Genomic DNA, 225,293 nt, shown 5'->3' with positions numbered 1-225,293 from the left:
GCCTCACCCAATTGTTTTATTCAACTCTATAAACACTTTCTTTAATTTTTCGCCTAAATTTGACCAACTTTATTATCCAACAACCAAACTAGTTCTCTAATATAACTCTTATTTATTTACATTTTTCAAAATTTTAATTATTTTTTAATATTTTATTATTTTTATAGTTGATGTGTTGATTAAGAAACGTCACACACTCACTAATTTAAATTAATCATGCATAAATTAGAAGCAATCATAAATTTACATAGTTAAGTTTGGAGACATGAAAGTTGGATAAATTAACGGCCCCACTTGTTTAAAATTTAAATATTGATTAAGGTGCGATTGGGCCTAAAGATAAGTTAGCCCAACCAAACTAAAATAGATTTGAATGCAAGTTATATTAAAAAAATTAAACAACATTAAACTAAAAATTTGGGGTCAAAGTCAACAAAGCCCAAGTTCATAAGGTTCCTTGAAAACTATATAAATATAGAAATTACTAAAAAAAAAAAAAAAAAAAAAAAAGGAACATTTCAACAAATTAATCAATTTTTTACGATATGTCTTATGCGTGTCATGTCCCAAGCTCAACTCTTTGTTGCGTTTTATTTTGCTAATATTTTTCATTTTCAAGGTTTATTTACACTCAGTAATGTTGGATTTATAAGGTTTGAAACTAAATTTCTAACTTTCTCTCAAGTACAACCACCCTAGTTAGGATGGAGTATCAAACGTAACTATCTCTCTCTCAACATGTAGAAAGGATTATTATGTGGAAAGCTGAGTTTAATTTGTGTATAACATTCCTCATAATAATAATTTGACTAACTACTCTTCTCAGTGGCTGATATATACAATCCTCATGGCTAAAATGGATCTCTCCACCAATTTAAGTTAATGATATCTGTTCCAACTCTAGGAGGCCGCAGCTAATTATGTTAATTTACGTACTCCACTTGTACTGTTTATCATCCTAGATGTCTTGCATGCCCTTGTTTCAATTATGTAGCTTAGGGTTTTCGATGGCCAAATTATATTCGTCTGATGATCACCATCACCACCACCCTCCAGTTTTTCACAATTAATTATATTGAATATAATATAAGTAGAAAATTAAACCATTATATTTGTTGGATTGACTTCCATATGCATGTTCACCGGTTTATATATCTACCTCGTTATTGTGTGTTAGGTTAGGTTATAGGTTAGGTTAGGCTGTGATGAACATATACTATATATATATATATATATATATATATATATATATATATATATATATAGACACACACACACGTAGTACTGTTTGTTAATTATATGTATGTATCAATTGATTGATCATCAAAAAACAAAGAAGCTCTATCTCTCATATGTGAAAACTGTATGTAATGTCCTGTGTATAGTAAGTAGTATAATATCAACATATATATAGGAACTTTGAATTTGAATTTCTCTCTCTCTCTCTCTCTCTCTCTCTCTTAAAAAAGAATGATTCTGGTAATTTCTAATAAGAAATTAAAAACGAATTACATTTAATTTGTTTGAACATTCTATATCACTACTTGTGTCATTAATATAAATAATTTTGCATTCCTCCCATTCCAACCTCCCTAGCCATTGGAAAATAATTATTATCATTCGCTTCTTAGGCTAGAGATGATCATCATCTGCATTATCATCGATGAGAGCCCCAGTTTCAACATCCTCCTCTTCTTTAGCAGTCTCTTCTCCCACCGCCGCAGCCAACTCCACGGCCCTAACACTTTGTTGTATCCAATCTGTTCGAAGTAATGTACGCACCAACATACACAAACACGATATCTGTGCAGTCATTAGTCCAAACCACAGTCCCAAAAAGCCGGTTTTCAGGGTGAAAGTAGCCAGCACCGCAACGGGGAGGCCAATGAAGTAGAATGCATACAGATTTATTCTTGCCCCTAGCTTTGGCCTTGCTGTCCCTGTTAAGACCCCACAAGCCACAGTTTGTGGAGAGTTGCTAATTTCACACAAACCCAATATTGGTAATGCAGAGGAGATCATGCGAAGAATCTCTGGCTCGTCTGTGTACAATTTACCCCATACTGATCTGACGGATGTCATGAAAAGAAAGGCAGTTAGCCCAAACGCAAATCCGGTAGAAAGTCCAATGATGGCAGTCCATTGAGCACGAATGGGTTCCCCTGCACCTAGGGCGTGGCCAATGCGGGTTGTAATTCCAGCGCTTAATGAGAATGGAACTATGTACAACATTCCAGTTGTTTGGATGAGGATACCCATGGCTGCAACAGTGTTTTGTGGGTTATTCAATAGTCCACAAAGGAACAACATAATCTCATACCACCACCACTCCAAGCAAACCGAAACTGCGCTTGGGATTGCTAAACTTAACAAAGGTTGCCATCCTTGGAAAGTGGAGGGTATTGTAACGCCATGCCAAGGTTTCAAGGGCTTACTAGAGAGTGCAAGGTAAATCATGAGTCCAACATTAAGGTTTAAGGTGTTCCATGCAAGTGAGAGGGCGACACCTTCAACACCCAATTTCAAATAAGTGACAAGAAAGTAATTAATAAGTGGATGTAAAAGGGCGGAGGCAACGGAAGCCACAGTAATAGGAGTGGTAATGCCTTGGGTTCTTAAGAAAATCCTTAGTGGGAGATGGTGGGCTTGAGCTAACAATTCAGGGATGGAGAAAACCATGTAGACCTTAGCTACCTGTGTGATTGCAGGGTCCTGACCCAACCAAAGAAGGATGGGTTCCATATTTAGCCATAAGATGGAGATTGGTATGGAAACAAGTAGGAGTAGGCATAGTGTTTTGAGGAAGGTTTGACTCAGAACTGACCATCTCTTTGCACCAAAAGCTTGACAGCAAATTGGATCCATTCCAGTGGATAGTCCCCTAAGAATTGATATCCCTGTAATGTTTCCGAACCCAAGTGCCAATGAACCACCAGCTAGTTCTGCTTTTCCCAGATGACCTAAGAACAGCATTGAAACAACCGACCTTGAGTATATTAGAAAAGACGTCATTATTATGGGACCTGCAAATCTCGCCAGGGATTTTAACTCCTCTTTCATCTGCATCCATATATAATTAATCATTGTTGTATTTGTCACACACACACACACACACAAAATAAAAATAAATAAAAAAGTAAATAACATATTTCATCTTTACTAATTAATTAATTTCCTTCCTCCTATCACCCTATAAATATATATATATATATATATCAATCTTGATAATTACCATTTCCTGCCCTCTTAGTCTGGTCAATTATATATATTTGAATTTTAAACAGCAAAAAATTATATATGTTATGAACAAATATATTATCATTAAAAAAAAAAAAAAAAAAAAAAAAACTTAATTTGAAGTTGTTATTAATAAGGAAGGATGCATCTGATTGAGTTTTCCAACTAATTCAAATTGAAAACTAAAATTTTCCAACTTTTGGTAATGGTTCCTATTGAAGAATTGAAATAATTAATAATAATATGAAAGAGAGAGAGAGAGAGAGAGAGAGAGAGTACCTGTTGTGGAGGGAGACCATGAGGAAGGGCATGGAGAGGTAAAAGGCGGCGAAAGAATCCTGGGATTGTACCACTAAGGTTACTATTATTGCTGCTACTATTACTATGACTGTTACTACTCATGATTTTAAGTTCATGTTTAGTGGTAGTAGTAGTAGTCGTCAACGTCTTTCCCATCTTCTGATAATATAAATGTTGCCCATTTATATATATAAACCCCCTCTCCTCCACTTCCTCATTACTACTACTACTACTCTCTTCTACACCTCTTATATCTCCAACCCCCCCATTATTATTCCCCATCAACTCACACACACACATATAACTAATCATAAAAGTACACACACACACATACTTCCCTCTCCCCTTAATTTATCTTAAATTAAAACTACATTTTAATACACACAGAGGGAGAGAGAGAGAAAGAGAGAGAGAGAGAGTGAGAGAGAATGTCTGTCAACTAACCCAGAAACCAAAAAAGTACAATTCATCATCATTTCCCTCTGTGTTCTCTCCTCAAACTGTTTGTGTGTTTCCATCTCCTCGTAATTAATTATATTTTATTTCATTTTGAATCTAATTATATATATTAAGCCAATTTCTTTTGAAGAAATTTAATATCTAGTTATTGTAAATGGGGGAATGGACCACCAACTTCAGAAGTAGCTTTTATATATTCCGTCTCTGTGTAGTGTAGTGTAGTGTAGTGTGTTATGTAGTTTAATTAATTGATAACTTTATCATTATACTATAACTACAACTACTCTCTCTCTCTCTTTTTCTTTTTAATTTCCATGAGCCACTTGTGTATTATTCTATATGTTTGTAAACCCTAAACCCAACTTTTTAATATTTTCTTGATTTTCTAAATGGCCTTCGCCGTGCGTGCGATTGGTTTTTGATACTATATATCACTATTTAATAATTTAATCTACTCTTTTTCCACGTTCCTCCGACATCATGTTGTTGTTGTTGTTTTAAGAGATATTGTTTTCAAAATACATTCATCGATCCCGGCCGGTCCCATTTCATTTTTCTATATAATCATAACTTAATATATATCTATATATGTTTTCTTTTTTCTAGTTTGTTAATTAATTTATATAAATATAAATTATGTAGTCCTATGAATTTCTTGGTTTTCTATTGGTTGCTACTACTTCAATTATTTGTGGTTGCCTAAAACCAAAATGATGGATGGTTATGTGGATGTCCCCCATTCTCCTCGCATCCCCCTCATATGCCGATTACCGATACCCCCACTTTTCCAATTATATGCAATTTCCCCTACATATATATAATCCCCTAATATCAAAACATATATATATATATATATCATTTATAATAATTAATAAAGTTCGAATAATAGAGATACACACACACACATATAAATATAAATACATTATGTTAAACATCCCACCAACTGCTTCATTATTGGCAACATTCCTCCCATATACTTATCACTTCCTTACCTATCGGCTATCTCTATTGAATCTCCTGTTGTGTTAACCACGTCTCTCTGAAACCCCTCTCCTCAATTATTGCTCCTATTCTTATAACATTATTCATTCATTCATTTCTTTTATTTTATTTTCCTTTTACGTAACTTAGGGTCTACACACTATTTCCTCCTAATTTTTAATATTTACTTTCATATGTTTTCAAATTGCATCCTCTCCCTCCCCATTATTATTTGACTACGACCTCTTCCCTATTGTTTTTCTTTTTTTTCCCTTATAAATGCATTTACTTTGGGTTAGGGTTAATGATTATTGAGAGTGCTACTAATATATCAACCTAGTTGAGAAAATTTTGTGTGCCTCTTTGATCCCACTATCTTAAATAAGTTAATATTATATATACATACATAATTGTGACTGTAAGATAGAAACCACCATGTTAGTTTTGACTGGTCTATATTCCGGCAAGCCGCAGCTAAAAGACAATAAAGTAATTAGAAATTTTGGAGTGAGTGTTAAGTTACATTATAGAATTAATCGTATAGATAATAATATCTAAAAGGGGATGCTTTTCTTACAGCATTTGAATTTCTTAAGTTTGGATTTACGGGTTGATAATTTAGCGTAATTATGCTAAGTTTTCTTCGTAGTTTACGTTTATTTTATAGCAAGTTTTATAACCATAGTTAAACAGTTCAAGTTTAGGTTGATTATTGAAATTTCCTTTACATATATATGTACTTCGTATAAAAGAAAAAGTAGTATTCTTAAATTTACCCTCCAGTCAAGGTGTATAGCTTATTGCAAGAAGAAATGAGAATATATAAATGGAGACTCTGAATGGGATGATTTAATGAATGGAAAATTGTCAAAAAAATGACAAATTAAAATTGACAAAATATTTATATAATTTATTTGAAGTTCACATGGTGGGATAGGAAAGCAAAGGAACAAGTAAATCAATGTATAGTAGACATACATGGTTGTTGGAAAGATTATTATTATTATTTTAATTTGTAATATGTTGTAGAGTGTTATATTTGTTTAATTTGTTAATGATTTTGAAAATTAGATTAGTATATATATAAGATGAAAAGTAAAAGTTTGTTGGATGAATATATATAGATTGTAGTAGTAGTTTTTGTGATATATAAAAAATGTAGGGTAAACAAGGGTTTGGATTTCTTAATTAATTAGTTTCCAAAAACTACATATACAAAATGAAATTGTGAGTTAATTAAATATTGGAATTAATTAAGTAAGTGAAATAAAAGAAAAATGTGTACGGGAAAAGGAAAGGGGTAGATGGATACATAGCAACCTTTCATATATATATATAGTCATATATATATATATCCATCCTCTGTTGTTGTGTTTTAATTCAAAACAAACAAAAGCTACTCTCTCTCTCTCTCTCTCTCTCTCTCTCTCTGATGCCAACACATAATTTCATAATTACTATTTCTTTATATATCTTTTTGGCCTGCAATTATGATAATCCCCTGCCCTTCTATCAACTTCCCCTCTTTTACCTTTTTTTTTTTTTTTTTTTTTAATATATTTATTTACTTCTTTTTTTGGCTACTTTTTTCAGGGGGGGTGTTGGGTCACTGTGTTATTCCTCACTACAAAATTAAAGAATCCAAATGAAAAGGTGAATTTTTTTCAATTTAAATTAGTATATACACTCCACAGTACATTACTGTAATTAAATATATATATATATATATATATACATATGTGTGTGTGAATTAGTTTGTTAAAGATTTAAGGGCATTATTTTGGCAGAATCAAGAATGTGAATGGTTGTGGGAAGGAATTAAGTCAACCAGTCTCCCAATAAGTTATTGTTGGAAGTTGGAACCCTACCTTTGGGACTGTGCGAAATTACACAATTAATACTCAACAATTAATAACAAATAATTAATAATTCTTTCTACACTATGTATATATATTATAATTCCCAAGGGGTTTAGTATAAGTTAAAAAATTTATACACCTAATTAATACTTTTACACATCCTAATTCCTTTAAATAATATACGAGAAAATTAGAAACACTAAAACTAAAACTACTTCAATTTTAGTTTACTACGTACGGATATATAGTCAAATAATAATGATGATATGAGTTCATAAATGATATTCTAAGGTAGCTAAGGAGTTTCATCGTACAAATTTAAATTAATGTGTGTGTCATTAACTTTATGTACTCTTCCAAATGTCTCAGTTTTATTTGATATATATGTGTGTGTGTGTGTGTGTGGAAAAGTAAAGAAAAGGGAAAGGGAAAGGGAAAGGGAAAGGGAAAGGGAAAGGGAAAGAGAAAGAGAAAGAGAAGGAAAGAAGGGTATCTGAGAGAGGCAGCCGTACATGGGGCACTGCATGCGCGGGTGTGGTATTACCTATGAACCAAACTAAATATTATATAGAAATTAAAAGAAATGGGTAACTAAATTAAAATGGTAATATATGTACGCTGCTGCCTGGCTGTGGCTATCGGTGCCTTATGTGTATTGTATTGTATTGTATTATATTCTATTGTATTGTATTGTATTGTATTGTATTGTATTGGAAAACTCATAAGAGGCTGCCTGCTGCCCCCTGGAAACAACTAAACCCCCCCATTTCTCTTGTACGGATACAAAGATGCTTTCCTGACCAATCTCAGCTCCCCCATATGCAACGATCAAAGCAAACTCATTCTTCTTCTTTTTTTCTTTTTTTTTTCTTCTTATTTTCTTTTTCTTTTTTCTATTTTAATCTTAGGATTGCATTATTTATTCTATAAAATACCTTTTCCAACTTTAATACCTTTTCTGTTTAAACTAACTATCCTCCCCTACTTCATACTTCATCTTCCTCCCTCATTATTATCTTTCCCACCAAAATTTAATTTTCAACTAAAACTCCATCTTTTCATTAATTAATAATGTGACACCTTAATATTTGCTTTAACAATTAACTAGTTACATTATATTCTACTTCTAACAATTGGCCTCTTGGAAACGATTATTGTGCCCACGACTTGGGAAATATAGTTATATATATATATATATATATATATATATATATATATATATATATATATAGCTGCCGGGCACTACTCCCACCCCTTTATTAACATTATCTTTTATCACGTTAGTTAGACACTTCAATCCCAGAAATTTTCTGCATTTTAATCAAATTAATATATGTTTTGGTTTCAGAATCTTAAAGACACCCAAAGTGACTTTTTATTTGGTTTGATTAGGTATTCCTTGAGTTTTACGAGAAGATGTGTTTAGTTTTTAGACCTCATGGAACATTTTTCTAATGGGAAGTAATACTGACCATTCGGACCATCAAAGTCTACACATTTAATATTCTATTCACCTTTCTACCACCTTTTTTCCTTATTATCATTTATTATTATTATTATTATTATTATTTTATTACTTTCCTTCTCATCTTTCTATTAAATTCACCATATTTCATTTCAGAAGAAACTTTAAAACCATTTTTAGTTATAAAAAGCTTTGTTCTTCTTGTTGGTAGTAGTTAATCACAATTTTGAAATTTAAGCTTTTAAACAACAGATCTCCCCTACCCTCCACATGCTATTTATTGTTTTTTTAAAAAAAAAAGATTTATTACAAAAACGTTAAATGGCCATGCATACATATTTTTTAGTTAATCGATCCACTTGTTAACACGAATAAATGTAACAGACAAATATCATGAGATATATAAATGGAGAGTTCAAATTAAATGATTAATAAAAAGAGTATAAATAAAGAGTACGGTAACTTCTTTTATGCGAGGATAGAGAATAAAACAGAATATTAGAAAGTTGAAGTAGAATAAAATAAAGTATAAAATTCAGAGATTAAAATAAAATCTGAACCTTTCAAAAAGAGATGCGAGTCAGTAAGGAAGAAATACAATAGGAACAGAAAGTACAAAGGTGTAAAGAAATTACCCAAAGTAGAATTACCAAACTAGTCTTAGTCGCATTTACAGAAAAGAAAATTAAAAAATTAGAAAGAAAAAAGAAAAAAGATTCTTCCCCGACCTAGAAAATGAAAATATATGGGGGTCCGTAATATTAGACTTTTTTGAGGTAGACGTAGGCCGATGTCCTCCAACCTACATACACCTTACAGATTAAAGAGTTAATTTTTCTTGTCTAAAAGAAATGTGCAACTTGCATACCGCTTTTTTAACCCTCTGAAAGGACATAATAGCATATCAGCTTCAAATTGGAATGGGTAACGCCCAACGTCCAGCTTAATATTATGCAAGTGTTTCCCTCAACTCCCTCCACTACTCTCTATTCCACTTTTGCCACTCCCACGCCAGGAATGCTGCTTTCAACTACTGTTTCTCTTACAAACCTGTACACCAACAAACACTTCTTCCTTTAAGCTAACCTATAAAATTATAATCAACCATACTCTTCTATTACTTCCAATATAACCATATATATATATATTCATACCTTGCTAACTTGTCCTTCGATGATTGCAAGATGTAAATCGACAGAATAAAAGATAGCGTAAGACCTGTTGCATTTGCACCACACAAAGTCAGACCACCCTTCATCGGGAACGCTATTTTCTTTTTTCCCTCTGTTCTAACATCTCTCCGTCCAACATACCCCATCTAATTTTTCACTTTTCCTCTCCCTTGTAACATTCTCTAACTCTTTGCTTCTCTCCCTAAATTTCCTATCTTTCCACTTTCTCTCCTCTCTTTAAGTCAGTTTAACTTCTCTAAAACAAATCTCTTCTAAATTTTCTTTTTCCATGAATCTCTTTCCCACTTTTCTCAATCCCATATACCCCTTTACGAGAATTTCATTTTGGAATTAAAAAGTAGAACTACCGATCGTTCCATTACAATAATATAATAGATTAAAAAATAATTATTTGATAAGATCCTTCCGCAAAATTTCAAAACTTCAATCAAAATGAGAGGAAAAGCGAAATTCTCCCCCATTTGATATGTCAATCCTGTTGACACGTTAAAATTTCAAGCGACATCTTGCTCGAAGTACACCATGATCCTATCTAAAGGTCCACTTGATAATAGTGGAAGAAAAACAATATTTCTTTTTTCTATCAGCTTTAGAAAGATAAAATGAAAGCTCGTTGAAAACCAAAACCTTGTTTCTAACCTGGATTTTTGGCTTCTAATGTTTGGAACTCTAAGAAAAGTGTTGAAAAAGTAAAATAATTGAAGTACTATTTGCTTACAAATATGCTTTTGGAATTTAAAATTAAGTTCTACTTACTAAGATTTTGTAAACTAAATATCTAGTGAAAAATTCACTAATATTAAGAAATAACCTAAAAACTAAAGTACGGTAGCAGTTCTAATTACACCTCAAACTTTAAGTTATAAAAATCAAGTATTCAAACATGTACAGGGGTTTGTCGGTCGTCAAACGAAAAATACAAGTGTTAAATTAAACCCTCAAACTTATATAATTATAAAGATTGTAACAATTATAGGGATTAAAGGTCCAATTTCTATAAATATTGTAAATTTGAAAGTTTAATTTTAAACCTTGTAGAAGTGTGAAGGTCCAATTTTTACAAGGGAAAAATTGATGGTGTAATTGCCAAAATGCTTTGGAGGTGATTTTTGCAATTTAACCAAAAAGAAAACAAAAATTAGTAATGAAATGTCAATGGCTTTGTTTTAGAGAAATAAAAACAAAAAGAGATGGCGTTTTCAAACAAAATCTTTAAGGCTTTTGTTTCTCAAAATCCCACTTCCGCTCCGTTTAGTTGACATTCGACCGCCCTCAGACAACTCTTCTCATTTTCATTTATCTATCTAGACTAGATTATCATTCTTTCTCTAGCGTCTATAATTCTTTATTTATTTATTCTCCACAACACAAACACACACGTACCTAAGATGTACATCTCCCTGGATTTTCTTTCATTTTCTCTAACCTCCCACTGAATCCTCCCCTCTTTTTATTTTTTAATCTTCTGTTCTTTTTCTGTCATTCGATCTAGTACTTTATAAATACCAATATTTTTTAAAACCTTATAAATAACAATATTAGCAATGCTTATAAAATCTATTCTTAAAAAAACGCATTCAATGTTTATATGAAAAAAAAAATTAAAACTATATGTTGAGAGCCACTGGAAAAACTTGTTATCAAAGTTATGGTTTCTATTTTTTCAAGAATTGTTATAAAAAAATTGTGAGGTTTATTTATTTTTTTTTTTTTAAAAAAAAAAAGCCTGAAGTTTTCAAACGGCAAACATAAGAAGTTTGTTATGCTGTATGGTTGATGGATGTGAATTATTAGAGGCAGAAAAGTAAAAATAATAAATGTCGGTTAAAATATCATTTCGGTTCTTGTACTTGTGTGTTCAATTAAGTTTTACATTTAAACATTCAATTTTAATCTCTCAACATCTAATAAATCTTAAATTTAGTCCCCTAAAATTATATTTTGTTGAAATTTGTTAAATGATAAGAATTTTCATGCATATTGGAAAACACATCTCCGAACTTTATGGTAAAAATAATAGTAAAAGAGTTTTGAAAAAATTAACAAAAATAAACTAGGGACTAAATTTAAGATTTACAGAAAAGACATATAGATTAAAAATGAATTGAAGTACAAAAGCCAAAATGATCCTTTAACCCACTAAATGGAGTACAAAAGCCAAAATGGTCCTTCAACCTAAATGTTTTTACCTGATCCGAACAAAACATATAATCCAGAAGTCACATCAATCTCCGATTGCTCCTCCCTAGAACATGCCAAGAACATAGGTTTATCAGAAAGTTGCGGAGTGGCTTAATCTCAATCACGTGCATTTTATACCATGAAGTTATGGAGTTGTAAATGATAGACTCCAGGAACAATATGATTTTCCATATTGGAACCTGTAACTCAATCAATTATTACTAATTATTCACTACATGTTTCTTTCTCCTTTATGTTCCACCTGTTCACAAGCAATGTAACAGACACAGTTGAACCCACTCATAATCAAATCCTATGGAAGAAACTACGCCGTCTTATTTATCATTCAAATCATAAACTAAAATGTCATTATTATTTATACTATTCTTTAAATCGCGATCTACAAAGGAACTAGTTTACTACATTCGGACTTTGGAATATGCAAAGTGCGTCCATATCATATGGATAAGGATTGTCATATAAGCCTCCGATCAGTAAGAAAAAGAATCACGGCCTTACCATGTATAACGGACAAGAATGTGCTTCGGCCAATGTTGTTGATCCCAGAATTGTTTGGTAATATGTGGATGTGTATCAGTGTCTATTGAGAAGAAAGTAGTCAGAAGGCCAGGAGAGAACTTCACTTTAAGGAGCAAGACGGATCAGTTAGGAATTTAATAAGTTAAGAAATATGCTATTGACTCTTAACAGGTTCTAAATAATGCACGGAAAGTACTCATATTATCTGTCTTCATATCAGGTATTAAACTAACAATCAGATACTGACAGTGCTATCTGAACTTTAAATTGTACTGCAAGAATCATCAAGAGCGTCAATCAACAAATACAAGCAAGGACAACATCGGTTTGACATGGTTCTTCAAAAAGAAAATAACAACAATGGTTTGAAATGTAATGGAAACACTTTCTAGCATAAAGCTAGAGGATATATCCTCCCATGATATAAGAATAGTCTAAAGCATGAAAAATGACAGAAAACAGTTGTTAGAAATGTACTGGAAACGATTTCCTGAGTAACAAATTGGAGATCCACATTTATACACAGGAGAACTATGACAGGCCCAGGATATTCATTTATATCAGAGAAAGAGAGTGATGGGAAGTGCCACACAAATGGTTGTAGGCACAGTTAAATTGCATGATCTGTCGTTTGTGACCTAGTGGTGTAACTAATTAAATTAAAGCAGTTTTATCCCTGCTGAAATGGAAATTCTTATTTTAATATCCAAGTTTATAGTTATTTCATAGTATAAGATTCCATCTCAAAATCAATTGGTCATGAGAAGAGTAGCTCATCTATCTTATAAAGAATGTGAGTCTTTGATTTTTCCAAGGTGGGATTCTAACATCTCTAACAGTAGTCCAAATTGTTGAAAACAATTCTTCAAGGCTGCTGGTCAGTAAAGTGAGAGAAGCTTTTGCGGAGGATAAGTGAGAGAAGCTTTTGCGGAGGATAAGTGAGAGAAGCTTTTGCGGAGGATAAGTGAGAGAAGTGTTTGCGGAGGTTATATGTATTTAAACATTAAAAATAATAAAATAAAATCTACAAAATTTGGGGTGATTCCACTCCTAATTGATGCTCTCCATATTTAGGCATCAAATAAAAAATGGATTGGGTTGCATAGAAAAGTTTTATGTTCCAGATACTGGAATAGAAACAATTGCTTTCAGAAAAATTGGCATGGACTGGAGATGAAAGGGGTAACTAGAGGAAGAGGAACCATTCGATGGGAATGGGAGAAAAGAAACTAGAAAGAACAGGTGGACGATACAGAATTAATCTCTTTGCTAATTGCTCAAGGTCCTTTGCTAATTGAAAATTCCTTTCTGGTCCAAGCTTGTTCTCAGCCTTGAAATTTCTGTTGAGGAACCAAACCTAATCATCAGTTAAAGTTAAACACCTCTTATTTTCAGGGTGATGGAAATAACCTCCAAGTTTTCATCCCCATTATCTTCCCTATTAAACGGGCAGAAGAACAATCTATTTGATCCATTTCCTCCACAAATATCTTCAAAACTCATTAGGGATCTTGAACCAAGCAGAGAGAGGGAAGTAAAAGATGGACCAAGAAAAAACATAGTATTAAGAGGTTTAAAAGCAAAAGACCCTCCACTGTGATTGGAAGAACCACCCTTATGCTACCGAAAAGAGAATCTTCTTTCTTTCCCTTTCCTATTCCTTCTCGGGAATGAGAAACTTGGATGCATTGCTAAGAAGAGAGAACAAAGCAACCTAACCGAAAAGAGAATCTTCTTTCTTTCCCCTTCCCATTCCCACTTACACTCTACCCATCATCATTCCTCTCTACATTCTCTCTTCTCATCCTTGCTCATTCCCCTCCCTAGAGTTTATGGCTTATTATTATTTTTCATCTATAGGTTTTCCTTCAATAGTTTCTTTGAGGTCTATTTATTTCACTATGTAAAAGGTCATTATTTACTCTCAATTATTCTGACAATTCAATAATATTATATAAAATTATCATCTACCACAATTCTCACGTCTCCCCCCACCCCCCACCCAATGCGCACGCACACACTTCCTATCTCATCTCCCGATTTCATGCTCGACAAAACTACTTTTGGTTATCCCAAAGTAAATAAGTCTCTCTAAAAAGTAGTCTCTCTCACGTAGGTAGCACATCAACAAATGTTCTAAAAGCAACCGTGTCAGCAATTAACTCAAATTCTGTTATATGTTCATATGATTTCAGCAAAAAGAACCATATATTGATGTATAAATGTGGACTTTTGTAAGGATATGGAAATATTTCACTTTGCGTCAGTCTACAGTGCCAATCACATCCAGAAAATCAAGGTATCCAACTCACATGGACGGTGTAGTCAATGATATTTTACACTTGGCTAAAAGTTCCACGTTAGGAGTAAAGTGGATGGTGTTTATCTTAAAAGCTAGCTAAAAAGGACTCTGCAGGTGCATCAATTTCTATTGGTCCCTATTCCCTTCATCCAGTAGAAAGAACTATAATTCTATCATCTATGTGTCAATTAAGGAAGGAGCGTGGAAAGCATTAAAAGAGACGTGACATACAGATATGAGGCATGTCCACTACTTTGGCAGTCACACCATGAAGATCACTTCCAGAATACCTCTGCAACACAAATTAAAATGACGATGGTTGTTAGATGTATGTAGTTAGCAACTCAGCTCGACAGTTGAAGATTGATCGTCCATCTATGAATTGTGGAAATAAACAAATATTTGATCTATCTATAATAGAGACCATACCAAGTGGACATCAATCATTGGAACTTCGGCACTTTTTCGATTTATCACAAGAAGCCATGGGACTAGAAACTTCTCTTTTCCAACTTGAAAGGATCTGTAGTCAAATAAGATGTATGCCACCAAATAACTCAATACGTATAATAATCCACAAAACAAGATAAATGTTGTGGCAAAGACAAAAGCAACCACGGAATATTAATAATAAGAGAGACTAGATAAACTAAAAGTTCAAATGTGCTTCAAGTAATCCCATCTGATAGCCTGTGTATCCAATATTGTTCATTTTTGCCAAAATATGTGACGACCAGTATTGATATCCAGTATTTCGTCAACATATGTGACGACCAGTTGTGATTAATATCTTAGCAGGTCATTGCATAAAATTGGACATATAGTCTCGATAAATATTGAAAAAGTAAATTAACTTTTTAACGACTGAGCTTACTTATTGCAAACATGTGACTAAAAGCAACCACTTAATGGCATAACAATGCATCGGTAGAGCTGACCAGAAATTAGAAATAAAAATGAAGGTAAAATAAGGAAATTGTGTGCATTTAGCATAATCCCTACACGTCACCCACACTCTCATCGCGAGAGTCAAGCTCCTCGATTTCAGCATAGTAAGTGCAATGCAACAGATATTTAAAATAGGAAAACAATATAAACTCAAGATAGATAGCAGGCATTGGGAAATATTGCATGATACAAATAGTTTTATGCCGCATGAATTGTTATTCTAGAAAAGCGTGTGTGTGTGTGTGAGTGTTAAGAGGTAAAAGAGAAGCAACAAATTTCTTCATACACCATAAACGATAAGACTAAAAGAAATGAAAGTCAATAATTGAAACGACACTACAGTATGAATATCCTCGACAGCTAGTAAATCGATTGGACCGTCCATGTTATTATTCTCGGTCTAGAGGAACCGATCTCCGCTGTCCATTTTCATGATCATAGTAAAAAGTTCAGCACAAGACAAAAGATAGCGTTGATCAGCAAATGCAGGTTATAAGATTATGATATATAAACACTTATAACTGAGTTAATATACATTTAAAATAGTTCAGCACGATATTCAGTACAAGATTCTCACATTTTATAGGGATCAGCTCCTGTGTAGCCGACCGGTTTCGGTATAGGAACTAAAACCTAAAAATTGAAATGGATCAGATGATCAAATCAGAAGAAGAGTGGAAAGATGGACAACACATACAATAGAACTCAATTGATGAATAAATACCTCGCGATTGACACCAAAAATTGGACAATGGCGACCTATCATATCGTGCCAAACCGTTCTCGACTGAAATAAACAAAAAAATATATGTAAATAAATCGGAGAGGAGAAGATAGAAACAAACATCCATTGGAGCCAAAGGAGAATAGGAAAGCAAACCGAGTGATACTGTCCCATCTTGCTCATGGGAACGATGTCTCCAGGCCTGTAAGCCAAGGAAATGGGAACAAGCGACAATAAGGAAAGGAGGAGAGATAGAATTGGAGGATTTGGCATCGTCGAGGGTAATTTTCTGAATGGTTGGAAGAACAGGTTTGAGGAATAGAATCGGTTTCCGTCCTGTCCCTTTTGGAGTGGCGGGGATCCTTGCTAGTTGCTACCCAGAGCCCGCTTCTTTCTAATCCAAACGGGTTTTATTTGGGTCCACGTCCATCTATGCCCAGGTCCATTTCAGACTCGACCCATTTTACATATTTCTTACTTCTTTGTCTTTTTTCCTTTTTTTTTTTTTTTTTTTGAAAAAAATGGATTTATTACTTATAGACTTTTTTAGGGTAATTATAATATGTAGCAATTGTTAGAATAATTATTAAGTATGTAGCAATATTTTTAAAAAATTGCAAATATAGCAAAATCTATCGGTGATACACTTCTATCGTTGATAGACTCTTATGGTTTATCAGTGATAGACCAACATTTGCTACTTGGTCTATCGGTGATAACTCCTATCATTGATAGATTTTGACAGATTTTGCTATATTTGCAATTTTTTTAAAATGTTGCTATATACTTAATTATTTTGAATATAATTGCTACATTTGCAACTATCCCACTTTTTTATGGATAAACTTCGATAAATTTTTTATATTCATATATTTTAAAAAATATCAATATATTAATTTTTTTAAGTTAATTTTTATATTTGTAACCATCAAATAATAAATATATTAAGTCTTTTAAAAAATATAATTTATTTTATAAGTCTTACGAACTCTATTGTTTCATTTTTAGAGTTTTTTTCAGATTGTTTTCTCAATTGTATCAAAACAAGTATATCACTACAAATATAATAAAATATACTAAAATATTTAATTTTTAATTAGTGAAAACTTATTTTGAAGTGATTTAGAAAAGGATTAACTAATGATATATAATTAAATATGCTTTCCATCTTTAAGTTTAAATTACATCTACCTGCTGTGTCTTTACATTATCAATCACATTGTAACTAACACATCACCCATTTAAATTGGTTTTTCTATTCTTCCAAAATTTGTTAATCATTCTCGAATATTTGAAGTGGTTTTCATCAATACATAGTTAATTCCAATTTTCAAGTATGTCCCAAGTCGTGAACTATATTTTTAATCACTGCATTAAAAAAAACCACATATTAGAAAATGAAAATAGAAATTATATATGTTGACGAAGGAGATAAAAAAAATAAAAGAAAGGTAACAAGATAAATTTAATTTTTGTTTTCATATTAGCGTATCTGTCCCATATGTATAAAATTGAAAAACGAGAGGTAAAAAAAACCCCTCATTTTAAATGTGAATTTTTTCAAATTAAATTGGATATATTATTTTTACATGTATACATAGTTTTAGTTTTTTTAGTATATGTAGAGGCTGAGAAATTAGAGTCTAAAACGTAGTTATATGTTTAAATCAATTTTTTTTTAATCTTTTTATGGATAAAAAGTTTTCGTACATGATAATAATCAAGAATTGAAATAAATAGAGTTCATATTTTAAGTGTAGAAATATTTCATCAGTTGAATTTGGTTTTGATTGGTTTTCTCGATAAAAGAATACATGGAGATTGACGAGAGATTAATAGAGGAATTCTTTTTCAACATGTATGATCTAAATAAAAAAATAAAAAAAAATTGTTAGAAAGTTTTGTTCTATAAGATTGAAAAAAATAATTGATTTAGTTTAATTACAAGTAGTGGGCAATAATTGTGTTGGTTAATTGTGAAAAATAGGACCGACACAGATGTATATAATGACAAGAAAGGGTTGGATTTAGGAGAATAAAAGTCAAATTGGTATGCATAATTGAAGTAATTGACATTATATCATTAATTACCAGAGAACCCCTTCGTCTTCGCGAGGTTGATTTTCTGAGGCTGCTTACCCATCTATCCACACCTCCAACTCTCCGTCAACTCATCCTTAATTATGGACACTCGCTTTAATTAGTCTACTTTCTTATTTTCCTTTTGTTATCAAAATAAACACTTTGTCCTATTTGAATTTACTCTTTGAGCGTTCGTAAACAATTTCTTTTTTTCGTATAGAAATCCAATTCAAACAAGCTGTGAGTTAAATTTGTTTAAACTATTTAACTTAAATGGTAAATATTATATCGAAGTTTATTGAGCAACTTTGTTATTCTTGTCTATATATCACATATATCTATTATGAAACAAACTTTAGCTATGACATGTTAACTCTATTTAGAGGTCAAATGCTCTTAGGATTTGATGAATTAGCATGTTGTAAAATGGTGGTAAATTATAAATTTTATAAATATTTTGTGAAATCGAGATTTACTTAATAACAGTTAACTTGACTTGGAGGTAAGAATTTTTAGGATGTATATGTATATGTAGTGTATGAATTGATTGATAGAAGTTGGAGTACTGATTACGGAGGTCTCTATCTGAAGTGGATTACATCACATAAAGTTATTGCAATAGGCCACCGCAAAAGAGTAGACAGTGTTAGGTGAGTAGTTATATATGAGAAATGAATAATATTTGAAAGTTGAATTAAAATGAAAAGGTTAGGATTTAGTGAAAAGGACGACGTGGTTTGGTAAATGAAAAGGGAAATGGTTTACGTAAAAGAAAGTAAAATGACAAAATCTTTATAACAGAGACGTACGTGCGCGCATGAGAATCTGATTTATTGTTTATTAAAACCAAAGATCGATCCCCCACAACTTCAGATTTCCTTCAAGATTTTTGTCTCCCCCACTCCTTTCTAATCACTAAAACCCATTCATTTCTCTTCTCCTACACTTATATTCAACTTTCTTTTCTTTTCTTTTTTTATAAAAAAGACCCTGATATATTCTTACACGCGCATGTTAAAGTATATTATTTTTTAATACAATGTCCTAACTTTTCTAAATACAATATCAGATGGAGAAAATGCCTCGTCCTTTTCTCCATGCATCTTTCAATACAAGTTTTTCATTATGTATTTAACTTCACCTTACATATATTTCTTTAGTTGCAATCGGCGGATGATCATGACAGAAATATTCTTATTTAAATTTCAATAAAACTTAACGATGAAAGAAAGAATGAAAAGATAAGAAATATGTATTTCGTTTGTGACGACTGTTTATGAATAAGGAGAGGTGAGGTGACGGTATTGGTTGGCATGCCCCAACAAATATAATAATGAAAAGAGCAGAGATACATTTCTATTTTCAATGTGTTTTCTTTTTTTAAAAATAGAATTTTTGCACTGACAGAGACCTGCAGATATAACATAAAGGGCCAAGAAAGAAATTGCTTTCTAATAAACAACTGCACCCAAGTTTTTCCAATTAAAACTTCACACATCGGCCGGGTTTCTCAAACCTTTTCCAGGGCTACTTCCTTCCTCTCCCATACACTTTTTTATATGCAGATTAAAATTCCAAGTGTCTCACAGTTTTTCATAATTATTTGTATGAGATATAGTTTAATTTTCACTAATAACTCAAACCACTCGTATCTAATTAATCTCATCTATCAAAAAAGCTTATACATTTCTTTAGTTTACTTATTAATAATATACAAACTCGATATCGTTGAATACATTTTACATCCATTAACACCAAACTGAATGCACGATATTTATATGCTAGTTTTAAATTTGTTATGCTTTTCTTTTGGTATTAATGTGTATGTTTAATAAGAAGAAGAAAAACTTGAGCGGTAGTCGTCTTTATTATCATAAATCTATTTACAATCCCAACACACATCAAACAACAACAATCAATTGTGTTTCTTATGTGTGTGGCTGAGAGTGGTGTGGATCGAATAAATTAAAAGATGCAGCTGAAGATCGAAGGCATGTATATATTTCACAATTCAATATAATAGAGTAAAGTAATATCCCATGCATATATGATATAATAATATAGTACCTGGAGAAACCTTCCAACTTGGAAAAGCAAATTAGGAAATCTTCTTTTGGATACAGAAATAAATGAGCAAGGGCAGGGGCCGATGATTTTTCTTCTTTTTGGCTTTAAAACGGTGGGCCAACGCCATTTGACATGGGGGGATCCTCCTCTTCCTTTCCTTCCATTACTCTCTCTCCCTCTCTCTCCCTCTCTCTGTCGTCTAGATATGCTTTTTTTTTTCCTCCATTATTAAAAACCCCCCAATTTCATGTTACTGAAAATCATATTTCCGTATCATCAAAAACTATTTGTATGCTGTACTTTACTACTATCAAAGTTTCAAGATATATATAGTTTTATCACTCAAAGCTTCGATCCATACAGTACATACACACAATATAATATAATTTAGAGTAATATGAAAAATATGGGAAAAAAACTTTAATTAATAATCCAGTAGTCTAGCTAGCTAATCTCCATTTATTTACTTAGAAATTGAAGAAGAAATTATAGAAGATCATGGAAATATTATTTGGCAAATAATTAAAAAAGAAAAAGAAATGAAGAAATAACTAATAATGAACTCCAATAATATCGGTCATGTCGAACCAGATTTGCTTGAAAACTTTGACGATTATGTCGTGATATTCGTCTGTGTTGAGAGAGAGATAGCATGCAAGAAGGTCTTCCAATTCACTGGACCCACTGATTTTGTTCTCCACAATCATCTCCATCATTGATTCTCTGAAATCCCTCTGTGGATCCTCCGTTGACTTCACGATCGCGAGGCTGTCGTTCAAACTTCTCTTCCCACTTTTCCGTCGACCAACATGACCGAATCTCTTGCTGCTCGAAACTCTCGGAGAGTTCACAATACGAAGCTTGGGTCCCGGAGAATTGAGTAGGAACCGACGCGAGGGGCTGCTCCTGATCGGTTCCGATTTATCATTCTTTGCGATGGAGATGGAGGGACACGTGGAGGCATCTGCGGCATTGGAGGAGGAGGAGGAGGACCTCGTAATGATTGGAGGAAGCTGATCAATAATCTGCGGAAGGGATTTCAAGTACTCTTCATCTGAGCCGTTGATTTTTTTAGGTGAAACTTTGTGTGCCTTTCCAGAAATGACGGCGTTGGCATCCTCTTCTTCCTTCTCCGCATGTAAATATGAATGGTGAGTTAAAATAGGCGGGGGAGTAGTACTTGTGGTTGCGACGGACTGTAGTGCCGTCCGGCCGCAGCTGCAACCGGAGGAGGAAGTAAGAAGCAAGGTGGAGGTGGGTGCGGCGGCAGACGAAGAAGTAGGTCTTCGCCTGGGCTTTTTTCCTTTGGAGGATCTTCTGGGTGGTTCAGGCGGAGAATTGGCAGCAAGTTGGGAGGCGGTGAAATGAATGGATTTTCTAGGGTGAGAATAAGCAAGATCAGTAGTAGTATGGGTATTCTTCGAAGGCTGATCTTTATTTTTATTTCTTCGCCTAATAATGGTCGTCATGTCTTTCAGCTTGTAAAACCAGGAATTTGGCATCATATCCGATACCCTAAACCTATAATTTCCCATCCTCCAAAAATGATTATTTCTCTCTCGACTCCACTCCACTCGATCACCCACCATTGTATTTCTGTTTTTTTTTTTTTTTTTTTGCCTCTGCTTCATCTTTGAGGGGCCTAAAATAAAGGCAATTTCAAATGGGGTCCATATGGTTAGTTGGCTGGCTTCCATTATTACACCTTCATTACCTGCTTCAATGGAAAAATAAACCTTCCCTTGCCCCTAATCATTATTATTAAGTATCAAGGTCCTTTTCGTAAAACTTTTTGTTACCCTAACTTCTTTTTTACTTTGGTCTTATTTTTCTCTTTCTTAAAATTTAAAACCCAACAATGAGATTGAGGTTCTAGCCTTGTAAAAACTAAATTCAAAAGTTAGTGGTGTTCGAATTTATCATGTAAAAACCAAATCAATTCAATTCAATCATCCAATTTGTGCTATGCGATTAGATTTGAATTCAAATAAATAAAAACTGTAGTATTTAATTGATGAATGAGTTTTCTTAAAAATAGTTTTTTAAATCAAACATTTTACAGGTTACCCATTTTACTTTTTTTTTTTTTTTTAGAGCAAAAATTTAAATGAATGACCTTAGGCTATATATGTATGTATATATTTCAATCTATTTGTGGGACAACCAAGATCCAAAGGCAGAAAATTGTGCGACGTCAGTTGTTTAGTGTGCCACATCACCATTCACATGTATGTTTCTAAAACGCTGTTTTCCTTTTGGCGCCTTATGCACAGATTTCTATAGAACTATTTCCATACAACCCGACAACGGAAACAATCCTTGCTCTTTTCTTCTAAATAGAAATTCTCAATTTACTTACTTAGTCTATCCTTTATATATATCCTCACTTTTAAGATGGTCTTAGTTTTGGAATTTGATAGTGTTGGTTGTCTTCTTTATTAACCATTTAATTCTATATATACATACACATGTATATGTTAATATAATTAATTAGTTTTTTGTTGCAGTACCCAGGCCAAACCAAAGCGTTAAAAGAGAAAAAAGGGTTCATTTTGGTGCCTACGTAATTAAGTTGGTTGCGATGATCAGGTAAGTGGGCACTGTTGTTGAATGAAGTATATATATATGTGTGTGTATATACTTAATAAAGAAAGAGTACTTATTTTTTCAAGCAAGGTATGCAATATAAACTGAGAGTATGAAACCATGAATTGATAAATGATAATGCCACCGATCAATATAAATTACAAATGTATAGGTTTATACAATGCTATATATAGATATGGACTTATAATAATTATATATGTATGTAATATTAATAATTAATGGAACATGTATAGTTGTGGTTTTAAATATATATATAGAGAGAGAAGCAGCCAGAAGGATAGAGGGTAAAAGTTTAACCTTTTGATGGCATAAGGATTATTGAATTTGCATTGAAGAGGGTAGTGGATTAGGATTGTATAATTAATTCAGATTGAAATTGGGTTGAAATTAAAAGAGAGAAAAGGCAAAATGAAATCCAAAGAGAAAACACGACAAACTTAGGGGGTGATGGTGAAAGAGGATGAAAAGATGAATAGACAAATACAAAAGGTCAGAAATTGAATACGGATCCCTTTTGGGATAAGAGAAAAAATAGATGAAGAAAAGGAGCACAGAACCTTTGCTTCTTCTTCAGTGGGAAAAAATGATGTCTCCAAATATTGGACTCTACTCCAAATAAAGGACAATATCAATTACTTTAACACCTCTTTTTTCATTTATAATGGGACCCCAACCCCTTTCTCAATCTCTCTACTTTTCATTTTACTTTAACTCTTGTCTTATATATATGTACATTTCTCATCTTACCTTACCTTACCTTACACCTAATATATAAATTAAACAACAGAGGATCACAACACACTCCAACTCAAAATAATTTATGTAGATATATATATATATATATATATATATATATATATATATATATGGGCAAAGTACAAACGACTTAATTAAATAACAGAAGAACCCAATGAGAAAAGAAAGCCATTTACATACATCCACCACTAACCTGAATCTAATTCACAAAACTGTTCAACAACATCAACAGATATCTGGGAAGTTTGGAATGTAATCCTTGTTTAACTGAGGGCGTAACAAAAAAAAAAAAAAAAAAAAAATCTTTAAACATTACAACAATATAATATTAAAAACTAGGGTTTAATATTACAGTTAAAGTTCAAAACTCTTGTACTTTGGATTACATTGCATTCTAATTCCATTATATATAAATGTCCAAATGCTCCCTAACAAGGTTCTTAATGGACTCGGTTTATATTATATGTTATATCGTAGGGGTGTGGATTGAGTCGCACCAATTATCAATAAGGCTAAACTCATGATTTTGACATTTTTATTGATAATTAAAATATTAATAACTCGCAAATAATGGCATCTATTATTGTTTTTTGATCTTTTTAATTTCTCCAATAACAAAACTGTTAGCACAATTACATTTGAAGCATCGCATATCTACTTGTTCCTTTTTCTAAAAATAATAATAATAGCATCTACTTTAATATGTTCAAAAAGGGCAATATCTAAATTCAAATAAGCAAAACAAGTAATCTTTGATTTGATGTGGGTTTTTGTTCTAAATCATTCACAAACTCCTCGTAACTGTACCTGAAAAAAAAGTAATGTCATACACATTTGTCATTTATTGTTGGGTTCTTTTTAAAACTATTTACTCTCTTCTCACAAGTCACAACCTCATCTCGAAAAAGAAAAAGAAGAAAAAAAGTTACACATTTTATTATCTAATTTTTTTTTCCGTCTTTACGGTGTTTGGCATCCATTTAGTATGTAAAAAAAAAAAATAAAAAAAAAATACATACTTTTCTGAACGATGGATGTTTGTAGCCTTTTGACTTAGGTTGGGTTGTTAAGCTTGGCCTAGTTTCAGAAGTTTGTGCCAAGTGACTCAATTCTATCAATTTTAACATTAGTCATTGTAGAAGTTTTTATCGAGAAATTATATCTTTACTCCTCCCCCGCTCTAGTGTTTTACATTGTCTTCACTTGTTGACGACCAACTTCAGCAACGTTCTTTGATGACCACCATGGTCGTTCGGTGTCTAATAATAACTCTAACAATCAACTTATGCAATGATCACCTTCAATGATATGCTTTGCATCACCTCTTGTGGCCAAACTTAATTTGGCAACCATCTCCATGTTACTACCTTCAGGGAAGACCATCTTCGATAACCATCTATAGCAATCACATTTGACATCGAAGTATACTCCACGCAACTATTATCTTCAATAACGAACTTTGACAATCACCTCGAGAAACCAATTTCGACCATCGAACTCTATCAATCATCTCTAACAACCAACTTAAATCGATCCTACTTAGTAACAATAGTTTACAAAAAAAATGGAGTAACGAAGGTATTTTTAAATAAAAAACTGAAATTATTTGTTCATGGCGTTTGTGAGTTTACTCTTCATTTCACCCGAAAGGCCCTCATGCTAATTAATGTGGAACTTGATCCTTTTCTCAACCCCCAAACTAAAATTATAAAGGGGATGAAACAAGACTAGCTAGTTTGAAAGAAAAAGAAGAAGAAAGAAGAGTGGCGTATTATTTGATGAAGGTGTGCTTCATAGTTTAGCACAAAATAAACCAAGTTTAGAAAATACAGTTCCCATTTGGAAACCTAAAGTTTGAATGAAAAACCCCCTATACTAGGCCATTTTGATCAGATTATTAAATAACAACCCAACATTTATAATTTCAAAATGGATATGTCATAATTGACAATCTTGATAATCAATTTTTGTTATCGGTTAAAACTATAGCATCAATATAGTAATAAAATAAGCAACAAACTATGTCATCGATATACCCTAATTAAATAAGTAACACACAATAAATATACATACATACATATATATCGTACAAATGAGACATGTAAAACAATCAAATCATATTTAGTCTGCATATAGGTTTAGATAAGAAGAGACAAAAGGTTTCTGATATGAGGAGTTCATGCATACATGGGAGCCATTCAATAACAGACTTCAAAACACTGTATTGAATCCTACTAAAAGCCAACAACAGGGGATGGTAATGAAAAAAATTAAAATTTCCTAGGGCTTGGAAAACACTCGATTTACGCTCGTCGGTTCTCAAAGCCCAGTTTATGCAACATTGGACAAAGTACAATACGGCTATAGGGAGGCCTCACGCCCTCTTCGCATACATAAACGGCCCAATAAGAATATGAAGCCCATTCGTACAGACGTATACATAGCCCACGGTGTTCTTTTATTTTCAAACAACATAGCTATCGAGATTACTATCAAATCTTTGGAACATTCTATTTTATCTTATATTTAGTGTAATGTAATTTATTATTAAATCTCATAACTGTGTGATGCTAAATTTATTAATAAATGCATCTTCTTCTTTTCATTAAATATCGTATCTGTCTTCCATGTTGGGTTAAATCCATTTGTTTTAGAATAATTAATTTTTCACTAAAGGCTAATTAAAACGAGATTAATTTCCTTAATCATCTCATTTCCTATTGATAAATCAGTTGATTTTCAAATAAATGCTGCTTTGCTTGGTTGCGTGGTAAGTGTAAGTGGTTTCTTTTGATTATTATTATTTTAATATTGAAAAAAGAACGGGTTGAAGTAAATTTACGAGAGAGGCGATTCGGAAAAAACAGGAGCGGTTGAATTGGAATGAACCGGGTCCAAACACAAGGGGAAGGTAAGGGAAGGGAAAGAAATAAGGAGGGCGAGGGATTATTTTTATTAATATTTTTATTTATTCTCTATCTCTCTCCCGTACTCTCTTTTTATCATCTATCTCTTTGTTATCAGAGTTTTTTCGCTGGGACGGTCGACCTTGACGACGGCACCGACGCTCTTTGGACTCATCGGATCATCTCATCTCTTCTTCTTCAACCCAAGATTTCTGGTTTTCATTCTCTATTTATTTGGCTTCTCATTTCTCTATTATCTTTTCTTTTTTCCTGCCATGCCTTCCGCATCTGCTACTCTTCCCAACCCCCCAGCTTCCTCCCACTCCATCCCCTTCCTCATCTGATTACTTTTAACTTAAATCAATTTCACTCCTTCTTCTCATGTCCTATTTCCCAGCCATTTATGCTGGATTACTATTCTCTATCCACGCTTTCACCCATTTCTTTTTTAGCTCCTAGGGTTCTTCAACTTTCTTGAAATTTCTTTATTGCCTTTTCAATTCCCAGCCGAGATTAGGGTTAGGGTTTTCTCAAAGATCGACGATTCTCCCTCCTTTTGGGCTTGCTTCCCTTGTTGGATTCCTAACGTGGAGCGTGGGCGGCGTGGGTTTTGGGGATAATGTGTATACTGTGCGTGATTCAGAAGTGGTCTCGCCGGGTTGCTACAATGCTTCCTTGGTTAGTTATTCCGCTGATTGGACTGTGGGCGCTCTCTCAGCTTTTGCCGCCTGCATTTAGATTTGAGATTACATCACCCAGGCTTGCTTGTGTTTTTGTGCTTTTGGTTACCCTCTTTTGGTATGAGATTTTAATGCCTCAGCTGTCAGCTTGGCGGTTGCGCAGGAATGCACGCCTTAGGGAGAGAAAGAGATTTGAAGCTATTGAGTTGCAGAAGCTCAGGAAAACGGCAACTAAACGATGTCGGAACTGCTTGACTCCGTATAAGGATCAAAATCCTGCGGGTGGTCGCTTCATGTGCTCCTGCTGTGGTCATATTTCTAAAAGACCAGTTTTAGACTTGCCTATACCACCGGGGTTTTCAAATTCTGGGATCATTAAGGAACTTGTTGGAAAAAGTGGGAAATTATTGAATCAGAAGGTATGGCCAGATAATGGTTGGATATCTGGCCAAGATTGGTTGGAGGGCGGCACTTGGGTTGGGAAGTCTGTTGCAGGAAAATCTAGTTATTGGAGGCGGAATGGTTGTGGAGGAGATGAACATTGTTTGACAGAAAAGTCTTATTCAGGTATTGTAATTTTCTGCTGTAAGCTTTTTACATCTATTTTCTTGAGCATTAGATGGCTTTGGAGAAAAATGTTTAGGGTAAGTTCATCAAGAGAAGACAATCTATCTGATTCTGAGCATAGGGGGCTACTGGCCAAGATGGGCGAGAATGGGGGTAACTTCCCCGAGAGTAGGGTTGAAAAAGCACGTAGAAAAGCTGAAGAAAAAAGACAGGCTAGATTAGAGAGAGAATTATTGGAGGAGGAAGAGAGGAAGCAAAGGGAGGAGGTTGCCAGATTGGTGGAGGAACGGAGGAAATTGAGGGATGAGAAAAAGGGCGTTGAGAAGGATCGCGATAGAACATCACAACTTTTCAGAGAGAAGGATGGGAAGAAGGAGGCTGAAAGGAAACGGCAGGAGAGGAGAAAGGAGAAGGACAAGAATTCAAGTAAGAGTAATTCAGACGCTGAGGAGTTGGAGAAGAAAACTGGTAAAGAAACTGAACGAAAGCGAGATTTGGACAAGAAAAGCGAGGCTGATCGTCGTGAGAATCACAAACTTGGGCCAGAGGGTGTTAAAGGCCCGAGCAATGTGTGTCATAGTGTGAAGAATATCCCTGGAAATAATTTTGGCCGAGGATATACTGGTTCTAGGTATCTTGATCGTATGCGGGGTACTTTTCTGTCTTCTTCTAAAGCATTTAGTGGTGGTAGTTTGTTTGGAAAGGTCTATAATGCTCCAGCATCTGTTGTTAAAGACAAGTCTAACGGCTCTGTGGATCATGTAAATATGTCTGTTTCTACTAGAGATATGTCGTCTGAGCGTGTGGTTGGGAAATCTGCTTTGAATGGAGATGATAAAAACATCAACCATCCAGTAAGTTCTAATGCTGTGTCCTTTCCCCCACACAACACACACATACACAGATAAGTATAACAAACACTGTTTACTCTGTCACATAATGGAATGTTTTAGACCTTTGTCCTCTCTTTTGCCCTCTTTCTCTTATAAACATAGCTGTACTCGTGTTTCTTTAATTCTTATTAATTAGAGAACAATTTCTGATGTTCTTAGCTTTGCTTGCTAGATAGGAAAGCCTTGTTTGCCTCCTAGGCTGTGGTCCTTTTGTATTCCTTTTTTCCTTTTATATTTCTGATGCGTACAGTTCTTTAAGAATGTTCAATACAAACTTCACTTATATTTTAGGTTTGAATTCTGCATTTTCTGAATCGTCATGTATGGACTTTATGCTTCAATATTAAACAGATGGCTTTTTGTTTTTTTCTGCTAGGGTTTATGTAAACGACCAAGGTGGGATTATTATCAGACATGTAGTTTCAACATCTAGATGCCACAGTTTTTTTCTTATTTAATATTACTACATCACCTTTGGAGAGAAAAAGCTAAGGACTTCTGAATATAAGTTTGTCTTTAAATTTTTTTTGTATTAGCATGCAACATGATGCCTCTTGGTGGTGCGCAATCCACATAAAGTTCTTTTGTAATCATAGATTATTTTCCTATAGTATTGTTCTTTTGGCTTTGTGTGAATATATAAGGTTCCTCCGCTTCATATTAATGTATATTGAAATGAAAAGTGATGACCTGAAGTTCTCATGTTCACTGCAGGTCTTCACTGAATCACAAGCTGTTGTGGCACCTAAAAAATCTTGGCAACAGTTATTTACCCGTTCGCCATCTGTTCCTTCATCCACTAGTGCCAATGTTATAAGTAGGCCAGTAGTGAAGCCCTCATCAGATATCAGCAATACACAGCTTTCTGGGCAAGTTGTAGGCTCACAGTTATCTGGGCAAGTTTCTGGAGCCCAGTTACCTGGACAGTTATCATCGACACAGTCATATGATAATCCTATTAATTTTGGTCTGCCATCTCCATTTACCATATCCACGTATCCTAAGGGTCCTGCCAGTAGTAGTATAGGTTTTTCACCTGTAATTGAACCTCAATTTTCTCATGTTGCTGAAGGGTCTCATGAATTTGTGCCTGAAGAACCAGAGCTTTTTGAAGATCCTTGTTACATACCTGATGTTGTATCCTTGTTGGGTCCTGTCTCAGAGTCGCTTGATGATTTTCGGTTGGATTTAGGAACTGGCTTTGTATCAGAAATGGAAAGACCACGGACTCTAAAAACTGCTTCTTCGGAAATTAACAAACCATCTCCAATCGAGTCACCTTTATCACGGGAAAAGCATAATTGTTCTAATAATTTCCCCAGCACCCCCAAAGCATTGGATCTGAGAAGTCCTCCCAAGGATGAAATGAATGCAAATGAGAAGGGAACATGGCAGATGTGGAATAGTTCTCCCTTTGGCCAGGATGGTTTAGGTTTAGTAGGTGGGCCAGCCGGCTGGATTCGTCCTGCTGAATCTAATAGACCAAATATGGACGATTTTTTCCACCCCCCTCAGAAAACTATTCCACCAACATTCATTAAAGAGGATCCAGTTTTGTCTGGCACACTTCCTTCGCAGAATGTTTTCCTTGGTAATGGCCAAAGTGTAGGGGCATTTAACCAAGTTATGAGTTGTGATCATGATCCATGGTTAAAGAAGCCTTTCTATCCGCCATTGTCTAGAAGTGAGAACAATTTCACTGTTATGCCTCAGGATGAAACTGTTCAGAATGAAATGATGTATGGTAGCCCCAACAGATCTTCCACTGGTCATCCATTTGAGCTGCCTGCAACTAGCTGTTGGTCAAAGTAAGTCCTTTGATTTCTGTCTTTTGAAAACAAATATGCTACTCTTCTGTGATAGTTAAATAATTAAGCGGCTGATTAAATTATGAATGATTGTCTTCATTTTTGTAAACACAAAACTGTCTGTGTATTTGTTTATTTTTGCTAAGCATACATATGTACATGCACACCCACTTTTTCCTGCCATCAGAACAGTATGCAGCGTGTCTAAATTCACCACAATTTCGGCTGTTTATCGACTTTACTAATGTAGGCAGCTTAAGAACTTAAAATGACATGCAACTGTGAAAGTTCGATATGTTGTGTCTTGAGTCTCTTGACTAGGCAAACTCTTCTCATCAAGGATTTCTGAATGCGATTCCAATTGTCATTATATATAAATATACATACATATATATACATACATACATATACATACATACATACATACATATACATACATACATACATACACATACATACATACATACATATACATACATATAGATACATACATACACATACATATACATACATATACATACATATACATACATATACATACATATACATACATATACATACATATACATACATATACATACATATACATACATATACATATATATACATATCATCCTAGATTTTTGACCTACAACGTTTTTGGCTATTGTTAGTTAATGTGGCATCTACGTTTGTGCTTTCATTTCAAATTATTCTTCCTCTAGGATTGTTCTTGTTAGAGGTATGTGTTGTTTGAATCATGCCCATTAGTTAAGGAAAAGTCCTACTGGTTTCTTTCTATGTATATTGTATCATTCTTTAATTCATTCTAGGAAACAATACTGAAAAAGAAATGCAATCAAACGTTTCTCACGTCTGTTTTCTAATTTTGTAAATGAATTAATGTGGTGCTGTGGAGGTAGCAGTGAAAAAATCGAGCCGATGATTGATGCAAAAGAAAAGACCTTGTGAACACATTCAATCGGTGTGTGAAAATGCATAGTTGAATGTTTTTGTTGATTGTTGCAAAGGGTTAATTATGGCTAGCTATTTTGATGGCATTATTCTATGTGTGATTTGGTTAATGTATTGACTTAGCTTGACGATGATTCTAGACAGTAGTGAAAATGAAATAACAATTTTATGTTTCTAACTGGTTGTAACTTTACTTTGGCAGAGAATGGGAAGCACAAGGGTCAGGGATGGGTGCCGGAAAGCCATCGGTTGTGAAGCCTCCTGTTGGGGGTCTATTTCCCTCACCAGATGTACAGTCACTGTGGTCTTTTGATATGAAAACCGGAAACTAACACTATAAAAAGGGACTTATTAAAAGGAAAAAAGAAGAAAAAAAAACACGACTCCTGTCCTGGAGAGGCAAATAGTCTATTTGGGATACGGAGAGTTTAGAAGAATACTGGAATCCAATGTCTCGTCCTCTTCTCCTCTTGTAAGGGAGATTGATGTTTACTTAGATTAGCACGGATAGGAATACACGTGGCATGCATTTATTTGTGCATCAGGTAACTGATGGGGTCTTCATCCATATGATTCATCATATTTTGAAGTTTCTATAACACTTGCTAGAGTGGAGGAGCCCCCCCTTTTCGAGGAAAAAAAAGGAATTTGTTCATTGGAGCTATATTCCCTTCTTGCTCTTGTTTGCATGCCTCACTACTAATCACTTAATGTCCTCTCAAAGATTGGTCGATTATACTATTAGGTGATCAAATCACCAGTCTTAAGAAAGGAAAATAGAAATACACTCGCTTCTCATTTGTCAGCATGGAAATTGATATACAGTACCTGCTAATCCCCCTCTTCAATACAAAAACTTCTCGTCTATGTAGTTTCAGTTGCATTGGGTACGTGTCTGTGCTGTTTACTTGAGTTGATTACCTTTCTCGTATCCAATTAACCTTTTATCCAAATTCAATTCTAAGTTTTGATTTATGAAATTCTCACCTTGCCGCCATGCCGTGACAGTACAGGATTTTACATATCATCTCTATGGAATTGAGAATCAAAGATTTGTGTGTACTATTATTACAGAGTAATTGACTGCTGATTTGTATGTACTGAAAGTAATTTTATCCCAAAGTTTGTTTATTAATTTAATAATTTGTTAATCACCTGCATGACCAGGAGGAGTGTCTAAAGAAAATAGATCATCAAATTGTTAAAACAAACTTCACGCTAGGTCATTAATAAATCAAAAGCATTTGGAGGAAGAATCCCCAATCAATCGTGGATACATTACATAATCCTAACAGTAACTACAGGTAACTACAGGTAGTCCACAAGCTGAAGTCAGTACTGAACTCACAATTAGATAGATGTATACAAACACACACAACAGTTCAACTTAAGTTTACACAACGCAACATTAGTCATTTGAGGTTGGGGGTTGGCTTCTTTCTCTTCTGGTTATCATCATTCTGCTTTGCTAAAAATGAAGGGAACCGTGCCACAAATCCTGATTTCTTTCGCTTTTTGTTGGAGTGTTTTTGGTCACTATTCCATCGTTCAATCTTAACACAACTTGGCATGTCCCTATTTTGTTTTCCTAGCATCTGCGCCAGTGATACCTTTCGTTGCTTTAAGAATCGTTTCTCTGCTGAAATCCCCGACATCAGTTCTTCCTGAAGGAACAACTTCCTGCTCAGTATCTGCCCTATTGAAAGAGACGGCTTAAGGACAGGGGTGGTCGATTCATGTTCAACCACAAGCTTTGGTCCACTCACAGCAATTGGACAATACTCCATCTTACCCTGCTCCCATCCCCACTTCTCCACTGCTTCTTTCACTGCAATTTCTTCCCTCTTCGCAGCCTCCATACTGTTTAGAACTTCTTCCAATGCAAATTTGGTGTTCTTGATTTCTTCTGTTGCTTCTTTCACCTGCTTCAACATTTTCATTTTTGATTCATTCCCCTTCTCAACCTCTTGGTTTGTTAACACCTTCGCATCTCCCAACGTAACAGCTGATTCCTTCATTTCTGCAGCTGCCGCCAATCTGATTTCAGCTGTTCTTATTTTACTCTTTCTTCTTTCAATCTTTGATATTGTCCTCAAAATTTCAGCCTTTGCAGCTTCCCCTATTTGTTTAAACTTCTCAGCCTCGGAATTTAAAATCTGCAGCTCCTTAAGAATTTCAGCACCATGTTCTTCCATGTTAGAATCCTTCGCAACTTGTAGCTTTTCCCTCGTTTGATTCAGCCTTTCTTCAACTGATGACATTCTCAAAGAATTCTGCCTCAATCTCTCCCGAGTTTTCTCCAACGAGAGTCTCTCTCTCTCTAATTTCTTGTTAAATACTTCCATTGAAGCTCGAATTTCAGAAATCCCATTTGTGGTTCTGCTTAGGTTACGCTGAGCCTGCTCGAAACCTTGCACAAATTTCAGTCTTTGAGCTTTGTGACGGCCAATGTTTTCCTTATCATCATCTTCTTCTTCCTCAGCTGCACCATTTGTGTTTACATGACTTACTTCAGATACCTCCTTCCGCAGCTCCATTTTCAAATCCTCAACAAAACCTCTCGTTGATTCGAGTTCTTGTAAAATATCAAGAGTCTCCCTCTGCTTCAAAATCAGTTCATTTTCCAGCTGAGATGCGTGATCCTCCAGCTTTTCAATGCTAATTTCTTCCACTTCATGTTGCCGATCCTGAGGATTAAAAGGAAAATGTGAATTGTAACCCACAGGTCATGACAGAATTTACGCCTAAAGAGAGAGAATAGAGAGAACACTAACCTCTTGCTGGAAGGGTTTGTTAGAGGGTTTCCAGTAGCCGACTCCACCGAAACGACACACTGCTTCCTTCACAGACTCGAAGGGGGCCGAGGTGTCGATTTCAGCTCTTAGATCATCAGATTTTGTATCTATTTTCGCCATTTCGGATCCTTGGAAGCTCTCTGAACGAGGCCCACCAACATAATCTGGAATTACTTGGGTTTCGTCCATGGAGCTCATGCAAACAAACAACGAAACAAATAATTGAGGAAAAGACAAGGTGAAGCAGACAAGAGAATATGAAGAAGAAGGGAATGGAGAAGGATGAAAAATGAGGGGGGGGGGGGTGAGGGAAAGAAGAAGTTGAAAACTGGAGAGTGTTAGTGGGGGTTCTTAAGGAGGAGGAGAAGAGAGAAAGAAGTAAAAAGTAGAAAGGAAGAAATGAGCGATGGGTTGGGTCGTTGATATTATTGATATTTGAAGAGTGGTGGGGTCAGAGTGTCCCAACGGCAACATTTTATGTTATTTTTATATTTACCAACGGCTTTCAACATTTTGCGCTTTTTTTGTAGACCGTTGAAATAAAAGCATCATTTCTTTTACAAATTACATTACCATTCTGCTACAAACAAACAACAATCTTTAGCTTTAGCTTTAGCTTATATATAAAAAGGCTCTCTTCGGTTTGGAATTTGTCTTCCACTCTCTTCTACAGCCTTTCTTTATTCATTGCACACAATTTCTAATCATCTTTCTTTTGTATTCCACTCTCCTTTTCTTTTCTTTTTCTTTTCCTGAAAACAACAATCATCTTCTCCATCCTACTAACCCTTTATTTCGACTACAACTCTAATCCCGTTTGTAATTGTACTATTCCTTACGTGTATTTAAATGTTTTTACTTTTTTTTTTTTTTTAATTATTGTCTCATACAAGGTTTATAGTCCACAACACACTCATTTCCAATTGAAAAACTAAGTTGTAAAACTAAAAGACCGTCGCATCTTAGAAAAGAAGAAAAATCAAACTCTTTATTTCGAATTTACTTGACAAACTATGATCATTGTCTTATCTAAATCAATAGTTATACGTAATCTCAAACATGTGCTAAAAGAAATTTCAAGAGAGTAACTTAGAACTTCCTTGTATTTAACTAGCCTATATAATTTAGGCATCGAAATATACTCATAATTTAACACAAATTCAACTCTATCAATGAGATCATATTAGAATAGTGAGTTAGAGAAATATCAAAAGACTCGTTAAAATTATCCCTCCTCAACAACTATTCTATCAACTAAGTCTAAATCGAGATTGTATCAATTTGATTCTTAAACTTTTAAAATGTGTCTATAGTTTTTTCGACTTTTAGTTTTGTATCCAAGAAAAATTTTAAATTTCAATTTAATATCTACTAAGTCACTGACCTATACGATAGTTTTTAAAATTTATGAATCCGTAGACACATAATTTAAATATTATAGTTCGACTATACATAAAATTTAAATTTATATGATATATGTCAATTAGTTTTAAAAAGTTTGGAGCTTATGTTAAGGTTAATTAATTAAAAAGATAATAAAAAATAATGTTAAACAAAAGAAAGGGTGATATATTAAGATTGTCACAATTTCACAAGTAAAATGGGTATGGTAGCATATGTACCTATTTTCCTTATTGGAACGCCCACCGGCCGCCGCCGCCGCCACCACCCCACTAATCACTATACTTCATGTCTCCTCAAATCAGAGAAAACCCCTTCTTCGTTTTTTACTTCAACAGCTCCAGCCTTCTGTTCATCTGAAATCCAAAACAGAACTGCGTTCTTTGCCACACAAAACCAGATTCAACACACAACATTCTGCTTATTTGACATTAATATATCTTTGCCGTTAATAAAATTAAATACAAATAATAAAAGAATGAGAATCACTTTTAGATTTATCCAACAAAATTCTGAGCCAAAATTCCCAGTTTTGATACATTCATCAACTATATTCTCCAATTTATTTCCTCAAAGGGGAAAAGAACATAAAATCATCCCACGCACGATCAAAACCCAAAACTCTCCGATTCACAAGAAGATAAAGAAAGAAAGAAAGAAAGAAAGAAAAAAGAAAAGTGGTTAGTCAAGAATGGACGTCTGTATCCGTCAAATTCTTCTTCCTCCTCCTCTTAACGAAGTAATAGGCAAGGCCTCCAGAAACAGCAAGAATAACCACACCATCAACCACACCCACCACTGCAAGCACCCATCTCTTGAGTCCCGATTTGTGCGACCCCAATGCAGTCCCTTTCGGAACCTTAACCATATAACTCAATCCCATTCCCTTCTCAATCTGTTTTACCCCGATCACCACTCTGTACAAATAACACTCCTCCATGACTGAATAATGTAACGCCGCCACACATTTACAATCATCCAAACACCACTCCCCACATTCCTCTTTACTCACATTCACTCTTTTCGGCCCGTCTCTCAAAATGCTACTTACTCCAACCAATTCCATCATCTCCCCTTTAGCTTCACAAAATTCACCACCCATTTCCTCCCTGCACTTTGAACCAATGCAGGAGCAGGAATTGGAAAATGTGCAAATTCCGTACGGCTTACAAGCCAGAGGAAGGTCACAAGTGGTTGTGAGTGCTCGAAATGAAGCTTCGAAAATTCCGTTTTGAGGGGAGTATGAATAAAGGCCCAAATTCCCAGTTTTGTTCCCCAATGCCAGAAATCTCAGAGGGTGAGGCGTTCCTGATGGGATTGTTGCGATTTTATTGGCTCGGTCGTCGAAAAAATCCAAACCCTCGGGGTTAAGGGTGATGTATGAGAGGTTGATGTTGTTGGGAGGCTTGAATTCCCAATAAGAATATTTGCATTTTGGAGAGTTGAGATAGAGAGCGATTCTTTGGGTTTGGATTTCGAAAGAGTAGAAGAAGATTGAATGTGGGGGAAAGGAAGTTAAATGGGTTTTCACATTTAAACTCTGCCCTAAAACCATCACGTCGGTTGGGAAATTGAAACTCTGCCACTTAATTCCCTCAATAGCATCCACCAGAGCCAAATTTCCATTCCTCAATATTCTAAGCCTCTGCATCCACAAAGCACACACTCAGAAAAGGGAAAAAAAAACCCGAATGCGAGTGATTTCACATCAAACGGAACCATGCCCTTTAAAAGTACCTCCACACCTTGTCGGGAAGTGCCCGTTCGCCACCCCACGTGGCCGGTGGGACCCTTGAGCCTCAAGTCCCCGTCGGCAGTGAGTTCAAGGACGCATTTCTCCGCCGTGAAAAACCGGGAAAAGTGGCCTGAGCTCCACACCTTAACTTCTCCTAGGAAAACCTGCAAGGAACACGAATATTGGCCTTGCGTGGCTTCAATTGCTAAGGCTGCTCGGAAATTGGGCGGCATTAAATTCTCGGATTCCATCAGAAAGGCCCTTCCGATGAACCCCTCGACGTACTCCGCCGGCACTGCCAGATGAACTTCATAACCAGTAACAAGATCAGTTCTGGAAATGGAAGGGCTGAGATTGAAGCAAAAAATAAAGAGAAGACAAAACCCAGGAGCTACCTTCATGAGAGGAAATATGAAAAATCCAGAAAAAGCAAATAAATGAAGCGGGTATTAATTTTTGGTGAAAGAAAGGAAAAAGAAATGAGAAAGAAGCATGTGAATGATGAATGAAGGCGATGGAAGGGAACAGCAGAGCAGTCCACTCCCACTCCCACTCCCACTCCAACTCCCACTCCCAACCAAAAAGGGACTCATCACCTTTCATTTTGCCTGCCTATGGTAATGTTCAAATGGTAGTGGATTCATCATTAATTGCATCCAGGTATTCTTTACTTATTATTGCCTGTTTTTTAATCCGTAATTGCTAAACCAAGTAAATTCATTCCAGCAGTAATTAATTAAACCTATCTTTCCTCTACAGCCTCTCCATCTTACACTTGCTTTGCCTTTGTTTTAATTTTGCATCGTATTCTTTCTATATTACCTACCTTGTTTTTAACTCCTACTATTATAAGTACTTCATTCAATTCGCTCCTTTTTCTTTGAGAAAATAAGATTTGAAGTTTGAATTTGGGTGCATGTTTGCAAGTATTATGTATGTATAGTACCCAAAAAAAAAAGAAAAAGCGATTATATTATATTTATAGTGTGTGAAGTCGAGAGGCAAAAAAAGTTAAGGAAAGGGGTGGAGATGGGACCAAACCAAAAGACTCGAGTTTGGGTGAATGAATGAATGGATTCCAAAATTTCTTTATAGTCTCTCGACTACAACTTCATGTCATCTTTTTTCACTTTACTTCCATAATTTCATGCTCTATCTGTCTGCCACGTTTCGGGTCCACGTGTACCCCCTCCCCTCCCCTCCCTTCATGACTTCCTTCTGACGTTTCTCTGACGTCTCACTCTCATCTCTTCTCATCTTCCATCTCCCTTCCACTTCTGTTCTTATGGGCCTCTCTTCAACTCAATCCTCCAACTCCCATACCCAATGGGCCTCCACCCTTCACCCTTCAATACTCTATATATATTATTTGGGCCCAAAATGATCACCCCTCCATACTTTTATGCATATATGTGCAAAATCGAAACGTGTGCAGAGGCAGAGGTGGTATTGCAGTAGGTTAGAGTAATAAGGCCGTATGGCAACAATCAGATTTAGTTGTGTTTTGGTTGGGAGATTTGACGGAGTTGGTGGGGTGAGTGGTAACTTGTTAAATGTAATTTTGTAATTTTCATTTAGTCTTTTTGAGTTCTTCCACACCACTTTTTTAAATGTGTAAAGCTAAGCTAATTGAATTGTGTAGATTAATATATGTTACAGAAATGCGTAAAGGTTACGAGATTATCTAAACAGTTTATTTCCCAGATCATTAATTAGTCATTATGTAGAGATTTCTATCGACACTTATGAATAGAGAGATGTATTTTATAGCCTTATAAGTAAAGTAAGGGAAGTAAGAAAACTCTAAAAAAAAAACACTGAATATAAGAATTTGATATTTTCCATGGTTCTCTTAATTCCATTCTAAAATTTATCCTAATATTCGTTGATTGCCTACAACTAACATATATAAAAGCCTTATGATTATGTTATGTAAAGCGAAGGTCTTAGTGTACAGTGGTTGTGAGGAATGAAGAGAGAAGGGAATTAATATTGAAGTCTGTGTGTGCGATAATGAAAGAGAAATTAAAAGAAGTGAAAGTCGCAGGCGGAAAAGCATAGAGGAGGTAGAGGCCAGAGGGAGTAATATATTTGTATGATTGTGATACGGTGTCGTTTATTGTAAAGAAAGTAGGGAGGGGGTGTCATCTCATTGGTTGAATACAAAAATAAAAATGATTGTTTAATTAAGCTTGAAAAGAGGGGAAAGGAAAAGCAGAAAACAAAAGAAAGAGAGAAACTCGAAAACGGTAAATGATATCATACACAAACACACACATATATGCCTTTGCCGTCCAATCCTATTCTCTAACCTTTCATCTGCCCCTTATTTCAGCCAAATTCATTCTCTCTCTCTCTCTCTCTCTCTCTCTCTCAACAAATATTTGGAAAAAGCTTTAATAAATTCACAAAGTTGTTTGATCAATCATCATCATCATCATCATCATCATGCATATGCTACATAACACACATACAACAACAACAACAAAAAAAAAAAAAAAAAAAAATTACACGACTTGATGTGATAGAATTAACAATAATATAATTCCATCAACTTGTAGTAAAGTTGTTGTGAATATATCCAATAACTGATTATCCCTAAGTGCTAATTCTTTGTTGGAAGGAAAATGTAAAAGAAATTAAATAGAAAATTTGAGTAGTTAAAATGTGAAAAAGTAATACTGTAAATCATATTTGAAAGGATTGAAGAATGGTAAGGAATGCTATATATTATACTTTAGGCGTAGGCGTAGGGATATGAATGAAGTGTGTGTATTTTTAGAAATTCAGCAAGCTGTAATAGAGGTATAATTAAATGAGTAGGTAGAGGTAGAGATTTAGGAAGATGTTGATGAGAATATAGATGAAATATAAAAAGAAAGAGCATTATTGAAATTAGAAGGGAAGGGGATGATGATGATGATGATGATGTTTAGATTATTAGATTAGGTTGGGACTTGGGAAGATGTATTATTTTATGTTTCTTTGGTTCTATCCCACCTTCTAAAACAAAAACAATAAGAATTCATTTGCCTTCCCAACTAGCACTAATTATATATGGAGATCGCATATGATGCCTTAGCTTATAACAACTTAATACCACTCCCTACTTTTATTATATCTTAATTGTATATAGATACAAGTTAAAATATATACCCATGCTATCTATATTTACAACCATATATTCTTTTTAACTCGAAAGTATGTAGGATAGACAAACAAGATAACCACAAGATTATAGAACATTTCAACAACTTAGGTAGTCAAGTTTGCACAAATTGTAAATATACTTAAACCATCCTCTTAGTGAAGATAAAACAAATAATTTTGATAGAACAACAACTTATAACCTTCGTTTATTGACATAATTTTTGGATACTTGTTTGAAAGAAAGAGATAAAAGAGAATATATTTATACATTTAGTAACTTATTAAGTTTTTAAGATATAAAATAAAGAATATACCTCATCTATGAATTTTGGAGGTTTTATAGTTTTTAAACTAATAATTATATCAATTTAACGTTATGAATGTATATATATATATATATATATATAAAAGTAATTAAGAAGGAGTTTTAGATGTATTAATTGAAAGTAGTGGTGGCAAATAGTCCAACAATATGTTTAGTTAAGTCACAAATAGGATTTAGCCATTGATTCAAAATTAAGAATGAAGAAAATGGGATTGTCCACATTCACAAAGCTGAATATGGGAAATGCAAATCTGGACATTGAGACTCTCATCATAGCATTGCATTCCCATCAATCCCAACTCTTTCCTTCCATCCTTTCCCTTCCCCTACCTTCTTTATAAAACCTTCCTTCTCCCCTCAATTCATAACCCTCAACTTTCCTTTCCCACATAACAATGCTGAGATCGATTACCGCCCTCAACCGGCTACTGCACCACCCCTTACCCTCTAATAACCGCTGGCTTTCCTCTGCCCACCTCACCGCCACTCACGATGAGCCAGTTGCTCTTCCTAAATTGCCACCTTTTGATTACAATCCTCCGCCGTACGAGGGGCCCTCCGGCGAGGAGATTTTAAGGAAACGCAAGGAATTTCTTAGCCCTTCTATGTTCTTTTTTTATAACAAACCTGTGAGTTCCGGAATGGATATATGGATTAATTTTGTTAAATGATCAATTATGTGTTATGAAATTGATTCGTTTGGGTGAGTGACAGCTAAACATTGTACATGGAAGGAGGCAGTACTTATTCGATGAGAATGGGCGGAGGTATTTAGACGCTTTTGGGGGGATCGCGACTGTGAGCTGCGGTCACTGCCATCCGGAAGTGGTGGAAGCCATTGTGAATCAAACAAAAAGCCTCCAACATTCTACCGTTCTTTATCTCAATAATGCCATCACTGATTTTGCAGAGGCTTTAGCTTCCAAATTGCCCAACGACCTCAAAGTTAGCTATAAATAAATAACCATGCAATTTAAAATTGAATATACATAATAGTAATAATGATAATAATTTATAACGTGTATATAGGTGGTCTTTTTTACGAACTCGGGAACGGAAGCAAACGAGCTGGCCCTGATGATGGCGAGGCTATACACAGGCAACCATGATGTAATTTCTGTAAGAAACTCATATCATGGTAATGCCGCTGCAACCATGGCCGCTACGGCTCAGAGCGTTTGGAAATTCAACGTCATTCAGGTTCCCCCCCCCGGTTCCTCCTCGCTTAATTGATTCCTTGCCAAATTAATTATTTATAACTAGTTAATTAAGACAAATAATAATAATAATAATAATAATGAATTGAATTGTATAGAGCGGAGTTCATCATGCTTTGAATCCAGACCCATACAGAGGCATGTTCGGATCAGATGGAGAGAAATATGCAAGAGACGTTCAAGAAATCATTGATTATGGAACTTCAGGGAATGTTGCTGCCTTTATATCCGAAGCTATACAAGTAAATTAATGAAAAAAAGCTTTGATCATTATTGTGTTCCCTCCCTCGCATCCTTTAAATTTAAAAATGAATGATAATTGAACAGGGAGTGGGAGGAATCGTTGAAATGGCGTCTGGTTACTTGGGTGAGGCATACAAAGTGGTTAGAAATGCAGGGGGTTTGTGTATTGCGGATGAAGTCCAAGCTGGGTTCGGCCGTACAGGAACCCACTTCTGGGGTTTCCAAGCCCAAGGCGTTGTCCCAGACATTGTAACCATGGCCAAAGTTAGTATTAATTAATTCTGTTCTCTTATTAATTAATGAATGTTATTAACCAATATAATTAAAAATAATAATTTGTAGGGAATTGGGAATGGAATCCCAATGGGGGCAGTGGTAACAACCATAGAAATAGCCCAAGTTTTGATGAGACGGAGTTATTTCAATACATTCGGAGGGAACCCAGTATGCTGTGCAGCAGGGAGAGCAGTTTTGAAAGTGATTGATGAAGAGAAACTTCAAGAAAACGCATTCGCCGTCGGCACATACCTCAAACAAAGGCTCGCAGCACTTCAACATAAATACCAACGTATAAAACTCTTCTCCTCCTCTTGTAAATTTTAATTAATTCTGCTCTTATTTAAGATTTCAAAATTAAAAATGGCAGTGATTGGAGATGTGCGAGGAAGAGGACTGATGCTTGGGGTTGAGCTCGTCACGGATCGTCAATTCAAGACCCCCGCAAAGGCCGAGACTCTGTATATAATGGACCAAATGAAAGGTAAAATTTAGTTAGTTGAGTTTAGGGTAATAATGTTTTTTCTTTTGTTTTGTTGTTATAATAGAATGTTATTATAATTCATAAGAGCTGATTAAACTAAATTTTGGAATGGAGATTTGGGAGTGCTAATTGGGAAAGGTGGGTGCCACGGGAATGTGTTCAGAATCACTCCTCCGCTTTGCTTCACAAAAAAAGACGCAGGTAAATTAATTAATTCTGTTTTTTACCCACAAATTTGGGGAACTTACTCTCCGTTTCTCTCATTTTTGGTGCAGATTTTCTTGTGGACGCAATGGACTACACCATGTCCAAGATCTGAATTTAAACAAAAATACCAATTATAATTGGGTGTAAATCAATTACAGAAGAGAATTCTAGCAATTAACTGTCAAATTTAAATCTCTCTACTTATCATAATTCTTAGAGAAATGTTGCATTGATTGAGTGAACGCATCAATGATAATGATAATAATAAATAAATATTAAAAAAAAATTGGGAATTACAAAGTAAAAACGCAAAGACGAATGACAGAAAATGATTGAATTAAAAGGAATGAGAAGGGACCAAGAAGATTAGTTCAGTAGAAGAGTTGAAAAACAGATGGAATCATAGAGAAAAGATGAAAGAAGGGTGCAAATTCCCGTTCCGGGTATGGCCTCGTGAGGACATTATGAAGCTGTACATCATCAAGTATTCACAATATCCCATATTTCTTCAAAATCATCACTACTTTCACACATCTGCCTCGTTCAATTTGGAGTAGGATGGTTCCAAATTCTCACAAATCTAATATGTTAATCATTTGACATATAGTATTTGTTAACTAAGTCTATATTTTAGTCTCTTGATATTTTCGGATTTCCTTCTCTTTCAATTTGAAATAACTCAATCTAATCCCTAACGTTTAACATATTGCAATCCGGTCCCTCAACATTGATGAATATAAAAATCAGTTGGCGATAAAGTTCCATACAGCTTGACAGTAATAGAACGGATGCAATAATTATTGAAAAAAAAAAGATAACAAAGAAAAACTAAAAAAATTACGAAAAAGTAGTAAAAATGTAATTATTATACAACCATGAAATATAATCAATTCGACATTAACTTTTCTGATCTTGAGACTGACTATATATCATACAGAGCAAAGTAGAAGAAAGTGAAAACCTAGAGAGCTTACCTCCATGGTCGAATGTCAGGATCACCAAAAAGATTGTTGTCCTGTTGGGTTTTTACATCTTCCATGCACTGCCCGAAAAGCACGACCAAAGTAGACCGTTTACGAATAGAACAAAAATTTACAACTCACATTTTTTCTTCAATTCCATAATCAATGATCACATGAAAACTATGTTCTGCCAATCTGTTTTAAATACGTCACAAAGATGAAAAAGATACTTTTATATTGACACGGGAAATTTCTTCAGCTACATAATGAGGAGGCTATTTTCACTTTCTCCCACCCACCATACTTTGACCAGAACTTCCGGCTAAGCTAGAGGTTGCGTTACTGCTAGTCACCTTCAATCTTGGATCTGTACTGCCAAAAACATTTAGATCCTCAAACAGTCTGTACGATGGAATGAATGGCTTTTGTGTTGTTGAAGGCGTTGAGTTCCTAGGGGCACCTGCTGCCCACGAGTCTCCTCCTCCACGTGTAGCTAACTCATCATTTCCTCTCAAGGGAAATGAATTAAGATGCTGCAAAGGTCTAGCAGGCAATGACGAGGTAGACAGTACAGGTTCCTTCCCACGAAGATAACCCATATTCGAAACAGAGGCATTGCTTTGGTGGTTGGCATTAAGAGAAGAACCTGCCCAAGGTGGGGGAGGGTAATAGCCTGAAGAATATTGAGCATACTGTGGATGATATTGCTGCTGCAGATGTGACTGGGGCTGAGATTGAAATCGTTGCTGTGGTTGATATTGTTGTTGTGGCTGAGGTTCGAATTGTTGTTGTGGCTGAGGCTGAGGCCGATATTGTTGTTGGGGATGTGGCTGAGGCTGATATTGCTGTTGGGGATGTGGCTGAGGCTGACTTTGAAATTGTTGCTGCGATGGTGCTTGTGGTTTGGTTTGTGATGGCAACTGAACTTGGGGTCCAGGTTGAGCCCATGGTACAACGTAACTGTTATATGCTACCTGACCTTGGCTGGCAGAATGGTGATGATGATATCCCTGTGTATTTGACGATGACACAGGAACCTGATGTGTATTTTGGCTTGATGCAGGTGGAGTGAGAGGAGTATGGGGAGAGGTTGATGATGTTGATAAAGTGATACTCAAGAGGTCAATCATATCTTGCTCTTTTGAAGTCTTGACTGGTGCAGGAGGATCTGGCAGAGCTAATGCTGTGCAAGTATTAGAGGACGGTGGCATAGATGAAGTAACTGTATTGCCTGTGCTCACCAATGCCAAGTTATCAACAGTTTCAGTAGAAGAGCTTTGACTAGGCATAGCCTGTGATTTAGAGTGCCTGCCATTTGACGGGTCTTAACATTGTCAGCCAAAAAGGAAAAAAAGATCAGAATGCAAACCATCCAATATTTTATCTATTTGCCTGCGTTATCTTATCAGAATAACTAACAAGAAGACCTCAAGATCATCCAAGAAAAGATAGCTGAAGTCTGTTATCCTCATAAATTATAGAAGAATATGAAAACCTGTTCAACATTCTTGACTAACCTTCGAGCTAGTTGTGCAAACTCATCCTCCTCTTCGTCATCCTCCACTATCTGGCTCCTTGCTACGGAAGCAGTCGAAGATGTATTATTCACATTTGATGAAGGACTAGAATCTCTTAAGCTTGAACCTCCAACTTCGCTGGCTTTCTGTGTGGCAGCAGATGACTCGGGCATCTGACAACTCAGATTTGTTGATTGAGTTGGCAACACAGAACCAGAAGCAATTGCATCATGGTTAGCGAGTAAAGTTTGCAAGCCGTCATTTAGCTCCAGACCTCGACCAAGAATTTCCTCATCCCTACATAACACAGAAAAAAATTCATAATACAAAGACTCGATAACAGAATTCCAGGACCTGTTGTAGAACACAACCAATTGCTACAGAACAATTGGAACACCCCAAAATGTAGCAATTTCAAATTCATCCAGAACAAATATCTAAAGCACATGGTTCTGAAGTTTTGAATCGCAGATTTCCTGCTTCAATATGCCACACAAGTCCTGACCTACTGGGTTTATGAGAGAGAGAGAGAGAATGAAAGCACACAAGAAAATAGATGGTTACAAACATAAGCCAACAGCAATTTCAAGAAGCTAACCCCGTAGTAGTTAACATCTGCATCAACTTCTTTTGATTAGCACGACAACGGCTGACAAGATCTACGATCACTTCATCTCTAACAGCCTACAAGTAGAGATGAGATGGGTGAGAATTTTCTTCTTGAGAAAAGCGTGATACATCTGAAAACATCATTGTACATACAAGGGAGTCTCCAGGAGTCATAGCTTGCAGCATGTCATTCAAGAGCTCCATAACATTACGCATGGAATCCAAGCTTGACAAACTTAGGCCTTCAATCTCTGTTGCCATTGTCTCATCAAGCCTCCTCGACGAATTGCTAGGCATTCCATAACCAGCTTGTGTAATTCTTAGGGTTGGATTTGAAACAGGTGGTGTAAAAATTGGAGCAGCATTTAATGACCGCTTGGGAAATTCGATTCCAGAACGCTGTATACACGAAAGATCCAATTAATAAACTCTAAAAAAGTTTGAAATATATGAAAATATGAATGCAAGTTTTTAATTATACAAAATATAGCCATTAAATTTTTCAATAAATTGTGGATGTCAATGAAAATAGCCAAACAATGTCTGTTGTTAACAAGATTTTCAAATTGCTGACGGTCAGAAAATCACATAAAGAGTAAATAGACAGTTCTCAACTGTAACACATACCCTTAATTCATCATACGCCCAGTAATATTGAGGATGCTTCCCTCCAGGTCCACCAAATGCCTCCTGCCAAGAATCTAATAGCACTAAAACTTTGTCCCTCACATTCATGTCTGCCTGCATCATGGAAGCACACTGAGGTTAAATCTGGACATAAATGATAAATCTGAATAAAGCACAGACACCAGTATTCAAATAACCCAAAGGTTAGACAGATCAATACCAAAGTACCCTACTTACAGGCATACAGCTCGGAAAATACTTGATGACTTGTTAGAGTTAATAACATTTGTATGAGCTTTGGACAATTTGTAAACAAACAAAACAAAGAAGTCTGAGTATATCATACTAAGCTAGACCCTCCTTTCTTCAAGCTCGATCAATTAATCAATTAACAGTAACAGCATGCCAACGACAACAATTTCTCTGGAAAAATGTTGAGCAGCTTTCTTTTATTTATATCCGTGAGTGTCCGGGCCAGTTTCTGCGCATCTCGAATAATCTCACGGGACAACCCACCTGACCTTACAACATTTAGGTGTCAAGGTAACTCGTAGGAAATAAATTCCTAGGTAGGTAGCCACCACGGATTGAACCCATGACCTCTTAGTTAGTTATTGAGACTATGTCTCCTTTTTTACCACTAGGTCAACCCACGATGGTTAAATGTTGGGCAGCTCGTTGCTATCCAAGGGGCATTACAATCTTGCTTATGGAAACTCTATTAGGTTGGTGGTTTTTCAGAGGAAGAGTACTTGGGAAGAATGCTAGACAAGCTCTGCTGTAGTTGTATGGATTGAAAAGAGTACCAAGTTTTTCCAACTCATCTGAATCATACAAATGCCCATAAATTCAAACATTCATGCAAAGTATTCATAAGAGTACTCCACGCAATACAGAGTCAAAATTCACGTGAGATAGAGCTCGGTGGGGGGAAGAAATCAGGGTGACTAAAACCAAGGACAACATATTCACTTAAAAAGAATAATGAAGGTTGGTTTAATAGACCTATTAACGATAAAAAGTTCCTGGCAAGAAATAAAATTGAATGCATAATTACTAAAAAAGTGCATAAACCAAATAAAAGAGCTTAATTAAACATTTACCTTCTTCTTCACAATTTTGATCATCTCTCCTAGAATATTTCTCTCGGCTATCTGAAAATGGACATAATCACCACAATTCTTCACCATTGTCTCGATAAGCTACATTTCACAAGAGCAGCAAAGCATTTGTTCAGACACCTTGAATCTAAAACGTACTACATGGGATATATTTGATGATCAATTGCATGTAAAGAGGGTAGGTTTTTTCACAATTTATTTTGGTTTTTTGGGTTGGACCTAGGGGGTGGGGATGAGAAGGAATTGGAAAGGGAAATTTTACCGTTAGAGACAGCAGCTGAACTTTAGGATTTCTATGTTGCAACCTTCTTTTCACAGCTTTCATGACATCTTTCGCCTGCCTGACCACACACAAAGTTGGCTAAACAGTGAGTTCTAAATTTCAGCAAAAGGATGAGGAAGTTAAAAACATGGAAATAACGGTAAAAGAGGAGTGTATAGTTTCAGACGCTTCTAGATAAAGCCTAGTACGCCATCTTCCCCTCTTACCCACCAACCAATAAAATAATTTAATTAAGAATCGAATTCATAAACCATCAGCCTAATGTTAACTTGATGTCAAACAAAACTTCCTTCGCCAAGAAGTTTCTCTGAACGTCACTTTCAGAAAGGGGAAGTGAAAAAAATTACATCCACCCTCAAATATAACCCCCGTACGCCTACTAATATCACCCCCAGAGAAATCAAGCGAACTCTGTTGCGATTAGAGGCATGTTAAAAACAAAAATAAATGATAATACTAATAACAACAAGAATCCTGAAAAACAATATTCACATGTAAAAGAATATTTCCAACAAAAATACCTGACCAGAAAAAAGAAAGAAAGAAAGAAAAGCAGAAAAGAGGATAACAATTGATTATTATTATATGGCATCACAATACGGAAAAACAGGATATATGTCCCCTCGTCCAACATGGTTACAGCGGAAATGAAGAAATAAGCAATCAAAAGAAGTTTCAGGCATAAAAAAATTGATCGAGCGTAAAATCAATAAACAAGAAGTCAAAGGAAGGATGAATTGGTTGATGTACCAATGATTGGAATTGATGGAATCGCATATGTCGATGTTCATAGTCCAATCAGGACTTATTAGAAGGTCGCTGGTGGCCTTGTCCACTGCCACAGTCGCTGAAGAAGAAGAGGATAAAGACATCCTTAGCACCGTTCTCCGTCTGTCTGATGAAACAGAAACCTATTACGTTTATCGGCAGAAAACCAAAAATTAAGATAAGAAGGGGAATTATGGAAGACTCAGAAGCATAATTTTGCAGGATAATCCACCGCCATCGTCCCTACGACGAAAGGAATTGGAAAGTTCAGAGTAACTTTTTAGGGATTTTCTTGTTTTCTTCTCATACCACATACAATCGTCAAACGCTCTCTCTCTCTCTCTCCCTTCCTCTCACTCTCCGCTTTCTTTTCTTCCCTCGAAAAACAACAATAATAATAATAATGATAATAGTAATAATAATAACAATAAAAACAAAACAAAATAAAATAAACCAAAAAAAAAAAACAACAATACAAAACAAATGGTTTTTATTTTATTTTACTTTATGTTGCCTTCTTTTTTTTCTAGATGTAGCTCTGACCAAACTCGATCCAACTCAAATCGACTTCTAACGATAAAATAAAATTGATTTGATTACTTTTTTTTTTTTTTTTTATCTACAAGCCTTTAATTCTTTGAGATTTTTTTTTCTAAGATTAATTGCATCAAACAATCTTATAATGTCTAATGAGCTTAAGGACATTGTATTCTCCACTAAAGAAGGCAAGGAGTTATCACAAAAGGCATTTAGAAATGTTTATTTCAATCATACCATTTCGTGCTACAAACATGTTGACTCATTATCCTTTTCACATAGGGATGGAGGAAGATGATCAAATATGTTAATTAGAGTGTATTCACGTTTGAGAATATATTTTCTAATAATTGATTATTTGAGTATGAAAGGAAAACAAAAAAATGATTGGTATATATAAAAGTGTTTGGGTATTTATGAATATAAAGAGAAAAATAAATTTTTTTAAAAAAAGAAAAAAAAAAGTCAAAAGTATAGGAAGAATAATGATGAATAATTTTGCATAAAGTTTAGGTGAAAGAAAAAGGTATTCCATTTAGTGTGAATCGTGGAGGGGGATGGATTGGTATGGATAGTGAATAATGAGGTCATAAATAAGATTAGATAGAGAAGTGTTTGGATGTATTTGTAATTGTAATTGGGGGTATTGAGTGGGACCCTTAATTGGAGGAGACTCATTCCGCCTCTTCCTTTATTCTTCCCCCCTTTTCCTTGTTCTGCACCCACCCACAAAATAATGTTAGGGTTACATATAATTATATATCCTATATTTGTGTGTATGAACTAATGTTAATAAAATATTTACACTTAGAATAATTATTTTGTTTATTAAAATGATGGTTGACTTATTTTAGTTGCTATATGTTCGGTACCATTCCTAATGTGTATTCAACTCTTCAATTTTATGTGGCCACGTTAATCGTAATATATAATAATAATAATAATGGATAAAGGAATGAAAATATATCTGGAAGGCCCTATGGGTGGAATTGGAAGATCAGTACACACCTTTTTTTTTTTTAGAGCTGTATACTATAATCCACTCACTCTCACTTGTTTATTAAATTGATTAACATCTAACCATGATTTACAACAAAAATGTTTAAAGTTAAATTCGTTATACTTATTATTATATACCTTATACTTTTTATTATATAAATATTTGTAATACATTAATTTATTCATTTATTTTCTCCTTAAAATCACAACAACAATTTAATGACATTTTGATCGTTTTGTTATCATATCAAAATTTACCTTTATAAGTTGTTATGTCTATATGTGAATTTCTTAATTTCAATATATTTTGTCCCACAATTCGTTTTTAAACTATTATTTTTGCCCTTATATTTTTAATTCCTTGATTTTTAAATTATATATAGCACCACACACAATTAATGTATTGCTTAAATTAAATTATTTAAATATTTTTTTTTCTAAGAGTTTTAATTTCGGAAAAAAAAACTCGTAAATTAATAGGCAACAAAACGACCATTTGGATTAAAGGAATGAAAAAATAACCATATTCTGAAATAACCATTTTATCTGTTAAATTTAGCGTAAGGTAAATTAATCTATTAATTATGTTTCGTAAAACTACACGTACTAAAACACAACACCGTGTTTAGAACAACTAAGAAAAATCACTATAATATTTATTTAGTAATCATTTTATTCTCTATTTTTCATTTTTTTTTTAATTAAAATTATTTTCCAGTGACTTCCATCTTTGCTTAGTACAATCATTTAAACTTTTTGTCAACTTTTAGCATATATTTTAAATCATCTATACTATATATAAAAAACCTAGAAGTAGGGAAACTTTTTTCTCTCACTTATACCCTTGCTTTTAGTTTTGTTTTCAATTTTCCATTATTATTTGTTATTGTAAACGCTCATGTAGATCATATGATTTTTTTATCGAAAAGAGATTTCATCTCAAAATTAATTTACAATTAAAAGAGTAACCCATCTATATTATATAGAGTGTGAGTACGATTGGTTTTTTCAACGTTGGTTTTTTCAACGTGGGACTCTCAGCATCTCCAACAATTATAAAATAGCGACCTCCAAGCTAACGAGAAAGGAATGGTCATATTGGTAGAATGGACTGGGTCAATGAAAACTACCCAAGGAACATTAATGCACGACTTTTTTTGTTTTATATGTTTGACTGAGAGATCACAAATAGTTTCAACGATAATGAGCAAAACATCTATTTATGTGAAAGCTACTCATTGTATTGGTCAAGTGGAGAGAGGTAAATAGAATCTCACAAAATCCATAAAATTCACTTGATTAGCAAAATTCAGAATGATGGTGTTGGGTTAATAGAATCGGAAGAATAGGAGGGGATGAATATATGGTTAAGATGAGTGGTGTGGAATTCAAATATTCCCAACTTGTTAAGGGAAAAAAATTAAAAAAGTTCATATAATTTTTGTCGAAGGTATGTACAGAAGAAATATATATTTTTTGATAACGAAACACAGAATTAGGAGAGAAAAATACATGTAGCTTTTAACAACCCAACCCATGAAGCACCAAAAGCAGATCAAACAAATAACCAAGGCTCCATGTCTAATTGTGCACAAATGTAGAAGTAGATGGGAAATTAGAACAATAATAATAATATATATATATAAAAGGGCCGGGGTGGTTGTTTTCATCTAATCATCGCCGCTCCTGTCCTCGTTGATCTCGAAGAGAATGACCACAAGTGCAACGATGAACGCAAAATCCACGTTCGGATAAACCAGCACTCCAAACGTGTCCTTATCCAACACAATGCTCTGTAAAGTGTGTTCCTTGTGCATCTGAGCGATGACGAAGGAGCCATCCCCAAGATAAATAGTGCAAGCTCTCTCCAGCAGGCTTCCTTTTATCTTAAAATCGCACCCGCTACCCGAGCTGTTTGTGGCTAATATCACATCTAATTGTGTCTTGAATTGTAAAATCGACGATTTCTTCACCGTGAATAACAGATCTTCTGAATCCGTGCTCTCCCCTCTATACGCGTACCATGTTCTATGCGCTGAAATCAGCTGTGTGTTGTGTGTGCGTATACACACAAACATTTTCAACATTATTTTAATTAATTAACTCACATACATATATTACATATATAGATCTATAATTTAATTAACTAATTGATTTACCTTCTGCATAAAAGTGATTATGGGGTTCCCAGCGGCGTCAAGAAGAACGCGGCGATCGCGGAGGCTGAACACCGACCCTTTCACCTTGAACATCAGGGTGCCGTTAATGTCCGTAACCGCGAAGGAACCTTCCGCCAGGGTCATCAGCTTCTTCGTGATTCTCAGATCCACGGGATAAGGAGCGATAAACTGAGGGCCTAACACCGCCACGGGATTGGGCAAGGGGGCGGACACGGTCTGTGCGGGTAGCTGAAACGCCGGCGGATAGGCCATTAATTGGATAAATTTGATTGGAGATGGGAAGAAAATTAAGTTGAGATGAGGAAACGAGGGGATGTTGGGATTTTGGGTTGGTAATATCGAAGACGAGTAATTGGATAGCTGTGCAGTATATGCTATATATAATCTGTGTGCCAATACCACCAATTTTCTTAATCCTCTTATTATAAAAATGTAATAAAATAACTATTTGTTGACCTCCCACGTTCACTTTATCTGTCGCCCAATAAAAAGTATAAAACAAACGTATCAAATGGTGCTGTTTAAGATAACATATTTGTCGGAGTCGGCCTCCCCCATAAACCTCTTCGAGCGAGATTTTGGGATAAATTTAATTTGTCGAATTGAACTTTGTATATTAATTGATATATGGTGTTGTAGATACAATCTCTAATATTTAGTCCTCTAATTCTTTTTCTCGAATACAAAAAGTGAAATTTAGAACTTCGTGGTCTTCGATCTTCAAGAGTTTGTAGTTGCAAGTCACTTCAATATTTGGAATTCAAGGAAAGAGTTTGATCTTCCAAGTCTTCCATCTTTAATAATGATTTCGAGGTTGACGATAACTGTACATCTTGAGAGTTTCAGAAGTTTTTGTCTTCAATTCTTCTTTCCAACCAAAGGTCTAAATGAATGGTAGATATCTCTATAGAGAAATTTGATGGTTTTGGTGGGCTTAGGCCCATTTGCTTGTTGGACTTGGACTTGGATCCATCTTACTTTTGCTTGTTGGGCTTGGGCTTAAGCCCATTTCATGGCGGCTTGGGCTTGGGCTTGTGCCCATTTCCTTGTTAGATTCGGACTCGGGCACACTTGTTTGGCAGGCTCGGGTCCGTTATTTCTTGGCCTAATTTTTTTTTTTTATTTAAGGCTTAATTAGATTGAATATGAGAAAACTTGATTATCCAAACTCAATTGATTTATAATTATCACAGTGTTTACTGTGATGACATGGCGGGATTTAGGTGGCCGAAATTTCTTGCTCTAACAATACCCTTTTAAACCATTCAATAATGTTAATCAAGATGAAAGAAATATATATATATATATATATTATATATATATATATATGAGAAACTCGGTTGTCTCCCCTTGGTTGGTTCTATTTTATATAGAAAGTTGATCGTACTTTTATACATGCACGTACAAACTTCACAATCTTTACAAAATACATGAGTTACTACTCTTTTCATAGCTAATTGATCTTGATATAAAATATCATATTTATCGACTATGAAATTTAAATATGTATTTTATAAAAAAAAAAAAAAAAAAAAGTGATATAAGTTGTCTTCTTGGACAGTGTAATATATAAACACAACTGAGATCCAACAACGGAAACTGGAATATGGACAATCACACCACTTTGCACAACGACTCTTCGGCCACTTCACCTTTTGGATGCTTTAAACTTTGGTGTTTTCTTTAGCTCTTTCGTCTTTGAGTTGTATGCATTATATTTTTGTCAGAATTGGTATATAATATGTCAATTTACAAAAGCACTATTGACCCGCACCTTGTTGGATTTGATGTTTTATTGACCTCTCTTTCTTTCTTTCTTTCTTTCTTTCTTTCTTTTTGCCAAATTGTTGACCTTTATATTAAACAACATATTGTGTGAAACATTTATAGATCTGGAGATTGTAGGAAGATGAGGTGACAAGAGAATAAGATTAATATCAACTTGGATTGGTCATGTTGTTTGTGTATCAACTTGGTGAAGTTGGGAAACGAACAAAATATTCAGATATTAAGGAATGATTTGATTTGAAAACAAATAGGAAAATGATTGGTTAATGCAAAGTATAAGCTTCAGTTTTTGTGGGCTTTATGTATAAGCAAAGTTGAATCGAGGGTAATGCGCGGCGCCCATTAACACAACCCAACGCTATTTGATGCCAAATTACAGAAATAGATAACAAAAGGTTGGTTAGGTTGGATTCAGGTCAACAGTTAAGTAGTTAATGACACACAAGCAAATAATATAAGATTGAAAGTGCGGTGTTTTGTGTTTGATGCCAAAATGGGAAGCTTTAGCGTTGTGAAGAACAGCAACAACTTCCTCAGAAAACACAGGAAGTGGCCATTTTCATCTCACAAAACCACATGGCATCAAACGTTCGATCAGGACGAAGCTTTGCGAATCCTAAAACAATCTGCCAATTCCCACCAACCCCACCTTCTTCTTTCCACTCTTATAACCTCCTTCACATCCTACTCCTGCCACCCAACCCCCAACGCCTACTACTTCGTTCTCAAAACCCTAGCTCGAACCTCCCAATTCCACCACATTCCCCCTGTTCTTCATCGCCTCCAATTCGTTGAGAAATTCCAAACCCCAGAGTACATATTTGTCGACCTCATCAAACTTTACGGACGAATGAACAGAATTCAAGACGCCGTCACTCTTTTTCGTCGGATTCCCATGTTTAGGTGCTTTCCTTCTACGCTTTCACTCAATTCTTTACTTTCCCTGCTCTCTCGAAATGCCCAAGGCCTTCCTATGATTCCTGACATCCTTTTGAATAGCCACTCTATGGGTATTAGGCTTGAACACTCCACTTTTCGGATACTAATTACTGCCTTATGTAAAGTTAATAAAGTTGGGCACGCAATGGAGATTTTCAATTATATGATAACAGAGGGTTATGGTCTCAATCCACAAATCTGCTCTTTGATATTGGGATCGCTGTGCCAACAAAAGAATTCCTCTGGTGATGTGGTTCTTAGCTTTCTGGAAGAAACGAGGCAAAAAGGATTCTGTCCCGCTGTGGTAGATTATTCTAATGTAATTAAGTTTTTCGTTACGAGAGGGATGAGTTCAGATGCTATTGACCTATTGAATAAAATGAAGGCCGATGGTTTCAAGCCTGACATTGTTTGTTATACTATGGTCTTGAATGGGGTGATTGCGGATGGGGATTATCAAATGGCAGATGAACTGTTCGATGAATTGCTTCTCTTTGGTTTAGTTCCTGATATTTATACGTACAACGTGTACATACATGGATTATGCAAACAAGGTAATTCGGCAGCGGGGCTTCAAATGATTTCGCATATGGAGGCACTGGGGTGCAAACCCAATGTGATTACTTACAATATTCTATTGAAAAGTTTGTGTATAACCGGTGAACTTGATGAGGCAAGGAAGCTTCGAAGTAAGATGCAACTAAAGGGTCTGGCAGAAAACTTGCGGACTTTTAGGATTATGATCGATGGTTTATTTCATAACGGTGAGGTAATTGAAGCCTGTGCCCTATTGGAGGAAATGCTAAGAAGTCGTTTCCCTCCTCAGATTTCAACTTTTAGTGAGATACTTTCTCGGTTGTGCAAAAGACACATGGTAGGCAAAGCACTTGAGTTGCTCACGTTAATGGTAGGAAAGAACTTTTCCCCAGGTCCTAAGGCTTGGGAAATACTGCTCCTGAGTTCTGAAAGTGAACTAACTTCTGTTAAGAGCCTTGAAACTACTTTAAAAGATTTAGTAGGCATCTGAAGACACTCAACCTCCACGGATTTTGGAATTCTCAACTATAGAAGTCCTCTCGACCATGCTCAAACTGGTCTCTATTTTATTCTGTAATGGACCAGCCTTCGTTTTACCCTACTCTCAATAAGGTGAGGAGAAATAGCACGGTCAAATTCTATTATTGCACTGCATAATCTTTAAGAGATTCTTTTGTGGGAAATGTCTGTTTTACTAACAAGCTGGAGTGTGTGTTATTTTGTGGGTTCTTTGGGGTGAGGGAAGTATTAGAAGACATCTTTCTTCTAGTGATGTTCAATCCTGGTTAGATTCTATATTTTTCTTTCTATGATTTACTCTCTAGGTCAACTTGTATTGTTTCATTGTTTTTTCAATGAAAGGTTGGTCATTTTAGAATGTAATAATAAGAATAATAAATTACAAAGAATGATACTGTTGTTCTTTAAAACCAATAAATCGTGCTTCAAGTTTCTTTAGATTGATTAAACTGTAAAAATGCTTCTCTGCTGGCAGGTGTTGCAATGCGACGTTGTGTGAGCTATATATCTGCTGGTGTTTTGGTAAAAGGAGAGAACCCACCCTTCAACTTCATGAGCTGGGCAGAGTTTACTGCAAATCAACATCTAATAGTGTAACTGTAAGTGGAAACTTAAATCAGTGCTTACTTTTTATCGTGTTAGATTATAAATCTTCATTTTCATAGAACGCAGTGCACTTTTTATGGTTCCCCATAAATATCAAAGATGATTCAGTCAATTTTTTTATTATTATTGGAACAGAAACAAGCCTTTTCATTTAAATAAAGAAATGAGACTGATGCTCAATAGACATATAATGATGACGAAACATAAATAACCAACCAAGAGATAAAATCAAGTACTAATGTGAACGTTTAGCTGTGGAATACAGGCTAATTTAAAAAGAAGGACAAACAAAGCACTACATCTTAAACAATGACTTAAATTGAATAGTTTAGAAAGATCGGAAAGAGAGCACCGAAGGAAGGAAATGACTCAAGTAAGCTCAAAAAGGCTTAACCAATGAAGTGGCGCATCTTAAAAATGTGTCACTTCAAGGGGCACCTTATATGGTTGAACTTTTCGCTAGCTTGGCAAGAAAATGAACAGGTTATTTGATCCTAATTGATTAGTCTGCTTTAAAGTATTAATAAGTGATATGTATCTCGAGCCAAGCTAATTTGAACCTACTATTATGTCATAATCGACTGGTACTGATGGGATGGATGTCATTTTGGCATCTTCTAATTAGTGGTTATTTTCAATTGGATATATCATATATTTAGTATGAAAGAACGGTGGGGGATGATGAGGATATGCTTTACCATTTTAGTTTAGATAAACTATAATCAAAGCTATCTAATCCTGCATGCCTACAAAGTTAACCTCTAGTTTTTTGTATTTGATATGGCCACGGGACTTTGTTTTCCTTGTATTCTTCTACTAGAAAGTGTTAATTGTTCTTGAACAAATGGCCTGTTGCTAGTGAACTGTAACTTTTGGAAGTGTCTTCTAGATCTTAAATCAGATCAGCAAAAGTTTCTCTGGTCTACCTGCGCGAAAGGAAATTGGACTTGGAACTTTATACTCTTAGTCGAGTAAATTGGATCTCCTACCTCATTAGGCAGTCCGTGGGCTGAAATGGAGGATTTTAAAGGTTAAACCTATGTATGTTAATTTTTTTTTTTGTAGAAGCAGATGGCTACTCTTCAGAAATAGTGTCATAAACCTGTTTTCTGCCTTTCGTAATAACTTATTTTAAAAATACCTTGAAAATGTATTTCAAAGTTTTTTTTTTTTTTTTTTTTTTTTTTTTTTTGTGAAGTGTTTTTAGAATAGTCCTTAATTCTTTAATAATTTTTTTTGGTTCACAGAAATGACGAGAGACAAATCATGGACAGCAAGAATAGTTGCACAGTAACTTTTGAACAATACAGAATCCTTTTTTTAAACACAACTGTATCAAAAGAACTTTCAGAAAATTGTTCCACATGGAAAGCACTGAAACCGTATCTTAAGCTGATTCAACTTAGCTTTTAGTTGTTTGGTGAGAAAAGAAAAAAGAACTGAAAAAGCTTCTTAGTTGACACCAATATGATGAGAAGAAGCTTTTCTCTCTCTCTCTTGAAGGCAGCTCCAAGTTGAATCTCACTCACCATCAACTTTTAGGATCTTCCCAGTTCCACTAATGGAAGTTGGAACCTGTTGTGAAATTAAAAAGTATATTTGAACGAACTTTGCATAAACATAAGGTATTGATGATTTCTCTATTTAATATTCCAAGGCCTACGCAGTTGGCTACACAAGGATGGTGGGACGTCTTTATTTCTAGTGGCTGAATACAAGTCATTACATGAAACAATAGTCAGCAAAAGAGAACTGAAAAATCATCAAAACTACATTATCTTCGAAGAGAGAGATCTTCAGAAGGATTTAGTAATATAATACCCATACACAGTTGCCTTGCTATCTTCACACTTTTGAAATTGCTCAAAATTCATTTGACTTATTGTGCTCAAAATTTGTTGAAGTTAGCTTCTGATGTCGATACAATTTAATGTTAATATTAGGTTGTTCATTGATCAAAAATATAAGAGTTACTCTTATTTATGTTCTTACCTTATCAACTGCAACTGATCCCTCTTCTGCTTGCTTTCATCCTTTTTACTTTGGTACAGTGCTCTTTGGCTTTTTTGTTGGGACAAGTGTTTCAGTGCAAGTCCCTGTGTGGATATCAAGTGGATTAATTCCACATCTATTGTGATTGATTGATGGAAGATTTAACTGGAATTTAGTGGATTTATTTCACTTATCGCAACTGATTCACATATTCTCACTCACACGCATATATCATATACATACATACATACATATGTATGTGTATATATATTTAGTGTAAGTGATTGTTTGAACTTAAAGATCGGTTGTAATTAACTTAATATTGTATTCATTTGAACATGCTTTTTAAGAAAATATGGCAGGATTCCCAGATATTAATGTAAGGTCTACTAAGGTGTATGAAGGCAATTTAGTATAGAAAAGTTCCGATTGCAAAATTCATGATATGAAATTATTTTTTCCTTTGATTGAATTCATGAATTGTACAGCTCTGGATTGTTTCATTAGTGCAGTGTCTTTTTTCTCTGCTTAGTTTCTCCCTTGAAGGAGGAGTCAATTGTGAGACAATGTACAGTGAAAGGTCACATGTTAAGACGAGAGGCGCCCCATGTGGAATAAGTTCAAAGAAGAGACGCTGAAAGTAATTGAAGCTTTCCTATTTTTTTTTTTAAGTCATAATTTGGAATTTAATTTATTTTGGTTGGAACATAGTATGACGTCAAGAACTTGTACCTTCTCTTTTTAGTTTTTCCCACGCGTGTTTGTAATTTTCAACTGTTGCATCGAATTTGAAATTGGATACTGTGGATTTTTTGTATCTTGTTCTGTTCCTTTACGCTATAAATTCCCATCTGTAATAAGTTTTAACTTTCAACAAATCAAAGAGTGATGAGAGATTGATTATTTAATTTTGAATTAACTTGAATATCATAAAATAGATATTTCAAAAGGAAAGAATTCCCCCCGAAAGAGTTAATTTATTTTGTCGTGGGGCGAATCTAGAAGTTTGTGGATCTGTCATAACACAAGCAATCGTGGCAAAGCAAAGCTGAAAGTAAGCAAGCCAAAAACTTGTTATCCCAATTATCTATTACTCCCACTTTGTCTCCCCCTCATCGGGATATTCGTAACTTTCCAGGATCCTTAATTTTCAAAATGCCCAGTAGCTCTAGCTACCACTATTACTTCTTCATTCCTATTCCCCTTTTTATAACGATGCCACAATATTTCACTCATTTTACTTTCTATTCTCTCCTATTTCTTAATCTCCTCTCTCTATAAATTTTCATTATTAGTCCCTCTAAAACATTCTGGGTTTGTTTTTAAACATTAGCCCTGATAAACTTATCTTATCGGTTTTTTCTTCTCTCTTTCCAAAAATAATACAAACATGCAAAGCTTAATATCATTCGGTTCATTGCACTTTTCAAGAGATATCGGATGTTTTTGGGTTACCATAATAAATACGAAATCAATTACAAGTGTAAGTTAATTACATACATTTACTTTCCATATGCTCTATTAGCTAAATAGTTTCATCTAATATCAAAACGAACGTAATTCAATTATAGATTCTATAATGTTATTATCAACCTAGATTTGATTTCCACACCTTACCTAGGTTGTTGTTGTAAAAATAATTGAAAAAAAAAGAAAAACTAGCTTTATCCAACTACCCTCCCACCTGGATAATTATTTCTCAATCATTCCTGCGGAAGCAACAGCTTCTAATACAGCTATCAAAGGTATATTTATTCAGAAATATATAATATATATATAATAACAAACCAAAATATTTAAATTTGATAGTAAGAAAATAAGAGGAAATGATTTTTTTTTTTTTTTTTTGAGAGGGAGAGATAAGAAAAAGAAAAAAAATGGGAGTTTTGTTGGTATACATGATTCATTACGAAATAAGATTACGACAAGACGTGGATAAATTGAAGATTAGTCAAGAATTGGACTCATCACTTTGACTCTGAATTTAATTGATGAATCACAATACGGCTTCTCCCAATCCAAGAAATTTCAATTTCATTTTTTGTTTTTGCTTTTCTTTAAAATTAATCCTCCTCATTTTCAACAACAAAAATAATAATTGCTACACCATCGGATGTATCACAAACAACAACTTATATATTGTATAATATCATTATAATATAGAGTCTTATATTGGATTATTAACTAGAATATATCAGGAAAAGAAAAGAAAAAAAAGAGTAAAATTACCTGGAAAAAAAAGGATGATATGAAAATAGGGAAGGTTGCAGTGGTCAGGATGGAGAAGAGGGGCACATGAACAACCCACTCGGAGGCAGCCACGTGGGTGTGGAGTTACATGAGTGAGTAATGCACGTGCCCTGCTTCTCCATCCTGATCGGCACGCACCTTTCTTATGCCGCCTCTCTCCGATCATTCATCTTCAAGAAATTCTCGATGGAAATCGGCGAAGGAGTAGCTGGGGGGGTTTATTTAGGTGCCTTTTTCTCATTTATTATTATTATTTTATTTTAATGGGAGGCATATTTATAGCCATAACGTTGGGTCTTTGGGAGGTGGGTCCGCCACGGATTTCAATTCAAAAGTGGCTTTCTCCCCCTTCCTCACTTTCAAGTATCTACGTCTCAAATTTCACCTTATCTAATTACTTTTACCGCCCTCCTAAACTTTGCAATGAATATCCCCACAGCTAAGCGTGAGGGAGGGCCAATCCAATCCCACTCTCTCCCCCACAACAGGCCTTCATCCATCTGCTTTCCTCCCTGTCCTTTTCTCTCCCTCACCCACCCCCCATTCTATTTTGCATGCATTCTTTTTTTTTTTTCTAACTTTACATTTATTTTATTTCAAACCAAAGCTACCTTTATTTGCTTAGAAACCAAGTTCACATTTTCTTAATCTATGTATATATATATATATTATATGTGATCAATTTTGAACTTAACTTCTCGACATTTCAACCATATATATTATTTGTTTAATCAACTCCATTGTGATCTAAGCTAATTAATACTCCACTCCATTTCCATTAAGGGGTCCCTTAAAGAGAGCCTGCAGGGATCCCCGTGTTAATTATTATAATTTTATATCTTTAATTTAATTTAATTTTAGGGCCCCTAAACCATTAATTTAATTTCTTCATTTAAATCTTTTTTATTAGTTCATTAGAAAGTAAAAAGGGATTGATTTTTTATTTTTTTGGATCATGTCACTTGAATTACGGACCAACATCTAGATTCTTAAGTATTAATTTGATAAATATTATTGTCCAATCCGTACATTTAATGAGATATTATTTATAATGCCTTTCAATCGCAAGATAAATATATATATAAATCTCACGGGAAATACATAAATTAGCTTAATTTGCTTGCTTCAACCCTACTCTATAAAAAGTTAACAAATATGTCGTTACAAAAATGAGAGATTTATGAGATTTTAGTACTTTTTATAGAATTCTAGCTATTGACTATAAGTCTGTAACCTTTTAGAATAGCAACTGCTCATGCATGTGTATATATTATGTGTACTTGATCCATGACAATAATTCTCTAACTAATTTTAACCAATGTAAAACTGATTTCTCTCACTGTTTATAATGCTTGCTTTCACTAATTTTGTACCTTAAAACAATGTAAAACTAGTTGATTATTTTAATAATATATTGTTTTTACACATATATTAAAGTTTGATTATTGTACAAACAAGCAACTTTTTCCCAACAACAAAATTTAATTAAAATCTAACTCTACTTTAGCTTTTCCTTGAAATTGCATCCATCTTGTATCTATTATTCATGAAATGTACGAATGAATATTCCTCCAACAATAAAAATTAAAACTTTTTTCTTTTGAGTTTAATGTTAACATTGTAACATGTAATATAATTGATGAAATTGAAATTAATAGAGTAGAAGCGATTACCACTTACCAAATTTGGATAGATTTAATGTTCATAATTTATAAATAATGATGGAATTTTAGTCCTAGAAAAGAAAATACGTTTCATTTTATGAAAATTTCATATATTCATGTTGTCGCGTAAATATTTTAAGTTATTATGTTTTGTTATCCAATAACATTTGTTATTGATTTATTTAAAAAAGAATTAATCGTGCTTCTTTGGAAATTAGAAATGTAGAAATTAAAGTAAACATAGTTAAGAAAGAAGGTAAAATTAATAAAATGTATCCACATGTTTAAAAATGGAGAGAAATGTTGATTATATAAATTATGAAAAGGAAGGAAACGATGGATGGAGACAATTATTAAATAATTAAATATTCCTCATATATATATATATATATATATATATATATATATATATATATATATATATTAGATTCATAGGTACCCATTGCCGTCGCCATTGAGTTTTGTCGATGGGGAATAATATTATTATTATTCATGGTCTCATGCAATAACAACGATGCCTACTTATATATGATTATTGTGCTACTTTTTGTCACCTATATTTTCAATCTTCTTTTTCCCTTTCACTTCAATATATTTACATTCATATAATCTCTCTTTCTTTCTTTTTCTTTCATTTTTTTTTTTTAAAACTATATATTATTATTAATTACTAATTATATTGTCGTTTTTTTCTTTTTCTCTTTAGACCTCTCCCCTAACACTCTTTAATTGACTACTCAACTTTTGATATCATTCATCCAACCCTAGCTCTTCTTCTTGTCCATATTTAATTTTAGATATACTTTATATACTTTTCATATTTTATTTTTCTCACTTTCGATATTCAAAACATTGAATTTGTGAACATACTACTACTGTTACTCTTTTGACTTTCTATCGAATCAAAAGGTTTGTTACATATTACATCAATCATCGAATTATCTTAAATTCCAGTCTATATATACTTAATTTTAAAATTAAACTATTATTTAAATATAGTCAAAAACATAAAAGTTTTAAAAAGATTATGAAATGTTGAGTGGTAGGGCTGCTAGCTACCAAATTTAATTCTCTACCATCATAATATTAATTAATTTATAACTTTGAACTTTTTAATTATTCTTTTGAATTTATCATTGTTTGAGCTCCCCAATTTCATCACTTCATTTGAGCATAAATAAATGTTTCTTTTGTTTTAAGTCTAAAAATATTGTATTTTTCATCCATAATTAAAATTAAAACCAACCCAATCATCTTAGAGTAAGATGGGTTTAAGACGATTGAGTTGAGATGTTATTTAATACAATAATAAATCCAACCATAATTATCTTTATGTATATTGTGTTTTTGTGGACAACTTTTATTCATAGAGATATTTAATAGTGTTTGAGGTGGAATAGTGAATGTCCCCATTTAGCCCAAGAAGAAGAAGAAGAAGAAGAAGAAGAAGAAGAAGAAGAAGAAGAAGAAGAAGTTTGGTGTTTGGATGCAAATAGTGTATTTCACAGTGGAATTCCACGAGACAGATCGAGTTGAACAAAACCCTAAACCAAACAAATTAATCAATAATTAAGTGGAGGGCATTTAGTAGTGTTGTAATTAATAATAATTAATTTGGTGTTCGAGTTTGAAAACCATATCTACTTGACGTCGTCGTACAATTGAATTAACATACATATCTCTCCTAAAGAAATGATTGTTAAGTAAGTAATCTATGAGATTGTAGCTAATTAATTAACATCATAATATAATTAAGTGCTTATATATGTATTCTCAGGTACTAATTACAATTAATTATATTGGTTTAGCGTATAAGTGCGCCAATTTTTGCTTTTACACTCTTTCCCTTTAATGGCCACACCATTATATTATTCCATTCCATATGTCAAGTGGATCCATTTCCTAATTAATTATAATTAACTTCCTTTTCCCTTTATTAAATTCAACCATATACTTTAACTTCAATTAAGTTTAATTATATGTATTACCGACTAAATTTTTTTTAAAAAAAAAAAAAAATCTTGCATAAATAAATATTGTATTTAGTAGTATACTTCATTAATTACTTCTTCACAATATATGTGCATAGTTTCACATAATATTTTATCACATTTGCTTGCTTAATTAATTCCATTTTACAATGATTTCTTTTTTATTTAATATGTTTACGATTATTACCTCTTTATTTATCTATTAGATGGTTTCACTCATTTAACCTAAACACTTAAACAAATTTATAGTCCAACTTCTAAAGTCATAAACAAAAATTTGAAAACTACTACTTTTTTTTTTTTTTTTTGGCTTTTAAAATTTTGTTTGGTTACGTATTTTAGTAGAAAATAAAATAAAAAATAGATAATATATATATATACGTTGTCTTTTTAACATTTAAAACCCATAAAGTTTTAGGAGGCATGAATTATATTAATTATTTCAAAATTACTATACTTAACTCACAATTTGTTGGTAGTTCTCTTTTTAACAACTTGGATTTATTCTAATTTAATTTTAACATGACAAACAATAAAATAATTATAACAACTCTTTTCATTTATATTATATGTAACATTTCCGAACGTGACGTTATTGATTAAGCGTGGCCACTAGAAATGCATAATAAACACTTTTTCTTTTTTTCAAATTGTAAAATACGTTTTGGTTAGGTACACTTTTGCTTTTCAACTTACCACCAACACCAACCATCAATGTATATAACTTCTTTTTAAGCACATTGAAGATAATAACTAAGTTTGCATGAAAACTTTTTTTTAATCTATTTCTGTCTTTTTTGAATGAAAATTTTGAGGTGATTTCGTGTGGGATTTCAGATGAGAGAATATAATTGAGTATTATTGATGTATGGTAATGGTGGTTACCCAGGGCGATGAGCCGTGGACCGTTCCGATCACTTCCACCAAATAAATAAAGAAAGTGATATCATTTTCTTTTGTTCTCTGTTTCCCCATCTCTTTTTTTTCTTAGTGAAAAGTGAAATGATTTTCATGTGAGTGGCAAACATGATTTGCAATTCTGGTCTAATCACCCGGAAGACCCGTAATTATTTTACTATTATTTTTATTAAAAAAACAAAAAAAAAAATCACTAATTAATATTCTATATCTCTAGTCTCTATGATAGGCTTTTACAGATGGAAGAAAAAAAATTGTATGGTCTTATCCTTATTCTGCATCATAATTACGTCATGGGGGGGGGATAAATTCTCTCTTTAACTTCTGAAATGTGTTTCCCTCATATTCCAAACAGAGAAAAAATGTTTACCATTTTTATTTTTTCAAGAAAAAGTCAAAGAAGTACGCAAAATTTGGCTTTCAAAATCATAGAAAAGATATGTGTATATATATGGTCACACAATTCTATTTCTGTGGTTGTTAGCTCCGGATTGGCCGACACACTTGTTGTTGCTTTGTTAGGTGGCAGAAGTTGAACCATCCTTCATTTCCAAGCCCACATAAAACCCCACCATGGGCTTTACCCCTCTAAAGCCTCTTGACCTATAACTGCCCATACCGTAAGTAAGAGATGTTAAAGTTGGATTGGAGGACTGCTGAGGCCCAAATTAGTAACATCTTTCATATAATACAAACCAAAACGTTTTAATATAAACATAACAATCAAACCAAATATATTACACTACGAAATAAAAAAATAAAGATTAGTTGCAAATGTAGCAGTTATATTCAAAATAATCAAGTATATAACAACATGGTCTATCATTGATAGACCATGTAGCAAATATTGGTCTATCACTAGTAAACTATAATAGTCTATCAACGATAGAAATCTATCGCCGATAGACTTTGCTATATTTGAAGTTTTTTTAAAATATTGCTACATAGTTAGTAATTATTTTAAAAATTGCTATCTATTCTAATTACCCAAAAAGTAATATACAAATAAACCTAATAATGTTTATTTGTAATGTAATTTATGATGGGTAGCAATTTTTTAGAATGCTGCTATATAGTAGGTAATGAGTTTTGGGGTTGTATAATCTTTTCCTTTTTTTTTTTTTTTTTTTTATATTTGTTAAATTTCAAATTTGTTATAATAATATTATATCCATAAATACACATTATAGCATTCATACAATAATACTAAACAAATTTTTAAGACATAATTTAAAAACATTCCAAATATTATACTATAAAAGTTAATATAAATAGATATATATATATGATGGGATTTATTTGAATTGGTTTAAGTTAGAACCAAATTTTTAAAAAACCTGAAATCCAACTTTTATAAAATGAAAATGGTAAGCTTGGAAACAGACACTGAAAATGTCGATTGGGAGTCCAGGAGGTGGTTGTTTTGTCCATTAGTATTAATTTATGGCCGTCTGCCGGCTTCCTCAGCTCGAACTTGTGTTCTACTCTACACGACGAATACAAAGAATCAAACATCGCCTCACCTGCTTCTCTTATTCTATTTCCCTCCCTCCCTTCCTTTTAGCTTCAATTATGTCATGCTTTGACGTCGAAGAAGCCTGCGGTTATCGTCTTCTTCTCCTCCCATGGCGTATATAGCAAATTGTTCTTATTCTACCTGCCACCCATTAAGCGACGTCCTTAAACTGACACCTTCAACCTTTGCTCCAACACTCTCCTCCAGCTTCCTCAGATTGTCTCTGCAATCCAATAATCATACTCCCCCCCTTCACTCTCCCAAATTCCAACTCCCTCGCTCTGCTGCTAAAGTGCTGGCTAATAAGGACGTTGTAGCTGAAATGGCGGTAACAAGGACCGAGAGGGAGAAACAGAGTGAAAAATGTGGAGCGTTGAGAGTCGGGCTCATCTGTGGAGGTCCGTCTGCGGAACGTGGAATCTCTCTCAACTCCGCTAGATCAGTTCTTGATCACATACAGGTACGTTCCCATAAATAAATGCACAAGACTTATGTGTCGTAAGTATCGTTTGACTTGAGGGAATTGGAATGAGAATAGGAGTGGGAATGAGTATGCCATAAACATGTCTTTGTTTGATACAAGATTTTGTACCTTAAACTATTCCCATACAACATGAACTATGTCTAGCTAGGATGAAAGTTCATTTTCAAATTTCACTAAACAACTTACGTGAAGCGTATAATTCTATTAGGAAAATTGAAACATCGCTAGCGGATTTAGCACCTTTCTGCTTTTACTGTTCCCGATGTACTCTTCAAACTTGCGGTTACAATCGTTTTTATCGAGATTAGTGATCTGAGTCTACGATTTGCAGCTGCCATTAATTAGCTTTAACTTTCTGCATCGACTTTTTCTACTCTAGGGACATGATTTGCAAGTGAGCTGCTACTACATCGATTCAGAGTTGAATGCGTATGCAATATCTTCCGCTCAGGTACTAGGAACCTGCAGCCTTCCTTGGCATTTGATCTCTGCTTTTGCTTTGTTTGCTTTCGTACTTCTCATGCTTCTGAGTTTCTAACTCTGCTCAAACTCAAGAATGGGAACACAACATTTGCGTCCTGTATTCTAATTTTCTTTTTCTCATTCATAGGTCTATTCAAACACTCCGGCGGACTTTGATTTTAAACTTAAAAGGTAAGTTTAAATTATCTTTAATTGATTTTGTCAGTTTTTCTTTTGCAGGGAATTTAAGATGTTAAACTAATAAACTGTTCGTTTGTGAAGCCTTGCCCGCGGTTTCCGGTCTTTGACTGACTTTGCTGAGCACCTTTCTACTTCTGTGGACATAGTATTCCCTGTCATTCATGGTCGGTTTGGTGAAGATGGTGGAATCCAGGTCTAACTTGTAGTTCCCTCACAATGTGGATTTAGATTTACTTTGTTCCTCCTGTACGTTTAGAAATAAACAAATTATAAATGTTTGGCGATGTGTTTCAGGAACTTTTGGAAACGCATAACATTCCATTTGTTGGAACAGGTTCAACGGAGTCTTCACGTGCCTTTGACAAGGTAGGATGATCTACTCTTGGGGACTAGAGTACTCAGATATTAACTGGATTTAGTTAGTTGTTGACTTCTAGTATGTCAGAGTTTTATGCACGCACTGTAAAAGCTGTCTCCTGAAACTATTGCTAACCTGTTGTTTCCCTTGGTAATTGGTAGTATGACGCCTCCTTGGAGCTCGATAGACTTGGATTCATAACTGTGCCTAATTTTCTTGTACAGGTAGTTTTTCAACAATCCTCATTTTTCTTCACAGTTTAGTATCAGGCTATCAGCCTACTTCAATGGTCTTCAATTAAGGTCCTTTGTGTGTGTTTGGAAAATAAGATTCTTAAGATCTAGTTTATGTTGGTTTAACTTTAAAGTTTAGACCTTACATGTCTATCCTTTATTATTCTAATATTCCAATTCATGGAATGAGGTTCAGGCTGGCAGTGTAAGTGAAACTGAGCTATCAAAATGGTTTGTGAGTAATCAGCTAGATCTTAGCTCAGGAAAAGTTGTGGTAAGTAATTCACTTACTGTGGAATCTGTCTATGGTGGGACTGTAAAATTTGTACTCTAGAATATTAGTTATCTTCTTCTAATGTCAATCAGGTAAAACCAGCAAGGGCAGGATCAAGCATAGGCGTGTCGGTTGCATATGGAGTGGTGGATTCGCTTAAAAAGGCGAATGAGATTATTTCAGAGGTACTATGACATTTACTTATCCTTTGTGCTGATGCAGAGCATGAAATTGTTCGTCCTTGACAACACATTGCTTTGAAGATCACATTTTTCTCAATCGCCTAGTAATGCTAAATATTGTATAATAGCTCAAATAGAAGTTGATAATGTGATTCTATTAACACGTGAATCAAAGTGTTCGTATCTCAACTTCATAAAACGTGCACCATTTATCTTCTATAGGAGATTGATGATAAAGTCCTTGTTGAAGTATTTCTTGAAGGAGGCAGTGAGTTCACTGCAATTGTCCTTGATGTGGGATCTGGTTCTGTTTGTCATCCGGTTGTACTACTACCAACAGAAGTATATTTTCTTTTCTGAAAATATGTTTCTTGATTTGTTTTCTCCTGATGTGATATACCGCATCTTAAAACTTCTTCTCTTCTTTTTCTTTAAATTAGGTTGAAATTCAGTCCCGTGATGTGGCTGATGCGGGAGAGAAGGATGCAATTTTCAACTACCGGAGGAAATATCTCCCCACCCAGCAGGTACACCGATGGTGTGGTGCCACTTATACTTGCATGTCTGCTATGTCTATTCTGGAATTTACTAGTTTCAGTTCTAACTCTACTAGTAATTATATTCATTTTCAAATCAATGATGAGTCTGCATTTATAAAACAGGTCGCATATCATACTCCTCCTCGTTTCCCTATTGATGTAATAGAAACCATCCGTGAAGGAGCATCTTTACTCTTCAAAGGACTTGGTCTCTGTGATTTTGCTCGGATTGATGGGTGGTATTTGCCTAGTTTCTCTCATGAATCTTCATGCTCCACGGGGAAGTTTGGAAAGACTGAATCTGGCACAGTAGTCTATACCGACATAAATTTGGTAATGGTGTTTTCTTTAAGCTGATAGTTACGATTTAGAAGTATAATTCTTCAATAATTCCAATTAATCCTATTTATATACGCAGATTAGTGGGATGGAACAAACCAGTTTTTTGTTTCAGCAAGCCTCAAAGGTAATTCAAATACGCTTGCTTTAAAATGTTATTTTGTCCAAGGAATATTGCTGGAGGATAATAGAATATTCCTTGTGTACTGGCTGTAGGGCTTTCTGCAACTATGGCAAAAATCTCACGTTGTTCTTTTGGTTAGAGTAATACACATCAATATTTAATAGTTAGTGGCAGAGCCTCTAGTTGTTATTCTCATCTTCCTTTGCTAGAGCTTCTTTCTCCCATTTCTCATATCTGTTCAATTTCAAAACCATATACGTTATATCATTAAGTCTAATATACTCATTTCCAGGTTGGTTTTTCTCACTCAAATATTCTTCGGAGCATTATTTACCATGCTTGCTTGCGGTATCCCAGTCTAGGATCATTGGACTGCATTTCTGGAAATGTGCCTAGAAGATCAATCTCCTCTCAATGTAGTCAAGCATATTCTACCCATGAAAGCATTCGGAAAGTTTTTGTTATTTTTGGAGGAGACACATCAGAACGTCAAGTCTCTCTTATGAGTGGAACAAATGTTTGGCTTAATCTGCAAGCATTTGATGAGGTAAGTTACCCCAATTTTTGCCTAGATCTTGGAATCTAAATGTTTAAATATGTAATAGTTGAAAGGGCAGGTGCTCAAACTTGAGATCTGATTTAATTACTTTTCAATATTATATCCTGTCTATTCCTCCCGTGATTTTGAAGCCAATCACCAAGTTTGAGTATACAATTATGCAATGATGAACAATTGCTGATCTTTTCCGGGTTTATATACTACTTTGATCCACACTTTTGGCTTTAGTTCATTTTGGTCCCTATACTTTCGAAATGTTCACTTTGGTTCTTTTTATCTTAAAAAATATTGAACTAAAATAGTATTTAAAACCCAAAGATTACAGGGACCAAAACAAACCCAAGTCAAAAGTACTTGGAACCAAAATGGTTTTTTTTTTCCCTCCTCCTCTCTCTCTCTAAAACACATAGATTCCTTCATTTTTTATGAAATTACAAAATAATAGCAACCCCAGCTCCAGAAGAATCACACAAACCACTCTATTGATGATCAAATGTTCTGTATCAACCCAAGGTAACTGCCAAAATTGCTCATCTCATCAAGAGTTATTGGTTGCCATTATAAAAGTTTTCAGATGTTGGTTTCTGTCCGAAGTGATGGATTGATTCAAAACCTCCAATGCAAAGTTTTACTTCATTGATGGTTTATTTCTGTGTGCATCTTTTTCCCTATTTTAGTCTGAGAATAATTTTATGGCTACAGCTTGAAGTAACTCCATGTTTACTTGCCCCATCTATTGAGCAAGCATCTAGTGTGGATTTGGACAAAAATGAAGCTGACTTGACCTCCAGAACGGTTTGGTCATTGCCGTAAGTTCTGACTCTAGTGAATTTATGAATCTTTATCATTCTTATTGGGACAATGTGAAAGGAGGATTATAACCTTAGATAAAAAATTATCTACTTTTGAAATTTACAACTATTTCTCAGGCATGTAAGTACTAAGTGACAGTAACCGTGTCTATGACGACCATTTTAAAGAACCATGGCCTTAAAATATTTAACATTTCTTCGACCTTACTTGAACAGGGTCAAGGTTGTAGAACCTTCTCCTTGATTTCTAAAAAAAGGTTTTAACATTTCTTTTGACTATTTATTTTATACTTATTTAATTAATTTTTTGAAAGCCAAATTGTCAAAACACTTACCTAAATGCAAGGTACAAAACATTTAAACGCCAGTTGGCATCCAAATATCTTATTATCCTGTAAATGAAGAGACCTCTTAGACATTTAACGTTTTTTTCCCTTCATTTTGGCATGTATCATCCCCATCATTTTAATTGAGGGGTCTACAACAGAAACAATGTCTAGAAAATATTCAGCAACGTCCACTCAGGCAGCTAGCCTTTTTAAATTATTCTTTGACATGATTTTTTTTCTACGCAGTTACTCACTTGTGCTGAGACACACCACGGAGGAAGTTCTTGCTGCATGCATTGAGGCCATTGAACCAACTCGCGCAGCATTAACATCTCATCTGCGTGAGCTAGTGGTGAATGATCTGGAAGAAGGACTGAAGAAGCATAGTTGGTTTGCAGGATTTGATATCAAAGATGAATTACCTGTGAGATTTTCCTTGGAGCAGTGGATCGAGAAAGCGAAGGAAGTTGATGCAACAGTCTTTATAGCAGGTGTTGTTTCTAACTGCCAGGTGCCATACTTAGCACCTTCGTATATGTTGTTTCTAACCACCAGGTTCCAATTCTCGGCATGGTCTCCTCTTCTCCTTCATATGAGAGAAATTCTAACGGCATCAGGAAACTCATTAATGTCTGTCCCTAGCAGGATAGAACCTTGGAATTTGAATAACAGTGCAGCCAAGTTAGAAAACAATAGCATAATTTTTCTGTGCGTTTGACTTTTATCTTGTGAACATGATAGTGCATGGAGGCATCGGTGAAGATGGCACGCTTCAATCGCTGTTAGAGGCCAAAGGAGTTCCTTATACAGGTTTGCCAAAAATCAACATTCGTTAAAGAGGACCACCAGTAGTTGTGCTTTCCCTTTTACACTTCTTATTTCATTTTCTCAACTGAAGGTCCCGGAGTGGCAGCCTCTAACATATGTATGGACAAAGTATCAACATCGTTGGCTCTAAATCATGTATGTTAACCATCTAATTGTTATTTTTAAAGAGATCAGATTTGTTATAATGGATAAAACCAGCATATATTCTGTTTTCACAAATTATCTTTATGAATAGCTTTCGGACTTCGGTGTACTTACCATTAAAAAGGATGTGAGGAAGAAAGATGATCTCTTGCGTTTCCCTATATTAAATGTATGGCGTGACTTAACCTGCAAGCTTCAGTGTCAATCGTTATGTGTTAAACCAGCTAGAGATGGTTGCTCAACCGGGGTTGCGAGACTATGGTAAAAGATGTAACATACTGTCGTCTCTTCGCTTTCTCTAAAAATTTGATTAACCATTTGAAATATAGAAAAAATTCGCTATTGTGTATATCAAATTATACTCAAAAGCCATTTTTGCATTTACTTCCATTTGATTTATTTCTTCATGCAGCTGCGCTGATGACCTTGCAGTGTATGTGAAAGCATTGGAGGACTGCCTCGTTAGAATTCCTTCTAATAGTTTGTCAAAGGTACAAATAGTTATGTTCATCTCTAGGAATTTTTCTCCATGCAAGGTTATCCGAAACCAAAAGGACAACACGTTTTCCTGTTTGAGTGCAGTAGACTATCTTACAGAAATAATAGACATCCGGCATTGAAAAGCAGTTTGTGCCTTAGGGTAGCTATACGAAATGTTAACAATTAGTCGCTGTTAAATATGCCTCTTTTCCTTATAAGTCGGTTTTCGCTTATATTGTTGTTTTCATATTTTATGTTAGTGTTAAGTTATAATGCCATTTTTGAATTATAGGCACATGGCATGATTGAAATGCCAAAACCACCTCCAGAGCTTTTGATTTTTGAACCTTTTATCGAGACCGATGAGATAATTGTTTCATCCAAAACTATCGATGCGTCTGAAAGACTTTTGTGGAAAGGTCAGAGTAGATGGGTGGAAATCACTGTAGGTGTTGTGGGAACACGTGGATCAATGCACTCATTGAGTCCTAGTGTCACCGTCAAGGAAAGTGGGGATATATTATCTCTTGAGGAGAAATTCCAAGGTGATCCATTTTTCCTTTCAGACCAAGATGGAATTCTAATATTTATTTGTAGTTCTGTTGAATTGGGTCTATACAGATTACAGGCTGTGCATTATTGCGCTATTGCCTGACCCCTGTCTGTGAGGGTGTCAAGGAAATATTTATCAGAAAAAAGTAAAAATTGCTTAGGTTAATAAACGCCAAGTAATTAAACATGGCGGGATGCACTTTCAGCATGTGATAGAGAGCTATAGATACTTGATTCCTTAACTTTAGTTTCTTGAAGTGGTCAATGACATATGCCTAATTGACAGGTGGGACCGGCATCAATTTAACTCCACCACCATTATCGATTATTAGGTTTGTGGCGATACTTCATTCTTTAACAGGGCCTCGTTTTAGTTATTGAACTAGAGTAGCTTGTTCTATCTAATGAGTAGCTACTTTATTTTTTTTTATACAACATTAGTTTCTACTATTCAGTTCTATTTCATATAATCATATTAGATGCAATCTTCAGCTGCTTCCTCAATTGAACTTTGAAAGCATAAAATTTCTCCTGTCTGTGAGAAATATTTGTTTAATATTTAAACACTACATCAAGTTGCTTTTCGGTTTTCCCTTTTACACTGTGTATTTACGAAGGTTTTTCTTTCTGCGTAAGTAATGAATCGCTGGGGAAGTGTAAACAACATATTGAACTGATTGCAAACGCACTACAGCTGGAAGGATTTTCCCGAATTGATGCATTTGTAGATGTTGATAGTGGAAAGGTAATTCATATGATGTTTTCTCCTTACATGGCTTTTTCCATTAGCCAAATTGTCCCAACAAGACAATATCGAATCGTTTAAGATTTATAATACATCAAGCCTTACGGGAGGGTACTTTGCTTTCTCGTTAACCAGAATATCCTACACATTTTCTCATAAAAACAAGTATGCCATGCTCTTATTTGTTAACAAACCCTCAAGGATGCTTGTCCAAGTATTTTAGGAACTTAATCAAAAGATTTTGAAACAAAAAGTCTCTTTTTGAGTTTAGGCATATTGGAATGCCGTGAATTCATGATGCTACAAGAAACCAAGTATGGGGTTTGGGGACGGCACGCCCTAGTTATTGAGCTCTTCAGTTTTCATGTACAACTTTTATATATAAATATATAGTTATTTACGATTATGATCTTAGAGTTTAAAAAAGTGTAATTTATAAATTACAATTTTGTATTCAGAAACATTGCAATAATATTATTTTTTCCAATTCTGTGGACTAACTAACATTTATTTGTGTATCAATCTCTCTTTACGCATATAGTCTTTTTTTGTTGATTTCGTAACAAATATTGATGATATTTTTAAGTGTCATATTTGCTAACACCAATTGCGGTTGCTGTTCTTAGGTTCTAGTTATTGAAGTTAATACAGTCCCTGGAATGACACCTTCCACAGTTCTCATCCACCAGGTAAGCATTAGATTGATGCATTATTTTTCTTTAAGGATTCATGTTCTGTCAGTCGTAGAACAATCAATATTTTTGGAACACGCGACCCCTTTATATTCCAATTTTAATTATTTGACGTGTTCTTTTATTATGATCTAGGCTATCATTATATTATAGTTTCTGGTGTAAAAAAAGAAAAACTTGGAAAAGAGTCCTTGAAATATCAGAACTTGGAAACAAGAAATTTAATTTGGAGTTGATCCCCAACATCATTTATGCCGATTTTAGCGCAACCATGATGCATGCAAACATAGAGCGTCTTCCTCCCAACTTCTGAATGCTAAATAATCATGTGTCGTTCATGCACGCACAGGCACTTGCGGAGACACCACCTGTATACCCCCACCAGTTCTTTCGCAGATTGCTTGATTTGGCATTGGAGAGGTCAACATAAAGTATGGCCATTACTCATGATATTTAAATGCTCTGATTCAATAAATTCCTTTCTAGTCCATGCTTTTTCCTTTATTCCCTCTCTTTATCTTTACTTCGGAAAAAGGGGCCTGCGAACGTATTGATGAAATAAGATTGAAAGAAGCATATGAAATACCACCCACGCCTTCCAAAAACGGACCATGCCAGAGACTTGCCATTCTCAATTTAATTCATTCTCATATGTTGTAACAAAGGATAAGGCGACTCTACGTATTCTGGGCCCCCATATCTTTGGCCTATTTGAGCTTTCTGGTGGCATGCACGTCTGTTCTTGAATGAAGGCATGATTTTCTTGCCATAGGATTCCCCAACATTTATTGTATTTATTGTCCTCCTGAAGGTTGTCAATGGACCCTTTCCCTCAACTTGCAAAAATTCTAAATGATGAAAACGTCTTCTCTTCTGGTATTCTGATTGGTCCGGATGCGTTAAGTTATATATCTAAATGATTTTATTTTTAAAGGCGTTGGGAATCTTATGATGGTTAGCTAGTCTAGCCTGCTGCTACATGGATCTATCTAAAATTAAAACATCCCAAAGTCTAAAGTTCATCTACTGCCCAAAGTGACTTCACATTTTATTTAGTTCATTAGCACAATCATTTTATTTGGGCAAAGTTCAAAACCATCGCAAACAGTAGTGCTTCGTGGCTCGTATCCCAAAATGCTCATACGCTGGTGTTTTGACCTTGACTCTCACTATCATCATCCTAGGACTAACCAAAAATGATAAACCTCAACCTTAAAGTAAGATTGATTTAAATTCAAATCAAAGAGATGCGATTGTGGATTCCAGGGATTGTCTAGTTTTTTTCCCGTTTTTTTTTTCTTCTGAAATTGTCAAGTTTTCGGAACTTGTATTTTTTTTTTTTTTTTTTGAGTACGTAGATTATCCCTCTTATTACTTCTCTTTCCAACATTTACAAACAAATTTTTAGCGAGAATGTTTAAGGATGGCTAAGGAATATCAGCGTCTATGGCCAATGATACTTGCAGACTTGGTGAAGACTTGTAACTTGTAAGTGGTCGAGTGGTATAAGCCACGTTTGGTCGCAAGGATTTTCAAATACTAAGTTAGTAGTTTTGAAAAAAGAGGTAAATCTAATAACGGTTAAGTTGATCCTTAGTCCACGTTCAACCCACCAAACTTGACCCGACCACCCACATCACATCATCCACCGTCACGACTTGATAGAATGCACAAACAGTGGTTCAAATGGGAAGCATATACATATATTTGGTAGGGAAATTCTGGGCAGAATGGTAAACCATACAGCCCCAACAATTTAACAGAAAACTAAGCAAAACCACATAGAACTTAGTTAGATGCCAAATCATTCCCAAGGCAATTGTTATCAATAAACCCCCCGTCTTCACCAATTGGAATTATCAACCATTCATCTGCAAGCGAGGTGTGGTCGCTCGCTTCTAGAAACAGTGCTTCTCCACTTTCCAAGCCATCCTGACACTGAGTCAACACCATTGAACTCATCCCTACCGCACTTCCAATCCTTGCATTTTCATACTCCGTTTCGTTGCTGCTATTAACATCCAAAGCCTTCAAAAATCCAAGCCACCAGGCGTAAGAAGCTTGCCCATCCCCCCATTCAAAAATTTCCTGCTCTTCCATTGGCGCCACTGGCGAACGCACCACAGAAGGTTCTGTGGTTGACCATGTCGGTTGAGGAACTGGCATAGACTCCATTATCGAATAGCAAAAATGCTGCGAACCTGAGACTATGGGCTTTTTCTCAAACTGAAAGACATAGCAGCCACTGGGTTCAGCCATAGAAGTCGTCGTGGGAAACGTAGATGACAACGATGATCTATGAAGTTGCAAAGCTTCAGCTATCTGTCTTCTAGCCTCCGCCATATTGATTACAGCTTCCGTTGGAACCTTTCTAGTGTGGGACCTTCTTTTCGTAGGCTTTCGGGGAAAACTTGTTCTCTGCGACATCGTGGGTTCAAAATAGCGGTTTGAATTGAAAGGAAATTCATTTCGGCATGGCCATGACCATGAGTGAACCAGAAAAGATATGGAATTTAAAGGATAAAGACCGAGAGGAAAATAACGTACAAGTATTTGCGAGCCGGAGGGAAGGGAGGGATGGGGTGTTTGTTTTAAGACTTAAGAGAGAGTCAGAAACAGTAACATGTAAAGCGACACGTGGGGTACCAAATGGGACACATCAAATCTGACTTTTAAAGTTGAGAGTCATTGTCTCTTCAAACTTTAAAGTGTGTCTGAAAAATGGGGCTAAAGAGCTAAATCGTACTCTACTGACCTTTTGCCTTTAATGGAGGATGACGATTCTGCAAGAAACGCCTGTGGCTTCGAACCCGAATCCCACAGCACTGTGTGAGTTTGGAATGCCAATTCTTCCAAGTGTAATCTTAACTTCTTAACCACCTCTTTCCACTCCACCGCCGTTTCGCATTTGGATTGGATTCACTGCAATAAGCAACAAGACGCCATCTAATTTCCAAAATTTGTCCTGATTTTTTTTTCTTTTCCAGTAACAGTACTGAAAGTGATAGTCCCCAACAATTGAAATCATTGGTTGGTTCCCGTTGAACGCAACTGGAATTATAGCGGGCTTAGTTTTATTTTGTTTAATTATAGAGAAGATTCAAAATTTTATCTCATAAGTTGAAACCTCCTAAATTTGAGACATAAACATACTTCAAGACATAGAATCGCTTGGATCCTGCATTTTAAGTATTAGTAACAGTAACATTTACCCCTAATATTCTACCTTCTTTTGTGGTGTGTATTTTATTTAACCAAATTTAAGATGTTCAAATAATTGGCCTGCAAGCTAGCGTGCTTAATTATGATTAACTAAAAAGGCCAAGAAAAAAATCACTAGAAGCTTAACTAATCAAAGGTATTGATTTTACCGTGACAATTGAGATGAACCAAGCATAGGATAGATATTTATTAGTTATTATTCAATGACAAATACTCGAGACTGTAAGATATGATATTACTTTATTTTGAAATTTCATGTTCTTTTTAGAAATCATGAATATTTATGGAAAAAAGTTAAATTATACAAAATGCTCTAGAGTGTTATAATTGTGCCCTGCATTGGATGATGGTGATTTGTAAAATAGTTATATTTCGCAATGGTTTCCATTAAATAATTTTAGAACTTATAGGTTAAAATGATACTTCTAAAATCACAAGGAATAAATTAAAAATCTTCTCTAGAAATTTTTCGTATTTGTACTTCTTTAATAAATTCTCCATAGTTTCAGACAGAAATCGATGGTTAACAACTACAAACATGAATATGAGTGAGAATGAAACATGGATTCTAGGACATAAAAGTATATTTAAAATAATTTAAAATTATTACCTATATCAATAAGTTGTAAATTTCTTTCCAATGGATCAATCATAGTAACTCCAAAGTTAAGTTAAGCATGATTAACTTGGAGCAATTGTATGTCGGGTGATCTTATGATGATTTTTCTAGGATGCATGTAAATGAAGACAAAAACACATGCTGAAAAAAAAACCCAATAGCAAGTCAATCAGTTGTCGAATTCAGATTCCAAATCTTGGACCTGAAGTGTTATAGTCTCTTAAACATGTTTCAAATTTGTTTAGAAGAGGAACCATCCACTAATGGGTCAAAATCAACGTATAAGGATAAGATCAATGAGTTTTAGAAGAAAGTGAACAAGTGAAAGGAAAGATTCCAATAAATGAAAGTTTATATGTAGTTGAAGAGATGATGTTGTATTTCCCTCTTGGTTCAATACCTTTTGTGGAATAAAATAGTAGTGAATTTGAATATGCTTGGTACAAACATGAAACATTTGATTTTTGGAAAGATCGATGGGACTTCCATTATCATAGAACAAAAATGAAATCAGTAACTTCGGTGACTATTAAACATTTTGAAGAAGTGGAATAAGCAAACTCATGGGAAGCAAAAGTGGCTTGAACGTATTCAACCCTCTTTGTACTTGATAATGCTATTGGAACTCGCTTCTTTTTGTACCAAGAAGTACTTGTTGAATAAATATTTAAAAGTAGCCTGAGATGGAGCTTCGACTATCATTGATATTTCCATCCCTATCAAAATCAACAAAACCCTTTTGTGGAGAGAGTCCTGTTTAAGTTTAACGAGTATTTACACTTGATATTTCCTATCCAACTAGACTTGGCCGGACCCTGTAAGTAACTTCATAATTTAATGTATCTTTCACATGCCTCAAAATACGTTTTGCAACAGTCTAAGAGCAACACAAGTTTGCAACCTTGACTTGGAAAATTATATCTGCTGGGCAAGTATGGTTTGGATGCGGCAACTGTATTTCAAGATTTTGTCAATTCAGCTTAATCTGGAAATCTAGATCAGTAAATACACTCCATCACAAGATATTGTATCAATATTGTTCTTAACAACTGTTTTGGTTGCAGCAAAAAGCAAGCTATCCAACGTTGAATGTGTTTCGGCTACAACTGTGTGTTGATAACACTTCAATTATGCTATTTTATATCTCTTAATCCGTGCTGATTTCGTTATACTCATAAGGTTATGATCGAGAAATTTGGAGTTATTTAGAGTAGCATGGAAGAATGTGGTTCAAAATAAAGCTAATTTGACATAAATTAAGCAACAGAATTATGAAACAGGGAGTCTTAAGGCAATAGATTGTCTGAATGTTGAGATTTTTCAATTGATGCAAGTTTCTCTAGTTCGGTACGTGCGAGCCTGGATATTATTGCTGTTCCTTTCAAATTCTAATTAATTAAATAAGGTGGTGATATGGGTGATGGTAATAAACTTTAACTTACGTACACACCGACTGATTTAGAAGAATCTTGTGATTAGTTTTAGTTAGTGTTAGTCAATGTGAATGGCAGTGCAGTCCACGTGGGTGGCTCATTGTTTGGTCTACAGGTTTTCCAAGGACTTTTGGCGTAGCGTAGTTGATTGGATCTTGAGTCAAGTTCCCTGTTTGCGTAACGCGAAAGCAAAAGAAAATGATAAGACTTGGCTATCAGTTTCTACGGTGCGGTGCCTAAAAAATCTCTCTCTCGCTATTCCTCCCATTTTTCTCCTGCCCACTAATATACAAATTCAATTCATTTTCGATTTGTTCCAAACAATAATACTATAATTATGCCACCTAATTTCACGCCGTCCTTCTCCCAACTTGCTGGGCTTGTTTAATTAATTAATAAGCTAATCTGATCTCTTTTTGTTTGATTAATCCATTTTATTTAATTAGAATTTAACTCTTATTTTGGAGGGAAAGTGTGAGGATTGAATCTTGATTTTTGGTGGTAGAATATGTATTGTGCGTTGATACCAGAACCGAAAAACCTGACCCAAAGGAAAAATTAGAAGTAGCATTTTCTTCCAAACCAAAGTTGAGATCGGACTCAAAGGAAGTGGAAAAGTTTGAGTTGATATTTGAATTTTCAGTGGGTCAAAATTCAAAAATTCTGGAGAGGGATGGGGAATTTATTACTAAAGCTGCCTCAAAAACATTGATAGTGCACTTGGAAGAATTAAGAAGCAAGAACTTGGGCTTGCATTTAGGACTTTTTACAACTTGCAAATCTTTCCAACAAAACAGGTTGTCTTTATCAAGAGCAATACTTTGGTTTGGGGCATTTCATGATGAAATTTCTTTGTACAGCCCACTTATATCCAAAAAAAAAGAAAAAAAAAAAAAGGAAAAGAAATTGTAGTTTAAATTGACGAGAATTTGGTGGACTCATCACCTGGACTTTTCCACTCAGCAAATACAAATACCAAAATCATAAATGTATTTATTTATCCATGTTCTTAATGGTAAATTGGTCAAATAAATGATCGAATAGACTAATGTCTCCCTCCAGATTGTTCTGAAAAAGGCATGTTTCTACCCTCTCTCCCACACCAAATTTGGCATTTAACATAATAATATAATGTTAATTCTTTCTTTTTTCTCTCATTTTGCTGTACTACTTCCTGTTTGTTTGTGCACTCGAAAAATGCTGCCCAAGGATGGTCTGGCCTGGGTTATAAAGGTTGAGGAATATTATTTTATTATGTATTGTCACTGGTCATTTATCATTTGTTTTTTTGACTAGTTGTTCAAAACGGAGTATGATTAATGGTAGATGTTAATGTTTGTAAGAACCATCGTCTACTTTACTTGTTATTTTAATGTTTGTGTGTATTGATAAAAAGAGTATTATACTTGGAAGTTCTGGCTGGCATCTCTGACCTTTTCCTTTTCCTCTCCTTTACATCTCTCTAACCCCACCCTGACCTTCTCTCGCTCCTACCTTTTCCTTCTTTCTATTTTGCTTTCTTTTCTTTTCAATATTAAACTCCCAATGAGGAGCTTTTGTTTGTTACCTTTTCCAAGGAAACACCAAATGTCCTTCCAATCCTCACAGGGCTCTCTCTTTCTCCATTTTGCCTCTCCTTTACTTTTCATCTTTCCCCCATTTTTATATTAGTTTTTTTGGTGAAAAATTCCTGCTAGTCTATAATCTGAAAGTAAACTTTGTTGAACATATTGTGTCAAGTATTTAGATATTATGGTTTGAATTTTCCACTTCTATTGTACAGAAAAATAAAATTGTCTAAATAAAACATGTTCCCTTCCTACTACGTGATTCACCTGAACTCCAAAAGTCAAAGGAAAAGCTAAAAGGTATGTACAGCACATAGCATTGAAGAAAAAGAAAATACTACAAAAACTAAACCCAAAATTTCCTTTGGTAGAGTCGTAGGCTACCGAATCCTTTGTATGCCAATTACGACCTTTCACTTTCACTTTTATTCTATTTATATTTTTGGCATTTGGTTTGGCCCCCACTTTTATTTCAATTGAAGGGAATGGCTTTGACAATTTGGGGAAAAATTCATACTCATGATTTGTGAACAGATTCTCAAGGGAACTCAAGAATGAGCTAAGGACAATAATTCATGTACGTGTTCTATTATTGTACTACAAAAATTGTAGTTATTTTCTTGGAAGATAAATTATTATCTTGGAAGGTTTTATCCTCCTTGTTGATTAGGGAATTGAAGTTGGTTGTTGTTTTGTCAGATTGGAAGTCGCTGGTTGATATGCTTAACCAGTCTCTGGTGTTTGTGTTATGGAAAGTATGCTCGACAGCGGAAAAGAAAAATTAGCATTAGGCTTTTATGTTTCCAAAAAGTAAACGTGAATTGAGGTTTGCGTAGGGGATGACATGTGCACCCAATATCAACCTCTCCTCTTGGTTTCCTTGGCCTCAAGACTCAAAGTCCTTTTTGTGAAAATTTTAAATTTAAATCCCATTGATGGACTTCGTGGAATCATACCTAACATAATAAGTTTTTCTCTAAATTAAATTGAATCATTGACCTCTAAAGGCACCGAAACAAATAGAAATTCTTACTAGATTAGTGAAACGTCAGCCTCAACGACAAATTAGACAATTAATGAACAAGATCCCCACCAATGTAATTCTTCCCAATCAATAAATTCAGTCCCTGAATAGAATAATTCAGAATAGAATAGAGGTAGAACAACTAACTAATATTTGCATATTCATTCATCTATTGTACTACTTCAAATAGTTATAGAACAAACAAAACAACGATTAAAAAAATTAAAAAAAAAAAAAAAAAAGAATAATAATAACAATTAATCCTACTCCAAAACTACCAATCAACAGGCATATCATCAATACCTGGAGAGAGAAAAAAATAAAGAAAAGTTTACAATCCAATACAATTCGTAGAAGTGGTAATTCCACCATCGACGACAAGATTATGACCACTGATGTACTTGGATTCATCACTGGCGAGATAAAGCGCGGCTTGGGCTATGTCCTTCGGCCTCAATGTGGGGCCCTTCAGATTGGCCAGACCCCTAACGAACTCCTCCATCTTGTCCACCTCAGCCGCCGAAGGAACCCCATAGTTCATACATTGGTCCTCCTCCTCCACGTCGGCTCTCCACGCGTTGACGAGCATCGACGTCGCAACTCCGAATGGAGAAATGCAGTTCACACGTATGCCGTGCCGGCCTAGCTCGCAGGCTGTGTTCTTGGTGAGTCCGACGATGGCGTGTTTAGATGCGGTGTACGCGTGTGGGCCAAGGCCTCCCAAGACGCCTGCCACGCTGGCGGTGGAGATTATGCATCCGGTGGCTCTGGGGATCATGACGCGCGCGGCGTGCTTGATCCCCAAGGCTACGCCCTTGACATTCACTCTCATGACGCGCTCGAACTCGTCGGGGTCAAAGTCAAGGATGCTCTTGTGGGACTTGGATTGGCTGCCAAGCACACCGGCGTTGTTGAATATGATGTCCACATGCCCGTGAAGGCAGACGGTGGTGCTGACTAGCCTCTCCACGTCATCCTCGGAGCTGACGTCACAGTGGACGAAGGATACTGGGGATGGAGAAAGAGTGTCGGCCAAAGCCTGGCCCAGGATATCCTCCACATCCGCGATTACTACTTTGGCTCCGTGTTTGGCGAATAGCCTAACTGTAGCTTCTCCGATTCCCTTAGCGCCGCCGGTCACGATGGCCACTTTCCCCTCCAGTCTAAAGTAACCAAAAGCTAAAAACATTATTGTGATGTTTTTAAAATGAAATAAAGATTTACATTATAAGTCACAAATAATGAATGAAAAATCGTACCTTTTGTGGAATGGTGGAGGGGAGTTATTGTCTCTAGCCAAGAGGTGAATATTGGACTGAAGGGATTGTTCGGGGAGCACTTGGGCAGTCATTGTATGGGTGTACAGAGAGAGTGTTAAGTGTTAATAGAAAGAAAGGATATATAGGAAGAAAGAAAGGATATATAGGAAGAAAGAAAGGATATATAGGAAGAATTAGGAGAGTAGTAGTGGTGGGGGATGGGGGATGGGGGAGAGAAATGAAAATGGGTATTTATAGGAAGAGGAATTTGTGATGTTGGTGACTGTATTTTGTGTCCTGTGAGTTGGGGCTTTGGCTTCCAATTTCAACGAAGCTTCTGATTTTTGTTTTTGTTTTTGTTTTTTTTTCTTCTTCTTCTTCTTCTTTTATTGTCCTTCCAAAAAAATTTGTTGGTAAAACATTATATAATATAATATAGTATAGTATAGGTGGTCCATCTATTTCGTTGAGATCAAACAATTTGATGTTTGAGACAATGATATCCCTCCGTATTGATTTGTTCCCATTCTTTTCATAAATTAGTTATCCTTTTCAAGTTTATGGACATTTTTTTTTGTAGATTTTACTTCTTTTTTTCTTTTTTTATTAAAAAATAATCTCCTAAAGTTGTTTAGTTTTGATTAACCAAAGTTATTCTTAAACTATCCTAAATTCTAATTAAGACTGAATTTTCATTGGAGTTGGTGAACACCTTGTCCCCAGTAACTTCACATAATAATAATAATAATAATAATAATAATAATAATAATAATAATAAATTAATCTAAACTTTGGTATATACATGAATAAATTCAAACCTTCTCGTATTTGGAAATTTCATTTTTAAATTATAAAGACTTCGTTTTCCCATAGTTATAACAAAAGAATGAATTAATTAATTCATATATATGTCCTCTACTACTTATTTGTTGAGAAAACGTCGGACCCTTTTTGGTTCTAAAAAGAGTAATATATTTAAAATTAATAATGAACAATGGGGACATTAATTCAGAAAAAAGAAAAAATAATGGTCATTATCCTTTGGAAATATGTATGGTAGAATAGAAGTTAATAAAAGGGGAAGGGTGAGGGTGAGGGTTTAGGGATTAGGATTTAGGGAAATGGAAGAATAGGTAGGGTAGTGTACTGGTACTTATAATTATAATATTTGAATACCACAGATTCCTTCCTGTCAACAGCTAAACCCCCTCCCTCCCTCCCTCCATACCCTTTTTCATCTCCAAAACTCTTTAACTCCTAACTCCTAACTCCAATCTCCAATCTCCAATCTCCAAACTCCAAACTCCAAACTCCAAACTCCAAACTCTCTCTCTCTCTCTCTCTCTCTCTCTCTCTCTCTCTCTCTCTCTCTCTACATATATATATATATATATATATATATATATATATATATATATATATATATATATATATATTAATCTCTACTTTTCCCTAAAAAAATCTCGACCTCATTTTATCTTCCATTTTTAATTAAATAATACTTTCTCTTTCTTATACATTACTTACATAGTAGTAGTAGTCTTATTAGGGGGGGACACATAACCAAATCAAGATTTCATATCTTATACTTCTTCAATTCTATTGGATTTCATTCCTATACAATACAATACAATACCCCCTTTTTTTTTATAAAAAAAAAAAAAAAAAAAAAAAAACAATTAATTAATTAAAATTAATTAATATCCAGCTGTAGCTCTACAGTATTTCGTAGAAAAATCCCTCGTCTTGTTTTTTCTGGAAAGCTTAGAGAATATTGCAACAACTCATTCCATTCAAAATCCAATCTATGCTTTATTATGATTTGGCAATACTTCTTTATAACTCCCACTGAATGGATACACACACACACACACACACACACATGATGTCTCTATTAAACTCCAAGTGTGTGTAGATTTGAAATAAAAACAAAAGGTGGGGGGTTAGAGGTAGATCTACATTTTGTTTAGCCTCTACTAATGTAGCCTAATATTGGTCAACCAGATTGGAAATTGGAGTCAGTCGAAATGGGACTTTCAATAAAAAAAAAAAGAGTCATTTACATGGGACACACCCATGATTGTGAAATGACAAACTACCCACGACGACTAAAATTATGATAATGACAACTACAAATCAACCCATCATAACATAATATTTAATTTTCTATTCTTTCCTATACTACAACCTTGATTACTTACTAATCATATTTCCACAGTAATATATTTAGGTAGAAATTAGAAATAGATTTCATTATTATTATTATTGGTGGGTTCTTAAATGTTTCATAACATATTTAGGGTTTAATAATAATCTGAAAGGGAAGTGAAGAGTTGGGAAGGTAAAAGGTGTGGTTTGAGAGTATGGAGTAAGGGAAGTGTTTATTCCTACCAAAGATTCTCCATAATCTCCCAATTTTCAGCGTACAAGATTTCATTTCCATAAACTTTAACATTAAATAAATATAAAATGCTTTGTTTAATGTTTATTGTTTTCGCAACATTAATTTATAAATATATCCTTTGCTTTTAATTTTATATCATCCCCTCATAACACACTTTTCATTTATAAAACTCTAATTAACACTCATTCAATTTCCACTATCACTACCAAAGCAAAAATAAAAAGAAAGATCACATAGTAATATGATGACGAATAAGATGTTTGGGTCAATTATAGAAAACAATACACTCCTTCGCATTTCACGTTTTGTTCATTTATAAAATACACATATGGCCTAACACCAAATTAATAACACAATTTATGGAATAAACTACTCCAAAAAAATAATACCAATAACCAAATATTTTCCAAAACTAACATATGTTTACTGTTTAATTGGTAATTTCATTTTTAAAATGTCAAGTAATTTGTTCTTCAATATAATATATTGACCTAACTATCAATGATTTAGGGACTAATAGCATATTTCTTAAATTAAAAGCTATCAATAGAATTAAACTTCTGAATTTAATCTATCAACGTTGCTAATTGTGATTGACTGAGTGTAAGCAAATAATAATGATAATAAGATGATAAGAAGGACTGTTTGGTACTTCAAAAATTGAGCCTAGTACCTAAATGCAATCTAATTAATTAACCAAGTATACCTTTTCCCCATCCTTAAATTATTGTCATTCTTTTAAAATTTTCAAATTACAAATTGAAGATTTAACAAATATGTTTCTTAAGGTTTTAGTTAGTGGATGGAGATTTAATGTTCTTCCCTTTTATTTATTCAATAATTATAAAAGTGAAGTCCCAGTGGATAGGATCATAAAAGCTAAACCAAAATGGTCCAAAGGATAATGGACCCTTTCCCTTTCCCTCTCCCTCTCCCTCTCCCTCTCCTCTATTTTTCTATTCTTATTATTATTTTAACCTTTTACAGAGTATTTAATCTTTGTTTTACCAACTGCTTTTGTATCTTAATTACTGATTTTAATAAATATCATTACTCATTAGCATATGTCCATGCTCCTAATTTTCAAATACTTCAAATTACCATTTCTTTTAATCATATTTTACAACTTTTTTGAAATAGAATAAACATTGTCATATTCAATGAAAATTAATTAATTTAATTCTTCAAAACAAAACGAAAATTTCAGGATTCAAAATAATAAAATATAATTTAATTTATGGTAAAAATTTAGTTTGAAAAGTGACTTTAAAATAGTTATAGAAAGAACGACGTTTACATAGATGGGAAAAATTGTACTTTAAAAAGGAAATAAAAAAAATGGAGGTAATCTTTATGGGGATGATCTTCAATCCGTCACTTCACTTAATTACAGCATTTGAACTAAAGGTGGAAGCATCAATCATAAATGCTTTTCATTTTTAGACAACCATCACTTACGAATCATATGGCATAGCAGTTCCATTCTGTTATTAGTTTTTTTCTTTTTCTTTTTTTTTTTATTTCTAATTGAATTGTTTTAAAGAAGTTAAAAAAAAAAACATATATACAAACCCACTTTTTAATTTTCAAATTTTAGCTTAATTAATTTTCAATAACATTCATAAAATGAATTCATGGGTGAAGGTCGTGCTTATAAGATTTAATTTATAAAGACCAAAACTAAATACTAATGTGATGCAGAGCCTTAGTTGTCGAATCGTCCCTCATCTTTGGGAGAGTTCTTATGTTAGAACTTTTATATATATATATATAACAGAGGATAAGAAAATTCAAAATGATAGACATTTTATTCTTGGTCGCACTTAGTGAAAAAGATAAGTTAAAAAGTTATTAGTTTTAAGTATAAGTATCATTTATTAAATGTATATTATGTATTAATATTTCAGAGTTTAGTTACTACCGTTCTCTTGTTATTAATTAGTACAACCTACTACCTAACCTTTGATATGTTCATGTTGTGATTTTGTCGCTTTTCTCATCTTGGTTTTTACTCATACACTCCGAATAGAAGGCCCACAGTAAGAAGAAGAAATTGGGCCTGCCTGCCAAGGATACAAGGCCCACAAAACGAATCCAATCTTCTGCTGGTAGGTAGCTTGGCTTGGTGGTGGTGCTTTTACATAATTTCCACAAAATCAAGTCGTCATTGTTAACATTCAAGTTTTGGTATGTTCTGTATTTGAGCCCAATTTTAACACCTTTTGAAATTTCCAAGTGACACATTCCACGTCCATTGACATTTTCCATTATAAACCTAGAACAATCGAAAAAGTTCGTATCAAAACTTGAGGGTTTATTTGATATTTTTAAATATTACAACTCCTTCAAACATCATATCCACGTTTTTATTACACAGATCAAGTGTTTTATATTCAATAAAAAGTCAACCTTGTTTGGAATCAAGCCTTTCGTCAAAACCTCTTCAATCCTCGTGATCCCAAACATCAGCCACACTCCTCAAGGGTCCAGCCTCCTCGTTCACAAATAGTTCTTCTCCACTTAGCACTCGTTTCTAAGCCACAAAATCATTTTGCAAGAGATACAAGGATTATAAAGGTGCCTATAAATAAAACTTGCGGGGGTTTCAATCTTTTTTTTTTTCTTTTTACCTGAGTTGGGATCCTACAAAGAGCTTCAAAGTCCTCCACAGGGATCTCCCATCCAAACACTGCAATATTCTCTTTAATCCTTTCTAAGTGGGTTGATTTTGGAATGGCACTGGTTCCCCTTTGCATAGCCCATTTCACAAGAATTTGACCCGGAGTTCTGTTCAACTTCTTTGCTATCCTTTCAACTGCCTCATCGTGTATTAAGTCTCTACCTCCGTCTGAGGACCCCAGAGGCGAATAAGCCTGCAAGATACACCAGTTCTATTTTCCTTCATACCCTAAACCATGAACTCTAATTGAATCTAATTTACTATCAAATCTACAAATTATACTGGAATGTCAGTGTCCATATGGGGATCGTCATGCAATATGCAAAGCTTACAGTGACATGGATGCCATTTTTCTTACAAGCCTCCAGCATTTTATCATTTCTCCACCCCGGGTGCATTTCCATCTCAACACAGAAGACAACAATAAACAATATTAAGGTTGGTTAAGTCAAACTGTCCAATATAATATATGGGATCTGATTCACGTTCTAACCTGGCAAACGGACGGCATTGTTTGGGCAAAACTGAGCAAGTTGTCCAACTTCTTTAAGGTAAAATTGCTAATTCCGATGTCCCTAACAAGATTTTCCTTCACAAGCTTCTCCATTTCTCTCCAAACCCCTTCCATGTCCAAGTCCAAAACTTCCCCCTCTTTGGGAGGCCTGCTGGCTCCTTCTTTAAGATGGAAAGGCCAGTGAATCTGGATGAACAAATATTCAATTTTACATATCAGAAATGAACTTTAGTCCATATCAACTAAATTGGGGTGGTCTTTAAAATACCAAGAGAAGATCGAGGTAGTCAACTTGGAGTTCTTGAAGAGCATTGTTTAATCCGATTCTAACTCTATTTGGGGATAAGTCAGAGCACCTAAAAAAATGCAAGCAGACGAGGACCAGTGATATGAACTAAGTTAAAAGTTTTTTATTATTCATTGACATTGACATTTATTATATTGGTTCAAATGGCAAACTTTGTTTACCAAAGCTTAGTGGTGACGAAAATGTCTTCCCTTCGGATTCCTGCCTTTATTGCCGCTTGTAGACCAAAACCTACCTGCAAGAATTTTACACAAGTGCAAAGTCTTGCCATCAAATTGTCATTAGAGTGAAAACTAACATACAGAATCGAGAGAGAGATTATGCCTCTTCATGAACTCCATATTCTGCAGCAGTATCGATGTGCCTGTAACCAGCCTGTCGGCAAAGTTAAGACACGTGAAATCAGCAAAAACGATAATGAACCAGAAAACGTGAAAGCTCTACTTTTGACATGAAAATACCTCAACAATAGCATTGAACACAGAATCATCGGCTCGAGAGCCAGATCTCCAAGTGCCTAATCCAACGGCTGGTATTCTATGTCCACTCACTAGCGTAAAATAACGCTCAGCATCTTGAACCTGCGGTGTCATAACAGCCTGTGCCATTTTTCCACTGTATTTCTTTTTTCCGATGCAGATTGACAAAAAATTAACGCACCGAGAAGAACTAGACATAGGCAGTGAAATGAATGGGGTGTGTGCATGTTAGCCACGTTTGTGGTAAAAAGGTTGTGCGTGGCAATTGTCGGAGATGCTTAGCGGATTGAGCCCAAAGATGGCCTTAACGAACTTTGGATATTCTACACGTGTAAAGATAATGCTTGAAGTTCTCAAGGGTAACGGAGCTTAACGATTGTTTGATTAGTTTAGTTGCATTATTCACCAAATCTTTACCCAGTTTCCATACCATTCTCAAATTAGGTAACTTGTGATCAATAATCAACACGGGACACGAAAATCTAAAGCATATTGCAAAATGAGCAAAAGAATTTCAACTTACATTGTATGGTTATATGAACTACTACAAAACTAGTGGTACAAATAGCACTGCTTAAATGAAGGGCGTATTAGCCCAAATGTGTATCCTACAGTAACCGAATCGTCCACGATGATAGAAAGTCCAATTTCCCACCGATCACCACCGTGTTGTTTTTGCTTTCAATTATGGCTCCAAACTTAGACAGTGAAGATTTATTGATGCATGCGTGAAGAAGCAAACATGGTTTTACAGGTTAATTTTGATTCCCAGCTGTCTGTATCCTGTAAACGAACACCCATGTAGAGACCGACTCACCACCATTGATGAACAAGAACTCCACTTCGCCTCAAGGAAGTAAACAAATCTAAGCATTGGCCATAAGTTTTATCATATTTTGCACTTCTCTCGCCTGGGCAACATCTCTGCCAGCGATTGTAATGACACTCGAGAAATATCTCATCTATCAAGCAAATAGCCCCAGTCTTGAACAATCTCGGAATCAAATCGAATTCAGTTCCTTCCACGTCCATCTTCATCACTACAAAATCCTTCTCGGTTACGGTATTTTTCAACCAGTCAGCAAAATCAAAGCCCTGAATCTCATCCACTTCGCCGTCGAAAGCCCCCGTTGATGATACCGCCGGTCGAATCCTACCCATTCCCCTCCCCTTATCTTGGACCTTCTGACCTGGGTCTCTGTTAATTTCGAACGTCAAAGTTTCATTCCTTATCCAAGCTGCGTATGGCAAAAGCTTGACCCCCTTTTTTGAACTATACTGTTCGTGAAAAATTTTGTCAGCTTCAATGGCGTAAACATCGAAGGTTTTGTTCTGTTTCGGATATTGCTTCTTGAACCAACTTCCTATGCTAGAGCCATAACTCCTTGCTCCAACATCAACGTAAACGTACCTCTGCTTGAAGCTTATATCAGCCATTGATGGAAGATATCTTATCTTTTGAATATTCCGCTTCAATGTAATCCATGGCTCCAGTGGCTCCTCTAAGATCAATGGCTCGGCCTTTCGGATCAACTCTTCCTTGAATCCGGGAATAGAACACTTACCATCAGACTTCGGTTGATGCGTTAGCACATCATCATGACCAAAAATGTCGTCACTCTCCTTCGTCAGAACAATCTGGCGAAGGAAGGGCATAGAAGAATCGGGGCCATTTATATCCTGCGACGTAACTATTTTGCAGCAATTAAACAAAGCAATGAATGAGTGAAAACTGTACGTATCTTTAGCTCTAATCTGGACAACAGCAAACCCTTCGGGTTTCAGCGTCCGAGCAATTTCTCTGGCAAAATCTGCCGGCCGGGAAGACTGATCAAGGCGACCAACGCCCAAAAAAATAAAATCAAAAGTATTGTCATCGAACGGGATCTCGTGTCCTTGGCCCTTTATCACGAGAGGCTTAGAGGCCTTCCTGAATATTCCAATGGAATCCGAAACCCCAATCTGTTTCAAGGAAAATACATCCTGCCCGTCGGGGGTTTCCACGCACAAAGATTTCGATTTATGAGAAAGAAACCCCACGGAGAGAAGATCTTGAAAGATTAAAGAATAAAACTGAACGGCCTTGATCCAATCTTTAGTAGTATAAAGATCACGACGCAACAGTTCTTCAGCGGAGGGAGCTGCGCCATCGATAATCGCCGATGCTCTGGGATGTAATCCAGAGGCTCGATAGTTGGAAATTTTGGGGGAGAAACAGAAATTGCCAGTGATACAAGACTGACCAGTGGTAACGACGACGTAAGAAAAATGAGCAACTAATAGAAAAACAAGAACAAGGAGTGCCCTAAAGAAATTCCTCAGAGATAGAAAGGTTCGCATGGCGGAAGCCGTCACCTTCGAATTTGCCAGAGAAATACACACGATGATTAGAACCCTAAAAAGAATCAAGAAAGCGTAAGAAAATTATCGAGAACAAAATCGAGCAGAAGTATGGTTGGCTCCGATGAAGACATTTGCAGGTCGAAAATATAGAGAGAAGTTAGGGTTAAAGTGAAAAGTCATGGGAGGAGGATGTTGAGGTTGTCGCATTGGGAGGAAGAGTTTTGTGTAAAAGCTTAGAGAAGAAGAACGCATTTGCATAAAGCCATTGACCGCGCTGTGAGATTTTGAAGGTGGAAGGAAATAGAACCGAATGAGCACCGGGAACCGGTATTCACTGTCGCCACGCGGAGGGAGAAACCCAAATCCATGCCTAATAGTAAGTAGTACCCTTTTTCCTTTTTCTTTTCTTTTCTTTTCTTTTTATTAATTTAATTTCACCTTTCACTAATGAGGGGATTGATTAAATGATGAAAGATTAAAGAATATAAAAACAGGAATAATGCTACCGACCTAAAGCAGACTCCAAATTAAAAGCCATCCCTTCATAATGCATAATGCATAATGATAAATTATAGTAAAGCCATCAAAAGATAAGAATAAATTCACTTTTTAATCTAAAATGAAATGATGATGGATATGCACATTTTTACACGAATACTTAATTAATTAAATACGTAAGTTTGTTTGTTTGTATGTATTTATATATTTTGGTTAACGAAACCAACACAAACAAACGTCTCACGAAATGACGTTCATAATACTAATTACTAACAACTAACCCAATCCACCTAAATCAAGTAAGCAATTGATTGAATTCACCTAATTTATTTTATTTTGTCAATGTCTATTTGGTTCATTTTTAATTTACATCACTTAGCACCTACAACCACCTTTTCCATAAAAGGGATAAAATGGGATTTACATACTAAACAACCAAATTTTCAAATATCTTACCATTGACCATCAAATCCAAAACTTTGTTTTAGTTTTACACATCCACTCAATACAATACATGTATGTTGGTATCGATTCTTAAGAATTGTTTTTAAATAATGTGATCCGAGCCATACAAATTATCAAAACAATATATCTTATGGAATATTCGAGTTAATAATATTTCACAAATTAACTATAAATATACTCATAAATAAATTTTGATAATTGTTTAATGTTACATAATTAGCATTAATTTTTGAATATACTATCAAATGTATTTTGGTCCATATATCTTGAAAATCATTTAATTTTAGTTATTATATCTTTAAATGTTTAATTTTAATGTGTGTACTTCTACTAAAATTTAAATTTAGTGCCTCTTATATTAATTCTTATTGAAATTGATTAGATAATCATTATGAAAAAGAGTAGTATGGGAATATATTTTTAAAGTTAATAGTAAAAATACTAATAAACTATATATAAAAAAAAAAAAAGAGTAAGTAAAGAGTTGTGTAGGTTGGCTTTGCCTCCAAATCGACCAATAACGGATGCAGCAGCAAAGCCTAGGAAGGGAAGAATACAAAGCATAGATTGAAGTGACCAAAAACAGTGGGCAGTGGGCAGTGGGCAGTGGGCGACCAAACCTAACCAACCGCCGAGTAGTAGCCGTTGGGAAAACTCCAAACTGCTCCTCTCTTATCCGTTTTTCCGTTTTGTCAGAATCAGAATTCTAGAATGACCGTTTTTTGCTTTATATATATATATATATATTCTAACATTCTTCCTGTTTTTGGGTCTTCATGTAATGGTATCGTAACCACCCTAGCTAAGTAAGTTTAGAACGAAATGTGAAATTGAGTAAACGCGTTGTTAAAAGGAAAATAAATGATTCGTTTAAGGAATTATGATTATATGGAAAGTCAAAAGTGGGGAGTTGAGTTGCACCGAAAATTATGATAGATAGGAAAGGATGGATGATGGTTGATGTTTGGTTTAGGGTTTAGGGGCCCAGTTGATTGGCTGGCATTGCCCACCCATCTTTAAAAAGGAAAAAGAGAAAGAAGTTTATGTAGGAGGAAAGGAAGGAGGGGCCACGGGGTGTGAAAATGAAGTATTGTTGTGGCCATTCAAAGGCTCTATCTAATTCACCCCTTACGTCTCCCAATCCAAATATTACAAACATTCTATTATTTATTAATTCCCTACGTTTTTACATCCAATTTTTCGAATCACCCTCTTTATAAATAACTCGTATTTTACTTTTTTTTTTTGGATTTATTATTATTTTAATATTTACAAAATTAACTCAATTTACTACATTTAGTATATGTTCAGTGGGGATTGGTTAAAACATGTTGAATTTTAGAGTGTTGTCAAACTATAAAATTATGTAAAAAAAGAAGTACGATCATAAGTTCGTAGAAATTAGAAAGTAGGAAGGTGAGGAGATGAATGTAGATAAGTAGATGGGTGAGACCTTTGCACATGCCTTCAATTATTCCGCACTACCAAATTATTCAAATTGATGAAATTGCATTTATATATATATATACATTACATTATCATTGGATAGTCTCCACAGACGTAATGGTGGTGGGGTACCTAAAAATACTGAAAATTAATACAACTCTGTTGATTGGGAATTCTTTTCGTTTCAATGTAATTCATTCAATGAGATATGATATTTTAGAGATATTTTAATGATTGAGAGTTGTAGAAAATTAATAGTGAATGTCATAGCTGGGAATTGTCCTTGACGTTATGGACTATATAGTCTATGGAGCGATTTCTACGGCCTATCTAATATCTAGATACAATTAAGATATCAGATTATAACTCAATTACAATATATATGTTGCAATTTGACAGTATGATAATCTATGCAAAATAGACACCGAGCTTAGTCTTCACAGGATATCAAATATCTATATGGGCCTTGGACTTTCTATAAGAACACTGTGGGCTCGAACTCTAAAATGGGAAGGGATGATCTTCATTGGGCCTTTTTCTCTTTGAACTAGCCCAACAATATTCATATTAATATTTCTATTTTTGTGCCAATAGCTACAATTAAAGTGTGTATATGAAAACTTTAAAACAAATTTAAAACCTCGTAACTGTCTATCATGAAATAAAAATAAATAAATAAATAAACTTCCCCAGAAATGAATGAAGAAAAGATTAGATTGATAACCATATAAATGTATCTACAATTCTATAATAATTGAGAATATTTTTGTAAAAGAAAACAAATTGAGATGTTTGGTGTAAAAACAAATTTAAGGAGGATGGAGAAAAGAAGAAGAAAAGGAGTTTTGTATGGAGAAGCCATTGGGAAGGGTCCAATATAGAAAAGTGGCACCACCCGAAAGACGACACGTCGGAAAAATCAAAACATGCTGATTGGTTCATAGACCACTTTGGGTGGTTATGTCTCAACTCCTACGCCGCTTCCTTACAGAGAAGCTGAGTTGTCGCTTCACAATGCCACCCAAATACATTTAAAACACTAAATAAATAAAAACCCTAACAAATAACAAATTTTGTTTTCCCTAAGAAAAAAACCAGAATTTCTTTATACCCATCGATCTTCCGGTTGGTTTGTTCCATCCAAAAGAAAAAAAAAAAAAAAAAAAAAAGTGGAAAAATCCTAATCACTCATCCGATTCTGATGTCAAATCCCGAAGACTCTGCACCCACGCAACAGGATGTGTCGCTACCGCCTGCCCCTCCGGCGGCCGACTTGAAAAGCCAAAGTTCAGCACCAAGCAGCTTCGGGGTGTCGGAGATCGTGAGCCGGTGGCGGAGGGAGGATATATTAAAACGCCGCGCTTTGGCTCTGAGAGGATTTGCGTTTATCTTTTCGTTGCTTGCTTTCATTATTATGGCTAGCAATAAACATGGGGATTGGAAAGATTTCGACAAGTACGAAGAATTCAGGTGAGGTATAACTGATATCGACTTTTTTTTTTTTTTCTTGGAGATTTATTTATTTAGAATTATATTATAATCTGATATTGAAAAAGGTACGTGTTGGCAATTGAAATTCTGTCCACTTTGTACACGGGCGCCCAAGTTTTGCGGCAATTTCATGAACTTTCAACTGGGAAATCTGTGATTCTACCCCAAAAATCTGTCTTTATCGACTTTATTGGAGATCAGGTTCGTCTTCCCAAACTCATCTTTTTCGTAAATTAGAAATTTAGGTCCTTTTAATATAATTAGAATTATGATTGTGGAAGTGCAGAGTGCGGCGTATTTGCAAATGTCGGCGGCATCTTCAGCAGTTCCGATGACAAACAGAATGAGAGAAGGCTCTGATTCTTTTTTTACTGATTCCTTGGCTGCTTCTGTTACTATGTCTTTTTTTGCCTTCTTGTCTTTGGCTTTATCCTCTATCATTTCTGGATACAAACTCTCTACTCATTCTTATATTTAATTTTTATTTCATTTTTTCATCTATTATTTATTCATTCTTCCCCATTTAACCATTTTTTTAATAGACTATTATTTGTAATTCTCAGTTATCATTTCATTTAAACCACTATTAATTCATTCATTCATTCATACAACAAACAAACTGCATCATATCTCCTAAATTCATCTATATCTATAATAATATAACCAATCAACAAATTCATTTCTTGTAAGTTAAAATTCTATTCTATTCTACTCTACCCATCCCGTGCTTTCCCCGCAACTAATTTTACAAAGCTACGAAGAAAGAAAAGAAAAAGGAGAGAAATCTAAGATAGAAATGAGTTGATGAAGTACGTGTCGTCTCTTACTTCTTCCTTGGCTGCCGATCCAAATCCTGACACTTGGAAACTTGGAGGCCCTCCTTGTGAGGTTTGAAATGGGAATGATGATGCTTGTGTTCCTATTTCTGACATTCCTAAATTTCCTGGCCGGAATGCAGCTGGAAAATTTGCCGGGAAAGAATCACTGGTGACAACGGATAATGGCCTCAATGCCATTGGAATGTTGGTTGGTATAGGTCGGTTGATGGTGTTATAGCCACCGCCACCGCTGCCACGTGCTGCTGGAACTTCGTGGTTGTGTTTGCCTTCGTAGGTAGTGATCACAGCCCTCATGTCGTTGGCTGCTCTCTCGATGTGTTTCCTCACCGGGCAGCCTAAAGATGTGCATTTGTAGTAGCTCCTACAAAAGTACGCATGAGAAATCAATATCTTTTTCTTAGTTCAAAAGTTGGGATGGAGCTAGAGCCTATGACATCTAATAAGCCGCCAATAACATATACCTTCGCTAGTTGAACAGTTCAAAATAACATATACTTTCACTAATTGAATTATACATCAGTTCAAAAGCATGAAGATGATAGTAAAATTTATTATTATTTTTATTTTGTAGGTTTAGTCGTCAAATTGGTACAATAATTAAATAGATATAGTTTTATTTAATCCACAACTTTGATTACATCTCTTATAATCTGCAGTTAGTTGACTTCTCAAATATCTCTAGTTAGTGAGTCCTTGACTTTAGGAGGTATATATCTCTCAAATATCTTTACCTAATAGATCGTATTAGAGAAAAAAAGTTCTTTTTAATCTTTGAGGTTTAACCAAATTGTAAGAACAAAATTAAATTGAAAACTTCTAAACATCAATTGAAACAAAGACAAAATTAAATAAAAATCTGGCCTTACATAAAGAAAAAGAAGAAAAAAAAAAGGTAAAAAGGTGGAATTTTGCAGAAACTTTGAAAAGAGAAAAGATTGAAGGGTTGAAGGTAGAAGAAAAGCAAACCTGGGATTTGGATTTCCTTTGACGACTTTTTGTCCGTATTTCCTCCATCTGTAACCATCAGGCAGTATGTCAATTTCACTTGTTGTTTGAACAACAATTCTTGGCTCTTTCACTGTTCTGCTTCCTCCCCCACAATATCCCTCATTCTCATTTTCCCCTTTCCTGCATCAATTCATTCATTCATTATTCACCTCAATATCACTCCACCAATCAAATTTCAGTAAATTAATTCACTCACCATCTCTTAGCTTCCGGTTCCTTTTCATTCTCCTCAATCGAGTTGCTAAACGGCGAATTGGGTTCGATTTCCTCCTCCCCCACCGAGACCGAACAATCCTCCTGCAATACCCCGCTTTCCGCCGCCGATGGATCGTAAACGCCGGAGTTACCGGAACGTCTTGTCGGCTGAGGCTTGGCGTGATTATGGGTTCCCTTATAAACAATCTCGGTAATTTGGCCATCTAATGATCTTTCAACTTTTTTCTTTGTTGGGCAACTTGGAAACGTGCACTTGTAATAGCTTCGTGGATTTTCGCTTCCTTTCACTTGTTTTTGCCCATATTTTCTCCAATTATATCCATCGTTCTCTGATTTTTGTTGTTCTCTGTTGTAAATTGCTAACTGAGAATTTTGCTTTGATTCAGCTGCCGCCATTTCTGTGTTAACAAATTCTGATTTAGCCCCACTTTCATCACACGACAAACCGCTTGGATTCTGCTAAAAAAAAACAGAAATTGTTTGTTACAGATCCTAATTTTATTTAATTTCTTTCCTCTTTTTTCTAATCGACTGACACCTGTTGGATTCTGTTTTTATAATATTAAATATCTTTCGAGTAATAAAGATCATCATCTTGGAAGGAAAGGACAAGGGGTTCGTTTTAAAATAAAATACTAACAAAGCGACAAACATTTACCAGTAGAGTCACGTTGGAAGAAGAGGACTGAAAATAAGACGAAAGAGAGGATCCGGTTTGTGGGTTATACGCAGAAACAGAGTAATTTTTAACATCTCCCTTCATTTCTTGTTGGTCAACCTCCTCACAATCATTTCTCAAATTTAAAGCACCGGTAGTAGGAGATGGAAAAACCTGTAAATTGACAAAAATCAGCAAAACACAAAAGAAAAATATCATACTAAGAGAAGTTATAAAATGAGGTGTTTTGAAAACTTACACCAAAGGAAAAGAGAAGAGGGGAATTTAGAATCTCAGTGGGGCTTAAACCAGAAGAGAAAGAGGAAAGGTAAGAAGAAGGAGACATGGGAAATGGAGGAGGTTGAAGAGACTTGAATTTAGGAACTTCCATGGCGAAATTATTGGTTCTGTTGTCAGAAGATCCCCCAGCGAGTGTATTTATTGTTTGGTTTATGCTATTCATGTTAGTTTTCTCTTTTTTCTTTGTTTCTTTTTTTGTTGGGGAAAAAAAGGTCTCTGGAAGAAGAAGGAAGTTGTATTTTGGAAAGAAGTTTCAGAATGAAGGCTTATTTATATTAACAGAAAAAAATAATAATAATAAATAAAGAGGGGCAGAAAAGAAGCAAGGATAGAATAGGAAGAGAGGAGTGATTTTGTTTTGTTGGCAATTAAGGTTCGTGGAGCTCAGCTACTTTCTTCGAAGCTGAGATGGAAGTTTGACTGTGGAATTTTCTCCTTTTTGGTCAAAGCTTGTGGGTTTGACCGGACTGGTCAGGGCTTTTCTCAGAAGGCGGCTTATCTTTATGCTCCTCAGATCGCGCCACGTGGATCATCTCTGTACACGTGGACAGCACTCGAACAACGCATCTTATCGAATATGTTCATCTCTCTCCCTCTTTCTGATATATATATATATATATATATTTATTTATATTTGTTCCCCTTTGTAATGAATAATGATAAATAGTACATGAAATATTTATTTTAAGCTCTAGTTTTGAATATCATTAGTAATATAATTAAGCAAGAAAGGAGTGACAACGACAGAAGTCTTCATTTCAATTTCGAGAGCTGCTTCAGCATTACATCTCCATTTAAGGCAAAAAAGGTACTAAGTTTATGGACTCCGTTGATCCAATTTTCTTTTGGGCCTTACAATAGCCCACTGCTTTTTCAGAGTTGTTTTTTCAGTGGGTCCATCCAGTTTTTGAATTTGTTTGGACCCATGTTCCCTCATTTTCAAACTTTGCAAAATGAAACAGTATTAACACATCTTCACTCTTAGTCTAAACTTCAAACTAGGAGAGAGAAAAGCATCACATTTGGAGAAGAGCCAATGAAAATTTTGAATTCACCAAAAACAGAGGCATCCACAAATTCTTCAAAAATCTTTATACATAGCAGGTAGGTAGCTTCATCCTAGACGACAATTTGCATCTCATCTTCCAACTGCATTTTCCAGCACTTAGGGTCCAACTCAGCCTGCCAACCATGTAAAAAGCTACTTAGGATCCCATAGTAGGGCACATAGTATCTGGATAAGATTGCTAAATATCCCCTAAACATTGATCCAGGCTCCAATCCTTATATTCAACAAAGGGAAAAAAAACATTTTTTAATAGTCTAACATTGACTTGAGTTCGAGACTGTTATTCTTTTCAGGCGCAAAATTCCTACCATGACTCTGGAAAATGAAAACTATGGTTGATATGTGATTATATAGAAATCAGAATGCGTTAACAAGTACCTGAAATATTTTCTCTCTCCATTCGAACGTGCATCCCCGGACTTCCAAGTGTTTAAGAAGACGTTCAGGTAGCAGAGCTTGAAACAATGCATGGAGCTTCACTTTTGTTAGCGAACTATTTGCCAACAAGGCAGCTGCAACTCCACTTGGAGTTAATCTGTTTGTGTGCAGTACAGTCAAATGCTGAAGGCAGCTAAGGCTGGCGAGAGACAGAAGTCCCAGATCGGTAACCGAGCTATAAGACAAATTTATCTGTTGAGAAATTAAAGAAGTTAATTATATGCTTTTCTACCGGTCTACTCTGGGAAACAGTTAAAAGAGAGCAATGGTCACCTGTCTGAGGTTTTGAGAGAAATGAGCAAGAGGGATCATGCCAGCATCATCAACATTGCAACACTTTTTTAAGTCTAATCTCCTCAGTAACTTGCATCCTGCCACAGCTTCTGCTAAGCCAGAAGATGTTATAAGTGGGCATCCTCGAGCTTCTATTGTCTTTAGCCTCGAGCACTTACGAAGGGTTGAAAATGACGTGTCGGTGATGTCACGACAATATGCTATATTTATCATTTCAAGATCAGGGCAACCATGGATGATTGCCAAAAGGCCAGAATCAGTAATTCCTGCACACCTGATGAGGAAAAAAAAAGACAAGAACATTAAGTCATTCCAGATCCAAGTCCCTTAAAAATAGAGAAAAAAAATCATGAGAAGTCATAAACCTGTATAAATCTAGCTCCAAAAGCTTGGAGCAGCACATGCCGATATGGCCAAGTCCCTCATCATTAAGATTCAGACAAATTCCAAGCTTTAAGATGGAGAGCTTTGAACACCTAGACAATGATCTCAGACCTGCATAGATTAGAAATAGATCATAAGTATGCCACCAAATGCAGTCCATAATACAAGGAGATTCACAGCCAATAAGAAGAAAATTAAGGACCTTCATTATCGATTTCGTTGTCAGTTAAATCCAGCTCCTCAAGTAAATGACATCCTCGTCCAATCAGGATAAATCCTTCTCGGCTAACCAAGGAACAAGACTCCATTTTTAGAGAAGTTAGGCCGGTACAAGAGTTGGTAAGATTTGAAATAGAAACGTCAGTTATCTTGCGACAACAAGTTATGTCAAGCTTCTTCAAATCTTTGTGTTTTTTCAGGATGGAGGAGAGACCTTCATCAGTCACACCAACACATTTGCTTAAGCTCAGTTCACTCAGTGATACACAGCAATTTCCTATGGTTTCAAGTCCATCATAAGTAACAACACAGCCATCCAATTTGACTGATTGTAACATGGACAAGTTCTTTAAACTATTAGCCAGAGCAAGAGTCACCTAAACCATCAACAGAAAACAATATTACTTTGTAAACAAGGAAATACAAAGGGAATCAAAAGTTAAAACATAGAGATTAAGTTGAAGGACTTACAGGAGAGCCATACGCTAAAGTAAGCTGCTGTAAAGATGCACTAGCGCGGGTCAGGGAAGATAGCCCAGTAGGACTAATATTCGGACAACTCGATACATCAAGTTTCTGTAGAAATTGAAATGTATGCCAATGTCATAATATGCTTTCTTAAGTGATGCACAAAAACCTGGAACATTAATCAGGTTCTAGCAACAACTTTTAATTTTATAAATGAACTGTTAAGCCAGAGTCTCTCAAACAAGGCAAAGGGTTATATAGAGGAAGCACAACTAAAAGAACAATTACCTAAGTTCATTAAAATTTACCTTTAAGGACTTGCATCCATATCTAATAACAGCAAGGCAGTCGTCATCTATGCCAAAGCATCCCTCTAACACCAAATCTTCAAGATACTTGAGCTTTAGTATGGATGGTAAACATTTTTCTGTGATCTGACAAGGTGAAAAAGAAAGGAGCACCAATGTTCATACATCTAACGAAAAGTTAAACACTCGTTGGGCATAAAACTCAGCCACAAGTAACAATTGAAGCCCCCAAAACCAGGAGTTCAATAACAATCAACACTAAGCTAATTCATGAACTGGATGTTACGCTGAAAAATGTATATATTCTCTCACTCCATAATAAATAAAAAAAAATATATATATATATATATATATATATATGAAAGAAAAACCCATTCAATGCCAAGACAAAGCAAAGTACCTGCATATAGGAGAGATCCAAACCACGAATTTGTTCACACTTAACAGCAATCAAACCGACCCCCAAATCTCCAATACTCATACACCACTTTAAACTAATGAATCTCAATTTGGTGCATCCAACTGCAATACATCCAATCCCCATATCCGTTATCAATTTACACCTCCCCAACCACAGCTTTTCAAGATTTTTGGCTTTAGCTAAAGCCACAGCCGCGGCATCTCTAAGCTCCGTTGCGTTGGACAAGTCGATCTCCACCAAATTTGTACAATTCGTAGCCAAACTCAACAACCCAGTAGCCGAAAAGAATTTAGACCTCGAAAGGTCTAGAGAACGAAGCTTAGAGTTGCAGGCCTTAGAAATGATGGCCAAGGAGGCATCGGTGACACGAGGGGAGAGGGAAAAATCAAGATGGGTTAATTGCGTATAACGTTTAAGCACAGAAGGAAGATGCTCAGAACGAAGAGGTTTGAGGATTTTGCGGTGCTTTGCTTCGACAGAGTAGAATGACTTGCAGGTTAAGGAGAAGGATTTGAGATCAATTGGATTAGAGGTCAGTAAGTCGAGGATGGAAAAAACGATTTCATCAGAAACCAGATCAAAAGGGTTTGTGGGTTCAATGAATTTCTGCCTCTTCATGCTTGAGAAGAAGGAAATATTTAGCATCTAAACTCTAAACAAAACAAAAACCCATACTATAAAACAAAAAATGGAGAAGGAAAAAGAAGGCGAGAAGTGTATGAAGAAGTGGTCGAATCTGAGGCGTTGGGTTGAAAATCGGAATGTTAGGAACCGGGAAGAACGAGACCAACTACTTCCTCAGATGGAGCAATTAACTGTTAACGGAAAATACTGATTACAAGGTTTTGGGATACCAATACCCATGGGATTAGGCGAGAGAAAGATGCCTAATTACGTTACTACCCTCAGAACGTCGATGATACGCTATATAGATATTATTACTTATAGTTTTCATTTTTAATATAATAATAATAAATATCTAAATTTTTTTCTTCTAATTGAGAAATTCCTCGGTGTGTAAGTAAGAGATGTTATTTAGAGTAATAATATAAAATTGGTTATGCAAAATTTTTGTTTTCTTGTTTTTTAAAATTAATAATAAAATGAACAGATCAAATAAAATAGAGGAGGGTATGTTGGTAATTTAAATGGAGAAGAGGTCCGTACCAGAGAAAAAGGACAGCAAGGACTGGGTGGAAAGTAGGGAAAAAAAAAAAGGAAAAAAAAAAAGAAGAAGCGTGGGGTTAATATTGTAATTTGTGATAGAAGACGTCGTTATCATGACGAGTCATCCAGTGGAGGAGTATGCGAGGAAGGAGGGATTCAATTTCAAAGTGCATACCAACCTGTACGATCAAAGAAACGGCAGACCTAACAAAAAAAGTAAAGAAAAGGGTTTGAGTTTATATATATTCTCTCTCTCTCTCTTATTCTTATATAAATAATATCACACACACACACACACACACACAAAAAAAAAGAAAGAAAAAGAAAAAGAGGAGTTATAGTTGTAGGGTGGGGGAAGGGGAGAAGGAGAGAAAATGGAGGAGTCAAAATGAAAGGGAAATTGGGGGGAAATGGCCGTACTTATTGTAGATGGTGTTGATGGGGGGGCGCCATAGTACCGACCTTACTCAGATAAGAACGGTGAGAGATGATAGCGTCAAATCAAATGTGGCTTTTACATTTGGGCCCCACCACTTTCCCGTTTTGACATTTTCTCCCTTTTAATTTTAAATTTAAATTAATATTATTTTAGAATATGGGGATAAATATAATATAAATGTTTGGTTAAGGTGTTATTGTTACATGTGTCTTTCTAAACAGAATAAATACTAAAGTATTTCTTACTTTCATCTCACCTTTATCATTTTCCATTTTCTTAATCTTTTTTTTTTAATTTAATGTGTTTGAATAATCAATAAAATTAATTTAATTATAATGTGTCATTATCTAGCAACATGTTAAATTCCAAGTTTGTTCAATCTCTCAATTTGTTTTAAGTTCTTTTGAAAATATACAAACACAACTTTCAATTTTGGTAAAGTTTTAAAGCATGTTAGATACAAAACTACAAAGTAAGACATTCATGTTTTTTTAGATGTGAAATTTGAATTTTATATTCAATTGTCAAACAATTAATTAGACATCAAATTATATTGTAAATATAAAGATGCATTATTAGATAACTTTTGAAAATTTACGATGATCTAAATTTTTGATTAAATTAAAAAAATCTAACATTTTCCTTTGATATTACTATGTTTTCATAAATTTGACACTAACATAACAAATGAATCAACATTTGCATTATAGATCATTAGATTTAAAGAATCAATTAATGAAACATGTTTTAAAATTGTTAAATGTTTGTTGATTGATTATCATTTAGAATCATAGTTACACTGTTATATATATATATTCATTATGACATTGTGTGTGGGGGCCTAAATTAATTTGTTAATGGTTTTTATGAAAATGTTTTTATGATATGGTGTTGGGAGAATAGAAGTGTAAGAGATGTGGTGTGGGCATATTTGGGGATTTCTAGATTTTATTCCAACACCACACTTGGTGAAGGCACTAACTGTACCTCCACCTCCACCTCCACCCTATTCTCTCTCTTCTCCAACCCTTACCCTAATTATTTTCTTATTCTTTGTGTATTCGGAAAATTAATAATACAATACTATCTATGATTTAGGGGAGTAGATGTTTTGGAACAATTCTGAATTCCAATACTTTAATGTTACCCCTAATGACTTCTTTTTATTACAAAATATTATTGATGTCTTTGTCCTTATTTTTAAAATAATAACACTAATAATCTCTTAACCATTCTATTCAAATTGCTTAGTTAAACTACTTTTCTTCTTTTAATACGAAATAATATATTGTACATCTCTTGCATTCTCTTCTTCTTCTTTGTTTTTTCCTTTTCTTTTTTTTTTTTTTTTAGACATTGCAAGTTTTTTAGTTTTATTAATTATTAATAAAACAGTTATATACAATTCTACAACTTTCTTTTTAAATATTATAGGTATATTTTTAGTAGTTTTAATAAATGTTTAAATTTGGCATGATTGTTACATATTCAATTTGATATAACTCATTCTTCTTCTTTCTTCTTTCTTTTTTCTCTTTTTGAATTTAATAATATACATAAGATTTTCATAACTATACACAAATTAACTGTGGAAGTAACAAATATTATTTGAGATCAATTAAAATAAAAATATTTGCTCGTGTTGGCACACTTACGTTTTATCCATTAGACTTTCACTTGTTTTAGTAGTGTTAATGATATAAAAACTTATGTTCATTTTATATAGATTACATTTTTTTTAGATAAATGTAGAACAAAATATATTGGTGAATCATGAGATATCAATATTTTTTTTTAATGTATATAAAGGACGGGTTGGAAGATATTTGATAATCCATACTTAATTATTTTCGGCAAATAATTTTTTTTGTAAGCCATGTGATCTTGATTATACTTAATTATTGTTTTTATATTTTCAACTAATGGATAGATTGTCTAATATAAATACTAATTAATTAATTTTTTAATATTAAATGGAAAAAATTTCAAATATAAACTTATTTATAAATATATCAAAACATAATTATCTAACAATAATGTTATAATCGATTAATAGATTATTTGAAAACATTTGTTCACTTACATAGAACAATAAGAGTATTGATTAAATCATAAAAGAATACATTAGTTTTGGATATGGATGGTTTCCGTCGGATTGATGTAGAAGCCACCATGATTGTGGTGTATTATTTTCTAATTGTTAAACATACAAAGTCAAGGGTCAGCCGCGTAATCATTTTTGCCCGAAAGAAATTAGTACGGATAACGCCTATACTACACTCGCCTTCGCCTATTTTAAATATTATCATCCTTGATTTCAATTTCTCCAAACTTTATATATCAATATTTTAATTCAAACTCATACGCTGTATTGTACGGTTGGAATTAGAAGAGGTCCTTATGACCGTTCACTTCTCCTTCCTTCCAACTTCCATACCGTCGGTTTTCGTCTCCGAACAGCCAATTCAAACCTTTTTCTAGTAATAATAATAATAACAATAAAGTTAATAATTATTGTATATGATTGTTTTTCGATTGAATTGATTACGTGAAACTAACTTTTTTTTATTAATAACAATGTTGGTTTGAATAATTTGAACCTCCAACCTTAAGGAGGAGGAAAACAAAACATAAATTATCTTTATACTACACGATGAGAAAGTAAACCCTTCAAATCCTACAAAATTGCATATGAATTAATTTAAGGTGAAATTTTCACCAATAGTCTTTACAAGAACAAGAACCGTCAATAAATGTATGGAACCGATTGGTATCTCTTATGATAATCTCTCTTTTAGTGATCTTAGAAATGAGCTTTATGGCGTCGTGGCAATCACCACATACACGAAGGTTTTTAACAACACGAATAACACAATTCGGAGGAGAGGCTATCAAACCAAAAGCCACAGCTAGCTTCTCACTGTGGTAACCAAGGAAATGTTCCTTCTCCTCCTCTTCTATGTCGAAAAGAACAAACTCTGTAGTTGGTACATGACCAACTGCTTTCAATTCTCTACCCAATTCATCAAGTTTTGCATATATTTTCTCCGATAACGAATGTGAGTTGTCACCTACCAGAAACTCGTGAACAATTCCATTGATCTCAATCCAACTGCAGGCACGGATCTTCTGAATCTGCTGTTCCTTCATTGTCAACCGTATCTTTTCGGCTTCCTCCCATCGATGATTTGCAGAGTAAATATTTGATAACAGAACATAGTTTCCTGAGTTCCATGGCTCTAATTCAATAAGCTTTTTCAGTACTTGCTCAGCCAAGTGGGTATCTTTGTGCAATTTACATCCACCCAACAATGCACCCCAAACAACCGCATTAGGCTTCATTGGCATGTCGTTTATCAACTGATGAGCCTCATTTAATAACCCCGCACGCCCAAGCAAATCCACCATACATCCGTAATGCTCGATGGAAGGGGTTAATGAGAATACTCGCTTCATGTTATTGAAAAATTGACGCCCCTCATTGACAAAACCGCCATGAGTGCACCCACAGAGCAGGCCAATAAAGGTGTTTTCATCAGGCCGAATTCCATGTTTCTCCACAAGACTGAACAACGAAAATACAGCTTTGGCATGCCCGTTCATGGAGAGACCCACCATCATGGCATTCCAAACTACACGGTCTTTCTTTTCCATCGTTCTGAAGATTTCCCAAGCTCGAGTGACACTACCACATTTGGAGTACATGTCAATTAAGGCTGTACCGAGGACGGGATTTGACAAGAACTCATGTCTATCCATCAGGCTGCTGGCCCAGATGCCTAAATCTAAAGCTCCCAATGTTGCACAAGCAGACAGAACGCCCACCATCGTATAACAATCAGGCTTCAAATTCTCAGACTGCATTTGAAAGAAAAGATCTAGTGCTTGTTGAGGCAATCCATTGAATGCATAGCCTTGAATCATGGTACTCCAAGAAACAACATCTTTCTCTGGCATGGCACTAAAGATAAGATTTGCTCGCTCCAAGTTTCCACATTTGACATACATATCCAACAAAGAAGTAGCCACAAAAACATTCCTTCCCATACCATTATCACTTATGTATCTATCAATCCACTCGCCACTTGTAAAATCACCAAGCCTAGCACAGGCAGCCAGGACTTTGACAAGAGAGAAGCTGTCGGGCTTTAATCCCATTTCAAGTAGTTTTCTAAATGCACCAATAGCTTCTCTAAAGTGGCCAGAGCTTATATATCCAGTGATTATAGCAGTCCAAGAGACCACATTTTTGTCAGGAATATCATCAAACACCTTGAGTGCATCGTCAAGATTATCACACTTAACATATAGAGAAAGCAAACTGGTCTTCACAAACACATCACAATCATAACCTGCTTTCACCAAGAGGGTGTGAATCTTCAATCCCAACCGAATATCCAATTTCCTAGCACAAGCTTTTAAAACAAAAGGGAAAGTGAAATTGTTGGGTAAAAATCCCCCTCCACGCATCGACCCATAAAGATGGATAGCGTCATCGAAACAATCCTTGGAAACCAAACCACGGATCATGGTATTCCAGAGGAAAATGTTGGGCTCTTTAACTTGAGAAAATACGAGTTTAGTGTAATCGGTGGAACCAAAATCTAAGCCACAACAAAGAATCATGTTGAGAAGGTAGTTATCTTGGTGGAGGTGGAGGCGGAGAAGGCGGGCATGGATATGCTTGAGCTGCTTGAAGAAGTTGACGCCATTGGAGAGGTAATTCTTGATGTCTAATGCCTTGGAGAAGACGGGAGAAGATGGATTGGTGAGAATGGTCATCAAGAACCGTGTCGCTTTCAGTGAATTTTACGGCGACAAAACTCCTACTAATCTATAATTTAAAATTTAAAATCCATCCCATTAGGTAATCTCTTTTTCTTTCTTCAATCCTTTCCCAAACATCAGCGGCGCACCCCTCAGGTTTTATTTTGAATGGAAATTAGTTTTTTTTTTTTAAAAAAAAAAAAAAATAAATAAATAGTAAAAGCACTTCGCTTATTCTTTTTCTTTCTTCAAAAGATTTTATTTGTACTTTATTTATTTAAGAGTTTTAAGTACAATAAAGCGTGAAAGCATTTAAACTTCTAAACCTCTTTAATTAATTAGTCCAGATATGCATATCATTTAGTTATATCATGTTTAATTATAATATTATCCACAACCTATTACCAATAACTTATGTACTAATCAACCCTTATTCTAGACTATCACCGATTTTCAGTTACTAAATAAATAAATTACTGATAAATCTACCTCAATGGAGTAAATTAGAGTAAATTACTGATAAATCTTACCAACGTTGATGATAATTAGCATAACCTTGTATACTTAAAAAAAGACTTTGGTTTATAGATGACCATGTCCCCATCACGTCTCAAATTTAATTATTTCGGGAGGTGGAGCCAAAGCATTGTATGGTAGTGTGGGTTAAATTTTCCACGACTCTCGACTTTTATTTTTATAATCTATCAGAAACAAAATAATAAATAAATGCATTACCCATTTCTTTAACTTGTATTAAATTAAATAATATAGTAATTAAATCTAATATTTGTCTCTCTAGATAAGGAAAATGATAATAAAAGAAAGGTGTTACACGGTAGCAAGAAAGGAAAAAGGGAAGACAAAGTAGAAGCATAGTTGGAAAGAGGCTTAAGACGGTGCTTAATAGGAGAATTTGAGATGGCAACTAAAAAAGCTCAAAATTTGGACATGTATGCAAAAATCAAAACAAAATCTCCTCCAGACAATAAAAAGTGGAAACCTAGATAGAAAATGAAAAATGAATATAAGATTTAGGTAATTTGACCACAAGAAAGTGCGAGAAATTGCTTGAAGAGTAAAGGTAAAATCAAAGCATATTACATCCTTCAAATCCAACAATCAGGAAGCAAGTATGCGTAGAGCTACAAAGATAGCTGAGCAAGTAGAGTTTCCACAGTGAAAACCACATCCTACAAAATAAAGAGATCAAAACCCGATCAAAAGTGTTATTCAAGCAAAGCACTTCGAGGAGCACAGGGCAAGCAAGGTCATTTTAAACCACAGAATCGACCCAGCATTAAAATATCCACCATTACATTCGTAAATAGAAGAGTTCAACGTCAATATTAACAATTTTATTTTTTAAATATATGTGATTGTTTGGGCTAGCTCACACATATCCTGACTATTTTCATGGAACAATTAACGTTAACGATCGACATATTTTATAAGTACTCATACAATATTAAAAAATAACAAATATCATCCATTAACCAGCCTAAATATAAAAACAAAAACCTAAAATTTATAACCTAATAGGAGTAGACATAATTATTAAATTCAACTGATTTAAATATCCATTACGTAATATTGAAATCCTTATATCATGTGGACAATTTAATCCTTCGAATCAACCATAGTACAGTTTCAACTAATTGCACATTCATATGAAGAGAAAATTACCATCTGTAATAAGTGAATTTGAAGGACTGCAACATTTTAAATCATAGCTATGCTTTCACCATGCGGCTAAGTTGTCTTAGAAACAGCAGATGGATTGGTAAAAGACACGAAAACATATTTGGAGGATAAAACAATCATTCTTTAGGATCTTCAGCACAAATTGCATAACACGATCGACGCCCAAAGGATGTTTAGCATCTTGAACAACAAACAAGTGACACGTAACCTCTAAGGCTCTAAGGTAGAAGATCCTTTTGTCATCAGAGTTTGTGACCTACAACAATCAACTCCAATGAACTTAATATTCATAATCATCTAAGATCCCCTCCCTCAAACTCATCCAAGGACATCAGAACAATAACTGGATATAGGAAAGAAAAGCTAAAAGTTAAGGTTGGTGTGCCCTATCCATCCTTTAGGATCTTCGGCATAAAATTGTATAACATGATCAATGCCCAAAGGATGTTTAGCATCTTGAACAACAAACAAGTGACACGTAACCTCTAAGTCTCTAGGGTAGAAGATCCTTTTGTCGTCAGAGTTTATGACCAACAGTTATCAACTTCAATGAACTTAATATTCATAATCATCTAATATACCCTCCCTCAAAATCACCCAAGGAGGTTGAAACAATAACTGGATATAGGGAAGAAAAGCTAAAAATTATGATTGGTGCATCCTATCCATCCTTTAGGATCCTCAGCACAAATTGCATAAAACACGATCATTGCCCAAAGGATGTTTAGCATCTTGAACAACAACATAACCTATAAGGATCTAGGGTAGAAGATCAAACTTAATATTCGCGTAATCATCTAAGATCCCCTCCCCCAAAATCATCCAAGGAGGTTGGACCAATAACTGAATCTAGGAAAGAAAAGCTAAAAATTATGATTGGCGCATCCAAGGGTTTGGAAGGAAAAACCGTATATGATAGAAACACATAGCAGCATAGTTGTAAAACTTTAATCACTCAAGCTGAATCCCGAAGCACTTGTTCAGTGAGCAAAAATGTCATATATTGCCAACTTAATCATTTTTACTAGTGCATTTTCACATGTGCAAGAAAGAATAATTGATGCCACACATAAAGACAAAGAATAACAAGTTGAATTGCCAAAACGACATGTTGTGGAGGAGATACCAGTGGTTGTTTTGACATGACATCGAGAAATCAGCAACACTGGTGTAGTTAAGAATCACGAGTCAATTCATCTGAATCTGAATCACTAGCATTATAGCCTATTGAAATCAACGTTAGCTTATGAAATTAGCAAGAGATGTTCAAAGAGGATGGATAAGATAAGGAAAAGACATCAACAAATAAGAGATTTATATTGTAACAATCAACCTGGATGTTTATCACTAACTTTCCAGACCGACGATCGACTTCTTGATGCTTTTGTCATCCAAATTCTTCCCTAAAAGCAATAGCAAAAAAAATATAAAAATTCCATCAAGCCAACTCTCGAACAATTGATAATCTTAAGACATCCCCAAATTCACACAAAAAATCACGGAAAAATTATAAAGAACCAAAAATCACGGAGAAAACTGAGAACTATTTTTAGCCGAAACATAACAGACTTTACGGGTACATACGATACACACGGTTGACCAACAATACCCAAAAACATCTATATAAGCGGAAGATTTTCGAGAAGTGAAGTAAATTAGGCATGGTTTTTGGAGGAATTGATTAAGCAATGGGATCTTAATGAATTGATGGGTGAAGAAATTGACCTTCTGAGCATCTCGAGGAACCCCATAACCGCTATAATACATTTGACCCACCAAGACCTGCATGTTGATATCGCCAGCTTTGGCTTCCTTCAAAGTGTCCTTAAACCATCTTTTGACGCAATCAGAAACAACTTCTGATAAAGGAACGCGATTCAAGCCCTCTGTTCCTCCGCTAATCTCCATGTATTTGAACTTGAACGGCTTCGATTACTGGAACCGAAACCTTGACCTTATGATATGGGGAGATTCTGAAGCGCCGCAAACTCTATATTTGGTTAAAACTTAAAAGAAGAGAGATCAATCTCATGAAAAGGGAGAAGAAATTGAGAAAAATGAAGTGGGATTTGAAGGGATTAGTATAATAATTTGAGAAGGGAAACAGTTTTTCTTACCTTCCTTCTTCCTACAACGAAAATCGTTGTCCTCTTGCTGGGTTTTGAAGGAAAAAAAAAAACAAAAAAAAACAAAGAATAAGAAACCCAGAAAAAAGGTCGAGCGTTTGGGAGATTTTGAAAATTAAGAAGGATATACTTCCGACAGAAGGAGTGGGACGGGGGTTTTTGGTTTTCGGATCTCTTACAACGCTGTCGTTTTAATCATCAAATTCTTGTCCACTGCCGCCCCCCTTTTTTCTTCTAATAAAATATGTTTTTGAGAAATTTTTGTTGATATTATTTACCATATAATTTTATCTCTTGTATTCCGTTATAATTATAAATATTTTAATTTATTTTCTTATATTTGTCCATCAATTTTTTTAATTTTAATATTATAGTTTTAAATCTAGTTTTTTTTTTTAATATAATATATTGAGAATCGACCTAACCTAACCAACAAACTTGTATCACTTGGGTGTGAGGATCAAACCCATGTCTAAATTATATTTGTTTTGAGCCCGATTGAAATAAGCTAGTAGTAACCCAATTAAAAAAAATAAGATGATTTAGTTTCATTTTAACGTGTATGTTACTTTTCTAAGCTACCATTTCTTTTCATAAAAGAGATTTTTAAAATATAGTTAACGTGCAAAGATAATTATAAAGAATTCTAGAGGTAAGAAAAGTGTTTATAAATTTAAGAACAAAATGGTTACCCAAAAACATAGCTATTTTAAACAAATTACTATTCTAAAAACCCCTATCGACTATGGTTGTAAAGTGCACATATTTGTAATTTTGAAGACCACTTCACTTTATTTTGTAGAGGACAAGTAGGTGGGGGTGGTGGACTCCAACACAAACTTAGTTATTCCTGCGTTGGATTTTTAGGTTTTTAAATTCGTAAGAATTACAACATGGGTTGACAACATTCAAATGTACACCACAAAACTTTTGTATATTTCCTCCCCTTTTGAGTTTAGAAGTTCTAAATCTAAAAATCATTCCCATCAATAATTAATAATTTAATGGCAGTTGTGTAACATTCCTAAAACGTTTGTTGCCCATAGTTTTCCATTTATAGAATGTAGAATGTGGGCATCAATGGACTCTTTTTTTCTTTTCTTCATTCTTTTCAACGTGTTTGACCCAGACCGTTGGATTGCCAAAGTTTATGCCATTGACGAGACCTGTACGCAACACGTGGCAATCTTCTTGATCCATAATATAAGCGCGAAACACTTGATCTTTTAAACTCTACGTTTTCTTCACTACCTCACTGTGCGGGAAGTGGGAAGAAAGAGCCTCTCCGGGGTTTGTAAAGAAACGCGAACGCCTCATTTCGCGCTCTCTTTTGAGATTTCACGCATTAATCCATACTCTGCTCTGTTCGTCTTCTTTCTCTCGCGACTGTCACAGAGTTCGCGAGAGAGTGAAAGCGAACTTCATTATCCGGGAGGAGTTACCTGATATTGATACCTCTATCTCAATCCTTCTTCTTGATTAACTTCGTTTCTTCCAACGGTGAGGTCTTCATTTTAATCAGTCGCCTGCAGAGGAAGGTAAGTGTTCAGATTGTGAGAATCTCGTATGATTCTGTGGTTTTGGATTCGAAATGATTCCACATTGTTCTTGTTTTATACTTGTAGAGGCTATAGATTGTTCTGGTTTCTAGTCACTTAGAAGTTAGTATTCAAGATAACTAGCGATGATCTTCGTACGTATTCTTATAATGATTCTTGTTCCAAAATCTGGTTATCCGAGTAATGCTCGGAGAGTTCTTGCATTTAAGATGACAAGAATAATTGGCGAAGTATTGATTGTACGTGTTTATGAAATGCGCTTTTGGATGAGGGACCTGTTCACATCAGTTATATAATTTCGGTAATTTAAGTATTTTCTTCTGAAACGAATTGTACTTCGAATAAACGGTAATTTCTCGAACGATATGATGGTTTTTTTTTTCTCTACAGCGCTATATAATTTTATATGTTGTTCCTTTTGTAATCATACTGCCATGGGTTGAACTCAAGAAACAGTGCTTCCTCACTAGGTTTTGAAGTCTCGTTATCCACACCATTAATTTTTTGGTCACTACTTGTTTCTTTCGTCCACGCTTAGAATTTACACTGAGATTGATGTAATTTCAGTTGTAATTTTTTGGTCACTAATTTTATATTTCTATCGCGTTTAGAATTTACACTGTGATTGTTATTTACACCACTAATTTTTTGGTTCCTACTTCTTTCTTTTGTAATCATACCGTACCTTATGCATTTTGTCATTTTGAATTAATTTTATATTGCTAACTTGCACTTGATGTAGCTTCAGTTGTTCCTTTTGTTTTGCACGTAAATAGGTCCTTTAAGCATTTGAGTGTTTGATTTTACCATCTTTCTTACCTTATCACTTTGACAATATTTTGTTATCATTATTATTTCTCAGTTTTTACACTTTGCTAACGTTTGCTTTTATACCTTCTGTTCCCTCAAATAGTGCAGTTTTGTAGAGCCATAAGTAAGCAACAAATAAATTATGTGGACTAAATGTAGTTTTCCACTTAGACAAATAAATTATGTTGTGGTTCCCATTGGATGAGTTTGTTGTGCATAAATCAAGAGATAGTTAAAATGGTCTATTAAACGCAATTCTCATTGGATGAGTTTGTTGTGTGGAATGACATGTCTCTTTTCTTACAATGTGGAGTATATTTTTTTCCGTTTGTGAATTGGACTATATTTTTTTTCAGTTCTCCATATGAAAGAATGAATACAGGAAAGAAGGCTCTAAAGTTCAAACCTGAACCTGCCGCTCGATATAATGCTCACGCATCGTGTAGAAATTTGGGCAAGTGTCACCTTGGAGGCGTAATATTTGGATGCACGAAGAGCACCATAAAGGAATGTCTTTCCAAACAGATGTTTGGTTTGTATCCACCACTCAATAAGATTTTTTGCTTTGTTTTTTTCTCTTTTCTCTCTTCTCTATACTTACATTACTAGTTTTATATTTACCCTTCACCGTTTTGGTAGCTTAGAGAATGTCATTTATTTTGTTGGAATTGGAAATCAAATAGTGATATCCAGCACTTTGTTCTTCTTACTCTCTAGATTGTCCTCGTGTTTCATTTCAACTTTCTGTCCTCTGAACGCTAACATCTTTATTCTCCATTTATACAGGCTTGCCTTCTCAACACTTTTCATATGTGATGAACATTGATCCTGGTTTGCCTTTGTTTCTATTCAACTATAGCGACCGAAAATTGCATGGCATCTTTGAGGCCGCTAGTTCAGGTCAGATGAATATCAACACATATGGGTGGACTGCTGATGGCGCAGAGAGAACACCTTATCCAGCTCAGGTTTTACCTGAAAGTTCCATGCTTGTATTATTTCTCTTAATTCACATGACTTTAACAAACACAATGGTTATCACCAAAAATAATGCTCTTTTCTTTTGGTATCTATTTCTTTATTAGGTTCAAATTATTGTTCGGAGGCTGTGCCAACCTTTGTTAGAAAATCAATTCAAACCTATAATTATCGACAACTACTATGGACCCAATCGTTTCTGGTTTGAGCTCGACCATGCTCAGACAAATAAGTTGATTTCCTTATTAGCATCTCAAGCAATTGCTCCCAGTGTACGACCATCTACAACGAACCGCAGACCTTTCTGTACAGTCCTCCCCTCCTTGGAAACGAGGGATGGAAGTGAAAAGATTAAACCACAAATTATGGACGTGCAATGTGACCTGGCAAGTCAAGAAGCGGACACTATAGATGTTACTTCCTCATTAGATGCAGGAAATAGCGCATTTGGAGCTCACTGTGATGCAAATGAGGTCAATGAAGAGGAGAGCCTACTATTGCATAAACTAGAACAATTGGCTAGAAATCTTCACGCAAGTCCAATGTTGCCTTTAACAAGTGATACAGATCATACTGCCTTAAATAAGGACGAAAATTTGGAGAATAATGATCGTTCTGTTGAACCAATTAAGTCCAAAGAGAGCAGCGTGGAGGACTTTGACTCTTCGACCGAATTGCCGCCTCTAATTGCCGAGGTAGTAATTATATTTCATATAGACGGTCTATTTTTATGTGCATATCTTTCTGGATCGCAGCTTTTACTGTGTTTTAATATTTCATGTTCATCTCTCTGCTTGTAGTTGGTTCAAGAGATACAAGAGCTAAGGGAATCTAAAGCAGAACAAACTGAGAAAATAGTTTTCTTGGAGGAAAAGCTGGTACTTTTTAATGCCTTACTTTCAAAAGTTCACTACTATAAACTTATCCCCTTCCTTCCGCATCTCTGGCATTTGGTTCATATTCGAGATTCCAATGTGTTCTTGTTATTTTAATTTAATCTAAATTTTAGTGGGGATAATGATTGGGGGATAGAACAACATGATTTGGTTACTACTGAAAGCAATAAACACGAAACTAAGGCTTACGTGAAAACCCGAGAACCGGGAGAAAAACCACGATCTTTTTAGTTTTATTATTTTTTCTAATGAATAATACAATAGGTACAAAGGGAACTTAAATAGAATACAAAGTGCAAAGAAAAAAGGAAAAGAAAAGATTTATAGTAAGTTTTCCATAAATTTCTTTTTCCCATAGATACAAATTCTAACACTCCCCTTCAAGTTGGGACGTAAATATCAATGAAGCTCAACTTGTTAACACAAAAATCAAAGTTTGGTCTGAGAAGCCCACTGGTGAGAACATCAACAACTTGTTGGCTCGAAGGGGTGCACGGAATGCATATGTTCCCGCTGTCAAGTTTTTCTTTGATGAAATGTCGATCAATCTCAACATGTTCAGTTTTATCATGTTGAACTGGGTTGTTAGCAATACTAATAGCGGCTTTATTATCACACAAGAGCTTCAATGGAGTCTCACATTCTTGATGAAGATCAGACATGACTTTTTGGAGCCAAATTTCCTCACATATTCCCAAACTCATAGCCCTGTATTTGGCCTCAGCACTGCTCTTGGCCTCAACGCTTTGCTTCTTACTCCTCCAAGTTACAAGATTGCCCCAAACAAAGGTACAATAACCGAAGATAGATTTTCTGTCAACAACAAATCCTACTCAGTCCGAGTCTATATGTCTCAATGGTCTTCCTGTTTGTCTTTCTAAACATCAACCCTTTACCAGGTGTCTTTCTAAACATCAACCCTTTACTCCTCCAAGTGACACATTTTTAGAGGACGTTTTAGGCAAGGAGTGAGTTACTATAGTCGTAGGTTACTATATTTTATGTGTTTTTTTTTAGAAACTAATAGTTTGTGTTTGGGATGTAAATTATCTTACTTTGGATTATACTAGCATGTATTTGTGGTTTATATTTTTACAATAAATATATATTTTTCTTTTCTCGATCCTTTAACAATAATTCAAAATATTTTATCATAAATCCAAATATTTGATATATCTGGTGTGTATCAAGTGTATATCAGTAATGTATCAAGTATGTATATGTAGTGCATCACGTGGATTGGACTTGTTTTTTTGTCATTTTTGCTAGAGTAAATAAGTTTGTGCTATAGACCTAATTTTTTAAACTTATTTTGTCAGACATGCAAGAAACTTTTTAAGTAATCTATCTTTGTAACTAGTTGATTCTTTATTTTCAGATGCCTATTGTTTATGTTCCTTCTACCAAAGAAGATAATATAATTCATATGAAAATTTTCTTTTTCTTATGGCAGTTGATTGCAGAAGGTGAAATCTTGGAGTTGAAGAGTCTTTTGACGTTGCCAAACTCAAATGCACTAGAGGCAAAGAGGGTCGTGGAGGAGGAACAAATTGAAAACTCATGTTTGGATCCTCGTGAATCCATTTTTCTTATTGGAGGATATGATGGTGCATCACACTTGTCGACTTTGGAACTATATGATCCTTCCAGGGATATGATTAAATCTCTCAGGGCAATGAGATCTGTTCGTGGATATGCTTCTGTTGCTTGGTTGAATAGTCAGCTTTATGTTTTGGGTGGTGGTAATGGTTGTGTCTGGTATAACACTGGTATTAGCTCTTACTAATTTTATTGGATTTCTTTGTTTGTGTAATCAGATTATTTCTCATTTGTTTTCTTTGTTCTTGAAGTTGAATCCTATAACCTAGAGACCGATCAGTGGACCTTGTCCCCTTCCTTAAATTTAGCCAAGGGAAGCCTCGGAGGAGTTAGCATTGGCAACAAATTATTTGCCATTGGTGGCGGAAATGGTATTGAGTCCTTGTCGGAGGTTGAAATGCTTGACTTAGATCTTGGGCGATGGATTTTTACAAGGTCAATGCGACAAAGGGTAAATGATGATTTTGACCTGTTTTTCTTGTTTAATTTTGAAGTTGTTTACCTCTATGATAATGAGTTATGACTAACAAATTTGCTTGGAGTTTTCTTTTTTGGATGAATGGTCGGGTTAGGGTATTGCCATGCTTGACTTTACCTTTGGACAGAGATGGCAACGAATGTAAAAACTGTTATTTGGCTAATTTTTCATGTGCATTTTGCTTATTGACAATTCTTGATTTTTCTTCAGCGATTTGCTGTTGGTGCAGTGGAGCTCAATGGCATACTTTATGCAACAGGGGGATTTGATGGTAGTGACTATTTGAAGTAAGATACCATGACCCTTTTTTTTTACTATTTGAAGATACCGATCTCATTTCTTGCATCCTGCGTGCTAAAAATTAAGTTGGCTTGAAAGATTTAAAAGTACTTTCCGAGGTCTCCCAATTTCTGCTTTCTCAGATCTGCTGAAAGATTTGACATCCGAGAGCATTCATGGACTCAAATTGCAAGTATGAATGAAAAGCGAGGATGTCATTCATTGGTGACTTTGAACGAGAAACTGTAAGCCATTTCTTCGTTATGGTTAGTGGATGACCTTACGGGTTATAATGAGTCAGTTTGTGTTATACATTAATTCCCTTCATCAATTGGGAATGTACATTAGGAAGCATAGTTTATAAGTTTTCATACCCATGTGGAGGACTCAGCAAACTTCTATTGAATGTTGTTCTATACCTCATAGTTACGCTCTTGGGGGATTCGATGGACGTTCAATGGTTTCGAGTGTTGAAGTTTATGACCCACGCATGGAATCATGGATCTTTGAGGAACCCATGGAAAGGACGCGAGGATATGCAGCAGCTGGAGTTATCAACGAATCTATATACGTAATTGGAGGTTTATTTGTTGATCACAAAATTCTAGACACGGTAAGTGAATCATCTACCATGTCCCTTCTCTTGATGATAAAGCCTATGTCGGTGATACTTCAAAGCACATTTGCTCTGCTTATTACCATGAAGCTTGAATTTTAATTTCATATATATATATATATATGAAATAACAATTTACTTTTCACCGTTGTGGTATACTTCCACATTTTTACAAACATAATATATTATGCGACTAAACTCAAGGGTTTACGGTTATTATTTTGATATCGTCATTTTGCCAGGTTGAGACTTATAAAGAAGGGTACGGATGGCAGGAAAAGACATCGAAGGTTCTAAAGAAAAGGTGTTTCCAATCGGCTATCGTTCTTTGAGCGTGAGATGCTCATCTGCACGTGCAGTTGGTATGTAGAGAAAATAAGGACGGTATTTATAAATTAAAAATAAAAATAAAAATTGAATACTTATCGAATTGAGGCCTTAATAATTTGGCTTCCAGACCTTGTTTTAATTAAAACAACTTAAGTTGGTTTCCATCATCGTTCGTATTTGAATTTAAATTGCTTGGAGTGAAAGAGCACGGAGCTTCCTCTGGATTAAACCACAAACCATATAATCCAATGTGCGTTTACTGTTTTGCAGCAAGTATGCATAAAATGGTGTTTTGATCCATACGTCGCTCAAACCCCAAAGCACGAGAGATCCTTCCAAAGCAAAGCAATGTAGGTGCAAGAAAATATTTTTGGTGGACTCCAATGACTACGATTGTCCAAAACGGGAGATGAAATAGCCACAACTACGCATGAAATCACCTTCGCGATATCAAAGCCAAGTTTCCCTTCAGATGCAAAGGGCAAAGTACGTGAGTTTTTTTTTTTTTTTTTTTCTTTTTGTTAGAAAAAATGAAATATTCAGAGATATTCAAAGGTGCAAAAGGGGTAAAATTTGTAAGAAGGATGGGAAAACTATGACTATGTATAGTGGGTGGGTGGGTGGGTATAGTTAGCTTTGTAGTTTCTACTAGTATACATATACATAAAACATTGAAATACAAAATTGCTTATGCCACACGGGATTAAGCAATAAGACACAGCGCACTCCTGATGAGTCAATATATAGCCCAAATGCAAATAGCTTTTTACTAAAATCTCAAAGTTTCTCTATTGCTTAGCAAAAATAATTTGTACAAGTGTAAATGTCAACTCTGCCACGTGTCAAAGGTGAGTTCACGAATGGTGACATATCATGTAAAAATGCAATTCATTGCACAAGCCTTGCTTTTAGATTAAGGCAAATAAATGACTTGTCAATAAAGAAAGCCAACAAAAAATTTCAAACCACGGATTAAGGCACGACCAAGTATATATATCAACTAATCAAAATACTTAACAACAATGAAACACTACTGGATTTTAAATCAATCGTTTCATTTGACTTTTTAATAAATTTAATTGATAAAAATGCGTATTGTTTTTAAGATGTTATCTTTAAGTACAATCTTAATTAGTTTATTTCTTGAAAATCTTATTGTATTTGCAAAAACAAAGTTGATAAAGATAATGATGAGTTTGAGCACAGCTTTCGTGTGTATAGATAGATAGATAGATACACGTACACTTACCATTCCTTTTTTTTTTTTTTTTGTTTGTTAGTACCGAAAATTTATTTGGTTATTTAATATAGTTTTGAGAACAAATAGAAAAGTAAGATAGATAATCTTTGAAATTGCAAAAGTATAATTTAGCGATCAATATTTGATTGATTAACCCACAAGAAAAATGTATGATTACCGTCGGTTGACGGATCAAAAGGAAGTTGAATGGGCGGTCAGGATCAGAAGAGAGAGAAGGGAACGAGCGCAGGGAATAAAAGCTCGACCCATCCGCGTTTTTCTCCACTATTTATCGGTAGGAGAGGTGTTGTGTTGTGTTGTGTTGTTGTTTCGTCGTCAGTTTCCTTCTCCGCCATTTCTTAATATTCATTCGATCGTTCGTTCCCCTTTTGACTCATTTACACCATAACCATTCTTCCTTCAAATCTCCCTTTCTCTCACCTCCCATTTCCTTTCCATCAAGATCAACCGACTATGTCTTCCTCCTCTCCGGCCATACTTCCCATCTCCAATCCTCAATCCACCGTCGTCCCCGCCCCCACATCTGGTGGTTCTGTTCAATCTCAAGGCCCTGTCACCACCCCCGCCTTTCGCGCTTTCATTAACCACCTATCCGAATATCTCCGTCACGGTCTCTCCCAGCGTAGACCATGGGCTGAACTTGCAGATCGGACGGCATTTTCTAAGCCTGAATCCTTCTCCGAAGCCACCCTTCGAATTCGCAAGAATTACTCTTATTTTCGCGTCAATTATCTCGCTGTGGTTGCTCTGATCCTCGGCTTTTCCCTCGTTTCTCATCCGTTTTCTCTCATCCTTCTGGCCGGTCTTTTATCCTCGTGGCTATTTCTCTATCTCTTCCGTCCGTCAGATCAGCCCCTTGTTCTATTTGGTCGCACATTCAAGGATAGCGAAACCCTAATTCTCCTGGTTGTTTTCAGCGTTTTCGTCATATTCCTCACGAGCGTTGGATCGGTCCTCGTTTCGGCTCTTATGGTCGGTGTAGCTTTGGTTTGTGCCCACGGCGCGTTTAGGGTTCCTGAAGATCTCTTCCTAGATGAACAAGAAAATGTATCCACCGGTTTCCTCTCGTTCTTCAGCAGCGCAGCTTCCACCGCTGCCGCCGCCGCCGCGCCTGTGGCTGCTCGCACGTGATTTGAGTAGATGAGGGTATGGAATCGCCTTCGCTCTGGTATCAGTAAAGGCATTAAATATTGAGAATTGGCGTAGACGAAATAAAGTTTTTTTTTTCCTTCTTTTGTGCAAATTTTCATATCAACTATCCGTTCTTTTACCGTAAGATAGAGCATTATACTACATACAATGTCTATGGATTCAATTCTTTCCTCTCTTCTTTAACCATGGAACCTACCTGTTATATTCTGTAATTCGAATTTTGCTATAACACACTGTGAAGTTTTATTCTCTTAATTTGCCCTATTCGATTATTTCTTGCACATTTTACCAGCCAAAGCTTTGTGATGCTTGATTGAAATCTAGATCTGGGGTTTGGATCTGTTTGAAATATTATTTCTTCTGAATCGTGAACACTGGAACTTCTTCCCAGAACCCAAATCCCTTCCCCCTATGTTATGCACCCAAGTTATGGGTTGTTTATTTATTTACTTTGAATGTATGTTTTGTTCATAATGCACTATAAAATGTCGGTCATCTCTCAATTTAGCAGCTTCATCTTTGAAGGGGGTGTTGGATTTCGGTTTACTGGTCAATGGATTTCCCTAACTTGCATTGGGGTTCGTGGATTTTGCTTTCTCGTCGATAGTGTTGAATTTGTAAATTTCATAATCTAATAAATTCGAGTCTGTATAACCTTGAAGCTGGAAAATTTTCCTTTGTGGATCAGTTGTGTTTGGATTATTGTTGCATGTTTTATTGGTGTAGCCAATTAAACTTGGTCTAAATTGTTGAATGCTTGAACTTTATAACGTTCATGTTGAAAGTCTATAGGGGTTACTTTGGCTGTCATTTCTCATTTCTTCATGCTATGTGACGCGAGAATTTGTGAGTAAAATTGATTCTCATGGTTTGCGATCTGTATTATTTATGTAAACAACCAATATATGGTGAGCCACATGTCAGTAGTCCAGAAATTATTTGTTGTTCAACAATCTTCTTGGTTCCTGGAAAAAAGTTTATGGTCTTTGCATCTTTTTTTGGCCATTAGATTTTCCATTTTTGGGAGTTTTTCCATTTAAAATTATAATGTGTCATTTTCTCTCTTATTCTCTTGTTTATTGTTTTTATTTTCTTCTAATTTAGTTGCAATTTTATTCTACTTGGTCACCTTTACACAATATTTGTTCGTGTGCCTTGAATAGTTCAATGCAGGACAAAACTACAGATTCATTTGTGTTCATAAATTATCAACTTGAAATTTCTCGAAAAATCAAGCTATCTCCCATCCCCTGTATCTTCATATAGGCTTGTCTTTACCTTTCAATGTAGTGTTTTTTTATATGAAGCAACTTTCTTTACATATACATAGGGAGAAAATATAAGTTAGATATTTCTTTCAGTGTTGTTCCAACTTCTTGAACTGGAAAAAAATAAGGTTCTGTAAGACTTTTTTTTGTTTGTTTGTTTAGTTAATTTTTTTGGTTCAAGTATTTGTATTATTTTGAAGGTTAAGGAGGTTTAACAGTTTAAAGTTATGCAGACAGATGTTATTCAAAATGGTTTAGTGCATGATTTTTTTTCTTAGACAATAAACTTCAAAACATACCTTTAATTGGTTGAAATTGATTTCATTTCATTCCACTTTGGAACTCAAATTTCATTTTTTTAAATTGATTTTAAATAGTTAAAAATATTTTGGTTTAAATCTTATTTTTATCCTAAAATTCAAATTTTATATCTCGTTCTATTTTCATCCTTCGATTTCTAAAATGTTTGATTTAGTTCATAAACTTAAAAAATAAATAAGATAATCACTTCTAATAATTTATTTTTGATGATTTATATTTAAAGGTTAGGTGATAAATGGATGTTTTATCGTATAATATACAAAATTTCATGTGACCCATCGAGGTGCTTTTCACTCTTGCTCCTATTTCTTCTTTCTTCTATGTTTGTTTTTTGGATTTTGTGAAAATATTTATAAGCAATTTTGTAGAGTTCTTATACGTGTTTATTTGATTAATTTTTAATAACAATATTAGTTTTTAATTCAAGTTTATTTGATCTAATTGTGATTTAATTAATATAATGAATAATTCAAAGCCAAATCAAAAGGGTAATTATAATAGGTAGCAATTTTTAGAATAATTATTAAGTATGTAGCAATATTTAAAAAAATAATAATTATAATAAGTATCAACTTTTAGAATAATTATTAAGTATGTAGCAATACTTTAAAAAAATTGCAAATATAGCAAAATCTATCAGTGATACACTTTTATCGTTGATAGACTCTTATGGTTTATCGGTGATAGACCAACATTTGCTACATGGTCTATCGTTGATACTCTTATGGTTTATCAATGATAGACCAACATTTGCTACATGGTCTATCGGTGATAGACTTCTATCATGGATAGATTTCGACAGATTTTTCTATATTTGCAATTTTTTTAAAATGTTGCTATATATTTAATTATTTTGAAAATAATTGCTACATTTGCAACTATTCCTAAAAAAAAATTACAAATATAGCAAAATCTATCGTTGATAGACTCTTATGGTTTATCAGTGATATACCAACATTTGCTACAGGGTCTATGTGATAGACTCCTATCATTGATAGATTTTGATCGATTTTGCTATATTTGCAATTTTTTTAAAATGTTGCTATATATTTAATTATTTTAAATATAATTGCTACATTTGCAACTATCTCAAATCAAAATATAGAAGCCATACGATTCGGGTAAGAAAATTATAAAAACAAGGTTCAAAGTAAGTTTTTTGAAAGTTTGGAGACTAAAATAGACATTTTTAAAAGTTTAAGAATCAAGATACAACAGATAATTTTCAAACAACGAGTTAAGCAAGTTATGGCAGAATTACTAGGAATCAATAGAAACTAGTGAGTTGTTAAATATAATAATCAGACAACTTATGCTTATTTGTTAAGTCGCAAAACTCAACCTACCAAAGAAAGATAAGTTGTACGCAAAGAAAGACTAACCATTTGTCAAGACTATTAGATTAAATTGCAATAACCGAGCCTATCTCAACGCTTAGTCTAGTCTACAATTTTACAAAATGGAAAAGTTTGTGTAAAAGCTTCTGTAAAAAATGATATACATTGTAAAATTCAAGGTAAAAGATAATTATTCTCTGTCTATCTTTTCGAGAAAAGGTTAATTATTTTGTCATTATTAATATTAGTACAAAGTGAGAAAATTTGTAGGGCAGGTGGCACCTTTGTGGTGCCCTTCATAATGGTATAATTCCCATTGTACATTATCCATCTATTATGCTGACCCAATCAAATATAGCCGTTGTAGGAGAAGCAAATAAAAAAAAAAAGAAATGTCACGTAGCCTGAATTAACCGATGAAAAATGTAGCCGTTAACATAAAAGAATCAAGTCTCTGTCCCCATTGTAGGCCTTCTCTAAGCCCTTTCTTCTCCCTCTCTTCCCCTCAAAATTATTATAACATTTCAGAATCCTCACATGCCTCTTCAGACCCATTCCAACTTCTTTCTCTCTCCCCTCATCTAATTTTTCCGTTATTTTCATTTTCTTTCGAACTTCTTCTTCTTCTTCTCCTCCTCCTCCTCCTCCTCCTCCTATAAAACTTATCTTCCCTACTTTTAGAAACCCTAGAATAACCAGAAATAAGAAAACTCATTCTCTTTTCCCACTTTTCAACTGAAGTTTCTTTTGGTTCATGGGAAAAAGCCACTACCCTCCGAGTGAATTTCAGGTATACCCATTTCGGTTCATGCAGATTCTTCCACCAAAAACTGCTGATTGGTGCTCTAAATCACCAAATAACAACAGAAAACTCAAGAACCAACAATGGAGAAGCTATTCTTCGTACCTCATTGCTCTGTTTTTTGCTCTTCTTTTGGCTTGTTCCTTTCGACCAGTCGCTGGCCAGATGTGGGATGGAGTGTCTGTTACTCAAGGCGATTTTCAAGCTCTTCAAGCAATAAAACATGAACTCGTTGATCTAAAAGGAGTTTTGCGTAGCTGGAATGGTAGTAATGGAGCTTGTTACGGGCAGTGGGCTGGAATCAAGTGCGTGAAAGGGCAGGTTATTGCTATACAGCTTCCATGGAAGGCTCTTGCCGGCAGGATTTCTGACAGGATTGGGCAGCTCCGGGAACTTCGGAAGCTTAGCCTCCACGACAATGCGATCTCTGGCGTGATCCCTCGGTCCATCGGGTTCCTTCCAAATCTCAGAGGAATTTATCTTTTCAACAACAGATTGTCAGGTTCTATTCCTCCTACTATTGGTCATCTTCCCCTACTTCAAACTCTTGATTTGAGCAACAATTTGCTCACTGGAGAAATTCCTTTCGGTATAGCAAATTCTACCAAATTGATTAGAGTTAATCTGAGTTACAATTCGTTGTCGGGATCTATCCCAAGAAGTTTTACACAGTCGTTCTCTCTTATAATTCTTGCCCTTCAGCACAATAATATTTCTGGGACTGTCCCAGATTCTTGGGGAAGTCTTGGAAACAGAACTTGCCCACTTGGGGTTTTGACACTTGATCATAATGCTATATCTGGAGCAATTCCAGCTTCTTTAACTAAATTGGAATGGCTTCAAGAGATTTCCATCAGTGAGAACAAGATCTCTGGAGCTATACCAGGTGAAATAGGCAGGCTGAAGAGACTTCGTCTTTTGGATTTGTCGAACAACGCCATTAATGGCAGCTTCCCTTCAAGTTTCTCCAATCTCTCCTCTCTTCAGTTATTGAAGGTTGAAAATAATCGTCTTGAAAGCCAGATTCCAGGAGATATTGATAGAATGCACAATCTCTCGGTGGTCAAGCTTGGGAAGAATCGTTTTAGTGGTGAGATTCCTGCAAGTTTTGGGAACATTTCTGCTATTAGCCAACTTGATTTCTCAGAAAATAACTTCACTGGACAGATTCCAACATCATTGACCCGGTTGTTGAATCTAACCTCTTTCAATGTCTCTTACAACAATCTCTCTGGCCCTGTCCCGGTTCTCCTATCAAATAAGTTCAATGCGAGCTCTTTTGTAGGGAACCTTCAACTGTGTGGTTTTAGTACTTCAACTCCATGCCTACCCGCATCCTCCCCACAAAATGTTACTACTCCATCAACTGAGGTCCTGAAACCGCCTCACCACCGCAGACTTAGTGTAAAGGACATAGTCCTGATAGCTGCAGGAGCTCTGTTGGTGCTTCTTCTTCTTCTCTGCTCAATTTTGCTCTGTTGTTTATTATCAAAAAGAGCTGCTGCCAGAAAGACTGACAAAACAACTGCCAAGCAAGCTGCTGCCAGAAGCATCGAAAAGGCAGCACCCGGGAGCACAGAAGTTGGGGCAGGTGAAGCTGGTGGAAAACTAGTTCATTTTGATGGGCCATTTGTTTTCACTGCTGATGATCTTCTGTGTGCGACTGCTGAGATCATGGGCAAGAGCACATATGGAACAGCATATAAAGCAACATTGGAAGACGGAAATGAAGTTGCAGTGAAAAGATTGAGAGAGAAAACAACAAAAGGGCAAAAGGAATTTGAAACCGAAGTTGCAGGCCTCGGAAAAATTCGACATCCAAATCTACTTGCTCTTAGAGCTTACTACTTGGGCCCCAAAGGAGAGAAGCTCCTGGTCTTTGATTACATGCCTAGAGGAAGCCTCTCTTCCTTCCTTCATGGTAAGTAGACTCAACAGTTGACTGTACAAGTTTTACTATCATCGTTTTTTTTTTCTTTTTTCCAGTTGCAGTTCAAACAGGATCGAGACTCAGAAGCAACAAGCTCTACTACTTATGAAAGAGGTTATTGATCTAGTTAAACTATACTCATAACTCATATACTTACTTTTGTTTTACTGTATGCAGCTCGTGGGCCAGAAACCACGGTCGATTGGGCAACAAGGATGAAAATAGCGATCGGAATCACGCAAGGCTTGAACTACCTCCACACAGAGGAGAATCTTATTCATGGAAACCTCACGTCCAGCAACATTCTGCTGGATGATCAGAATAATGCTCGTATTGCAGATTTTGGGCTTCCCAAGCTCATGACTTCAGCTGCAGCCACAAATGTGATTGCCACTGCAGGAACACAGGGCTACAATGCACCAGAGCTAACAAAAACCAAAAAGACCACAACAAAGACAGATGTCTACAGCCTTGGAGTCATAATATTGGAACTTTTGACAGGAAAATCTCCTGGAGAAGCCATGGATGGAATGGACTTACCACAGTGGGTGGCCTCAATAGTAAAGGAAGAGTGGACAAATGAAGTGTTTGATTTGGAGCTTATGAAAGATACACAAAATATTGGTGATGAACTGCTCAACACTTTAAAACTAGCCCTGCATTGTGTTGATCCGTCACCAACTGCTCGGCCAGATGTTCAGCAGATTCTCCAGCAACTGGAGGAAATCAATGCTTCTACTTCTGGTGATGATGGTGCCAAAAATCAACCAGAAAATGAATAGAAGGGCTATAGATAATTATAGATTACTCCCAAGATACTGCCAAGATGAGAAGAACATAAGGGTATAGTGTGGTTCTTTTATTTGTTATAGGCTTATAGTATAGATTATAGAAGAGGAGATGTATTCTTTTATTTTTTGTCAATTAGTATTTGAATTATTCTTTTATTCATATATTGATTCTAAGTGCATATATATCGTTGATGATACGAGTATAATGGGATCCTTCTGTGATGTATTTTCCATTCATTTTTTTCTGTCAATAGACAGCTTCATCCCAAGGCAAAATACTACATTTAGATGGCTTACGCAGTTTAACGGGAGATGCCTTCTTCATTTGATCGCCCCTCCCCTAATCACAGTATCTCATGAATCATCGCCAAGTAGTGTGTTGTTCATCCCTCGTCTTCTGTCTCCGAATCGCCGTGGAATTTCAGCTCAAACATACCCAGCGATGCTGCAAAGCCTAATTGGTATCATCTCTCAATTTTCCTCTTATCAAGATCTGAGCAAAATCTTAGCCAATTCAAACAATAAAATTATTTTGAACAAGCAAGTAAATCGAGCTTCGAATTCACCGACAGTATTCTGAAAATTAACTTATCGCAAGAGAATAAAATATCAATTGAAATGGCTGATTGGCTTGGCATAAACCCTCTTTTTGTTGACCGACTTGTAAAAGAACAGTCAAAGTTCTAAAAGTGTTTGTTTTCATTTTCACATTTTCCTTTTTCTATTGACATTAAATGTTGCGGGGCCAGGGAAAAGAACAGTGTTCCTCATTTTTTCCATTAACAAGGTTGGTGCCAAAAATGGCGCAAGTACTTTTTCCTATCTACGATTGATTATGACTGCATTTATCATACGTTGAACGAAGCAAAAAGCATGTGATTTTTCTACCAACTGAGAAGAAAAAATCAGAAGGTTCCAAATAGCTAAGATACGCTGCAGAGATTTCGCCACACATTTCACCCACTTTAAAGCAAGAGAGAAAGTGACAACATCTTAACCCTCGCGCCAGAGTTGAATTTAATTTCATGATATTTGGATTTAACCTAATTGTTTGAGTTGTGAATTGTAATTGTTTTTGTTTAAGCTAGGAAGCAAACCTCAAAGAAAATTGAACTGGGAGTTCTATTTCCATGAACTGAAACTCTTTAATCAAAACTCCGATTTCAGAAAAATTAATTCAACTTCATAGACAGAATAATCGTAGATACTCACTTTCTCATTTGCTCGTCGAATGATCAGTCAATGTGTGTCGCAACTAGTGGCATTACTCCCTTACCGTAACCTACATTCATAGAGACGATAATATCCAAAGGCAGAGCAAGAAGAACCAGTGAAACTCAGGATGGATAGCGCCGCGATAGAGAAATCGCCAACCCGGAGACGGAACCGCCGTCAACCAACGGCGCTATCCCTCCTGAGCTTCAGAGGATTCTTCTCAACTTCAGTCGTCGATGTTTCCGACAGCGGCAACCATTTTTATTGAAAAAAAAAAAAAGAAACGTAGGGAGCATGGGAAACACAGTGAGAATTTGCTATAGGGAATGGATTAGGAAAATGATATTATATAATTGATGAAGGATAGTACTTGTAATCTCGATGAAGAGGATAGGACGACACTGTTTAGCCTATGATTGGTCGGAATGTATAGTTTCACCCATTTTCTTCTCTTCTTTCTACTCTATACCACCTTGCCGACTACGATGCTTTACGCTTTTCTTGCGCTGCATTGCATCAACAGCCTACGCCGTCATTCACGCCAAGAGAGGACTGAATTTTAGAAAATTTGCACAAACCATCGTTCAATTATGACATTATACCCTCCAATTTTGTGCCACATCAATGAATAAACAAACAAATGAACGAATAGTCAAAATTTCATACAAACGCAAGGATTGGACAGTGACGCATTAACTCTTCTAAGCTTTAGTTTTGATTGTTTTTATTTTTTTAAAGAAAATTCATCCAATAAAAAGAGTAAATACAACCACTCTCCCCAGTTATCTCATCAAAAAACAAAAACTCAAATCTTTCAAAGAGGTGAAAGAAGCATATTGGTTCAAAAAGAACGTAGAGAAAGGCGCTATAGCAAGCCAATGTACAACTGAATTACCAAAGCACGAGTACTTGACAAAATCAATACTGCCTAAAGAATCGGCAATGTTGAAAACAATATTAGCTAAGCTTTTTGATTATTGGCTCTATTGCTAAAAAAAAAGAGAAGGATGTTATGATCGTGCAACGACAAGGCCGAATAGTCATAACAACCGACTTTATGTATATAGATAAATGCACCACCTTTTTCAAATGTTTGGTGGTAATTTAAACAGCTATGATCTCCCCATTTTTTAAATTATTGGAACCCCGCTGATTGGTCGTTTCAAGTGAATTAAACGTTTTTTTTTCTTCTTTCTTTTCAAATCTATTTTATTTTATTTCACTTTTTCTATAGGATGCTTGACACAATGAGTTGATAATAAAATACCAAACTACCGTTGTATGTTTAGGTCCAAGCTTATAAAAAGGAGTTAATCACAAAAATTTGCAAACACACCCCCAAAATACTCCTATAAACTGAAATAAAATAAATATACTTTAAGTTAATTTGAATTGGTTATATATTACAGTTTAGAGCATTGTGGTATTGTATGAAATAACATGCATATGTGGCACCTCCAAAGTCATGTTAGTTAGTTAGTACGTTCTTTCTTCGATCAATCATATAAATATTATAATTTAACTAATATTATTCAGTCAAGGTGAACATGTTTTAATTTAAATGGATAGTTGCAAATGTAACAATTATATTCAAAATAATTAAGTATATAACAACATTTTAAAAAAATTACAAATATAGCGAAATCTGTCGAAATCTATCAATGATAGAAGTCTATCTCTGATAGACCATGTAGCAAATATTGGTCTATCATTGATAAACCATAAGATAAACCATAAGAGTCTATCAACAATAAATATAAAAATTACTGCCTTTTATAATTACCTTTAATTTTAATTTTCAAAGTTCTTTAAATACCTGGAAATTTGGGCTTCGAGCCAAAGTTTGCATCTACCGTACGATCCAAGTGCGGGACTGGGCTGGGACAAGTGGTTTAAACCCAAACGAACCATTATAACTTGAGAAATAGACGAGGTTCCTTGATTCTGACGTTTAACCCATTCCCCCCAATCGGACCTTCTTCCCTCCTCAGTTGCGAAATTTCCCGCCACTTTTTTTGGAAGAACGGTATAGACTCGGCTCAAAGGGCCAAAGGCGACGCTGACTCCGCTTCGTCATTGGCTGCGACGGGGGCATGTCGTCGTGGCAGATTTTTTCCGATTCCGGCAACAATTTCCGCTGGGAACTTTCCGGTCAGCGTCTCGAAGGCAAATCCGAATGCGAACGAAATGGTTCTCTTTCTCGAAGTAACAGCACCACCTCCGTCGCCCGTCTCCCATCCATGGCTGACCTCTTGCTTTGCTCAAGGTTCATGCAAAATTCCGAGGATGCAGGTGCGGGCCCTTCGATGTTTCGAACCGGATTGGGAAAATCGGTTTCTGTAAAACAGTCTTCAATCGATAAGGCTTTATCTCTGCTCTCCGACGATAACGCTCCAGATATAGGTTTTTCTTCACTCTCTTAATTCCAACAATTTCTTTAGCTATATCTTATATCCATTGCTCTGTAGAACTTCTTATCTTGATTACTCAATCACAATTTATGTAGGTCGCAATTTTGATTCATATTCCATCTTTGCTATTTTCTAACTTCAGTCTACCTATTTACCTTTTAACATATTATTGTTCATTTAATCTCACGACCGAGAGAAATTCGTGTGTTTTTCTAATTAGGGTGCTTATAGTTATAGTTGATGGATAAATCTTCATTAGTTCAATTCATGCAGGTCAATTGCGTAATGGAGGTAATTTCTCCAATTCTCTCTTTCAAACGGGCACCGGGAAATCGGTCAACGTATCTTCTGAAGGTCTTCTCAGAGCCAAGACATTGTTGGGACTGGAAGAAGATGATACATGTTCCAATTTTCAAAACTTCGGACAAGCTATCAGCCCATACGATGTGAAAGGGGGATTTTCAGAATCAAAAGGTGTGTGTAGTATGGAGGACATGAGCGGTGCACCAGTTTCAATCTCTCCATTGGTCTCTAATACTTGCTTTTCAAGAAGTTCATTAGAGAATCAAGCTAGCCCGTCGTTCAGACAAATTGAATTGCCTAATAAGGCTCCCAAGGCTCCTCCAATAAAGTTTCATACAGCTGGGGGAAGATCCTTATCTGTTTCAAGCGATGCACTACAACGTGCAAGAAGTCTCCTTGGTGACCCAGAGTTGGGAAGTTTCTTGGATGATGGGGACAGGGTTTGCTATAAGAGGAATATGGGAGATGCAACACCGTCAAATGGGGAACATACTTTTCAGACTCCTTCATCCAACAAGGTAGAGTCAACTACTGAACACACATCCAAAAGCTTTGTTTCCCCATTAAGATCATCTTCAAGAGTTATGCAATCTTCATTCAAGTCAAAGAGTATATTAGGTAGTAATTTGATGAAGAAATTTGATGCAGCCGAAGAAGAAAGTATTAGTAGGTTTGACGACAATAAATCCCGTTCAACAGAAACTATAGGCAGCCAGCCTAATGAGCCATGTACTATAGTGGAGAATGCTCTTGAAAATGGAATTAGATCAGGGATTCATTTGGCTGATCGGTCATTTGGTGAACCACTAAATGACATTTCGAATATTGTTGACTCAAGAAGTAGAAGTGGTAGAGCTAGTAATAACGAGAAGAGGAAGCTTTGGGGTACAAGTTCCATATCTCCATTCAAAAGGCCTCGGAATGCCAAGTTTTCCACTCCCTTGAATAAGAATGCATCACTTGTTACTACAAGTCAGTTTACCTTCTTTAGCTTTTTCACATCTTATTTGTTAGCTTCATTGTTTTTGTAGATTCTTGATTATATTTTTGACCAGGCTTATCAACTTCATCGTCGAATAACCTCAGTTGCAAAAGAAGGGTTTCCACTCGGTATCCACATCAAACTTCAAGGATGTACATCAAGGAGTATTTTGGAAGACCTCCATCACACCATGACAAGGTTCGTAGATCTAAGGCCAGCACACCTAATTTTGCTGTTGAATTCTGATACTGAGACGCTATTTTCAACTGTGGTGAAATAGTTGGATTACTTGTCAGATGAAGTCAGAAGTATCAAAGCAGAAAATGCAGAGAAATACAAAGTTCCTGACAACTCTGGCACAAATTGTATTGGAGTAGAAGCTTTTCGTCATATGTTAGCTGAGTGTGGAGCTTCCCTGCAACATGTTTCTGAATTGTAAATTTTTCTGACTTTTTAATTCTTACACACACTATTATGAAAGGTGCAATCCAATCAAATACAAATCAGGTCAACCCTTGTGGGTGCATGAGAAGTTTGGACCTTTGGAGTAGCTTAGCCTAATAGTCTCACTGTTTGCAGAAGGAGACATACGAGATATATGATCAGTTCTTGCTCCATATTGAGTTTTCTCAATTTTTTTCGGTATGGGTTTAACTTTTGTGGTTTTGGCTGTTTAGGTGGGTCACAAATCACTACAAGTGGATTGTTTGGAAACTGGCTTGCTATGAGAGGCAAAGTCTGGTCAAATCAAATAGAAAATTTTTGGGAGTTTCCAATGTTCTGGAGGAATTGAAATATAGGTGAATAATTGCATTTATTACTGAAATATGATAGAATAGAACTACCCTATTTATAAAAAGAGTGAAATAAATTATTTAATGCTCGAAAGGTACGAAAGAGAAGTGAATCAAGGTCACCGTTCGGCAATAAAGAGAATACTGGAAGGAGAAGCACCGCCATCTGTGTTGTTAACTTTATGTATTTCAGCTATTCGCTCAAAATGTAAATCAAGGGCCCAAGTTTGTTCATCTATGATCAGCGAGTCTAATTATGGTGAAGGGGCAAAAGTTGAACTGACTGATGGATGGTATGGAACTGACCCTCTAGGGTTTTCATTACATATTTGATTCTTTGGCATTGATATTGGATGTGATAGGTATTCCATTGATGCTCTTTTGGATGGGCCACTGTCAAAGCAACTTCTTATGGGAAAACTGTTTGTGGGACAGAAACTTCGGGTAATTTATCTATTATTTATCCAATTATTTATTCATTGAACGCGCTTCCAGCTAACAGTTTTTAATCTCTTTTGAAGATATGGGGAGCAAGATTGTGTGGTTGGATCGGGCCTGTTTCACCTCTTGAGGTTGTTTTTGTTTATTTCTTGATTATATCACATATTTAGTTCCCATACTTTCCACGGTGTTAATGGTTCAAATTATTCCATTTTAATAATGTTTTATAATAGAAGTCTTTGACTGTTGGATACTATAAACATAAAGGACCATGAAGAAACAAGTTCTAATATGAAAATAAACTATGTCTATCGTTGGTTTAAACATGCCGTTTTATTTCTGATCATTTGTGCCTTTCATCTTCAACTACAGATGCCAGAGACTGTTAATTTGACGTTGCATATAAATGGAACTTTTAGAGCTCATTGGGCGGATAGACTGGGATTCTGTGAGTGCCACAGAAATTCTGTTGATAATGCCAATTGTCTACGTGCCTATAGTTTACTGGTTTATTCATGCTTGACACTTCTATTTCTATGTAGGCAAAAATGCTGGTGTCCCATTATCCTTTAAGTGCATCAAGAGCAGTGGGGGTCCAGTTCCTTGGACTTTGGTTGGAGTCTCACGGAAATACCCCGTTCTTTATAAGGAGAGGTGATACAAGATGAGTGTGTCAACTATTCTGTATGAAATGCTAAAAATGCTTTAATCTTGTTACCTAGCTTTGCCATGATTGATATAGGTTAAGTGATGGGGCATCCATAGTAAGAACTGAGAGGATGGAGATGAAGATCAGGCAATTATATGAGCAGAGGTGGATACCCAACCTATGTATATTTAAAATTCTTTGTTTAACACGGACAATATCTACCATGTATTAATTATGTTTCTATGGTATAAGTTAGAAATTGAGTATGGTTAATTTAAAGAATTGCAGATGTAATAGGGAGGTTTTGCTAAGTTTGTATTGTGGCTGAATGATGATTTGACTGTAGGCGCACAGCTATTATAGATGGTATTGTTTCTGAATTCCAGAGAGGCACAAAGAGTAATATCTACAATGAGAGTGATAGTGAAGAAGGGGCAAAACTCTTTAAGATCCTTGAGACAGCGGCCGAACCTGAACTTTTGATGGCAGAGATGAGTCCTGAACAGTTGACTTCTTTTGCGAGCTACCAAGCTAAAATAGAGGTTATTTTTATTTTATTTTATTTTGCGGGACAGATTAAATCAGATTGTTAATCATGTCATTAAATTTTAGGCAATCAGGCAATCAGACATGGAAAAATCAATTGAGAAAGCACTGGCAGATGCTGGATTAAGTGGTAGAGATGTCACTCCATTTATGAGAGTTAGAGTGGTTGGACTTACAAGCAAAAGCAGCCAAAGAAAAATTCATGGGAAGGAGGGCTTGATTACAATCTGGAATCCATCAGAAAAGCAGGTGAATTTAATCATTTGATCCATGTCTTATCCATTCTCATGTCAATTTTCTTTTCCATTTGAGTCATCTGCCCCTCAGGTTCACTTTCACGCACTTTCTCCACCAATGAATAATTTTACTTTAAATTTTTTTTTATCAAGTTCAATTGTCCGTTTGTATGATGAATGAGTAAGATTTGTTTGCCTTAACAAGCATCTAACTGAATGTACTAAAACAATGTGATAGCAACTTGAGCTGGTTGAGGGCCAGGCATATGCTATTGGAGGACTTGTGCCAATAAATTGTGATGCGGATATTCTTTACTTGCAAACAAAAGGATCAACCACCAAATGGCAGTCTTTATCTCCCCAGTCCATGAAATGCTTTGAGTACGTCTTTTCATGTCTCTTGTTTTGGTAAAATTGAGGTGCAAACTCATGTCTCTTTTCCTGCAGGCCCTTTTATAACCCCCGGAAATCTGTTTTGTTATCAAATTTGGGGGAAGTTCCTCTATCCAGGTAAAGCGCAACTAATTCTCTAAAAGGCATCATTCAATTTTTGGACATTCTGTGGTATCACTAACATTTTTCCTTTTATTTGCAGTGAATTTGATGTTGTTGCAATTATTGTACATGTTGGGGAAGTTTTTGCTGCTGCTCAACAGAAGAAACAGTGGATATTTGTGGCAGATGGTTATGTATCTGAGCCACATTCAGAAGGCATATCCAATTCGCTCCTAGCTATTAGTTTCTGCTCACAGTATGCTGATGATGAGTCATTTGTGCCAATGAACATCAACCTTACCGGTTCCACCGTATGTAAATTTTGTTTCCCCCATTTCTTTTCTTATTATTTTTCAAATCCAAAGTGCATTGTCTCTAATTATATTGGTAGTATTAATTTACTGTTAGATCAAATCTTCCTTCAGGCAGGTTTCTGCAATCTTATAAAGAGACCAAAGGATCAAATAAATCATCTCTGGGTAGCAGAAGCAACGGAGAATACTTCGTACTTTTTGAACTTCGATTCTACGGATTGTTCTCACATGAAGAATGCTGCAGTTTCTGCTAAAAGATGGGCAGAGAATTCTACCTCAGTTTGTACTCTATTATTGTATTCCTGATTCTTTTTTTACCCCTGATGATTAATTTCTCTGAATTAATCCATCTTCCTTGTTTCTTCCATTCAGATTATTGAGAATCTCAGGGAGAAGATTTTATTTATGATTGATGATCGTAAAGACTAGATGAAAAAAGGGGCTGATGGGACCGGATTTAATGTAAGAGTCTCTGTGCACTTTTTTATCTTCGTAGGACACAGGCAAACAGCTGAAGTAACCAATATCAAAATATATGACCTATTTAGCTAATACCAACTCGAACACATGTCACTTGATTAAAAACTATAAGTATTATAACTCTCATTTGATAAAAGTTTTACTTTTATTTTAAAATAAGCAAGCTTAAAAAACTACTTGCTCTGGTTTTCAAAGTCTGACTGGAATTTCGAATTTTAGTAAATTGATAATAAAACAAAGAAATCATATGTGAAAGTAGTGATTATATGTTTAATTTTCCATAACCAACAATAGAAACCTAAGCCATTCGCGTGGTTTTAGTTTTAGACTAAATGGGATGTTCTAATTTTAAACCTTTATCAATATCCTGTAAATTACAATGCACTTTGCAGATCCTTGCCAAAAAAGAAGAGAAAGAAAAGGTCTTTATCACAGCAATGAGATGAGCAGGCGTATGGAACCCATGAATTGCAAATCATTTTCATGTGCCGTTTGCTATCAATCCTTCTGTCTTATTAACAAGATTTGGTATTCAACATGTGCATTAAATACAGAAAGAGCAGGTGGCTTTGCCCCGTGGGCTACAGTGGGAAAAGACTGGCGTCTGTGGCATGTAAGTAAAACTTTTGTGGCTCAAGCTTCAGTTTCATCTTTTGTTCTTTGGTTTAGCTGCCAAAATTTTCCATGCACGGAAAGGGACTCGCGTCTTGGGTTGGTTCCTTCTATTAGATGTATGTCAATTTTGTACACATTTTTCTTGTGTAAAAAGTTAGCTGTAAATGTTTAGAATATGACTTATCATTATTTTTAATTTAGCCTTTTAAAATCTTAAAAGCTCTATTTTACGACTCTCTGATGTTATTTTTCAAATTCACAGCATTGCTAGTTAGATTTGATAATAGATGTATGTTTCTTTAGTAGAATAATGCAAGAGATGGTGTTTGAACTTTGACCCTAAAGGAGGGAATAGTTTCATTCATTCATTTATTATTTTCTAAAAACTTCGTTGAATTGTCTCAAATTCGTGATGACATCTTGTTTAGTTTACTAATGTATGTAATATGTTGAAATGACTAAAACTCAATCCAATTCCAAATTTATACAACTTATTTGAGTTGAATAAACTACAAATGAATGTTTTAGAAATAATATTTCGTTTGTTTAATTCAAGAAAGAACCTAGTGTGTCAAGAATTCAAATAGGAGGAGATGGAATAATATGTGGTGGATTAGAGTAGTCCAAGAGGGAAAAGAAAGAAAAATAGGGGATTGGGGGGGGGGGGGGGGGGTGAAGGCATCCAAAAGCAGACAAGAGTAGATGTATAGATTAAAAGCATTCCCGAAGCAAGTTGGTTCCAAATGAAAAAGGGGTGTCCCTTTCATTTCAAAACACGTTCCCTCTTCCTCATTCACAACTTGCCAATAAAAACACTTCCACATTAATCAACTTGCCTCCTTTCTTTTCACTCACATTTCCTTTTATCAGTCCCATTATTATGGAGAGAAAATACTACTTCTTTATTATTCTAAAACCTTTATTTATTTATTTATTTATCTATCTATTATTATTATTATTATTATTTATTAGTTTATAAATGTTATAATTTTTTAATTAATTTAGTCATTAATTAGACACATACTTAACAAAACATATATAAACTCACAACATATTAGGCAGGTTTATTTTCTTCACTAAACCTCTAAACCCCAAATATTATTTACTATATTATGTATAAATGGTATGATAAACCATTCAATTACCAAGTATCATGGAGCATCTGTGATTGTGAAGGATGCTTTGAAATGAAACTAAATTTGATTTGACTTTGACTATACAATTACCTCCAGGGTGATGTCACTGTTAATTATTGTCATGTGAAGAAAGAAAGAAAAGAAAAGAGGATTAATCAGATGTATTATTGTTGTAAGTGATGAAGGTATGTGAGTTGTCGTATCAAATCTGGTCTACTTCGGGTTTATGCAACTCTACAGTGAATAACGACGCCGTTCTGACACTCTAACTCCCCGCCCATTTCACGTGTCCAAATATTTTCCAATAATCTCCCTTCTTCCACCTTCTTCACTTTTCCATTCAAATATCCCATCATAACACTATTAGAAGACGAGAAATTCCACTTTATTTTGTACTAAAAAGGAAATTACGTTCATGTTTATTGAACATTTTCTTTTATAAATACTCATAACAAAAAAGAAACATCTATATATGAATAAGAATACTAATCACCATAAACATAAATAATTATTTAAATGAAAAAATAACTAAAAGTATTTTCAATTATAGCAAATTACCACTGTTTATTAGTGATAATAGATATCGATATCCATTAATATAATATATCAAACAATGTTTTATAAAGACAAGTCAATTTTTTTAAAACTAAAAACTATTCCTTACAAAATTTTATTTATGTTTTTGCTATTTGACTAGGATTGCATCTATTTATACTTTAAAAATGTATAAAATAAAAATGTGATATGAAATTGAAGAAAAGTAGTTTATTATTATTGAATGAGTAAATATATATATATATATTATTAAATAAAACTAAGGAAATTACATGAGATCCATAGAAAAAATTTAGAAAAAAATAATTCATAGCAATCTTTTTTTTTTTTTTTCATATTATGAATACAACCAATATGATAACTATAAAAATGTTATCCGTTTTGAAATTTATTATTTTTACAATTTAGAAAATGTAGAGCCCCTATTTTTCATACCAAATTTTTACTATTTTTGCAAAAATCCCTAAAACTAAAACCATTTCAATTTAAAGTTGGTTTGGAATGTAAGAGTTGTTAACCAAAATATAAAAGTTTAGTTTTCAATTAATTGGATAACATCTCCAACAAACTATAAACGTAACTCCTCCGGCAAATTGAAGAAATATATCTGAACTCCTTTTTCCACAACCTTCTAATTTACCAACATTTATTCCTCTATTTACTATTTACATTAAACAAATACTTTATGCATCGGATCATTCATACACAAACGAACAATCCCTTTATATAATAATAATGCCCTAAATATCTTTTGTGATATATATAATGTTGAAATCAAACTGATTATTAACACTTTCTATTTGGTAACAAGACACAGAAACAAATTCCTAAATATTACTTCATGCACAGATCGGAAGGTATTTGGGTACTCCATGAAAATTTCTACACAATTAAGCCCAAAAAAATTGAAGAAATAGAGAAACAGAGGAATATATAGTGAATGTTTACTTTAAATTAGTGAAGTTAACTTATGGTGGAGATTGATTATTGCGTTTATGCAAATTCTCCGCAAGTTGAGCCAATGACTGCAGATTGCACCGCAGAATGGTATCCACAAACACGATGGTATCATCTTTCGTATTTCCCGGCGGAGTATCCACGGCGTACGACTCCACGACGACGGTCTTATTTCCGCCCTCGGCCGACGATGGGTGAAGTGTGGTGATGGATCTGTAGTTAGCGAGGCGGTGGTCGCCACCGATCATACTGAAGCTCAGGATGTGGTGTTCGTCGTCCAGAATCTCAAGGCGTTCGGTACTGCACCCTGCGGGAAGGCCGGAGATGACGTGTACCTCCCGGAGAGTCCCCACGTTTCCATCGCCGACGACCACGTGGCAGCTCTTGACGAAGTGTTTGTAGGCCTGAGGGTTATCGAATCGCCGGACCACCGACCAGACGGTAGAAATGGGGGCGGCGATTTCTTGGACCACGGCGGAACAAGTCTGGTTGGGCCCCACCGCATAGGTATGGTAGACGGCCACGGATTCCGGCACCTGAGACCATTTGTGAGCCTCTTTCTGGCAATGGATTGGATCGGAGCCGTTGAATCGGTCTATTAGAACAGAAGATACAGAGGGTTTTGAAGGCATTTTCCAGTGAAGAGTGGGTTTTAACAAAATCTACCGGAGACCCAAAACAAAAAAATAAAAAACGAAAGAGAGGATTTCAAACTTGCCAGCCGCCACGGCGGTGGACGGCGGCGATTCTTTTGGGCGGTCCGGCAGTTGAACGATTAGCTCAGCCTCTCGGTTTCGGCTTTCCCGTTTGAACCACAAACGAAAGACATGAGCGAAGGATCTTTAAATACCAAGCGAAAGCGTAACTTTATCAAACGATATTACCAAAATATCCTTCTCTTGCCTTTGGTTTTTATATACAAAGCTTCCCTTCCCATCCTTTTGTTTAGAGGGTTTAAATCAAACCCCCCTTTGTTACCCATAATAATACTCTAATTCACTATCACTTATTAAGCAATAACTTAAATAGATTTTCTTTTTCTTCTTTCTAAAGTGAATTTGAAATTCATATAACCTCACATCTTGTACCAAAAAAAAAAAAGAAAGAAAAAAATTGGTCCCGAATAGAACTAAAGGAAAACATTTATAACACAAGAAACAATAATTTCTCAATTGATGTTCACACTAATTGAAGAGGTGGTTTAATGTAGTTGGAGCCCACAAAGGAAGTGGGAGAATGGGAATGGGCCATACATAACATAGACGTAGTTAGCATCATCGTGTTGAATGAATATTAAGTTTGTGGCCGAAACAAAACAAAAGGGGTTGTAGATTAATAACAAAGGGAAGCAAGGGCAAATGTGTTAATTAAATCTCTCATCAACTAAATAATAATATATGCAACTTGCTAAATGGGAGATGGGTGGGTGCACCTTTAAGATTAATGGTAAAAGAGAAGAGTATGGAAGAATTTGAATAGAGAGGAAAGGCTTGAAAAGCCTTTATGAAATGAAGCCTTCACCAATGACGCCATGCCCGGGAATGTGAAAATTTTCAATTTTAGTTCTACAGAGAATAAATGTTTAAGTTCATCAACAATTCAACCTTTTCTTCAAACTCTTGTTTTTCGTATGAATTTTTACATCCATATCTTCATTCTTTTTTATGTGTATATTTAACCTTTTAAACTTATTTGCCCATATCATAAGTGGGGTTCGAAATTTATACATATCCAACTTACTAATAATCATTTGGTTTGTCTTTTAAAAAGATTTAGTGTGGTTTTTTATTATCTTTTTTTACATAAAATAAGCTAATTTACCACAATTAATATGGTAAAAAAGGGTTGTGACCGAATAGAATAAGATCACACTTGAAAATAATAATAATAATAAAGAAGAATAAAAATAAGACTATAGAAAACACATAAACAAATTTTAGAGTAAAATCCGCAAGCAAAAATGAAAGGATTCTGCTATAGAAATTAAATAGAAGTTACAAAATTTCTTAGTTTGACATTTTAGGATGATACGACGATTAGACCACTAGGTTTTCCATATCACAAAAAAACTTAGCAATTAAGCAAATCTGATAATTCCAAATTCACCTTCGTATAAGGGTTAAAAAATTGATCTTGTCCATTGTAAGAGATCTAACGACTTCAAATTGATTCGGTGCTCGAATTATCTTTCAAAATTTTTTATTAAATATAGAAAAGAACTTCTCGAAGAATCTTGATTTTTATTTAAGCATTGATGCATTAGATAGAATTTCTCCATATACAATCCTACTTAACATTGACATTTAGGTTTAAAAACTATTTATGTGCATATAACATTTAGGGGCGGTAATTAATGAGTTACATTAAGAGTGGCTCATGAAATAACAAATTATATATACCATTGATTCTTCGGCCTTTTGAAACCATTTGTATTATTTAATTTAATTACTTGGTTGTGCACTTCCTATAGTTATTTTGTTATTTATTATACAATTATGTAATGTGTAATACTCCCAAGTTTGAATGTCAAAACCTTCTTCAAGTTGGGAACATTTTCTTGGTGTAAAGAAGAAGAAAAAGAAACAATATGGTGACATTCCACCAAATAACCACACCATTAACTGCCTCTAAATCCTCCATTTTCTTTTATTCTATAGAAACTCCACACCATTTCAATTTGAACTTTGCCCTAACTTTTCTTTTCTTTTCTTTTCTTTTCTTTTCTTTTCTTTTTAATATGAACCACATTCTTTTGGGCCCAGCTGCAGACAAAAAGGCCTCATTCCTATCGGTTCGGCTATGAGTTATGGGCCTAAAATCTCTAAACAGTTGTGTGCATATGTCGGCCTTGGGACATTTTTTTTTTCAACCATAAACTAATATAACAAAATTAATGTTTTAAATTAGCAATAAACTAAATAATTGGAATAATGGAGTAAAATGCCAAACTTTAATAATGACTAATTAATCTTCCATACAATCAAATTTTTATCGGCTTCGAAATAATAAATCATTGTGTACATTGTCTCGTTTCAACTAGAGTAAGTTTTTATTGTTAGTTTGAAGTATAATACTAGTGGTAATAATTTGTGAATAAGTTTCTAAAATTTATGAGAAAAAGTAACAAAAACTATATTTGTTTCTTAGAAGAGTCGGCGATAAATTAAAAATAAGATTTATTGAAAGTATAGCAAATAAAATAGGGACCAGAATTAATAATCAAACTTATAAAATTTGATTACATTTTGATTGCCCTTAAAGCTTGAAATATTTAGATAACCACTTTCCTTTTTGGTATGCAAAGTCAGCCTGAAATCTCGAGCTATTCAAATCATTTTTGTGCAAACTTAATGCCCATCGTCTTTATGTGGAACTACTCAAGATTTACTTTACATTTATCCTTGAAAATACTGCTTAAATGTTACAAAAGGAACCCAAAAATGTCACAAACAAGACCAATTGGTGTTCTTTGGACGGTAAGGATCTGAGCTTACAATCAAGTTTGCACGAGAATTAGATTTTTTGGAAATCACTCCTCAATCCCATTAAAGTATGGTAATTTATGGATCGTTTCTGAGTTTGACGAAGATTTTTCTCTTTAATTCAGCTCTCCTCCTCGCCTTACTCCTCTCCCTCCGCCTACGGTATCTGGCATTCCTATCAGCCTCAATCTTCTCCATTACTTTATCGAAACCAGGAATCGACCGCTCCAATCTATTGCAAACACTAGCGCTGATCTTTATGTACGAGTTTACCAAGTGCTGCAAGAATGGGCCAGACGTTTCATTACTTGACATGATTACCCTCATCAAGATCAGCAAAGTTGTAAGAACGCGTGCATAGTATGTACTGTACCTTGAAATTTTTATTCCATTCCCTGATGTATGGAGGACCTGTTGAGTATGATCCAAGAGCTTCACGATGCCATTCGCCATTATATGTTATCTGGTCCATCGCTTGCTCCACGCTTAAAACCTCCCATGGTCTTAACCCGGGTATAACTTCCGCTAATTGATACCTGTCATAACAGACAACGACCACGACTTATGTATAAGAATCTAATGGAGAAGAAATCTCCAAAGTTGGATTATATTTCCAAAAGGTTACTGCAACGGCCAATCTTAAGGGCATTTCATCCTCAACAATGTAATGAACTATTAAAGGGAAATAAACTTTCTTATTTCTTCCATAGAATGTAATGATATGGTTTTACTTAAAGTATATAGAATATACATTTGCCAACCACCTAGACTTTAATCACCACCGACTTTACCACAAGGATCTCAAGTGCCATTGTCTAACAATTATCACCCTGGATTTATAACTGATGCGACTGAAATGGTTGTGCTTCAAAAAATAGGGCCATAATAAACAGAATGTGGGTTTAGGCACATACCTTAGATCCCTCGGGATGTACTTGTTTGGCATGTGATCTTCCTCCAAAAGGGATGTCAGCTCCGGTCCACTTGCCCAGAGAAAAAGTGCATGGCTAGGAATTCTAACGCCTGGCCAAACACCGTCATTAGCTGCTAATACTGCTAGATCTCGTCTCTTGCTCTCTAAAGCCTCTTGTTGCAGTTGCTTGTAGGTTTTCTTCTCACGTCCCTTGAGAGGAACCCATGGAGGTATGCCTTTCTGCAATTTGTGAAGAAAAGCAGTGGCAGCAGCACCAAGTCTAACTGCATAAACATATGATGAGCCAGTAAACCAGTTTGTAAGAGGTTCGTCAATAAATCAGACGAGGTTAGAACATAAAGATAGGAACTGCGCTAAAGAAGGCAGCTAATCATAAATAAAGTAAGTACCAATCAGAGTGATATTGACTGTGACGTTCTGTTTTTTCTATATATGGTGTCATTTGAATTCGTTCTAAGCTCTACTAGTGCTGTACACCACATTCTAGAATGTAAGCAGGTGTATTCGGGAGCATATTTATCTTTACTAATTCCAACAACAATTTAAGAACACATGAAAAAAATGGCCTTTTGTTCCTCTCAGCCAAAAACCCAGCTGACAATAAACTCCTACGTCGGAAATCAGCAGGTCAACAAATTAGAGGCTGTTCTGTCTGCCCAAAAGGAGTTACAGTATGCACTGCAAATGTTTGTTCATGACATGTCATGTTTAAAGTTTGACTGTCGTGATGTAGCCGTAATGAAAATTTAAAAGGAAAGAAGTATGTTCTAATTCGGTTTGAGATATGTCTTCAACAAATTAAAAGGAACGCTCCATCTTGAACTATCATTTGTTGATCTACTTTAAGACTAATAATAAGTACAGCTCAAGTTAAGCATACAGTAATTGATATTAAAACTTCAGGGCAAGTTTCTTGATACCCTACATAATGGTAACCTTCAACTTCATAACTACTAAAACAAGTGAAGAGATAGACACGGGAGCTAGGCTGACCTTCCCAAGTGGCAATTGCACGCTCCAATCCGTAAACCATGTGAATTGGCGCCCATTCGTCCATGTCCTCCCCCCAGATAAATGTATCCTTGTCAATAATCCCACCACCCCAGGCTGTTTTCAGGGTAATTAGTTCCAATGGTCCCCGAGTACGACCTAACCGATCCTTATAGTACCAACCTCCACTCTTCATTATAACTGCAAAGTCAAAACAATCATACTAAACCACGAATACAAGACAGGATAGAACTTTCGAATGACTTACCAACTCCATGATGCTGATCAAACAAAATTGAAACGAAGATTAAGCAGGTATCTCAAACAGTGTAAAAGTAAAACCAAGGGGAAAAAATCAAGATAAAGCAAAGTGCCTGTCTAATACTTTTTACAGTGTAGCACCAAAAAGTGATGTAGTGAAGATCTAAGGAACTTGGACAGAAGAACATAACAACTCTAAATGAGTCCATATTGCGATGACACTGAGATAGGCCATGTCAATGTGGCTTACGCAGCTCAATTTAGCTGAAGTAAATGGAAAATCAGAGCACGTTCTTCTAATAACCACACCAACTTAGACTTACAATCATAGTACCGCTTCTCGAGGCGCTTATACCCAATGGCCTGAGCAACATCGATCGGGCGACCAGGCGGATAAGGTCTTTGCTGGAAGCCCCAGAGCCCAAAAAAGAACTGTCTGGCAAAATCCCAAAACTTGTCATCGGATTCTCTATCTGTCTTTATCGCTTTCCTCGGCATAGGCCGCCCATCAAGACCAGGCACATGAGGAATTGCCCTCCACAGCTTCTTGTCCTCGTTTCTGTATGGATTCTCGTTTGCTTTGAGCTCCAATTCATTGTATTTGGCTGCAATTTCCTCCGCACGTTCCAGAAATTGCACAACAGGGCTATCTCGCATCGCTTTCCAGAGTTTCTCGTTCTTTTCGAGCTCCTCTTGCGTAGGAGTCTCTTTGTTCTCGAAAACAGGATCTTCGCTGAGGATTTTCTCAACCTCGGGAGTGTGTCTGTAGTCGGGTAAATTATCGCATTCCCAGTAGAATTGTTCTAGCATTTTGCCGTAATACCCTGGTTCATCGGTTGCTTTCTTTGGTTTTCGCGGCCTCTTGAAGATATTTGAGAGACTTATTGAAGCAAAATTTGGGGACGTAGAGGATTTCTGAGACAACGAGTCTCTAAATGCAAAGAGATTGAGAGGAGGAATGGGATTAGGACGTCTCGAAAACCAATTTTCAAAGGGGTTGAAGTTGATTGACGTCATAACTGAGACAGAGCTCTGGCTTGAAGAAGGTCAATCTGATAGTAAAATGCTGAGATTTCAGGTGATTCAAGTAGGGTTTTGGACCGAAGCAGAAGCAGCTCAACCTGGCTGAAAATGGAGGACTGGCGGAGGAGTCGGGGAACAGAACATGAGGGCGAACGAGACGAGTGGATAGACACATTGGAGTTGGGCCACATAACTGGGCTTTAATGATCATTGGTATAGACCCGTTTATTAATGGGCCTTCAACTTTGGGCCTAAACAAATCAAAAGGAACCTTTTGATGTTCCGTTTAAATCAAGGGATAGTTGCAAATGTAGCAATTATATTCAAAATAATTAAGTATATAACAACATTTTAAAAAAATTGCAAATATAGCAAAATCTGTCAAAATCTATCAATGATAGGAGTCTATCATTGATAGACTATGTAGTAAATGTTGGTCTATCACTGATAAACCATAAGAATCTATCAACGATAGAAGCCTATCACCGATAGATTTTGCTATATTTGCAATTTTTTTAAAATATTGCTATATACTTAATAATTATTCTAAAAATTGCTACCTATTATAATTACCCTTAAATCAAGGAATATAGAGTTGTCAATAAATGATATATGAAATCGATGTTTCAAAAAATTCAAGAGTTTACAAAATGACTTCTCTCAAAGAAAATACTCACAAATCACCCTTACAAAAGCTTACAAACTATTTAATGGAGAAAAATGAAGTACATGCTCAATACTCCAAATTAGAATAATTGAAATACTAGTCATTTTAAAAAAACTATTTAGGAAAAGGGTTCTAGAATAAAGTACATGCTCGATAGCCTAAACTTTTCTATATTGAAAACTTGCTGAAAGATCTCATTTCCACAACTCCCTAGATAGAGGAGGAGGATGCTGCACCTACTCACTTCCCGGTTCAAGATCGATTTGTACTCTGCCTAGCCGTATATCGCCATCTCCGGGGCACCTACATTTTACGGTCCACAAAAGGAAAGTTCTTTGGGCGTCTAGTTTTCGAAACACTAATGTCGAAGAGGAGGATCAAAGATTCCCCATTTCTCATATCATCGTGCCCTAGCTTTCGACCCAAATAGAAGGAGTTCGATGAGAGCTCATGGCGGGTACCGGGGTCCTTCCCCATGAGCAGTCTCTATTTGTTGCCCGTTGAGCTGCTTCCTCTTCCTTTGGTATAGCAACCTCTTCCTTCTTTTTGTTTGCTTTCATCCAGGGTTTATGAAATTTATTAATGCATTTGAATGTTGGTTGAACTTAGTATTTAAATTTTAAATTATTTATAATTTTATCACTTTGGGATAAAATACTATTATAATTAGTACATCATTTTATGTCTTAATTCTTATTAATATTCCAATCTTTTTAATGATCAATCTAATATTCCAAATCTATCACTTTGCTATAACATTTCAATTAGTAATTCTATCAACTTGTTAAAGATTATTATAATGTTTCAGCTCAATTTTACGAAGATTGTTAAATTTATTTTAACTCTTTCCTAATTTGTTGGAAAAGAACCCATTTCTCTTAAATAGTTTTTAAAACTAACCCTTTTAAAAATCCGTTTCCCTTGAATTTTCACCGCAAATGCGTACTTCATGCTTTGCCTCTACCGATCATTTGTTAGAGTCTAATGGAACTTTATCTCTTGAAGGTTTTCATTTTTAATTACGTTGAAGGAAGAGTAAGCAGAAAGCGAGAGCTCATCTCTCCCAATTTTTTTTGTTCTGACAGTGTGGTCTTCATACAAATCCTGATTTCTGGTTTTAGGCTCTTGGGGCTCCAAAAACTAATGGTAGTCGACGCGTGTGTATTCTTGTTATTTTCTTGGTTCCAAGTTTGGTTATCCTAGTAATGCTAGTGGATTTGTTGTCTCTGATATGATAAAATAACCATTAGCAACCAGCGGGCTACGTGTTTCTTTTTATGCACTTTCGGATGTATACTCGGACACCGTTTCGTTTCAGTTACATAATCGCGGTAATTGAAGATGTGCAGCCTTTTCCTTTCAATGCTCTGCCTTTTGGTCTTTTCTATTTGAGAAGTATGTTATTTTCTGACCATTCAAATTAGTAATATATGTATTTTCTAATTTCTTCTATTCAGGTTGCCTCATTTCAAGTCCATTCTGTCCCTTCAAGACCTGCAGTAGCCACTGGGTCTCGTTCTGTTTTTGATAGAGATGTCTGGGGGAGGGGGTTTGCTTCTTTATAGATATGAGTAAAGCAGATTTGAAGTTTTGAAGTTAACTGTACAGATTATGTTGGAACCTCTTGGATCTTCAGGTGTGACATTGATGTCTTGGAATGGTAACCATGGTTGGGAGTCATGTAATTAATGAAAAATGGAAAGTATTGGAAGTAATGGAGTTCTGTGGACATTATTGTAACTTAGGACTCTTGGAGTTATGAATTCCAAAAGCTCTGAGGTCAAGGAGAGGTTGAAAAGGAAACATAATGGATTTAAAAGCATTGAATAAGGGAATATGTGAAGATGACGTCTAGCTCAATCTCTTAAGTTGGGATTTGTCGATACAAGTGCGCAAGAAGTCAGCTTGAAGTTTGAAAGAACCTGTAGTTTGAGGAATGACGAAAATAATAAGTTTGCTAGTATTTGATAAGGGAAGGACGTTAAGATACTATTTTCAATCATAGGTCAATTCATCAAGTTGATAGAAGTGGATAAGGTAAATTTAGAATTTTTAGGAAAATAAATAGCCTGAAGTGGGAACTTTTTAGTCTTCGTTACATAAATGCTTTGAGGAATTTAAAGGTATTAGAATTTTGATCGGTGAGTTTTGGAGAAACGTATATTTGGTTCTGTAATTTAGGGTAGGAAAGAAAGAGGCTAGACTGTTTGGAATTTTAGCAATAACGAGTGAGTTTGATTGTAACTTGGAGTCGTGGACCATTTAAAGTGCCGAATGGTGGTTCTTCACAGATGGTATGAGGAATTAAAAAAACAAACAAATAAAATATTTTTATGTAATCTCTTAACTCGAGGCTATATCCAACTTTTCAAGGCGAGAGGTTTAATTGGTGACTTTGTAATCTGTATCAACAGAGACGGTGTAGAATTAAATGATTAGACATTTTGGAGGGAAGTTCTCTAGTGAAGGATTTGTTGAAGGTTTGCAAGAGAATGCTTGCTCTTGTGAGGACGAAGGTTGAACAATCTTGGTCCATTTTTTTAATTAGTCTTTATGTCAAATGGCCGTTATTATAATGTTATCAAGAGATGAACACAACTCTCGCTAACTTATGTTTTATTACTTAAGGGAGAAGTTTCAGCCAGGAGAAGGAGACATCCAGGTGCTAAGAGTCATAAATCAAAACATGAACGATTTATGTTTTTGGTGACACATTGTTACAGGCACGAGCCTTTTCTAATCTTCAGCTAGGATGTCTTTGAGCATGTTTGAGAGTAATTTGAATCGATTAATATCACTTTTGTCGTGTTTAATAGATTCCAACATGCTTTAAATCATTAAAAATCAATTTTAATTTTGATTGTATGAAAATTTTGTTTAAAAATGTAAACATCAAATATTAAATTGATTTTAAAGGATTAAAATCACGTTTAGAATGATTGTACACGATAAAAGTCATTTGACCCTTTCAAAACAGCAACCAAATAATTTCTCACATTTCTACTACTTTATTGTGGAAGTTATTTATAAAACCTACTTTGCCACTGGATTGCTTTCGCAGTTCAATGCTTTCTACAAAATGATATGAAGGAACCTATGTTTCTCAATAGGAAAACAGAAAAAGTTGACTATATATCCTGGAGAATAATGAATGGACCTTGTGCCCTTTGTTTATGTGGAAAAGGGAAGCCCAGGGCTCGGAGTATTAGTTACCGTTGGTGCCAACTTGTTTTGCTATTGGTGGGCAATGACATTGAAACAGGTGAGTTTTGTTCTGTACATTTAACCATTTGGAACACGAAGTGTGAGTTTGTAAAACAACCATGAGTACTATGTCCTCCCAGCTAATGCTAATGATGCTATAGGTTTCAATGGTTTAGAAGTGATGATGGAGAAAATGAAAATATAAAGTGTGCGTGTGTGGATATATATATTATATTGATAAGAAACGAGGACTTTTCGCTCGAGAATCAAATAAAGTTTATATAAATAAAACATTAGCAAATGATCTAACGATTGGGGGAAGCCAATGTTTTTTGCAGATTAGGTGGGGCAAGTAGACCAGTCGAGTGAGGAACTGTTACTATACTGGGATTCCTCAAAGAGGTCATTTTTTTTTAATTGGAGGGTGCCAATTGAATTCTATAATATGGTAGATTAATATGAATATTTAAGATTCAGATGAAACCAAAAGTTAATATATTTTTAATTTACATCACAATTACTTTATTCTATGATTTCAATTACATCATTGGATATGTATTCAACTGAACCTTTTCAAGTTTACTTTGGTAGTGTTATTAAATGGACTGTAGGTGGGATTTTCATTCTCTTTCCTTCTCATGGTTGTAGTTTACTGTCGAGCATGTGTTTCTTTGTCCATATCTATACAATTATTTAACGTTCTCTTTTCGAACTTAAATATTCTCATGTCCAATTATAACCTTGTCAAAAAGGTCGTTTAACCTGGAGAATGATCAGTGGATCTTCTGCCCTTCTCATTTCTCAGACTCGGATCTCGGACGATGGATCTGAAGATGGTTAGTGCTAGAAAGGGTAAATGATGTCTTGAGAGAGAGCTGAGAGCCTTTTCACATAGTCATCAATACCACGATTTCTTAAGTAATTAGATTTTAGGTTTAATTACAAGTTTAAATTTTCTGCTTATGGGTCTTTTGATTTTAAAAAGTGTAAAATATATCTCTAAACTTGTAAACTTTTGTCTTGTAGCTCAGTAGATTTTAAACCTATTAAATAGATTACCGATATATTTATCATTTTTCAAAAGTTAATAAATATATTAGACACATTGAATTTTATTTTTAATAAAGCATTAAACTTTCTATCTTGTGTTGTTTAAATTCTTAAAGATGTTGAACAAGTAAAAACCCAACGAGACATAAGATTAAAAGTTGGGACTTATTAGATAAAACATGGAAAATGCATCTTTAAAGAAAGATATATGTTTTAGAAACTTGAATGCTTTCTAACGATAGGATACCTATTGGCTATATGATACAAACTTAAAAATTTAAAAATTTTAGATTTATAGGGCCATTTAATACAAATTTAAATTAAATCCTTGTAATTCAAGGAACCGTTTTGTTTGGTGTGGAATTAGAGATGGAGAGTGTTTAGTTTCCTATCCCCGTCCCCAAGCCATTGCCTTCATAGAAAATGGTAGAAAAAGAGAAATATCTCAAGGTTGAAATAGTTTATAAAGAAATATAAATGAAAAAAAGAAAAGAAAAGAAAAGAAAAGAAAAGAAGAAAAAGAAAATAGTTGGAAGACTTGAGGCTTGTCAACCTATGCTGGCTGGACTCTAGATGCTTAGAAACTTCAAACTCACTTCTCCACCACATTTCTGGAGGGCAATTGTCTTTATGTTCAAATTCTCTTGATTTTTCTATATGGACACACTCCTAATTCCTATGGTTTCATTTCAATTAATCTCCCACGTCTCATCACAATTTTCTCTATCATTGTCAGTATTTAATTGGCATCACAAAAATTCAAATTATTGAAAATTACTATTTCTTTGACAATGGAAGGTTTAGCAATGGTCCCAGACTTCTAACATCTTCCTGACAATTGCCATTTCCAAATCTTAATCTCACTATTTATTAGAGTTTCTTTCATAGTTACGTACATGGAAAACTATTGTTTTCTTCTTAACCCGTGATTTCTTTCTTTTCTTTCTTATAAATCTCCTCACATGGCTATGGGATTTTCTTTACCTTGCCTTGTGATATTTTTTTTCTGTGTCTCTGTTCTTCGTGTTCAAGCTCCATTTGTCTACCATGGATTCAATAATTCAGGTCTGGACCTTGATCAAGGAGCTTTTATAGAGCCTTCTGGCTTGTTAAGACTAACCGACAGCTCCCAGTACGTTATCGGCCGTGCCTTCCATCCTATTGCCCAGCCGATGTTCGACATAAATTCTGAAACAGTTTCAGATGTTTCTTCTTTCAGCACATCTTTTGTGTTTGCGATTGTTCCTTCAAGCTCTGGTCCACCAGTTGGATATGGCCTCGCCTTTGTTATGGCTCCATCAACCCAATTTCCAGGTGCAGCTAGTGAACATTACTTGGGATTATTCAACTCCTCCAACAATGGTGACCCTTCGAATCATATCTTTGCAGTCGAATTTGATACTGTTAATGGCCACGATGACGAAAAAAATTTTAAAGGCAACCATGTTGGAATCAACAAGAATGGTGTGCGATCAAGTGCGTCTGAATCGGCTGAGTATTCTGACTATGGCTCTGATGTGAAGACGGAGGTGTATTTGGATACTGGTGATCTAATCCAAGCTTGGATCGATTATGATGGGCGTAGTAAGTTAGTGAATGTCACAATAGCTCCCGCAAATGTAATCAGACCAACTGAGCCATTGATCTCATATTCCATTAACTTGACTCCAGTTTTGAATGAGATGATGTATGTGGGCTTCTCTGCATCAACTGGAAAAGAAACAAGCTTCCATTACATTTCAGGTTGGAGTTTTGCAATCAACGAATCAGCACCTCAGTTAAATGTTCATCAACTTCCTCCACCACTGAAAGTGCAAAGTCCTCTGCCTTCATCGTCAACATTCAATCCTCTAGTCACTGTCGTTGTTCCAATATTATCTGCCATCACACTCATGGGAATTTTGTTCTTAGCCTCCATTTTCAGAAGAAGGTTCCGAGGTGAGAACCTCGAAGAATGGGAAAGAGATTGTCCTCACAGATTTGGTTATAGAGATCTGTACAAAGCAACAAAGGGATTTAAAGACTCCGAGCTCATCGGATCAGGAGGCTTTGGCTCAGTATACAGAGGTGTCTTACCTTCCACGGGATGTGAAGTTGCTGTAAAGAGGATAACAAGAAATGCGAGTCAAGGAATGAGGGAATTCGCTGCAGAAATTGAAAGTTTGGGCCGACTAAGACACAAGAACTTGGTAAATCTCCAAGGATGGTGCAAGAAACAGAACGATCTTCTCTTGGTTTATGACTATATTCCAAACGGAAGCTTGGATTCTCTCCTTTACCATCCAAAAGACAACTTTGTACTGAATTGGGAACAAAGAATCAACATCCTCAAAGGAGTTGCTGGTGGATTGTTATACTTACACGAAGAATGGGAACAAGTCGTGATCCATCGAGATGTTAAGCCAAGTAATATATTGATAGATATTAGCATGAATGCTCGACTAAGCGACTTCGGTCTTGCAAGGTTATACGACCATGACCAAATATCACATACAACCAGCGTCGTTGGCACAATCGGGTACATCTCACCCGAGTTGGCTCGCACCGGAAAAGCATCGAAAACTACAGATGTCTTTGCATATGGGGTACTGATTCTTGAAGTGGCTTGTGGAAGAAGACCTCTAGAATCAGATATATTCATATTGGTAGATTGGGTAATGGAATGCCATGAAAAAGGTCGTATTCTTGATGCAGCTGATCCAAAGTTGAATGAAATTTATGACACGGTTGAGATGGAAATGGTTTTGAAACTTGGACTTCTTTGTTCCCATTACAACCCTGAAGCTAGGCCAAGCATGAGGCAAGTCACAAGGTTTCTTAATGGAGAAGACCAAATTCTTGCTTTTGATCCTTCACCTTATTCTCAAATTACATTTCAATCTAGCTCCGGATTCACTCAATTTATTCCACCTTCTTCCCGTACTTCAACCACTAGTTTTCTCTCTTCAACTTCCATTGATGTAGGCAGGTAAACAAATTGCCTTTTGTATCTACTTTTTCTCACTAAATTGATAAAAGCAAAATAAGCTTTGTTCAACTAACATCTATCTACTGTGTACCTATAGTTCAATTTACTTATCCACAATTTGTATTAAAATAGAAAAAAAAAAAAGTAAACTGGTAACCATTTTGTTTTTGTTTTTTTTTCTTCCTCAATTTATTACTATGATTTGCATCCATATTAGGCATTAGAATTGAATTCTTTGAAAATTTTCAAAATAAAACAAGATTTTAAAATTGCGTTCTTTCGTTTTCAAAATTTAGTTTAGTTTTTGAAAACCTTGATAAAAGTTAGGTAACAAAATAAGAACTTTAAAGGTAAAATAAATTTCTATGGATTTAATTTTCATAAACGAAAAATTAAATATTTATCGAAGAGGATCCTAATATTTTATAAAATGTTTTTTATCAATTGGAGCATAGACTAATGGGTATAGACATAAACTTTCGAGTAAGAAGTGAAATATTGGAAGAATCTTTCCGTCATTATATGTCGTTACTCTGAATTAAGTTCATAAACATTTAATTCTCTTAGCTAACAAATACTCAAAACTCAATTTAATATTCACAAGTCGTCAACTTTCATGTCTATTAGAACAGTGAAAATTTAACGTATGGAAAACAAAGTTAAAAAGTTTGTTAACACAAAAGACCTAAATATTATGGATTTATTAAGCATCAAAATGTAGTAGAATGATTTATTTGATAGTAGAATAATTACTTCCAATTTGTTTATCAAAGTACAGGAAAGAGGTACCTTATCATTTGATAAATTATTTAATATAATGAAGTCAGCAACATTGAAAGAAAATCAAAGTAAAAGAAAATTAAAGTAATTAATAGCACACAGTCCCCTTTTTGAGTTCATATCTCAATGTCTTAATGTTATCCATATTTATTACTTTACTATTAATATTTTTAAAATCCAAAAGTGAATTTGGTTAATTTAAAGTATGAATACAAAGGGACCCATTATCTCTAAATCATATGGTAAGTCAAAGTAACAGATCGCTTTGTTCATATCTATCTGATAACCCAAATAATCTCTCTTATCAAAATAAAAACAAAATTATAATCATTTACATAAATAATTAAATATCCTTAGCATTACTTTCTGGGTTTAATTTTGTCAAATAAAACGGCTCAGTCAAATTACCCAAATGGGTCTGAAATAATTATTTGGAGATTAAGCTTAATTATTCTTCGAATTATTGAAAAAAAATTATGGGTTTTGAGAAATAAATCCTAATTTTATTCAAGATTGTAGAGAAATGATGATGTCATAGTGCATAATATTAAAGATCGTCCCTTTGTCCTATTGAAATACTCATTTTCCAAAGCCGTATTTTTCAAATTATGTTATAAAGTCAGCATCTATTAAATTTTAGCAATTCAACCAAACACATCACCTATTTAAATATATAGATTGGATGTTTTTCCCTATTTATATTGTAAACAATAAATTATATTATCACTTAAATATAAATGTGAATTTGGTGTGTTTTTTTTTTATTGACCCCCACTTATTTCAAGAAAAAAAATTAAAGAAGATAGTTAATATCCAAATCAAATCTAGATGACTTATAGTTGTGATAAATGGATCCGAGTTTATGCTTAAAAAAAATAATGAACGAGATGATGAGTTAATTTTTTTTAAAAAAATAGATTAGAAACCATAAAATCAAAGTAATTATTAAAATAGGGATTGATTCTACAACACACATTTTTTTCAATAATAATTAAACAAATGTATATATATAAAAGTTATCAAAGTCTTAAATTTTAGAATTTATCGTGTTCTAGAATTCAATGTGGAATAGGTAACGAGGGACATAGAAAATTCCAACAAGCAATCCTCCAAACTGCGAAATCTTATTAATTTGCATTAAGTGATTGGATACAAACTATATCCAAATTATTAGATTGTGCATTGTTGCTTTTGAAGATTATTGAATTTGTCTCTCTCAAATATTAAGTAGTTGGGTTATGTTTAATCTTTATTTTCATTCCAGCTTTTAAATATCTTATTACAACATTTTTTTTTTTGGTATCCAAACTTATTTGAATACTCTTATTTAATGTTAACATGACATTTTTATTTGACAAAAATTTGTTTTTTTTTTTTCTTTCTCATTTGAAAACAAAATGGATAAAACAAGAAGAAATTCATAATAGAATCCAATCAGGAATCCAAATTATAATTTTGACGTTTATCGGTTGTGAAATTTTTTGGAGGTACTTCTTTATTGTTATTATTTTGAGAAAAATACCTTTGTTGTCTTGTACTTGTGTCAATATCAAGAGCAGGAATACTCCCCCTAAATCAAAATAGAAACTAAATAGGTTAAAATACTATTTTCATACTCATACCTCAATTTTGATTTCATTTTAATCCATGCATGTTTTTAAATATCTCTTTTTGTCCCTATAGTTGACTTTTTGAAAATAAATTTAGATTTTATTAATATTGCATTAAAGAATATTCTTCTCATTATTATTATCATGTAACTAATTCTGATAAATATGAAATTTTTAGATCCAAATCTAAGATTTATTACAAATACAAAAGACTAAATTTTTCTAATTAAAAGTATAATGTTTCTTTTTTTAAAAAAAAAAAAGTATAAAAACATAAGACAGAGAATGAAACCAAAATACATCATCAGAATAATATTTGACTTTACGTAGTATTTTAAAGAAAGCATAAGTATTCAGGAGTTAAGAAATAATTTAACTAATTAATATCATTGATTAGATGAGAATATAATCACTACGCAATCTGAGCGCTTATGGTAACGGTCTGAATCGTCTGATGGTCGAAGAGCCACTCATTAATACGCAACTTTCTTTTTTGTCTCTACTGCGGCCCCTTGCCTTAATGGCTTGAATGAGTCCATCCATTTACCTTTTCTCCTCTAAGTTGAAAATTTAAAGTTTTTCCGTTAGAGGGTCTTTCGAAATAAACCTATTTGAGTGGTTGCCAAGACAGTATAAACTTTTCAAGAATAATTTCATTTTGAGTTAAAACATTTGGAAAGATAAATCAAACATACCGTCTCTTGTCAATCTGCACATGAAAATGTATTTGTGTTCGTCTTCAACCTCTAAAATTTTAAACTTTCTACACCGAACAATTTAATATCTCGTTCCCAATGACTTTGCTCTTCTTCAAATTCAGTGACTCTCTCAAACTTTGATTCCCAAGTCAACAAGGAATTTGGGTTTCTCCATAAAACTAGACCAATTCCATCTCTCTTATTTATATTAAAGTAAGAAGAATGGAGTTCAAAAGGTGACCCTATGTTTAATCCTTCTTTGAAGCTTTGTGTTTTTCACAAACTCACATGGCTATTGCAGCTCATCTGGCTCTTCTTTCTGTGTTCATCTTTTTGGCGGCTCATGCTGAGCAGTCTTCTCTTCTCTACCATGGATTCAACGATACAAGCCTTGATCGTGAGGGGGCTTTTGTTGTGAAGCCATCCGGTGCGTTGAGGCTCACCAATACATCGCAAAATGTTATTGGCCATGCATTCTTTCCGACTTCATTCCCGATGTTTGAACAAAGTTCTGACTCGTTTCCGAATGTTTCGTCCTTCAGCACAATTTTTGTTTTTGCAATTGAACCTTCGAGCCCTGGCGAAGGCGGCTATGGCTTGGCCTTTGCCATAGCTCCATCAACCAAATTTTCAGGTGCAGAAAGTGGGCACTATCTTGGATTGTTCAACTCTTCCAACAATGGTAACCCTTCAAACCATATATTTGCTATTGAATTTGACACTGTAAATGGGCATGGTGAAGAAAGGAACACCAAGGGAAACCATGTTGGGATCGACATCAATAACATTTCATCAGTTGCATCCAAACCTGCTTCTTATTCAGACTATGGCGAAGCTCATGAACACGACTTGCAAATGGATTCTGGTGATCCTATCATTGCTTGGGTTGAATACGACGGCCCCAAGAGAATAGTGAACGTCACTCTAGCTCCATGGAAGCACCAAAGAAAACCAACAAAGCCACTCCTTTCTTATCCAATTGACCTGAAACCTTTTCTAAAGGAACAAATGTTCGTCGGCTTCACGGCTTCAACCGGAGATAAAACAAGCTCTCATTACATTTTAGGATGGAGTTTTGCAATGAATGGACCAGCACCTCTCCTGAATTACTCTCTTCTTCCCAACCCACCAAAAGAGCAGGATTCTCCTTCTTCATCACCCAAGTCCCACGTTAAGGTTTTTGTAGCAGTCATTTCTGTTGTAGCCATTTTAGGGATTCTTTTCTTAGCTTTCTGGTACAGAAAAACCTGGCACACTGAGAGGCTTGAGGATTGGGAAAGAGACTGTCCTCACAGATTCCACTACACAGATCTGTACAAAGCAACAAAAGGATTTAAAAGTAGCGAACTAATTGGAATTGGGGGTTTTGGCTCAGTGTATAAAGGTCAGATACGTTCAACAGGAATTGAAATTGCAGTGAAGAGAGTAAGAAGAAATTCTGGCCAAGGAATGAAAGAATTCGCAGCAGAAATCGAAAGCTTAGGACGATTAAGACACAAGAACTTGGTCAATCTCCAAGGATGGTGCAAGAAAAAGAACGATCTACTCATAGTTTACGATTATATACCAAATGGAAGCCTCTATTCACTTCTATATCATCCAAAAAACAACATTATATTGAATTGGAAACAAAGATTCAACATCCTCAAAGGAATTGCAGCAGGATTATTATACCTTCACGAAGAGTGGGAGCAAGTAGTAATCCACCGAGATGTGAAACCAAGCAATGTTCTAATAGACGCGGACATGAATCCTCGATTGAGCGATTTCGGTCTAGCCAGGCAATACGACCACGACGAAGCATCGCACACGACAGGCGTCGTGGGTACGATTGGGTACATAGCGCCGGAGTTGGTACGGACAGGGAAGGCGTCAAAAAGCACGGATGTGTTTGGGTACGGAGTTCTGCTTCTGGAAGTGGCGTGTGGAAGAAAACCTCTGAAGTCGGAGGAGTTCATACTGGTGGATTGGGTGATGGAGCAGTATGAGAAGGGAAAAATTCTTGATGCGGCTGATCCGAAGTTGAATTGGGAATATGAGGCAGAGGAGATGGAGATGGTTCTGGTATTAGGGCTTCATTGTAGTCACCAGATAGCTGAAGCTCGGCCGACGATGAGACGAGTGATGAGAATCCTTGACGGCGATGATAAAATTTCGGCGGTGGAGGGGTGGGATTGTTCTCAAAATTACTCAAAATTTAACTCAAGAATGACCGAAGTTATTTCAGCAACGTCTTACCGTTCCTCGTCCTCCATCGGCGATATTTCTTCTACTTCCATAGATGCTGGCCGATAGTACGTTAACCATTTTTTTAAAATTCCATTCCATTTTTAGACTTAGGCCTCTTTGTTTTCAGTGTAAATATAATAAAACTACACACATGTTTTTTATTTTTTAAACACCTACAAATCAATTCAAACATGGTCTAAATTAGAATTGGGTCTTGGAATTAACTTTCCATTTGGAGGAGACAATGATACCAAAAAAAAAAAAAGTAGATGCAAATTAACCTTCCGTTGCCGGGACTTGAACCCGGGTCTTTCGGGTGAGAGCCGAATATCCTAACCAACTAGACTACAACGGATTCGCGACAACGTGTTTCGCCAAAACATTAATATTGGGCCCTCCCCATTTCAAGGCCCATTTGTTCACCCATATATTTATTATTATTTGGGATTAAGTATCAAATATGAATTTTTCCTCTTTTAATTTCTTTCGACTTAAAATTGGGATTATAATTTGAAGCACAATTCCTAACTTGTTAAAGATTTTTAAATAATTTTGTTTCTGCCGAAGTATATTGAAGAGAGAGTGAGGATTTTTTTTTTTTTTTTATTATTTCTATTTATAATAAAAAGAACAATCTTAATTTCGAATTCGTAAATATGGCATTAATGTTATCTCTATCTAAACTCAAATTCATAATCCAAATGTAAAAATGACAAAGTAATCATCATGATCGTGAAAAAGAAAAGAAAATAAATCATAATTTAAATGGGCCGTTAATGGGCCAAAAGATTCCATGAGAGCAGGAACGACGAGAGAACTTCCATTGGCCAAGACTTGGCCGTTGACTTCCATTCCATCACTCTCTATATTTGATTGATTTATTTATATTTAGATTCTCTATCAATGTTTGGATATAATAAAAAGGACAAATTCAATTTTCTTGTCCAACAATCCAAACTCATACCATCACATTTTCATTATTCAATCGATGATGAAGTGACGTACCCCGTGGTATAAAAAAGAGCAACTATCATCAACATCATCTTTATTTTATTACTATTCTTGTTTTAACAAATTAAATCCATCAACTAGGATTATATATATACACACGCATACCATTCAAAGTAAAAACAAAATATGAATCTTAAGTTAAACAATATTTAAATTAAAGGTTTTCTTAAGTAAAACTTAGAAATAACAAGTTTGGATCAAATTTTATATTAAAGTCGTGATTTTTCCATTCTAAAATAGTAATTTAATTAAAAGGAACACCGTGTCAGTTGGAAAAAACATGACAATATATATATATGTTTTATTTTAACAATGATATTTGCATAAGATTGTTTTGGTCCTAGACATATTTAAGTTACTCATATCAATTTTAATTTAAATAAAATAGATATCCTAATTAAAAATTATACATAGATTATCAAACAACTGGAAAAAAATGGATTATGCTATAAAATATGTTTATATGTAGAAAAGAATGTTAGAGAATAAAATTCATACAAACCCAGAATAAGAAATTGATAAATAACAACCACATTTAATTATTTTTCATGGTATTTTCTTTGTTATTTATTGAATCTAACTATTTATGTGATAGATTTTGAAATCGATAGTATGAACGTTATATTACTTGAAAACTATTATAACTCTTACCGTTAAATTTAACATTTCAATTAAAATAACACAAAGTTTTAAAAGATTGAATAATATTCTTGATTTTAAAAACGTTTAAAAAATATCTTCCATATAGATAAGAATAGTTAATCGTTTGTATCAAAATATTATCGAACTTTTTCAAGATTGATAGAAAAAACAAATAAGTAAAAATATTAGTAGAGTGATGGATTTAAAGTTATATTGAGTTTGGAAACAAACTAATAGCCTTGTTAAATTTTTTGGTATAGATCTTTCAATTTTCCACCATTTATACAATTCGTACACTAATTTTCTTTGCAAGCAACCAAATGTAAAACTCAATAAAAAGACAAATAATTAATTAAGTATTGCTCTATGTGTAAAAGGTAATTAAGCTTTTGGAAAGTGAAAAAAAAAACGATCATTTCAAATAATCAATCACCATAGAGAAAAAGGAAAAAAAGAGTGAAAATGGAAATATATAAAGGTTAAAAATTGATTTTTGAGGAAAACAGGTGAGCACACGAAACGAGGAAAATGACTCCGCGGAGGAAGGAGGATGAAGAATCGCTTCCCATTTAGCACACTTCGCTTGTAGAAGTCATCAAATTCTTTCACTCAAAACCCCTTTTATTATCCGACTCCCCTCAACAAAAATTTCAACTCCTCATTTCGTTTCTCATCCTATTCCGTCAAAATCCTTCAAATCTCACTATCAACCCATCAATTCCTAGAAACCCACTTGTCATCTCCTCATAATTTCCTTCCTCCATTAAAATTCCTTCATAAAACCTTCATTCCATCTTCCAACCCCTCAACCACTGGGAAACATGGCCGCCGCATCCCCATCATGGCTCAACACCGGCGACAATTCCTGGCAAATTACAGCCTCCACTCTCGTAGGACTTCAGAGCATGCCTGGACTTGTGATTCTCTATGCCAGCATCGTCAAAAAGAAATGGGCTGTCAATTCTGCGTTTATGGCTCTTTACGCCTTCGCCGCCGTTCTAATTTGTTGGGTCATCGTCGGTTACAGAATGGCCTTCGGCGACCAGTTGATTCCTTTTTGGGGTAAAGGAATTCCAGCTCTGTCCCAAAATTACCTAATAGCGCAAGGCAATATCCCTGAGAGTGGCGCTAACGATGGAAATGGAACGCCCAGAATTCAACCCAATGTTCCCATGGCTTCACTTGTGTATTTTCAATTTACTTTTGCTGCGATTACTGTGATTTTACTTGGTGGGTCTGTTCTTGCAAGAATGAACATCAAAGCTTGGATGGCCTTTGTTCCTCTTTGGGTAATTTTCTCATACACCGTTGGGGCATACAGTGTTTGGGGCGGTGGGTTTCTGTTTCAGTGGGGAGTAATTGATTACTCCGGTGGGTATGTAATTCATCTTTCGTCTGGAATTGCTGGGTTAACAGCAGCTTATTGGGTAAGAACTCGATTTGGGGTTTAGAATTAGAGGGGTTTAATTTGGATTTGAATTGATGGGTTTTGTTGTTTTTGTTTCTGGGATTATTAGGTAGGGCCGAGGATAAAAAGTGACAGAGAGAGGTTTCCGCCGAATAACGTGTTGCTGATGTTGGCCGGAGCAGGGCTATTGTGGATGGGGTGGTCGGGTTTTAACGGGGGAGCACCGCACTCGGCGAACGTGGTGGCGTCGATAGCGGTGCTGAATACGAACGTGAGTGCGGCGACGAGCTTGTTGGTTTGGACCATTTTGGATGTGTTCTACTTTGGGAAGCCATCGGTGATTGGAGCCATTCAGGGTATGATGACTGGCTTGGCTTGCGTTACACCTGGCGCCGGTAATTACCATATCTACCTTATTTTAAATATTAATTTTTCAAGTATAAACATGAATTAAAAGAGGGTGTGACATTACAATGTCATTTTCTTGATATTTACATTTCAACGAGAAGATGATTATATATTATTTATGAAATTACAACAATAATTAAGATTTGAAAGAAATAATTGAAAACAGGAGTTGTGCAGACGTGGGCGGCTATCATAATGGGAATTCTAGCCGGAAGTATTCCATGGCTATCCATGATGGTCCTTCATAAGAGATTGAGTTTCTTGCAAAAGGTAATTTAATTTCTTCAATCTTCCACCTTATTCTATTTCTAAATATTCTCCTCTCCTTTTTCAAACGAAGTCTATCTTTAATTAATTTATTAATTTTTACAAATCTAATATATAGTTGATTATTGAACCAAACTTGCTGATAAAAATACAATGGGGCTTCTGGAAATTACTGAGAATAATTGTTTTCTTTTCTTTTTTCTTTTTTTTTTGCAAAAAAAAAAAAGACTGTAAAATTAAATATTTCCAAATTGATGCTAATTTAATCATATTTGTTGTTTGACAAATCATTTTCATAGTGAAGGACTCAATGGCCCCCCATAGTCCTTGGGTTGTTGCCTTAAGGTACTATTTTTGTTGTTTGTGGATTTCTTCCAAACTTCACTTTCCGCCATTTTTGAATATTCCACTCCATACGACGAGGTTTTGGATCAACCACTCTTTAAAGCCTTGCCTTTATTTTCCATTTTGCAGCTTTTTTCCCAAAGTTTCCAGAACATTGATAAATAGTTTTATCCGTCGATTTTATGAACAAAATAGAGTGCTTTTAAGAAATAAAATGTAGTTATTTGAATTTTGTATGGCCGTTGATTCCACCAACAACCAATGGACTAATTCATGAAATAAGGAAACAGAACACATAAATTAATGGGAAATGGTCTAAAATAGCAAAGTGGGAAAAGAATTTTTTTAATAAAAAAGAGTAAATTATAGGTTTGGAAACTATTTTTCCTTTTCGAAAAGTTTGTTTATATTGAAATAGATGTTGTGAAGTTGGTAATTAACCAACTCCACTCTTTCTTTCCAAAAATCCATTCCCATACTTTACTACACCATTATTAACTATTAAGAATGATTAAAGTCACACGTGTGTACAACAGGCTGATGACACGCTTGGCGTATTTCACACGCACGCGGTGGCAGGATTAATGGGCGGGCTTCTAACTGGGCTTTTAGCCGAGCCCACTCTTTGCGATCTTTACCTACCGATCACCGGCACGCGCGGCGCCTTTTACGGCAGAAACGGCGGCGTTCAGTTCCTCAAACAACTGGCCGGATCCACCTTCGTCATAGGCTGGAACATAGTCTCGACCACCGTAATACTCCTCTTTATTCGCCTGTTCATGCCCTTAAGAATGCCCGAAGAGGAACTCATGATCGGCGACGACGCCGTCCACGGCGAGGAGGCTTACGCTCTTTGGGGCGACGGCGAGAAATTTGATCCAAGAAGGCACGGGAATGCGGCGGCCAATATGGAAGAAGGAACTGGATCGCCTTATATAAATGGTGCTAGAGGAGTGATCATCGAATTGTAAAACATTTTAAAAACTTCTTTTGGTTTCATTCAAATTTGTGTATGTCTTCATGTATTATAATAGTGAGTGTTTCAGAATTTTTGGGTGAGTATATGTGAGAGTCTTTAACCATCATGGATAAAAAAAAAGTGTCATTTTGATCTCTTATTAAGAAAGGAAATTGTTGATCTAATGTACAAAATACAAGTAATCAGATAACGAGTAAGACTGAGAGGGAACAAAGAAAGAAAGAGTAGAAAAAGCAGAGTTGTTTTGTAATCAGAAGACCGCCATTAATACGGCTTCTCCCAGCACGTGTCCTTCTATTCCTTCTAACAGCTTCTCCTTTGTCGCCTGCAAGTGAAAGGGATGGAATCATTATTTAGAATCTCCATAATAGTATTTACCAATTGTTCCTTCAAATAACATCGATGGCTACGAAATTGAAACAATTTGATTATGTCATAGAATCGAACTGAACTAGGGTGTGATATTAAAACATAAAAGAAGAAAAAGGACGAAATTGACCTTATTGCCGAGGTTCAAATGGTCATCTAAAGCGTAGAGCTTGAACTCAAAGCGGTGGCCATGTGAAGGCAAAGTAGGGGCACGCCAACCAGGGACTTTTTCGTCATTATTTCCCTCTTGAATAGCTGCATAATCACCACCAAGCCCCTGTTGGTTCCCAGAGAAATCTTCGGGGAGGCCCTTCAAGGTAGCCGGTATGTTCACAACCACCCACACGGTCCACGGCACGATCGGGCCGTTGGGGTCCGGTGCGTCAATGTCCTGCACCACAAGAGCCAGGGTCTTGGTCCCTTCAGGTAAATTGTACCATTCCAAAGGCGGAGATTTGTTCTTCTGCGCTCCTTGCCCTTCCGATGTGTATTTTCTCGGCAACCTTCCTTCGTGGTCTATTGCTGAAGACGCCAACCTGAACTCCCCGTTATCGCCCATTGTCCCTTCCAAAATTATATGAAGCTGATTAAATTATAAGGTTCTTCTTCTTCTTCTTCTTCTTCTTCTTCTTCTTTTGGTATAATAGCTTTTGTTTCATCGAAAATGGAAAATGTACGTCCGTTTTTATAGAGTCTGTCAATGGCGTTTGGGCATATGTGTAGCCACACTTACTTAGTTGGTGCCGGAAACTTCGAGTTCATGACACGTCACTTTTGACGTGGCAGGTGAAGAGTGTTATTAGAATTTAGAGGTTTAAGAAAGAAAAACTGCATCTTCCAACCCTTTTTTTTTTTTTTTTTTTTATTTCTTCTTTAACTATTATTATTGTTATTATTATCAATTTGATTTCTTCTTTAATTATTAAACCTTTACTTGTGTTGTGTTTAATTATTAAACCTTTACTTGTGTTGTGTTTTCTTCCCCTTTTGTGTGTAAACATTTTAGCCTTTCGATTTTTGTGAAAATTATTAGTTTATTCTATTACCTCCTTTTCCCTTTTTTGCGTGCCCATAATGGACTAAACATGCCTAATTATTGCTTATAAAATTAAAAAAGAAAAATAATTGCAATTAATAGAGCTTTTAAATTTTGATAATTTAATATATAATAATACTTTTAAGAATTGTACACACAATGAAATCTATTTGTTATAGTACTATTGAGAGACTCTTATTCTTTGATGAGTGATAACTCATTCCCAAACTTAGATAAATGGAATATCTAATTTTTGCCATATTATAAAATTTTGCATTATATAATAATTGGATGATTATATTTCCAACAATTCATCTTGAAATTTTTACAACAATACAACAAAATTTTACTCTATATATAATTAAAAAGCTAAATAGACAATGTAACCTTCCATTGAAATTAATCAGCTCTCTTCATATATCTAACCGTCACTGTCACAGAGTGGATAGCAATTCAGGTTAAAACACTTTTTGAATTTCGACCTCTAAGCCTTATCCATTTTAGTTAGGTTCAGACAGGCAACCATTTTGATGATTGTAATATTTAAAGTCCCATAATAATTAATTCAGAATATTGCAGAAGCACAAACCAAGCACCAAAATTTCCCCCGCAAACAAAAAAAAAAACAAACAATTTATCTACTCAGATGGAGAATACTATCTAAACTGAACTAAAAACAATGCATTTGAAAATAAAATACAGTTCAACTTTTTATACTAATCTTAAACTTAGAGATTATATTCTTCTGAAAACCTAATTTAATGCAAATCAAATGTAACGTAAAATACTACAAAGTCATATTTATAGTATATTAGAAGAAGTTCAGAAATTATAAGGATTTTAGAATCGTGTGTTACATTTGGCGATAATATTTTTATAGACCACAAATATGTATTAACAAGAAAAAGGCAAGAACAAAATCGATCAGTTTCAACCATCTCCCAATTTCCCTTGAATTTTCATAGAGAAGGCTTTAACATATTCACAGGAAGGATATCTGAGGACATCAATTTCAAAAACACCCCAATTTTGAAGTTACAGTCTTCTATTAAGTAATAATGTTACATAGAATGACAAAAAGAATGGAAATAACATTTTTATGTCCTAATTTCTTTCCTTACAAATGTAGAAAGCGAAAGAAGAAAGCGTTAGAGAATATACAAATGACAATTTAATAGTATTTCAACAACCCAATTCTCAAGTTGATGATACCTAATTATGTACAGCAGAAGATATGCTCTTATTTTCCAAATTATAGAATCGCAAAAATAATGGAAATTACCTTTTCAAGCTTTAATTTTTTTCTCGAAATGTAGAAAAAGAAGAAGTTGGGGACAGTGAAGAGAGACATGTACATCGAGGATCATGAATAACCTTCGTCATATAGATGTCAAGTTTTGAACAAAACACACAATATTGCCCTTTAAATTCTGAGGATTTTTCTTCACTTTCTTCATTTTCATAAATAACTGCGATGTAATCGTCGTCGTCGTCATCTTTGCTATCATCTTCTGGTTCAACTCTGCGGTCACTGGAAGTCAGGTAGATGTATCCCATTAATGGAAGAATAGCCAGAAGAATTTTGTCAACGGTATCGTCGGACCATTTTTTACCCATCTCCAAAAACGTAAGAGGAGCAACAACTGCTGCTGCTCCTACTCCAAACCCAACTCCAATGAATACGAATTGCCAATCAGCATCAGCTACTGAAGCTGATTTTTTGTTACTTGTATCCGAAGTTGGATGAGTGGAAGTTTCACATTTATTCAGCAAAGGGGCTCCACATAATCCTTCATTACCAATAAAGGAATCTGCAGAAAATGTTTGGATTTGGGAGCCAGTGGGAATCATACCAACCAACAGATTGTAAGACAGATTCAATACAGATAGAAACGATAGTTCCGCAAGCTGTAGAGGGATTTGGCCAGTAAGCATGTTACTTGACAGATCTAAAGAACCCAGCTGACTCAAATTTCCTATAGATGAGGGAATTTCACCGAACAGGGAATTGTGGGAGAAGTTGAGAAGATAAAGCGCCTTGAGTTCTCCGATCTCTGCAGGTATATAGCCATCGAAGTAATTGCACGAGAAGTCAATGGATGTGAAGACTGTTAGGATTTTTGTCAGTTCAACGTCCAGACCTTTGCTTGTAATAGTTACTGTGTCTTGATAGTTCACAGTACTGAATTTGAAGAAATTAAAACGAAGGTGATTAGCTCTTGACTTGCTAAAGTCTTCCTCATCGACCATTGCTTTCCACTTTTCTATGCATTTTCCAGATATGCTACCATTAAAGTAGTTTCGAGATATGTCAACAATTTGGAGGCTCTTCCAAGTGCCATTGGTCTCTTGACATCCAAATTTACCATGAAATTTGTTTGAGCGAAGAACAAGCACCCGTAAAGTGGATATGCTCTTCAATGAGCATGGGAAGATATCATCTATCCAATTCTTTCCAAGATCCAAAACCTCCAAATATTGACAATTTGATAAAGACTTTGGTACCCGCCCTTCGATGTGGTTTCCACTTAGATCAAGAGTCCTCAGACCGCAGTTAGTTGGAAATGCATTAGGAATAGAGCCATTTAAGGCATTTTCTCTTAGATTTAATACCACAAGATTATCATTCTTCTCAGTTAGACATTGGGGAAACATGCCACTCAAGTTATTATTAGACAAATCCAGCACCTGAAGACTCTTAGCATCGCATATGGATTCAGGAATATTGCCCTGAATGCGATTTTTTGATAGAGAAAAGAAGACAGTGGATGAGAGGTATTGTCCGATAGCAGGTAGAATGGAAGAACTGAAACTGTTATTGGAGAAGTCCAAATAGGCAGCAGATGGAGGAAAGAACGAAAGTGGCCCTTCAAATTTGTTGGAATGAAGGTCAAGAAGATAGAGACTGGAAGAAAGATTCTTTGGAGACCCTTCAAAACCAACAAGGGAATTGCAAGAAAGATTTAACTGACTAAGATCTTCAAGACCCCAAATCCAGAGAGGTATTTCTCCTTGAAGTTCATTATGGGAGAGATCAAGAGAGTTGAGTTTAGATTGATTTTTCAAGAAGCCAGGGAACATTCTTAAATTGCAGGAAGCCAACTTCAATGTGGTCATTTGAGGAAAAGAAGAACTTGAGTCAGTGCCATCCGTTTCAACAGACAGGCTGTTGCTTGAGAGTTCAAGTCTGGTAATATTCTTAAGCTGCTTGAATACGGTTAGATTCAATCTTCCGGTAAAATTGTTGAAAGAAAGTGAGAGAATCTTCAGACCTTGAAGTTCCAAAAACGACATTGGGAATGACCCTTCTAACCGATTGCTCTCCAAAGCAAGGGTATCAAGTAAGAAAGAGGACACGTTGGAGAGCCCATTCAAACTACCATTAAATAGGTTGTAGCACAGTTGAATCTTCCGGATTGATTGAAGATTGAAGAGAGACAAAGGAACGTTTCCAGTGATGGAATTGTTACGCAAATCAAGATTAACGAGATTGGAAAGCTCATCCCATTTTGTGGAAAGCAAGGAACCATTCAACCGATTATGAGCAAGGTTTAAGACAGTAAGATTCTTCAATTGGGAAAATGATGGGACTGGACCAACAAATTTATTGCTCGAAAGATCCAAATATGTAAGTTGTGTAAGGTTTTGGATAGAATTTGGGATTGATCCGTCAAAGTTGCAACTCGCTAAGTCTAATCTGGTCAAATTCTTAAAATTTCCAATAGAATTTGGCAGTGCTCCAGAAAAATTTGTGTCAACTAGAACCAGAGTTCGAAGGGGTCTAGTGGATGGAAATTCTGGAAGAGAACCTTCCAGCAACTTATTATTGGATAAGTCCAGAGTCTGAAGAGTTGATACCTGGAAAATACTTCGTGGAAATTCCCCAGATAAATTTGAACTGCTAAGATGCAGCGAAGTCAAAGTTGGGAAATCCGCAAAATTATCAGGCACCGGTGAGGAAAAGTTGTTACTATCCAGACGAATTTCTGATAGATACTGAAGTTTCGCAAGGGAGGAATCAAGAGGTCCCGAAAGAGAACAGCCCGATAAGCTCAGCACTGTCAGATTTAACAATGAAGACGATAAGGCCTTGCACCATTCACTTCCTGCTGCTGACAAATTTACACCATCGAGATATAGAACACTCAAATTGCTCAAATTCTGAACAAAAGTCATCAAATTTGGGTTCTCAAGCGTCAGCGTCGAAACTTGAAAGAGAGACGAGCTAGTAAGATCGAGCCTAACCAACCCAGTTAAGTTTGAAATCTCAATAGGAATCTGGCCATTAAATCCAGAATTAGACATATTCAGCACACTTAAATTCAAAAGCCTGTTAAATCCAGAAGGCATCGGGGAATTAAACCTGTTGAAACCCAAGTTCAAATCCCGTAAGAACCGAAGACCGAAAAGACTGCTTGAATTATCAATCCCACCTAAAATCGACTCCTCGCTCAAATCAAGACCGATAACACAGCCGTCGCTGCAGTTAACACCCTTCCAATTACAGTAATCAACACTTCGATTCCAGTGCACCAGTTTCTTGGACAAGGAAGAATCGTATGCGAGATCATTCTTCAATTGGAGCAACAGAGACAGCTGATCGTCAGGGCATCGTCCAGAAACCAAAGAAATCCCAATGCTAAGGAAAATAAAGGTGCTAAAAATCAAAGAAATGCATGAAAAGAAAAGGTTTCTCATCGGGACGGATTAATGGAAAGGTCCATACGGATAAAGAATGGGGAAAGCGGTGTGAATTAGTAATGGGAATTAGGAAGTTCATAAGCCACAGGGTTGACCTTCAGACATGTGTGGGTTGGGCAAGACCAGATTGAAAAAATCCGAATGCGTGAAGAGGGAAGAGCAGAGAGGAAGAGAATGAATTGAAGAAAAGAGAAATTAGGGGAAATTGCACTGAAGAAGGATAATGGTGGAGGAACGGTCAGCGTCAGCGATGGAGAAATTGAGTATTCAAAGTAAACCGCGTCTATGTGAACCCAAATACCCAATAATGCAAAATTTCCGCCGCCACAACGCAAATCGACTTTCTTTTTCTGACTCCCCGTTTCCTTTCTTTCCCAATTGTTTCATTTTCCGATTATATAAAGTTACAAAAATCAACTAAACCTAACCAACCAAATAACCAACAACATATCATATCATATCATATATATACACACAACAAAACTTAGGTACTACACCCATAGTTCATGTTCCATCCCTCATACTCATCTCATCTTATATTCTCAAATTTTACCCCGAATCGAGTGAATTCAACACATATAACTAGATAAGAATAAAATATTGTTAATATAAATAATAAACTCTTTAACTTGTTCAAAAATTTTAAATTATTAATATTATTTTAATAAATGATGACAAAAGTAACGAAAATGTAAAAGATTTTACAAAAATAAGTGTCAAAATTGTGGACTCGATCAACAATTTCCACATCTATTTTGTCTATAGCGTTAATTTCATAACTGATTTGTCGATGATTTTATTTTTGTAATTTTTTTAAGCAACTCTATTATTTTTAGAACTAATCCTTTTATTTCCTTTTATAAAATTTTCAAAAATATTAATTGACATTTCTTATGAATTTTTTTTATCATTAAGATTTCAATGTCTTTATGACACCAATATTTTAAATCTTGTTTCATCTTAGGTATATAACTAGTGGAAATTTAAAATATGATTTCGAATCTATTTAATATATATTCTCTTTAATCTATTTGAATAAAATTAATAATTTAGTTCTCGGAAGAGTTCAATACAAAGTTCTTTTATACATAAAAAAGACATAAACATAAATTATAATGAATAAAACTCTATCAAATTAACTATAGCAACTTGTCTTTTGTAATTTGTAAATTTATATTCAGTACTAACCAACTTTATCCATCTACATATGTAATTCTCAATCTAATTTTTTTTCCAATTAACTTTCACAAAATAATGAAATTGTTACAAACTTTAAAATTCAAAATATGAAATTAATACACATTAAATTTAGTAATTAAATTGTTATAAAATTAAGAATACAAACATTAAATTGTTACATGCTGAAATTAATTAATTCAAAAGCAAAAATCCAAACTATATTTCTAAACTTATTTAAACGACTCGTATTGGGTTTTTATGAATCATCCCTGTACCAATATAAACACGATTCAAGGAATCTAATAGCCATAAAATTAAATTGTATAAAATAAAACCATAAAATTAAATTTAGGGTCAACACATGACTTGACTTTTTTTCCTTAAAAAGAAATTGCTTTGAATAGGTCAAAGACCTACAAACTTATTATTATTACTATTATTATTCTAATTGTCACCGTTTAGGTTTTAATTTCCATATGAAATATGGTCAAAACTTCAAAGTGGCCGGCGATCTTAGTCGATTCAGAATATTTACCTTTCAGCAATTTTTAACTTGGAGTGTTATAAATCCCAATCCACATCTGATCTGTTCGTGTTCATACGTTCGCTATGAACCAATCTAAAACAAACTTAAAATTCCATGTCCCTCCCAACACCTATTTTCCATTCCGAATGAGATTAAACCCTTCTTTTATTATTATTATTATTATTATGAAAAGCCAAAGCCAAAGCCAAAGCCGAAGCCCATCTCATCAATGCTTTCGATTTTTTCTCCCAGACGCAAACACCAGCGATTACGCCCGTGATAGCTCCTGATATGAATCCAAGTGTAATTATTATATATTTCCATTCAAATTCGTTTTCTGAAGATTCCATTGTATCTGAAGATGATGGTTGAATTGCAATTCCACATTCCTTCGGCAAAGGGACTCCACATAATCTTTCATTACCAATAAAGGAGTCTGCAGAAAATGTTTGGATTTGCGAGCCAATGGGAATCATACCAACCAATTGATTGTAGGACAGATTCAATACAGATAGAAACGATAGGTCCGCGAGCTGTAGAGGGATTTCGCCAGTAAGCATGTTACTTGAAAGATCTAAAGAACCCAGCTGACTCAAATTTCCTATAGATGAGGGAATTTCACCGGACAGGGAATTGTGGGACAAGTTGAGAAGATAAAGCGCCTTGAGTTCTCCGATTTCTGCAGGTATATAGCCATCGAAGTGATTGCACGAGAAGTCGATGGATGTGAAGACTGTTAGGATTTTTGTCAGTTCCACCTCAAAACCTTTACTTGTAACAGTTACCGTGTCTTGATAGTTCACGGAACTGAATTTGAAGAAATTAAAACGAAGGAGATTAGCTCTTGTCTTGCTAAAGTCTTCCTCATCCACCATTGCTTTCCACTTCATTAGGACCTTTCCAGGTATATCACCACTAAAGTTGTTTTGAGATAGGTCGATAATTTGCAAGCTAGGCCAGCTGTCATTACTCACTGGACATCCAATATTTCCATGAAATTGGTTCGCGCGAAGAACGAGGATGCGCAAGGTGGATATGTTCTTTAATGTACATGGAAACATATCGAATATCTGATTATTCCCAAGGTTCAAAACCTCCAAATTTCTGCAATTTGATAATGAACTTGGTACCTGCCCTTCAATGTTGTTTCCACTGATATCGAGAGTTCTAAGACCGCATATATTTGGAAATATATTAGGAATAGAGCCCTTGAAGGTATTTTCTTTCAGATTTAGTATCGCTAGAGTCTTAATCATCTCAGTTAAACACTGGGGAATCATACCACTCAAGTTATTATGAGACAGATCTAGTACCCGAAGACTGTGAGCCTTGCATATGGATTCCGGGATACTACCTTGAATGTGATTTCTTGATAGAGAAAAAAAGACTGTTGTCCCAAGGTACTTACCGACTTCAGGAGGAATAACAGAAGAAAAACTGTTACTGGAGAAATCCAAATAGGTAGCAGATGGAGGAAATAACGAAAGTAGTGGCCCTTCAAATTTGTTGGAATGAAGGTCAAGAAGATAGAGACTGGGAGAAAGATTCTTTGGAGGACCTTCGAAACCAACAAGAGAGTTGCAAGAAAGATTTAACTCAACGAGCTCGGTAAGATTCCAAATCCAGAAAGGTACTTGTCCTTGAAGTTCATTACGGGAGAGATCAAGAGAATGAAGTTCATTTTGATGTTTCAAGAAGACAGGGAACGTTTTTAAATTGCAAGAAGCCAACTTTAATGTGGCAATTTGTGGAAAGGCAGAACCTGAGTCGGTGCTTTCTGTTTCAACGGACAGGCTGTTGCTTGAGAGTTCAAGTCTTTTAATATTCTTAAGCTGCTTGAATACGGTTAGATTCAATCTTCCGGTAAAATTGTTGAATGAAAGTGAGAGAATCTTCAGACCTTGAAGTTCCAAAAACGACATTGGGAATGGCCCTTCTAACCGATTGCTCTTCAAAGCAAGGGTATCAAGTAACAAAGAGGACACGTTCGAGAGCTCATTCAAACTACCATTTAATAGATTGTAGTTCAGTTGAATCTTCCGGATTGATTGAAGATTGAAGAGAGACAAAGGAACATTTCCAGTGATGGAATTGTTACGCAACTCAAGATTAACGAGATTGCAAAGCTCTTCCCATTTTGTGGAAAGCAAGGAACCATTCAACCGATTATGAGCCAGGTTTAAGACAATAAGATTCTTCAATTGAGAAAATGATGGGATTGGACCAACAAATTTGTTGCTCGAAAGATCCAAATAGGTGAGTTGTGTAAGGTTTTGGATAGAATTTGGGATTGATCCGCCAAAGTCGCAATCCGCCAAGTCTAATCTGGACAAATTCTTAAGATTTCCAATAGATTCTGGCAGTGTTCCTGAAAAATTTGTGCCTTGGAGTACTAGAGTTTGAAGGGGTCCGTTAAACTGAAAATCTCGAAACGAACCTTGCAGCAGGTCATTATTGAATAGGTCGATAGTACGAAGATTTGGCACCTTGAATATGCTTTGTGGAAAAACTCCACGTAATCTCGTAATGCTAAGCTGCAGCGAAGTCAGATTTAAGAACTCTGCAAACTCTTCAGGAACTAGTGAGGAAAATATGTTATTATCTAGACGAATCACTGATAGAGATGGAAGCTTCACAAGGGAAGGATCGAGAGGTCCATTAAGAGAACAACTCGATAAACTCAACACTCTTAGATTAAGCAGTGGAGATGATGACAAGGCCTTGCACCATTCCCTTCCTTGTGCTGATAAATCTACATCATCCAAAATTAGCACTCTCAAATTGCTCAAATTCTGAACAAAAGTCATCAAATTTGGGTTCTCAAGCTTCAGTGCCAAAAATTGAAAGAGAGGCGAGCTAGTAAGATCGAGTCTGACCAACCCAGTTAAGTTTGAAATCTCAATAGGAATCTGGCCATTAAATCCGGAATTAGACATATTCAGCACCCTTAAATTCGAAAGCCTCTTAAATCCCGAAGGCATCGGGGAATTAAACCTGTTGAAACCCAAGTTCAAATTCCGTAAGAACCGAAGACTGAAAAGACTGCTTGAATTATCAATCCCACCTAAAATCGATTCCTCGCTCAAATCAAGACCGATAACACAGCCGTCGCTGCAGTTAACACCATTCCAATTACAGTAATCGACACTTTCATTCCATTGCACCAGTTTCGTGGACAAGGAAGAATCGTATACAAGATTATTCTTCAATTCCAGCAACAGAGACTGCTGATCCTCAAGGCATCGTCCAAAGACGACGTTACTGTCTAGTGGAAGTAACATCGACCATATGGGTACTAAAAAAGGCCATGAAAATAGTATATTCCTCATCGGAATGGCTATCTGTACAAGAGAAGGGGATGGATTTTGAAGAAAAGAAAGGTGATGAACCTTGAATTGATAAAAAGAAATGTTGATAATGAGGATTGATAATGGGGATTTATCAGTTATCCAGCTGGTTTAGTAATCTGCATTTCTAGGAAAAACATTGAGTTGCTAAGCACATTGACCGCAAGTTTGGAAGTCGTCTCCATCTTGCTGGTACTTTCTTAATTAGCATTTAATTATATCCAGAAAATCAAAAAAAGAAGAAAACTGGTCCTCTAACGTCTTAATTTTAAAACTGTGGAAACAATAATATTATAATCCACAAATTATAATAAAAAAGTCAAGAAAAATTATAATAACGGTGAACTATAATATTAACTTAATCCTCCAAAAGCTTTCAAAATGTCCGCAACTCAAAATGAGCTATCCACATAGAGAACCATTCATCTCTCATCTCTTAAGAAGCTATCCATATAGAGAACCATTTTTCTTTTTTCAGGATTAAGATGACAAAATAACGATTTGAAATAAAGGATTGAGACAAACAACTAAAACTTTAGAAAACAATATCATTCTTTCAAATCAATAACAATTTAGTACTCCAAAGAGAATCACAACGTCGTAATTGTTCACTCATGTTCTAATTAAAAAATGAAGATAATGGATTCTTGAATATGACCAAAGCGCAGACATCCTGAAAACAGAAAGATACCATATGGTATTAAATTTTTTGAAGTAAAGCATAAAAACCTACCATCTCTGCCTCCAAATAAACCCTTTCTCAGATTGTTCCTTCTAAAATCTTAACTCTCGCATCTCCAAAGTCAACTACAATGAGAGAGATGAAATATTAAAAGGCATATTAAACACCACGATCCAAAAAGACACACACCTAACTACATAAATGTAACACCGTAACCAACTTTACCTATACTGAACTTTAGTTACGAAACCAAAACCTTCTTTATTGAGTCTGGACTCATGTACCGACCAGGATACTCAAGATTCATGTCCTTGTTAGGGATGGTTTCATCACCCATATTAGCATGGTTTCATCACCCATATTAGCATCTATAGTGTATGTCTGATGCTAGACAAGTCAAAGTGCTTCAAAATCTTATGGTGTGAACCTAGGGAGGGGAGCTATCCATACAAAAGTTCTCTACTTATTTTAAATTTGTGGTAGGTATGTAACGACTACTCGAGATGTAAATTAAGAAATCGACTTATTTGTCTGAACATGATTTGGCTCAAACAAGAAAAGATAGGGACTAAAATAGTTGTCCAAATTTCACTTATTTTCTAACAAAGGTTAGACCGAAATCTGATCACATTTATTCATATATTAAAGACCCCATCAAAAAGGAATCCTTGTTTATGCAGATAATCAATCTTGTCTCTTTATATTGCCGAAATTTTCATGTCATATTTCCGGAAGATAAATGCTCCTCTTTGAATTATAAGTCATCCTGCCATGCACATTAATGTTGCTATTTTTAGATTGAAGCGAACCATGATAAAAAATTTCACATATGAACAGAGTGGAGCGGGTAATTAAATCTTTAACCTATATTTCATAAGAGGAATTGTAACTATAATAACAATATTAGGTTCTCAAATGACAAACCATACTTAGTCCACATAACTTATTTCACAATTAATTCTAAAAAATTGAAGGAAAACAAAAAAAAAACATTTTACATTTTCTAGAAAATAAAAATGACAATAAGAAATTGACCTTTTCTATACTGAATTATGTATAAATAACTCATAAAAAAAATTGACAATTAGAAAAGAAAGCCCTTGACATTGACTATTTCATTCGATACAAGGACATGCTATCTGCGTAACCAAACACTCCCGTTGCAGCAAATTTGGGGGAGTGAGCTGACCTTGACCGTGGCCGTGGCCGTGGCCGTGGCGTATTCTCGAAGCTTCACTCATCGGTAGCGCGAACGTCGGTTATGGTGACTGAAAGTGTTTAAAAGCAAGAGTGAAGACCCAACATCTAATCAAGAAATGGACATGGATACCGACGAAAATTCGAATGCCAAAGGTGTGAGGCTATTTCTATTCTGTACTCTTTTTCGGATTTTCAGATTTGTCGTATACTATTGAGATTCTTTCTTTTACGATTTTCGTAACGATGAGTGTCTCTGTATTAAAGGAAAGGAAGGGCAAGGGAAGCTCATAATGGTTATATTAGTGGGTGCACCTGGAAGCGGCAAGTCCACCTTTTGCGAACTTGTTATGGGTTCCTCTTCTCGCCCTTGGGTTCGGATCTGTCAGGTTTCTCTCTAATAGTGAATGCTATCTGTTCGATGAAATGCTTCTTTGAGCTTCAGTAACACTTAAGTGGTTTTGTTGTGTCAATTCTGGTTGGAAGTGTTATCTTAATAATCACTTGGGTCATTCTGCAAGTGTTTCCAAACGTCAAGATCACTTTGTTATTTTTAAAATCACTATATGAAATATACCTACCTGTAATGATTCAAACCAAATCCGGATGATACGGAGATTGCATTTAAAAGTATAAAATATTTAATTAATTTGAAGTGATTCAACTTAATTTTAAACATGACAATAGTGATATCTAACCATTTCAAAATCATTTCAAAATCATTCTCCCACTAAATTCTTCTCACTCTTTCTAAAACCACTACAGATCACTTTGAAGTATGATGAGTTCGACTTGGTAGTGTTTTTGGCATATTTTTTCACTCCTGAAACGTCGCACATAAAAGAAGGTTGTTTTTATTTGTTTCAGGATACCATTGGAAATGGCAAGTCTGGAACCAGAGCACAGTGCTTGAAGAGTGCAACAAGTGCACTGAATGATGGAAAGAGTGTATTTGTGGACAGGTGCAATCTTGAAATAGAGCAGCGTGCTGATTTTGTGAAGCTCGGGGGCCCTCAAGTGGATGTACATGCTGTTGTATTAGATCTCCCTGCTCAGCTCTGTATCTCTCGTTCTGTTAAGCGGACTGGTCATGAAGGGAACTTATCAGGTGGAAAAGCTGCTGCTGTTGTGAATAAAATGCTGCAAAAGAAAGAATTGCCCAAACTTAATGAAGGGTTCACTCGCATAACCTTTTGCCACGATGAGAGCGACGTTCTATCCGCTATAGATATGTACAAATCGCTTGATTTACATAATATGCTTCCACATGGATGTTTTGGACAGAAGAACCCAGACAAGAAAGTACAACTTGGCATAATGAAGTTCTTGAAGAAAGCAGAAAACCCTTCAAAAACGTGTTCTAGTGCCAATGCCGACAAGAATTCTCCAACTTCTCAACCTACCCAGGAAAAGAGGGAGTCTTGTGATAAAAAGGAAGAGTCTTCCTGCAGAATGTCAAGGAATGTAGCTATGGAGTCGGAGAAAGGTGAAAGTCCAGGCGTTAGATCCTTAGAAGGCAAGATTACTCAAAGTGATCCACCAACTCTTGCATTCCCATCTATTTCGACTTCAGATTTCAAGTTTAGCCATGAGAAGGCTGCTGAAATTATTGTTGAAAAGGTTGAAGAATTCATGGATAAGCTTGGAAATGCCAGACTCGTACTGGTAGACTTGAGTCATGGATCAAAGATATTGTCGATGGTTAAAGCTAAAGCAACCGAGAAAAATATTAGTTCCACCAAGTTTTTCACATTCGTAGGTGATATAACTAAACTCAATTCCGAAGGTGGATTGCGCTGCAATGTTATAGCCAATGCTGCAAACTGGTATACTTGTAGCATATTTATGCTTATCTCCGTTCCAATGTCTTAGAATTATAATTGGTCATTTATTGTTAAGTAGTGTATGAGAAAGCTATGATACTCATTATCTGTCATTTCTCCAGTTGGCCTTACATTCTGAACTAGTATCTATCGGGTGGCTGGGCCAGAAAATGATCTACAGAAGTAGGGATATTCTCAACATGATATTTCGTAACAGATTGATCGATCTATATGATTTTTTTTTTTCCATTTGATTTTGAAGCAAATTGATGTATTATGCCGTATGTTTGTTTGCAATCTCTATGAGGAAGGTACTTGATCAAGATATTCCATGCAGGCGACTGAAACCGGGAGGTGGTGGTGTGAATGCTGCGATTTTTAGTGCTGCAGGCCCTGGTCTGGAAGTGGCGACTAAACAACAAGCAAACTCCCTTCATCCTGGCAATGCCGTGGCTGTTCAGTTGCCTTCAACTTCTCCTTTGTTAAATAGGGAAGGAGTAACCCATGTCATACATGTTCTTGGACCCAACATGAATCCACAAAGGCCAAATTATCTCAACAATGACTATGATGAAGGTTGCAAGCTTCTTGGCAATGCTTACTCTTCCCTATTTCAGGCCTTTATTTCAATCGTACAAGACAAATATAAGTCGGTTAAGGGAATTAATGAATGCCTCGGCTCAACACCTCCAGAACCACAAAAGCACTCCGAGAACAGTCATCACAAGTTTAAGAGAGAGAATTTGCAAAATCTTGAAATAAGCAAAAAATGGAAAGGATCTCATAACTCAACCGAAGGATTAAACCAAAACAACAATAAGACTGTCCCCAAAAAGAGTAAGCACTGGGGTTCATGGGCACAAGCACTTTATGACACTGCAATGCATCCCGAGCGACATACCAATTCTGTACTAGAGACATCAGATGATGTTGTAGTACTGTATGATATTTATCCGAAGGTACCTTTCAGTTTTATTGTTGGGTTGGAGTTATGACTGTCTTGAGTTATTACGGCTTTGTTCTATGTAGTTCGGATGATAAAAGATCTACTCTTGAACTTTTTTCGCAGGCACGCAAGCATCTTTTAGTCGTGGCTCGGCATGAAGGCCTCGATCAACTAGCCGACGTATGTACAGAACACCTTCCATTGTTGAGGACAATGCACGCTATGGGTTTGAAGTGGATCCATAAGTTCTTTCATGAAGATGCACCATTGGTCTTTCGCCTTGGATACCACTCGGTAGGTCACCAGTACATTGCGATGGTGGGATCAAATACACACCAGAAATTCTGATACACAAAGTGTTCTCTTTACCATTTCGCAGGCTCCATCAATGAGGCAGCTGCACCTACATGTTATAAGCCAGGATTTCGATTCCACTCATCTGAAAAACAAGAAGCACTGGAATTCTTTCAACACCGATTTCTTCAGAGACTCGGTGACCGTTATAGACGAAGTCAGTAGCCATGGAAAGGCGAGGATCATGGACGACGAGAGATTGATATCTATGGAGTTACGTTGCAACAGATGCAGAAGTGCTCATCCCAACTTACCCAAATTGAAAGCGCATATTTCCAAATGCCAAGCGCCTTTCCCTTCCACACTGCTTGAGGACGGTCGTTTAGTCGTTGAGCCAAGCAATGCTCCTCTTTCTTAGCTTTCATAATGTCTTCCACACACAAAAATTTTGTTGTGAATATTTTGAGCTCTATCTTTGGGGTTTATGCAGTTCTGATGATGGCCTCGAGAAGCATACATTTTGTCTCTCTCTCGGATTTCGAAGATTCAAGTTCCATGAATCCATTTAATTGCACGGAATTTTCAAACTACATTTTTGTTGATTTTTCCTTCTCCTAGTGTTTTGTGGGAAAGTCTGGTGTCACTCTCCTGATTATTATGTTCTCCTTTTTATTCATATATTTTGAGTTTTAATTTATATTTAGTCTCTAAACTTTTTTCTTCTTTTTCCTTCAAGAAAAAAGTCGATAAATTTCTAAATGTCATATTTCACTAAAATTGAGTTTAGTTTTCATTGAATTTCTCCACTTGTGTCGATTTTTTTGATAACGTAAATTTTTTTTTTAATAGTAATGAAAAATAGTGGAAACTAATTACTTTTATTCTTTAAAATTAATTATTCGAAATCAACGGTTGTATGGTGAGTATTTTTAATTTAAAAAAATCAAATCTGGATTATAAGGATAAATCTTGAAACTTAAATTTGAAAACAAAATTCAAGATATGAGTGTGAAGTTTAGAAATAAAAACAAAAAAAAAAACAAAAAAAACAAAACAAAGGGTAAAAAGTTAATCAAAGACTAAATGAAAATGTAACCTAATCCAATTAAAACTATTTTACAAAGTTCTTTAAGAAATACTGAAGATATCCTTCATAAATGAGTGCGACACAAAGAAAATGAGCCAAAAAAATGGTTTATCTTATTTTTAAAGAAGAAGAAATCTAGACCATAGAAATATTAGGAAGACTATAATTTTCCAAGGCGAACCTATCATTGTAACAACATCAATTGGTAATTAGAGAATAATTGTTCCTCAAACTTATTTTATCTCTTTCAAGGTCCTACAAATCAATGAATAAATATTGGTCTCAATCAGTTTCTTTAAGCCTCTGTCTTGTTTTCCTTTTTCATAAAACATAAACAATAGTTTCTAATTTTTAAGGTCAAATTGAAAAATCGCTTTCATTAACATGTACATTTTTTATATATAGAATCCTCCTTCCACGTTGTTTAATTTAACTCTTTAGATTTCAGCTTTGATTAAAATTAATTTTGATTACACAAAGTTATGCGGCGGCTTAGGGGATTTATTCGTAAATTCTTGACCAATCAAAATATTCAAACATCACACTAAAACAAAAGGAAAAAGTTCTACATCCACTTCGATTTTTAATTATGCAAATTTGACGCCAACTCTAAATATTATCGTCTTTTAGAAAGAGAATATCTTCTTTGGTATGCAATCCTTTTCATATACTTTTAAAGTAATCCTCATTGGAGCATCAAATATTGTGGTTTATTTCAATTATTTTGAGAGTTAAAGTATTATTATTACAAATGAAGTGTTTTGCAGTCTCATCTTTTTGGAGGATCATCCAATGTGTCTCACCTTTGTTTACATTAACCAATTGGGCATTAGATTTGAGGGATTTAGGGTTTGTATTTAACCAAATATCACGTGAGGAGCACGTGGCAATACACTAGTGAAAGTTTCTTTTTGCAGGCTGAAGAGTGAAAAGCAAGAAATAGACCAGAAAAGAATACAAAACCCAGATAACATTGTTCTCAATAAGAAAATCTTCAGAGGAATTTACATCACGAAATACTTGTTTTTTTTTTTTTTTTCTCTAATATAAAATCTCAAATCAAACACTTGTTTTTACCTAAAGATGACACGATAACGAGAAAAGTAAATGCTGCAAAGTTGATGAATTTATTGTTATTATTAATTTTGTATTACTGAGGATTGGGAGGGCGGCTGTTGGCAGCAGACACTCTTGAGCCCCATTCCAATAGTTCTTTGCTTGTATCATCCTTGTGAGCAATTACCTCAATGAAACACAAGCTATCCTTTTTGGCTTCTGTAGCTGTTTCAATGGCCTCCACAAGCTCTTCCTCGCATCGAACCTGCAACAAACAACAAATTGAATCAGAATCCTTTCTACCCACATATCTCAATTCAGCTAGTTCGATATTTGACTTACCTTTGTTGTCCAACACTTCCCCTCTCCGTTGTGGATTGCATCCACCAATGCCGTGTAGTTCCAGTTCTTGATCACATTATAAGGCCCGTCGTGGATTTCAACTTCAATAGTGTAGCCACCGTTGTTTATCAAGAATATGATGGTTTTCTGTCCGCATCGGATCATTGTTGATATGTCTTGCGCAGTCACCTGCGGACGTACCAATTATCAACCAGTGTTTTTCAATAATGTAAGATCGTGCCAAAGAAATTGATTGAAACAATTCTTTACCTGGAAACTTCCGTCACCAATAAAAGCAAGTACTCTTTTTTCTGGAACGGCTTGTGCATATCCAAGAGTAGCACCAACTGACCAACCAATTGAACCATATTGCATTTGGAATTCATATCTGCAAATGAACAAATACAAGGAGGAAATCAAATTTTAGGATCTAAACATAACTGTGAAGAAATGAATTAACCAAATTTTCAAACAATGCCCACCCGCATCCTTTTGGTAATTTAAGTTTCTGGCAGTTGAACCAAGAGTCCCCTGTCTCAGCAATCACAGCCGTTTGATGACTAAGCATCTTCTGAATATGTTGGAACAAAATATTAACTCTCAGTGGCTCTTTAGGCTCAGCTTTCAAAGGGGATCCTTCAGGAACAAAGATTCTATGGTAGTTTTCATATGCAGTAGTGTTGTTATTCACGCGCTTTGAAAGGGCTTGAAGGAAATCTTTCATTAGAACACATCCAAATGTAGGTCCATTGCCAATGGTCACTCGATCAGGCTGCACGATAATGGCCTTCTCCCTTTTGAGTAAAAGGGAGTACCCAACAGAGCTGTAATCATTGAAAATCGGCCCAGCAAACAAGTATGCATCAGCAGATTCGACGATCTCGGCACAGAAGGCAGTACTGACAGCACCCCAGTAAGTTCCAATGAAATGAGGATGGTGCTCAGGTACCAGGCCTTTCGCCGATGGCATTACAGCCAAGGCATAGCCACAAGCATCAGCAAGCTGCACAAATGCATCACAAGCCTTTGCAACTCGCATTTTAGGCCCACCAACAAGCACTGGCTTCACAGCCTTGTTCAAGAAATGTGCTGCTGCTTCCACTGCTGCCTCTAGCCCATGTGGATTGCTCACTCTGTTTTCATCACAGATATCCATTCAATAATAAATTAGCTCCCTAAACTTTCAAGAAATTTGAAATTAACCCAAAGTCTTGCTACGTAGAAGAAGACCCAACAGGGTGAAAATCAAGATTAATTAGAGAGAAAACATTGCAAGGTTTAAACACAGGACAATCTGCTATGCCATGGAGCAAATGCTGAAGCCGATTGATGAACATAAATGTAGTACTATATCACAGACTCTTATATGAATGAAAGTTTATAAAGTAAAGTTGTTTAGAGAACTTACTTGGGAGAAAGTGAAAAAGGAACTGGATCGCGGCTGAAAGTAGGATGAGGAATCCCAGGCAAATTACAACTAATACTAATATAAACAGGCTTGCTTTCTTTCAAGGCAGTAGAAATGGCAGTATCAATCAATTCGTGAGCATCTTCAAGATTATTCACAACAGCCTAAACAAAAAACCAACAAACCCCTTCGTTAATCTAGAATAAAAAAAAAAACGAAAATAATAATAAAGAATCATGCCACAAAATCTTGTATAGTTACCTGAAAGCAAGTAACGGTTTGAAAGCATCGGAGTTCTTGGCTGAAATCAGGGAGGCCAATTGTATGATGAAGGATTCTGTTAGTTCCATAATCGTTGGAGTTAGGGCCACCAACGATACAAATGAGCGGCAAGTTCTCACTATAAGCACCGGCAATGGCATTCAGAACAGAAAGACCACCGACGGTAAACGTGACAACACACGCGCCAACACCGCGGGACCTAGCGTAGCCATCAGCGGCATATCCAGCATTAAGCTCGTTACAGCAGCCGATGTTATTAAGCGCAGGCTCCGCAATTAAATGATCAAGAAGCGTGAGGTTAAAATCGCCGGGGACGGTGAAGACATCGGTGACGCCGATTTGAACAAGACGGCGAGCAAGGTGGCGGCCAAGGGTGGCGTCGGAGGAGTTAACGACGGTGGAGGGAACAACGGAGTTTTGGATGGTGCAAACAGAGCCGTTGGATGGGCAACAAACGACGTTGTTTTGGGGTTTGCAAGTGTCGAGTGATCCGATTTTGGTGTCCATTGAAGGAATGAGTTGGAGGAATTGGGAGTGGTTTTTGGAAGAGAGAAAAAGGTAGGAGAAGAAGAATGGTGGTTTTTGAGTGATGTGGAAATGGAAAGGGGAAAGGAAGAGGTTTATATATAAAGAGAGGGAATAGCGTGGGAGTGGCAACGGGTGGCAAGTGGTAACACAATAAACCATTTAACCTTATTTAATTATTTTTAAAAAGTTATATAACATAATAATAAACAAAAAAAAAAAAGAGAGAGAAAAGCGGTTTTGGAAAAAAGGGGTATTTTTGGAGTGCGGTGATGTCTGTGGATTCTCATGGGTTCGGAATCCGTAATTATTGTGATTGGAGTTTGACGGGTAAATCATTTTTTTGCCCTTCCTAATTTACCAATGTTCCATCCTTACAAATAATAATAATAATAATAACAATAACACAAATAATGAATTCTTTCTTATTATGCTCTCTCGTAATAATAATAATAACAACAATAATAATCTTTTTATGCTTTTGTCCGTGTGGGGATATTTGTAGTATTCCAATTTCTCATACAATCTTGTTAATTACTTGTCACCTAAGTAACCTTTGAGAATCACGGATTAAATAACAAATTATTTAATGATATGTTAACAATAAATGGAGATAATGTGTCTTATATTCGTATTAGATTTTCTTTCTTCTTAAAAAATGACCATAATTTAATTGAGACACGAAGGAAAATCTCATGCATTTTAGTGAAGGCTTCGCTTAAACGGTCCATCTCTATGGTTCCAACGGCTCCATTTGGGTCATGATGTGGCTGCGCACACATCCCCCCCTTCAACTTTCTGGGTGGTTATTAGAAAATGACAATCCAATTGGTATTAATTTCTTGCATCACTCTTTTTCTTTTTCAAATACGGACGAAAATTGTGGTATTCTTTTTCTTTTTTCATGTGACCTTTTTAATTTCTTATTGAAAAAATTAATTTCTTAGTACAATTAAATTTTTAAAAAAATCATATATAAAAAATTCGTAAAAATATTTATAAATATAGTAAACTTTTATTAGATACATCGTTTCACAGTAAATACGATAAATATGGATGTTGGAATCATGTGGTAGGTTTTAAAAGTATAGATTATTGAAACGGTAGGTTAAGGATATTTGTTTAAATTTGTTAATCATTATTTTTTGTTTGTTATACAACATTATTGTTTGGAATCTTTCTCTTATTCTTTTGGCATGTGTATGTTTTGAACTTGATTATTCTTATTTCGTATATAAATAATTCAATTAAATGTGATTTGTGTATTTATATTTTTATATATATATAAAAAAAAAAAGAAACAATCAGAGATAGCTCTATGGACTTAAATCATTCATTGAAAAGTGTCCATCACATTTCTTCTGTAAAGAAAAAAGAAGTCCTTCATATTTATATTTAATAGGCGGCTTGAAATTTGTAACTATTAAATGACTAAAACATATATTTTTTTCAATTAAAAAAAAAAACTAAAAAACCAATAAATCTTAGCTAAGAACCGAATTAAACTTTCGTGGTATTTAAATCTTCAAGTAATTACATACGTGAGGAAGAATAATATAGGAATTATATATTGTCTTGTGGTGTTATTATTCTTATTTTGGGTTGAGATTTTAGCTTATAAAACATTTCATACTGTGAATGTAAATCTAAAAATAATTTCCTAAAAAGGGAAACATAATTACATAATTTGCAAGGCTTAATATAGGGAAATAAAAGAGTGAATTGAAAACTATAAGTTGGAATTAGGAATGGTGAATTTATTACTTATGTTGACGACCGCCGCCACGCCCCAATCTCAAATTCGTATTTTATTATTATCAATAATAAACAATTTATATTTGTATATACTAAAAAAGAAAAAGAAAAAGACCCTATCGAGAGATTGTGAGAGAATTGGTTTTTGATACTGCACGTTTTCTTGCATGTAAAATACGGCGTCGTTAAACGCACCCCGGAAAATTTTCACATTTTTACTATGTTTATAAACGTTATTTTTATTTGTCATATTATTAACATTATATTTCTTGTCTTTTATATATAGTTTTCATGAATATTTATATGAGATAATAAATTGGTTAATTATCATCAAAATTTTCCATATAAAGGTTTAAATTATTGTTATTTGAATAGATTATTTAAAATCAATCAATGGTACGTAGGATCTAACTTTTAATGCATACTTTATTCAAAAGAACAAACCTCAATTTCAAACTAAAAAGACGTTAATTTCATATGGTGTTAACCTTTGTGAAAGTAACAGTTATATATTACTATATATACAATCATGGTCCCAACAATGTAATACAACCTACCTCTGTCTGTACCTACCAACTCAAGGCATGTGTCACATTTTCAATAATTTGTACCTTCAAAATAATGTTTATTATGCCACAGCACAGCAGTATATGTATTTTTTTAGTTTTGGTTTAATGTCTTGTTAAGATATACTTCTTAGAAATTAAATATCCATTTTTTTCTCCAATTATCTATCTCAATTTACCCAACACAGATAGTTTACTACTAACAAGATTCTTGAAATGAAAGGTAGTCCCAAAATTTGGTCCAAAAGGTAATTCTGGAACCTTCCACGTTCACTTTAATTAAAGCATGTGAGCTGGATTAACCAAAAATGAATTGTTTAAAACCGACTTAATTAAGAAAATTAATGACGTTATTAATTATTAATTAGAGAAAAGGAGAAAAAGGGAAAGTGTAAGTGAATAGGTTAGTCGTGGGGAGGAAGAAAGAAAGGTCAGAAGGGTCAATTAAATGAAAATAGAAAACAAGGGGAAAGAAAAGGCAGAGAAGAGTATGAAAATTAGGGTTTGTTTAAGCTGTTTTCTATTAGGCGGTTTTGTGTTAAACCTGGTATTTGACATTTGACTGACTACTAAGATTGTCTGCCTAGCATCAACCATGTTTGCCACGTGTCATCCACTTACCTCCATGCTGCCCCCACTCTCCTTCCTACCTGTCCCCTTTTAACTTTTATCTAAATGGTACCTCTCACCTCTATTTCATAAGAAATACCTTCATACATACATATATATATATATATATATATATATCTAAACCCTACATAAATGGTAAAACAAAATTATTAATTTTTCATTTAAAAACAATAATAAAAATAAAAACAAAAACATCAATCTGCATTTATTTCAGGAAGGTATTCAAGAACATGTAATATAATCTCACACTACCATTGCCCACTGACAATAGAATAATTATCCTTTTTCATAGCACCTAGGATAGGATGACGACATTAAAACTCACATAATTTAAAAGTTTATAATACCATCCCAATTCCCCAATTCCAATTAAGTTTAGTTTTTTAATATAATAAAATAAATCAGAATATATATTACTAATAATAGATATCGACAAGACCATTAATGCAATTTCAAACAATTCCGACAATTGAGTGATTATGACAATAACAATTTTTTTAATAACAAGATACATATTGGTAACTCGTAATTTCTTGCAATTCTTCAGGTTAAAGATCGCTATTAATAATAATGATATTATTATTATTTTAAGATGAAAATGAAATATATATTCAATTTCTTAATTGTCTTGTACTTGATAAGTTCTTTTTAAGTGCGAACCGTAAAAACTCTTAAATCGCAAAAGCAGAAACCAATTCAGAAAAACTATATTATTCAAATTCCAACGAAAGAAAGTGACGTTGTCCTCCCCGTGAAGTGCATGTGATATTCTTCTCTCTCATCAGAAAGTCTACTGATTTGATTTCATTTTATTCTCCCTTGCAAAAATGTCGGCAATGAAAACATCGATTAATGTTTCTTTCCCTTTTTATTTTTGAACGCTAATTAATTAAATATAATTTTACTTTTCAGGTATCCTAATTTTTAAGTAAATTTAAAATCAAAAGATTTTTTTAGGCTGAAAATGAAATTAATAGTTATAAGGTGAAATCCAAATTTGACCGTAGGATAGTATTTGTAGCTACTTATGCTTGACTGGGACGTATCCTCCATGTTTGGAACTTTGATCGGTGGACTAGTCCGAGATGTTGGGAAGCTCTTAGATTCCAAGCCGCCACATAATCCGAACTAGCTTTTAAAACTAGAGGGGACGAGGAGATCTTCAAAAGCTTTGGTAGTACCCTTGGGCCTTGGGCCCTGTGTGAATTAGACTTGGACCAACTCTACACTTTCAAAGCCCAAAACCAAGTTGTTCACACCTTCTCCAAAACAAATTAAATTGTAGAACAAAAATATAGGTAAAGTTAAAATTTAATTAAATAAAGAGATCCTGTTCCTCCCATTTGAATTTACTTTGGAGGTTAAGACACTACGAACTCAAAATGTAGATGGCAAACATTTCCTTACGATGCAGATGCCAACTTTTTCAATATTTTCTACCCTCCGCTATATACCCTTTTTCTTAATCTATTCGTAAAATGTACATAAGACCTCAAAATATACAGTCTGTGTGTTGTTAATGGCAGACCTTTCACTTCAAGATAGGTTTCTGGCGGGTATTTGTAAATGTAACATCCCCATTAAGTACTGAGCCGATGAATTTTTCGACTTCTTCTTCTGTTATTTCACCCAAGTATGCTGCAAATTTCCCTTTTCGACGTTTGTAAGCGATCAAAATTTTATCGGATGACTTGAATCCTGCACTGTCAAATGCATTTAGAAACGATACTTGCTTTGTTGCATCTACAAGAGCATAGGATATGGTTTCCTTTGAGCCAGGCGTAGAGTTCTGCCGTCTTGACAGTGTCTTCTGAGACACCTGAAAATTTTAAATCAAGAGAGGAAAGAAAATGTAAATATATAACTGCTAGAAACCAAAACCAGAACCACAGTGTGTATTGTATAATTCTCACTTCCTCCTTTTCTCTTCCATTCTATTTATAACCAAATTCGTCAACAAACTTAAACCGATTACTACCATACTCTTACTAATATCCCCATTGCTATCCTGTTAAGAATTCCTATAAATAACAAGCAGGCGATCAAGCAAAAATGCAGTGGCTTCGGACCATGTTAGTGCTTTCAAGATTGATTAGGGTATGCAACGATTATGGAGGGTTCGGGAAAAACCTGAAGAATTGATTAGTTGAAGGTCTATTTAAATGTTCCAGAAGTTAAACCAAAATCACTCGAGAGACAACTAAAATAATTCCTACGAGACTGGCATTTTTATACCTAGAACTCAAAGGCACGACGGTGTACGACCAATGGTATAGATTCTATTTAAGTAAGATAGTAAAAACTACTTATGAATCAACCATGAAAATAGTGTCGAAATAAGAAAAGTAAAGAGCTACGAGTTAACCAAGTGGCAAGTAGTTTGAGGTGCTTAGGTGCTCCCTATCTTGTGGACTCACACTATAGCTTAAACCGTCCTACACTATACCAGTATTCCCTATCCCAGCCTTTCCACTTACCCTATTTATAGCAAATCATCCTAACAACTTCCCTGGTTTACTACTCATATACTATATTAAGCTTCCTAGTACTGCCCTAATCAATGTAATCTAGTCAAATAGTCCATCAAGACTGGGTATTGAGAGCAATTTCATAGTCAGTCAGAGTTGCCGTTAGAACCTCTGAAGCTCCTTATCCAAAACATGAATGAGATGGCAAAGAATGTTCAATTTACATCGAGTCAACCGGGAAAGTAAATATGCTTAAAATACAAGTGTTCTCACCATTTTTAGGATCGATTCCAATTTGTTCCTTGCTTTAGAAGATCTGAAGGCACCAATAACACAAACAGGAGTCTTCTCCCCACAGACAGAATCAAAGTTGGACCCAGTCAATAGAGGGATCTGATTCTCTACAGAATCAGATTGTGTTTTGGAAGTTGGCCTTGACGCTGCCTTCCTGTTCTTTTTCTCAAAACCATTAAGTAAATTGCTAAGATCATCAATGGCAGACTTCAAATCCTTCACATTAATCCCTGTTCGAAGAACATGCCTCTCCCCATTTGATAACCAACCCACTATAGCTGGAAGGGCATCAACTCCTAACTTCTTTATAGAAGGATCTGAAGCATCCGTTACCTGTGAAATAAAAAATAATTATGTTATCAATGTACGGAAATGATGCACCTCCAAAGAAATAGCCCGCAAAAACTATGGCATGGTTAATGATATAAATTTAATTCACGCTGATAGAAATAGAATCAATTAACCAACACCAATTAACAGATACTAGCTGCATACAAGAATGAGATGAGCAAGCTCAGGTCTAAAATACCTCTGCATCGTAGAAATTGAACTGCTTGCGAAACAAACCGCTAAGGACACGCCAGATGACAGGTGTCTCCTTTTTGGTAGACAAAAGCATTAAAGTGGGTAGTCTTCCTCTATTGCTGGAAGAAAAATCGAACTGCTTCAAATTGACCCGTTGCGAGAACCTTGGAAAATGCTCTTGACAAAAACCTTTCAAACTCTTCACATCAATGTCCCCACTGTACTCTACCAGAGAACCCTCATTGCTTTTTATGTATGAGTATACAAATATCCTGGGAGTCCTATGAGGGTAGATGCCGAGGTCTTTGCAGAAAGAGGACTCTGAGTCACAATCTATTCTTCCAACCTTCAAATCAAAACGTAAAACAGAAAATGAGAACAGTGACCATTCATCAAAGCTATTCAATTTTAGAAATGTTGTGCTTAATCTAGCACCTTTAAAGCCCCCTGCAATGTACTGGCAACTTCCTCTATGATTGATTGAACATGATCCACCCCCTTCAAAGATGATGTGGTTGGAAACAAGAGCCAAGTCATTCCCTGGTCCACAATTTCTTTCTTTAACAATTGTTTATTAATGACCTTGATGCTTGATGAACTTTTAGGTCCAGATTGAGCCTTAGAGTGACCACCAAAACTACCCTTATCCTTGAAGCCACCTCCAAAAAAGTTGGAGAATATATCTTCCATGCCAAAGCCGAAGGGATTTGAACCACTAGGCCCACCGAAAGAAAATGAGAAAGACTGTGAACCTCCCTGTCCACCAGTACTCTGCCACTGGCCTGGCCCGAAAGGCTGCTGACCCTGTCTTCCTCCTCCGTTCGTAAAGAATGTATATCCACCACCTTGATCCCCTGAAGGACCAGCGCCAAATCCAGGGGCACCTTTTTCATCACCATACATATCAAAATTTTTCCTCTTCTCTTCATCTGATAAAATCTCGTAGGCTGGAGAATGAAGAAGTAAGGTCAATTGTCGTGAAAAACTATAAATATCTTGACCAGATAAGAACAAAGTGAATATTAGACATTTTGGCGTAGTAGTAGTAGTAGTTTAGCATGGGATCAATATAAAACACCGTTATTTATTCTCCAATGTTGAACCTCATGAATCAAATTAAATATGCACTATTCAACCGAAAATCATCCGACGATTAAAAGATAGAGAGTGAAAAGAGATGAACTCAGCATAAAATCCCTGTCAAAAAAATACGTTAATCAAACAAAGTAACTAATATACCGTTATTTATTTCTTCAAACTTCTGTTGTGCGCCTTTTTTCTTATTTTTATCTGGGTGATACTGAAGAGAGAGCCTGCCAAGGATTCATAAAGACCGTGACGAGTGAGAATGACTAACCCATAAATGAAGTCAAAAATAAAATTCTGCCTAACCAATAAAATTTGGGTGATATTGGAACAAATCAAATATTAGATATGAAAATCAACAAAAACCAGCACAATGTTAGTCCCAGATGATATTCAGTGAATAAGAGCGCATAATCAATAAAATTCTGCCAGGAGCCAACACAACCACATGAAGTTGAATCAAAAGTTTGGAGGGAAGTTACAGAACATACTTGTGGAAAGCTTTCTGAATTTCCCGCTGACTCGCATTCCGCTCAACTCCGAGAACCTGAAAACAATTTAAAAAAAAAAACGCAACAAACATGAGCCATTATATAACATCGCCACAAAACTTCAATACTCCATAGCAAAACGCCTGTTAAATTCTTGAGTTACAAACAATTAGACGAAAATCAAGCCGACCGTCGAAATAAAAAACGTCGATTAACAACAAATGTCAAAATGCATCAACGAGAGAAAAAACTTAGAACGATATTTCGTTACCTTATAAGGGTCCATTGTTTTGGCTTCTAAAGACAGCCGAAAGAGGAACAGAAACGCCAGAACGAGGATGATGGATGCTAAGCGAGTCCCCATGATCAGATTAAACAGAGATTTGCAACTAATGAGTTTGAAAATTGGAATTTGGTAATTGGGAAATCAGAAAAATGGAGGGAGAAATCAAACGCCGAGATGCAAATAAATATACGTTCCTTCCCGTTGTCGGGTGAAATAGAGAAATCCAGAGCCTTCGATTTTTTGCGAAATCAGTAATTTGCTTGCGTGGCAGCGCCCAAGTCATACCACGAAATCCAACCAATGAGAGTCGAGAATTTGCTTACGTCAAATCTTTAATTCCCGTTTTCAAATGGGCCGGGCCAAAATTTTCATGTATGGCTTCGTTCATTTTGGGCCCACTCAGTTTAGCTCGCGATCTACAAGGCTAATGGCCCAGAGCCGAGGAACCGGTGGACTCAATAACATACCCTTCCCAAATTATTTCCCACCAGTTCGAGACTTCCTTTATTCTTGGTTTTTTAATAACCGAACTAGTTGCAAATGTAGCAATTATATTCAAAATAATTGTATATAACAATATTTTAAAAAAATTATAAATATAGCAAAATCTATCGAAATCTATCAACGATAGGAATCTATCACTGATAGACCATATAGTAAATGTTGGTCTATCATTAATAAACCATAAGAATCTATCAATGATAGACTTTGCTATATTTGTAATTTTTTAAAAATATTGGTACATATTTAATAATTATTCTAAAAATTGCTACCTATTATAATTACCCTTAATCATTTAGAAACAACTTCTCTTATTATATAGAAAGATTTGGAAAAATCAACTATTTTAGACATGTTATTTCACTAATGATAAAATCTCTATTGTATATAGGGGTATACAAAAGATAAAAGCTCACATAACCCCACTTAAATTAAGGGAACTAGAAAATAGCATCGTTTGAAATATCTAGTAAGGATCTATTTCAAATTCTATCTATGATAGACATTGAAAATCTATCACTTTCTATCATTGATAAATTCTAAAATTTTGTTATATTTTGTTAAATATTTTTTTTCATTTTATATATTTAAAAACAACTCTACTCATATTATTATTATAAGTGCGGTAAATACTTTTTTGGCTTACCTTTGTTTCATTTAAGTAATTTAATTAAACTCATATATGTTAAACCTTATTTAGTAACCATTTCATTTTTGTTTTTTGTCTTCTGGAAAATAAGTCTATTTTATCTCCATACCTTACAATGATTTACATCTTTCTTGTTAGTACAGTAGTTGAGTTATGAGCTAAATTCCAAATTTAAAAACTAATTTTTGTTCTTGTTTTCTAAATTTGAGAGGACTGTTTTGTTAACAATTGGATTATCAATCATAGAATATAGTACATGGTTTATTGTTTTAAAAGGAACGTAAACAAAAACAAAGTAAAGTAACAAGGTGTATTATTTAACAAACTTAGGAATAACAAATAAAAAAAGAGGCAAATTTGTGTTTGGCGTCCTTGTGAGAAATGAAGTGCATAGTCAAATTTGTGTGTACGGTTGGATGAGTTCCCCTAATCCCCCAACTACCCATGATTTGTCATTCTTCTTCAATTCAACATTATCCAGTATATGTTTGGCTACCATTGATTTGTCATTATTTTAAAATTCAACCTCATACATCGCTATCCGTACACACATATGTGTATGTATATGTTAAACTATGCAAAATTCCTATAAATGATACATGAGTACCTTTAATTCTCTAATTATCCTTGAGTTGTCATTATTTTTTAAGTTCAAATCCATATAAAACTCGTGTAGATAAAGTTTTACTGTATTTAATTACACATAAATGTACATAAATATATATATTTGAGCTAAATGACAAAGATTGGTCATATTTCATTATTATAATTATTGTATTTTGATTGATTCAAATAATGGGGATGACGAGGAGACTTGTTTTATACTCTTAATCATGTTATGTGGTTGCCTATTTGTACCAAATTTAGGTCAACATGTCATTTTCTTAAAGATTGCTTTGCATTTTCATAGGAAATACGATGGCAAGTACCTTTAAATTCATAGTTATAATGTTTATTTAGGAATAGTTTTTATTTTCCTTACATCCTAAGCAATAAAAAAACACCCATAAAATATGATGCTTTTAGGTATACTCATACATTTGGTTATAGAATTGAATCGAGTAGGTTATTATCATACGAGGTGAGTAACTGGAAGAGTTGATGCGAATAACGACATTTAACCATTATTTTCAATCAATGGTGAATCACAGATGGGTGAATTTTTATTTACCTAACCAACCTAACTCAATTAACTTAAAATTGAGTTAGGTTGGCTAGACATCTATGACTTTAGTTAGGTTTAACTAGTTTTTGTTAAAAGTGTAGATTATTTTAATTCGAGTTACTGTAGTATGTGTTTAAGTTGTAACTATTTTAGTTTGAGAAGAAAACAATAAACACCCCAACAAATAATAGAAAAAACGATAAACGTAAAATAGTAAAACAATATCAAATAGAGAGTTTTGAAATAATGTTAGCCTAACTAAGGAGAGTACAAACCAGGATCTGTTATAAGAACGTGTGGTTATTACAAGATTCTCTTTACTCCAATATTTAGTTTTTTAGATTTTCAATTCATGAATTATGATAATTATACGGAGAATTGATAATCTCCCTACGAGAATATACATCCATTAATCAAAATAATATTATTGATTGAAATCAAAAAAAGAAAAAGAAAGTATGTTTAAACCATAAAAAGTAGGATTATTATTTACTTAATTACATTGGATTTGGCGCTATAAGTTTGTGTCCCTTCGCATATTTTAATATTCGGAGTTCCAATGGAACAAAACTATGACTCATTCGATATCTATATATGATATCACATGGACAACCTGTAAGAAACCAACAAGCAATTCCTACAGTCGCTTTTTTCCCTTTCCTTTATAAGCACGAAACTGGTGGTCGGGCTTCGGAGCTCCAGCCTTTTCTTCCACGGCCGCCATTAACGTCGCATCTGTAAGCTTCGTGGTGTTGTATTCACCCACGAGCTGTAAGCAAATAGAAAAGTATCGAGCATAAAATCCCAAAAATGGCGGTTGAGCTTCAGTAACAACACAATACGAGTGGAAGGTGAACGAGGAAAGAGCGACGATCGAGGGTTTTAGAGAGTGGAAAAATGGAGAATCAGGAAGCTCGTCGGTCGAATAATGAACTGAGTTCGACGAAGAAATCGATTCCTCCGTACATGAAGGCGCTCTCTGGTTCTCTCGGAGGGGTAATGGAGGCTTGTTGTCTACAGCCGATTGATGTTATCAAGACTAGGTTGCAGCTCGATCGGAGCGGGGCGTACAAGGGGATTATTCATTGTGGAACCACGGTTACGCGAACGGAAGGAGTTCGAGCTCTTTGGAAGGGACTGACTCCCTTCGCTACGCATCTGACGTTGAAATATGCGCTTCGTATGGGGTCCAATGCGGTACTTCAGACCGCGTTTAAGGATTCTGAAACTGGAAAACTCAGCAATCATGCTCGTCTGATTTCTGGATTCGGTGCCGGGGTTTTGGAGGCTCTCGTCATTGTTACTCCATTTGAGGTCTGTCTGCATCTCTCGCTCTTTCTCATTTTCAACTAATTAGCTAGAATCCAACTTTCAGTTTCATATTCGACGGATTTGAGCTTAGAATTATGATTACTTATTATTTCTATATCATGATTTCGAGATTACTCTCCTAAGGAAGGACATCCAACCAGTATATTATCTTCTGATGAGCGATTATGAAATCAATTCTTAGAATTAGAAATTGAAAATCGTTAGCTCTGAAAGTTGGTCTCAAGGTTGAGTTGAGGGGCGCTGGTTCTTCTCTTTCTCAATGGGAAACCATGTCGTGTACGATAGTTGACGCTGAAAGGACAGATATAATATAATATAAACACCTTTTGCTGATTTTTTTTTTTTTTATGGCGATGTACTTAAATCAATTTTAAATGCTCATTGATGGCTTCGTTTTCAACGAAATACATGGGTTTTATAATGGCAGAATGAGATTCCAATTAAGACCCTGCATTTGCCTTTTTCGGCTGAGCCCTATATATAAATTTTTTTTTTACTTGGTGGTTTGTTGGGGCTGGTGGTGAACGTTGTTTTTGCCCTTGTAACTTTGTGAATACGAATCAATTAGTTTTCACAAGGGTCAGAACAGAGCCCACTGCTATCCTACCGTCTCTGAACTTTTAGCGTTTTATTATTTTCTGTATGCTGCTATCCTACCCTCTTTGGACTTAATTTCATTAGAAATTTGTTCGTACTCATAAACTCACAGTAAGAAAAACAGAGTAGGTATATATTCGGACAAAGTTTGATTTGGACAGCACAGCAGAGACTCTTTCGGCTTCATATTCTGTACTGAATAGCTCATTCGTCAGTTGTTTCCTTTTTTTTTTCTTTCCATGAGATCAACATTTGAGAGTCGTTACTCTAGCATGTTTTAGTTTTTTTTTTTGAAACTCCAGTTTCTTTACCACTGTCAATGGTTTGACTTGGTTGCCGACTCTCTTCATTTGGGTTTAAGCAACTAAGTTAGGGTAGGGGAGAGTGCTAAATGGAAATCCATAAATGTTATTGGTAGTGAAACCAAAACTCCACATTTCAAATTTAACAGAAGTGATTTGATTTGTATGGTCCAGGGATAATCTTTGATGCATTATAATGCATAAAAAATTATGATAAAAACCAAAGTTTCAAATTTGATAGGAAAAGGGAAAATACTACTTATATTAGTAATGGCAATTATTTACCCTAGTATGAAACTTTAGGGTACAACTAAAGTAAAATTGTAAAATCACGTGGACATATGTTGAAAGTGGATAACATTGTACCATTGCAAATCCGGTTTTTGACCAGGCTATAGTGGCTGGTGGGACAGTGGCCACAATGAATTTGGCATGTTTGCAATTTTGCTAATTTACTTCGAAACTCTAAAGTTTTCCATTCACTACATCAAATTGATTTATTGCCTAGTTCGTTGGTACCCGCCATTCTCCGTCTTACTATCTACTTATTATTCTCCTTGCAAGTCAAAATTCATCTTTTCTATTTCTTTTGCATCAGTGATGCATCCCCTTTACGTAAATGCAAGCAACTTATTTAAGTAGAAGTTTGCGTCAAAATAAAGAGTTGCACAATTATTTTGTATCTAGAGTCAATTTGCAGAGGGTTTCAAGATAAAGTTGGTAATAAAAAGATGGGAAGTTAGATTCAAGTTCAAAAGTTTGAGTAAGAAGAACATTTTGGCTTAAAAAATGAAATATTAATCCTCCTATCGTTACACCACATCTGTGCTGCGTGCTATAGATAAATTCGACTGTCTTCCATCTCAAACTTTTGTTGTCTTTTGGTTTTCCTGGTCAATTGAAGAGATTTTTATGCCTCATCTAAACATTATGTAATAAGGTGTAACCGGTTCAGCCCGAGTTGATTTGTTTGGTAAATTTTGTTCCTTTTCAACTTGCACCTTATTCATGTATGTGCAATCAAAAGAACCATAGGATGTCTAACATATTGGTTTGAATATTGCTTAGGTGGTGAAAATTAGATTGCAGCAGCAGAAAGGACTGAGTCCTGAGCTCCTCAAGTACAAGGGTCCAGTGCACTGTGCTCGAATGATTATTCGAGAAGAAGGCCTCCTAGGACTTTGGGCAGGTGCTGCCCCAACTGTTATGCGCAATGGTACAAACCAGGCTGCCATGTTTACTGCAAAGAATGCTTTTGATATTGTTCTTTGGAACAGGCACGAAGGAGATGGAAAAGTCCTCCAGCCATGGCAGTCGATGGTATCAGGATTCCTAGCAGGCACAGCGGGCCCTTTGTGCACCGGACCTTTTGATGTTGTGAAAACTAGGCTAATGGCCCAGAGCCGAGGCACAGGTGAACTCAAGTACAAAGGCATGTTCCATGCTATCAGAACTATATACGCAGAGGAGGGACTTTTTGCTTTATGGAAAGGGCTGCTGCCTCGACTCATGAGAATTCCACCAGGCCAGGCCATTGTGTGGGCTGTGGCCGATCAAATCATTGGCTTGTATGAGAAAAGGCATCTTCAAGATGCTCCCATATAAATACTAGGCACATTTTTGGCACCGTTTTACAAAGAGTCCACAACAGGCACGACCTTGCTCAAGATCTATTCAATGGATTGCACTACCGTGTCCTCGAGTTCTGAAGTCCACAGCTAACCAAATGGAGTCTTTTATTGTCTCTTATTGTCTCTTATTGCATGCCTTCATTTTCGTGTCTGTTTCAACCATCGTCCAAATAACCAAGAAGATTTTGCGCCTCATGACTTCAAATGGATCAAGTTAGGAGACATAGGAAAGTACTTTTAGACCGATAGTTCCTTTGAAATTTAGTGTCTGAGTTGTGCTTATTCTTTAGTCACAATTCTTGGATTCCTTGGGAGTATCGAGACTTTATTGTTGTTAGATGTTTTGTACTCAATAACATAATTCCTTGTAGGCCTTGTATCCGGTAAACATTGTTATCAAAAGGTACCGAAATTTAAGAAAAATGAACAATAATCGAATTGGTTGAAGGATGCTGCCTCTATGATTCAAAAGTTTCAATTTATCAATTGTTTATTTTTCAGGGCTCTGATATTGCAGCTGAGGGATGGATTTTATGCACATATCTCACTTGTTAAAAGCTAAAAATCTCGAGTTTTTTTTTTCCCTCTTTTGATAATTAATAATCCACAAACAACCACTTTCATTACGCAAGGATAAAACAAAAAATCAGCCTACAAAACCCCACTAGAATAAGGGAGAAAAAAGATGAAGGAATAGCACCCGTTCCCTTAAATTTATCTTGAATTGGCAAAGCACTTGAGCTAACTATCAATTGGGATGGTGGTATTATTTAGAATATAGTACCCTTGTATTTAAACGAATTTTGCTACGTTTGATCATTTTTATGCTAACTAATTTCTCTTTGATTTTGTTTTCTATTTTCTCTTTCCTTTTGTTGTGTCAACATATTTGTGCTAGAAAAGGATGCTTACTATGTCAGTTTTATGTATCATACAACATATGAAAGTATTAACTAAAGTAGATGATATCAAAATTTGAAAAGAAGAAAAAGAATTTGGGGGACGAACAAACAACTTAGAATATTTCTTAACTCCCTTCCCTAGATGTTAAAAAATCATTCGAAGAAGGTCAATGTTACCCTTGTTTACAAAATTACCGCAATAAAACTAGCTTATTTTTCTTCTTTCTATTTGCACAGTGCCATTTGCAATTGATGTTAGAAAAATTGGAATTAAAAAACCTAAAACCCTTTCAATTTTGTTGGGTTGGAGTAATTTTAGTGCATGAAACAGAATATTTACAAATATATTAAGATATAATTCAATTTGTAAGTCTATTAATATCTACGAGAAGAATGAGATTTTAATATATTTGTAAAATAATTAGTTTGAACCAAAGAAAATAGCCCCATGTGGTGGGGCCGACCATAGCGCCATTTCAAAGAGGCAACACATGAGAACCAAAAACCCTAGACCATAATTGGAAATGAAATCTTATATAAAGTAATCTAAGCGCGGCCTCACCGATTGTAACCCTAAATCCTTCTTCCGGGTCTCAGCCACTTTTCTTGCTTTCAACTTTCACTTCTCTATCCTAATTTGCTTCATCTTCTTCTCTTCGCCGTATCCAAATCCCTCCCACTGCTTGTTGTTCTTCACCGCCGTAAATGATGTCCGACGAGGAAAGAGAGGAGAAGGAGCTCGATCTTACTTCTCCTGAAGTAGTCACCAAATACAAGAGCGCCGCCGAGATTGCCAACAGTAACTCTCTATCTCTCTCTCTTTTATCTCTATGTAATTCCGATAATCGAGTTCTGTTTTTGCTCATGTTTATATTGAAAATTGGTTTATGCTTTGTGAAAACGAGTCTTTTAAGTGATCAAATGGGATATTCTTGCAGAGGCATTGCAGTTGGTGATATCGGAATGCAAACCAAAGACGAAGATTGTTGACATTTGCGAGAAAGGGGATTCCTTCATTAGGGAGTAAGAGTTTGGCTTTTCTTTAGGTTGAAAAATGCATGACTTATTATTTATCGCGGTTATTCAACTCAATTCAATGGTTTTGATTGTTCTTCACTGTCATCACTCTTGGTATTTGATCAACTGGCTTATTTAATGGGATTTCCTCTGTTTTTTTTTTCTTCTTATAGACAAACCGGAAATATGTACAAGAATGTTAAGAAGAAGATTGAAAGAGGCGTTGCTTTTCCAACTTGCATTTCTGTTAACAACACTATATGCCATTTCTCTCCGCTTTCAAGTGACGAGACAGTGTTGGAAGAGGGCGATATGGTTAAGATGTAAGCTGTAATAATGGCTTTAGGCAATTCAGTTATTGTATTTATGTTGGAAAGATAAACCCTTGTGAAATTTTGTCTTATTGCAGTGATTTGGGTTGTCATATTGACGGGTTTATTGCTGTAGTCGCTCATACTCATGTGCTGCAAGAAGGTCCGGTTACAGGAAGAGCTGCTGATGTAATTGCAGCTGCTAACACTGCAGCTGAAGTTGCCTTGAGGCTTGTGAGACCTGGAAAAAAGGTAACACGTCATTCCGTAATAAAGAATTTTAATTAGTTTGGACTTTCTGCAAACATTTGTCAATCTAGATATATCTTGTGATTTTTTAGTTATGCTAAGTTTCTGTGAAATGAATGTTGAATTTTCTGTTAATTGGAAAGGCAACTTTGCCGAGGTAATCAGTTGGTCCTTCTGGTTGCCTCTTTTCCCTGTTGCCTACATTGATTCTGGCCATATGTTGAGTAAATTAGGTGGGCTTGCTATCTCTAGTCAAGCCTGTTATGTCCAACATTGGCCCAAATCTCATTAATGTGGTCTTATAATAGTTTCTCTTGCTAATCTTTTTTGCATTCATTTTTTATGCGCCTAAAACAACTTAACTTTTAGTTAATACTTGTACAGCCCGGTGGGCTTTTTTTTCTCTTCCTGTTTTCTTGATAGAAACATCCATCCGTTACTAGATCCGTTCTCACATTTCCTTTGTGCGGCAACATGGTCTCTACTTGATGATGACTATCATGGCTATGGATTGCATCCAGTGAAGCCCTTTTATGTCATAGTTACACTGATAGAGCATCACGGACTAGATGTGGCTTAAGCCAATGTTTCCTCCATGTTTTCTTCATATAAACAATTCCATCTATTATTAGAACTTTCTTTTTTCCATTTTGCCTTTGTGTGTGGCAACGTGGTCTCTACTTGATGATAACTACAATGGCTATGGATTGTATCCAATGAAGCCTTTTCATGTCATAGTTACACTGATAGAGTATCATGGACTTGAGGTGACTTTGTTAAACGAGGCTTAGGAGCCTGGGAAAAGCGAGCTCCAATCCCTTTTTTGTTTAAAAAAATTCCATCTGTTGGAATGCTTTCTTCTCCATTCCCTTTGCGTGGCAACATGGTCTCTAATTGATGATAACTACAATGGCTATGGAGTGCATCCGATGAAGCCTTTTCGTCATAGTTACACTGATAGAGTATCATGAACTTGTGATCATTTGATTTTAAGGTTTAGGAACTTGGAATAAGCGAAACTTTGAATCATGTATTTTAAGATGTTTTACTCTTTTATTTTGAAGAATTGTCGATAAAATAATCATGTGTTTGGCCATATGGAAAATTTGAGGAAAAAGTCAGTCGCATGTTTCAATTCTCTATTAATTTTCTTTTTCTATTTCTGTTTGCACTTTAACGATGATTCTTATTTTCCAGAACAAGGATGTTACAGAAGCAATTCAAAAGGTTGCTGCTTCCTATGACTGCAAAATTGTCGAAGGTGTTCTTAGCCATCAGCTGAAGCAGTTTGTGATTGATGGGAACAAGGTTGTATTGAGTGTTGCCAATCCTGAGACAAGGGTTGATGAGGCAGAATTCGAGGAGAACGAGGTGTATTCGATAGATATAGTTACAAGCACTGGGGAAGGAAAGCCCAAGTTGTTGGATGAGAAGCAGACTACTATTTATAAGAGAGCTGTGGACAGGAATTATCACTTAAAGATGAAAGCCTCTAGATTTATTTTCAGTGAAATAACTCAGAAGTTCCCTATAATGCCTTTCACAGCAAGGTTTGTGATGTTTCTCATATGGCTACTGTCAATTATTTTCGTTTTGCATCTCTACTGTTCTATTTATAATCTCATCACTTCAGAGCTTTGGAAGAGAAACGGGCTCGGCTTGGATTGGTGGAATGTGTTAACCATGATCTTTTGCAGCCATATCCTGTTCTTCATGAGAAGCCTGGTGAGACTTCTAATGTCTGAGCTGTCTTTTGGCCTCAGCTTTTCAATGTTTGAATTTGCTTCATAACTAAAATCTCTGTTCTATCAGGTGATTTTGTTGCTCATATCAAATTCACCGTTTTGTTGATGCCTAATGGATCCGACCGAGTCACATCTCATCCTCTGCAAGATCTGCAGCCTACAAAAACAATAGACGATCCTGAAATCAAGGCATGGTTAGCATTGGGCATTAAGACAAAGAAAAAGGGTGGTGGAAAGAAGAAGAAAGGTTAGCCATCTGAAGTCATGATTTTTAAACTTTTTCCGCAAGACACGTTTTAAATCTTGAACAGCATTGGTATTTATTCTATTAGCTAGGGATTGAACGTTGGTTTGATTTTCTGCTCTGAGTCCGACAACCAACCGTTATTTTACTCTCAGCATGGAAACAAACCAATTGCTTTCAAGTTACATATGAAAACTGACTTAACGGTTGGACAAAAAACATATTTTTCTGGTATTATGCGATGCAATAGTTTATAATTTTTTTGCCTGAAAATGCCTTACCAGTCATCATCTTCTGAATATTTACTTAATTGTTTTGCAGGTAAGAAAGGAGATAAGACAGAGGACCCTGCGGATGCTGAGCCCATGGATACCACGGCCAATGGTGCGGCATCCCAAGAACGAACATCTACACAACCACATCCTTGAAAAAAGGAAAAAAAAAAAAAGAAATTAGTAATTCCCCTCGCCTTTTTCCTTCAAATTTGGGTCTGCCCCCACCGTTGATCTCATTTGTATACGATGAGCAGGTGAGTGTAGTTGCCAAATTAAAATGGTGAACGTTCTTTATTGGGTATTATTAATGAATCCAACCTCTTTTGTATGGTCGACATACTTTGCTTTTTTTTTTTTTCTTTTTTTTTTTTTTCATTTCAGACTCCATGGATGCGTTGATTGTCTCTCGAGATGTGCAACTGAATGAGCCTAAATTTATTTTCTTTACTAATCTTTTCACTTCCTTTCTGCTGTCCTTAAATCTTATATTTCTTGCCCAATTTTTTTGTTTATTCAACCACTGACGGATGGAGTTGTATATCTTTCTTATTCTTTGCTGTGTTCATGTTGATCGATATTTTAAGAAAAAACAGTACAGGAATTATGTTTAAAATTCGTCTCGAGGATTCGATTTTTTAGTTATAACCTCTACCAACTTAACACTTGCATAAGCAGACGAGTAACTGTTCTCCAATTGATACTGTTTTAATGCCTATATCCGTTAAATTGTATACATCTGAGGACTTTTTTTGTTTTTTTAAGTTCAAATAATTTTTAAAGACGATTTACAGAAGGAACAAAGTGAGCTTGGCTGACCCCTTTTTCCCTGCCTGATTATTTTATCTCCATAGTGTTATGAACCGATAGGATTGGAATTCGAATTTCTGTTTCCTACTTTTTGATATTTTATTTAAATGGTAAACCTTTTTCAAATAAAGTAATCTATTTTATTGGTAAACCTTTTTCGAATAATGTTGGGGATAAATAAAAATTTTGTTTAGTATGGTTTACAGAAATTTGAACCGAATTGTTTCCATGTACTACATATTTATTTTTATATTTTTATATTAAAAAGAGAAATCGAATTAAAATTTAAGTTATTTTAAAAATGTTTTAAAATTACCCACAGATTTTGAAACTGAAATAGAACTCTAAAAGCACGGTTTGGTTTGAACTAATAAACTGACTTGGTTGGTTTGACTGTCAAACAGAATCGAAGTGGTTTCACCCCTAAAGTTTTGATTATTTTGACGGGGCTTACAATCTTAAATGGGAACAATGTGTAAATATATTACGGATGTCTGTCTCATTATTTTCAAATTTGAATGGGATTATGGCTTGATCAAAGGATCGTAAACTTCACCAGAAAATTTTAAGAAATAGAATGTAATACCAACTTGTGTAAAGCCTAGTCATCTTACAACTGAACCGTGAGTAAGTCAGCAACCAAGAATTAATCGGAAAACACTTACAGGATTGCCTCCTACATTCATTAAAACGTTGGGAAAAAAAAGAATAAATAAAGAAAATACATCTTGAAGCTTTTCTCTCTCGTTCAAGTTGAAGGGATAACTTTCTTCCACCGGTCTCCTCCCAATTTCCATTTTGTTAAGCGAAGTCAAAGATTTCAAAAGCTTCCAAACTTCTACGTTCCCAAAGAAACATCAGAACACTTTTTGATTGTTTATATGGAAACAATGCAGATATACTTTATAATTTGTTTTACGAGACGAGGATCAAACTTAGTTATTTATGATGCATCAGATTACAAACAACACTTAAGCTTTGGCACTTCTCAAACTATGGGATTTTGGCCGAAGACGTGGTTAAAGGGAAAAAGGAATCGAAGACGAGGACAAGAGAACGATTACTTGCTGAGGGCATTTTGAAAAGTCCTCGCACGTTTATTGGGGACGTGGTGCCATCCATCGATGATCTCTACCCTCTCTCCACCGCAAAACAAAAACAAAAAGGAGTTAGTTCTTACACTGCCCCTATGAAAAAGAAAAATTACCTTACTAAACATGCATTAAGCTTTGAACTCCCCCCCCCCCCCCCCCCCCCCCCCCCCCCCTCTCTTTAATTCAATTATATCCCTAGCTATGGAATACATTTTAAATTTAAAAATTTAAATACATATTTTAGTAACTTTGGAGTATCAATCTAAGCTGTCATCTATTGTTTGGAGTATCAATCGTAACCTCGTATGTTTAAAGAGTTAAATTGTCTTCAGGTATAGGGTGTGGTATTGATTACGACCAATAAAAATTTTTCCCTTGAGCATGTTTACTTTAAAACAATTTGACTTTTCAACTAGCCTCAATAATTGGCAATTTCTCTGATATGCTACAAATTGGTACAAAATTTCATACGTGGCAATCTATATGGCAAAATAAAAGGTACGAATAATTATCATCTGAGACCAAGTTTTAATGATTTCGAAAAGTAATATTTTATATTTTGGTCATCGAATTATTTCCTGTTATTTTGAAGTAGAAAATTTTAAAATTGATTCTCCTCTTTAAATGTCGTTTAATCTATGGGACAATTTAGTCCCAATACCTGCTTCTTTTTTTAAAAAATGAAAACTACAACGATACCTATTGAAAACTCAAAACTAAATACACCTCTTATCTTGAACTCAGAATTCAGATATGTTTTGAGAACTGATACGCCTTTATACCTCCACCTCCAGGACCAAAAATGTAGATTTTCCCTAAAGAAAAATGTGTTTCGTTAAAAAATCGAAAGCAAACTTGTTATGACTTTCAATTGCCATGTCTTTGTTTCAAGACCTATTTAAAAGTCCCACTGTCCAATGATGATAATGGCGGGGAAAAAAGCTACAAAATCAGATACATGCAGGCATAAGCCAAGGAAGAAATCAGTTCATCTTCGCTTCAATTACAGGCAAAGGCAACCGGGTAACCAAGAACAAATCTAGAATTCTACTGTCACAATTACAAAACACGTAGACAAGATAAGGTTATTAAACAAATCTTCGGGGAATCTGCGACTATTAAGAGTAAAATTGGAATAGGATTTACATCATGTTGCCATAAAACGTTCCACTCCACATTAATGGTTCTTGAAAGACTGCAACACGAGCGAATACAGGGCATAAGGTTACGTCTATGCTATTCAAAATGAAAAGATCTAAGTGGAAAGAAACATCTCACATCAAAATTCTTGGAGAAATCTTTCACTTGTTCTGCAAGTTCTTGCTTCTTCTGTGCAGCTGCAAAACAATCCCAGTCTTACTAGCATAAGTTAAACCAGCTCAACAATAAATAAAGTAAAATTGAAATCAATGAAGCGAAAGCAGTTTAAAGTTTCTACCCTTGGTAGATATATCCTCAATTTGTTTCGATGTCTTCACAGCAAACCTTTGAAAGGAACGGCTGCAGAAAAGGACAATGAGAGTTGAATAAATTCATGAGAATGAACAATTAGTATTAAGCAGACAACTGTAACTTCAATTGTTACTGAGCTTAAAAATATTTGATTCAATGGCAGAAATGCTGGAAAAAGAATGCCTAGACAGTTCAACTCTTACAAGTATAATTGATACAATCCTCTCAACAATCATTACAAGCATACAAAGTCAACATTTGCTATTGTTCAAACAAGGGCATAGGAGACAATCTTGGGAAAGACAACAAAAAACAATATTTGTGACACTGTTCCAGATGCAAAAATAACAACAGTTGAAGCCTCATGACACAGAATTTTGAATAGAACAAAGAAATATACGATGCAAATAAAGGAGAAAATTGCCCCCAGATAAAAGAACTTGTAACACCACTTTCGTTTTGCTCTGTTTCTCTGACAAACCCCCTTATGACCAATAGTTTCGATTAGGCAAGCATCCATTCTTTCATGTCCTTACCGAACTACATTTGAAAAGGCTACTGCCTTTATGTTCTACAGGATTGCTTTGTGCTAGTGGTTCTAAATTTTGATCAGGTGCAAGATTTATAGACTTTTTTTTATAATTTCTGGTAGCTTTGAGCTATCTCTATGCCTTAGATAAATATTTCCTCCCCTGCTAATTAGCATATAGTTCATGCTTCAAATAAAATAACTTCTTATAAAGAAACAAAACCTTAAACTCAACCCCATAATTAACCAATTTAATATTTCAAGAAAAAGAAGCCCAAGTTAAAATCTTTCTTATTATTTTTGTTCTACTTTATATTAGCAAACCATGAATATAGTTGGTTCATTCTCTATTCACATATAAATTCTATTTGAAACAGAAAGTGGTACCCTCGTCTTCTTTTATACGAGCTTTAAGAGAGAACAGCGAGTATGTAGGGGGGAAAAGAGGCTATATAAGTGCTTCGTTTGCTATTGGTAGTTGGGTCGCTCGCCTTTATATGGCTTGGCTTCACTGACGTTCGTGACTCTATCGTATTCCAACTGATGGAACTTATACAAATAACTGAACTGATCACGCCAAATGAAAAACAATATCAAAATATAAAATTTTACTCAAACTCAACCACTAAGTTACGATTCTAGCATTGTTTCAATAAACATAGATCAGGCACCATCGATCCTCATAAAAGAAATAGAAAACGGATTTATACTAAAAGTTTAACAAATTTCCTAAGCTGTGCAACGCACAATGACCAACGAACCTCTAAAGCTAATAAAACTAAACGAAGATAATGAGACATCAAGAAGATAGCGAGACATCAATCCAATAAAAGGAAAATTGAAGGAGCTATAGCCAAAATTTCCAAGATTTCCTCATCTGCACACCCAACGATGAAGGCAGCCGATAAACATAAAAGAAAATCTATGAATATTTTGCTTCAATGGAACGAGCCAAATAGGAACTAACCCATCCCTCCGGCCAGAGAATGAAGCCTCTTCATGCATATATCATCGATTCATCATCGTCCAAATCAAAACGAAAGATAAAAAAATCCTCTTATGCAATAAAGCCTTAACATTCATTACCTGTTCGCAAGACTGTTGACGAGAACCTCATTCACGAGGTAAGAAAATACTCTGTGGATGAAATTTCCACCCGCCATGCTCGTTTCCAGAAATTAAAATAAATCAATGCCAATTCAGATGCCTGAAATGATAGAAAAAGATAACAGAAACTAGTTTAACCTTCCTTCTAGGTATCAAAACAACCGGCATAAAGTGAAAGAACGCATAAAAAGTAAAGAAACAAAAAGGACATGCAAAACCCTTCAGTCAATGGAAAAAAAAAAAACCCCACACATATGGGTTTCTGAACAAAAGAAAGTCGATCGAAAAAGAGGAAGTTAGGAGAAATGATTACGTAAAAATAGCGTTGGAGAAGACAGAAGTATGATGCCCTAATTTCCCTCAATCGCAAGCCAACCACGATGTCTATGCGGCAGCCGGACTTCTCGCCTCAATTTATAATGTGCGTGGTTGTAGAAAAACCAGAACCTTCCATTAACAAGAAAAAAAGAAAAATTTTTTAGGAAAATTACAACTATATAAAAAAAAAAAAAATTAAAAATCCATAAGATTTGGAATACCCTTTAATTTGTAATTATACAAAATTTACCATCGTTAAAATTAAACTTTAAACCCACATGATTCTATATATTTTAACATTTGTACATCGTTGAGTATCAAATTTATCGTTTGAAAGTTGAATTTCTATAATTATGATATATATAATTGTATAGACTTATTGATTGCATAAAGTCTTTTTGACAATCTCTAAATGAGATTCAAAATTTCATTGTCTTTTGTGTGTTTTACGGTGTTAGTGCGTCATCGAGAGTTTTTCCTTTATGTAGGTATTACTCTAGTGTTGTGACTCACAAATTTATTTTTCATCAACAATATAGTTCCTCGGTTTGTCACTATACTTTGTTTTCTTTCTTTCTTCTTTTATCTATTTCATTTTAAAATATTTTATAATTATTACAAATTTGCAAACTCAATTTTTATGAAAAAGTTTGACAATACAATTGCAACATCACACTATTTCATAACATTTTTTACAAATTTTATTATTTATTCGAAAAATAAAAAATACTAAAAGTTTAGATGAATTAGGACTTATTTGGTAATCCATTTGTTTTATGTTTTAAAAATTAATTTAAAAAACACGGATACTTGATTATTTTTTGTTTTTAAAACAATAAACTTATTTTTATTAAGGATAATTGAAAATAAAAAAAAAAAAACTCCCAAAAGATACATTTCATTTTTTAAAATAGAAAACAACCAAAACTATATGATTTTTCTTAATAAACAAAAATTTTAAAACAGACTTTAGGAAACAGAAGGAAAAAAAATTATTATTATTTTGATTTTTTTTTGTTAACGCTCTCGGTTCCTCGAAGCTAAATGGGCTGGGCCGGTAAGTAAACTTCTGAAAATGCAAAATATCTCCGACAGCGAGAGTGGTTTCAGCTCCATTTCTTCCCGATGGCTGCAATCAACCTTCCTCTAATCCACACTCCTCCATCTATTCAGATTTCTTCAATCAAACCTTCCCAAAACACTTCCAAATTCTTCCTGTTCTCTCAATCTAATCCTTCTCCTCTCCTTTCCAGTTCCTTCAAGCTCTGCAGTACACCCACAGCTCGCGCTTCTTCCTTAATCGCTTTTGCTGCCAAGAATCTCTCGGAATCCGAGCTCAACTCAGTGCCGGAGACCGCCGGGGAAATTGCTGGGAAATTTCCTTCTGACGCCGGTGTTTATGCCGTTTACGATAAGGAGGGCGATGTTCAGTTCATCGGCATTACAAGAAACATAGCGGGGAGCGTCGCCACTCACTGGAAATCAGTACCGGAGCTCTGCGTTTCCGTCAAGGTTGGGACGCCTTTTGCTGTTGTTTCTTTCTCATTTTCTCATTTTCTCATTTTCTCATTTTCAGCCATAATTGATTGTTGGTAGGGTTTATTTGAGGTTATTGCTTAGTGTGATGCATGATGAATTGAACATGAGGGTGCTACACTCTGTTGAGTACAGATATTCTTCGTTTGGAAGTAATCTCGAAAGGTTTCATTTGTTCTTGCGAAAAATTCTGTGCACATGAATTCATTATTGTCTCCAATGAACTGATGCCTCAACTTTTTTATCGAGTTTTGGATACTTAATCTAGTCTAGGCTTCTTAGTTTTCGTCGGTATTGTAATGATACATCTGCGTCATATTCATGTGGTATTCTTCATGCTCTGCTGCTGATAGTTGTTCCATTTCTAACTCGATCTTCACTCATCAGTGCATTGGTTAAAAATTGAAAAGGCGTAGAAGTATAAGAAAGCTGGAACTAGAATCAGGGGAATTCGTGCAAATTGAAATTTAACGTTGGGAGATAATCATTCACTTGATGGACACGGGGAAATTTGTTTTTCACTTGCTGCTCTTGCAATCTTATAGTTCTTTAGACTTTGCTTAATTGTTTGAACATATATTTCAACATGTTATGGTTGGTAGCTGACATCAAATCGCTGGCAGTTTCATGCTGACTACAATTCATTAACTTTTCTTAAAAAAGAGGGTGCATTTATCAGCTTTCTAAATTAGGACCTTCCGAGTGGCAGTTACTCTTTACAAGATCGTTTTGGTTGTGCAATAGGTATATCTCCTTATGGATGAACGTATATAGGATTGATACTCCTTTTTGCACACCTTGAATATGTCCGTTGTGGAAACTCATAGGATATTAAATTGTAAGTAAGTGGCCACCAATGTTTGTACTCATTCCCCATTTATTAGAACATATGCTTGATAATTATCAGCCTACCTTACTCTACATATTTTAATGCATTTGATTCTCATGTGAATTAAACTTCTAATGTAAATAGGGATCCGAGGAACCTAAATTAACTCAAAAGAAGTAGGAATAGTTTTAGCCTTTAGGAAGCATATTATGATTGAGAGGTACTGTGCTACTTTATCTATTCTCTTGATGAGGAGTTGTGCTAGAATTCGAGTTTTCTGTGCAGTAGAATTCTGATCTTACCTGATTTTTTAATTTTGAATGTTTCCTTTCTGTAGTTTGGAATAGTAGATGAACCTGATAGAACAACCTTAACACAAGCATGGAAGTCATGGATGGAAGAACACATAAAATTCACTGGGAAGGTACCACCAGGTAATGAATCTGGCAATGCAACATGGGTAAGGGAGCGACCAAAGAAAAAAGCCGATCTGAGGTTGACGCCTGGTCGACATGTCCAACTTACAGTCCCATTGGAAGAACTCATCGATCAATTAGTGAAGGAGAACAAGGTTGTTGCATTCATCAAGGGCTCAAGAAGCGCACCAATGTGTGGCTTTTCGCAAAGGGTAATAGGGATTCTTGAAACTGAAGGCGTAGACTACGAGAGTGTTGATGTGCTCGATGAAGAATACAACAATGGGCTAAGGGAAACTCTCAAAACGTATAGTAACTGGCCTACGTTTCCTCAAATCTTCGTGGATGGGCAATTAATTGGAGGTTGTGACATTCTTAGTTCTATGCATGAAAAAGGTGAACTTACTGGTTTGTTCAAGAAGTGATTATCAAATTTGAACTTTCAGCAACCAATGTTTTGGTGGAGTGAGAGGCATAATTGGAAGGAGGTGAGATTGTGCCTGCTTTCCATGCTTTTGCCAGATGCTCCATAGAAGTGTAGTTTAAAGTTTCATCAAGTTGAACAAACTAATTTGTTAAAAGCCTTTTCTCCCTCTTCTTATTTCCTCTCAAAGCAAGACCTGAAGATTTGGGGATTTTGAAATTGTTTATTAAAACTTCAAAATTAGTAGATGGTTTAAGCTTGAAATCAATAGAATTTGACAAATTTTAGAATTAGATATCTCAAATCCTAGATTTGAAGAAATATATGGTGTTAAAAAAAAAATTGTGGTGTAAGAGAAATTTATGTTGATGTCGAGATGTGGCCTATGATTTTCTTAATTTAATTTAAAATCTTTTGTAGACAATGTATGTTCGACGTTGATAATATTAACTTTATATTAATTAAACTATTCTTATGTTGGTTGTGATATGGAAATTTAAACCTTCAATATTAAGGAAAAAAGTTTCATAAAATGATTCAAAATTAGTTTTATAAAATTTCACTGTTCATTAACATCTTCTTCATCAATTTGATTTTGATAGGACTTTTTATCGATCGGACCACATATTCTTCACTTAGTATTTTACTTTGTTTCTATAGGTTAGTGGATCCCATATCTTATGAAAAGTAATAAGTTCCCTAAATAGGTGATGTTTCTTTCCATATTTGGGAATCTTACTTTTTCTTTTTCTTTTTCTTATTTTCTTTTTCTTTTTGTCAATTGTATTTGTTCTTTGCCTCAAACAAAAAATTAAAAGAAAAAAAAAAAGTTCGTCGTTGAAAAAAAAAGTAAACAATAAATTAATGAATTAATCTATTTGGCAAAGGGAACGCGGGGTTACTATGATCGTATTTGACCGTACAACTGTGTTGGTTTTCAATGTCCATTGGGTTAGATATATATAACTCAGAGGCTTCCAAGCTGACATGAGTCGACCTTTCTAAAATGGTTAATCCGTTTTCAATTCACCAGATGGACCAAATTCGATCTCCTGATGTTTCCTTCGTAGCTCTTAATTTCTAGATTTGTTTTCTGCTTCTTTTGATCCCGAACATGGAAGGCGAATCCTCTTCTTGCGAGAGATTCAAGCTCTACGATCAGCTGGAATTGCACGAATTTCAGGATAGGTTCGTTGTAAAGTCTGTGGAATTTCCCAACCGAGGCTTCTCAATCAACCGGGGCGATGGAAATATCGAGCCGCTTGATTGTAAGGATTTCTTTCCGATAATACGATTTCTCATAGTAGTTTGGTTGATGAGGAAATAAGGTCCTAGGAAAACGATGAATCCGAAGGATTCGAGCTAGACTTGTAATTAATGATTGACATTCTAACCATGAATTGGCTGGCGAATTTCGTGTCCGTTATTGAAATCAACTTTTATGAGATTCCTAATTTCAGGTCCTTTCTTCGTTTAGTTATTCATTGCTACAAAATGAATTGCATCACATTTATATGTTAAACTCTGTGATTTTGTCTCGTTCCCTGCCTGTATTTCTCTTAAAACGTGGTTTCATTCCGTAGCTGTTTTGTTGTTATCTTCTGATATTCGAACACTATTGGTACTTGAATGTGGCATTTTCAAAAAATATATTTTGTCACAACTTCATTTCCGCATCAGTCTGAGAAATCTTGGAAGATTGGATACAAATTGATTACCTCATTTGTTTTCGTCTTCTATATTTTTTGGTCTTAATAATCATAAATGGTGATAAAATTACAATAATGATGATTCTGGCGGATGCTGAACAGGTCGTAGAGTGATTTAATTTTTGTACACTTACATTTTCCACAAAAACCTCTTTGCTATTAGTGGAAACTAATCATGTAGCTGTTCTTTGTCACGGTTGAGAAATGTTACTGCCTTTAGTATCTAAATCATTTGAATTGCTGTTAGTGTTAACTCGTACAACTTGTTGCTAAATTTCCAAATTTGTGCCCGTTTGCCATACTAAGAATAGTATGAATGCCTCATTGTTACAGGTGATACTGGTTTTGGTGATGCAACAAAAGTCTCCACAATCTATGGAGTGGTTGGGACAATAAGATTAGTCGCTGGTAATTGCTTATGATGAAGATTGTTTCCATGTTCACGTTTGTACAATTTTGCTGTTATAGTCTGTCAGGGTTGGAAAAGGAAGCACTATATTCTATTTGTATTTGCATTATGATGATTCAATTTTTCACATGCTTCGCTTCAGAATCTTGTTCACTGAAATTTTTTAAAATAAAAACGAGTATAGAATAGTTACCAGCTTCATTCGATCTGATCAGCGGCCTGACAACTTTAGAAGTAAGAACATATGATATTTGTTTTGCTTCCTGCTTTTGATTACTCGTGTTGTTGTATAGGAGTATACATGCTTGTCATAACTTCACGAAAAGAAGTAGGAAACTTCCTTGGTTTCCCTGTTTTCCAAGTAACATCTATGAAATTCCTCCCTTGTGATGAGGCTTTGAAGCTTTCAACTTCTCAAGAAGTAAGCTTCTTATTAATAATTCCTTTGACATTGCTTCTTATTAAAAATTCCTTTGGTATTTCTTCTAGCATGGTCAAAATCCCATTTAAATCCTGGAAATTGTTTCTTTTGAGCAGAAAAAGGATGAAGCTTACTTCCTGTCTTTGTTGAAAACAGTGGTAACAACTCCCGGGTTGTATTATTCATACCAAACAGATATAACGTTGAAGTAAATGATCTTCTTCTTCTGCAGCTTTCTAAATATAGTTTCTTTTGTTGTTATCATTATCGACTCATGGTTTGAGTTGATTTTGGATCTTAGTTCAGCTTCAGACTTTGTCATTTCATTCTTAAGTTGTAAGATAACTTCACTTTCTTGTAACAGCTTACAGAGAAGGTGTAAGTTTGCTGAAGGATGGACCGCAAAACCGCTTTGGAAGCAGGTAAATGGGCGTGGAATTTAATTACTATGTTTAAAAGAAAGTTTCTCTGTTTCAGCAGTTGGAAGACTTAAAGGACGAATTAGTAAATGATACTTTTTGAAAAAGAAAAACTTCTGTACACATTTGATCGGCAACAATGCTTTGGAATTTCCTGGTCTCAACTGTCTCTCTTTCGCTCTCTCTTCCTCTGAGTCATACTGAGTTAATGGAAGTGACCTTTTCCATACTTTGAACAGCTTTCTCAATTATGTTGCTTCTACACATATTATGATTAGATTCCAATGTTGCTTATTTCTTTCTGATTAATTAGCTAAGGAACATACAAGTTGCATATTATAAGCACACACAACTTTGACTTCATAAAATATCCGTCATTACTAATTGTTTGTTCCTCCTGCTATCACTAAAATCTACGTCCTTTTGCATTGTTTTTGACGCATTTGTCCCTTTGTTTATCCCCTGTTCAATTTAGATTGTGAATTTTGAATTTTTATTTGATTACGTAATTAATTGCTAGTTATTTGTTTCAATATTTCAGGCTGACCCTAGATTCGTTTGGAACAAAAACCTTCTAGTGGAACTTATTGAGTTCAAGGTATGTGCTGCATTGTGCATGGTTGTTCCAGGCTAATGCTCTGGGAGTTAGTTATTTAAGAATAAGCAACATTGGCACGAGTTATTCACAATCACAAGTTCTTGTGATTCGTTAATTTGTTTATTATTCTTTTGTTCTTTCTTTTTTATGTCATACTATTGTTCTTCATTGCAGCTTGATGAGTTTGTCATTCCACTACTGCAAGGAAATATCCTAAACTTCCAATTCATATATTAATATGGCGGATGTCATGAAGACTAGTTACAACGTTTCCCTTTTCTAATCAAACTTAAGAAACTTCTTTCTTTCTAGAAAACATTTCTTAGAAACTTGTCTAGAGTTTTCTTGTAGTTGTTTCTCTAATATTGTCTTTTAATTTATTCTAACTTTAAGGGCATACCCATTGTCCCATGAGATTAGTTGATGTGCATGTAAACTGGCCCAGACATTTATAGATATAAAAAAAATTCTCACTTACAAACACTTCTACTATTGTTTATCCTTCCAAAGCTATAGACTTGTAAAATAATCTTAACCTGTTTAAACATTTTCCCTGACAAATATGCAAGTATTACACTAGAGGGGATTAAAGTTTCTGATGAAAATGTAAATTTATCTGTTTTAATGGAGCTACAAACCAAACCTTAACAAAAATGCAAGCTTCCAGGCCGTACAGCTGAAGCTAAAAGAATCACCCGTTCAACTAACGTTAATTTCAAGGCGATGCACTCGTCGGCTAGGTACACTTTAAGGATATTGCCAATTCTTAAACAGATTTCAGGCTGTTAGAAAAATATTAATTATTTTGGAAATGGTTATTGATTACTAGGAACGAGAATGTGGAGAAGGGGAGCAAATCTTGAAGGTGACACAGCCAATTTTATCGAAACTGAGCAACTGGTGGAGCATGAAGGTCTTAAAGCTTCACTATTGCAGGTATTTTGTTTCTTGCTGAATATAATTGATTAACTTGAAACTTCTGTTTTAACGTAAGTTCAACGAACTTCAGGTAAGAAAACCTCTAATTGATGTATGCCTTAAAATAGGATTATCTAGACATGCCAATCAAGATTTGAAAATTGGTTTTCCTTTTTGATTAATATGAGTAATTCTTTTTTTAACGATAAATTCAATATCTATATCTTTGAGCTATCCCCAGTCAATTTATCTGTACCAACATTCTCTCCATTTTGCAGATTCGAGGTTCGATTCCTCTACTTTGGGAGCAAATTGTTGATCTGAGCTATAAACCACAACTTAAAGTTTTAAATGATGAGAAATCGGTATAGTTTAACATTTTTGCACTTTTCTTTAATTGAATGTTTAACCGTTTCCCCCATCAACAACTACTGCTTTTCTGATATACAGTCAAAAGTTGTTGAACGTCACTTTTTTGATCTTTCACAACGATATGGAGAGATAATAGCAGTCGACTTAACCGATAAAGTACCATTTCTTTATCCCTTTTCTCTCATGCTAATAAGATACTTCCATCCACATGCATCAAGATTGTCTTTGTAGGCTTCGGGAGTCACTCTCCAGACCCATATAAATCCTGTGTTTCCTTGCCAACATGCACACACTCTTTATGTTGCTTTTACCAGCCTCATGCTGTGACACTCATTTGTGATCTTCAACGAGCCAATATAACTTTCCTTAATATTTTTCTATTTCAGCATGGTGAAGAAGGTCAATTGAGTGCAGCGTTTGCTGCTGAAATGCAGAAGCTGCCAAATGCAAGGTATGGTATAATTAAAATATATGGAATCTAGTATGCGCAACTTCGAACCCTATGTAGTTCCTTCTCATTAAATACAAACTAAACTTTTCAATGGTTGGATGGAAAGTGCAACTGTGAACATAAAATTTAGGAGCTTACAAGAAGCAAGACCTATGTAGCTCACAATATCGATTTCTTAGTAGTTAACTTGTACAGCCTCTCTGTATGCTGTCTTTTATTCTGGTTGGCTTCTGTGTTGCCTTGCCTCCTATAAGATTTAGTTAGTCAGTAACATTTAAGTCTCTGATTTTCAGTTGTGGACCTTAGATGTCCTACACCTTTTGAATTCTAGTCCTCTCTTAGTTCTATCCTCTGTTAGGTTATGCTCTGTAGTTTGCAATGTACTAGGAAAAAAATTTCCTGATGCGATGGATTAATTTTCTTGATTGGCTATGCTTTAAATTATTGTCTTTGTAAAGGGATGTTACCATGCTTATACTGTATTTTTATGGATATGCAGGTATCTTCCCTCTATCCTTCACCACGACATCTAAATATCTTTATCCTGTCCCTTCCTACACTACACATCTAACTTCACCATGACGTCTTGTTACCACAATTGGTTGGATTACAGTCCTGGGTTTGAAATATGTGAAGGAAAAAATTCACCTGATTTTCTGTATTCATTTTTCTTGTTTGCGATAATTTAGAATTTTTGTCTTTTGAATGGGATGTTGCCACACATCATGATATCTTGATATGCTAGTGTTTAGTATTCCAGATAATGTAGTAAAAAGTTGAACCAGATGATGGTAACCATTTGTATGGTGCAGCCATCTCAACATTGACGTCTTTTTTATTATTATATGAGAAAATGAAATGGTGCCCCTTGTCTATGTGTTGCAGATATGTCCCTTTTGATTTTCATCATACATGTGGTACCACAAAGTTTGAAAACCTGCAGCTTTTATATGATCAAATCTCAGAAGATTTTGAAAACCAAGGGTAATATGGATGGAAATTCTGAATACAAGTTCTTACATGTTAAGAATGCAAAAACCAGGTATGCTGGCTATCCATAATTCAGTTTTTAATCGTTACTGTTCCAGCTGAGCAGATACCTCCTCATAGATCCAGAAGGAAATATACTCCAGGAACAAAAAGGAGTTATTAGATCTAACTGCATCGATTGTCTTGATAGAACAAATGTTACTCAGGTTTGTGAGAAGTGGATATACTTCACCTCACGTCACACGTTAAAACCAGAATCCTGTTTGGTATCTTATGTTGTTTCTCTCTTTAACAGTGTTTCCTGGCTCAAAAATCTTTGACCAACCAATTGCAGAGGATCGGACTACTTACATCTGCCGAGTGCATTACGAACTTCAATGAAGATTACACAAAATTTAGAACGTGTATGCCTCCTGTTTCAATTGATTTATAGACCCTGAGCTTAGAAGTCTGCATGCATGCCTACATATAAAACAATCACTTCTCATTCACTTAAAGTCACACATATCTACTAAACTGTGTATTATCTTCCTAGTGTGGGCTGAACAAGGTGATGAGATTAGCCTTGAGTATGCTGGTACTCATGCTTTGAAAGGAGACTTAGTGAGGTGAACCTAACTCAAAGCCTATTATTGTGAAAAAATAAACTGTTTAAATGCTTCCAATAAATGGAACTTTCGGGTGTAGATATGGAAAGCAGACTTTTTCCGGAGTAATCAAAGATGGGATGAGTGCTATTACCAGATATTATCTGAATAATTTCCATGACGGAGTTCGGCAGGTAAGCCTCTCCACGTCTATGAAAATCCAGTTGAATGAATAGAGCTCCATTTCTAAAGAAGTATTTGGCTTTATTTTGTGTAGGATGCAATAGATCTTATATGTGGCCGCTATAGCATCAACAAACAAGGTCCTTCACCATTCCAGCTGAATGGATTTGAATCACTATCTGTAAGTAATGATGCGAGTAATGAGAGAGAATCGTTAAATGTAATGTGGAAAGATGTGAGTAATGAGAGAGTTGTCAGTTGTTAAATTTATGGGCCAAAGTATTCTCTAAAATCTATATCCTACTCATAGTTTATTTACTTTATTGTGCAGTATCTCCCGGTAGCATCAGCTCTAGTGGTTGGAGGTTTGACGATTACATCGCTCACGCTTCAGCAAGGTATGAATGCTATGGTCATCATTCTCTTAAGATTATTGTTTTGTCTATTCTTAGGATGATTTAAAATTAATATATGTTTTATGATTTTCTCTTATAGCGGGAAGGAATGCGCAGCAGTTTATGTCATCTGTGCTTTGGGCTGGTGTTACTGCTGGGGTGATGGCAGTGGTCAAAGCAAATGGCAAACAGTTCTGTTCTAGGCCTCGCTTATGCAGCCTCCGTTGAAGGTTCGCTTCTCATTCCACATTTTTTTAAGCTTATATTATTTATGGACAGAAATGCACTGCTGATTTACTGTAATTGACCCCTTACATGATGATGCATATAGTGTGTTCTTTTGTGCTATTTTCCATGTTCTCAAGTTATAGTTATAGTTAAAGCAAGATGAAAAATGTTGCACAACAGTATTTATAAACAAGCATCTGCAAAATGAATGTTTATAAACACTTAGAAAGTCAATCCAAACAAACTTTAAATATACCAAATATCATGTTTTTTAAGTTGGCATTTAGTTTTATAAAATTATGCGTATTTTCACGCGATCTCTATGCAATTGATAACATACATAGAAACATAAACAAATATTTAAAAAAAGATACTTTTATCTGTTTTGAATATACTTGATTAGATTTTAACAATGATCTTGATGGGGTAACAAAACAAAAAAAAAGCTCATGAGTGAGGTCGTGTTTATATTTTCAAATAATAAAAACCAAATTACGGAACAAATTCAAGTTTTAGTTTGCTGTTTGCTGTTTTTTATTTTTGAAATTTGTTTCTTTCACAATTTCTTTATAGTGATCTAAAAATTTCTAATAAAATGTTTGAATTCACAACAAAAGATAAAGGTAAAACGCCTCTATTTGATGAGAATTTTTTTTTCTTCCCGTCATAGTGCTTAGATTTTTTAAATAAACTTTGACTTACCTATTCCAATCCCTCATGCCCCTCCGTTAGCAAGGAATACGAGATTACATCAGAATAAAATTATAAAACAAGTAATGGTATGGTTGACTAAAATTTTATAGTGACGATATGGAAAATTTTAAGAGATTGAACATATCTTGAATGCTTCCAAGGTGCTTCTCAAAAAATCGAGTCCCACGAGGAAAAATGTGTTTTTTTTTTTTTTTTTCTTTTTTCCCGGAAATAAGTTATTTATTGTTATTCATTATTTGGATGAATCGTTTCAAATTTTGATTTACATCACAAAACTGAAGGAAAAAGTAAATAAAAGAGTTTCCACGTTAAAACTCCAAACTTACAAGTTGCAAATGTATATAGAGGCAAGAGACGAGAACTATTTGCGCTAAAATGGGCCCATTTGAACTGCAATTAATTCACTTGCTGAAGTGTAACCATTACGTTCAAAGTACCTATATTATTAAAATAGACTATCAACTATCAGTATAAAAGTATATCAATCTTTGCTAAATT

The 225,293-nt window shown here is 35.1% G+C and overlaps 39 protein-coding genes, 1 long non-coding RNA gene and 3 other non-coding genes across 68 annotated transcripts; 17 read left to right on the top strand and 26 right to left on the bottom strand.

Annotated features, from left to right (window-relative positions):
• Positions 1-1,518: 1,518 nt before the first annotated feature.
• LOC103486234 (protein DETOXIFICATION 53) lies at positions 1,519-4,112 on the bottom strand. The gene is made up of 2 exons (XM_051084286.1): positions 3,517-4,112; positions 1,519-3,060 (listed from the first exon to the last, which is right to left on the bottom strand). The coding sequence occupies exons 1-2, from the start codon at positions 3,847-3,849 to the stop codon at positions 1,633-1,635; spliced, it is 1,761 nt and encodes a 586-aa protein (XP_050940243.1). The 5' UTR covers positions 3,850-4,112; the 3' UTR covers positions 1,519-1,632.
• Positions 4,113-8,924: 4,812 nt separating this feature from the next.
• LOC103486235 (uncharacterized) lies at positions 8,925-16,598 on the bottom strand. Of its 2 annotated transcripts, none has more exons than XM_008444110.2 (9): positions 16,346-16,598; positions 16,190-16,252; positions 16,043-16,098; positions 14,947-15,040; positions 14,749-14,809; positions 12,195-12,276; positions 11,684-11,739; positions 9,456-9,519; positions 8,925-9,351 (listed from the first exon to the last, which is right to left on the bottom strand). In XM_008444110.2, the coding sequence occupies exons 1-9, from the start codon at positions 16,460-16,462 to the stop codon at positions 9,288-9,290; spliced, it is 657 nt and encodes a 218-aa protein (XP_008442332.1). In that variant the 5' UTR covers positions 16,463-16,598; the 3' UTR covers positions 8,925-9,287. The 2 variants fall into 2 exon arrangements, with proteins under 2 accessions (XP_008442332.1, XP_008442331.1); XM_008444109.3 differs by having other exon boundaries at positions 12,195-12,318; positions 16,346-16,576.
• A 4,181-nt stretch (positions 16,599-20,779) lies between these two features.
• LOC103486236 (transcription repressor OFP2-like) lies at positions 20,780-22,054 on the bottom strand. Its single transcript, XM_008444111.3, has one exon. It carries the CDS (start codon positions 22,033-22,035, stop codon positions 20,890-20,892), a length of 1,146 nt encoding a protein of 381 aa, XP_008442333.2. The 5' UTR covers positions 22,036-22,054; the 3' UTR covers positions 20,780-20,889.
• A 4,602-nt stretch (positions 22,055-26,656) lies between these two features.
• On the top strand, positions 26,657-32,462 carry LOC103486237 (uncharacterized). Of its 2 annotated transcripts, none has more exons than XM_008444112.3 (3): positions 26,657-28,708; positions 29,462-30,555; positions 31,712-32,462. In XM_008444112.3, the coding sequence occupies exons 1-3, from the start codon at positions 27,227-27,229 to the stop codon at positions 31,839-31,841; spliced, it is 2,706 nt and encodes a 901-aa protein (XP_008442334.1). In that variant the 5' UTR covers positions 26,657-27,226; the 3' UTR covers positions 31,842-32,462. The 2 variants fall into 2 exon arrangements, with proteins under 2 accessions (XP_008442334.1, XP_008442335.1); XM_008444113.3 differs by lacking the exon at positions 31,712-32,462 and adding an exon at positions 31,461-31,519 and having other exon boundaries at positions 26,664-28,708.
• Positions 32,463-32,707: 245 nt separating this feature from the next.
• LOC103486238 (WEB family protein At2g38370) lies at positions 32,708-34,893 on the bottom strand. Its single transcript, XM_008444114.3, has 2 exons — positions 34,284-34,893; positions 32,708-34,196 (listed from the first exon to the last, which is right to left on the bottom strand). Exons 1-2 carry the CDS (start codon positions 34,500-34,502, stop codon positions 32,922-32,924), a joined length of 1,494 nt encoding a protein of 497 aa, XP_008442336.2. The 5' UTR covers positions 34,503-34,893; the 3' UTR covers positions 32,708-32,921.
• A 1,283-nt stretch (positions 34,894-36,176) lies between these two features.
• On the bottom strand, positions 36,177-38,058 carry LOC103486240 (EP1-like glycoprotein 4). Its single transcript, XM_008444117.3, has 3 exons — positions 37,836-38,058; positions 37,443-37,747; positions 36,177-37,350 (listed from the first exon to the last, which is right to left on the bottom strand). The coding sequence occupies exons 1-3, from the start codon at positions 38,041-38,043 to the stop codon at positions 36,391-36,393; spliced, it is 1,473 nt and encodes a 490-aa protein (XP_008442339.1). The 5' UTR covers positions 38,044-38,058; the 3' UTR covers positions 36,177-36,390.
• Positions 38,059-41,200: 3,142 nt separating this feature from the next.
• Positions 41,201-43,552, top strand: LOC103486242 (alanine--glyoxylate aminotransferase 2 homolog 3, mitochondrial). The gene is made up of 9 exons (XM_008444121.3): positions 41,201-41,544; positions 41,630-41,860; positions 41,945-42,115; positions 42,231-42,374; positions 42,460-42,639; positions 42,718-42,943; positions 43,022-43,135; positions 43,250-43,336; positions 43,411-43,552. Exons 1-9 carry the CDS (start codon positions 41,311-41,313, stop codon positions 43,452-43,454), a joined length of 1,431 nt encoding a protein of 476 aa, XP_008442343.1. The 5' UTR covers positions 41,201-41,310; the 3' UTR covers positions 43,455-43,552.
• A 638-nt stretch (positions 43,553-44,190) lies between these two features.
• LOC103486241 (TOM1-like protein 6) lies at positions 44,191-49,614 on the bottom strand. 2 transcript variants are annotated; one of them, XM_008444119.3, is made up of 8 exons: positions 49,212-49,614; positions 48,441-48,519; positions 48,161-48,259; positions 47,058-47,171; positions 46,584-46,829; positions 46,420-46,505; positions 45,822-46,118; positions 44,191-45,612 (listed from the first exon to the last, which is right to left on the bottom strand). In XM_008444119.3, exons 1-8 carry the CDS (start codon positions 49,331-49,333, stop codon positions 44,586-44,588), a joined length of 2,070 nt encoding a protein of 689 aa, XP_008442341.1. In that variant the 5' UTR covers positions 49,334-49,614; the 3' UTR covers positions 44,191-44,585. The 2 variants fall into 2 exon arrangements, with proteins under 2 accessions (XP_008442341.1, XP_050940242.1); XM_051084285.1 differs by having other exon boundaries at positions 48,441-48,515; positions 49,212-49,605.
• Positions 49,615-52,220: 2,606 nt separating this feature from the next.
• LOC103486243 (protein LURP-one-related 10) lies at positions 52,221-53,392 on the bottom strand. The gene is made up of 2 exons (XM_008444122.3): positions 52,925-53,392; positions 52,221-52,810 (listed from the first exon to the last, which is right to left on the bottom strand). Exons 1-2 carry the CDS (start codon positions 53,195-53,197, stop codon positions 52,436-52,438), a joined length of 648 nt encoding a protein of 215 aa, XP_008442344.1. The 5' UTR covers positions 53,198-53,392; the 3' UTR covers positions 52,221-52,435.
• Positions 53,393-55,038: 1,646 nt separating this feature from the next.
• On the top strand, positions 55,039-60,143 carry LOC103486244 (pentatricopeptide repeat-containing protein At2g38420, mitochondrial). Of its 6 annotated transcripts, XM_008444124.3 has the most exons (4): positions 55,039-56,821; positions 57,204-57,327; positions 58,224-58,364; positions 58,582-58,912. In XM_008444124.3, the coding sequence occupies exon 1, from the start codon at positions 55,227-55,229 to the stop codon at positions 56,697-56,699; it is 1,473 nt and encodes a 490-aa protein (XP_008442346.1). In that variant the 5' UTR covers positions 55,039-55,226; the 3' UTR covers positions 56,700-56,821; positions 57,204-57,327; positions 58,224-58,364; positions 58,582-58,912. The 6 variants fall into 6 exon arrangements, with proteins under 6 accessions (XP_008442346.1, XP_008442349.1, XP_050940240.1 ...); XM_008444127.3 differs by lacking the exons at positions 58,224-58,364; positions 58,582-58,912 and adding an exon at positions 59,859-60,143; XM_051084283.1 differs by lacking the exons at positions 58,224-58,364; positions 58,582-58,912 and adding an exon at positions 59,386-59,433.
• LOC127149116 (uncharacterized) lies at positions 58,602-61,833 on the bottom strand. 4 transcript variants are annotated; one of them, XR_007820478.1, is made up of 4 exons: positions 61,556-61,833; positions 60,059-61,062; positions 59,327-59,430; positions 58,602-59,245 (listed from the first exon to the last, which is right to left on the bottom strand). It is a non-coding gene; the product is annotated as an uncharacterized LOC127149116 (long non-coding RNA). The 4 variants fall into 4 exon arrangements; XR_007820477.1 differs by having other exon boundaries at positions 59,327-61,062; XR_007820479.1 differs by having other exon boundaries at positions 58,602-59,042; positions 59,327-61,062.
• Positions 61,596-61,707, bottom strand: MIR164D (microRNA MIR164d). The gene has a single exon (NR_120708.1). It is a non-coding gene; the product is annotated as a microRNA MIR164d (primary transcript).
• A 5,687-nt stretch (positions 61,834-67,520) lies between the features above and the next one.
• LOC103486245 (uncharacterized) lies at positions 67,521-85,046 on the top strand. 3 transcript variants are annotated; one of them, XM_051084281.1, is made up of 26 exons: positions 67,528-68,125; positions 68,529-68,600; positions 68,760-68,803; positions 68,894-69,005; positions 69,107-69,178; positions 69,332-69,394; positions 69,600-69,677; positions 69,770-69,862; positions 70,082-70,201; positions 70,300-70,386; positions 70,522-70,731; positions 70,817-70,864; positions 71,154-71,408; positions 72,123-72,229; positions 72,808-73,052; positions 73,303-73,371; positions 73,460-73,524; positions 73,625-73,794; positions 73,946-74,024; positions 74,306-74,558; positions 74,852-74,897; positions 75,202-75,310; positions 75,937-75,999; positions 76,352-76,433; positions 83,379-83,421; positions 83,544-85,046. In XM_051084281.1, exons 1-24 carry the CDS (start codon positions 67,775-67,777, stop codon positions 76,430-76,432), a joined length of 2,892 nt encoding a protein of 963 aa, XP_050940238.1. In that variant the 5' UTR covers positions 67,528-67,774; the 3' UTR covers position 76,433; positions 83,379-83,421; positions 83,544-85,046. The 3 variants fall into 3 exon arrangements, 2 of the variants coding, with proteins under 2 accessions (XP_050940238.1, XP_008442350.1); XM_008444128.3 differs by lacking the exons at positions 83,379-83,421; positions 83,544-85,046 and adding an exon at positions 76,538-76,881; XR_007820476.1 differs by lacking the exons at positions 74,852-74,897; positions 75,202-75,310; positions 75,937-75,999; ... (1 more) ...; positions 83,379-83,421; positions 83,544-85,046 and having other exon boundaries at positions 67,521-68,125; positions 73,625-73,803; positions 74,306-74,376.
• LOC103486247 (short-chain dehydrogenase reductase 2a) lies at positions 84,003-85,421 on the bottom strand. Its single transcript, XM_008444129.3, has 2 exons — positions 85,128-85,421; positions 84,003-85,031 (listed from the first exon to the last, which is right to left on the bottom strand). The coding sequence occupies exons 1-2, from the start codon at positions 85,217-85,219 to the stop codon at positions 84,200-84,202; spliced, it is 924 nt and encodes a 307-aa protein (XP_008442351.1). The 5' UTR covers positions 85,220-85,421; the 3' UTR covers positions 84,003-84,199.
• A 4,320-nt stretch (positions 85,422-89,741) lies between these two features.
• LOC103486249 (aldose reductase) lies at positions 89,742-91,842 on the bottom strand. 2 transcript variants are annotated; one of them, XM_008444134.3, is made up of 9 exons: positions 91,494-91,842; positions 91,357-91,407; positions 91,194-91,267; positions 90,994-91,081; positions 90,705-90,911; positions 90,544-90,615; positions 90,162-90,404; positions 89,941-90,064; positions 89,742-89,806 (listed from the first exon to the last, which is right to left on the bottom strand). In XM_008444134.3, the coding sequence occupies exons 1-8, from the start codon at positions 91,707-91,709 to the stop codon at positions 89,975-89,977; spliced, it is 1,041 nt and encodes a 346-aa protein (XP_008442356.2). In that variant the 5' UTR covers positions 91,710-91,842; the 3' UTR covers positions 89,742-89,806; positions 89,941-89,974. The 2 variants fall into 2 exon arrangements, with proteins under 2 accessions (XP_008442356.2, XP_008442354.2); XM_008444132.3 differs by lacking the exon at positions 89,742-89,806 and having other exon boundaries at positions 89,825-90,064; positions 91,494-91,840.
• Positions 91,843-92,011: 169 nt separating this feature from the next.
• Positions 92,012-94,234, bottom strand: LOC103486248 (uncharacterized). Its single transcript, XM_008444130.3, has one exon. It carries the CDS (start codon positions 93,849-93,851, stop codon positions 92,325-92,327), a length of 1,527 nt encoding a protein of 508 aa, XP_008442352.1. The 5' UTR covers positions 93,852-94,234; the 3' UTR covers positions 92,012-92,324.
• A 2,946-nt stretch (positions 94,235-97,180) lies between these two features.
• LOC103486250 (CASP-like protein 4B1) lies at positions 97,181-98,251 on the top strand. The gene is made up of 3 exons (XM_008444135.3): positions 97,181-97,733; positions 97,820-97,955; positions 98,041-98,251. Exons 1-3 carry the CDS (start codon positions 97,465-97,467, stop codon positions 98,230-98,232), a joined length of 597 nt encoding a protein of 198 aa, XP_008442357.1. The 5' UTR covers positions 97,181-97,464; the 3' UTR covers positions 98,233-98,251.
• Positions 98,252-98,300: 49 nt separating this feature from the next.
• Positions 98,301-101,082, bottom strand: LOC103486251 (probable WRKY transcription factor 26). 2 transcript variants are annotated; one of them, XM_008444137.3, is made up of 5 exons: positions 100,735-101,082; positions 100,476-100,649; positions 99,798-100,273; positions 99,560-99,721; positions 98,301-98,954 (listed from the first exon to the last, which is right to left on the bottom strand). In XM_008444137.3, exons 1-5 carry the CDS (start codon positions 100,936-100,938, stop codon positions 98,540-98,542), a joined length of 1,431 nt encoding a protein of 476 aa, XP_008442359.1. In that variant the 5' UTR covers positions 100,939-101,082; the 3' UTR covers positions 98,301-98,539. The 2 variants fall into 2 exon arrangements, with proteins under 2 accessions (XP_008442359.1, XP_050940237.1); XM_051084280.1 differs by having other exon boundaries at positions 99,798-100,276; positions 100,735-101,081.
• Positions 101,083-101,507: 425 nt separating this feature from the next.
• LOC103486252 (F-box/LRR-repeat protein 3) lies at positions 101,508-105,295 on the bottom strand. Its single transcript, XM_008444138.3, has 8 exons — positions 104,356-105,295; positions 103,956-104,081; positions 103,651-103,755; positions 103,163-103,556; positions 102,942-103,071; positions 102,556-102,850; positions 102,223-102,474; positions 101,508-101,957 (listed from the first exon to the last, which is right to left on the bottom strand). The coding sequence occupies exons 1-8, from the start codon at positions 105,019-105,021 to the stop codon at positions 101,895-101,897; spliced, it is 2,031 nt and encodes a 676-aa protein (XP_008442360.1). The 5' UTR covers positions 105,022-105,295; the 3' UTR covers positions 101,508-101,894.
• A 3,362-nt stretch (positions 105,296-108,657) lies between these two features.
• Positions 108,658-110,913, bottom strand: LOC103486253 (putative pentatricopeptide repeat-containing protein At3g08820). Its single transcript, XM_008444139.3, has one exon. It carries the CDS (start codon positions 110,762-110,764, stop codon positions 108,698-108,700), a length of 2,067 nt encoding a protein of 688 aa, XP_008442361.1. The 5' UTR covers positions 110,765-110,913; the 3' UTR covers positions 108,658-108,697.
• Positions 110,914-111,730: 817 nt separating this feature from the next.
• Positions 111,731-114,734, bottom strand: LOC103486254 (uncharacterized). 3 transcript variants are annotated; one of them, XM_008444140.3, is made up of 5 exons: positions 114,568-114,734; positions 114,176-114,440; positions 113,784-113,853; positions 113,577-113,674; positions 111,731-111,939 (listed from the first exon to the last, which is right to left on the bottom strand). In XM_008444140.3, the coding sequence occupies exons 2-4, from the start codon at positions 114,356-114,358 to the stop codon at positions 113,625-113,627; spliced, it is 303 nt and encodes a 100-aa protein (XP_008442362.1). In that variant the 5' UTR covers positions 114,359-114,440; positions 114,568-114,734; the 3' UTR covers positions 111,731-111,939; positions 113,577-113,624. The 3 variants fall into 3 exon arrangements, with proteins under 3 accessions (XP_008442362.1, XP_008442364.1, XP_008442363.1); XM_008444142.3 differs by having other exon boundaries at positions 114,176-114,423; positions 114,568-114,726; XM_008444141.3 differs by having other exon boundaries at positions 114,176-114,456; positions 114,568-114,723.
• Positions 114,735-115,821: 1,087 nt separating this feature from the next.
• On the top strand, positions 115,822-122,896 carry LOC103486256 (uncharacterized). Its single transcript, XM_008444143.2, has 12 exons — positions 115,822-116,114; positions 117,302-117,477; positions 117,732-117,913; positions 118,031-118,618; positions 118,724-118,801; positions 120,273-120,588; positions 120,670-120,869; positions 121,107-121,183; positions 121,319-121,420; positions 121,602-121,788; positions 122,034-122,153; positions 122,392-122,896. Exons 2-11 carry the CDS (start codon positions 117,318-117,320, stop codon positions 122,121-122,123), a joined length of 1,980 nt encoding a protein of 659 aa, XP_008442365.1. The 5' UTR covers positions 115,822-116,114; positions 117,302-117,317; the 3' UTR covers positions 122,124-122,153; positions 122,392-122,896.
• A 693-nt stretch (positions 122,897-123,589) lies between these two features.
• Positions 123,590-124,789, top strand: LOC103486257 (PRA1 family protein B4). Its single transcript, XM_008444146.3, has one exon. It carries the CDS (start codon positions 123,836-123,838, stop codon positions 124,511-124,513), a length of 678 nt encoding a protein of 225 aa, XP_008442368.1. The 5' UTR covers positions 123,590-123,835; the 3' UTR covers positions 124,514-124,789.
• Positions 124,790-127,977: 3,188 nt separating this feature from the next.
• LOC103486258 (probably inactive leucine-rich repeat receptor-like protein kinase IMK2) lies at positions 127,978-131,189 on the top strand. Its single transcript, XM_008444147.3, has 2 exons — positions 127,978-130,183; positions 130,370-131,189. Exons 1-2 carry the CDS (start codon positions 128,215-128,217, stop codon positions 130,972-130,974), a joined length of 2,574 nt encoding a protein of 857 aa, XP_008442369.1. The 5' UTR covers positions 127,978-128,214; the 3' UTR covers positions 130,975-131,189.
• A 1,117-nt stretch (positions 131,190-132,306) lies between these two features.
• On the bottom strand, positions 132,307-132,415 carry MIR390C (microRNA MIR390c). The gene has a single exon (NR_120752.1). It is a non-coding gene; the product is annotated as a microRNA MIR390c (primary transcript).
• A 1,717-nt stretch (positions 132,416-134,132) lies between these two features.
• Positions 134,133-140,699, top strand: LOC103486259 (protein BREAST CANCER SUSCEPTIBILITY 2 homolog B). Of its 3 annotated transcripts, XM_008444148.3 has the most exons (19): positions 134,135-134,601; positions 134,883-135,884; positions 135,968-136,092; positions 136,175-136,329; positions 136,572-136,694; positions 136,784-136,981; positions 137,051-137,132; positions 137,210-137,260; positions 137,502-137,577; positions 137,672-137,783; positions 137,872-137,943; positions 138,125-138,320; positions 138,391-138,573; positions 138,799-138,941; positions 139,008-139,070; positions 139,156-139,366; positions 139,481-139,648; positions 139,742-139,831; positions 140,242-140,699. In XM_008444148.3, the coding sequence occupies exons 1-18, from the start codon at positions 134,292-134,294 to the stop codon at positions 139,796-139,798; spliced, it is 3,327 nt and encodes a 1,108-aa protein (XP_008442370.1). In that variant the 5' UTR covers positions 134,135-134,291; the 3' UTR covers positions 139,799-139,831; positions 140,242-140,699. The 3 variants fall into 3 exon arrangements, 2 of the variants coding, with proteins under 2 accessions (XP_008442371.1, XP_008442370.1); XM_008444149.3 differs by lacking the exons at positions 139,742-139,831; positions 140,242-140,699 and having other exon boundaries at positions 134,134-134,601; positions 139,485-139,642; XR_537062.3 differs by lacking the exons at positions 139,008-139,070; positions 139,156-139,366; positions 139,481-139,648; positions 139,742-139,831; positions 140,242-140,699 and having other exon boundaries at positions 134,133-134,601; positions 138,391-138,651; positions 138,799-138,935.
• Positions 140,700-142,853: 2,154 nt separating this feature from the next.
• LOC103486260 (abscisic acid receptor PYL4-like) lies at positions 142,854-144,135 on the bottom strand. Its single transcript, XM_008444150.3, has one exon. It carries the CDS (start codon positions 143,742-143,744, stop codon positions 143,124-143,126), a length of 621 nt encoding a protein of 206 aa, XP_008442372.1. The 5' UTR covers positions 143,745-144,135; the 3' UTR covers positions 142,854-143,123.
• Positions 144,136-146,474: 2,339 nt separating this feature from the next.
• On the bottom strand, positions 146,475-149,958 carry LOC103486261 (protein TIC 56, chloroplastic). Its single transcript, XM_008444151.3, has 5 exons — positions 149,103-149,958; positions 148,522-148,719; positions 147,509-147,791; positions 146,968-147,130; positions 146,475-146,873 (listed from the first exon to the last, which is right to left on the bottom strand). The coding sequence occupies exons 1-5, from the start codon at positions 149,794-149,796 to the stop codon at positions 146,673-146,675; spliced, it is 1,539 nt and encodes a 512-aa protein (XP_008442373.2). The 5' UTR covers positions 149,797-149,958; the 3' UTR covers positions 146,475-146,672.
• A 643-nt stretch (positions 149,959-150,601) lies between these two features.
• LOC103486262 (probable L-type lectin-domain containing receptor kinase VI.1) lies at positions 150,602-157,764 on the top strand. 3 transcript variants are annotated; one of them, XR_007820475.1, is made up of 4 exons: positions 150,604-150,992; positions 151,475-151,800; positions 151,927-153,731; positions 154,012-154,290. XR_007820475.1 is itself a non-coding variant. In XM_051084279.1 (3 exons), exon 3 carries the CDS (start codon positions 155,686-155,688, stop codon positions 157,693-157,695), a length of 2,010 nt encoding a protein of 669 aa, XP_050940236.1. In that variant the 5' UTR covers positions 150,645-150,992; positions 151,475-151,800; positions 151,927-155,685; the 3' UTR covers positions 157,696-157,764. The 3 variants fall into 3 exon arrangements, 1 of the variants encoding a protein (XP_050940236.1); XR_007820474.1 differs by having other exon boundaries at positions 150,602-150,992; positions 151,555-151,800; positions 151,927-154,290; XM_051084279.1 differs by having other exon boundaries at positions 150,645-150,992; positions 151,927-157,764.
• A 2,589-nt stretch (positions 157,765-160,353) lies between these two features.
• On the top strand, positions 160,354-163,178 carry LOC103486264 (probable L-type lectin-domain containing receptor kinase VI.1). Its single transcript, XM_008444161.3, has one exon. It carries the CDS (start codon positions 161,068-161,070, stop codon positions 163,072-163,074), a length of 2,007 nt encoding a protein of 668 aa, XP_008442383.1. The 5' UTR covers positions 160,354-161,067; the 3' UTR covers positions 163,075-163,178.
• Positions 163,179-163,290: 112 nt separating this feature from the next.
• On the bottom strand, positions 163,291-163,363 carry TRNAE-CUC (transfer RNA glutamic acid (anticodon CUC)). The gene has a single exon. It is a non-coding gene; the product is annotated as a tRNA-Glu (tRNA).
• Positions 163,364-165,176: 1,813 nt separating this feature from the next.
• LOC103486266 (ammonium transporter 2) lies at positions 165,177-168,151 on the top strand. Its single transcript, XM_008444163.3, has 4 exons — positions 165,177-166,088; positions 166,179-166,464; positions 166,644-166,747; positions 167,626-168,151. The coding sequence occupies exons 1-4, from the start codon at positions 165,483-165,485 to the stop codon at positions 168,058-168,060; spliced, it is 1,431 nt and encodes a 476-aa protein (XP_008442385.2). The 5' UTR covers positions 165,177-165,482; the 3' UTR covers positions 168,061-168,151.
• A 25-nt stretch (positions 168,152-168,176) lies between these two features.
• LOC103486265 (uncharacterized) lies at positions 168,177-170,895 on the bottom strand. Its single transcript, XM_008444162.3, has 3 exons — positions 170,756-170,895; positions 168,568-169,001; positions 168,177-168,393 (listed from the first exon to the last, which is right to left on the bottom strand). Exons 2-3 carry the CDS (start codon positions 168,994-168,996, stop codon positions 168,319-168,321), a joined length of 504 nt encoding a protein of 167 aa, XP_008442384.2. The 5' UTR covers positions 168,997-169,001; positions 170,756-170,895; the 3' UTR covers positions 168,177-168,318.
• On the bottom strand, positions 170,559-174,553 carry LOC103486267 (receptor-like protein 7). 2 transcript variants are annotated; one of them, XM_051084278.1, is made up of 2 exons: positions 173,837-173,980; positions 170,559-173,751 (listed from the first exon to the last, which is right to left on the bottom strand). In XM_051084278.1, exon 2 carries the CDS (start codon positions 173,647-173,649, stop codon positions 170,767-170,769), a length of 2,883 nt encoding a protein of 960 aa, XP_050940235.1. In that variant the 5' UTR covers positions 173,650-173,751; positions 173,837-173,980; the 3' UTR covers positions 170,559-170,766. The 2 variants fall into 2 exon arrangements, with proteins under 2 accessions (XP_050940235.1, XP_008442386.2); XM_008444164.3 differs by having other exon boundaries at positions 170,559-174,553.
• A 1,313-nt stretch (positions 174,554-175,866) lies between these two features.
• On the bottom strand, positions 175,867-179,621 carry LOC103486268 (receptor-like protein 32). Its single transcript, XM_008444165.3, has one exon. It carries the CDS (start codon positions 179,206-179,208, stop codon positions 176,032-176,034), a length of 3,177 nt encoding a protein of 1,058 aa, XP_008442387.3. The 5' UTR covers positions 179,209-179,621; the 3' UTR covers positions 175,867-176,031.
• A 1,378-nt stretch (positions 179,622-180,999) lies between these two features.
• Positions 181,000-184,758, top strand: LOC103486269 (transcription factor bHLH140). Its single transcript, XM_008444167.3, has 6 exons — positions 181,000-181,261; positions 181,373-181,494; positions 181,973-182,931; positions 183,266-183,887; positions 183,998-184,168; positions 184,254-184,758. Exons 1-6 carry the CDS (start codon positions 181,225-181,227, stop codon positions 184,584-184,586), a joined length of 2,244 nt encoding a protein of 747 aa, XP_008442389.2. The 5' UTR covers positions 181,000-181,224; the 3' UTR covers positions 184,587-184,758.
• A 1,647-nt stretch (positions 184,759-186,405) lies between these two features.
• PDC1 (pyruvate decarboxylase 1) lies at positions 186,406-188,850 on the bottom strand. The gene is given in 6 exon segments (NM_001297492.1): positions 186,406-186,576; positions 186,654-186,842; positions 186,924-187,041; positions 187,136-187,786; positions 188,062-188,225; positions 188,323-188,850. Coding segments are annotated over 6 exon segments (1,821 nt in total).
• Positions 188,851-193,114: 4,264 nt separating this feature from the next.
• LOC103486271 (dnaJ protein ERDJ3A) lies at positions 193,115-197,165 on the bottom strand. The gene is made up of 7 exons (XM_008444169.3): positions 196,955-197,165; positions 196,684-196,739; positions 196,346-196,419; positions 195,542-196,053; positions 195,111-195,452; positions 194,561-194,914; positions 193,115-193,638 (listed from the first exon to the last, which is right to left on the bottom strand). Exons 1-7 carry the CDS (start codon positions 197,045-197,047, stop codon positions 193,351-193,353), a joined length of 1,719 nt encoding a protein of 572 aa, XP_008442391.2. The 5' UTR covers positions 197,048-197,165; the 3' UTR covers positions 193,115-193,350.
• Positions 197,166-199,851: 2,686 nt separating this feature from the next.
• Positions 199,852-203,593, top strand: LOC103486272 (mitochondrial succinate-fumarate transporter 1). Its single transcript, XM_008444170.3, has 2 exons — positions 199,852-200,598; positions 202,584-203,593. The coding sequence occupies exons 1-2, from the start codon at positions 200,182-200,184 to the stop codon at positions 203,118-203,120; spliced, it is 954 nt and encodes a 317-aa protein (XP_008442392.2). The 5' UTR covers positions 199,852-200,181; the 3' UTR covers positions 203,121-203,593.
• Positions 203,594-204,571: 978 nt separating this feature from the next.
• LOC103486273 (ERBB-3 BINDING PROTEIN 1) lies at positions 204,572-208,352 on the top strand. Of its 2 annotated transcripts, XR_007820473.1 has the most exons (9): positions 204,572-204,847; positions 204,987-205,071; positions 205,239-205,388; positions 205,475-205,628; positions 206,823-207,175; positions 207,259-207,350; positions 207,438-207,617; positions 207,936-208,143; positions 208,271-208,352. XR_007820473.1 is itself a non-coding variant. In XM_008444171.3 (8 exons), exons 1-8 carry the CDS (start codon positions 204,754-204,756, stop codon positions 208,040-208,042), a joined length of 1,215 nt encoding a protein of 404 aa, XP_008442393.2. In that variant the 5' UTR covers positions 204,572-204,753; the 3' UTR covers positions 208,043-208,224. The 2 variants fall into 2 exon arrangements, 1 of the variants encoding a protein (XP_008442393.2); XM_008444171.3 differs by lacking the exon at positions 208,271-208,352 and having other exon boundaries at positions 207,936-208,224.
• Positions 208,353-210,620: 2,268 nt separating this feature from the next.
• Positions 210,621-213,349, bottom strand: LOC103486274 (uncharacterized). Of its 3 annotated transcripts, none has more exons than XM_008444172.3 (5): positions 213,192-213,348; positions 212,858-212,978; positions 211,229-211,290; positions 211,069-211,127; positions 210,621-210,985 (listed from the first exon to the last, which is right to left on the bottom strand). In XM_008444172.3, exons 2-5 carry the CDS (start codon positions 212,932-212,934, stop codon positions 210,968-210,970), a joined length of 216 nt encoding a protein of 71 aa, XP_008442394.1. In that variant the 5' UTR covers positions 212,935-212,978; positions 213,192-213,348; the 3' UTR covers positions 210,621-210,967. The 3 variants fall into 3 exon arrangements, with proteins under 3 accessions (XP_008442394.1, XP_050940232.1, XP_050940231.1); XM_051084275.1 differs by lacking the exon at positions 213,192-213,348 and adding an exon at positions 213,129-213,167; XM_051084274.1 differs by having other exon boundaries at positions 210,621-211,127; positions 213,192-213,349.
• An 844-nt stretch (positions 213,350-214,193) lies between these two features.
• On the top strand, positions 214,194-216,558 carry LOC103486275 (bifunctional monothiol glutaredoxin-S16, chloroplastic). Its single transcript, XM_008444174.2, has 2 exons — positions 214,194-214,708; positions 215,899-216,558. Exons 1-2 carry the CDS (start codon positions 214,322-214,324, stop codon positions 216,400-216,402), a joined length of 891 nt encoding a protein of 296 aa, XP_008442396.2. The 5' UTR covers positions 214,194-214,321; the 3' UTR covers positions 216,403-216,558.
• A 749-nt stretch (positions 216,559-217,307) lies between these two features.
• Positions 217,308-224,201, top strand: LOC103486277 (phosphoinositide phosphatase SAC8). Its single transcript, XM_051084273.1, has 20 exons — positions 217,308-217,669; positions 218,444-218,518; positions 218,813-218,940; positions 219,057-219,148; positions 219,305-219,362; positions 219,901-219,957; positions 220,132-220,163; positions 220,615-220,697; positions 220,787-220,893; positions 221,154-221,240; positions 221,326-221,403; positions 221,634-221,698; positions 222,584-222,682; positions 222,795-222,894; positions 222,984-223,092; positions 223,224-223,296; positions 223,376-223,469; positions 223,553-223,639; positions 223,790-223,856; positions 223,954-224,201. Exons 1-20 carry the CDS (start codon positions 217,516-217,518, stop codon positions 224,079-224,081), a joined length of 1,773 nt encoding a protein of 590 aa, XP_050940230.1. The 5' UTR covers positions 217,308-217,515; the 3' UTR covers positions 224,082-224,201.
• Positions 224,202-225,293: the final 1,092 nt, after the last annotated feature.

This window comes from Cucumis melo, chromosome 4 (genome assembly GCF_025177605.1).
Source record: "Cucumis melo cultivar AY chromosome 4, USDA_Cmelo_AY_1.0, whole genome shotgun sequence".
NCBI classification, from domain to species: domain Eukaryota; kingdom Viridiplantae; phylum Streptophyta; class Magnoliopsida; order Cucurbitales; family Cucurbitaceae; genus Cucumis; species Cucumis melo.
This window is presented reverse-complemented; position numbering and strand designations above follow the sequence as displayed.

Coding starts and splice junctions, on each gene's coding strand:
- LOC103486234 (XM_051084286.1), bottom strand. CDS start 3,849: ATGATTAGTTATATGTGTGTGTGTGAGTTGATGGGGAATAATAATGGG. Junction 3,061..3,516: donor ATGGTCTCCCTCCACAACAG/GTACTCTCTCTC, acceptor ATATGGATGCAG/ATGAAAGAGGAGTTAAAATC.
- LOC103486235 (XM_008444109.3), bottom strand. CDS start 16,462: ATGCCAAATCCTCCAATTCTATCTCTCCTCCTTTCCTTATTGTCGCTT. Junction 16,099..16,189: donor TTTTTGGTGTCAATCGCGAG/GTATTTATTCAT, acceptor TTCAATTTTTAG/GTTTTAGTTCCTATACCGAA. Junction 15,041..16,042: donor GGAGCTGATCCCTATAAAAT/GTGAGAATCTTG, acceptor ATTTGACTACAG/ATCCTTTCAAGTTGGAAAAG.
- LOC103486236 (XM_008444111.3), bottom strand. CDS start 22,035: ATGGAAGCCAGCCAACTAACCATATGGACCCCATTTGAAATTGCCTTT.
- LOC103486237 (XM_008444112.3), top strand. CDS start 27,227: ATGTGTATACTGTGCGTGATTCAGAAGTGGTCTCGCCGGGTTGCTACA. Junction 28,709..29,461: donor ATAAAAACATCAACCATCCA/GTAAGTTCTAAT, acceptor TGTTCACTGCAG/GTCTTCACTGAATCACAAGC. Junction 30,556..31,711: donor GCAACTAGCTGTTGGTCAAA/GTAAGTCCTTTG, acceptor TTACTTTGGCAG/AGAATGGGAAGCACAAGGGT.
- LOC103486238 (XM_008444114.3), bottom strand. CDS start 34,502: ATGAGCTCCATGGACGAAACCCAAGTAATTCCAGATTATGTTGGTGGG. Junction 34,197..34,283: donor ACAAACCCTTCCAGCAAGAG/GTTAGTGTTCTC, acceptor TTTAATCCTCAG/GATCGGCAACATGAAGTGGA.
- LOC103486240 (XM_008444117.3), bottom strand. CDS start 38,043: ATGAAAGGTGATGAGTCCCTTTTTGGTTGGGAGTGGGAGTTGGAGTGG. Junction 37,748..37,835: donor TCATATTTCCTCTCATGAAG/GTAGCTCCTGGG, acceptor CTGGTTATGAAG/TTCATCTGGCAGTGCCGGCG. Junction 37,351..37,442: donor CTTCCCGACAAGGTGTGGAG/GTACTTTTAAAG, acceptor TTGTGGATGCAG/AGGCTTAGAATATTGAGGAA.
- LOC103486242 (XM_008444121.3), top strand. CDS start 41,311: ATGCTGAGATCGATTACCGCCCTCAACCGGCTACTGCACCACCCCTTA. Junction 42,944..43,021: donor ACTTCAACATAAATACCAAC/GTATAAAACTCT, acceptor TAAAAATGGCAG/TGATTGGAGATGTGCGAGGA. Junction 43,136..43,249: donor TATAATGGACCAAATGAAAG/GTAAAATTTAGT, acceptor TTTGGAATGGAG/ATTTGGGAGTGCTAATTGGG.
- LOC103486241 (XM_008444119.3), bottom strand. CDS start 49,333: ATGTCTTTATCCTCTTCTTCTTCAGCGACTGTGGCAGTGGACAAGGCC. Junction 46,506..46,583: donor TGACTCCTGGAGACTCCCTT/GTATGTACAATG, acceptor CTCTACTTGTAG/GCTGTTAGAGATGAAGTGAT. Junction 45,613..45,821: donor TTTGCACAACTAGCTCGAAG/GTTAGTCAAGAA, acceptor GTCAAATGGCAG/GCACTCTAAATCACAGGCTA.
- LOC103486243 (XM_008444122.3), bottom strand. CDS start 53,197: ATGGCCTATCCGCCGGCGTTTCAGCTACCCGCACAGACCGTGTCCGCC. Junction 52,811..52,924: donor TAATCACTTTTATGCAGAAG/GTAAATCAATTA, acceptor CACAACACACAG/CTGATTTCAGCGCATAGAAC.
- LOC103486244 (XM_008444127.3), top strand. CDS start 55,227: ATGGGAAGCTTTAGCGTTGTGAAGAACAGCAACAACTTCCTCAGAAAA.
- LOC103486245 (XM_051084281.1), top strand. CDS start 67,775: ATGGCGTATATAGCAAATTGTTCTTATTCTACCTGCCACCCATTAAGC. Junction 68,601..68,759: donor ATGCAATATCTTCCGCTCAG/GTACTAGGAACC, acceptor TCTCATTCATAG/GTCTATTCAAACACTCCGGC. Junction 69,179..69,331: donor CTTCACGTGCCTTTGACAAG/GTAGGATGATCT, acceptor GGTAATTGGTAG/TATGACGCCTCCTTGGAGCT.
- LOC103486247 (XM_008444129.3), bottom strand. CDS start 85,219: ATGACTGCCCAAGTGCTCCCCGAACAATCCCTTCAGTCCAATATTCAC. Junction 85,032..85,127: donor CCTCCACCATTCCACAAAAG/GTACGATTTTTC, acceptor TGGTTACTTTAG/ACTGGAGGGGAAAGTGGCCA.
- LOC103486249 (XM_008444134.3), bottom strand. CDS start 91,709: ATGTCTAGTTCTTCTCGGTGCGTTAATTTTTTGTCAATCTGCATCGGA. Junction 91,268..91,356: donor AATATGGAGTTCATGAAGAG/GCATAATCTCTC, acceptor AAATTCTTGCAG/GTAGGTTTTGGTCTACAAGC. Junction 90,912..90,993: donor ACTACCTCGATCTTCTCTTG/GTATTTTAAAGA, acceptor TTGTTCATCCAG/ATTCACTGGCCTTTCCATCT.
- LOC103486248 (XM_008444130.3), bottom strand. CDS start 93,851: ATGCGAACCTTTCTATCTCTGAGGAATTTCTTTAGGGCACTCCTTGTT.
- LOC103486250 (XM_008444135.3), top strand. CDS start 97,465: ATGTCAAATCCCGAAGACTCTGCACCCACGCAACAGGATGTGTCGCTA. Junction 97,734..97,819: donor GACAAGTACGAAGAATTCAG/GTGAGGTATAAC, acceptor ATATTGAAAAAG/GTACGTGTTGGCAATTGAAA. Junction 97,956..98,040: donor TCGACTTTATTGGAGATCAG/GTTCGTCTTCCC, acceptor GTGGAAGTGCAG/AGTGCGGCGTATTTGCAAAT.
- LOC103486251 (XM_051084280.1), bottom strand. CDS start 100,938: ATGAATAGCATAAACCAAACAATAAATACACTCGCTGGGGGATCTTCT. Junction 100,277..100,475: donor CTTCCAACGTGACTCTACTG/GTAAATGTTTGT, acceptor GTTTTTTTTTAG/CAGAATCCAAGCGGTTTGTC. Junction 98,955..99,559: donor AAAGGAAATCCAAATCCCAG/GTTTGCTTTTCT, acceptor GTACTTTTGTAG/GAGCTACTACAAATGCACAT.
- LOC103486252 (XM_008444138.3), bottom strand. CDS start 105,021: ATGCTAAATATTTCCTTCTTCTCAAGCATGAAGAGGCAGAAATTCATT. Junction 103,557..103,650: donor CTTTAGCGTATGGCTCTCCT/GTAAGTCCTTCA, acceptor TTGATGGTTTAG/GTGACTCTTGCTCTGGCTAA. Junction 102,851..102,941: donor TTGGAGCTAGATTTATACAG/GTTTATGACTTC, acceptor TTTCCTCATCAG/GTGTGCAGGAATTACTGATT.
- LOC103486253 (XM_008444139.3), bottom strand. CDS start 110,764: ATGACCATTCTCACCAATCCATCTTCTCCCGTCTTCTCCAAGGCATTA.
- LOC103486254 (XM_008444140.3), bottom strand. CDS start 114,358: ATGGAGATTAGCGGAGGAACAGAGGGCTTGAATCGCGTTCCTTTATCA. Junction 113,854..114,175: donor TTCCTCGAGATGCTCAGAAG/GTCAATTTCTTC, acceptor TATTGCTTTTAG/GGAAGAATTTGGATGACAAA. Junction 113,675..113,783: donor AGTTAGTGATAAACATCCAG/GTTGATTGTTAC, acceptor TGATTTCAATAG/GCTATAATGCTAGTGATTCA.
- LOC103486256 (XM_008444143.2), top strand. CDS start 117,318: ATGAATACAGGAAAGAAGGCTCTAAAGTTCAAACCTGAACCTGCCGCT. Junction 117,914..118,030: donor GAACACCTTATCCAGCTCAG/GTTTTACCTGAA, acceptor TTTCTTTATTAG/GTTCAAATTATTGTTCGGAG. Junction 121,421..121,601: donor GTGACTTTGAACGAGAAACT/GTAAGCCATTTC, acceptor TATACCTCATAG/TTACGCTCTTGGGGGATTCG.
- LOC103486257 (XM_008444146.3), top strand. CDS start 123,836: ATGTCTTCCTCCTCTCCGGCCATACTTCCCATCTCCAATCCTCAATCC.
- LOC103486258 (XM_008444147.3), top strand. CDS start 128,215: ATGGGAAAAAGCCACTACCCTCCGAGTGAATTTCAGGTATACCCATTT. Junction 130,184..130,369: donor CCTCTCTTCCTTCCTTCATG/GTAAGTAGACTC, acceptor TACTGTATGCAG/CTCGTGGGCCAGAAACCACG.
- LOC103486259 (XM_008444148.3), top strand. CDS start 134,292: ATGTCGTCGTGGCAGATTTTTTCCGATTCCGGCAACAATTTCCGCTGG. Junction 137,261..137,501: donor GGCCTGTTTCACCTCTTGAG/GTTGTTTTTGTT, acceptor CTTCAACTACAG/ATGCCAGAGACTGTTAATTT. Junction 139,367..139,480: donor TCAACCTTACCGGTTCCACC/GTATGTAAATTT, acceptor ATCTTCCTTCAG/GCAGGTTTCTGCAATCTTAT.
- LOC103486260 (XM_008444150.3), bottom strand. CDS start 143,744: ATGCCTTCAAAACCCTCTGTATCTTCTGTTCTAATAGACCGATTCAAC.
- LOC103486261 (XM_008444151.3), bottom strand. CDS start 149,796: ATGACGTCAATCAACTTCAACCCCTTTGAAAATTGGTTTTCGAGACGT. Junction 147,792..148,521: donor TGCAATTGCCACTTGGGAAG/GTCAGCCTAGCT, acceptor ATGTTTATGCAG/TTAGACTTGGTGCTGCTGCC. Junction 147,131..147,508: donor TACATCCCGAGGGATCTAAG/GTATGTGCCTAA, acceptor CTGTTATGACAG/GTATCAATTAGCGGAAGTTA.
- LOC103486262 (XM_051084279.1), top strand. CDS start 155,686: ATGGCTATGGGATTTTCTTTACCTTGCCTTGTGATATTTTTTTTCTGT.
- LOC103486264 (XM_008444161.3), top strand. CDS start 161,068: ATGGCTATTGCAGCTCATCTGGCTCTTCTTTCTGTGTTCATCTTTTTG.
- LOC103486266 (XM_008444163.3), top strand. CDS start 165,483: ATGGCCGCCGCATCCCCATCATGGCTCAACACCGGCGACAATTCCTGG. Junction 166,465..166,643: donor TTGCGTTACACCTGGCGCCG/GTAATTACCATA, acceptor AATTGAAAACAG/GAGTTGTGCAGACGTGGGCG. Junction 166,748..167,625: donor GATTGAGTTTCTTGCAAAAG/GTAATTTAATTT, acceptor TGTGTACAACAG/GCTGATGACACGCTTGGCGT.
- LOC103486265 (XM_008444162.3), bottom strand. CDS start 168,996: ATGGGCGATAACGGGGAGTTCAGGTTGGCGTCTTCAGCAATAGACCAC. Junction 168,394..168,567: donor ATTTGAACCTCGGCAATAAG/GTCAATTTCGTC, acceptor TTTCACTTGCAG/GCGACAAAGGAGAAGCTGTT.
- LOC103486267 (XM_008444164.3), bottom strand. CDS start 174,171: ATGAGAAACCTTTTCTTTTCATGCATTTCTTTGATTTTTAGCACCTTT.
- LOC103486268 (XM_008444165.3), bottom strand. CDS start 179,208: ATGAGGAATATACTATTTTCATGGCCTTTTTTAGTACCCATATGGTCG.
- LOC103486269 (XM_008444167.3), top strand. CDS start 181,225: ATGGACATGGATACCGACGAAAATTCGAATGCCAAAG. Junction 181,495..181,972: donor CTTGGGTTCGGATCTGTCAG/GTTTCTCTCTAA, acceptor TATTTGTTTCAG/GATACCATTGGAAATGGCAA. Junction 184,169..184,253: donor TTCGCCTTGGATACCACTCG/GTAGGTCACCAG, acceptor ACCATTTCGCAG/GCTCCATCAATGAGGCAGCT.
- LOC103486271 (XM_008444169.3), bottom strand. CDS start 197,047: ATGGGGACTCGCTTAGCATCCATCATCCTCGTTCTGGCGTTTCTGTTC. Junction 196,740..196,954: donor AAACAATGGACCCTTATAAG/GTAACGAAATAT, acceptor AATTGTTTTCAG/GTTCTCGGAGTTGAGCGGAA. Junction 194,915..195,110: donor TCAATTTCTACGATGCAGAG/GTATTTTAGACC, acceptor TTTATTTCACAG/GTAACGGATGCTTCAGATCC.
- LOC103486272 (XM_008444170.3), top strand. CDS start 200,182: ATGGAGAATCAGGAAGCTCGTCGGTCGAATAATGAACTGAGTTCGACG. Junction 200,599..202,583: donor TCATTGTTACTCCATTTGAG/GTCTGTCTGCAT, acceptor AATATTGCTTAG/GTGGTGAAAATTAGATTGCA.
- LOC103486273 (XM_008444171.3), top strand. CDS start 204,754: ATGATGTCCGACGAGGAAAGAGAGGAGAAGGAGCTCGATCTTACTTCT. Junction 207,351..207,437: donor TGTTCTTCATGAGAAGCCTG/GTGAGACTTCTA, acceptor CTGTTCTATCAG/GTGATTTTGTTGCTCATATC. Junction 207,618..207,935: donor TGGTGGAAAGAAGAAGAAAG/GTTAGCCATCTG, acceptor ATTGTTTTGCAG/GTAAGAAAGGAGATAAGACA.
- LOC103486274 (XM_051084274.1), bottom strand. CDS start 212,934: ATGGCGGGTGGAAATTTCATCCACAGAGTATTTTCTTACCTCGTGAAT. Junction 211,291..212,857: donor GTCAACAGTCTTGCGAACAG/GTAATGAATGTT, acceptor CCTTTTCTGCAG/CCGTTCCTTTCAAAGGTTTG. Junction 211,128..211,228: donor TGAGGATATATCTACCAAGG/GTAGAAACTTTA, acceptor ATTGTTTTGCAG/CTGCACAGAAGAAGCAAGAA.
- LOC103486275 (XM_008444174.2), top strand. CDS start 214,322: ATGGCTGCAATCAACCTTCCTCTAATCCACACTCCTCCATCTATTCAG. Junction 214,709..215,898: donor AGCTCTGCGTTTCCGTCAAG/GTTGGGACGCCT, acceptor TCCTTTCTGTAG/TTTGGAATAGTAGATGAACC.
- LOC103486277 (XM_051084273.1), top strand. CDS start 217,516: ATGGAAGGCGAATCCTCTTCTTGCGAGAGATTCAAGCTCTACGATCAG. Junction 221,241..221,325: donor TTTTAAATGATGAGAAATCG/GTATAGTTTAAC, acceptor TCTGATATACAG/TCAAAAGTTGTTGAACGTCA. Junction 222,895..222,983: donor ATAGAACAAATGTTACTCAG/GTTTGTGAGAAG, acceptor TCTCTTTAACAG/TGTTTCCTGGCTCAAAAATC.